Source organism: Lepidochelys olivacea (genome assembly GCF_965140295.1).
Source record: "Lepidochelys olivacea isolate rLepOli2 genome assembly, chromosome: 27".
Classification (NCBI taxonomy): Eukaryota; Metazoa; Chordata; order Testudines; family Cheloniidae; genus Lepidochelys; species Lepidochelys olivacea.
Window position 1 is genome coordinate 18,622,771 of NC_140437.1, and position 277,432 is coordinate 18,900,202.

Here is a 277,432-nt window from a genome sequence, read left to right on the forward strand (position 1 = left end):
TCTGACGAGACTGTAAGAGTTATGGGCTGCGGGGTCTCTGTGTGGCAGAAGAAAGGAATATGGTGCCCCAGAATGACTACTCTGCCCAGAAGACCCATTTGCATGACGGAGATCGGTCTTAAAATCCATTTCTAATTACTATGTTTATCTTTTGATAAAGTGACATCACCATTATCACTGTTTACAAGGGCTGTATCTAATAGTTGTGGGCTGCAGGGTCTTTATGTGGTAGGAGAAATGAATCTGATGCACCCGAGTGACCACTCTGCCGGAAAAAATCTATTTTAATAATGGAGCTCTGTCTTCAAGTCCATCTCTTGATGATGTTGCGTAGCTTTTTATATAATAACTTCACTACTGCAAGAGGCTGTATCTTTAAAGGGAAACATAACATTCTCGGTGCACAGCCAGGTTAGAATTTGCATTAGTCTTTTTTAGAATAACTTGTTTAAATCCAGTCTGTCGCATGGAGGGAGGCAGGGAGAAGGAGAGTGAATTCTGTTCCTCCGATAACAGTAATAAATGCTGAGTAGTAACTAGCTCAGGTGAAAATTATGAAGCTTGATGTTGGTCCAAAGTTATCTCAAATGCCTTATTCCTAAACCGTTGCAGCTGTGTGGCACGGCCTGTGTCCATGAAGGCTGAAGGGGCAAAGAGTCTTAGCATAAGCACATGTGACTAGATAGCCGCCCTGGGTCAAACTAATGGTCCATCTCGGTCAGGATCCTGTTTTCTGACAATGGCCATTCAGAGGGAATGAACAGAGCAGGGCAGTCACTGAGTGATCAATCCCCTGTCGTCCAGTCCCAGCTTCTGGCAGTCAAAGGCTAGGGACACCCAGAGCATAGGGTTGCGTCCCTGCCCATCTTGTTTAATAGCCATTGATGGACTGTCCTCCATGAACTTATCTCGTTCTTTTTTTAATCCAGTTATACCTTCGGCCTTCCCCCAGAAATGAATTGCACAGGCTGAGTGTGCGCTGCCTACATTTATATGTCAACTTTAAAAACATGCTCTGGCCTGAAGCTTTGGCTAAAGCACAGCCTTGAGAAAGCACAAGCCGTACAGCATCTGTGAGATCTCACTGAGGTTAGCCAGTCCTCATCATGGGCTAGTGCCTTTCAGGAACATCAGATATATAAAGCCCGATAGCCTGAGGCCTCTCCTGAGGGTCTGATCTGGCTGCAGTGAGAGTCTGGTGCCCTGCAGAAGGCTGTGAGCTAAGTCATTCCTACTCACTTCGCTTTCCAGACCTTTTGGGTAGTTCAACAACAGGAAAGGAATAAGGGATGAAGATTTGACAACTGGCTCCTGAGCATCTGCTCCCTAAGTGAGCAGCCTTGGGGACAGTGATCTCTGGTAAATACTTGATGTAAAAGCAAGATGTCTGAAGATCCGCAGAATAGTAGATGGGGCACAAGGAGCCCCTGAGTCATCACAAGCCACAAAAGGGACAAGTGAGCTGTTCAATATTTAAATGAATGGGATGCTTAGAACTGAAAGGTGCTGGATCGAGCCAGACCATGGGGGTGAGGGGGTTCTACAAGCCACTCACTCACAGGTGTCATGGCTGTGATATTATGGGATGGGACACTGCACACTCTTTCGTATCACATACCAGGGTGCAAAGCAGCTTCCACTGCCTGGAGCACAAAAGAACGTTGGGCTGATGATGCAGAGGCAGGCAAGGAGACCTGAAAGACCTGTTAAATGGCTAAGAATGGTCAATGCAGTGAGTGGACTATCGAGTGGAGGAAACGAAGACCAAGCACTGGCCAGGGCTAGGCCAGAAGCTAATGAGACCATTAGGGCTCATCATTGGAAGGATGTTAGTGACAAGGGGACATTGAAATAAGTTTCGTCCCTCCCTAGTCCCAAGGGAGGAGGCTCCTTCCCAAGATCGGGGGTCTGTTGTCCGAGGAGGAAGCATGGTTTTAGAGCAGCTGGGGAATGATGGGACTGCTGAGGCTCCAGACCCAGATGAATTTGATCCTGCAAAGGAAGCAGACTAAGGGCCTAGGCCAGCTTTTGCTCCGGGAGACCTGGTCATTTGTGGGGGAGGCAATGTGACCTTGGAGGGTACTACGAGAGAATCTGAACTCAAGCTTCCTCTGCTCTTAGCTAGGGCTGTCCCACAAGACTGACACCAAGCCCTATTCATTCCCATAACGCCCATCCTAATGCAGGGCTCGGGGGGTGCAGGGCTGGGGTTGGTGAGCAGGCTGGGGGGTGCTGTGCTGGTCCAGAGGTAGCTTGGGGGTAGCTGGGCTGGTGGTGGGTAGATGGGGTGCTGGGCTGGGGGGGTGCAGGGGTGGGTGCAGGGGTGGGTGCTGGGCTGATAGGGAAGCCAGCAACAGTGATTGTGGGGCTGGTGTTAGGGCCCCCCCTCACCTTGAGTCTCTGCTACTGTGGGCTGGAGCCTGGGGCAGTGAGGCGGGAGGCAGAGGCTGCTTGCTTGGCAGCTGCCACAGCAGCCCGGGACCAGGAGGAGGCGCTGCAGGGCCAGGGCCCGTCGTGGGAGTGCAGCTGAGACACGGCGGGCGCTCCTGGTGCGAGCACCGTGTGGGTGCCAGGGGCTGGGCAGCCCTGCTCCCCACAGACAGGGGATGGCGCTGCCTTACCCATCTCACTCCTAGGGGGCTTCTCCCAGTTTCAGCCTGCCCCAGCCCATCCCTCTGTGCCCTGGGGCCCCCTCTGATACCTGCCTTGCAACAAGCATCCCCAGCCAGGGCCTGTTCCCGCTGCCTGCCAAGGGGACGGGGCTCTGCAGGCAGGTTTGGATCAAGTCACAAGGCAGGGCCATGCCCCTGCGCAGAGGGATGGTCCCTAGGCCAGAATTAGGGACATATTGCCAAAAGGGCCCAGTGCGCCGCTGACCTGGCCGCGAGAGGAGATGGCCATTTTATCTGCTGGGACACTGCCCTGCTCCACTGTGAGAGACCCCTAGGATGAGGAAGCATGGAAGGAGTGAATTTGGAAATGATTCTGGGGTTGGAAACGGGCTCCTGGGAAGGAAAGGGGCAGAGTGGCAGCTCAGACGTCTCCTCCATCACAGGAAGGGTTGGTCTAACCCTCCTCCCTTCCCCGCTCAACGCCCACGGAGACTAAATTCCAAAGTGCCTGAGCTGAGCTTGCAATTTCTGCCAAACTGGTGGGACAGGACAGGACATGGGGCCTTAACCAATCAGGGGTGTAGCCCCCACCCCTGTGCAGAGTCCAGATCCTCACCTGTTCCTGGTATTGAGGGGGCAGCAGCCCCCAGGATGAGGCCAGAGAGTCACCTGGGTCAGCTCTGCGTGGGGGGTGGAGCGTGCAGGGAACACTTTGATTTTGACAACATGCAGGTTTCAGAGACACCATAAATCCTGGAGCCAGCCCTGCCCAGCTGTTACAAAAGCAAAGCCTGGTCACCTCTAGCTACACAGTGAGAGCTGGAGGCTCTCCAAGCATTTGGTGAAAGGAACTTATGACTTTAAAAGAGGAAGGGAGGGGAATGGGAAGAGGGGAAAACACCTAATGTCCTAAACAGCAGGAGAGAAGGCAGCAGAGGTGGGCAGGAAATGTGGGGATGGGAGCAGAGCCTGAGGGAGATGGGGCATTTGCTGAACGTGGGGGTTAGGGATGGAAAAGGACAATTCGCTGACGAGGCAAACTGAGTGACAGTGAGTCGAGTCAGAGCATCCTGGGCTTCACTGCTGCCACCCTATCTTTCTGCGCCAAATCGAGCTCCGAACCGGATGGGAGGGGTATGCCATGGGGAAGGAGATTTTTGAGGGGATGAGACACTGTTGGTCTCTGACCCTGTCTGGCCATCATCAGCAACCCGCCTACAGCACATTTGTGATTGGTACATCCAACCCCCAAAATATGGGGAATGGGAGTGGGATTTGCTTATTTTCTCTGGGCTTATTTCATAGCATCTGTGAGCTCTGTCTCTCCATGTATGTTTGCTCAGTGCCCATCACCAGGCAGCTCCGACCGGCCCCAGAACCTCTGGGTGCTGCTACATAATATAAACACTATTTCTAAAGGCAAACAGGTAATCCGTGAACCCTCCTGCAGCCCCATTCCCCTCCCAGCAGCCCCTGTTACTATGATTTTTATTGCAGATAGCCTCAGCAATGTGCAGGGTGCTTGACAAGCAAAGAAAGAGTCCCTAGCCCCCATGGGCCCAGTTCGGCCTCTCTTATTCCCGCTGGTTTGTACTGCCAGGGAGGAGTTCCGTTCCAGAGGGCTTTTCACAGAGTAAGGTGCCACACACCCAGTGAGGAACTCCCTGCGGTGTTGAGAGAGGAACAGCAGCAGGAGGCTGGAACAGCAACTAGATATAGGGAGTCACCCCTGGCAGAGCCAGGCCCGTTTGCCCTCAAACGCTAAATAAAGGAGTGAGCAGAGCAGGTGCAAGAGATGAGTCCAGCCTGATCAGCCCGAACAACAGCTCTTGGGATATAACCAAGTAAATCGCCCTGCAGGAGAACCGTTAGGAGCAAGACCGAGGGAAGCCCGAAGGGGGAAAGTCTGGGACAGGGCTGCAGAGAAGTGGACTGTAGCCAGGGAGGGATCGAGTTACAGCATCTGGCAAGAAGCCCCTAGCAGACCATCTCTCTTCTTCAACGTCTCTGCTTTGTTGGCCTGAGCATTTTGCTTTCCCTGTTTTTTTGGGTCTATGCTTGTGTTTTCTAAAAGGACTCTAAAGCCATCCCTGCCCCAAGGACCCCGGAGCTGGGAGCAGCATCAGTAACCTGCCTCCTGAAGAGCTGGCCACGAAGTGAGCTGTGTGGAGGCATAAAGTGCTGCTTAAGAAGCTGAGCCTGTGAATGGTCTGGAGACGGAGAAGAAGCCTTTTATGGTTGCCAGCAAACCTCAAGCGTCTTCTCACCACATCTCCCTCCTCCAGCTCTGCACCTCCCCACAAACAGACACAGCCTGCGTCTCCTGGAATAACGCGTCCAGCAGCAAGGCTGACTGCAGCAGGCCCCCCCTGTGAGGCTTCAGGAGCCAGCTCTGCAGCTGCAGCAACATGAACCTGAAAACTGTCCTCATCCTCTTGGTTCTGGCGCTAGCCACAATTTTCGCTCTGGTTTGTGTGTTGCTGACTAGAGGAGTGAAACCAACCAGCTGTGAGCCGCAGACCCTGAGCACCCTGCAGGGAAAGCACGGTGACCAGAGCCTGGTCTTTGCTGATCTGACGCCAGAAGAAATGGTGCAAGTGGTGACGTATCTTCAGGAAAACCTTGGGGTGCCACTGGTAGATGCCTCTCAAGCAAACCCTTCTGATAACTGCATTTATTACATCGATGTGCAGCTCCCCACCAAGGCAGAGGTGCTGGGGTTCTTGGATCATGGGGACAGGCGACCCCCCCGGCAGGCGCTGGCTGTGGTGTATTTTGGAAACCAACCAGACCCGAATGTCACGGAGTACGTGGTGGGTCCCCTGCCAAAGCCGACGACTCACAGGGATCTCACAGTGCAGAAGTATGGAGGGAAGCTGCCGTACCACCGCAGACCAGTGACTGAGAAGGAATACAAGGCTATTGACCACTTTGTCTACCAGGAGTTCTCCAAAGCACCAAGCTTGCTTAGAGAGTGCTGTGATTATGATGGGACCAATTTTGCCACCCTCACCACGGTTCCTCGGGGGTTTCAGTCAGGAGATCGTGCCACCTGGTTTGTTCTGTTCCAGAATGTGAACGGCAGTGGCTACTATCTGCACCCAGTGGGGCTGGAGGTGCTGGTTAATCACAGCAGCCTGGACATCTCCCAATGGAGGATAAGCCAAGTGTTCTATAATGGCCAGTACTATCAAGACATGGAGCAGCTGGAGAGCGAGTTCACAGAAGGCCACATGAAAAGTGTAAAAGTTAAGAAAGTCCGACCTGATGAGGAATTTGGTTCCATGAGGCCCAGAGTAGTCCCCATGGCACCAGGCCCTTTGCAATATGAGCCTCGTGGGCCCCGCTATAGCATCCAAAACAATCAAGTCATCTTCCAGTCCTGGAGTTTCGCCTTTGGGATGGATGTGAATACAGGACCACGTCTCTTTGACATCAAGTTCAAAGGAGAGAGGATTGTCTATGAGCTGAGTCTCCAAGAAGCCCTTGCTGTCTATGGCTCTAATTGTCCTGGAGGGATGGTGACCAGATACATGGATGGGAGCTTTGGCATCGGCAGGTTTGCTTGTGAGCTGGTCAGAGGTGTTGATTGCCCCTACACAGCCACCTATGTGGATAGACACTATCTAGTAGAATCAGAGACCCCTAAAGTTAATAAAAACTCCTTATGTATTTTCGAGCAGGATGCTTCAGTCCCGCTGAGGCGCCATTACTCCAACTTGCAGTCCCTGTACTATGGGGGTCTGGCTAAATACGCTCTTGTTCTTAGAGCCATTTCAACGCTCATAAACTATGACTACGTTTGGGACTTCATATTCTACCAGAATGGAGCTCTTGAAGTAAAAATCCACGCCACCGGATATATCAGCTCCTCCTTTTACTATGGCACAGGCACTGACTATGGCAGTCAGGTTGGGGAACACACCCTGGGGACAATACACAGCCATCTCATCAGTTATAAAGTGGACTTGGATGTTGGAGGTAGGTCTCTTTGCATGTGCGCTCGCGCGCGCTCTCGCTCACTCTCTCTCTCTCATGCCTGTGCATTGTGAAGGACACCCAGCACTGCAGGGTAATCTTTGTAGAACCACATTCTGGGAAGAGCGGCCCAAGGTGGCGCAAAGGGGGCTTCTGAGTTCTGGGCTTGGCCAGGTCCTGCCCATCCCCCAGTGTAAATTAGAACCTAGTTTAAGGCAGATTCCCACAGCCCAGAACAACTGCAACTCAAAGGGATCAGGCAGCCGTCTCTTTTCCCACCCCTGGCTCACTCTGCCAGGAGTGGAGGGCGTAGGAGTAGTCCTTACACTAGCCCTGGGTTGCTCTGGGATCTGCCCTGTGCTGAAATGGTGTCAAGAAGCTGGAATGCAGCAAGAATTGGGGCCTCTGGATATAAGCTCTGCATTCTATAGTTTGTACTTCAGGGAGCTGGCAAGGGCTCCTCCCCATAAAGCGAGCTGGAGATCAGTGTAACTAAGTGGCACAGAAACTCACCAGAGCAGCAGATAAAGTGGAGAAGCCAGATTAAATTAGAAAACCTTCTGGATCAACTTCCATAGGAAAAACATAAAACTTTGGCAGGTTTAGGAATTGAGGACACAAACTTTGCTGACTGCGTGCCATAGATCTTGGATGCAACCACCTCCCTGAGGGGAGGAGAAAGGATTCAGCATTGAACATGGAAGAGTATAACTTAACTGCTTGTGGGAATAAGAGACTCGGACAGATTCACTCCAATCCACCTGTGGGGGCATGCATTAATTCTGCACAGGTAAGAGGCCACTGTATGTAACAGACCTACTGAGCCCCAAAGGGGATGCTTGCAGGAATCAAACCCAGCTATTAGAGTAGGATATAGCATGGAAAACAGATTACTCTTGCTGGTGACTTTCTGCATAAACAGCGTCGCATGACGAAATACCGACCATACTTAGCCACATGCCAGTAAAGCGTCCAATTAACCACTAAGTGGTGATTCTCAGCATCCCGATAGGTGTGAGCCTAAGTAGTGGAGCATCCGCAGAACAAGTCCCAGGGGCATTCTCAGCACACAGGGGACAGCCGCTACAAGGAGTGTCAGACACACGGGACAGCTGGCAAGAAGCTGAAGCTTCAGTTCTGTCCTGACTGCCATGGCATGACCTGGGGCAGGAAGGGTTCAACAGCAAATACCCCTGTGTCATGTGACTCCTGTGAATGCTTTAACACCCATGGAAGAGTTAACTTGTGAAAAGGCAGCGGCTGTTGGAAGCTTCTAGGAACAGTTTCTCCCTCTGGGCATTATCAGCCAGCAAGTGTCTTCTGATGATACGATGCTTCTAACTTGGGTTGCATTGGCTGAAAGCACTTGGTGTCCTCCTGGAGAGCGGCGGGGCAGAGCTCTAGCTCCTGGCTATATTCCACTCCTAATTTTCTGTCTCCCTTCTGGACTTTTAAACTCTCTTGAGCCAAGCGCAAGGTATTTTACAACTAAAATTAAACATTAATCCTCTCAACAAAGATGGCTGGGCCTCGCCCCTAATCCACCCATGAAATGTCATGAGTCCCATGGGACCAGCACCTCTTGGAAGACTGGACGATAAACTCTTGAAGGTTGCACAATTAGAGGATTGGAGGGTGAACTGTAACACCTTGCCACCCTCGAGGAGTTAGATGGCTGAACGATCTAAATATCGACTGGTGATACCTATGAAAAAATATGTGCCTATTAAAGGACTACCTCTATACTCATGTCACAGACAGAGGGTGGCAGATACATCGTTTAATGGTGGAGCTGCCTGAAGAGACATCATAGATATATAGCAGGTGATTTTGAAACACAGTCACTGTGTAGTAAGCCCTGTGCGATAAATCTCAGGTCCCCATGCTAGCTCTAAGTGTTGAGAGAGGAGAACACCCTTTTTCCCAGGAGTTGTAGGGGGGAATGACCTTCCCCACATGGCTGAAGAATGGAAAGCAGTGGAGCAAGGAGGAGTTTCCAAGAGGACGCAAGTAGTTCGGGTGCACAACAGGGTGGGCTGGGGATCCTCACCCTGATGAGTCGATCCAGGAGAGAACTCTAGAATTTTTCATGTCCCAACATGCTAAGTGAGTAGGAAGTTCCTTGTTCTGCAGTATTGTCAGCTGCTCCTTTGGAGTGGGTGGTGTTTCCTCTATGCAATAGATTGGTTCTGTTCAAGATCTTTCACACAGTTCTTCTTCACTCCTGAGTGATCTGCAGGGCCTGCGTCTGTAGCTTGCAGTTTAGAATGAGCCAAGGCCTGATTCTTACAGCCTATGGGGAAGCCCAGGAGGCCAAAGGTGAAATTTCTCAGAGGTTTTCTCTTTGCTTTGTAGGAACCAAGAATTCTCTGGTGGCTCATGACATGACATTCGATACCATGCAGGCTCCTTGGAGTCCAGAGCACCAGATACAGAGGCCACGGCTCACCAAGACAGTCCTGGACACAGAGGACAAGGCCGTGTTCCCACTTCACTCCAAGATCCCCAGATACATCCACTTTGCCACCAACCATAAAAATAAGTGGGGTAACCAGCGTGGCTACAGGATCCAGATAGTCAGCTTTGCTGGTGACCCTCTGCCAGAAGCCAGTTCCATGGAGCGGTCCATCAGCTGGGGGAGGTAGGTGTTTACATTTAGAAATTAAGCAATTCCTGCTTGTGCTTAGAGAATTGCCATCCCTCTCTGGGTTGGTGAGATGCTGGGACCAGTGGCTGCAAAACCGGGGCTGTGGGGAGCAGCCCCCAATGGTGCAGCAATGGGCCTGCAGCCTCCTGCTTCAGGGCCTGAGCCAAGCACTGCTTGCCTGGCAGTAAGGGGAACCAGTTATTCCACAAGTCCCGCTATGAGGTTTCTTGCACCTTCCTCTGAAGCATCTGGTGCTGGCTGCTTTCAGAAATGGGACACTGGATTGGATGGACTCTCCAGTCTGACGCCAAGATAAAGGAGGGTATTCAGTGCTGGCCCGTTTCCATCCAGCCTTACTTGGGCGCAACAGGAATGCTGTGGTCTGATTGATATACCAGCTGGGCCTCTGACTCCGGCTCTCCCACCCTGTCCTGCTGGGGTCACACGGGAGTCACTCTGGGGCAGCAGGGATACGAGACCCCGAGAGATGTATCCAAAGCAGAAAGTGACTTGGTGCAAGTTCTGCCGACGGTGTTTCCCTCTCTGCCATTGCTCAGCCTCTGGACGGGGCAAGCCCCACACAAGGAGGGAATACGGCTACAGGGAAACGATAAAATCCCTGCGCTGAAATAGCATCCAGGGCTGGGACAAAGTGGAGGGAAAGAGGCCAGGAGTACGGAGGCGCTCGCTCCCCCTGCCCAGCTGCTGGAGCCTGGGGAGCTGTGAGTGAAGATAAAAATAGACTTTAAAAGGATCCAGGCACAGCTCCCATGATCACCGGGGGCTCAGCCCCAGAGATGGAGGCCCCTGTCTGGGGGTGGGGGGGCTCACTGTGGGCTCAGCCCCAGAGATGGAGGCCCCTGTCTGGGGGTGGGGGGACTCACCATGGGCTCAATCCCAGAGATGGAGGCCCCCGTCTTGGGGGTGGGGGTTCACCGTGGGCTCAGCCCCAGAGATGGAGGCCCCCATCTGAGGGGGGCCTCACTGTGGGCTCAGCCCTAGAGATGGAGGTCCCTGTATGGGGGGGGGGGGGCTCACCGTGGGCTCAGACCCAGAGATGGAGGCCCCCGGTCTAGGGGGGACTCACCGTGGGCTCAGCCCCAGAGATACTCCAGGCTATTTTGCTATTTTGCTGATGACACAAATCCCAAAGTATTTCGAACCCCAATTTCCTTTCCCCTGTGCCATGGCTCTTTGCTAACTTTGTCCTTGCTCTGTTTGGAAATGGAAATCAACGGGCCATGCCATAGCCCTGGGCAGTGGGGCTGGGGCTACCTGCCCTACAGGGGAAAGGTTAAACAATTAAAATAAATATTCTTGGCCTTTAAAATACAAGAGAAAAGTGGCAGAATTGCTTCTCTTCATAGTCGTTCATTGACTAGAAGCTGGTGCCAGACAAAATTCAAGTTAGAAATTAGGCCTCAGTTTTCTGTAGTGCGGGTGATTAATCATTAGAATAAATTCCCAGGGTAAGTGTTGGTTCTCTGTCTCATGATGTCTTCTGAAGTTCTGGGGCTCAATGCAAGAGTAACACGGTGAAATGTAATAGGCTACCTACCATATACAGGAGGGATATGATAGATCTTATGGTCCCTTCTGGCCTTAAGTGCTGTGAATCTTGATTGTTGTATGCAGTATCGCTGTAGCTGTATTAGGGAGACAAGGTGGGTGAGGTCCAATAAAAGATATTATGCCCCCCCCCCACATCTTTATGTGAATCTAGGCTGTTATTTAACACCTACATGTCGAGTCTTGTCATCTTGAGCAGTGTCCCTTTAACTTCAGTGTGATGCCCACTGGGAGGCAGCAATCTGGGGCTCACAAGGTCCATGTAGCCAGAGCTCTAGGGTAATCTCTCCAGTGCTTGCTGTCATGCCCCAGACTGTACCCCTCCACCACACAGCCTGTGCCAGATCCTGTCCTTCGTTACTCCTCTGTCTGACCGTGTGGTGCTGATGGTTTCATGGCCCTTCCATTTCACATCCTCTCCCCTAGTATTCCTGCCACTCGTCAGCAAGTGTGGGGTGGGTCCTCTCCCGGCCTGGGGTGCTCTCCACTGACGGATGCCATGCAAGTGGGACCACTACACTGCTGATTTGCAGAGAGGGTGTCTCACTAACACTCCGCCCAGACAAACACACAGGGCCCTTTACAAGCACTGTCTTAATTGTCACACACCCGTGGAGGCAGGGACCATTATTGCCATTCTTTCGCTGGGGAAACAGGGACAGAGAGGAAAAGTAACTCGCCCAGGCTCATTCAGCACGGAAGAGAATCCAGGAGTCCAGGCTCCCAGCACGGATGTCATCGCTCAGTCTGCATGGGGAGAGCAAATCAATCTCTTCTCTCTGTTCATTAGATACAAACTTGCTGTCACCAAACGGAAAGAGAAGGAGCCAACCAGCACCAGCATCTACAACCAGAACGACCCCTGGACGCCCACTGTGGCCTTCGCTGACTTCATAGACAATGAGACCATCGTAAACGAGGTGTGCGGGGTTCTCCTTCCACTGGGGGCTGCAGCACCTTCCAGGGGAGTGTGCAGGACAGACAGACAGACATACACACACAGCAAGCAGATGGGGAGCCCAGTCCACGGGTGGGCAGACACAGTGCTGGCTAGAGCAGTTCATGTCACAGCCATCAGGGTATTCCCTCATTCCCTGTGTGTGTTGAAGTCTCTGCTGGACCAATGGTCGTTGCTCAGTGGTGTTTACAGAGGGTCTGCCCCAAGTGTGTTCTCCTAACTAGCAGTTCTCCTGAAATAGCCCAGTGATGCGTCTCTTCCTCTTCCAGGACCTGGTTGCCTGGATTTCTGTTGGTTTCCTGCATGTCCCGCACACGGAGGATATTCCTAACACGGTGACTGTGGGGAACGGGGTCGGCTTTTTCCTGAGACCCTACAACTATTTCGATGAAGACCCCTCTGTTCACTCACCTGACGGCATCTATTTCAGAAGTGACCAGGACCCCAGCAAGTGTGAAGTTAACCATGTTGCCTGCCTGTCAAAGACTGCCTCGTGCTCACCAGCCCTCCCCTCATTCACCTACAACGGTTTCCAGAACCAGACAGGTCCCTGAGCCGCTGACTGCAGGGCCTTGCCAGTGTGCTGGTGATCTACTGTTCCTTGGGCTATGTGCTCAGGCTTCCATCGGAAGCAGCAGTCACCTCTGGCTCACTCACACCCATAGATCTGTAGATGGTTTATATGTAGCTGAATAGTCAAACTGCTTACAAAAACGTCAGTGAAAGAGGATGCTCTCTCTCTCTGATCAAACATAATTGCCTTACTCTGCTGCTGGACTGACATCAATAAAAATGCACAAGTCCTAGACAAAGCACTGAGAACAGACAAGGAGAAATCTTGCACTACCCAGAGCTAGACCAGATGAGACCCCTGCAGCATGTCTTATTTAGCTTCACTTTTTTTCTGTGATTCCCTGTTCGCTGTGTACATTTAGGGCTGGATTTTCAAAGGAGCTCAGCTCCCATTTAGGCACTTAAATAGACCAGTCAGAAGTTTCCTAGGTGGGAGCTGAATTCCTCTGACAATCTGGCCCTTCAAGTGGAGTTCTGCAAAGTGATTCTATCTAGATGGCAGCGTGGGATTTCTCAGCATGCAGGTGACTGAGGCTGCTGCATATCCTGTATAATGCAGCCCACAGAATTGTGCAGGGCAGCACGTGGCTGGCCTCATCCCTAAGGCCACAGGGATTGAGATGGAGCGTTGCATGCTGGAATCTCTTGCACCTCTGTATTAAAGAGGAGAGGTGGCTGCAGTCTACTCCATTGAATGCCAAGTAGGTGAAGCAGTCAGGTTCCTGACATGTTGCCAACAGGGCCCTCAATTGGGCAAAGTTTGAAATACCTCATGTCTAATTAAAGTTTTCCCAGGTCCCTTTTGATTCTACAGATACCTAGTGACCCGCTGCAGAGCTGCAGTTTATCTAAGAGTGTATATAAGAAAGTTAGACACAGAAGCTGGTTCTAGAGACTAGACATGGTCTGACGTAGCCGCAAGCAAAACATTCACTTGTAAGCATCTGTCATCTTCTCACAGGCCTACCACGGAGCTCAGGGTGGATGTGCATTCAAGACCAAATTTTATTTCCTGTAACATTTCTATATTGCTACAAGCTCTGTATCTTCATTGGCTTAGATGTATGTCAAAATATTACAGATGTCAGTACATTCACCTATATTCAATAGTTAGACATATGTCCACATTACAAAACACAGGAAAAGATATGCTATTAATACTGAACCTAACAAAAGGTCAGTTACAGCAGTGTCCTTCAGAAAAGGTTTTAAAAAGTGCTAATGGCTTTAGAAATGTCCTGCTTTTGTCTCCCATTTTGTGGTGTTGTAAGGCACTGGCTCTCACTGGCTTTCCAGACTACTGTACCCCATTCAGGAGTCTGATTTGTCCTATGTACCCTAAGTTTCACCTCATTTAAAAACTACCTGCTTACAAAATCAGACATAAAAATACAAGTGTCACAGCGCACAATTACTGAAAAATGGCTGACTTTATCATTTTTACCCTATAATTATAAAACAGATCAACTGAAATTAAAATATTGTACTTAGACATTTCAGTGTATAGTATACAGAGCAGTATAAACAAGTCATGGGCTGATGAAATTTGAGTTTGTACTGACTTTGCTAGTGCTCGTTATGTAGCCTGTTGTAAAATTAGGCAAATCTCTAGATGAGTTGATGTGCCCCCTGGAAGACCTGTGCGTATCCCCAGGAGTGCGTGTACCCCTGGCTGAGAACCACTGCTGTAAGGGAGCAAAGGCACCTTTGGGTGGAAGTGTGGTCCAGCGTGCCGGACGCTGGGTGGGAGGCAGAAGGTATGGGTTCTGTTCCCAACTCTGCTTATGACTCAGTGTGGGTAACCTGGGAGGTGTCACTTGACCTCCTGGTGCCATGGTTTTCTCTGCTGTAAAAGGGGCATGAATCGATAATGCTGACCCTGTATTGTAAAATGTTTTGAGCTCAATGGATGAAGGTGATGAGTGTTCCCACTGGAAGAAGGCAGGACTGAAACAGACCCGGCAGGATTTTTGCAGAGACCCAACAGGAGGGTGTAGGACAGCGATGACTTACTGTGTCCTGGGAAAGGAAGGGGCAGGAGGGAGGAATGCACCAGGCAGACTGTCAGAAAGCTCAGGCTCTGTTGCAGCAGACTGCAGATGGCAGACGGATGTTCAAGACGGGCCTCAATGGCTGGTGCAGTTCGGGGACTGCCAGTTCCATGGGGAGGTGTTAGGGCTCTGGCTGGCATGCTCATTTGCATGGAATTGCCCAGAATGCCCCTTGTTATTTCACTGCCCAGCTAGCGGGAGAACAGCCTGGGTGGTTTGAGTGCTAGGTGGATCCATGCAATAAGGGTTGATAACAGTCCCTTATTTTTTCATCTTGGTACAACAAGAGTGGGAGTTGCTGAGTGCGTGATGGTGAATAGAGGTGAGTCCTGTTAATAATTAATTATAATAATAATATCAGAGGAGAGGAAGGGCAGGGGCGCTAAGAAAACAGTCCCTTGTTTTTAAAATATAAAGTTGGCAACCCTTTCTCCAGGCTTTTCGGGTTGGTTTTGCATCTGTCTGCTAGCTGGTCAGGAGTCATTTGCTGAGGGGTCTGGGGGATTTGCAGGCTCTGTTGGGTCAAGGCAGCTGGTGCTCAGAATGGCATTCCTTGCCTAGTACGCTAGCACTCAAGTGCTTTTCAAACCCAGACCTGTGTAGGATCCATTTCCTAAAGATGGGCTGGAACCAGAACCCCAGCTCCAAACACTCTCTGCGAAAGTTCGGATTCAGGCCTAAACTTTACTCCCTGACTCCAACTCCTAACACATGGGGATTGCGCTGCCTGTTTGCTATGAACAGGACGAGATGATCTGGGGGGCAGTGGGAAGAGGTGCTCCCTTAAATTGTCCTTCATTTCTCCTTCCCCAGGCCCTGGCCGTCAGTCCTGACTCTGGAGCCTGTCAGCGGTGCTGCAGAGCTGGCTGGTTGTGGGAGATGGGGGCTCAGAGACACTGATTGTCATTACAAGTGCATTGCAACACACTGGAAAGCTCAGAGGTGAAGGAAAGACCTGCCCTGGCCTGGCTTGCTGTGAGGTGGTTGCAAGATTCTCTTTGCAGCATTCAGCGCAGTGACAGGAAATAAATGCTAGGTTCTGCTCTTGGTCCTCAGATCCCCTCTGTCTGCAATGAGGAAGTTTCACTCCCTTAGGACACTGGTGGGCCGCTTAATTGTCTCTCTAGCACAAACAGTCAGGGCAAGAGGGGTCAAAGGCTGAGCACCAGGGCCGAGCTCTCGGCAAATCCCAGAGCAACGGTCCAGCGAGCTGGAACATGCTCCCCAGCCACTTCCAGTAAGTAGGCCCAGGCAGAGTAGCTGGCTCGGGACAGGCAGTGCTGCGGCCCGGGGGCTGGGGCGTATTCCACGCTGGAGCAGGCTGCTGGGAGTTGTGCTGCAGGATTGTGGAGTGGCCCCAGCCCCACTAAGCTGGGCACTGCACAAAGCAACAGGCCCCTGCGCTCCGGAGCTGAGGAGCGAAGTGCCCGCTATTCCCTGTTGTTATGATGATGGGTTTTCTCGCCAGGCTGGGGGGAGGAGGCCTTGGCGCAGGCCCAAGGAAGCGTGGTGCCTTCCCTTTAATGAAGGGGACTCTCCGTGTTCCTCCGCCCGACTCTGCAGGGTTCTGGGGTCAGGGAGAGGGTTGGCCTGAGAACAGGTCATCAGCCACCTTCGAAATTCCCTTGCTCCGGCTGCTTCCTCCGGGCTCGATTTGCTTGGGACATCACAGCGATCACCACAGTAGCCAGTCGTGCCGTCACTATCAGAGGGGGAAGCGGCCATGGTGCAAGATCGCTGAAGACGGCCCCACCATCCAGGCGCGGGAGAACCTCGCATGCGTGGGGGAGGAGACTCACAGCTGGCAGAGAAGTGGAGCTGGCTTAGCTCCCAGCATGAGGATGCCACCTCTGCTCTCCTCCTTTCCCCCCTTCCCCGGCAGGCGGCAACCCAGCTGCTTCCGAGCTCTGTGGCGCAGGGCAAGAGCGCAGTGGGGCTGTCTGTGGCCCAGCGTGTGGGAGGCTCAGCTCCCCCTCCCTTGGATTGCCTGTTGTTCCCTGAGGACTATTTGTTCAATAGTTGATTGTGATTTGTAAGGAGCCCGGTGGGTCGGAGGTACACAGAGCAAGGGGCAGGTTAAAGGGCTCTGGGAGCAGCACATCCAGGGCCCCAGAGGCATGAGTTCTCCAGCTGTTCCATATCTGTGCAATAATTTTGCTACTGTTCCACGCACCGGACTTGTGCTGGGACTGCTCTATGGACCCAGTCCATTGACAGCAAAGCACTAGCTGGAAAGTAAGGGACAAACAAGTGAGTTAATGTATAACAATTGTACTAAGCAGGGATTAATCAGCCCTGGCCTTGGCTTTTGTGGAGAGCAATCCTCCTAGCTCTGAATCAGAGACACGGACCCTTGTCCAATGGCCCCACAACCCTGCCAGACATCTGCAGGGCCTCGGAGCTTGCGCAGCCCAGTGCCGTGGGCACAGAACATCTGAGCAAGTCCCATGTGCCCTAGCACTCACTTCTTCGTAGCGGGGTTTGTCCCAGGGAACATACGCCAAACTGGAAGGCGAGGCCCCGGAGTCCGGTGGGTTTGTGTGTCTGAGGGTGGGGGAGGCCCATGTCTGCCCCAAGGCACAGATGCTTGACCACGGTCAGGGTTTGGCCTTGCTTTCGAGACATTGGTCAAACCACACATGCGCCCTAGCCTGGGCAGCCCCATGGGAGAAGCAGGGGAGTCTGTCTCATGCAGCACCTGCCTTGACCTCTCAGGGGCTGGGACACTCGCTGGGGCAGCAGGCCCGGCCTGAGAGCCTGGTGGGCTGCATAAGGATCTGCAATGCTTTCCCCATCTCTCAAACGGCAGCACTCCTCAGGCCCCGTGAGGAGCTCTGGGAGGCTGGTGTGAAGGGCCAGTGGAGCACCAGGATGTACGTGCAGCGCAGTGGCGCATTTATACAGACGGTCATGGAACCCCAGGGCTGGGCCAGGGGCAGTTTGCTGCCCGGAGCAGGAAGGGACTCGGTGATCTGGCGGGTCACAGCCGTCGAAGGTCAGGATTGGTAGGAGGGTGTATTGTGCTGTGGGCTGAACAAGAACAGAGCGAGTACCAGAGCCCATTGAGACGCAGAGCATCTCCAGCTGCTGGAGGCCATGAAGACCCTGACCCTGGGCTGACGGCGTCCAGGCAGGGGTGCCGTATGTGAGGTGGGTTTTGTGGGATCGGAGCTGGAGGCTTTCTATAAAAATGAGCCCTCGGAGCTCCCTGCTCTTGTCTGAGAGATGTTTTATGGCTGCTGCGTTCAGGGGATCCCTGCCTGGGCCCAGCCTGGCACACGGGGCATGCAGCGATGGGCCCCTCTCTCGGGCTCCTCTGTGCTCACACAGGGGCACGGGCAGGGCTCTGTGCTCTTTGCTTTACCACGAGGGCTGCTCATTATTGACTCCTCCTCTCTCCCGGGTGCTAGTTCAACCCCAAAGCCCTGACCAGGCACAGTCCGGATTCCCTTTCCCCAGGAGCAGCAATGTCAGCTCAGCTCTCTTGGCCAAAGGGCCCCTCGGTGAAGTTACCCTGGGTCTCCCCCAGCTCTAGGCTCAGGACTGCGTCATGCTGCTGGCTCCTACGTCCCATGCCAGAGGTGTTTGCATTTCAGTGGCAGAGCAGTTATCCCCAGTCTATGCCCTGTCTGAAGGATCCCTGTCCGAGGGATCAGTGTATTAGGATGATTCCTCCTTTAATAGAAGAACAGACAGGCCATATGGAAAGCAGTTTCCTTTGCAAACTCCCGACTGGCTGGGAAAGACGTCACTCCCTCCCGGAGCTTTGCTGGCTGACAGTGGGTCTGCAGAGATTATCCAGTAGAACAGTCCAGGAGCTGGTTCCCACGTAAGGGCCAGTGCCCAGGAGATGAGAGCGGGCCAGAGTAGCTGCCCGGACAACGGCAAACGGAAGGCGTAGAAAATACCTGCCGGGGAGTGGAGGAGACGTGTTAGAAAAGTCCTTGCTGTTAGGCTCCTCCCTGCGCAGGAAGGAACAATCCTGCCTTCGACCCCAGGGCAGGTGGTGGACTAGCTGATTATGGCTTTTCCATCTCCAGTGTCTGTGGTTCGGCTGTTGTACACCGCTCACAGGTGGGGGGAGTTAGCAGCAGCAGCATCCTTTGCCCCACCTCTGGCCTCTGAGCATCTCACCGTGCTTTAAAAACATTGGTGCACTGAGCCTCGCGCTCTCCCTCCTGCCCCCATCCTCATCCCTGAGGTCCTGCTGCCAGGGGAATCATGGGGCCCTGGGAGTCTTTAGAGCAAGAACTAACAGCTGTGCTCTGGTTGGACCGCAGGTTACTGGGCTCAGTCATGTCCCATGGGAGGGAACTATAGGTGTCCGTACTGCAAAGGTCCCTGTGGGGGGCTGGCCTGGCACAATAGTCCATTCTGACCTTCAAGTCCATGGGCCTTGTCTCACGCTTCCACCATCTTCACACCACCTCTGATGGTGCAGTCCCTCTGGATTTATGCCAGAGCAGGCGAAAGCAGAATCAGGCCCCATGAGCTGGGGAAAGCAGAGGTATGGAGGGGTCAGTGGTGGCCATAAATGGGATGCTGTTCTCTGAACGATCCCTGCCTTTCGCACATGGCGAGCCAGTCCCTGGGGAGGCCCAAGTTCTCAGAAATCCATCACCGTCTGCCCAGGGTGTTTACCGGATTGGCCTGCCTGGACTCTGCTCGCTGCCCTGACGCAGGTGAAGGCTGGGAGCGCACCGCGCTAATGCTGCTAGCCAAGACTAGCTCCTCGCTCCACACCACTTAGTCCCCCAGGAGGTCCTGGTGGGCCGGGAGCACTTTAGAGTAAATATTTGCCCAGAGGACACAGACAGGCTCTCTGACGGAGGGGCTGTCGCAGCAAGTGCAGATGCTGGGAGCATTTCCCAGAGCCCACATCGCTGATCGTGTGATTGGACACTAACCAGAGCCCTGGGAATCTCCGGGAACATGCTGTCCCAAAGCCAGCGATCTGGCCGCTGTGGTTAGTGGAACAAAGGTTGGCGAGAGGCACTTGGGCTGCAGTGAGGTTTTGTCATAACTTGTAACTTATTGAAACCCTCTGGAGCAAGAGGAGCTGGTGGTTCTGATGCAGTTGGTTTTTTTCCTCCCTGTTTATTATTGTTTCATATGCCATGGATCGGGAACTTGGGTGCTTTATAAATAGCCTGAAGGTTAGTCCTCCATTCCTGGCATACGTCAAGGGCTCTGCATCCTCCGCCCAACGGCTGCTTCACAGCATCCTGCAGCCATCGCTCCTTGGCCAACGAGCCCTGCACAGCTCCGTAAGCACTGTAGAGCTGCGAGAGGACGGAGCCAGCAGCTGAGGAACCAGCATCACTGGCGATGCTCAGAGCTGGGACAAGGCAGCGTTCACCCTCCAGTGGGGGCTGAGTACTGAGGAAATCAATCTCATGCCAAGGCACGTCCATCCCACACCCAAGGAGTCCACAGACAGGGACACGTCTCCTCTTTCTCCGGTGCTACACGCAGACGTGTTGCAAGCTCCCGCACATAGGGACCTGCAAGTCCCGGCGTGCAGCAGTTAAGGTGCATGAAACATGGCCGCACATATGCCCCCTTCCTTCCTATTGCTGTGCTTACCTGGAGAGTGGGCCCCATCCTGTGGCTGCAGGGCCTCTCCTGACTCCCCTTGGAGTGTTGGGGGAAGCCCCATCTCCCCCACAGCAGCCCAGAGGCTGTGGACTTCAGGTCTGGGCTGCGTCCCAGCCATGGGGCCCAGCACGCAGAGAAGAGCCTGGGGCAGCTGGAACTTCACGCTCAATCCTCAGGGGGTAAAACAAAGCATGAAAGCCCCTGCTCCTCCCCTCGAGCCCTGGGTTGATTCCTACTCTGTGTCCCTTCCTGACTCGGGGGCATGGGCCAGACTTGCAATACCATTGAGCCAAGACCAATTTCCTTAGATGCAAGGAGAGATGAGCTCCCAGCAGATGGGAGCACAGAGCTAACCCAGGTGAAACTATTCCAGCCCCTGCTCTGCCCTCACCCCCTAGAGTGCACCCCCTCCACCCATGGCCCGGTGTATGCTGGGCCTGTGTGAACTGAGTTGAAGGGTCTCAGCCCAGTTCCTACTGGAGAGGTGTCCTACACCAGTAAAACCGCACGTCCCCGTGGCAGCCTCAGCAGAGAGGCCACGGGTTGAACCGGCCGTGGGACGGGCAGGCCTGCCTGGCTCCAGGGCAAGGATGAGGCCGGTGGGTGGAGCGAGGAGCGAAGAGGGAGAAGACGCTTGTGGTGCCACTCCCCCTCCAGGGTCTCTCGTGCCTGGAGAACCCGCTCAGGGCTGAGGAAAAAAAACCGGGATTGGGAATGCAGGTCCTGTGACCCATCCAGCAGGGTGGGCCGCCCCCCCACCCCGGTTCAGCAGGACGGGGGGTAACGGCCCCAGAACACGTCCTTCGGATCTCAGAGCACCTTGCGAAGGAAGGTCAGTGTCGTCACTCCCACTCCACAGGGGGTGAAACTGAAGCATTGCTCGGGGACCTGACTCACTTGCAGGGCAGGGCAGGGCAGGGCAGAGGGCTGAACTCCCTGCTCCTGGAACCTGTGAAAGGCTGGGTTAGAACCCCCCGGAGAACAGTAGTAATGACCAGGAGCAGGGGATTTTCTCCCTGTGATGATTTCTCATTGGGATGCAGGGAGATTTGGGGGCAGGGGCCAAGGGGCAGTGTTAGCCTGCGACGTGTGTGCCAACATTTGCCAGCCAGCTTGTCTCATGAAAGACGAGGAGGCCCATACCATGCCGCGACTCCTGGGGAGAGTGCACGACATAACCAGCCACGACGGAGCAAGAGGGGCTAGACTCCGGCCGGGACTGGAAGGCTGGGGCTTCTCTTCAGGCGCGTGAAGGAGGAATGCGGCTCTGGCAGGCTGTGCGGGGTGATCTGCAGAGGACGAGGAATCCCAGGCATCCAAGCCCAAAGCGCTATCTCCTCAACTTGCAGTCAGAAGGAAACTTGGACCGAGACCAGGCCGGCTGAGGCCGATATTACAGCACCCTGGAGGCCAGGAAGAATCTTGTGTTACCCTGGCAAGAAGCTGCATTGCTCTCAGAGGCTGGATGGGTTGCAGCTGTTCCTAGCCCTGGACAAATGTTCCTTAATGCTCAGAAACTCCACTAGAGCTTCCAGCAGGACGTGGGGCCCGGATGTCGGCTCTGGGCCCACCACGGCACAGACTCCGTCTCTCCTCTGGAGGAGGCGCCTGTCCCACACCTGCTGAGGGGGTCAGGGCTAGCCCAGAGCATGGCACTGCCTCCAGCCTGGGTGCTGCTCTGCCCGTGGGTGCGCTGCGGGGTGCGGTGTCTGGGTTGTCAGGTAGGGTGACCAGATGTCCCGATTTTATAGGGACAGTCCTGATTTTTGCGACTTTTTCTTGTATAGGCTCCTATTACCCGCCACCCCTGTCCCGATTTTTCACACTTGCTGTCTGGACACCCTATGCCAGTGCTGTGGGTGCGGCCAGATTATGCTCCTCACTCTGAACAGCCAACCCCAGAAATGCAGCATTTCACCCTGCAGGGCTGTGTGGGACTTGGACTCAGCTACCAAGGAGACAGGGGTCCTTTGGCTGGGGGAGGAGCTGTGTTGGGATCAGAGTGACCCCAGGGTGATTGGTGTCCCGCTCTGGGCAGGAGCTTCCTGAAGGGAGGCCATCATCCAAGCAGCGGGGTTTGCATGCCGGCAGGATGCAGCTGGAGGGCATGTGGGGAATGTGGTGTATGGGTGGATGCAGTATCTGAACACCTTACGCTCGGCAGTGGCGAAGCACCTGCTGGATTTCAGGGTCTCTGGCTTTTCTCCCTTGGCCCTCGCAGTGCTGTGTCGTGATCGAGGAGCAGCTGCACTTACAGATGTTGTAGCCCTCCGGCACACACGCCAGGTTCCTGTGGACGTGAGCGGAGCCAAGCCTCACGGCCAGGCCGAAGGAAGGCCTGGGCACAGCGCGCTCTCCATCCCGGGGCTGTTTGAGCAGAACGAAAAGTTCCAGCGGGTCATTTTCTGTAGATGAAACCCAGGCCCCGTCCGTCACTGGGTCAATTCCCTATTCACTCGCTTCCTGCAGCTGTGCCCAACGGATCCAGGCCAGGCTGCGTGGTCTGAGTGGGGCAGGAAGCTAGCGGCCAGGCTCAGGGCTGGGAGGTTGACATGGTCGCTCCCAGACATTCTGGGTGGGTACCATGCTGGGTGCTCAGTGGCCGGGGTATATGGGCAAAGCTGGTGCCTTGAGTGGTGCCGGCTGGGGATGGGGATGGCGGGGTGGAGTGGGAGAGGTGCTTTGGGGACTGGCTGCATGGAGGCATTTCTGGGCATCAGCCCCTTGTCCTGGCAGCAGCTGATTGTTTTCTAATCAGAATCTCTCAGCTCTGTCTAGAGGGAGGGAGGGAGAGAGGAGCGCCCCCGACCCCACTGCACCCCCCACCTCCTGCAACTTGGCCGGGAAGGACAGCTGGGGAGGTTTCTTCAATAAAACTGGAAGAAGCTGCTTCCCAGTGACTCTCAGGGTCTCCCCTCCCCCTCCTGTTTTCCATGTGGAAATGTCACAGGGCAGAACTCTTACTGGGACGTTGCCAAGAAAAGATATTTTTGAAGCTGAAGCCAAATTCCCTGGCATGGTCCAGAAAGGCTCTCGCCCACGGACTCCAGACCAGGAGTGTTTAGCAAAGTCATTTTCTAAGCACCATTTCTGTGCACGTGTTCATTCCCCTTTGGAGCAGCTCTCACAAGGCCCCAGGGTCAGGATGCCCCTCAAACTCTGCTCCTTGGTAGGGGCAGGCACCAAGCCTGGGCTCCGAACGCAGGGCCAGAGAGCGAGGGGTCTGGGCGGAGGAACAGGAGGCCCCTTGCTAGGACGATGCTGCTGATTATTTTGTCTTTGTGCTGTGATAGCGACTTGGGGCCCAGGTCGGAGCGGCGCCAGTCACAGCCCAGAGAGACTGGCATGACCCAAGGGGCTCACAAGCTGCTCTCCGCAGTGAAGGTGGGGAGGTGTTGGGTACAGCTGGAGGCCGGGGTCTGCTTCTCCTCTCACTCCGTGAGTTTCACATTCTAACCGCTGTGGGGCTGCTGGCCACGAGAATCCCCAGGGCCCATCGTTCCCAGGGGCCTGTCACAGGGTGGCTGGTCCCTTTAAGTGAAGCGGCCACAGATGCATCCCAGGTTGAGCTGATGAAGAAGGCGGGGCAGCATCTGGGGCTAATAAATAGAGGAAGGCAATTTTGACTGGGGAAAAGGGCCCTGGGGGTGGGAAAGGGCAGCCGCAGGAGTGGTGCTGGCTACCTACCCAGCCTGTGGCTAGTGCTCCTGAAGAGGAATGGGGATCTGAGTGGGAGAGCCAGGCCTGGGCGGCTGAAATGGGCTGGGACTTCCTGCAGAGACGGAGCAGGGAGGGGCTCCAGCTAGACAGGCCTGGGACTGGAGTGGCCAGAGGGAGCTCAAGTTGGGGAGATGCGGAGCAGAGCCTGGGCTGGGCTGGAAAATGGTGCTGAAGCTGGTAGCCAGATGGACCTTGGGGAGCAGGGGCCATGCCCGCCTGGGGTGCAAGACTCCTGTGTTTTCTTTGAGCTCCTTGCTAATAAACTGGAGCCAAGATTTGGGGGCTGTTATTTGACACATGTTCCTGGCGCAGGGTTATTGAGGAGCTCTGAGAACAGAACTGATGCAGCAGGGCCCCCAGGCTGTGGGTGGACACTCTGGAAGTGGTGACAGAATGGGGACAAACAGCCCCGCATAAATGCATTCAGACAGGGCCCAAACCTTCCCCGGGCTCAGCATCCCCATTCAAACCAGGCCACCCCAACTCTGCTCCCTGGCCTGTTTGGCCTGAGGCTCAGGGTGAGGCAAGGCCTCATGGGTTGCACAGGGCCATGGGCTCTGGGACTTAAAATTGTCTGATGGGAATGTGGAAGCCAAAATCCCCGGGCAATGTCCCTACACGGAGGCTCCAAAGCTCTCAGTGGCAGAGCCATGGGTGGCCGGAGAGCACCATGGTGGAGCTGAGATTCCTCTGTCCGCGCAGAGGCTCTTGTGCTAGTTGGAGGGACATGGGACACACGCGTGTTCTCTGCATTCTGTGGTGAGCACGAGGAGGGGTTTAAAAAGTGGTATTTACGGGAGAACACGAGGCCTCGCCCTCTAGGGCCTTCACAGTACAAGCTTTACAAACACTGTTGCTAATCTCGGGTTTGGCTGGTCTGTGCGGAAGGCATGGGATTGTGGGTGTCTTTCTGTCGCCTTGGCAGTCTGGGTTTCTAGGGCCAGCTACAGGCTCATTCAGACCCTGGTGCAACTTCGAGAGGCCTTGAGGCTGCTGTGCTGGATCCGTGCTTGGCTGCGTTTGTGGAGCAGGGGCTCAGTTATGGCTCATCATGGTTGCCCTGCGCTGAGCTCTGGGGCCTGTTCCCCGGCCAAATACCGCGGGATGATTTATTTTTCCAAACATCCCCTCAAACTGCTCTGCAAATCTCCTCTATGTCCATGGGGGCCCTGCCCCCAGCACCTTGTAGCTGAGGAGAAGCTGCTGCGGGAATCCTTCTGTTCTCGGCACCATTGCCGAAAAGAGAGGGGGAGAAACCAAGTTGTTCGCATCCAGAACCATGTAGGTATCTCCTGCAACGTTGGGGGGAGGGAAAAAGTGGAGCAAGTGGACCTATGGAAAATCAGGGGGGCAAATCAAAGTCTAGGGGAGGGGAACTGCAAACGGTGCCCCTGCTTGTGTTATTCCCTTGTGAGCCCCAGAACCCACCCCAGACTCGCCAGCTCCCACTGTTAAAATATCCCAAGCCAGGACCCCAAATCACGAGCCTGGCTTACAAATCATGAGGTTTTTTTTAAATAACTCCTTTTGACACTTTGCCTTTGGGGATCACGTTTCCCAGTTTCTCTCTGTAACCAGGAGGCCTAGAACCTTGCATTATATTTTAACAAAAGCTGAGATTCTCTCATGATCCTCTGACTCCAGGAGCTGGGGCTTTAAGAAAAGCACCAACTATTGCAAGAGCTGGTACCACAGCTCACACAAGCAGCCGCTTGGGAGCACAGTGGCTGGGGTTTAGCTGATGGTGAATTCAGAGCTTTAGTGGGTGTCCGGCTGCACCGTGTCCATTGTTTTTGAGCAGGGCCCAGCTCTTGGGGATGTGACCCTAGCCTGGGACAAGCTGGCCACAGCAGCATGGTTCAAGGCTCGTGACCTGAACTTTCTCACTGAGCGGAGATAAGGGCTGCGTTTCACTGACTGGCAAACATGAAACCCTCTTGCTGTTTTCCCCTGCTTGCGTACGCCAACGTGTTTTGGTGCAGAGGAATTTGGTTAGCTAACGTCACGGCTGTTTGGTTAACATCTCCCCACAAAGTTTCAACAGCAGCGACAGCCGGCTGGAACCTGCAGGCAGGTCAGGGGGAGGCACTTGTGCGAGCGCTGCGTTAGTCACAGAGCAAAGATGTTGGGCAGTGCTGCATCTTGTGCCGTGGGGCTGATGCCTGTGACAGCTGCTTCCACCCTGGGCCTGTCCCTGTCTGCAGCTCTCACTGTCCCGGTGGCGCCAGTCACCCCAGGATGGTTAAAACTGAGCCACTGCCCTACTTCCCAGAACCTCACCAGCCTGCTTCCTGAAACCCAGAGCCCAGGGGCCAACTCTCCCTCCCCTCCTGGGGCCAGACCCGCCCTAACATTAGCCCCATTGCTCTCTGCGCTGCAATAGCAGGGATGCATGTAAACTACAGCTCAGCTCCCTAATCATCTCCTGCCTTGAGTGCTCAGCCCCCGCCGCTCTGTTCTTCACGGCCCCCGCCCCCACTGGCTGAAATGCTGCTGTTGAAATGGTTCCCTCCCTCCTGGCTCTGACCCAGTCACCTCCCTTTTGAAGGGCCATCAGCTCCCCATTGCTCTGTGCATCGGGTCTGGCCCTTGCCTTCAAGGCTTTACATCACTCGGCTCCTGCCTGCGCCTCTGTAATGGCTGCCGTCCCAGACCCAGGGGCCCAGCCACCCCCCGCCTTCCCGTAAAGAGGGGAGCCTGCCCCACGGCCTGGGTGAACCACCCATGATCATCCGTGTGCAGCCTTGTCCACCCCTCCCTCTCCCGCGCTGCCGTTAAAAGCCCAGAATCTCAGCGAGCACACAAGCTGCCCTGGCATTGGCCCAGGTTTTGATTCCTGCTCATCAGCATCAGAAGGGACCCGGTCACCAGATATAAAAGCACTTGTTCAGCACTTGATAGCGAATCCGAGTCCTCCGCATGCTAATGGCACGAGGTTGCAGATACCAAATCCATAATTAATGCTTATGAGGAGAGCTGCTGATTACGCGGTTGGGGCAGGACTGCCCTTCCTCGACAGCATGGCTGTAGGGGAGGAGAAGCCAAACTTAGGGACAAGGGTGTCAAGAGTTGAGTATATTCCCTTTGCTTCAGATCCCAATGATCCTTCAGGGTTTTATTTTCTAGTATAAACAGGTTCCACCTTTGCCTGAAACCCATTTCGAGGGCTGCGTGTCTCAGATTCTTTGTCACGGCATCAAGTGGGGCAGACTGGGAGCTTTTGCAGGATGCCAGGGCCCAGGGCAGGGCGGCAGCAGCCCAGTGCAGATGCAGAGCTGGCGGCCTGGGATTCGTGATTAGGAGTTGAATCAAATTGGTTGTTTCTCTGGGCGTCTGTTGTGCCCTGGGAAGTTCAGCTCTGCATGGAGCAAGCTAGAGAGTGAGGCCAGATTCAGAGCTGGTGTCAGCAATGGGACTCCACTGCAGTGCATGGGAGTTTTACCACCGCCTGCAGTGGGAGCAGGATTGGGCCTTACGCAGTGCACACCCTCCTGTGGGGGTGCAGCCCTGTGTCCTCCTCCTCCGCTGTGCCCTATGCCAGGGCAGCGCTGGGTATGCGGGAAGCAAGGGAGTTACTGAGCGAAGACTGCTTGGTGCTCAGCGTGCAACTGTGCTAAAATTTCTAGGGTATCTGGATGCTGAAGCTCCTTTGAGGCCACACAAAGCCCAGCAAAGTGTCTCTAGAAACGCATGATCACAGGCCAAGCGCTGGGGAAGCCTGACTGTCTAGAGCCATTGGCAGGTCCTTCTGGAGTTTGCGGGGATACTGGCCCAATAAGCAGAGTCTGGTCTAGTTCCCAGTTAAATTACAGGGTAGTGCAAATGCCATAAAGGTGCCCATCCAGCTCTCGGCTTTCATCCTGCTCCCACAAATGCTGGGTGAGAATCAAGCCCAAGCGAGGGAGGCACCTCTCTCCGAAGTGCAGAGCCCAACAAAGGGCCTGCTTGACCCCTGCGACACTCCAGTGACATGCCAACGTGACCCCACGGGATCTCTGGGACAATGTAGCACTGACTCAGGCCGGAGCGCGCTGTGCTTTGTGCCACTCGTGTTACTATCCGTCCTTCGAGTTCTGGTCAAATAATGTTCTTGACACTCGTAATTAAAAAAATGAACAGTACCGTTGTGGTTTGCAAGCGACGGGCGGCAGCGGGAATTATGCCCAGGCTGGGTTCAGTTTAAAATACAAACCCGAGTGATTTTTCCGAGGCTATTCCTGTACCGTAGCCAGTAGCATGGTGTTGCAAAGGGGTAACGGTGCCCTCGGGTCAGCGGCTGGCAAACAGCGAGCTGGTTTGTCAGCCTCCTTTTCTCTTTTACGCAAATGGCTCTAAACATATTTGTATCAACACCCCCCACCCCACCCCCCGGCGTGATGCACCTTTGATCAATGGGGGTTTTGAAAAGAGTGTTTTGAGTCCAAAGATCAGTGCAGGAGCCAGCAACTTACAGGCTGCAAACAAGAGCCTGGCAGGGTATAAAGCCAGCCAGTGAGCAGCCCCAGAGCAGCGCAGTCTCATGAGAGACCGAGCTCACGCAGCACTCTCGGCTGATACTGAAGTGTTGATAGAAAAGGAGAATGGAGGCCGGCATGAACGTCCTGCATGACATGGGGATCCAGGCAACTCGCTACCTGCAGGAGCACTACCAGGGCTCCCAGGACTGGTTCCTCTTCATCTCCTTCGCTGTCGACCTCCGAAACACCTTCTTCATCCTCTTCCCCATCTGGTTCCACCTCTGCGAGGCGGTGGGCGTCAAGCTGATCTGGGTGGCTGTGATCGGGGACTGGCTCAACCTGGTCTTTAAGTGGTGAGTAGCCAGTGCTGGTCCTGTTCCTGCTGCTTGCCCTGCACACACCCTGCTAGCTGGGGGTTGTTTGGCTGTGAAGTGGGTACTTACCAAGAGGGTTCAGGTTGGCTCCAAGCTGGAGCTTTCCAAAGACAAGTTCCTCCAGCTCTGTAGCACACAGATTTCCTTCCAAGTCAGAGCCCCTGAGTGAAGCCTTGAACTGCATCGATCGTCCGGTTCATGGATCAGTGTCCATGGGAATCCACCCACCGCTGCCAACTCTCAGTGCTCCTGACCATTCTGTACAGTGCACAGTTAGGACTCCCACAACTGCCCAGTCACACAAAAGAAACCCTGGATATATTAAGATCTCCTGTGCGATTTCCATCACGGGTACGGCTCCAAACTTTCCCCACTCTGCTCCTTGCCAACAGCCAGGGAGAGATCTAGTCCTTGAACTAGCCAGAGGTGCCACACGTTGCAAATAGGGTCATGCTTGTATCACTGCAGAGAGGGGCTTATGTTTAACTGCATTTATTTTCCTGTGAGTGTCTGTGTGGTGCTGGGGCTACGGGGCTTACCTGGGACACAGAGATGCTGCTGACCAACTGTGTGATATGGGGCAAGGTAGCCTCAGTTTCCCCTTCTGTAATACAAGTGCTTTGAGGTCGATGGATGCAGAGTGCCATCTAAAATCGTAACCCTTTTTAAAGCCACGTGAATCTTTGTATAGCTCATGACAGACAGCAGCCGGGAGAATGCATGGGGCACGAGCCCGGGGTGTGAGTGAGCATGGGAGCTGGACCCAGCACTGGGTGTCAGCCATCCGGTCCTAGGTGCTGCATTTATGGCGATTGCCCTTCTCCAGACTTGCGGTTACCGTGGGGCTCTGATCCATCAGGGGAAGGGCGAGATTGGGTGTGGTGATGGAGTTGCCTCTGGAGACAAGGAGGCATGTGTTGGGCTGGGCTGGGGGGATGATGGGTCAGCCAGCGTGAGGGCACGTGCTGTATCTCTGGTTCATGCCCGGGGAGAAGCAGCCCATCACTCGTAGATTTAATATCTCCTGTGCCCTGCTGCACCATCAAGGAAAGGGGGCTCCTGGGTCAGCATGCAGCAGGTGGTGCCTGTACGCCCAGAGCAGAACCCAGCTGTGTGCCCCAAGCTTGGACTGAAGTCAGCCGGCCTGGAACTGGGGATCCCCGATTCTTGCAACCCCTGCCCCAACCTGGGCCAGAGCTGACGAGCTATGTCCTTGCTTTCCTGCTCTTGTGCCCGAGGCAACTAGAGACACTTTTATTCTTGCATTTCAGGTTCCTCTTTGGGCAGAGACCCTACTGGTGGGTCCGGGAGACTGGTTACTATGGCAACACCTCCACCCCTGTGATCCAGCAGTTCCCCCTCACCTGCGAGACCGGCCCAGGTGAGACACATCTAGAGAGAGGAGTAATTTGGCAGAATCATGCTTCACATTATACACAAGGAGGGGAGGCATCTTCCACTGCAGCAGCAGGGCGTGGGATTGGCATTTATCAGGGCGGAGGGACCTGCTGGGAAGAAGGGGAGGGGATGTCCTAACCTGCTCCACGGCTTAACTATCCTAGTTAGAAATATTGTTCTAATGTCCACCCTAACCCTTGCTGCAAACTAAGCCACCTACTTCTTGTGCCACCCACGAAGGACATGGAGAACGACTTTCCTCTGCATATGTCCTTTACAAATGTGAAGACTGTTTTCAGGTCCCCCCTCAGCCTTCTCTTCTCTGCACTAAACATGCCCAGTTCTTTCAACCTTTCCTCATAGATCAGGTCTTCTAGAACATAAGAACAGCCAGACTGGGTCAGACCAAAGGTCCATCCAGCCCAATGTCCTGTCTTCCGACAGTGGACAATGCCAGGTGCCCCAGAGGGAATGGACAGAACAGGGAATCATCAAGTGATCCATTCCCTGTTGCCCGTTCCCAGCTTCTGGCAAACAGAGGCTAGGGACACCATCCCTGCCCACCCTGGCTAAAAGCCATTGATGGACCTATCCTCCCTGAATTTATCTGGTTCTTTTTCTAAACCTCTGATAATTTTTGTTGCTCTGCTCTGGGGTCTCTCCAATTTGTTCACATCTTTCTTAAAGTGTGGTGCCCAAAACTGGACACAGGACTTCTGCTGAGAACTCCTGGTGCCAAGTAAAGCAGGACAATTACCTCCTGGGTCTTAGATACATAGGGTGACCACATTTCCCAAAGGGAAAACAGGACACTGTGTGGGGCTGGCCCAAGCCCCCTGCCCTGCCCCGCATGAGACTGTTGTTTGTCACTGGAACCGTGCTGGCCCCCCCACGGGAGCCCTGCCTCCCCCCTGCGTGGGGCTGGCATCTCTGCTTACCCCTACCCCCGCCCCGCCTCGCCCCGTCCCGCATGCTCCTCCACACCACACCTCGCTTTTTTGACAAAATTGGGCAATTGTCCCATTGGCTCTTGCCAACCGATCAAGTCCCGAAGTATGAGTCAGGATGGCCGGGACGGGGCGTTAAAATGGGACTGTCCCAGCCAAAACGGGACGCATGGTCATCCTTTACAGACAACACTCCTGTTAATACAGCCAAGAATTACATTTGCCTTTTTCACAACAGCATCACGTTGCTGACTCGTATTCAGTGTGTGAGCCACTCTGACCCCCAGATCTTTTGCCTCGGTATTGCTGCCCAGCTGGTTATTCCCCATTTTGCATTTGTCTTTTCCTTGCTAAACACAGAACTTTGCACATCTTTCTTGAATTTCATCTCATTGACTTCACACCAAGTCTCCAGTTTCTCAAGATCATGGTGCATTCTAATTCTGTCCTCCAAAGCACTTGGATTAGTTAACCTGCATTAAACCCCTGGGTGGACACTCCCATTCAGAATTAAATCGCCTTAATTCCATTACATTCAGTTAATTTTGGAAGTAAATTAACATAAACTGAATTAAGGTAAACTAATTCTGATTGAGAGTTTAAGCTTAACTGACTTCCAAAATTAATTAGATTAAATTGAATGAAGGCAATTTTTCATTCTGAATGAGAATGTCCACACAGGGGCTTAATGCAGTTTAACTAATTCATTTTAAACTCACCAAAGCCCGGGGGTGCCGCTGTGCAGAGTGGTTTAGCACAAGCTTGAGTGTTGGACACAGCTGCTGTCCTTAAGCATTTCCTAGTCACTGGAGAAAGGAAGACATTGGAAGTGCAGATTTTGCCCTGTCAGCAGTTAGGGGCAGGCCAATCTCGCCTTGCTGCTGGGGTGAAACAGGTCAGCGTATGCAAAACCCCCCTTTTAGGCTAAATTTAGGCTCTGTAGAAGAAACCTTTGCTCCGACCCTATAGCTACTGAAATTAAGAACAAATACCTTCCCATGTATGACAGAGGCCTGTCTGCCCTCAGTATCTGCCCAGCCCAGGAGAGAGGCTGTCTTTCCTTCCAGAAAAAGAGCGGACTAATCCAGTACCAGTGCAGATTTTGTTTGCAGGGGGACCCTTGACCTATGCTGGAATTAGAAGCTTGTTGCAAACCTCAGCAGGAAGGCAGGGTGGTGCAGGCTCAGGCCCAGATCAGAGGCATGCTGTGTATGTTGCAACCACTGGGGCTTTGCTCATGCCAGCTGTTTTGTGCGTGTGTGTACACATACACTGTCAAACACACACGCATGCGAGCTCACACACGTTCACTACTGCTCTCTACTGGATGGGCCCTTTTGAAGACGAAGACCCGAAGAAGAGCTGTGTGTATCTCGACCGCTTGCCTCGCTCCCCAACGGAAGTTGGTCCAATAAGAGCCGTTACCTCCCCTGCCTTGTCTCTCCGGTGCTATGTGACTATCCGTTCCCTCTGCCTGCTGAGGGGGGTCTGTGGCTAGAGCAGAAAGCCAGGTAGCCTTGAGCATGGGACTAGGAGCCAGGATCCTTGCAGCCTAATGCCACCTCTACCACGGGTGCTCTTTCTGTAGCCTTGGGCAACCTGGATAATGGGGACTGGGTGGTCTGCCCCTAGCTCAGAGCGTGGTGGCTGCCTTGCCGGGCGGTGCTGATAGCGGGGTGTGGAGATGGGAACACGCACCGTGGGAAGGGGGAAAACGGGCCGGAGCATGCCGTGAAGACAAGGCCAACGTCTGTGGCGTGCCGGGGCTGGTCTCTGCAGGGGACTAGTGTGCGGGGTAATACGTAGCGGGCGGCTCTGCCCGCACAAGTGCCAAGTATTCTGGCAGCATTACCATAATGGCTCCCTAATGCCAGGTGTCGTGGGGAGCTGGGCCGGGAGTGCCTGTGCGACAGACCCTGAGAAATCTTGTAGCGCGCCCCTGGGCTCATGCTAGCGCTGCGGGATCACTCCCCTGCTGAGCGACTGCCCTTTCCGCCTCATTTCCCCTCCTACTCACCCCTGGTTCTGGTAAGGACACCCCCCTCCAGTGCCTCACGTGGGGGATTCCCCCTGTGCCTGCCCCTCCCCGTCAATTCCCTCGCGCCCTGCGCAGCCAGCTATGCCGGGCTGGGCTGATGCCGGCTCTGGGCCTTTAGTTTGGGTGATCCCAGCGCTCCAGGCACCCGGTAGGAGGTTGCTGTTCGTGACCAGGGCAAGGAACAACCTGGGGAGGCGTAACGCAGGTGTTTTCTCTCCCCTAGGGAGTCCCTCTGGCCATGCGATGGGCTCTGCAGGAGTTTACTATGTGATGGTGACAGCCATTCTGTCCATTGCTCTGGGGAAGAAGCAGCTGACGATTAAAGACCAGTAAGCAGGGTTCAGACTGTTGCGCTCCTGTGTCTGCAGGGTCAGCGGGGTGCCCTGAGGCCTGAGGGAGGTGCGTTTTGAACCAAAGGAAATGAGTCTTCATGCAGCGCGCAGTGGAGCTGTGGAATTCACTGCTGCAGGAGGCCGGCAGCGCTACGTGCTCAAACACCCCAACGCGCACACAGACACAGGGTTTTAGAAGGGGTTGAATAACTGCGTGAGCACTGATCCCACCAGCAGCTAAGCCAACTAACGCCTAGATAAAGAGAGTCGCATCTCATGCCTCCCCAAGACCGAGTGCCTGCTTCAGTGGCTGGGAAGGAAGTGAAGGGCCTGGACTAAGACCTGATCCAAAGCCCACTGAAGTTGATGGGAGTCTTTGGATGAGGCCACAACGGGTATGGGGAGTGGGATGATCAGAGGAGCTCTGCAGTGTCCGAGCTCTGCCCCACTGAAGTCAATGGGAGTTTTGCAGCTGCTGTCAGTGGGAGCAGAGGGAGGCCAGCTCCACGCGAGTTTGGACCCCTCCTGGGTGTTTAAGCTTTCCCTGGATCATGGCAGAGGGCAAATCCCTGGTTCTGAACCTCTACCCACCCCGCAGGGGCTGTTTAATGCCACTTTCCATTCTGTGACTGGCAGTCAGGACTTTATAATGTGACCCTCCCGCTTCTCCACCCACTGAAACTTCAGCCACTACCAGCAGGGAGAGACGTCTGAGATCCCAGCCTCCCTGCTCCCCGCTGGAGGGGGCAGGGAAAGCCGCGGGGTGGCCTTGCGCAGGCCGTGCTCTGCTGACCTTTGTGTCTCACCCGAATTTCTCCCTGCTGCAGGTTCTTGCGGACAGCGCTGTGGGCAGGATTCTGGGCTGTCCAGGTCTGCGTCTGTTTGTCTCGAGTCTTCATTGCTGCCCATTTTCCTCACCAAGTCATCGCAGGGGTCATCTCAGGTCAGTGATGGCGTGCACCGTCGCCTCTCCCTGTACAAAACGCACTGTTACGGTCACTCGGAGCAATGGGCTCAGGGGCCACCTGCCAGCTGTTCCTAGGCGCCAAGGCCAGAAGGGACCATTATGCTCATCTAGCCTGCCCCCTTGCATAACACAGGGCCTGGGACTGCCCCACAATCCTGCCTTTTGAGCTAGAGCCGGTCTATTTAAAAACATCCAATCTAGATTTTAAAATTGCCAGTGAGAGGGAATCCACCACGCCCCCGGGGAAATTGTTCCAGTGGCTAATTACTCCCACCGTTAGACATGTACACCTTATTTCCAGTCCGCATTTGTCTCGCTTCAACTTCCAGCCATTGGATCATGTTAGGCCTTCGTCTGCTGGACTGAGCCTATTACCAAGTAGTTGTTCCCCACATAGGTACTTATAGACTGTGGTCAAGTCACCCCTAAACCTGCTCTTTCAAACGAGCGTAGATAGATCGAGCTCTCTAAGTCTCTCTCTCTATCTGGCCTGTTTTCTAAGCCTTTCCTCATTCCCATGACCCTTCTCTGAAGGCTCTCCACAGGACAGACCCTGAGGTGGACGCTGTGGCTAGGCAGCACTGTGCTGCACTGATTGCACTTGTAATCCCACACCCCGTGCCCTAGGAACATGCCTTTGCAAAGCCCTTGTTCCCCAGGCTCTGCAGTGCGGTAACCCAGCTCAGCCAGACAGAACAGTAGCAGACTAGTTCCAATCACTGGCAGGTTTTACCGCCAGCAAGCATTGTCTGGAGGTGTGGGCACAGAGGGCTTGGCACTAGGAGGAGGGGATCTTAGCCCAGGGAGAGATGGATGGTTAAGGTTGCCTCTCTGTGCCCACAGTGGGCACTGCTCATTCCCAGGGAGGTGGCCGTGCAGAGACTCGTTAGTTGGCTCTGTGACGACCCTTGGGGCGGCTGCCCTCAGGAGCAATGCTCCACCACAGCTGTCCTCCAGTCCCTGATTTTCTTGGGAGCCCTGTGGCTCCATCTCTGCGCACCAGGTTCCTCGCTCTGACGGGTGGTTTCTCCTCTCACGCTCTGTTCCCTGCAGGCATGGCAGTGGCTGAAGCTTTCCGGCACATCCCCGCCATCTACAGCGCCAGTCTCCGGAGGTACCTGGGCACCACCCTCTTCCTGTTCAGCTTCGCCCTGGGGTTCTATCTGCTGCTGAAGGCTCTCGGTGTTGACCTGCTGTGGACCCTGGAGAAAGCCAAGAGGTGGTGTGACCGGCCGGAGTGGGTCCACATTGACACCACCCCATTCGCCGGCCTCCTCAGGAACCTGGGGATCCTGTTTGGGCTGGGGCTGGCCCTCAACTCCCAGATGTACCTGGAGAGCTGCAAAGGGAAAATGGGCCAGCAGCTGCCCTTCCGCCTGAGCTGCATCGTGGCCTCGCTCCTCCTCCTGCACCTCTTCGACTCCTTCAAGCCTCCCGCCAAGGTGGAGCTGCTGTTTTACGTCCTGTCCTTCTGCAAGAGCGCGGCCGTGCCCGTGGCTGCCGCCGGCCTCATCCCCTACTGCGTCGCCCAGGTCCTGAGCCAACAGGATAAGAAAGCTTTATAGAAGGAAGGGACTTGGGTATTTATGCACACGACATGTGACATGTCCCAGGAGCAGAGGCTTAGGACCCTCAGCTCCCCCATGTCTCTGGGTCCAAATGCTAGAACTGGGTCCTGAGTCAGCAGATACTGGCTCAGCACAAGCCCTTTCCAGTGCGCTCTCCTTGCTAGACCTGCGGAGAGCGACTGTGTCCAGAGACCAGACCAGCCCTGCTCCTGCTCGCTTGGCCAGGGGGTGCTCCTGTCTGGCTCATGCAGTAGAGCTGGTGCCTATGTTACAGACCACAGTCGATGTGCAGGGCACACGATGAGCCAGCCCAGACTCTGGCTCTGCAGATGGCTCAGCAGTGGGGCCTGGGAGTCAGCGCGCGGCAGGCAGGAGCCTCCGGAAAGTGTGGTCGTTTCCCCTGCGGGTCATGCCAGCGCTGATGAGGGAACAGCCTGGCTTTGTTGCGTCCCCTTGACGTACGGTGAGAGAAGGAGACTGGCATTCTCTGGGCCACAGGGCGCTCGCTCCTGCACGTGCTCCCCGGAGGATTCCTCAGACAGCGCCCCGTGGAGGGCAGAGGCTGTGTCGGGGGGAGCTAGGTTAGGAGACAAAGCGAGGGCACGTGGCAGAAAGGCTGGCACGTACCCGCACCCTGGGGCTCACTGGCCTCTGTGTCCCACTAAGTACCCAGTGTCCTGCAATTACCTTAATGTGAAACAGTGATGTGTGTGTGGGGGGGTGTCTGTATATAAGTGGGGTGTTTTATTAAAGCCTGAGCTGTATTTCATTACCAGCCATGAGTCCTTTGTACGTCTTAGCCACAGATCGGCCCGGAGTGGGGGCGCTGAGTGGGGGGTGACTCTCCCATGAGTGGTGTTTGGATTGACAGGGGACGTTTTGCTGCTCCTGGGGGAATCCAGCCCCCTCTCTGGATGCTGCTAACCTATCCCCTGCCAGACACACTTTAAAACGATGGAGGAAGATAACTGGACCCTCCTACAAAGTCCCTATTGCCCACCCTGCTCCCCGCAAATACTGCCAAACACTGCTGGCATAGGACTGTCCGGGGGTGGGGGCAGAGGCTCAGTGCCATGGGATCACTCAGTCAGCGACTCGCACTTATTACCTTGCTCTTTGCTTTATTGGTCACTGGTTAAACCAGCTCGCGTCTGTTTACCTGGCCATCCCACTGGCAAGAGGAGGAAGGAATTCACAGACGGGACTTCACTGGCAAGAGCAGTGTCCCGTCCTCCATGCAGGCTCAGGAAGGGGGTTTGTACAGAATCAATCGCTGTGTGAGCCCCACTTCTCTGTGGTGCTGGGATGGAAACAAACCTGGAAAAGCACGAACTCTTGGTGGGTCCTAGACGCTGCCCTGGCACTGCAAGGTTCATTGTGGAGCTGGCGTGATTGATCCAGCCCAGAGCTGGAACAGACGTCTTTGTTCTCCCCTGAAGTGAAGGGGCCAGGTCCTGAACCCAGGTCAGTGCAGCTCAGGAAAGGCAGAGTGCTGCGCTGGTTCCAGGGAAGGGCAGGTAACAGCGACCCAGACCCGTGGAACTGCTGTTTCAGTCTGATCAACTGAGCTATTCCCACGCTGCTCCTGAGCATCACCAGGGGCCTGGGCACAGGCACGTCAGCTGTCAAACAGCCTCGCCTCCTGGTTCAGGTCTCTCTGGCTCAGCAAGCCTGCCTCTGGGAGTGGGGCTGGGCCTCTCCACTGGGAGTGGGGCGGACATGGGGAAATCTGGGCATGTCAGGGCTCCTCTGCGGGGCAGTGGGCGGGGGATGCTCTCTGGGCTGTGCATGCTGGAGGGGTAAGAGTCAGTCTCCAGGGCTGGCAGCCCAGCCCCCTCCACTGACCTACTATGCTTAGTGGGGACATACACGACTGACTGTATAAAATGGCTTTCTAAAGATTGCCTTCTATAAAACCGACCTAATTTCTTAGTGTAGACATACCCTGAGTTAAATAGAGCACAAAGGGGAAGCAGTCCCGGGATGGACCAGGGTAGGGGCTGGAATTATTGTGCTTCATCACCAGGGTCACATTGTCTGTCGGGCCCCTGGGGGAGACGGGAGGTTCGGTGTCACACAGTTTGGCACCAGCCTTCTGGCATGTTCCTGGCTGCCCCCTCTGAGACCTGGGCTTTAGGAAGGGTTTACTGCTGACTAGACAATGGTGCTGAACTTGGCTCATCCCTGCCACTAACTCGATTGTTAAAAGTCCTGGTTCAACGTGATTCAATTTAAAATAAATCCCATTTAGAAAAGGACAGTTCAGCCCTTTGATCTGCAGTTCATGTATTTTTGTGGAATGTGTGCAATGGGCTGATCCCTCTTGGCTGCCATCATAGGGGTCAGAGCACGCAGAGCTCCCCAGGAACTCAACACTCAAATTCACGCAGCAGCTGTAGCTGCCCAAAGCAGCCCCCTGGCCTCAGCAGCTCTCTGTCTCAGGACAGTGGACTTTGTCGCTATGCACAACACGGCATTTCTGTGTATCCGCGCTTTCTCGCCAAGGGAGGGAGTTCCCGCACTGCCCTCAGAGCCCCCGTTCCTACGCCTACACTCATCTAAAGCCCTGTGTCGCAGCCACCAGTTAAGCCAATTAGTCCCAGTTATTGCTCCAAAACTCTATGAGGTACCCCTTCCGTTCAGCCCCAGGGGGTACACATGCTATTCCCTGCCCACCCCAGTCCTTCCTTGTTCTAATTCCGACACGTCTTGTGTGAGAGGCTTGTTTTTTGCAGAGAATGAGCTATTACAGACAGTAGAATTTAATCCAGTACATTTTATGTGATCCCATTAAACTGTCTAACTTGCTGGTCTGTGCTATGAAGGATGCACTCCTGCTGACAGAGAAAGTACAACACTTAGGATTCCACTGCTGCTTCTGATACCAGGACATGGCAAGCAGCATGCAGGGGCTCTGAGCTCGCTGCAGAGCCATAGCGATCACAGGCCATTTACCTTCTCTTGGTCCTTCTCTTTCATTTAAAAAACCACAAAGGATCTGGGATTTTGATGGAGGAGGAGCAGGAGCTGTAATGAGAAGGGATGAGTAGAACTGGCCCTGCATGTCTCCATCACCCGCCAAAAGCAAACAGGAGAAGGATGGGCTCGTGGTTAAGCCATGGGCCTGGGGCTTGGAGGTCTACTTCAATTCCCAGTTCTGACACTGCTCGTATGCCCATGGGCCCGCCACTTCGGGCTGTGGCTCCCCTTTGTGGAATGGAATAATACTAACCCTCTTTCTCCCTGCCGTATCTATTTAGAGTGTAACTTCTCTGGGGCAGCGACTGTCTCTCAGAGTGCGTCTGCAGCAGGGAGCCCTGGGCCTCTCAGTGTGGCTGTAATACAGATAATAGTAATTACTGAAAGCTTTGCTCTTCAGCAGGGTCTTTGTGAGCCTGGGTTAAAGGTCAGCTTTGGAAAGGATTGTTAAGTAACATCCCCTGCCTCTGTTAGCACACTGGACTGGGCTCGATTGCTTATTTCCTTATGAACTTTCCTGATCAGAAACAAGCAGCATGACTCTAGCTATCGCTTGAAAGTGACATGCCCGCATCCAGCATCTGAAAATACCAGGCCAGTTTGGATTAACTCTATGTTTTGCTTTATCTTTTCGGATGTATTTTGTTTATTCTCAGGGCAGGGGTTCTGAAATGTTCCCATCTTAACAGAGTGTGTGTCCTGTGGAAAATCCCCCCTTCCACCCACAACCGCATGGGCCACCTCCCCTTGCATGCATGATATCCAGTGCGATTGCTTTCATGGGAAACGGGAAGTAGGAAAGGCATGTATTTTTAACTTTTAATGGAATTTAGCAGCTGGAAACCAGGGGTGGAGCCAGCCCCATGTGCTGAGCCAGATATCTGCTGACCACAGACAGCTACTTGGATATCTCTCCCTTGGGGTGCTTAAAGGGCTTTGGAGAGACAAGGTGAGGGAGGTAATCTCTTTCATTGGGCCAACTTCTGCTGGTGAGAGAGACAAGCTTCAAGCTACCCAGGGCCCTTCTTCAGGTTTTGTTGGACAAATCAGGACTGGTTCATACAGACCTTAATCCAGGAAAGCTCCCCAGTCCAGGACAGCACTTAAGTACCTGTCTATCTTTAACCTGAACAGGCGTGGCACGAAGCACATGGTTATGGGTGTGGCGCACTCTATATGCTTTTTTAAAAGTATGCTGATGAATGTGACTATAATGTAACTAAAATATGCTCCATGCAAAAGGTCTTTTGTAAGGTATCATTACAAAGCATATAATCTCCTGAGTGTGGTCATCCTATTTCTATAAATGTATCACCCTTGTATCTGAAACTAGAAATATGAAATATAACTCTGAAGGCCTATTGTAGTTATGCAAAGTGTGGGCCATTAATGGTGGTTTGGAATCTTGATGGCTCCTAACAGCCAGGACAATTGACTGTGGATGGCTCTGTTTGCAGGCAGGCCTTCCTGCAAGCCAGGCTGGGAAGAATGAAGGCTTGGGGTCTCACAGGACATGTGACCATGTCATCTGAACTGGAATCCATCTTTAACCTGGTGCTTTTCCATTGAGAAGGAGGGGTGGGAACCCAGAGGGACGGATTCCCACCTTATGCAAAAGATATATAAGTGGGTAGAACAGAACAAGAGAAGCAGCCATCATGAGAAATTCCCTAGCTACCACCTGAGCTGGAACAAGGGCTGTACCAGGGGAAAGGATTGTGCCCAGACTAGAAAGGTGTCCGGTCTGTGAAAGAAACTTATTGAAACATCTCTAAGGGTGAGATTTTATCTGTATTCAGTTTTTATTACTGTACTAGACTTAGACTTGCGTGTTTTATTTTATTTTGCTTAGTAATTCACTTTGTTGTGTCTGGTACTACTTGGAACCACTTAAATCCTACTTTCTGTATTTAATAAAAATCACTTTTTACTTATTAATTAACCCAGAGTATGTATTAATACCTGGGGGAGGGGGGGCAAACGGCTGTGCATATCTCTCTGTCAGTGTTATAGAGGGCGAACAGTTTATGAGTTTACCCTGTATAAACTTTATACAGGGTAAAACGGATTTATTTGGGGTTTGGACCCCATTGGGAGTTGGGCATCTGAGTGTTAAAGGCAGGAACACTTCTATAAGCTGCTTTCAATTGTTAGGGGATGTGGTTCAGACCTGGGTCTGGGTTTGCAGCAGGCTAGCGGGTCTGGCTCAAACCAGGCAGGGTGCTGGAGTCCTAAGCTGGCAGGGCAGGAAAGCAGGGGCAGAAGTAGCCTTGGCCCATCAGGTGGCAGCTCCCAGGAGGTTTCTGTGACCCAGCCCGTCACAGTGGGCTTTGTGAACTGGAGCCATGGAACCTTTCTAATTTATTTTCTTGTCTCTCCTCTTGTTGGTGTTAAATAGCAAATGAATACATCAAATATATTTTAGAAACTGCAAAGCAGCGGCCAGGTCTCCCCCTGGTGCCAGGTGCCAAGGTAGAGGCCACCCATATTACTGTTTATTTGTAGTGCAATAACACTGAGGCACCCCACTCCTGGACCAGGACTCTACTGTGCTAGGCGCTGATCATGGGCAGAATGAGAAGCTGGTGCCAGCCATAAAGAGCTCACAAGCTAACTAATAAATAACCTGTTATTGTAAGGTAGCCAGGCCAATCGCTCTCCCAGAGGCGGAGCCAGGGACAGCGCACATCGGCGTGGCTCTGTTCGGGCAGCATTACTACGTCAGTTTACACCAGTCAGGATCTGGCTGTTTATTTTTAATCAGTCTAATGATCATTAGCTTCTGATTTTGTTTCTCAAGGTACAGCAGCGTAGCCAGCACGGAGGCGTCCCCTGGGCGGGTCTCCCATGGACGCTGTCTCTGCCCCGGCCCAACCCGCAGCCTGCGCCCCAGTTCCTGCCACTTGCCAAGAAAACGCTTCTTGTCAGCAATAATCCATCCTGGCAGCCGGCTGCTGCTTCCAGGAAACTCCATAGACTCAGGGGCTGAGTGCCAGGCCAGCGCCGCGTGTGTGGGACTCCAGGTGTGAACCCCGCCCCCTGTACACTGTGGCTGCTGGGGGGGTGCGCTGGGTGCCAGAACAGGGGCTGGCTGTATCCTGGACACGCCCCAGGTGGGGGCAGGTTCCCCCCCTCAGCTCTCAGCCCCATTCCTGCAGAGGCACCTGCGGCGAGGCAGCTGCAGGGCTGGCCCAGCCTCTGGCTGGCAGGAGAGTTCTCCCCACACTCAGCCCCCTGTTCCCCATGCAATCACAAACCGCCCCATGGAATTGGAGGGGCGGGTTGCCCTGGAGACGTCGGCGGGTTAGAATTTAAAATCCTGAGGTAAAATTCCCAGGGGCCAGTGCCCGGCCCCCCAGGCCCATGGACCAGGCAGAGGCTCCCGCCCTCCGGTGCCCAGTGAGGTCGGAGATCCAGGCAGCTGTGAGAACAGGGGTGGCCCAGGGCACCAGCCTAGAGCTTGGGAGATCTGGGTTCACTTCCCTGCCCTGCCACAGACTCCCTGTGTGAGCTTGGGCCAGTCCCTCAGCTGCTCTGTACCTTGGGTCGTTCCCAGCTGTGCAGTGGGGACAACATCCCAGCCCTCCTTGTGGGACTGTGAGCACAAACACAGTCACAACTGGCATGTGCCCAGATACCTGATGGATGGGGGCCAGCTCAGTACCCCGGGTAGAGCGATCAGGAGCCAAAGGGCCCTGGCCTCATCTCTGCTGGGCAGCCAGGGGTTTGCCAAGAATGAAAGAGCCCCGAGACTGATGAAAGGATCAGAAAACTGGCCTTAGAGTGAGAGATCCCAGGAGCTCAGTCTCGTTAGCCTGACAACGAGAAGGTTGGAGGTGACTTCATCAGAGTCTGCCGGTACCTACAGGAGGCATGAATATTTGATAATGGGCCCTTCAATCTGGCAGACAAAGGTCTAATTCGATCCCGTGGCTGGAAGTTGAAGCTAGACAAATTCAGACTGGAAAGAAGGTGGGTGGTTTTGCACACAAGAGTAACTAACCACTGGAACAATTTACCAAGGGTCGTGGTGGATTCTCCAGCACTGGCCATTTTTAAATCAAGATGGGATTTTTTTTGCAAGATCTGCTCTAGTTCAAAAGGAATTATTTGGGGGAAATTCTGTGGCCGGGGTTACACAGGGGGCCAGACAAGATGATCACCGTGGTCCCTTGTGGCCTTGGAATCTAGGAATCCCCCAGCCACGGTAGTTAGTGAAATCTTAACAAATACAGGTTCCTGCCTGGCTTGGGTATTGCCCAGCAGAAGGGCAGAGAGAGCCCCTAGGGCCTGAGCTCAACTGCTGGGCTGCCTGCGTCATTTAACAGTTAATGCTGAAGGCCAGGAGAGGGATTTAGCTCCCAGAGCTTGTCCCCAGATCAGATTAGCTGCAAAGCAAACTCACTAGAGAAGGCCAGTGTGGAAAATGGAGCCATCCTTGGGGCATTAATCTGCTCAGGGCCAGGGTCCCCTCCCGATTGCTCAGATCTCAGCCTCGCAGCCTGCACGGAGCTGGGAGGGAATGGCCCAGCTGGAACTCCTTGCTTTGGGCTGAAGGATTTAGAAATACTGGCTATTTTCAAGGGCTTAGCCATAATGCTGGTTCACATTCAACACCCTTACGGCTACTCTGTCATTTTGGGTATAGCTAATGGGTGGGTGTGTGGACGTTTTGGGGTCAGAATAACAGACACAGCATCGGGGTGCCTTAGGCCAGGTGCAAAACACAGGCCCAGTAATGACAAGCGTATTAAGCAATTCTAAAGTGCAGTGGGGCTGCACAGGTGTCCCGGCGATGGGCAGGCTTTGGACCTTCGGGTGTGAATGCCCTTCTTTTGTACATTTGCTCCAGTGCGAATGTCCTACTTTTAACAAGGGAAAGGGCTAAGAAAAGTTAAATGTTCTTTTAAGGATGGGTGGGTTTAGTAATAGTAGGGCAAGGGGCTCAAGAGGTGAGCTGAAGAACGCTTTCCATGGGACAGATCGTCCTGGGCTCTGCTCAATCACGTGGCATCCCATTGTAAGACAACCATGGAGTCCTTCCACTGTACTGCATTGCAGGAAACCCCCCGTCCAACCCCCGGACAATGGGAGAGGTTCTCTCCTCCCCTCCTTGCAGGTGAAAGAGTTCCAGAGTTCAGCTCCCCGTAGGCAGCTGCTCTACGATACATAAAGAAGAACTCAGTGCAGCGCCTACCTGTCAGTCAGCTGGGGGCTCACTTGGCAGATGTGCTACCCCTGGAGTCCTGAACATAGAATCATAGAATCTCAGGGTTGGAAGGGACCTCAGGAGGTCATCTAGTCCAAGCCTCTGCTTAAAGCAGGACCAATCCCCAACTAAATCATCCCAGCCAGGGCTTTGTCAAGCCTGACCTTAAAAACTTCTAAGGAAGGAGATTCTACCACCTCCCTAGGTAACGCATTCCAGTGTTTCACCACCCTCTTAGTGAAAAAGTTTTTCCTAATATCCAATCTAAACCTCCCCCACTGCAACTTGAGCCCATTACTCCTCCTTCTGTCATCTGCTACCACTGAGAACAGTCTAGATCCATCCTCTTTGGAACCCCCTTTCAGGTAGTTGAAAGCAGCTATCAAATCCCTCCTCATTCTTCTCTTCCGCAGGCTAAACATCCCCAGTTCCCTCAGCCTCTCCTCATAAGTCATGTGTTCCAGGCCCCTAATCATTTTTGTGGCCCTCCGCTGGACTCTTTCCAATTTTTCCACATCCTTCTTGTCGTGTGGGACCCAAAACTGGACACAGTACTCCAGATGAGGCCCCACCAATGTCGAATAGAGGGGAACGATCACGTCCCTCGATCTGCTGGCAATGCCCCTACTTATACAGCCCAAAATGCCATTGGCCTTCTAGGCAACAAGGGCACGCTGCTGACTCATATCCAGCTTCTCGTCCACTGTAACCCCTAGGTCCTTTTCTGGAGAACTGCTGCCTAGCCATTCGGTCCCTAGTCTGTAGCGGTGCATGGGATTCTTCCCTCCTAAGCGCAGGACTCTGCACTTGTCCTTGTTGAACCTCATCAGATTTCTTTTGGCCCAGTCCTCTAATTTGTCTCGGTCCTTCTGTATCCTATCCCTACCCTCCAGCGAATCTACCTCTCCTCCCAGTTTAGTGTCATCTGCAAACTTGCTGAGGGTGCAATCCACACTATCCTCTAGATCATTTATGAAGATATTGAACAAAACTGGCCAGAGGACCGACCCTTGGGGCACTCCACTTGACACCGGCTGCCAGCTAGACATGGAGCCATTGATCACTACTCGTTGAGCCCGACAATCTAGCCAACTTTCTATCCACCTTATAGTCCATTCATCCAGCCCATACTTCTTTAACTTGCTGGCAAGAATACTGTGGGAGACCGTGTCAAAAGCTTTGCTAGAGTCAAGGAACAACACATCCACTGCTTTCCCCTTATCCACAGAGCCAGTTATCTCGTCATAGAAGGCAATTAGATTAGTCAGGCATGACTTGCCCTTGGTGAATCCATGCTGACTGTTCCTGATCACTTTCCTCTCCTCTAAGTGCTTCAGAATTGATTCCTTGAGGACATGATTGGCTTGGGGCTGTATTTTATTATTATTAATAATAAAGTGGAAGATATGTACAGTGAGACCAGTGACCGTATGGGAGGGCTCCTCTGGGCAGCCCAGTCCCCTGTGCGGGAGGGGGAGACCCAGCTGCTGTCCCCTCTCTGGTCACTGGCATCTCCTGAATGAGCCCAGTGTTGAAAGTAAGGACCAAAATATGGGAGATGTGTATATACCTTGTACTGCGCCCACTTACTTTGAAGTTTCATTGTTATTTGTGAAGCGTCAGGGTTAGGGTTAAAGTCATAACAAGATTGGCTCAGACACACGTTTTCCTTTAGCAAACCTGGCTCGCATGTGGCTCCACTGTTCGTGATGGCTGCAGGTTTCCTGGATCTGTAGGGTCTGGAAAGCCACCTTGGTCTCAGTGAGCGCTCAGTGCTGACATAAATAAACGCCAGCATGGAACAATCAACATCATTCATATTCGGGTGTCTGCCCTGCTCGGTAGCTGCTTTCACAGACGTGCGTGATTGCTTTGTGCTGTGCTTTGAGCTGACTTCCTGGAGCACAGGAAGGGAGATAGAGCATATGGAAACACATGGTCCTGCAGGGTATATGGCAGGAAGCTAGATGGGAAGCCCTATGGGGCATGCTCTCCGCCTGGGGCTGATATGGGGATGGCCCAAGAATGATTCTGTAGCTGTTGTTTGAACAGAGTTCACCCCCTTTTACCATTTAAGAACCTCACACTGTCTACCTCCTTGGTCACTCTTTCTAGTGCCCCCACTCTGTAGCGATCCTTCCCGCCCCCCCCCATACACTCCACTGCGCACACCCAGCCTCCCACACATGCCAACTCCACACATGCTGTTGTGCAATAAAACCTTCTTTGTCTCTTTTCTTGATTCCAGCCTCATAAAAATGTCCTGTGGCTCCTTTAGGAGGGGGTTCAGGCAGCACAAGGGTGTGTGGGTTGTGTGCACGGACAGGGCCCTGCAGTGTAGCCAGAGGAGAATGGGTTCAGCGGTACAGTCAAGGCAGTTTTGGAGACTTGGGTTAAAATCCTGTTTTAGGTCCCAGAAAAGAGAGTGAGGTTAATGAGGCTCACTCTAAGCCCTGGTGGACACATGTCCACATCGCCCTCTCGTCTGACACGGTTTACAGTCTCTGCTCAGGAGAGGCTTAAGGCCGCAATAGTAGGAGAGGGGGGTCCATGTCAGGTTTGCGGTGCACTGGCAGAGCAGAATTGGGCAGCCAAGGACTGGCCTAGCAAGGGGCTGCTGGGCTGGGCACACTGACAGTGGACACACAGAGCTATGGGGGGGTGAAATATGGAACACAGACACACTCCCTTTTCTTATCCACCAAGTGACCTCTGGTCCTTCAGTTCTTTCTTTAAAATCCACCTCTTCCTGGAATGCCTCCTGCCTTCTGCCCACCAGCAATCCTGGCAACCTCCCTTTCAGAAACGATTGTTCTGGGGCTTGCCTTTGTTTGCCTTGTCTATCTTCGATTGTAAACTCTCCAGCGCAGGGAATGGTTCCGATATTTATAGGATACTGTGGACATTTGTCACATAAGTCCATTTTAAAATAATAACACCGTCACTAATCCTAATGAAGCCTGCACAGTCTGAGCCCACTGTACCCAGCTCCACCCAAAGATAACAGCTCCTCATTGTCCCAAACAATTAAATTCCTGATCTCATTTTACAAAGTACAAAACTGTGAGGTAGGAATATTCTGAATCCTGCAATGTGCCAGAGGGCAGGAGGTATCTGCCCCTTTCCATCCACCCCACCCTGCTGCCAAGGTCGCCATAGTCATTTTGAGTAACTGGCTGGGTTTCTGTGAGGGGTCTAACAACTGATGATAAACAACTGACTTGTCCCTGCTGCTTCTCGGCAAGGCAGCTGACTCATACTCTAAAATAAAAGGTATAAATTGTAACCTCCTGGGGCGGGGACTGTCTCTGTGGTCTGTGTTCGTACAGGGCCTAGCAATGGAGCCAGGTGCACGAATAGGGCTTCTGGGGGCTCTTATTAATGCTAATAATAATAATTAATAAAGCCTATAATCATTTTTCCGATAAAACGAAGCGCATAGCCATCGTCTTTCAGGGCGACCCATTCAGCACAGACTCAGGGGACTTTGCATCCCACAGGAGAGATGGGGCCGCATCACAGCACACCGCCTGATTTAGTACTGTATTAAACACACAGTTAAGATCCCTTTCCTGACCCTTCAGTCCCCGTCCTGGAAGCCTTTCAGCAGCTGGAAAAACAGCAAAAGCTGCAAAAAAGAAAGTCTAGTTTTTCCCACCAGTGCTAGTGGGCTAATGATTGATTTGAGCAGATCACTGAATTGTTGAGACAGAAGCCTGGAGCAGGTAATTGTGTCAAACTCCTGTGAAGTAATGTTTGCTGAGGAGCTTTGGTGCTAACATGTCTTAACTGGGGGGACGTCTTTGAAAAGCAAATGTAATCTGCATCCCAAGCAGTATATAACCAGCCAGCCCAAAAAGTGAGGGGTCACATTCCGTCCCAAAGCCCTAGCCCTCTCCCCCCTGCCTGAGCTACAGCCATGGAGACAGGAATGGATTTTATACACAGCTCTGGAGTCCAAATGACTCGCTACCTGCAGGAGAACTACCAGGGCTCCCAGGGCTGGTTCCTCTTCATCTCCTTCGCTGCTGACCTCCGAAACACCTTCTTCATCCTCTTCCCCATCTGGTTCCACCTCTGCGAGGCGGTGGGCATCAAGCTGATCTGGGTGGCCGTGATCGGGGACTGGCTCAACCTGGTCTTTAAGTGGTGAGTGTGTGGGCCTCACTGCCAAGGCAAGGCCCAGGGTTATATGTCTGTAAGAGAGACAGGGAGGGGCACACTCATGTTAATACACCAGTGCACTCACACACACTCACCCTCATGCACATGTTCACATGAGATACGTTACTATTGTACGCTAAACAGAGCCTATGTTACAAATGAAATGCATTAAAGGGGCTGTCTGTGTATTTTTAAAATTAAGCCATATAAAAATGCATTTTCCTGAGCACTTGAGTTAAACTGATGTAATTTAATACTAGAAAGAGAAGCTGCCCAGACGGGCCAGCAGGGTGCTGTTGCCCGATTTCCTCTCCATACCATGTTTGATTTATTGCAGCTCTGGGCATATCAATCTTACTGTAATTTACGAAATGAGTGATAGAGGCGGTCAGCGAGACAAGGTGCGGGAGGTAATAGCTTTTATTGGTCCAGCTTCTGTTGGTGAGAGAGGCAAGCTCTCGCGCCCCACAGACGCTTCCTCAGGCGGGGGCAGGTTTGCTGGGGGTCAGGCTGCAGGGTGCGGTGATTCTGCAATGTTTGTCTTGTGGTATCAGTTAAACCCAGCTCTTGAAAGACACCACGACTATTGGCACTGTAAAGAGGCCGAGGACTGAGGCCATGTCTACACTACAGCCATAGCATGGGCCCATAGCTAGCCTGCATGACCCCGTAGCGAAGACATAGACCACACTGACAGAAGGGGTGTTTCTGTTGCTGTAGAAACACCATCTCCCCAAGCAGTGGTAGCTAGGGCAATGGGCGCATTCTTCCTTTGACCTAGCTGCGTCTACACGGCAGCTTAAGTTGGTGTCACTGTGTCGCCCAGGGGTGTGGATTTTTCACCCTCATGAGCGACATAGCTATGTCCACCTAAATGTTATGGGTAGAGCAGGCATCAGTAGGCCCTGGAGACTATACTCGCCTCTCGGCCCCTGAAGCAGGTCAGGGCTGAGGCGCAGTAGCAGGGGCAGGCTTGCACTGTCGGCGAACAGCAGACTGTCTGCGATCAGAGCTGTCAATCCAGCACCTTTTACCGGCAGGAAATTCACTTTAAACCTGTTAAAAACATCCTGTTCCCTTCCTGTCATGGCAAATGCCAGGCTGTGCAGGCTTGGGTGGGCGGTACACGCCATCTTTCAGCAGCCCAACAGTGCATGTAGAGGTCATCTCAGGCGGGTTAAACCAGACACTGCCCAGCCGGCCTCCTCTCCTCCAGCATAGCCAAGATGTGATACATTTGTCCCAAAAAAATGCCATCATCGTGCATAAACAATCCCCAGCCTGGCCTTGACCCAGAGGCAGAGACTGCTGAATAAAATAAACAAGCTGTTCAGGGAGGACAAAATGCTGGTTAGAGACCTCGGGACTTCTAGAGCATTTCTTATCAACCAAAGTGAGATAATGGTCAAAAGGCAAATGGCGGTTCCAGGAAGAGAGCAAGAGCCATGTGCAGAGTTTGCTTCCCGTGAGAACAGATTAACCTGAAAAAAATTTTCTTGGAATTACACCCTTTCCTGGCTAATGAGCCCAAACGTGATTTTGGCACCACTTGGAGTCCTCTCCGAATGAACTGGTTGTGCTGGCCAAGAGGAGGGGGGCGGATGATGCCTGATTTGACCATGTCACCCATTGCATTTCACTGCAGGATTCTCTTTGGGCAGAGACCATACTGGTGGGTCTATGAGACCAGCTACTACGGCAACGCCTCCACCCCTGTAATCCAGCAGTTCCCTGTCACCTGCGAGACGGGCCCAGGTGAGCAATCCCCCTTGTGTAAAACAAACACATCCTCCACAGTGCATATGCAGCACACAGGAGAAGCCTGACAAATGCACAGCATGGACACCAGTCACTGTACCCACAAGCAACCATTAGCCTGTGGTTGTTAATTAATGTAACACCCCAAAGGGCGCTAGGTGCTCTGCCCTAGCACTTTACCCCAAGAGTCATCCTGCTGAATGACCACTGATTTCTACTGGGATTAAGGTGCTCGGAAATCAGACCCTGAATTCATGCCCATTTGCAGGCCTGAGTCGGTTCCTGCACCACACAGGCTCCGTGCAGTGCTGGGAGACAGGGCAGCTTGTGCGCCTCACTGGCCTAGGTGTCCGAGTCTTAGTTCTAAGGGTGAGACCTTCCCGAGGGCAGACCACGCTCCCAAGGGAGGTGGTGGGAGCGGCATGGGTGGGAAATGGGCCGCGCGGCCCTACCAGCGCTATTCCAGCAAACCTCCTAGCAGAGGAGTCTGGATAGTCTGGACTCAACCTCAGCAGCCTCCTTTGCTTAAAACTCGTCTCCCAGCTGCAGCCTGGCAGCTTGGGGGCAGACTCTGGACTGCAGCCTCTCCCTGCATTGAGCCTCCAGGTCTTTCCTGCATGGCATCCCTAGAGGCCAGACTGGATTCCAATCCCCAGCTTGTGATTTTGGGGGCCAGAGGGACACACAGACCAAAATCAAGCTGTTTTTTTTTGTGAGAAGAGCCCCCTTCTGGCTGCCCTCCCCCCACATGCTCTGGTTCCTACCTAACCTTTCACCAGGGGTGGGCTGGAACAGGGCTGCTTGCTCCAGGTGGCTGTCTGTCTGCCTACCTGTTGATCCGATTTATAACACAGTCAAGCGCTCTGGCTCTCTGGCCTGACCTGGAATGGACAAAAGAGTTAAAGGAGCAGCAGCCAACACCCAAGGTATCGGGGGGGCTGAGACTGTGAAAGGGAACGATGTCTAAATAGTTAAAGTCCTCAGGAAAGGCCTCACAGAACATCAGCCCAGGAAGCCTGTAGCAGGCGGCCTGGGCTAGAACAGGCTGTGAGATGATTCCCTTCCATTCATTCAAACTCTCCAGCAGATGTTTTTCTCTTCACTGAGCTTACTGCAGGCTTCTCCCAACTCTCCTCCACAGGCAGCCCCTCTGGCCATGCCATGGGCTCAGCTGGAGTGTACTACGTGATGGTGACAGCTCTGCTTAGCCCCCTGCGTCGGCACCGGAGATCTCCCTTCCAGCAGCAGTAAGGATCCAGCTCCGCCCTCGCGATGGGTGCAGGGGCAATTCCAGGCAGTGGCATTAGCTCTGGGCAGAATGAGCTCCAGCTAATCCCAGGCGTGTGCAGCTCCTCTTGGCTTGGCCGTACTCTGATGCTAGACCAGCACAGCTCCCCGGGTTGGGCTCTTGCCCGTCAGCCCCTGGCTGTGTCAATGTTCACATTGCACGTGCAGTCTGGAGCTGCATGGGGGAGACCCGCTGATGGGTTCGGTCCCCAGCGTGGGATTGAGTCTCCCCCTGCAGCAAGGCACTGGGACGGCCTGGTTCAGATCTGGCAGCTGCAGGACTGGGGCCTGGGGTCTCCATCCCAGATGTTGCTGCTGTGTCTGTCCAACTGAAATGTCCCACAAATCTTACTTATTGAGTAAATGGTTCATCGCGTTCCCCCCACCAATCCCACAGCTCACTGGCTGCTGTGTTCTCGCTGCTTGTTGCAGGTGCCTGCGGGGGGCGCTGTGGATGTCATTCTGGGGGGTTCAGGTGTCTGTCTGTCTGTCCAGGATCTTCCTAGCAGCTCACTTCCCGCACCAAGTCATCACGGGCGTCATTTCAGGTGAGGTGGGCCTGCCCGGGCAGTTCCCTGGATTGCTCCCCGCACCGCGGGGGGAAAGGGTGGGTGGGCTGGATGCAGCATGGCTCTGGGAAGTTTCCATGTTATTCCCCTGTAAGAGACCAAGCGCTTCTGTTGTCAGCGGTGGGAAACCAGGGTGCTGCCCAGCAGGCTTGCAGTCCGGCTCAGCAGGTGTGGGGTTAAAGCCCGAGCAACTGGCTGTGGCTCCTTGCCATGGAAGGGGCACAGCGCTCTCTGGGCCAGGCTGGACGCGAGAGGGGCAGGGAGCGATGGAGACAGGAGCTGGGTGGGGAGAGCCCGATTGGAACTGGGCAAGCGCAACGGAGGGACAAGGGGGCTGATGCACCGGGAAGGGAGAAAGGGACCCTCTGAACCCCTCCTTCTCCCTTGCCCAGTGCTGGGGCTGGGGGGAGAGGGTGTTGGCTCCTAATTATCCAGCGTCCGATAAACAGCTGAAAATGTGCCTGGCCCCAAGCCTGTGCCAGGCTTTTTGCTGGAATTTGGCCGAGCAGCTAATGACCCCAAAGCCTAACAGAGACGGGGCAGCCGGGATTCCTTGGTCCATCTCCGTCCGCTTCGTGCCGATGTTATTATCGACGTGCACTGCGGGGACACCCCCCAGCTGCCCTGCACAAACCACAGACCCAGTGCCTGCCCCACAGAGCTCACAGCCTCTGGGCCCCACTGGGAGTCCTGTGGTGACCCCGGGCCTCCGCTCGGGTTGAGGGGCTCGGAGTCCGGCCCTGCAAAAACAGGCTGAAGGGAAGGAAAAGGGCAGGATGGTTATGGCTCGGGGCATTGTCATGGTAACAGGAGCCCCGTTCCTTATGGCCTGGCTGCTGCTCCCCCCTCGACGCCAGACCTGTTGTCTAACTTCGCCCCTGTCCGCCCAGAGGCTCCGCAGCCAGGCCGGGAAGAAGGCCCCGTTCTGGTGGAAATGAGAACCATGGCGTTGCTGAATTGTTCCTCCAGCGATTGTCTCTTAGGTGGCCTTGGAAGGCCTTTAACCGTCTCTTCTCCCCACACTTTGCAAACAGGCCGGAGCCTTGCTGTCAGCGGGTAACGGCAGCCCGGGCAGCCCGGGAATCGTGTCTGTTGTGTGAAGGAGGGGGTTGGGCTTGGTACCTTGACTCCTTCCTGCATCGCTGACACGGGCGGGTGCCAGAGTGCCGGCTTCATGTCTCTCTCCCTTCTCAGGCATGGCAGTGGCTGAAGCTTTCCGGCACATCCCCGCCATCTACAGCGCCAGTCTCCGGAGGTACCTGGGCACCACCCTCTTCCTGTTCAGCTTCGCCCTGGGGTTCTATCTGCTGCTGAAGGCTCTCGGTGTTGACCTGCTGTGGACCCTGGAGAAAGCCAAGAGGTGGTGTGACCGGCCGGAGTGGGTCCACATTGACACCACCCCCTTCGCCAGCCTCCTCAGGAACCTGGGGATCCTGTTTGGGCTGGGGCTGGCCCTCAACTCCCAGATGTACCTGGAGAGCTGCAAAGGGAAAATGGGCCAGCAGCTGCCCTTCCGCCTGAGCTGCATCGTGGCCTCGCTCCTCCTCCTGCACCTCTTCGACTCCTTCAAGCCTCCCGCCAAGGTGGAGCTGCTGTTTTACGTCCTGTCCTTCTGCAAGAGCGCGGCCGTGCCCGTGGCTGCCGCCGGCCTCATCCCCTTCTGCGTCGCCCAGCTCATCAGGAGGCAGAAGGAAAAGCTTTTATAAGAGAGAGCAGAGCTGTGTGGGACTGCCTGCCTCTAGTTGCTAGCCCTGACATCCAGGCCTGGGACTGCTCGGTGGTGCTGTATCACAGAGCCAATAAATTGAGTGTGGCATGGGCTGGCTCTTCCGTGCCAGCTGCACAAACTACATGGTCTTGAAAGATGTAGAGAATTGTCTGAGAGGTGGAAGGCGGATGAGGCCAGAGTCCTTTGAACCTGCACTCAGTCTGGCTCGGAGGGGGTTTTTGGAGGTGATGGTTTGCTTTACACTGGGTATCTGAGAAAAGAAGCATGGTTTGGTTTTTACCCTTGGCAGTAGGATGTGGTCCTGACCCCGGCATGGTCCTTGCACCCCCACGCACACAGCAGTGCCCATGTCCCTCTGCTGTATGCTAAGCAGAAAGAGAAGAGAATTGTAGGAAATGTACAACCTGGGGCTCTCGCTGAGGTGCTGAGACACGTGACACAGACCTGTGCAAAGCCTTAACTCGGTGTGCAGTGAGTGAAGGGCGATTGGCTTTTGCAGTCATCATGGTGTCCCAGTTTTGTGTCTTTGTTCTCAAGGCTTTTACACCAGCATAAACCTGGAGTAACACCATGATGAATCTGACCCTTACAACCTCTGCAAATAATGTGTGTGTCACCTTTCTGAAACTAGTGCCCCCTCTGTGTATCCCAGCATGCACTGGGCTTGTGCTGTCACCCTGGAGTGAGACATTTACATTTGGATTTTGCAGGAGATACAAGCTGTAGCGTTTGCTTCCGAGGAGCTCTCAGCTGGTGTTGGCAGCTGTTTCATGCAGCCCTTGCTACCAGGTTTCATGAGTGTCTCCCTGCCCTCACCAGCAGGCACATGAGATCCCAGACCTGCTGGGAAATAACCAATCCTGAGGGTCATATCTCAAAACTCCTGCCCAGTTGGGCACAGGTCTGCCCTGATCACTTATGGGCATGAAAGTTCCTGCTAGAGCCAATTTATGGTTTCTTTTCAAGCTGTTACTGGCTTGAGGTTTCTTTGCCTGAGTTACTCAGACCTAAGTGTTTGAAAAGAGACAATAAGTGGTAAGATCTGGGGCTCAACTGGAACAGTGAGATGTGAACAGGGTTTATTTTCTCTGTTATCTCCTGTTACTTCTCCAGCAAAGTGTCACAAGAGGATTTGATGGCATGCACAGCCCTGACCTCCACTCTGATCCCACTGTGTCATTAACTGCCCCTCACTGCTACTAATTGAGCTGGTTTCCTGTTTGTGGGTAACTGCTGCAGGGACCAGTGTGGGAATCCTGAGTGTGCCATGGGCCGTTGCTGTCTTGCTTGTTTACGCTGGCTCCTTCTTTCCCCACGGATGGGTTGGGGTTTCTCTTCCCGGGTAGTTAGTTTCTGTATTTCCCCCACTGTTTTGGCGATTAAATATATCTCACAAATCACATTGTTTGGGAGGTTCCTTTTCCCTCGGCTTTTTACCATCAAACATGTACTCTTTTGCCTCAGGCCTTTACACTGGTCCTTCTACAAGTCACCTCCTGAAGCCTAATGTTTCTGCCGCTGGGATCACAAGCATCTGGCCTGCCTCAGCCTAGCAGAAAAAGTGCAGCTGGAGAAAATATCTCTGTGTTCTTGGTGCATGTCATGTTCCCTCATCTCAGTGGAGCACACATCTCTACAGCCGGGAATATTCTGGGTGCTCAACAAAGAGCAGTATCAGCTGCCTCCCAACTAGGGAAAAGCAAAGAAGGGAGAAAGGGATGGAGTTACACTTGGCTCATTCACTTCTCTCTCAGTGGACACTGGGCTGCACACGTTCTGTGCACACATGTCCTTTTCTGGGAATCCTAGCACTACATGACACACTTCACAGAGCAACCCTGGATATAAACTCAGCCAGCTGGTGATCTCAGTTACACTCCGGGCAAATCCAGAGCAAACACGTAGCTTCAGTGGAGTCATACTAGATTTACAGTGGTAGAAGTGAGATCAGAAGTTGGCCCAGTATGCATCTTCTGCCTCATGTAGACACATTCTGTGGGAGGCACATTTTCTGTGCAAACTGGGACTGTAAGAGACCAGGGTTTGGTCTCACCTTTGCAGCAACAATAAACTGGACTTGAACTCAGCCGCCTCCCTCAGCCCAGAGGTGTTCTTGCTACCAGCTGACGCATCTTGACCTGGAGAAGGTCTAAGAGGTAAAGCAGGGCGTAGCTGCATTTCTAACTCTGGGCAATCTGCATTTGACCTGTCAAACAAATGAATAAATACAAGTAAAACAACCTGCTTTACCCAAAGCCCAACCTGCAGCTTTCGGGGATCAGTGTAACTCCATTGCAGTTGATGGAGGTAGGCCCAGTTATTCCAGTTGAGGGTTTGACCCTTACCGTGCATTTAGTCTGAACAATCAGGAACAGACTTCAGAGAAATGGGACATTTTCACGCCCTCCCGGTATCTGTTTAATAGCCCATCATTCTCCTGGAGAGGCAGGTTAACATTCAGCCAAACCTGTCTTTGTTTTTAAAACAGTGACACCAAATTAGCTCGTTGCAGCTTTTGTGCAATTCTCTGCCTTACTCCCCAACTTTCAGCCCTTTCCCCTAGTGACAACCACATGCCCAGAAATAACCAGAGGGAAATTCTGAAATGAGGGATATTGATTCCTGGGGATGATGGTGCAGGCAGTTTGCTCCAGATTTCTGGCTCTGTCAATAGTTTTTGGCAGGGGTGGCTCAGGATCAAAGGTTGCATGTGTCATAAAAGAGTGGAGGCTGGCAGGGTATAAGAAGCAGCTGAGTTCACCAAGCTGTCAGTGCAAACAACGGGATCCAAAGAGACACAACCAGGAGCCATAATGGACCTGCTGCACAGTGCTGGGGTGCAGGTGGTACAGTACCTGCAGGAAAACTACCAGGGCTCCCAGGACTGGTTCCTCTTCATCTCCTTCGCTGCCGACCTTAAAACCACCTTCTTCATCTTCTTCCCCATCTGGTTCCACCTCTGCGAGGCGGTGGGCATCAAGCTGATCTGGGTGGCCGTGATCGGGGACTGGCTCAACTTGGTCTTTAAGTGGAGAGTGCGGATTCTGACAAGAGGTTGTGGGGTGCTGCAGTTTGGGGTTGTTTCCACGCCCTCCCAGAGTCTGATGTAGCCTCTCTGAGGGGAAGGCTGGGTTTGGGATTGAGGAAAAGGGTTGGGAGTCAAGACACTTGGGCTCTGTTCCTGAGTCTGCCACTGTCTAGGTCTGTGACCTTGAGCAAGTCACTTTACCTCTCCATCCTCGGCTTCCCCCTCAGTAAACTGGCACACAGGTTTCGTGAAGCTCAATTAATGTGTGGAGAGCACTGTGAGTTCTTGTGGTAAGGAGCTGAGCTGATGCAAATTGCGGGTGCAATTGTATTTGGCTATCAGCTAGGAAGGACAATTTCCAAAACCCACAGCCTTGTGCTTCGCTCCAGCAGCTCCTGGGCCAAAGGCACGCTGCGCTCTGCAGCAGCCCCCCTCTCTGCACATGGGGGGAACACAATGGGGCCCCTACAGGGAACACATGGAGGCTCTTTGTCTACTCACAGCACATAGAACCAAGATGCTTCCCCAGTGTCTGTCCACAGCCTGGCTTCGTCTGCAACCATCCGTTCTGTTACTGTGGCCCAGGAGCAGCACCGAAAAGCAGAGGCTGGTGCTGAATTAATAAGTGAGTTGAAAAGGCAAGAAGAATAAATCATGCTAGCTATGGTGAGCCAGCACTTTGCACCTATGGAGTCCTCCCGACAGGCTCCATGTAGGGCAGCCAGTGCTCCTCCATCCCCGGGAATCTGCGCTGGGGGGTATGTGACATGCCCCAGGCCGCGCACTGGCATGGCCATTTTCTCCTTTCACTGCAGGATGCTCTTTGGGCAGAGACCCTACTGGTGGGTCCGGGAGACCAGTTACTATGGCAACACCTCCACCCCTGTGATCCAGCAGTTCCCCCTCACCTGTGAGACTGGCCCAGGTGAGGTTTCCACTATTGCACCCCTCAGATTCACTGCAACTGCCTCCCTGGCTTCTCTCCCTTCTAACTGGCCGGGACTGGGTCTTCTCTGCAGGAAGCCCCTCAGGCCACGCCATGGATTCTGCTGGAATCTACTACGTCATGGTGACTGCCCTGCTGCCCGGCCTCCTGGGCACCCAACACAGGTCCTGTGCAGCCAGGTGAGCAGTGCCTGGTGGCCTGAGGGCCTTCCCGTGGCTTGGGCCCGGCTCTGTGTTAGCTGGAACGGGACAGGTTTTTACTGCCCGTGATTTGATACCTATAACAGGGTGACTGTCCCCCTAAGGGGACTAGGGGTCAGTCAAACCCTGCTCCACAGTGTGTCCCTTTGGGTTCCTGGGACTGTGGGAACAGAGGAGGGCCAAGGGAAGGGCATAAGCAGGTGTCGGGGCGTGGGAGGGAGGGAGATGGTCTGTCCTGGATGAACAGTTAGTGCTTGGGGAAAACCCAGGCTAGTGTTTCTTTAAGGGCCCAGGACCAGAGCCTGGTAGTGCAGGTGGGATGGGTCCCTTCTCCCAGCCAGCTGGGAGCAGCCCTGGGAAGGAGGGTGCTGTCTCCTCCCTCATCGCAGGGGACACACCAGCAAGGTAAGGAGCCTGCCTGCTGCCCTCTCCCAGCCCAGGTGGTGAAAGGGCTGAGCGCAGAGGGAGAAGCAGCTTGAAGGCTGTAACTAGCCTGAGTCAGCGCGGTTCTGAACTGGGGGCTGAGGGAGGCCTGAGGGTGCCGGAGGGCTGGACTTGCAGGCCGAAAGAAGAGCTTAGCGCTTGCGAAGAGAGGTAAGAAATCGGGCTCCACAACAGGGGCTCCTGCGCTCGGTGCTGGGGTCTGGGAGCCAGTACAGAGAGCCCAGAGGGAGCCAAGCTGGCGGGGCCCTCCCAGGCCACACGGGGGGTGCTCTGCAATGGCCCCCACCCACACTCCATTTGGGTGAGTGAGCTGAGTCAGCCAGTTCCATTGCTGCTGCAGCCCTGGGGAGGGGGTTGTTTCACCCTGCGGAGGAGGGTCCCACGGGTGACGAGGCACAATGGAGGATGACTAATGGCATTGTGGGTAAATGCCGCCCCTCCCCCCAGTCAGCATGTATTCCTGCTACCCCCACCCCCCAGATATTCTTCCCGTGTTAGGTCTGTGACCAGGAGATACGTGAGAAGTGGGATGTGTGAAACCCCCAAGAGCTGGAGCAAAAGGAAATATCCTGGGGCTTTTCGCCCACTGCAGCTTCGCGGCTAGTTACCGCACAGCGGCTGGCATCCTCGTCAGTGAGATCGAGTGGCTCACAGCTGAGACGGGCCCAGCACAGGGGAGGTGCCTCTCGGCTGGCAGCAGATCTGCATGGGTCCAATCAGCCAGCCCAGGGGAAAGCCCCTTTCGCCTGAGCTGCTGCAGCATGCAGGAGGCACCAGGCATGGGAAAGGCCTTGGCTAGCTCGCTCGGTTGCCCTAACATCTGGGCTCAGGGGGGCGGGAACAATCTGTACAGTGGGGGTGCTGAGAGCCATTGAACCAAACTGTTTACCCTGGACATAACGGAAACCACTTCAAGCCAGGGGCTGCCGCGGCACCTCCAGCACCCCCAGTTCCAGCACCATGTCTGGGCCTCGTGGCAGACGCATTCAGCCCATAGACTCAGTCCCATTTGCTAGCTAACAAGACGGGCACTCGTGCTGGGGTGGTTGCTCCTGCACACGCAGGCTCCCTTCATTCACAGGCCGCTTGTGGCTTTATTCAAGTGCTTTTGCACTGTGCGCCCATGACCTTCCTGGCTGGCTGTCTCTTCTTCGCAGGTGCCTCCGCGGCCTCCTGTGGCTAGTGTTCTGGGCCGTGCAGGTCTGCATCTGCTTGTCCCGAGCCTTCCTCGCAGCTCACTTCCCCCATCAGGTGATGGCAGGTATCATCTCAGGTGAGTGTCAAGGCTGCCTCCCCCTCACATCACCCGCCAGCTCTCCAGGGCCCAGTGACCAGAGAGATGATATTGAGCCCTAGATAGCCCGTCCTCTCCTGCTTGGAGGAGACGTCCATCCTCAGCTCTGGGATCACCATGTACTCAAAATACGATGGCAAAGCGCAGGGACTGGTGAAGGTCTTTCCCCAGGTACCCACGTCTGCAGTGTGGAGAAGCAAACACACAGCATAGTGGGCTTGGCCTCCCCGTGCACGGCTAATGCCATCAGTCAGTGCTGACATGATGTCACTGCTTTGCATGGTGCTTTAGAGAACGAGTGAGCACACGCCAGGGTCACATGCTAACCAACGGGCAGCTGCAGGCCCATTGCACAGAAGGGAGGGTCCCAGTTCTCTGCACATCCCTGTTGTTAGTAGTGACTTTGGGTGACCTGGGGCTGTCACTGCATGTGCCTAGCACCTGGTACCAGGAGCCGGTTCCTGCTGCTTCCCCAAGGCCTCTCTGCACTGAGCCCACCCGGTACATTTTGCAGCTAGGCCTGTTTGCTGCTCAGTGAGACACCTGTGGCTGGCCCGGGCCAGCTGACTCTGGCTCATGGGGCTCGGGCTAAGGGGCTGTTTAGTTGCAGTGTAGACATTTGGGCTCTGGCTGCAATCTGAGCTCTGGGACTCTCAGACCACACAGGATCCTAGAGCGCAGGCTCCAGCCCCAGCCCGAACATCTGTACACCGCTAACTGCAGTGTAGACATACCTATGGAGACTTTTCCGCCCCTGGCAGAAGCATTTGACCACATCCCCGCCATCTACAGCGCCAGTCTCCGGAGGTACCTGGGCACCACCCTCTTCCTGTTCAGCTTCGCCCTGGGGTTCTGTCTGCTGCTGAAGGCTCTCGGTGTTGACCTGCTGTGGACCCTGGAGAAAGCCAAGAGGTGGTGTGACCGGCCGGAGTGGGTCCACATTGACACCACCCCCTTCGCCGGCCTCCTCAGGAACCTGGGGATCCTGTTTGGGCTGGGCCTGGCCCTCAACTCCCAGATGTACCTGGAGAGCTGCAAAGGGAAAATGGGCCAGCAGCTGCCCTTCCGCCTGAGCTGCATCGTGGCCTCGCTCCTCCTCCTGCACCTCTTCGACTCCTTTGACCTCCCCACGGATAGAGAGCTACTGTTCTACGTCCTGTCCTTCTGCACGAGCACCACTGCCCACCTGTGTGCGGTGGCACTCATCCCCTACTGCATTGCCCAGGTGCTCAGGAGGGGCCACAGGAAGATCCTGTAGCTGACCTGCAAACTTGCGTCGTAGCTGCCGAGCCAGGCTGCTCTTTGGGGCAGGGGAATGTGCTCTGCAGGGCTCCCCCTTCCCTTTCCCAGGGCCATAACAGGCCTCCCAGCACCACGGACCTCACAGCTCCGGGTTACGTGATCAGCTCACACGCACAGCTCAGTGCCATGGAGTGGAAGGGGAAGTTCACTGTCTCCTGTGTGGGAAAGGAAGCGAGTGGCTGTCACACACTTCAGTGCTGGCACAGGGCCTCCGGGCCCTTTGCTTTCACCTCTGGCAAGACAGGGAGAAATATAATTGGGTCCTCGTTTGGCCACAGCCCCTGGCCCAGCCCAGGCTGGCACAAATGGTAACTTCTGCTCTAGAGAGCGTGAGTGGATAATGGGGCGGTCAGGAACGCTGCCCCAGCCGAGGGCATAGACACAGCTGAGGGGGCGGTGTCCCACCCGGAATTCGGCTCTCGGGCAGGTTGTCAGCCTCTTACACGACAACATACCAAATGCTCTCCAGAGGAGGGGGAGCAGTCGGCACCGTACCATGCTCATGGCTCAGTCCCCTCTGGGGACACACGGTGACAACGATGCTGTGTCAATCAACTCAACCCCAGCAGAGCGGGGATGGGGTGTCCATGGGCTCCCAGCACGGGAAAGCTGGGCTGAGGTCCCCCATGCAGCTTGTGCAAGGAGTGTCGTAGGCATGGGTGTGTCTGTGTGTGTTACCAGGGCTGTTACGGCTGGGCGGCCAAGGGACAGGAGCTAGCTGTGAAATGCCTTTGGGAATAAAATTAGTAAATTACACTCAGTCTTTCCCATCCTCAGGCCATCTTACTGACGGGGGAACCTCTGCTCATTGCCCCAGTGGGCCCTCCAGACATGCAGGGACCCAGAGCCCTCCAAGACAGAGTCATACAAACGGCTAGACCGATGGTCCATCTAGCCCCGCGTCCTGTCTCTGACAGGGGCTGGTGCCAGATGCTGCAGGGGAATGAACAGACCAGGGCAGTTATCCAGTCCCTGTCTGGTTGACGGGGGGAGCATTCTAGAACAGTGGTTCTCAGCCAGGGGTACACATACCCCTGGGGGTACGCACAGGTCTTCCGGGAGAACATCAACTCATCTAGAGATTTGCCTAGTTCTACAACAGGCGAGAGAACAAGCACTAGCAAAGTCAGTGCAAACTCAAATTTCATACAATGACTTATTTGTAGTGCTCTGTATACTATACACTGAAATGTAAGTACACTATTTATACTCCAGTGGATTTATTTTATAAGTATATGGTAAAAATGAGAAAGTCAGCCATTGTTCGGTAGTAGTGGGCTGGGACAATTTTGTATTTTGATGTCTGATTTTGTAAGCAAGTCGTTTTTAAGCGAGGTGAAAGTTTGGGGTCCACAAGACAAATCAGACTCCTGGAAGGGGTACAGGAGTCTGGAAAGGATGAGAACCACTGCTCTAGAAGGCAGGAACTGAGGGGCAGCAGCAAGGCCATGGGTATGGGAGGCGCAGCCTCAGGCCCCTACTCTGCACTAGGGAGTTCTGTCGAGGTGAATGCTGAGGACAGAAGCAGCTCAGTGCTGGACTGCTGACACTGGTGTAGCTGCTCCAAGACGGAGCCCTGCTGTCACAGAGTGTGCCCCGGCCCGGCCCAGCCTCCCCCGTTCCAGGCATCCTCCTATTGACTGACACCAAGCGTGAACAAGGCCAAAGTTCAGCTTCTCTACTTGCAGAACTCGTTTCTATTTCAGGCCCAGACCAAAGGGTGGTTTGTCTCCAGCTTCCTACCATGCACCTAATGAAGCGTACCTGGCATCCTACCGTTCTGTGCAGGGGCAGGGCCTTGACCTGAGAGAGCGAGAAACCGCTCCATTCTGGCCATGCTCCCTGGCACAGGGGAAGATCTCTGCTCCCGTGGCTCCGGTCAGGAGTCAGTGCCAATGCCTGGAATTAGCTGTGTTCAGTGGCAGGGGAAGTTCCAGCAGCAAGACGTGTATGGGGTGGGGGGGTTGACTTAGGGCGTTTGGGTTTGAAAGCTGAACGTCCATTCCAGGAGCTGCTCGCCTGCATGCAGTATGGCCAGATAGCCTGGGTATCTGACAACACTGACAGAGCCCATAGCTCTTGGTTCCCATTAGCTTTATGGTCACACAAGGCTTCAGGCTTCCATCACCACCCTCCCTCCCTCCGGTCCCATCACCACAGACCAAGCATGGACAAAAACCCACACTGGGGAGGACGGGGACACAAATCCGTGCAGGATATCAGGACTGGCGCGGGATTCGGCCTGATGCGTGAACAGCCTCAGAGTGACTCCTGACCTGTTATCAATAACTTTCACCAATCAGACCACGGGTGTGTGAAGTGTGCACAGAACAGCGAGAAAATGAGGGAGCACCGCTCATTTCCTGCCCACAAGTGAAGGATGCTGGAGAGCCGTGAGCCCGCACCACTCCCCCGGGGGCAGTTTGGTATCTCTCAGACGTGATATTCCAGTCGGCAATTTTCCTAAGCGCATTGGAAACCCAGATCCCACCAAGTCTCACTGCTGGGCCCAGCCCTAATAATTCTTGCTACCTCGGCTGTGCAATGCAGTGAGAGAGTAATCCCGGCCTTCAGAAGCATAACAAACCCACCTGGCTGGTTTGCCAGCAGCGCTGACGCTGCACAACGGGCTGAGACTTGGTCTCTGCTGTGAAGTTACCTGCATTGCTGTGACCAGGAATTAGAAATGTAGGCAGCTGTCGGAGAGACAGAGTCACTGCAGGCCCGTAAATAAAGATGAAACTTACGGCCGGCAGGAGGGACACAGACTCCTTGTGTGCAGAGATGTCCCCATGACATAGCTGCCAGCCAATTGCTTAGATTAACACTCCAAATACTGGTATTCTCCACTCTGCCTGCCAGCTGAACAGATCCTTAGACTACGTGTACCTGAAGTGAGCGAAGGGTTACTTGTCATCTGTGAATGCACGTGGTCACCGAGCAGCTAGTGACCACCCTGGCAGAGGCATGAGCGGCTGCAATCCCTGTTTGTCAGTACGGTGCAAGACGTTGCGTCATCATTCCAAGGTAATGCCAGGCTGTCAGGGACTTTCGACAGCCATGGTTTGAGGAACACTTGCGTCAGGCTTGTAAATGGGTCAGCACTAGCTTGGCGGAGGTCACTGCTGAGTTCAGAGGTCAGTGACAGCATGTGCAGCCAGGCTGTGCATTAAACAGCACAGTCCAGCAGCACCAGTGTAAACAGGTTAAACCCTCCTGCAGCTGCAGTGGCTTCAGAGCATCAGCAAAGAATGGAGGCTGGCACGAGCGTCCTGCACAAGGCAGGGATCCAGGCGATCGCTTCCTACAGGAGAACTCCCAGGACTGGTTCCTCTTCATCGCCTTGACTGCCAGTATCAGCCTTCTTCATCCACTTCCCCATCTGGTTCCAGCTCTGCAAGGCAGGATGACTGAGAGACCAGCTTGAGCCAGTCTCACCTTTGATTCCTGCCATAACATCGCGTCCCCCTCACTCCCAGAGGTTTCCTGGTGCCCTGGTTAAAGTGAAAACTGCTTGGCCAATATGAATGATGATACAACATCCTACTTCTCTCTCTTGGGCTCCTGCAGGCATGTCCCTCATCTGAAGGGCAGCGCGCACAGGATCCTGAGTAGGGACTCCTTTGAGTTACCTTGGTGTTTTTCTCAGTAATGGTTAGCAATTGTCAGAGTCCACCCCTTACTGGGATTAACCTCCTTCTTCCCCACATTCTGCACCCAATACATTTAAAGGGGAGTTTGTACTGGTCACAATAACCCAGAATAAATCCGCTCACACTGCATTCACTGCCTGCTGCTCTTCAAGGGTGGAACTGGCCACCAACGGCAAATGAGGCAAAAGCCAATGATCATGGCATGCAGCATAGTGTTCCCTGGGTTTGCTGGAGGCTGGACCATGAGGGATGGCAAAGGACCTCTGCCTGGCAGTGCGGTCCCCAGCCCTGGCCAAGAATGTCAGCGCCAGTTAACGAAGCTACTTGTACCATTTATCTGGGGAAAGTTTGCAACATCATAGCCAGGCCAGTGAGAAACAGAGGGAGTTAGCCCCCCTGCCCAAATACACCTAACACTCCCTGCTCCTCTCCCCACCCAACCTCCCCACACACATACCCTGGCATACCCCGGAGCCACAGGCCTGGTCTGAGGCCAGAGCCCAGGCAGCTTGGTCGTCAGGGCTGTGCACGCACACACATCATTCTCATAACATAACTTTTATTGGTCTAGAGGGAGTCAGCAAGTGACCCTGTCATCCCAGGTCAATGAACAGCAGATGGGGGAAATCCTCTGGCAAGGGCTGGTCCTTACTCCTCCAGGCTCTGGTGGCCAATGAAGTCCTGGAGCAGGGCCTGCACCTCTGCTCGCCTGCTCATCCTGGTCGCCTTGCCTTGGAAGCGGTCCCGTTTCCCAGCTCCTTTGCCTTCCAGCAGTTCCGCCACTCTAAAGAGACAGATGCACACGCTGAAAACAGGAGGGCTGGGTGCGCTCTTTCACACAGTCCCAAACTGGGTGTGCCTGGAGGCAGAGGAGGAAAATGGCCCGTCTGCTAATGCACTGGCCCTGCCTCAGATATTGAGCCAGATGCCAGTGAAAATCAATTCTCTGACTAAAGCAGCCAGAACTTAATTTCTCTTCATTAATAATAATTGTAGTGTAGCAGGTGTATATCAGGGCGGCCTGCTCCTTTAAGGACCAAAGGCATGGTGCCAGGCAGGCCAGCTGGCTAATCAGACCCAGCTGAGAAGGGGAGGACAGGTGTTGGCTATAAAGAGCTGCAGGAAGCAGGGGACTGACAGACTGCAGAAGAAGCGGCAGTAAGGCCCTGGGGAAGGAACAGTCCAGGTGTGATGCTCTGGCTGGGTAGGAATCTTCAGCTAGAAGTTTTATTTTCCTTTTATGAGTTGGCTGGGTGTTTGGACAATAACTAGGGCTGGAGGCTGACTTGACAGCACTGATGGTTCCCCAGGCTGGTCAGGAGGGCTGCCAGACTACAGGTGGTCACAGAACAGTTTACCTGGAGCCTAATTTTTCAACCACTTCACTGGGCCCAGCCAGGAGGAAGAGCCCAGCTGCCTTCTCATCTCCCACAGTCAGGAAGAGCAGGGTATCCTGTGAAGAGAGATGGATCCTGCTGCAGAACATCTCTGCATCTCCCGTCTTTGAGCAGTGAGACTTGGGAGTCCCATATGTGAGTAAGAACACCCTTTCTCTTTGCTGTGAACTAGTTACTGGAGGGGAGACTGTTTGGGGCACTAACTACCTTGGTGGGGGGTTGGAAATGGGCAACTGAGCCTTTTACTCCAGGTCACAAGCCCCATGTGGTCCTGGGTGGCAGTGACTAGTGTTTGGTGACCCCTGTGTTAAATGAGCTGGGGGGAGACAGGTGTCCGGAGCACAATGACCATTGCCACGTTTGGCTCTAACTGGCCCATTGATCAACGGGAGGGCACAGCTGGAGGAGCCAGGGAAATGAGCTCCCATCTCCCAGCGACAGGCGGGACCCCTCCAGATCACAGCTGGGGTGTATTGATGTGGGTGACAGTTTGGGCTGTAACATCCTGGGGATAATGAGGCCTTTGTTTTCAGGTCAGTGTGTTGTGAGGGCTGGTAAAGGGTGGGGAGAGGCTACGTAGGCCTTAGAGGCCAAAGTGCCAGCAGCGGCGAGGACAAGCCAGAGAGTGCTCACCTCTGTCCCGATCTCATTGGCGATGATATTCATGAACTCAGAGTCACCGTCTTTCCTGTAAAGGGTAAAAAGCATTTTAGAGATGTCACGGCCTAGAGAATCCAGATACACCTCTGGTGGTGGAGGCGTTCTGGCCTAAACTCTATGACAGAACCAGAAACCAACCACCCCACACAGACCAGGCATTGCCCTGGCTTGGCTTGTGGTTTGATTTTTAGAGTTAAATTTCCCACCAGCTTCTTATCAAACCCTGTCAGGGAACTGGAAGCCAGACCTTGTGTGAGCGTACTTTGTGCCAAGGGTCAGGGCTGTGGCCTCTCATCACTGGGACAGCAATTAGCAATTTATATGGAAAAATTCTATGTTTCCCACCCACAAATGATGAATTATTGAAGTGTTTTACTCTGTAACCAAGGGAGCTCCTCAGTTTTTTTGACAATACCACCAGTGGGGAGGGATAAACAGACAAATTTACTGCTTGGCTCCAAAACCAGCAGAGTTCAACAGCAGAAATACAACCATGTTAGACTTTAATTATGAGCCCTTCCAGCAGGCCCAGGCAGCTGGTTTAATATTTTGTTTCCTTAGTTTATGTTCTCCCTTAAAGAATGGCCGGGTTTAATGGACCTCTAGTATAAACAGCCCTGAATGCACAGCAGAGGGATGCAGCTGCCATGGGACATTGTCGGCTTGTGTTATACAGGAATTCAGACGATATGATCACAATACTCCCTTCTGGCTTTGGATGCTGCGAGTAAGACGCTGCAGCACCCAAGCCCCCTTCCCCAGATCTGTGCCTTACCTGTGCAACACAAACACTCGGCCTCGGCCTGGATTGCTTTTGAAGTTCTGCGCTGTCAAAACGGCGAGGTCTCTAAGCAAGTTCAAGTTGTTCTGCAAGGAAAGCAAACGCCATGCTGCAGACCCAAGAGTCAGCACGAGAACACGGGGATGGGATGGAGTGGAGTCGAGTCAGGGATGGAGTTTCCTGAGACAGGTGGAATGACAATTTTCACAGCCTCCACGGTCAACACAAGGGAGATTCTAAAACTTAATTCTCATTAAAGAAGATTATTCAGAATACTGTTGCTGTTACCAAAGCTCAGACCCTTGATGGATTGACCGTAGGGGCAGGTGCTGGGCCACGACCGTACCTTCTGAAGCAGCTTCACAGAATTCTGCAGCCTCTTCACAGCTTCCACGTGCTCCTCTGCCCCATTTCTGGAAAAAACAAGGCAGAGTTCTGGCTATCAAGGCACTGGACAGAGTGGACTCCACCAATGAAGCTGCAGCAGACAACGCACCACCAGAGACAGGGGCTAGAAATGCCCTCTTTAGGGTCACATGGTGTTCCTCTCTCTGTGCGAGAAGGAAAAGCAAGGCTAGGGGAAACCGGGAAAGGACATTACTTGAGCAGCAAGGTTAATGCTTTCTCGATGCTGTGACTTCGCTCGACAGACTTCAGTACTCGATTTCCTGCCAGGAAGACCAAGTTGGTTTTGTTCTTTTTTCCTTTTTCTGTGCCAAGGAGCTTAATAACCTTAAACAAGAAACAAACACCCTGATCAGAGAGGTTCAGTGATGTGTTACACACAGCTAAAGGTCCCATTAGACCATGTGTCATTGTGAGTGTCGAGACTCTATCACCAGAATTAAACCCACTGAAATCAGCCTTCAGGTATAGCCACAAAATAGATGAGACACTTTCATTAGCCATGTGCCATGCTGTCTAACGCACCTGGACCTGGTGTGTCAACCAGCCATCTATACCCTAATGTCCCACCCCACAGCACACCAGGCATGCCAACTGGAAGGGAAGGGTCATTTGACTTATCACGCTGACTGTAAGGACATTGAAACCCAGATGCAGCTCTAGAATTAAATTTTCATCTAATTCTGCATGAAGAACATGGGATTCTTCACTGGTGGCAAACCCACACTAGTGCAGTGGTGTAGGGGGAAGTGAGTGGACAATGGTAACCACACAGGGTGCAGGGCTGTGTCCTACCACTCTCACTCTGGCTTGTGATTGAGGTTCTCTGCCCAACAGGGACAATCTGCAGAAGGACTGTAAGTCCTGCGGATCCGGGGACTCCTACTGTACCAGCTGATCTACAGGCCGGTGCCTGAGCACTAAAGGTGCTGAAGCAGTGCAGCCCTTACCTGCAGGTCACTTAAGTTGGAGACATGAGTCCCGCAGCACATGTTGTCATCGATGCCCTCGATGCTTATGATACGCACTGGCCCTGTGTGGTCATCTGGCAAACCGCGGCTTCTCACCTGGGAAGAGAACCAGAAAGGCGAGCATGGCAAGTCATGTCCCTGGGACTAAAAGGAGACTGGGTGGCATACTCCCCTCTGCCCCAGATGGCTCTGGAATAAATTTTGCCAGCATCCTCCATTGCTACTCACCATCTCAATCTCTGGGTCGTCCTCAGAATGCTCCCTCACCACCACAGGAATACGGGCCCGGATTTTCTCATTCACATTCTTCTCTAGGGCCTCCACCTGTTCTGCTGTCACCGAGGGCGTGTCCAGCTCGATGACAGTGCGCTGATGGCCTAGCTCCCTGCAAGGACCACAAACATCAGACACACCTGCCAATACAGAGGACACAAGCTCAAAAGTCCCTCTGTGCAACGCTGGGCATGGTGCAGGAGAAGCACCTTTGAATTCTGTTACTGGAGCAAAGCACTTGCATTTTCTCTCTCTCACTCGATGTGTGTTTCTGAGCAAAGGGAACAGGAAGGCAGAGCAATGCTCCACATAGCTTCTCTCAGTGCAGTCACTTCTCCCAGGCCCCCTGCAGCTGAGTGGAATGTCTCTGCACGCCCTACTCTGTGCATTTATCAACATTCATCCCTCAGGATCCAGCACTGGGACACAAGCCAAACAAGTTTTAAGGACAGAGTTAAAAGGAACACTTTTCCTGCTCACCATGAAGTTGTTTTGAATCCAAACATCTGATCTGCAAGGGCAGTGATGAGATGCTGCCCTGGAAAAGAAGTACAAGTAATGGCTGTGAGGTTTTTAGTTTATTTTTACTATTCACACACACAAAAAAAAACTACTCCCCCAGCCATCCCTGGGAACCAAAGAATGTGACTGCCTGTTGAGAGGAGTTCAAATCAGACAGCATATCTCTGCTCCAAGTCTTCTAAAATCATTTGTTTATGACCCAGGACAGCGCCTGCAGGGATAGCACCTACCTTCTCAAGAGGTCCAGAAATACCAGCAAACCAGCCCCTCCTAAGAGAGAACTAAGTGGTCACTAGCCACATCACCTCCAGAAGGAGTCATCGGTATCCAAAACCATTCTGGGATCATGGGTGACATGACAGTGCTTCAGGGGCAAGTCTTGTCCTTGCCCAGCAGGGCATGACAAACACACAGAAAGCACTGCAGAGTTTTGAACACCATGACAGGGTCTTATTTTAACAGGCTCTAATAATACTTCCCTTTTTGGTAGGCTGTTCAGTAACCCCCTGCCCCCAGTACCTGCCCCGCACCTGAATGAGGCAAAGAGACCCTGGCGGCATCTATCACACCCCCCAGGCCTCCCTGGCTTATAGAAATGCACTCAACACCCACGAAACGCATAGGGTTGCCAGATGTCCAGTTTTCGAGCGGAATGCCAAGCCAAGAAGGGACCCTGGCGGCTCTGATCAGCACCCCTGACCTGGCCATTAAAAGTCTGGTCAGTGGTGCAGCAGGACTAAGGCAGGCTCCCGGAGGCTCCAAGAAGCAACAGCATGTCCTCACTCCGGCTCCTATGTGTAGGGGCAGCCAGGGGGCTCCGCACGCTGCCCCTGCCCCAAGCGCTGGCTTCACAGCTCCCATGGGCCAGGAACTGCGGTGGCGCCCGCAGACGGGAAAGCACGCAGAGCCACCTGACTGCGCCTTTGTGTAGGAGCCAGAGGGGGGACATGCCGCTGCTTCCAGGAGGCATCTGAGGCAAGCGCCACCCAGAGCCTGCACCCCAGACCTCCTCCCACGCCCCAGCCCTGATCCCCCTCCCACCCTCCGAGCCAGCCAAGTGAGTGGGGGGGTGGAGCGAGTGGGGGGGGTGGAGCGAGCGGGGGGAGGGCCTAGGAGAAGGGGCGGAGCAAGGGTGTTTGGGATGAAGCTGGCACCCCAGGAAACGCAGCGCCCCAGTCCTAGGAGCGTTTCGGGCCAGGTGCCAACAGCCCCGCAGGGCCCAAGGCGGGTCACCTGAGTGCTGCTGCATGTGGTCAAACCTCCGCTCCCAGTCCACCGTCAGCAGCACCTCGCTGCCCGGCGCCAGCGGGCTCTGCACAAAGTGGAGGGCAGCCGGGCCCTGCCGCGTCACGCGGAGCACGGGGATGTCATCGATAAGCCCCCGGTCGCTGGGCTGCGGGGAGGAGCATTCGGTCAGCCGCCGGTCTGCGCCCCCGTACCTGGGCCCTGCCCCCACCCCACCCCACCCCACCCCCCGTACCTGGCCCGCACCCTCTGCCCCCCGTACCTCGCCCTGCCCCCCCCCGTACCTGGCCTGCGCCCCCGCCCCCCATACCTAGCCCACGCCCCCCCCGGAGCTGACCCCTGACCCCTCGTAGCTGGCCCCTGTACCTCGCCCTGCCCCCCCGTACCTGGCCTGCGCCCCCGCCCCCTGCACCCCATACCTAGCCCACGCCCCCCCCCCCCGGAGCTGGCCCCCGTACCTCGCCCCTGCCCTCCCGTACCTGGCCCCGCCCCCTGCCCCCCCGTACCCGGCCTGCGCCCCCCCGTACCTGGTCCCCGGCCCCCGCCCCCCACGCTCGCCCCCCCGCACCTGGCCCCCGCCCTCGGGGAAGAGAATCGTGTCCTCCAGCACCACGTGGAAGCCCCGCAGCGTCTCCTTCGCGCCGCCTTCGGCCGGCAGCTCCGCGGGGCGGCACGACGCGACCCTGGTGGCGAACTGCAAATCGGGGGCGTCACGCGGGGCCCGGCGCGCGCCTGTCACGCGTGGGAGCCTCGCGCAAGGGCCCCGCAGCAGCGCGCGCTCCCCCCCCCGCACCCACCCCGCCCCGCGGCCCTCGCACCTGCCGGGCCCAGCTGTCCCTCTGGCACTGGAACACCATCGCGGCAGCCGGCGCCGGGACAGACAGCCGGCGGGAGGGGAGAGACCACCGCCGAACGCGAGCTGCGGGCGGAGACGGCGAGCGGGAGGGGACACAGGGCCGGGAACGCGGATGGGGCCGGCGAGCGGGAGGGGACACAGGGCCGGGAACGCGGATGGGGCCGGCGAGCGGGAGGGGACACAGGGCCGGGAACGCGGATGGGGCCGGCGAGCGGGAGGGGACACAGGGCCGGGAACGCGGATGTGGACGGCGAGCGGGAGGGGACACAGGGCCGGCGAAGACGGGTGGGGACGGCGAGCGGGAGGGGACAGAGGGCCGGGAACGCGGATGGGGACGGCGAGCGGGAGGGGACAGAGGGCCGGGAACGCGGATGGGGACGGCGAGCGGGAGGGGACAGAGGGCCGGGAACGCGGATGGGGACGGCGAGCGGGAGGGGACACAGGGCCGGCGAAGACGGATGGGGACGGCGAGCGGGAGGGGACACAGGGCCCGCGAAGACGGATGGGGACGGCGAGCGGGAGGGGACACAGGGCCGGCGAAGACGGGTGGGGACGGCGAGCGGGAGGGGACACAGGGCCGGCGAAGACGGATGGGGCCGGCGAGCGGGAGGGGACACAGGGCCGGCGAAGACGGGTGGGGACGGCGAGCGGGAGGGGACACAGGGCCGGCGAAGACGGATGGGGCCGGCGAGCGGGAGGGGACACACGGCGCGAGGGGATGACGCCATGTGCCTGTCTCCCCCACAGGGCCCACCTGCTTTCCCCTGGCGCTCACCCCCACGTGTCCCGCGCCCCCCATGTCTCACCCTGTGGCCCACGTGTCCCCCGGGACCCACGGCCCGTCCTATGGGTCTGGGTTTGGGGGGGGGGGGTCTGCGAGCGCCCCCCCCCCACCTGGGCGGGCTGAACCTGCCCCTCGCTGGGGCAGCAGCCTGGCCTGGGGGCTGCCCTGGGGGCGGGGGGGTCTCAGCTTCTCCCCTGGACCCTGCCAGCGCCAGCCCCGTAGCCGCCCCCAGAGGCGAGGGCCGCCCGGTGCCCTCTGTGCCCTGGGCGGGGTGGCCTCTCGGGCACTTGGAGACGGGCCCCAGCGTGGCCGGCAAACCCAGACACAGGAACAGCAGCCGGCCTGGCAGGATTATCCTTTATTAACCGGCCTTCTCTCCACTTTGCTTCCCCCCGGCAAACGCCCGGGGGAGACGGGCGAGCGGAGAAAGGTCCCGGGACAAGAGGAACAAGGGGCAGGCCCTGAGCAGGGACGGCAGCTAAATCTGAGCCCCATCAGCCCAGAGCCAGAGAGGGAGGGAGGGAAGTGACTCAGGCTGGTTCTTGGCAGTGTAAGTGGCAGTAATGGGGTGAAATGAGACACAGGAACCTGACTGCCACTGAACGGCGTCCGGCTGTGGAACAGTCTCCTAATGGAAGTGGTGGCAGCTCCAGGGCTTAGCGTGTTTGAAACGAGACTGCCCAATACAATAGGAAACAGTCCCACGCTGGGTCCGACTTCAAGGGCAGGCAAAATGGGCCCTTCAGGGCTTTTCCAGTTCTAGGGTCCATGATTGTGCAATTTGGAGCCAAAGTCTGAAGCAGGCGAGTCCCTGGCACGTTTGAACCACCGTGGCACTTACACTGCGACCTCCCTCCCCCACTCGCTTCATCGCAGCAGCTGCTGTCATGTCTCTGTGGGGAAAAACAGGGCAGTCAGCAAATGCGCCGTGCGGCCCTGAAGTGCAAAATGGGCCCCTGGGTGGGGACAGAGCAGGGAGTCAGGCCTCAAGGGGAGAGAAGGGACAGGATGAGAGCAGGGGGACAGTCAGGCCCACAGGGGAGACAAGGTAGTACAGGGAATAGTGGGAAGGCAGGCAGCTCTGTCACTCTCAGGTGATCCAGTGAATGCCAGCTGCACCCAGCTCTCCCGAACCAGGAAGACAATTTGAAGGGCAGAGAATACGGGCTGCTTCCAGTGCTCTCTTCCCTGCCAGCCTCCCCTAAGTCCATTCAGATCCCAGGGGGCATTTGCCAGTGCAGCGAGGGGTGATACATGCACTAATCGAGGCCACTGTCAGCAGGTCTGCACGCACATCTCCCATCAAGTACCAGGCCCAGCTGCAGCCAGATAGTGCTTCAGGGCAGTTCTTACCACCAGGGTCTGTGCTTTCAAATGTCATCCTGGAAAAGAGATGGAAAGTTGGACAGTGAGTTTAGAAAGGACACGGAGTGTTTCCCTTAATGCTACGTGTGACCATAGAACGGAGTGAAACAAGGACAGCCCATGGTACCAGACACCCTGGGACCCAGGCAAGTTAGAAATGCTCAAGACTTCCAGTTTTTCCAGGACCCTGAAATATATGTTGGACCTAGAGTGTGGAAGGAAAACCTGAAAAACCAGCCTCGGCCACATGCTGCTGGGCATAAGCTAATGGCCACAGGGTCCGGAAGGAACCCTGCCTTGATGAGCTGCACTGCGTATCTGGTCAGGAACATAATGAGGGTTCTGTACTAGTTGTACAGGTTTGATACTGAATTAGATGCACCATTTGTTCCTCTGCACCCCAGGGTAGCAGGAGGTGGGATTCCTTGCTGGTTCCTTTCCTGCTCCTCCTGTGTTCCTAAGCGTATTTTTCAATGAAAGGGGCAATGACAGTTATGCTGGGAGGTGTTCCCACAGTTACACAGAGCAGGTCTCCACACCCAGAACACAGGGCCGCTTAGCATAGTGGAAGTTCAGAGAACTGTTGGCCTAGAAGAGGTTTGGCTTTAGTCCATGCTGAGACGAGGCTCCACATTGGCTGGCAGAGATGGAGCAGCTGGGAGCCAGGCTTGGGCACTGGGATGAAATGGAGGGCCAGAGGCAAAGAGCCCGGATTTGTAAAACCACCCAGAACTTGCTGTCTCAGCAAGGCAGTGACCAACTGTACTTACATCGAGGTCGTCCATTGCAGGGGGTGTGCCTTTAACAGTGACCTTCTGCAGGAGCTGGACGGGAAACAGACAGTCATGAGAATAAAGAAAGGAACCCACAACAAAGGTGGCAGGGCTGGAGTCCCTTCTGCTCCCAGGCAGTGTCTTCCACCCCCAAGAATCCCAGCTGCCCCTTGTGACACAGACCCACAGGGGGGAGAGGGATAAGCACATGTGCTGTGCATGCTTGGCTCAACTGGTTCGTCCAAACCTTGCTCAGCGTGGGTGCTAGGCTGGAAGGGACTTTGGCTGCAGGTTGTACCCCAAGGTTTCCACTGGATTTTAGCCCAGTGGCAGTGGCCATCTTGGACCCTCCTCACTCCTGTTGAAAGCAGCTCCCATAATGGTGCTCTATGTAAGACAGACCCCCTGCTATCGTGGGGTAGGATGGTTGATTAGCTGGATGGGGCACTGGATTGGGTTGCAAAAGACCGAGTTCAATCCCTGGCTCAGTCAGACTCCCTGTGTGACCTTGGACAAGTCCCTTATCTCAGGGCCTGTTCCCCCTCTGTACCATGGGGTTGATGCTTCCCTGTCTCTCAGGGGGGCTGTGAGGCTAACTGCAGTGACTGGGAGGTGCTCAGATACTCATGGGGGCCAGATAAGTACCTAGCTAGACAGAAATAGCAGGGCTTCTACTCCATAGTTCTCCCACTATCGCTCTTACTCCTCCCTGGCTGTGAATTAAGATCCATGTCCTGCTATTATTGTCCATACCTCACCTCTCCAGTTCGGGCAAAGCCATGGTGCATTTCTGCTGCTAGCCAGTTGGTGGAGATACTGAGCCACACACCAACAGCCACAGCTGAAATTTCTCTTACCCAGTGTTACCTGGGCTGCAGGTTGAGAACCACAGCGTGCCCCCACAGACCCCTATGCCCAACGCCTCCCGCCCAGAGACCCCTCCACAAAGTGGGGCCAGCCAGCAGCCCCAGACCCCTGCCATGCTGGGCAGCCTGGACCCCACTGGGTGGGCAAGCAGCCTTTAGGACACAGCTGGGCCACGGCATTGTGCTAATTAGGCCGTGGGTTGAGAACTGCTGCTCTAACCATTCAGTCTGGAGTCAACAGTGAATTTTTAAGACAAGCTGGGACATTACCCAGGCAGTGCCTGGTGGAGATGTTGGTTTTATGGACAGTCATTTAATCACATTAATTGAGTCTCACAATAGGTTTTACAAAGTGCAGCAGCACTTGCCTGTATTGTATAATTGACACTTTACTGATACTAATGCTCAGACTTTCCTCCTGACCCAAGAACTTGGCATTGAGTAACATGAAACAAGGATAACTGAGGAAGGCCCCCTACAACACCTGTGCCCAGAAGGTCTCGCCCCCAGCGGGTACTGCATACTCCGCATGGGGCCTCAGGTCACTGCTTGGGATCTTGTGATGCTGCTATCCCACTGCTCAGACCCAAATATAAATGCAGTAACCTAAGACTTACCTCTGCATACTGCTCAGCCATGGCCCTTTCCACCTCCTCATCCCCTTCCCAGTCTCGCCAGTTATCAAAGTCCACAAACAGCCAGACTGGCTATGAGCAAGCAGGAGAAACAGCATCACAACAGGGCAGCGCAGCACCGAATGCAGCAAGTCTGATGCCTTTGGGGGGCGGGGGGACTGGCTGGGGATGGGATATGGACAAAGAGGGGGGAGAGGGGGAGTTCTGAGGCCTTCCACCTTTAGAGTGTGGTTCCACCCCAGCCTGAGTTTGAGGATTTAAGGCACTTATGGAGATTTGGCCCAGACCAGTTGTGCCCAGCAGTCACTACCGGCTGATGGCTGTTCAGCAGCCCCTTGTCAGCAGTCCAGCATGGGGCTCTGTTGTCATGAACTGAATAGTGGTGTAATTCATAGATATTAAGGTCAGAAGGGACCATTATGATCATCTAGTCCGACCTCCTGCACAACGCAGACCACAGAATCTCACCCACCCACTCCTGCGAAAAACCTCTCACCTATGTCTGAGCTATTGAAGTCCTCAAATCAGGGTTTAAAGACTTCAAGGAGGAGAGAATCCTCCAGCAAGTGACCCCGTGCCCCATGCTACAGAGGAAGGCGAAAAACCTCCAGGGCCTCTTCCAATCTGCCCTGGAGGAAAATTCCTTCCCGACCCCAAATATGGCGATCAGCTAAACCCTGAGCATGTGGGCAAGATTCACCAGCCAGACACCCAGGAAAGAATTCTCTGTAGTAACTCAGATCCCACCCCATCTAACATCCCATTACAGGCCATTGGGCCTATTTACCACTAATAGTCAAAGATCAATTAATTCCCAAAATCATGTTATCCGATCATACCATCTCCTCCATAAACTTAATCGAGTTTAATCTAAAAGCCAGATAGGTCTTTTGCCCCCACTGCTTCCCTTGGAAGGCTATTCCAGAACTTCACTCCTCTGATGGTTAGAAACCTTTGTCTAATTTCAAGTCTAAACTTCCCAATGACCATTTTGTATCCATTTGTTCTTGTGTCCACATTGGTACTGAGCTTAAATAATTCCTCTCCCTCTCCGGTATTTATCCCTCTGATATATTTAGAGAGAGGAATCATATCTCCCCTCAACCTTCTTTTGGCTAGGCTAAACAAGCCAAGCTCCTTAAGTCTCCTTTCATAAGACAGGTTTTCCATTCCTCGGATCATCCTAGTAGCCCTTCTCTGCACCTGTTCCAGTTTGAATTCATCCTTCTTAAACATGGGAGACCAGAACTGCACACAGTATTCCAGGTGAGGTCTCACCAGGGCCTTGTATAACAGTACTAAAACCTCCTTATCTCTACTGGAAATACCTCGCCTGATGCATCCCAAGACCGCATTAGCTTTTTTCACGGCCACATCACATTGGTGGCTCATAGTCATCCTATGATCAACCAATACTCCAAGGTCCTTCTCCTCCTCCTCCGTTACTTCTAATTGATGCATCCTCAGCTTATAACTAAAATCCTTGTTATTAATCCCTAAATGCATGACCTTCAGCTTCTCACTATTAAATTTCATCCTATTACTATTACTCCAGTTTACAAGGTCATCCAGATGTTCCTGTATGATATCCCGGTCTCTCTCTAAATTGGCAATACCTCCCAGCTTTGTATCATCCGCAAACTTTATTAGCACACTCCCACTTTTTGTGCTGGGGTCAGTAATAAAAAGATTGGTCCCAAAACTGATCCCTGAGGAACTCCACTGGTAACCTCCCTCCAGCCTGACAGTTCACCTTTCAGTAGGACCCGTTGTAGTCTCCCCTTTAACCAATTCCTTATCCACCTTTCAATTTTCATATTGAGCCCCATCTTTTCCAATTTAACTAATAATTCCCCATGTGGCACGGTATCAGACGCCTTACTGAAATAGAGGTAAATTAGATCCACTGTGTTTCCTTTGTCTAAAAATTCTGTTACTTTCTCAAAGAAGGAGATCAAGTTGGTTTGGCACGATCTACCTTTTGTAAACCCATATCTACCTTTTGTAAAACCATGTGGTGGTGCCTAGGAGCTCTGCTCATGGTTCAGGGCCCTTCCATGCAGGGCGTTGCACACACAGAACAGAGAGAAGGTTTCTGTCCCAAGGAGCTTAGGAGTCCAAGCTGCCCCCCCCCAGGGTCTCACCCATCAGGGCTGAGCCAGGTGCAGTGAGTGGTGCTAGGCTGGTGTCTGTGGTACCTGCTCTACAGCCAGAGGATTTCAGTCTCTGGGAGCTGCTTACCTGGCGCCTTTCACCAGCACTAAACAGGGCATAAAATCCAAACCAGCAATGCCAGAGCATAGCAGCAGACTGTGCTGTGCCAACCCCTGGCAGTGCCCACACTGCATAGCATGGCACCCACAGGTGGGAGAAACTCTCAGCTTTTCACTGAGGAAAAACCGACTCCAAAGGAAGGGGCCCCGGCTGCTCAGGCCCTGGGTTTACCTTGATGTTCTCCTTGGTGAGGCGCGGCCATGCCACCTTCTCCTTCCACTTCCTTATGAAGCAGGTGATGGAGCGGTCAGAGCGCTTCTGCTGCGAGTCCTGCCAAGGGACAGAACAAAGACACCTTGCCTGACATGGCTTCTGGGCACCTCTCTCCCTCTCAATAAGCCAAGATGCCCAGAATTAAAATGGAGCCCTTCCCAAGCTCTGAGACACATGGAAAAGTCCCTGGAGACCAAGACTCAGCCTGCAGGAATTGAGGTGCAAATCTGGGCATGGGAGAGCTGGCTATAAGAGGAGAATGCAGGAGAAGAGGGGGCTTTCCTGGGGATACATGTGACAGCCTTGAACCATCTTCTCCATGCAGCTGGGCCTGCTGGGTGTCTCTGATTCACTTAGCTGGGCAAAATCCCCTGGATGCAGGCCGCGATGGCCACAACCCAAAACAAAGCATTGCTGGGGGCTGATGGGAAGGGATGGGTAAGGCTGATGGCATCCCTTGTTGGCTGTCCAGCCAGGTCCCCCAACCTCTGGGGATGGTGGGTGTCTGGGGTCATGCTCTTGTCTGAGCAATGAGATCACATGACGTGATAGGCCAGGATGGCCTTGGCCAGCATGGAGGCAAATCACTCCCCCTGTCACCCAAACTGTTCCACGGGTTGTCATAAACTCACGGTCCCTTTGGCAGCATTGAGGCCGGCAGGAGTTGGGCTCCGCAAGCATGGTTCATCCATGCCTCACTGCAAAGGGCGGCTGCTTACCTTGGAGTTCACCTTGGCGTAGAGGTTGATCTCGTTGTACATCTCCACACCATCTGCATTTTTACAGCTGCCAAAACACAAACTCAGTTAGCTCAGAACTGGGCTTGGAACTCCTCTGTGACGATCTACAAGAGGTTGCCCTGCTCTGCCCTGCACAGCTCCCGGTTCAGGGCCGTGCCATCGAGTGCCGGTTACCAGGGCCTGTAGTGGGGCTGGACACTCACCTGAACGCCACCCGGTGGTCTTCAATGTCGACTTTAACATCCGTGCTGTCCTCCACGCAGAACTCCAGGAAGACGTACCACGGGCGGTCGTACCACAGCGTTTTTGCGGGTTGCCTTGGCAAACAAGAGACCGTTCAGGAGGGATGAATCCCAGGGAGCAGAGTTAGAGCTGGCATTTCTGTATCACCTTCGTCTCACGGCACCCCACAGCAGCAGGTTGTGTGTAAGGCATTGTGCGGAGTTATCAGAGCAGCGGTAAGCTGCCCTTGTTACACCAATCCGGGCCAGACAATTGGCATGTAGGAACAGGGAGCGGGCGAGACCCAGGAAAAGGGGGCAGGCGAGAAGCTGGCTGCAGATTCATCAAACCTGTTGTTACACTTCCAAAAAGCATCATTTTATCTTTACAGCGTCCCGGGAACTGGCCTCTCTCTCTGTCACTGAGGTGCTGAGAATCCTGTAGCACCATGTGCTCCGAGAGGGACCTCCCAGAGGCACAAGACTCGTGCTTTTGAGAGTGAAGTTATTGTACAGACTGTGTGTGCGAGGCCAAGGGACGGCCCTTACTAAGCACAATCGCTCACGGGAGCGCAGTCCCAACCCCCCAGGCCGCTGCCCTTGCCCCGGAGAGTGCCCAGGCAAGCGCTGCTGGGCAAGAGGTCTGAGGAAAACAGCAAAATCTGGAAAACAACAAGGAGTCTGGTGGCCCCTTAAAGACTAGTGGGGCCACCAGACTCCTTGTTGTTTTTGTGGACACAGACTAACATGGCTACCCCCTGATACTAGATCTGAAAAGTCATCCCTGCCTGCCAGGCAGAGCCCCAGCCACTGCACCATGGGGTCTGGGCTGTGGGGAAAGAGGAGCTGTGGGGCCCGGGGAGCAGGGTTTTGTTTAATCCGTAGTGAGCAGAGACTGAAATAAATCGGGGCATGCTGACTGCACTGCTGGGCATCCCTCCACGTTTCACTGGGCCCTGCTGGCTGCCACCAGGTAACAGAGATTCGCACCGACTCAGAACAAATTCATTCAGCGTCTGTAACTGCCAGTGAAGCCCAGCCCCTAGGGAGACTTTGCTTTTCTGGGGACAGATTCCGGGGGTCGCCCTACTGCCATGTGGTCTCATTCACCTGAGCAGCCCCCTGCTTTATAGTCACCTCTCTTCTTTGCCCCATAGGCGGCTGCCATCTGCAAGAGCCGAAGGCTGCAAGGCCCGTAAGCAGCCTGGGCTGAGGCTCAGGGAAGCAAATTCCCATTTCCCCATGGCATTTGCCTCCGCTTCTCAGCAGGGCAAGGGCAGGAGACAAGACAGCCCAAGCAGGGCCCAGAATTCACCGTGGAGTCGTGTTACAGGAGCCCTCTACATTCCGCTGGCCCGGGCCACCCAGGGTCTGACTGCACACGCTGCAGCAACCAGCCTCCCCGGCCAGCCCATGGACTTGGGCGAGCCAGCTTGGCTGGTGCTCTCCAACTAGCTGTGTAGACAGGCTTTGAGGTTGCAGCTTGGGCTCTGAAGCTCACCCCCCTCTGGAGGCTTCAGAGCCTGAGCTCCTCCAGCCCCAACTTAAAGAGTTGTCTACATAGCTATTTGGAAAGCACTAGCCCAAGCCCTGCTAGCCCAAGCCTGTCCCCCAAGGCAGGGAGGCTCCTGGCCTGGGCTGTGTGTGTTCCCTGAGTGACACAGCCTTCCCTCCCGCTGTGTGGTGGGGCAAGGAGGGGCCCCGGGCCAGCTGGGATGTCTCACAGGAGTTCCTAGGGCTGGAATAAGTGGGAGTGTTTCCAACATGCAGGACACTTTCCAGGTTCCAGTCAGACAGGAAAAGTCCCAGCTGAGGGTGTGTCCCAGTGACCCAAGTGGGGGCTGGCGGTCGCTGGGGTGGCCCGAGTGGGGTCCCGGGGGTCCCGTCCCAGACGGGGGGGCAGTGACCCAAGTGGGGGCTGGCGGTCGCTGGGGTGGCCCGAGTGGGGTCCCGGGGGTCCCGTCCCAGACGGGGGGGCAGTGACCCAAGTGGGGGCTGGCGGTCGCTGGGGTGGCCCGAGGGGGGTCCCGGGGGTCCCGTCCCAGACGGGGGGGGGGCAGTGACCCAAGTGGGGGCTGGCGGTCGCTGGGGTGGCCCGAGGGGGGTCCCGGGGGTCCCGTCCCAGACGGGGGGGGCAGTGACCCAAGTGGGGGCTGGCGGTCGCTGGGGTGGCCCGAGGGGGGTCCCGGGGGTCCCGTCCCAGACGGGGGGGGCAGTGACCCAAGTGGGGGCTGGCGGTCGCTGGGGTGGCCCGAGGGGGGTCCCGGGGGTCCCGTCCCAGACGGGGGGGGCAGTGACCCAAGTGGGGGCTGGCGGTCGCTGGGGTGGCCCGAGAGGGGTCCCGTCCCAGACGGGGGGGGCAGTGACCCAAGTGGGGGCTGGCGGTCGCTGGGGTGGCCCGAGGGGGGTCCCGTCCCAGACGGGGGGGGCAGTGACCCAAGTGGGGGCTGGCGGTCGCTGGGGTGGCCCGAGGGGGGTCCCGGGGGTCCCGTCCCAGACGGGGGGGGCAGTGACCCAAGTGGGGGCTGGCGGTCGCTGGGGTGGCCCGAGAGGGGTCCCGTCCCAGACGGGGGGGGCAGTGACCCAAGTGGGGGCTGGCGGTCGCTGGGGTGGCCCGAGGGGGGTCCCGTCCCAGACGGGGGGGGCAGTGACCCAAGTGGGGGCTGGCGGTCGCTGGGGTGGCCCGAGGGGGGTCCCGGGGGTCGCGTTCCCCGCGGGTCCAGGCTGCCGCCCGCCCCACACTCACCTCGCCATGGCCGGGCTGGCTCTGGAGGCGGTGCCCGGCCGCCGCTATTTTGGGCTGCGGGCGGAGCTCGGGCCGCTTCAGCTGCCAGCGCCCGTCAGGGACACGCTGCGCCCGGCCCGACCCCGCGGGACCCGGCTCCCCGCTGTGGCCGGGATCCCCCAGCCCGGGCCACCGAGCCCCCCGCGGCACCCTGCGCTGTCATAGGCTGAGATGGGGGTGGGGGTCAGGACTCCTGGGTTCTCGTCCTGCTGCGGGAGGGGGGTATCTAGGGCTTGGGGCTAGGACTCCCGGGTTCCTTTCTTGACGGTGCCACTGGCTTGCTCTGACCTTGGCCAAATCACTTTCCCCATGCCGTGACTCAGTTTCCCCTTCTGTCGTGGGGATAGTGGCCTCTATCCTGAGGGGCTGTGGATGACAGGGGCTGTAGAAGGGCACGTTCCAGAGGTGACCCCCCTCCCGTGGGGCAGCTTGGGGGTGCGTAGGAGCCATTGGTGCTGGAGCTGCATCACAGCGGGTCCTCAGCCCCTCCTGCCTCCTCCCCACCAAGCCAAGGCCAGCAGGGAGCATGGTCCCTCCACCCAGATTCGTACAGCACTGGGGATGATTACGCCCAGTCTGCGGGTGCCAAGGGGGCGCTGATCCCAGCACCATGTGGTCAGGGGTGCACGAACCCCGCACCTGGGAGCAACCTCTCTTGTGCAGAGGTGAGAGCACCACCTGGTCACAGGCAAGGTGAAATGGGGTGACTCGAGTGGGGTCCCGGGGGTCCCGTCCCAGGCGGGGGGGGCAGTGACCGGGGGGGGCAGTGACCCAAGTGGGGGCTGGCGGTCACTCTCTATTGCCTATAGCTACCCCCTGCCCTGTGTATAGGGTACTAGGACAGGAGGACCCCCGAAAAGCCTGGGAGCCCCCCCCCATGCTCTCTGTTGCCTACTGCTGCAGCGGGGTTAAGCACAGTTGACAGTGGGAAAACAAACACCAGAGATGCAGATCGCTGGTGTGGCCCCTTTCCCCCTTGGCTTCGGCTGGAGCATGTGGGTCCTGGCTCACTTACCCTGGAGAGAGAACTGAGGGCATAAGCGACTGACAAGTTGTGATACATGAGCCAGATAAACAAGAGTGCAGGTAACAGGAGGAAAGAGTCCAGCTCCAGACCAGTCTCCTCCTGGAGGGCAGGGGAATTACGGTTCTGGGGCTTTGTGAGTAGTGGCTTCCTCTGAAGGCGCAGACACAGGAGGCTGGACTGGAGCGGGGGACTGGAGCGTAGCGGGCTGGACTGGAGGCTGGACTGGAGCGGGGGATGCAGTGACTACGTTCCTCTAACCCTGAAACCTAATGCCAAGGATGGGGGTCTGAGGGGGCACTAGGGCTTGTGCTGCCCTTGATGGACTAGCCAGTGTCCATCCCCTGCTAGCCCAGCGTCACCCAGATAAACGGTCACTGGCGGTTTGCTGCCCCCCAGTATTATGCTGTCCCAAACTACCTTGCCTGTTGCATCCTATACGGGGAATCTGGGCCCTGATAGGACCCACCGGATTGGTAATTCTCTTTAGGTCAATAGGATGTGTGGTGTCAGTACCAAGAGCTGTGGGGAAAACGCCCTCTCCTCTCCCATGCCTTGCATACGGCCCCTCTGCTAATTTGGCTTTGTCCATGTTGATATTCAGAGCAGCAGCCAGGCCTGGCCTGTCACTCTGTGTGCTCTTGAGCGGAGTGGTTCTGACCCAGCCCTGCTAAAGCCTGGGGTCAAGGGGAGCTGTGGTGCTCAGCACCTCTGAAAATCAGACCACTTATTTGGGTGCCCAATATGGATTTAGGCCCTACATTTTAGGCAGCTAAGTTTGAGAAAATTGCCCACAGGTTCCATTTCTGGCTGTACGGCTGTCTTGCTATGTAACCTTCACCTCTCTGTGCTTGTCTGCCTGTCTCACCAACTGTGAGGGTGAATAGGGTGGTGTCTAGGGTGACCAGATGTCCCGATTTTATAGGGACAGTCCCAGTTTTTGAGTCTTTTTCTTATATAGGCTCCTATTACCCCCGTCCTGATTTTTCACATTTGCTGTCTGGTCACCCTAGTTGTGTCAGTAAGTTGTGGCAAAGATGAAAAGCCCCTAGAAATGCCTGATACAATCTAATGTGTCTACTGTTCATAAAAAGAACATGCATCACTCAGTTTCCTTCTGGCTAGAACATTTATCCTCTCATTGCATTTCTACAATCACAAGTCTGAGAAGAATATGCAAAGGGGTGAACTTGCAGATCTAAATGATGGTTTTCCCCTTCATCATCTGGGACACATGCACTCCCACTGGGACATCCCCATCCATTACCATATAAATTAAAATTACCAGGGGAAGCAGGATTGCTGCTTCCATAAAGCTTTACTCAAGAAAAACTCTTGCAGCAAAATCTCCCATTGCCATTTCCAAAAAGACAGCTGGCTGCAATCTGTGTCTTAATGAGGCTGAACTTTAAAGTGAAAACTCTCTGCTTGAGTCCTTTAACCCGGCATTCTCATTAATTCCACCTGTAATGAAGGCTACAGTGGTTCATGGACAGCAGGAATTGTATTTGTCTCGCACAGTCCTGTCACCCTCCTGATTTCAACTGCAGAAGTAAATAAAAATGATTTACCATGGATACATGCGAGTCTATTACTGAAAACAAAATGATTCTGCGGAAGTTTCCTTTAATGAATCATAGATGACTGAGAGGCTCTGTGCGGCACTCTCCAGCTGGGGTATTTTTCATTGCTGATGGCTTGATAATGCAGGTTCCATTTTTTACCCTTTAGTTACTGATGGTTAAGTGTGATGTGAGGGCTAAGGATTATTTTGGTTGTTCTCCATGACAACACCAGTTACAATAACAAATTTCTTCCCTGCAAGCTGGACAATTGTCATGTCATGGTCTCCCCAACCTAACCTCTGTGGAGTGACTGCATTTGTGGAGAAAGATTATGTGTCTCCCTGTTCATAGAATCATAGAATATCAGGGTTGGAAGGGACCTCAGGAGGTCATCTAGTCCAACCCCCTGCTCAAAAGCAGGACCCATACCCAATTAAATCATCCCAGCCAGGGCTTTGTCAAGCCTGACCTTAAAAACTTCTAAGGAAGGAGATTCCACCACCTCCCTAGGCAACGCATTCCAGTGTTTCACCACCCTCCTAGTGAAAAAGTTTTTCCTAATATCCAACCTAAATCTCCCCCACTGCAACTTGAGACCATTACTCCTTGTCCTGTCCTCTTCCACCACTGAGAATAGTCTAGAACCATCCTCTCTGGAACTACCTCTCAGGTAGTCGAAAGCAGCTATCAAATCCCCCCTCATTCTTCTCTTCTGCAGACTAAACAATCCCAGTTCCCTCAGCCTCTCCTCATAACTCATGTGTTCCAGGCCCCTAATCATTCTTGTTGCCCTTCGCTGGACTCTCTCCAATTTATCCACATCCTTCTTGTAGTGTGGGGCCCAAAACTGGACACACTACTCCAGATGAGGCCTCACCAATGTCAAATAGAGGGGGACGATCACGTCCCTCGATCTGCTCGCTATGCCCCTACTTATACATCCCAAAATGCCATTGGCCTTCTTGGCAACAAGGGCACACTGCTGGCTCATATCCAGCTTCTCGTCCACTGTCACCCCTTGGTCCTTTTCCGCAGAACTGCTGCCTAGCCATTCGGTCCCTAGTCTGTAGCGGTGCATTGGGTTCTTCCGTCCTAAGTGCAGGACCCTGCACTTATCCTTATTGAACCTCATCAGATTTCTTTTGGCCCAATCCTCCAATTTGTCTAGGTCCCTCTGTATCCTATCCCTGCCCTCCAGCGTATCTACCACTCCTCCCAGTTTAGTATCATCCGCAAATTTGCTGAGAGTGCAATCCACACCATCCTCCAGATCATTTATGAAGATATTGAACAAAACCGGCCCCAGGACCGACCCTTGGGGCACTCCACTTGACACCGGCTGCCAACTAGACATGGAGCCATTGATCACTACCCGTTGAGCCCGACAATCTAGCCAGCTTTCTGCCCACCTTATCGTGCATTCATCCAGCCCATACTTCCTTAACTTGCTGACAAGGATACTTTGGGAGACCGTGTCAAAAGCTTTGCTAAAGTCAAGATACAATACATCCACTGCTTTCCCTTCATCCACAGAACCAGTAATCTCATCATAGAAGGCAATTAGATTAGTCAGGCATGACCTTCCCTTGGTGAATCCATGCTGACTGTTCCTGATCACTTTCCTCTCATGTAAGTGCTTCAGGATTGATTCTTTGAGGACCTGCTCCATGATTTTTCCGGAGACTGAAGTGAGGCTGACTGGCCTGTAGTTCCCAGGATCCTCCTTCTTCCCTTTTTTTAAAGATTGGCACTACATTAGCCTTTTTCCAGTCATCCGGGACTTCCCCCGTTCGCCACGAGTTTTCAAAGATAATGGCCAATGGCTCTGCAATCACAGCCACCAATTCCTTCAGCACTCTTGGATGCAACTCGTCCGGCCCCATGGACTTGTGCACGTCCAGTTTTTCTAAATAGTCCCTAACCACCTCTTTGTCCACAGAGGGCTGGCCATCTATTCCCCATGTTGTGATGCCCAGCACAGCAGTCTGGGAGCTGACCTTGTTCGTGAAGACAGAGGCAAAAAAAGCATTGAGTACATTAGCTTTTTCCACATCCTCCGTCACTAGGTTGCCTCCCTCATTCCTTATAGGAATCCCCTGTTTCCCTACACTTGAACTCCACCAGCTTGGAAACCAGTTACCTTTGTCACCCTCCTCCATGTGATTAGATGTGCACAGAGTGGAGTGTATTATGTGTCCTCTAGAGGTAGCTACAATTATATTTCTTAGCACAGGAAGTCCCAACGGGACTAGAGCACCCACGATCCATGCAAGAAGTTAGGTGAGTCTGTGGTTTGAAGAGTGAAAATTAGAGCACAGGGGACTGTTAGTTACATATCTCAAACGTTCTGTCCTTTCTTATGAACCATGAGCTCCACATGTCTACATGACGGCACCTCGACCTTCCACACAGGGCTGACGGGCTGAGATTAGCCAGCCACACCATGATCAGTCTCTGGCCTCCTTAATCAGCCTGAAAGGGTCCCACAGAGCCACCAAGTGTCCCACACTTGAAGCTAAGCATGCTGCTTTGGCAGTGCTCTCCAGGCCCTTCTAAGGGAGGGTGGGGGGAAGGTGGGGCCAACAAAACCCCAGGCCTGAGGGGAAGGGTACACAGGAGACAACACAAACCCCCTGGTAGGGGTCGAAAGGGGGAACTAGGTATGGGGTGAAGAGGGGCAGAGGGCAGAGTCAAGGACACAAAGAACCCCTGGCTTGGGGTGGGAGCGGGGGACGGTGCGTGACCCTCCCGTATCGTTAATAACAGCGCCCATCGCAAAGGACTTTACAGACCAGTGCACGAGGACCCACTTCACCCGGCGCAGAGCTGCAGCTACCTCTGGGGCGAAACCCGTCCGGCAGCGTGATCTGACTAGCGCCCCCGCCCCCCCCGTTACCCATAAATCCCTTCGGAGGCCGGCGGCGCTGCCCGACCGCTCCCGGAGAAACCCCAGCACGGCCGCCAGTGGCGAGCACGGGCCGGATGGGGGCAGGGCCAGCTGGGGGAGTGGGAGGGGCCAGCTGGGGGAGTGGGAGGGGCCTGGGGGGGCACTGCACAGGGGAACAGCCCGGGGGGGGGGCCCGGGGTACATTCGACCGACCCGGTTTCTCCGGCAGTAACTCGAAGCCCCGCCCCCGCATAAGCCCCGCCCCCTGCTCCAAGCCCCGCCCCGTTCCCCGGAAGCCCCGCCCCCGCCGAGCCCCGCCCCCGGCGCCCCCGGGAAGATGGCGGCGGCCGAGGCGGCGGCGCGGGCCCGCTAGCGGCGGCGCCGGGCCCATGGAGGCGGAGGGCGGGGCGCTGGGCCCCGGCGAGCGCTGGGCCCCGGTCGGGGCGGTGGCGGAGGCGGGCGCGGGCGAGGCCGGGGGCTCGGGGCCGGGCTCGCCGGGGGGCTCGCCCCGCTCGCTGCCGCGGCTCCGGGCCGAGCGCCGCCGCCTGCACGGGGCCCTGCTGGCGCTGGTCTCGCACTTCGCCCAGGTGCAGTTTCGGCTCCGCCAGGTGGCGCGCGCCGGGCCCGCCGAGCAGCAACGGCTGCTGCGCGAGCTCGAGGACTTCGCCTTCCGCGGCTGCCCGGCCGCGCCGGGGGACGGGCCCGGGGGGGCGCCGGTGAGTGCGGCCGGGGGGGCGGATTGGCCTGAGGGCGTGGATTGGCCGGGGGGGGCGGGTTGGGGGCTGGGGGGGCGGGGGTGGATGGGCCGGGGGGGGGATTGCCTGGGGGGGCGGAGGGGGATTGGCCGGGGGGGGCGGGTTGGGGGCTGGGGGGCTGGATTGCTGGGGGGGTGTGGGTTGGGGGCGGGGGTGGATGGGCCGGGGGGGGAATTGCCTGGGGGGCCGGGGGGGGATTGGGCGGGGGGGATTGCCGGGGGGGGATTGGGCGGGGGGGGCGGGTTGGGGGCTGGGGGGGTGTGGGTTGGGGGGCGGGGGGGATTGGCCGGGGGGGGCGGGTTGGGGGGCGGGGGGGATTGGCCGGGGGGGGCGGGTTGGGGGCTGGGGGGCTGGATTGCTGGGGGGGTGTGGGTTGGGGGGCGGGGGTGGATTGGCCGGGGAGGGGCCAGGGGGTGGGATTGCCTGGGGGTGGATTGGCCGGGGGGGCGGGGGGGATGGCCAGGGGGGGCGGGTTGGGGGCTGGGGGGCTGGATTGCTGGGGGGGTGTGGGTTGGGGGCGGGGGTGGATTGGCCGGGGGGGGGCCTGGGGGTGGATTGGCCGGGGGGGGCGGGATTGCCTGTGGGGGGCGGGCTGGGCTGGGGGGATTGGCGGGGGGGGGCACAGCGTTGCTCCCCGCTACAGGCACAGCCTCAGGGGGCGCGGTGCCAGTGGCCCGTCTCCGCAGAGACCGATGCAGGGGAGAATTCGGAGCCCCCCGTCTTCTGTCCCGCTCCCGCCTTCCGCTCTCCGCTCTGCGGAGCGGGTTGCTCTCGTGAGTCACACTGGCGAGGAACCCCATGGTCACACCCAGGAGAAGTGGAAGGGCACGGTTTGGAGAACCCGGTTTCCTGAACGGTGCAATTTACGGGGAACGGCTTCAAGGTCAAAGGACCCGAAATCCACAACTGACTCCATCAAATGGTTCAATCCAACCTGTGTGCATGGGGCTGGACTGTTCATGCCCAGGCTCTGGACTAATCTGCCCTTGGGCTAAAGCACTGTTTCGCTCCAGTTTCAGAGTAGCAGCCGTGTTAGTCTGTATTTGCAAAAAGAAAAGGAGGACTTGTGGCAACTTAGAGACTAACCAATTTATTTGAGCATGAGCTTTCGTGAGCTACAGCATCCGATGAAGTGAGCTGTAGCTCACGAAAGCTCATGCTCAAATAAATTGGTTAGTTTCTAAGGTGCCACAAGTACTCCTTTTCTTTCTTTTTTTTTTGTTTCGCTCCGGTGCACCCATAGTTAGACTCGGCTGCACAGAGTTTTCTTAAACGTAGTTGTTTCACAGCGTGGACAGCCGCTGAATGTGAAAGTTCACTTTTGAACCTCAGCCGTGAAGTGCCCAGTTAAAATGAGAAGGTACGGTGTGTCCAGCAATAGCCATGTGAAGGAAGCTGAAGTGATACTGCACTTCATCTTGTAGGATATATGATTCTGCCTGGCCTGCTAGCATTTCCCAGGAGCAGTACAAGACAGTCAGGATACAGCATCCATGTGAATTTCTCCAGTGTGATTCATTAGCTTAGATCACTGACAATGTTTGGTGTAACCTGCCTGTTAGCCTCCTGCATTACAGTTCCCTTTCCACTCGCATCAGAACAGGGGAAGTTGACCTTCTTCATTTGATCTTACACCTGTACAGATAAATTATGTTTACAGTTCCACACCCCTCTCCACCTTTTCCTCAAGCACAATGAACAAGGAGTGTTATAGCAAATTAGGCATGGGGCTGGATCAGGGTGCTGGGCTTAGCCAGGGCCCCTGCTACCAGCTAATGGGGAAGCCCTGTGCAAGGGGCCAGCTCACACTGGAGAAGAGGATGAGAGGGACAGGGAGGTTAATTGGGAATGTTGCTGCCTCTTTGCACATGGGAAATCTGGATGATTGCCATTTGCTTTTTTTAATGTTACTAAAAGCTGCTTAGCAGCTATTACATCACCAAAAACAGCAGGGCAGGGACTTAGAGCTACTCTCAGAAGCAAAGAAGCTTCATCTGTACCCCCACAATTAATCAGTTTTAAATAAGATACTGTTACAAGGCTTTCCCTACCACTCCAGTCTCCTACACCAAACCTTATTCCAGTGGCAATTTCCTGCCCATCTGCAGTTTTAAAATGCTCCAGTTTAATCTTGCTTGTTTGCTGCCCTGTGTTGAAAGTGGTGAGGATAGTGAGCAGAATGAACTCTGGCTCTTGGCTGAACTCTCTCTTTCTTGCTCTCTCTCTCATTCTGTCTGTAGGCATTAGTACTGCTTGCAAAGTTCAGATTGAAGTCAGGGCAGTTCAGACGCTTGCTTGGGACCCTTGATTTTCATGCAGGAGTAGAGATAGGGTTTGTGATCTTGATACTAATTGGCTTTGTATGTAATTCAGAAGGATCCCAAATGTCTGTGAGATAATGAGGTTTTATTTAAATAAATAAAATTTCAGCTACTTTGTTTGAGGAAAAATAACAACAAACACAAATCTAATTTAGAATGTAACTGAATATTTCTGCTTTTTATTCCCATGCTTAATATCTGGAGGCCTTGATAAGTGCTACTTTCAATATAAATCTACCTTTTGATTGAGATATAATAGGTTGCATTTGTTTCACTTATGTACAATTTTAGTGCATTATCCAGAAAACCTATTCCTGAAATACCCTTCAAGTTATACCAAGATAAAGTGCCATGCAGCCGTGACTCTTCTCTGTTATGTAGGGCGTGGTGTCAGGTTGCTGCTTCATTCTGAGATCTGTAAGAACTCCAGAAGTTACTATGAGACGTGATCATCATCTGACTGCTTACAACAAAATTCTTTACTTGCTGAGGTTTCTGACGAGTGAGACTAGAGTAGGGGGGTGCAAGACGCCTGCAGAAACGCTGCTTTTGTATAGAGGTGACTGGGCTGGAATTTCTTCTCACTGAAAGCCTGCAGCCTCTTGTCAGTGAGGGTGCACAGAACTCGCTAGTGGCATGGGCTGTAAGATTAACTGCCAAACATCCCTGGTGTAACAATCCTATCTCCAGGGCCTTGGCTATGAGTAGAGTGTTCAATTTCTTTTCCAATAAACTCATTTCAGGGGGAGTGGGAGAATCAGGAGCGAATTGAGGCCCGGAAGGAGAAGCAGCGAGAGCTGATTCTGCAGCTCAAGACGCAACTAGATGACTTGGAGACCTTCGCTTACCAAGAGGGCAGCTATGATTCACTGCCCCAATCCATGGTCATGGAAAGACAGCGGGTAAGGCCTCCGGATCCTCTGCCAGTGCCCTTTCTTAACACCAGCTAGTGCCTCCCTCAGAACACTAGCATGTGGCCAGTGCTGATTCAGGCAGCTGTAATACATCATCATAAGTCTGCATCCATGAATATAATCCATGGGGACTACTACAGTTTACTGTTAGTGGATAGAATAAAGTCCGGACTGGCTTCGCCCCAGAATAACTAGTGGGAAAGTGAAAGCAGCAATCTGGCTCCACAGGTGGGAGGGCCACATGAGATCATGACACTCATTATATGTAATGTTCTGCAGGTGATTATAGAGGAGTTAATAAAGAAGCTGGATATGAACTTGAACGAGGATATTGCCTCGCTGTCCCCGGAGGAGCTGCGGCAGCAGGTGGATGTGGCTGTTGCCCAAATTGTCAATCCCACAAGGGTGAAGGAGCAGCTGTTGGAACAGCTGAAGACACAAATACGGGACCTGGAGATGTTCATCAGCTTCATTCAGGGTCCGTGCTGGGTTTTGCTCATACAATCAGGAGAGCTGCTCATTGGTGCAGCAGGGGCATCTTGGGTATAGCATGGCTTGAATCAGGGAGAGGAAGGATGCACACCTCAATGGGACAGAATCTGGCACAGAGCAGCACAGACCTCTCGGTGGTGAGGGATAGTGTGTGGAGACCCCGGGGCACTGATACATGTGATGCTGAGAGGCAGGGTGGTCACCCATGTGTAGAGGAACACGAGGCCATACTGACCTGCAGTCTGCAATATGTTGCCGAAATCTTACAGCTGATGTAGGGATGCAAAATAATGAACTGTTGGCATTGTGGGTTCCTCATTCTAGGTGAAGCTGGCCAGGTGGAGGATGGACAGTGTGCATGTTCAGGCAGGAAGCCTGGAAGTGGCCCCTACAAACCGAATGCCAGGCTGCCTTCCGGGAATAACAGAGGTGGGCAATTTACATGTGTTTGGCTCTTGCTGCTTCTCCTTTTGTTAGCCAGATGGCTTCCATCCTGCAGGAACTGGTGTCTCATCACTTCCTACATTCAGTGCTTTTCCCCTGCTAGTGGTGATTTCCCTTACCCTTTCATTGATCCAGACAATAAGCCAGAAACCTTATGTTTGACCTCTTGCCTTTCCCTGTTAGCCAGTGTGATTGTACAGTGAATGTGCACCAACACATCATTGAGGGATAGGGTTGCTCTTCAACGTGGAGCTCACAAAAATGAGGGGCTTCTGATAATTATCTAGCAGCAGACATAATGCAGACAAGGTGCTGTGCAGTCTCTCCTGACATGCTGTAGCTTTACCAAAGCAGCTCAGTCTTGGCCTGCACCACTCCAGCTGTTCTAGTCCTGGACTCTTCATCAGCAGAAGTCGCTGGCTGGTGTATCTATTGTTCGTTACAGTTTACAATGAGACCACCAACTTAAGAGCTTGATTTGGTCCCAGGTTCTGGCATGAGCGGGCCAGGTTATTCCCTGAGACAACTAGTTCCTTGCACATGAGCAACTTCCTTCCACAAAAGCTTCTGGCACCCTGTCATTATCCTTCTGATACTGGGATATCCACAAATCTGTGTCTGAAACTCCCTCTCCCCTCACTAGAGGTCTTAAAATTCTGCTATGGTCACTTGTGCCTGCTAAAAGAGCACCCCTAGTAGGATTCATTCTCTGCCACGTGATTTAAGGTGGATAATGCGGTTTGAGAATGGGACACATGAATATCTGATGCCCCATTTTCCAGTTTGCATGAGTGCTGAGAAGCTGCCACTCTCTCTTGAGCAAAGCCACATGAATCACCCAGCCAGCAGCACCAGAGCGAAAGCATCCCCTAGTGGAGTGGCTGATGAGCTCCCTGCTTATAGGAATAAGCATAGATAAATCTGATTCTCTAACGGCAGCATTCCTCCTTTTCCCTAATCAAACAGTGAACCCAGAGGATGCCAGAAAGATGCGAGAAACAGGCCTGCACCTTATGCGTCGCATGCTTGCTGTGCTGCAGATATTTGCTGTCAGTCAGTTTGGCTGTGCTACAGGTCAGATCCCCCGCACCCTCTGGCAGAAGGACCAGGCCAGTAAGGACTATTCTCCCTTAATTAAGAAACTGGAATTGTCTGTAGACCAAGTGAGGCAGCTGGCACTGAAGCACCAGCACCGGGATCATGTGCTCAGCTATTCCAGCATGCAGGATGTCTCCTTGGGAGCAAGAGATGAGCTGACGCTGGCTGTGCGGAAGGAACTGACCACTGCTATACGAGACCTGATGGCTCATGGGCTCTGTGCCTCTTCTCAAGGGATGAGCTTGGTGTTGGCACCCATTGCGTGCCTGATTCCTGCACTTACCTCGTCGCCACAGACCATGCACCCCTGGGAACTCTTTGTGAAGTATTACAACGCCAAGAACGGCCGCGCCTTCGTGGAGTCCCCAGCGCGCAAGCTCTCCCAGTCTTTTTCCCTTCCCGTGATGGGGGGCATCACTGTGACCCCCAAGCAGAGCCTGTTAACGGCTATTCACACTGTCCTCACAGAGCATGATCCATTCAAGCGCAGTGCGGACTCTGAACTGAAAGCCCTGGTGTGCATGGCATTAAATGAACAGCGTCTGGTTTCCTGGGTGAACCTGATCTGCAAATCTGGGGCTCTGATACAGTCTCACTATCAGCCCTGGAGCTACGTGGCCAGCACAGGCTTTGAGAGTGCACTCAACCTTCTCAGCCCCCTGAGCAATCTAAAGTTTAACCTTCCTGTTGACCTGGCTGTCCGGCAGCTGAAAAACATCAGAGATGCTTTTTGATGTGCCCTTTCCGGATTAGCCCCCTTTCCCCCATAGGAATGTATTAACTTACTTGCTTAGAGGAGGAGCCTTGTTTATGACCAAACTTTCCCCCTTTGAAGCTGGTTGTGTCTACTGGGATAGCAGTCTCCTGTCTTGACACTGGAAACCTCCCTTACAAGATTGCCTGTGAGGAAATGCTGCAGATGTTTGGGTTGTGTGCCACTCGCCCAGGCCTATGCTAATGCAGCTCCTAACAGCAGAGCTGCTGCACCCCATCTGCCGGTGCCTTGCCTCTGTCACATGCATTAGGAGTGAACCACTGTCTGAAGTGCAATAAACAGGGCCTGATTTTACAGCCAGTGCATCGGAGCAGCTCCCGTGGAGTTCAGTGGAAGCGGTTCCTGTGCTGTGGCTGCACGTCAGTCCCCAGAATTTTAGTCTAAAAGCTGTCACTTGTGGCATTTGGCTGTTTCACACAGAGCTGGGTGCGGCTTTTTGACAGATATACCTTCCTTCTGCTGCTTAGGCTTGATGTAACGTGACCGGTGGTGGAGTCAGACATCCCCTCCCCCACGTTTATGTAGATTTTGAATGTACAGGAGGCCTGGGAACAGTTTCTGCCCTGAGCTATAGTTGCCTATTGGTTTGTATCTTGCAGGATTAGTGGCTGCAGAGGTCCAGACATTGAGATTCTTTGGACTATGGGGTGACAGGTGACTCGATTGAGCATTCAGGTGCATTGTGTAAGAATCTCAGCTCCCTCTTGGAGCTTTGGTCAAAGCCCTGAATACCATCAGGCCAGGGTTTCACTGCAGATGCATTGGTTTAACAACTGTAAACAAATATTCCATTTTCCAGTTACTGTGTTTAACTTGAGTTAATTATTAGCCCCTGCGCTGCAAGAACAGTTGCTCATATGGCTCCTTGTAGAAAATAAATTGTAGTAGTTACAGATGTCTGATATTCCCAGTGTAATTCCTGAAAGCACTTCTGTGGTCAGTATCTCTTGGCCAGAACTTTCTACATCTAGTGTATTTGGTTATTGTGTAACTGAGCATTTTCTGCTGGTCTGAGGGCAAAGCTTCCTGCACTGGTTACAGGTAGGTCTGCAGTCAAATCAGTCAGCGCTGTGGAAGTAGTAATCTGCAAGAGAAAATCACTTCTGGCATCAGAAGAGAACTGAGGCTTTGACTGGAATAGAGCTGAGGGGAGTGGTCTCCTTTGTACATGCATCAGTGATGCCCTGAGCAGCAGGTAATGGAGTGTCTCACTCTGGCCTCCTGTTCCCTTCAGCTTCCTGGCAAAACAGCAGCATCTGAGTCTCAGGCACATGGGAGAGGGTTGGGAGTGACTATTCCAATTGTACATTTAGTAGCTAGAAATAGGGCTGTCAAGGTAGTTTCTTTGTTCCCAGTTTCCCCACTGTTCATAATAGCTCTCTCTTTGAAGCTTGAAAAGGAATGTTTTCTTACTACCAGTTCCTCTCAGTTGCACGCACAGTTTAGTGAAGTCGGGCTGCTGGCTTCTACTTATTTCTGTCTAAAAAGCATTGAAACTATTTGGGAAAACATCTAGAATTACATAGACTGACACCACAGATTTTGGACATTGAGCGCTGGGGCCCATCTGCTCTCATTGAAGTTAATGACAAAGTTGCCACTACAGAGAGACCAGAATCTGCTCCTTCTCCCCCCCCCCCCCCCAAAAAAAATTATTTGCCTGTTTGGAGCAGAGTGAAATTTACAGTACACTATAAGGAGGGTGTTAGTTTCTTTGAAGAATTAGTGGTTAGTAACCCATTCCTCCACATGTTTTTAATGCAGAAATAGTTTACTGTAATATAATGAAAACCAGCAGCAGTGACTCTTACATATGTGGAAACTGTTTTCATGTTGTACCCTTCAGTTATGAAACTGTTCATGTATTTTCAGAGGCTTGTCTAAGGGTGAAAAATTCCAAGCTCATTTATCCAGATAAACTTGTCTTCCTGGACAGCAAAGTATAGAATTACCAATGACCAACCACATTAAGATTAGCTGGAGAGGCAAGATTTAATTCAAGAATAATTTTCATGGAACATTCCCCATTCTGGTTTTGCTATTTTTTGTCTGAAATCTGCATGTTTTTGTTAAATCTGTGGCAGTTATAAATAAGTTGGCAGTTGAAGTGTCTGATTGCTGGAAAGGCTTTTCTGGGGACCTGAATGGTTCCATAAAGCATCTTGTCTTCAGGTTTTTCTAATTCTTAACTCCATTTTGTGTTAACAGTGCTATGCTGGAGAAGTTTATGTTGTATACTAGTTCAGAAATCTGCTTTATTTCTGATGTTGATTTAGTTCTGATTTTAGGTCTGTGCATATGTGCAATAGGATGGATGTATTTGTGTTGTGGAGAGTATAATATCTATTGACGATAATAAAAGTCATGGTGGTTTGTGTATGTTTTATTACGTGTACATTAATAGATAAACTGTTAATGGACCCTCTCCTTCCTTCTAGACTTTGAATCTTTGGTTCATACCTACAGCTATTACCTTTATAGCTTGTATGGTGCACCATTATTTAGGAACAGAACATTGGTAACTAAAAACTGGGGTCGGTAAGGACACAACTGGGCAGCACCAGGGGCAGCTGATGTCTTAATAGGAAAAAACACCCCAAAACTTCTGGACGGTCAAGTGCACCCCTTCCCCAGGGGCTCAGGGGTGGGGCGAGGAAGAGGCCACCTTGGCCTTGAGGGCTGGAGTGGAAAGGATTGTCCATTTTAAAGTTTGCACGCCTGTCTGGAGTAATAGCTTAGCTGCCCCGTGGGAAAAAACGTGGAGGGGAGAAGATGCTACTTCTCCATTTTGTGGGGGTGAGGGGCCGGGAGAGGCAGGGGGGTCGGTCGGGGTCGCTGGTTCAGGTCCCGATAGTGGGGGGGGGCGGTTTACATGACTGCAGGGGGGAGATAAAATCATCTTTTCGAGGGCGTTCAAGTGGAAGCCGCGGCCAAGGGGCGGGGGCAGCTGTAGCCCCCGCCGCCCCTTTAAACGGGGGGGGGGGTTGCGGTGCTGCGCCCCCCCCCCTCCCCAGCCAGGGAGCCCGGCTGTGCTCGGCGCTGTATCAGCTGCACCGCGCACGGGCCCCGCCCCTGGAGCCCGGACGAGCGCGGAGCCGCCGCTCCCCCGGGTCAGGCCCCCCACGGCTGCAGGGGGCGGGGCCGCCGCGCGGCTCGGGCGGAAGCGGAAGTCAGGTGACCGGAAGCGCGGGGTGAAAGGTCGGCGCCGCGGCGGCTCTTTCCTTTTCCGGTCTGGGCGCCATCGGAGCCGCAGCCTCGGTGAGCCCCGGGCGGCGGGGCCGCCATCGGCCGCCATCCGCGGGGCGGCGGGGCCCGGCTGGGGGCGCGCGGGGCCGGGCGGGTCCGCGGCGGGGCCGGGCCCTGGGGCTGGGGCCGGGGGTGTTCCTGCGGGCAGCGGGCTCGGGACCCCGCGGGGCAGGTTCCCGGGGGGCCTGGGGGGGCGCCCCCGGGCGGGGGGGGCCGGGCCCTGGGGCTGGGGCCGGGGGTGTTCCTGCGGGCAGCGGGCTCGGGACTCCGCGGGGCAGGTTCCCGGGGCCTGGGGGGGCCGGGGCCTGGGGGGGCGCCCCCGGGCGGGGGGGGCCGGGGCCTGGGGGGGCGCCCCCGGGCCTGGGCGGCCCCTAACGTGCGTTCTCTCGTGGCAGAGATGGGGAAGTTCATGAAGCCCGGGAAGGTGGTGCTCGTCCTGGCTGGGCGCTACTCGGGGCGTAAAGCTGTCATCGTGAAGGTAAGTCACCCGCTGGGATCAGGCCTGGCCCGCGGCCCAAAGCTCCGAGTACCAGGGCGGCGCCTCGGGCAGCGGTGGCCTAACGCCCGGAGCTTTCTGGGCGCTGTTGAAAAGCAGAGGGTGGGCCAGGGCTTGGCCTGGGCTATGTAAGGGGCGGCCCCGCCTGCAGGTCTGGGGGTTCATGAGTGATTTGCTCCCCATCCCTTTGGCATGTAAACGTGGGGCATATTTAAAGAGCCAAAGGCTCTCCCCAGTCGCCATAGTTCTCTGTGCCGTTCTCGCGAGAGGCCTGTTCTGAACACGGCTGGGGATTTATGGGTTCTGATCTTCGTTGTCACTTCATCCCTTTGTGATTTTATGGGGTTTAAATCAAGCTCTGTAGGCCTTAGTCGCTGTGTGCGTGCTCAGTGAGGGTTGGTTAACGTTTGCTGAGTGGGTCACAGAGAGGCCAGCGCGCCGACATTCGTGGTGCGCCAGGATGTGACGGATTGTCTAATGGTCAGGTACTAATCTAGGATTGGGAGTCCCAGGGCCAGTTTGCTGCTGTGTCGCAAACTTGCTTTTGGACCCTGGACAAGTCACTTAATCCCTCTGGGTACGTCTGGCTGCAGCTGTGTCCACACTGTTACCTTCAGCGCACTCGCTTGAGCAGAGAGAGCCTGGATCTGTCTACCTGTGCTGCGAATCCAGCCTCCCAGGAGCTGTGCAGGGATAACCTCTGTGCCTCAGTTTCTCACCTGTAAATGGGTATAATAGCATTGCCACCTCACGGGGGGATTGTGAGGATAAATACATTAAAGATTGTGGGGTGCTCAGATTTAATAGTGACAAGGGCTGGATAAGCACATAACGTAATTAGACATCTGCTTTCTCTGTGTTACCTAGGAGCATCTGGAAACCTGTCATCCATATGCTGCTTGTCGGGCTGAGAACGGAGATGCCTAGAAACGTTAACTCCTAGAGCTAGATAGTTTGAGGTTGTTGCGTATATCCTGTTGTTATTCATGGGGGTTGCACACCTGCAGAAGAGAAGCCTCTAAAAATTCCATGGAATACAGCGTGAGCGTTCTGGGGACTTCCCTTAGAGCTGCTTTTTGTGGCATGCGGGCTTTAGATCTGTTCACATAGCTGAGGATTTTCTTTTGGGTTCTTTGCACCCTGCCATTTGGCTTTCTCTCCAAAGCCTTAAACTCGTTAAGCTATAGCAGTTTTTTCTGTTCAAAAGGTAGAAGACTCTATGGTGACCTCCCAGAATCCAGGTGTCTGTGCATTGCTAATAGGTCTCCTGTGTGTTTCAGAACATTGATGATGGTACCTCGGACCGACCGTATAGCCACGCCCTGGTGGCTGGTATTGATAGGTACCCACGGAAGGTAACTGCTGCAATGGGCAAAAAGAAGATAGCGAAGAGGTCCAAGATCAAATCTTTTGTGAAAGTTTATAACTACAACCATCTAATGCCCACCAGGTGAGCAGGCTCGGGGCTCCCTGAAGTGCTGCTGATAGAACTAGTAAACTCCTTTTCGTTTCCTTCCACATGGCAAAAGCAGCTTTTCTCTATGGTAAAGCCGAGAAATCTGCTTCTCTGAGATTTCCTCAGTTATGTTCTTATGCAGCTCAGTGAATAGATTTGCAGGATGCTGATTTGGGTGGCCAGTGCTAATTATCTTGGAGGATTCAGAAGTTGGGGTGAGACCTTCATGATCTTCCCCATTCATTTATCATCTCGATTCAGGCTGACACTCTCACTGTGGGAGAGAAAAGGAGGACTTGTGGCACCTTAGAGACTAACCAATTTATTTGAGCATAAGCTTTCGTGAGCTACAGCTCACTTCATCAGGTGCATACTGTGGGAGAGGTCGGTGAACAAATTCTGTTGTCCCCAAATGCATTTCTTGTGGCATTGGCCATTATTTAGACCTTTCCTTTTTTTTCTTTGGCTGGAGACAGCCTTCCTCTTGTAAGCTCTGAAGAGGATTTGTAATTACGATACAGATCTCCTTGGTAAGGGACTTTGAGATCTACTTATGGACAGTGCAATAGAAAGAGCTGGGTATTTGGGGACTGTAGCGGAACCAGAGCATTTCATGATACTGTCACTGGCCTTCCCTTCCCCGGTTCTGTTAGTGTTGTGTGCTTCTGATTGCACAGTGAGGGCAAAGCAAGGCTGCTTGGCACCTCTCACACCGTCTACTGGCTCAGAGTGCTTGAGGATTCCTGGGTCATTAGGGGTGCTGGCCTGATTCTGTCTCTTAGGTATGTTTTAACTGCCATCATTCTGTGGGCTGGCAGGAGAGGTGCACTGTCTAGCCAGGCTCAGGCTAGCTATCTCGCATCCTGGCATGTGGGTATAGCACATCTTTGGGATGTTTCAAAGCCTGCTGTTCCCTCTCTCTCAGGTATTCTGTTGATATTCCTCTGGACAAAACCGTTGTCAATAAAGATGTGTTCAGGGACCCTGCACTAAAACGCAAGGCAAGGCGCGAAGCCAAGGTGAAATTTGAGGAAAGGTGAGTTGGAAACTTGTTTCTCCCTCCCCCAGCTGCTTGTTACATTTTCACTTCTTTATTGAACTGTAGGAATCTGTTTATACTTCAGTTTCTGAGTCATTGAAACCTGCAACCCAGTGCCCCAGCTTGTTCTGGTTCTCAAGTGAAGTGTGTCCATCCTGACAGCTGTTGGCTGGGAGACCCAAGGAACACCGGGTTCATATAGCGCTGATGTCCCAGCATGCTCCTGAATGGGGCTGTGCTGGCCCTGCAGTGACAGTAACTGAGGGTCTGGCTGCTTGAGGATGTTAAGATCCTTCGCATTAACTGTAAATTAACACCAGGCCTCATCCTAAGTTAATATTTACCTACTTCCCTCCTTCACCTAAAATTCTACCTTTTCAGCTGGATGCGTGTAGTTTTTCACTGCCTGTCCTTCAGTGTGCCCTCTTTACCCCAAGGAGGCTGCATTCTAGCAGTGGGGGCCGGATTCTTGCAAAGCAGTGTGTTGCGTTAACCAGATTTAATATTGCACTTGCACGAGCACCTGTGACCATAGTGCAGGGAGCAACCTTGCCTGGTGGTGGGGGAGGAAGGGGAGGAGTAGGAGCAGACAGGACCTTAAAGGAGCTGTTTCCTAATTTTGTTGGTGTGGCCTCCTAACATCGTGTTCCTTAGTTACCTGTTAGGTGCATGTCACTGAATTCCCTTTCCTATGTACATGACTCCAGTGTGTCCCGGCTGCAATCAGTGCTTCAGGCTGGCTGATTTGCCTTCTCAGTGGCTTCTTTCAGAGCCTCCCCTTCAAAGGAAGGAATTGTGACGAGCATCCCCCACAACAAGAAGCAATCATCCTTTCTTGGGACTTGCCTGCAGAGGGTGTAGTGGCTTCTATAGCCATCCTCACTGCCTTGGCTCCTTTGTTAGCTGCAGGATTATGCTGCTGTATCTGCTCTGGCTGACCTCTGGCTTGGGGCTGTGCAGATGTCTTGCTAACTTTGGAGTTGTGAAATACCTAGTGGGAATTGTCAGTCCTGCAACTGCCAAGAGTTGCTGCCCTTGTCCCCTGTTGTCTTGCTGACTATACAGGGTTAAAGAGGAAATTGTAGGCCTCATTTAACTTGATTTGGGGCACACATCTCCATGCTGTACTTAACCAAACAACCAGAGAGGCTAGTTCTGTCCAGGCAGATGCTGTTTTATATTCTGGGGTTATTCCCCTCCAGGTGAGGCACTGGCCCAGGATTTGGTGTGGGGAGTGGCAGTTTTGCTTTGCTTTCCTCCTTCCAAAGGCCTGTCACGCCTATTAGCAGGCTCGTCCCAGCCTCCTGTAGTACTTCTGATGTGGCCAAAGGGGTCACTGCATAGCAGTGAGGTGGCTCCCTCTTCACGAGGAGCTGAACTCACTGCTCTCCAGCCACGATGACGGACTGGGCTCTCTGCTGTGGGACCTGTGTGGCCAGGCTGCAGTGCCCACAGGAGCAAATTCTCACTAGTGGGTTTAACCCAAGCAGATGAGGGTGAAGAGTCCCATGTGAGTTTCCCCTGCAAAGGATTGGGGGAGGGAGGTGGTGGCTGCTCCAGAGCCCCACTCAGGCTGGGCAGATGTGCGCTTCAGTGGGCCTGAAGCGTGGGCCGAGGCTCGTTCGGGACACTGGTGCCAAGCGTTCCCTAATGTGTGGATTGTGCTCTCTTTCAGATACAAGACTGGCAAGAATAAGTGGTTTTTCCAGAAGCTGCGATTCTAAACTTGTAACATGGCTGCATCAATAAATGTTTATTAAAAAACATTTTGTTGCCCTGTAAAGTGTTCCCTGGTGCGAAGCATCTGGCTTTGCAGTGTAAACATCACTGGCTCTGTGCTTCGAGTAGATGACTTGCAGGGGTAATTACAGTCCAAGCCAGCCAGGAAGGGATTCATGGAGCGTTAAATGGAATTAAATACTAACCGAGATGGCTTTGGAGAACTGCCCTAAGAGTTCTCTCCGTATCTGATGCCTTCCCCACACAATGTTGTGAGCAGATGACAAAGCTGCTCCACCTTTCCAGCAATGGAGGCTGGGTAGTCTAAAATGCGCTGAACATGAATTTAAGGTCACTCATGGGGAGGGAAATGATTCGGGATCCTGCTATTCCAGCTGGCTTTGGTTCTTTGCCTAAGAAATGGGAGTGATATGTTCAGTGAGGGGTGGGGTGTCATTTTTTTCCAAAAAGAAAAGGAGGACTTGTGGCACCTTAGAGACTAACCAATTTATTTGAGCAGAAGCTTTCGTGAGCTACAGCTCACTTCATCGGATGCTGGTTAGTCTCTAAGATGCCACAAGGACTCCTTTTCTTTTTGCAAATACAGACTAACATGGCTGTTACTCTGAAACCATTTTTTTCCAACTGCCTTTGCTAAGGATTGGTCTGTATCTGGCAAGTGGCAACTTTGATTCCAATAGTCTCCAACTGCATCATTGACCTTTTGGGAGCAGAAGCTAAATGAAGGTGGTGTGAGCTCAGCAGTGGGTAGAGGTAATTTAGAGGGTTTATTGTGCAAAAATTGTTCCATCAAAAAGGTTTCATGAGCACCTGGCGGATGACTTATCTGACGACCAGGAACTCAACAGAGACACATAAGCCTCTGGTCTCCCCCACACAGGGACTCAGGGCCACTCTACACTGTGTGAGGTTAGATGGGGATGTTGGCCCTTGCCAGGACCCCACTGCTATGAAGGGGGGATCGTTTCAGGGAGAGAAATTCTCTTCGCTGCCTGAACCGCAAGGCTTGTTCCTTTAAAGGGTCCCACCCCTCGAGGTGTAAGCGTGACCATCAGGGCGCTCCTGGCTGGCCAGGAAGGGCCGGCACACGGCTGCTGGCGGCTGAATGGCACCGTGCAGCAGAGCCTGCCTGCTCCTGGCTGGAGGCAGCGTCTCCCCGCAAGACCGAGATGAACTTACAGGGTGGCCCTGGCGCGGTCCCTGCCCTGGGCAAGGCGCCGGGCTGCGGCCGCCCGGGCTCTGCCTCCGGCCGACGCCGCGGGGCGGGGCGGGGCGGGGCGGCCGGGAAACGAAAGTGAAAGAGGGGCCGGAGTCAGGCCGGCAGCGCCGCTGCAGGAGGCTGGAGCGGTGAGAGGGGCTGCGGGTTCCGCGTGGGGGGTGCGCCCTGCGCTGAGCCCCCCGGGGTGCTGGGGGGGGGCGGTTCCTGCCCTGGGTCCCCTAGGGGGTTAGCGGGTCTGCTCCTTGGCCCAGGCCCAGCCCCGGCTGTGAGGGGGTTGTACAGTGCACCCCTTTTTCACAGGGTCTCCCAGTGTTCTCCCCACTCGTTGGGAGGCGCTGTGCCCCCTCCCTCATTGTTTCCAGCCCAGGGGCGCTGCCTCCCCAAGTCCCTGTCTGGAGTGACTGGGGGAGCCCCTTTGTGCCTGCGCCATTGGCTCCGTTCCAGGGATTCCCCCTGTCACGGAGTCCCCGGGCGATGCTCTGGGACTGCTCCCCAGGAAGCCAGGCAGGACTCTGGGGGAGTCTCCTCTCTGGGAGCAGCCTGTCTGCAGGACACACAGCTCACCCGGCTTCCCCCTTCCTGGGTCTGACCTCGGAGCATTCAGCATCCTCTGCCCCTCTGTGCGCTTCCCACAGCGAGTCCGCCCAGGCGGGGTCCTGGGGAAGCCAGAGGGTCCTGCCCCCAACTCCGCAGTCAGACGGGACTCTCAGCCAGCCAGGAAAACAGAAGGTTTATTAGACGACAGGAACATGGTCTAACACAGAGCTTGTAGGTGCAGAGAACAGGACCCCTCAGCCGGGTCCATTTTGGGGACAGTGAGCCAGACAACCCTGTCTGCCCTTCACTCCATGTCCCAGCCAGCCCCAAACTGAAAAACCTCTCCAGTCCCTCCTCCTCTGGGCTTTGTCCCTTTCCCGGGCCAGGAGGTCACCTGATTCCTTTGTTCTCCAACCCTTCAGCTCTCACCTTGCAGGGGGAAGGGCCCAGGCCATCAGTGGCCAGGAAACAGGGTGTCGGCCATTGTCTGTGTCCAGACCCCTGCACAGACCTGCCCTCTAGGGCTCTGCAGTGATCATACACCCTTCTCCCCCCACCTAGATACTTAAGAACTGCATAGGGGAAACTGAGTGCCCCCCCCCCACACTATTCAGAGGAAACATTAAGAACAGTCCCACTTCGTCACACACAGTGCACTGGGGTGTTGCAGTCCTAGGGACCAGGCCAGCCCCACTGGAGCAGGGCCCATTTCCCCCCACCCCAGAACTGGTCCCGGCCGGACATTTGGGAGCCAACCCTCCCTTTAGACTGTGTCTCCTGTCGCTCCCTGCGGTTTCTGGGCACCTGAAGGGGGGGGCACAATCTTACTCAGACCAGAGTGACCTGCGGTGAACATGGGGTGAGCTCTCATCTGTCACCCCCATGAACCTGGAGAAACGCTCCATGCTGCAGTGATTGGCGAGTCAGGAAGGCCCAGGGTCTCCCCTGGTGACAAGCCTGTAGAGCCAACGCTAGGGGCGGGGAGCTTGATTTTGGTGCCAGATTCTGACACTTTGCTGCTTTCTCTCCCCAGCTGTGAGTGACACGATGACAGATTCCGAAGAGGTAACTGGGCACCAGGCGAGTCAGTCCCTGCCCTGGGTTTTTGAAAGCCAAAGTGGAAATTAACCTGAGAGTAACATTTCCTGGGGGGGCGCCAGGAGGTTGGTTGTTTGAGGCCTGGTCTTCACTAGGAAATTAGGGTAGTATAACCCTGCCACTAAGGCGTGTGAAAAATCCAGCCCCCTGAGTGACGCAGCTCACCCGACCTAACTCCTGGTGCAGACAGTGCGTTCCCATCAACTGGCCGCCTCGCCGAGGTGCCTTACCCCTCCCGTCCGCGTGGGCAGCGTCTTCGCTGAACTTCTGCAGCAGTCCAGCTGTTGCGCTTTGAGTGTAGACGAGCCCTGAGCGCGGGGAGCGGGAGACCACCCAGGGGAAAGGAACAGCCTGAGTCCAGCAGGAAAGTTCCTTCCCCACCCCCACGCAGATTCTGGCTCCACCCCCGCCCCTCTGGCTCCACCCACATTGAATTCTGACCCCTGTGCTGGTGGAGCCAGAGAGCTCATGTGCAGACGGTGACTGGCATGGCCCATGGCACAGGCTGCCCCGTGCTTCCGTGTGTGGGCCCCAGGGTCACTGACCTCTCTTGGCTTTTAGGAGTCCTTTGTCCATCTGCCCGAAGAGTTCAAACTGGGGAACAGCGCCCTCGTGATGACACCCAAATGCCTGCAGCAGGAGATTGAGAAGTACAAGGTGGGTCTCTGGCCAGGCACTGTAGGTTGAGCAGCTGCTTTCCACGTGAGGCGATGGCGGGATGGGGCAGGGGCTCAGAATGTGCCTACCAGCTGCAGCTCCCTCCGCAGTGCGCGGTTAATAGAGGCCCAGCCCCAGACGATTCTGGGCTGATAGTGCCTGGGGAGCAGCTATGCCCCATTGCGCACCCGCACGGGACAGACTGGCATTCTGTGGGGTGGAAGTGGCCATGGGGACGGTGCAGCCTCTGCAGAGCAGCCCACGGGAGCCTGATGTTCCCTTCGGTGCCTCTCCCAGGAGCGCTGTCAGGTGCTGGAACAAGACCGGCGAGAGCTGGGGACAGCGAAGGAAGCTGCTGAGGACAAGACACGAGTATTCCAGAGAGAAGCCGAACTCCTCCGTGGGAAACTAGAGAGAGAGAAGTCTCTGAGCAGGGAGCTGGAGCCCTCCTACCAGGCTGGTTTCTAGGAATAGGCCCTTTGCACCCCACCCTCCCATGATGCAGTTAGTCAGAGTCTAGTGAATATATCTCAGAACCACAGCACAGTCTGGCACAACTGGCCACCTCTGCTCAGCGAAGTCCCGGAGTAGCAGGGGCTGCGGGTGGGCGTCAGGCCGTAGCAGAGCTGGGTGGGGGGCGCGCAGGGCGGGAGGAGCAGGGCTGCGGGTGGGTGTCAGGTCGTAGCAGAGGTGGGTGGGGGGCGCGCAGGGCGGGAGGAGCCGGGCTGCGGGTGGGCGTCAGGCCGTAGCAGAGGTGGGTGGGGGGCGCGCAGGGCGGGAGGAGCAGGGGCTGCGGGTGGGCGTCAGGTCGTAGCAGAGGTGGGTGGGGGGCGCGCAGGGCGGGAGGCGCAGGGCTGCGGGTGGGTGTCAGGTCGTAGCAGAGGTGGGTGGGGGGCGCGCAGGGCGGGAGGAGCAGGGCTGCGGGTGGGCGTCAGGCCGTAGCAGAGCTGGGTGGGGGGCGCGCAGGGCGGGAGGAGCAGGGCTGCGGGTGGGCGTCAGGCCGTAGCAGAGGTGGGTGGGGGGCGCGCAGGGCGGGAGGAGCAGGGCTGCGGGTGGGCGTCAGGTCGTAGCAGAGGTGGGTGGGGGGCGCGCAGGGCGGGAGGAGCAGGGCTGCGGGTGGGCGTCAGGTCGTAGCAGAGGTGGGTGGGGGGCGCGCAGGGCGGGAGGCGCAGGGCTGCGGGTGGGCGTCAGGTCGTAGCAGAGGTGGGTGGGGGGCGCGCAGGGCGGGAGGAGCTGGGCTGCGGGTGGGCGTCAGGTCGTAGCAGAGGTGGGTGGGGGGCGCGCAGGGCGGGAGGAGCAGGGCTGCGGGTGGACGTCAGGTCGTAGCAGAGGTGGGTGGGGGGCGCGCAGGGCGGGAGGAGCAGGGCTGCGGGTGGGTGTCAGGTCGTAGCAGAGCTGGGTGGGGGGCGCGCAGGGCGGGAGGAGCAGGGCTGCGGGTGGGCGTCAGGTCGTAGCAGAGGTGGGTGGGGGGCGCGCAGGGCGGGAGGCGCAGGGCTGCGGGTGGGTGTCAGGTCGTAGCAGAGGTGGGTGGGGGGCGCGCAGGGCGGGAGGAGCAGGGCTGCGGGTGGGCGTCAGGCCGTAGCAGAGCTGGGTGGGGGGCGCGCAGGGCGGGAGGAGCAGGGCTGCGGGTGGGCGTCAGGCCGTAGCAGAGGTGGGTGGGGGGCGCGCAGGGCGGGAGGAGCAGGGCTGCGGGTGGGCGTCAGGTCGTAGCAGAGGTGGGTGGGGGGCGCGCAGGGCGGGAGGCGCAGGGCTGCGGGTGGGCGTCAGGTCGTAGCAGAGGTGGGTGGGGGGCGCGCAGGGCGGGAGGAGCAGGGCTGCGGGTGGGCGTCAGGCCGTAGCAGAGGTGGGTGGGGGGCGCGCAGGGCGGGAGGCGCAGGGCTGCGGGTGGGTGTCAGGTCGTAGCAGAGCTGGGTGGGGGGCGCGCAGGGCGGGAGGAGCAGGGCTGCGGGTGGGCGTCAGGTCGTAGCAGAGGTGGGTGGGGGGCGCGCAGGGCGGGAGGCGCAGGGCTGCGGGTGGGCGTCAGGTCGTAGCAGAGGTGGGTGGGGGGCGCGCAGGGCGGGAGGAGCAGGGCTGCGGGTGGGCGTCAGGTTGTAGCAGAGGTGGGTGGGGGGCGCGCAGGGCGGGAGGAGCAGGGCTGCGGGTGGGCGTCAGGTCGTAGCAGAGGTGGGTGGGGGGCGCGCAGGGCGGGAGGAGCAGGGCTGCGGGTGGGCGTCAGGTCGTAGCAGAGCTGGGTGGGGGGCGCGCAGGGCGGGAGGAGCAGGGGCTGCGGGTGGGCGTCAGGTCGTAGCAGAGCTGGGTGGGGGGCGCGCAGGGCGGGAGGAGCAGGGCTGCGGGTGGACGTCAGGTCGTAGCAGAGGTGGGTGGGGGGCGCGCAGGGCGGGAGGAGCTGGGCTGCGGGTGGGTGTCAGGTCGTAGCAGAGGTGGGTGGGGGGCGCGCAGGGCGGGAGGAGCAGGGCTGCGGGTGGACGTCAGGTCGTAGCAGAGGTGGGTGGGGGGCGCGCAGGGCGGGAGGAGCTGGGCTGCGGGTGGGTGTCAGGTCGTAGCAGAGGTGGGTGGGGGGCGCGCAGGGCGGGAGGCGCAGGGCTGCGGGTGGGTGTCAGGTCGTAGCAGAGGTGGGTGGGGGGCGCGCAGGGCGGGAGGCGCAGGGCTGCGGGTGGGCGTCAGGTCGTAGCAGAGGTGGGTGGGGGGCGCGCAGGGCGGGAGGCGCAGGGCTGCGGGTGGGTGTCAGGTCGTAGCAGAGGTGGGTGGGGGGCGCGCAGGGCGAGAGGAGCAGGGCTGCGGGTGGGCGTCAGGTCGTAGCAGAGGTGGGTGGGGGGCGCGCAGGGCGGGAGGAGCCGGGCTGCGGGTGGGCGTCAGGTCGTAGCAGAGGTGGGTGGGGGGCGCGCAGGGCGAGAGGAGCTGGGCTGCGGGTGGGCGTCAGGTCGTAGCAGAGCTGGGTGGGGGGCGCGCAGGGCGGGAGGAGCAGGGCTGCGGGTGGGCGTCAGGTCGTAGCAGAGCTGGGTGGGGGGCGCGCAGGGCGGGAGGAGCCGGGCTGCGGGTGGGCGTCAGGTCGTAGCAGAGGTGGGTGGGGGGCGCGCAGGGCGGGAGGAGCAGGGCTGCGGGTGGGTGTCAGGTCGTAGCAGAGCTGGGTGGGGGGCGCGCAGGGCGGGAGGCGCAGGGCTGCGGGTGGGTGTCAGGTCGTAGCAGAGGTGGGTGGGGGGCGCGCAGGGCGGGAGGAGCAGGGCTGCGGGTGGGCGTCAGGCCGTAGCAGAGCTGGGTGGGGGGCGCGCAGGGCGGGAGGAGCAGGGCTGCGGGTGGGCGTCAGGTCGTAGCAGAGCTGGGTGGGGGGCGCGCAGGGCGGGAGGAGCAGGGCTGCGGGTGGGTGTCAGGTCGTAGCAGAGGTGGGTGGGGGGCGCGCAGGGCGGGAGGAGCTGGGCTGCGGGTGGGCGTCAGGCTGTAGCAGAGCTGGGTGGGGGGCGCGCAGGACGGGAATCATGGGTGGTCCACTGGCAGAGCTCCCCTGCCCCCCTCTCTGATTGGCTTTTTCCTCCCTCCTGAAGGAGCTTTGTCTGGCAAAGGAGGAAAGGGGCAAGTTGCTTCAGGAGAAGCAGAAGCTGGAAAAGGAGCTGGAGGAGCTGGAGGCGAGGAGAGTGGCCTGGGAGAAGCAAGCGAAGGTGAGGAAGTTCTCAGCAGGGTCCCCCGCTGGCCCCGCCCGTCCGCTGGTGATTGTCGCTGAGGGGCCGTGGGCCTGGAGGGGGCCGATCAGTTCAGGGCTGGTTGCAGTGAGTGCGCTCGACTCCCATTCTGGTCGGAGAGGAGGGAACAGCAGCCCGCTAGCGGCTCTGCCGATCCGCCGAGTCCCCCGGCCGGAGTCTGGCTCTTGTGAGAAGTGGTGAGCACATGGGCTCGGGACCTTGCTTTTACATCTCGGCCGAGAAGATGCCTCCATCAGCGCGGCTCGGGGGAGCACCCTTCTGGAATCCTCCGTGTGCTGTGGGGGTTTGTTCCCTTGGAGGGCTCCCACCCCCATACTGACCCTGCTTCGCTTGGGAGGTCCGACTGGGTCCCTGCCCGGGCTGCTCCGGCAGCAGCCTTCCAGGCTTTAGAAAGCCGGCGCCCTAGGCGGGATTCGGTGGGGAGCTGAGCTGCAGGATCTCAGGTGGGGGCTGAGCGGGATGGGCCCCCACCGTTTCCTCCCACCCCTCCCTGGGCGCAACACTCCCTCACGCTGCTCGGCGTGCTTTCCCCAGGTGCCGCCCTCCCTGCCGGACAGAAAGATGTTGTTTACGGGACACGTGACGGAGGCCGAGGACGTGAACGCACTGGTGGTCGCCCCTCGGGTCCAGCAGGCACTGCCTGGGGGCTCTGCCCTCCTCACCTTCGAGGAGCCGGAGGGTAGGTCTGTTGCTGCAGGCCAGCCTGCCTCTGGTCAGTGCCTAGTCTGGGCGGCCTCCCCGCTCCCCACACACTGGCTCAGACAAGCAGCCTGGTGCCCGCTTGGGGTCCCTCCCGCAGAGGTGCCTGGCCTGGGCGCGAGGCCCCAGCATTCCCCTCGCTGGGGGCCCTTCGTGCTGCTGTGGCTTGGAGCCCTGCTGCCCTTCGCTTTGCCAGGCTCTCTCTCCCGCCTGCAGAGCCTTCCTGTGTGGAGGCCGTGCCCCACGGCCCAGCCCTTCCTGTGGGGGGATTCCCTGCCTGGCTCGGCCCTGGCCCATCCCGTCCCAGAGCCGCCTGCCTTGCGCTCCCCAGGCCTGAGTGGTTTCTCCCTGTTTGCAGTTGCGCAGAGGATCCTAGAGATGAAGTGGCACGAGGTGAAGCTGGATGAGAGCACAGGGTGTGAGGGCCGACTGCGAGTGCAGGCGGAGCCGGTGGAGCTGCTGCTGCCCTCGGCCCTGGAGGTGAGGCTCAGCTGCCGTGGAGTCTGCATGCCACATCCCTTGCGGGGGCCGCTCAGCATCCTTGGCTCACCGTCAGTGCCCGGGGCTTTTGCCTCCCCCGAGGAACTTCGGCCGCCTCTCGCACGCTGGGGGGATGGGCCGTGCCCGGCAGGGGCGGGGAGCCTCTCGCACGCTGGGGGGATGGGCCGTGCCCGGCAGGGGCGGGGAGCCTCTCGCACGCTGGGGGGGATGGGCCGTGCCCGGCAGGGGCGGGGAGCCTCTCGCACGCTGCGGGGATGGGCCGTGCCCGGCAGGGGCGGGGAGCCTCTCGCACGCTGGGGGGATGGGCCGTGCCCGGCAGGGGCGGGGAGCCTCTCGCACGCTGGGGGGATGGGCCGTGCCCGGCAGGGGCGGGGAGCCTCTCGCACGCTGGGGGGATGGGCCGTGCCCGGCAGGGGCGGGGAGCCTCTCGCACGCTGGGGGGATGGGCCGTGCCCGGCAGGGGCGGGGAGCCTCTCGCACGCTGGGGGGGATGGGCCGTGCCCGGCAGGGGCGGGGAGCCTCTCGCACGCTGGGGGGGATGGGCCGTGCCCGGCAGGGGCGGGGAGCCTCTCGCACGCTGCGGGGATGGGCCGTGCCCGGCAGGGGCGGGGAGCCTCTCGCACGCTGGGGGGATGGGCCGTGCCCGGCAGGGGCGGGGAGCCTCTCGCACGCTGGGGGGATGGGCCGTGCCCGGCAGGGGCGGGGAACCTCTCGCACGCTGGGGGGATGGGCCGTGCCCGGCAGGGGCGGGGAACCTCTCGCACGCTGGGGGGGATGGGCCGTGCCCGGCAGGGGCGGGGAGCCTCTCGCACGCTGGGGGGGATGGGCCGTGCCCGGCAGGGGCGGGGAGCCTCTCGCACGCTGGGGGGGATGGGCCGTGCCCGGCAGGGGCGGGGAGCCTCTCGCACGCTGGGGGGGATGGGCCGTGCCCGGCAGGGGCGGGGAGCCTCTCGCACGCTGGGGGGATGGGCCGTGCCCGGCAGGGGCGGGGAGCCTCTCGCACGCTGGGGGGGATGGGCCGTGCCCGGCAGGGGCGGGGAGCCTCTCGCACGCTGGGGGGATGGGCCGTGCCCGGCAGGGGCGGGGAACCTCTCGCACGCTGGGGGGATGGGCCGTGCCCGGCAGGGGCGGGGAACCTCTCGCACGCTGGGGGGATGGGCCGTGCCCGGCAGGGGCGGGGAGCCTCTCGCACGCTGGGGGGATGGGCCGTGCCCGGCAGGGGCGGGGAGCCTCTCGCACGCTGGGGGGATGGGCCGTGCCCGGCAGGGGCGGGGAACCTCTCGCACGCTGGGGGGGATGGGCCGTGCCCGGCAGGGGCGGGGAACCTCTCGCACGCTGGGGGGGATGGGCCGTGCCCGGCAGGGGCAGGGAGCCTCCCCATGTCCTGCAGGGCTGTGTGCCCTGCTGTGGCCTGTTCTCAAGGTAACCAGGGCTGTGTTCAGTACCAGCACAAAGCTCCCCGCATTGGAGGCCTGGGGCATGAAGCTCCCTGGTGCCCACCTCCTGCCATGTCCCAGGCAGCCAGGGCCCCCTCTTTCCAGGCTGGGGTCGTGACGGCCTGGTACCTGCCCTGCAGATTGAGATGAAGCTGAGTGACAGGTGCATCCTGCTGTCCAGCCTCCCGCGCCTGGATCTCTCTGAGGAGCAGCTGCTGGACAAGCTGGAGATCTTCTTCAGCAAGAAGAAGAATGGGGGCAGTGAGGTGGAGCAGCGGGAGCTCCTGAGAGATTCTGGGCACGTGGTGCTGACCTTTGTGCACAATGGAGGTACGTGGTGGAGACGCTGAGAGCTGGGGTGAGGGGCCCTGGAGCTGTCAGTCCAGGGAGGGGACAGCTACCTGCAGCAGACAGAGCTTCCCTCTGTGCATCCGCCAGAGGGAGCCGTCAGGAGGGCTGGACTGGGGAGCAGGCTGGGGTGGCTCCAGGTTCCCAGAGGCTGCACTGGGCTAGGTGCCCTTGGCACCGGATTCCTGGGGTGTCCTTGGGCAGATGCTGCAAGCACCAATGCTGGTGTCTGAGCGGCCACTTTCGCACGCCCGGCACTGGTGGAAAGGCTCAGCCTGCGGGTGGGAGCAGGAGGTCAGGGCTTCTCTCTTCCTCGGCAGTGGCAGAGCAGCTAGCGAAGAAAGGACGCTTCCAAGTCCCCATTGGGAAGCAGACGTACGAGCTCAAAGTGACGCCCTACATACGCGGACAGATCACAGACCTTCAGGTAGGGGTCGCGAGCCCCAGTGTGTTCCCAGCGTGCGCTGCTGCCACCCCCGGCCAGGTGTGAGCCCCAGCGTGCACTGACCGCACCCCCCAGCGTGCACTGATCCTGAGACCCCTCCCCCCCCCCACCAGCCCCGGCGTACACTGACCATGCCCACTCCCCACAGTGGGCACTGGTCCTGACAGCCCTCTCCTCTGCACAAGTCCCAGCACATGCTGTCAGCGCCACTCCTGACCCTCGGACCACCCCCACCCTGGGCGTGAGCCCAGTGCCCATTTTCCACCCTACATGCACTTTGCACAAGCCTGCGTGCCCCACCCCGCCCTCGGCACGCTCCGCGCTCGCTCTCCCTCGAGGCTGAAGGCACACGGCCAGCCGAAAGGGTTGATGGCCAAGAGCACGAGAGGCACAGAGGCAGACTGAGCTCTGTCGGGCAGGGGCTGTCTCTTGTTCTGCGTCTGCACAGCCATGACTGGCTCCTGGAAATACAGATGGCAACGCTGGGGAGTGGCTGAGACACAGTGAGGAGGAGCCCAGCTGGGGAACCCCTGCTCTGCGTTCCCAGCACTCCCTGCTGCTGGGTCAGACTAGCCGCTCTGCAGGGACCCTGCCCCAATGGACAGCTGCAGGAGGCTCTGTGCAAAGCTAAGCGAGGCTCCGGAGCTTGCCTGGCGAGCAGCAGGCAGGGTTTGTGCCTCTGTGCCCAGGGCCTGTGTCACACCCTGCACTGACCCCCGGGGGGGAGAGGGGGGTCTCTGTGGCGTTTAATTCCATCCATTGAGATCCCCAGCCACGGACGCTCTTCTTCCCTGGCTGCTCTCCCCGTAGCTCAGCCAACACCTCTGGCTGTGCCAGCAGGAGACAGCGCGCTCACTCCTCTGCTCTCTCCCCCTAGGTCCGTCCGTCCGTCTGTGCCAAGACCGTGCTCCTGTCGGGGATCTCGGACATTCTGGACGAGGAGTCCATGAGGGACACCCTGGAGATTCACTTCCAGAAGCCCAGCCAAGGCGGAGGCGAGGTGGATGCCCTGGGATACGTGCCAGTGGGGAAACAGGGACTTGCTGTTTTTGAGGAGGACACGGACTGAAGCTCCTTCATGGACGTTAACCCGAACACAAGACAGTCGGCGCCCGGGGACTGGGCCTGAGACAGCCACAGGCTCAGAGCCCACGCGTGCTCCATGTAGCACTGTATAGATTAATCGGACTCTGATTGGAATTAAAGTATTTAGGGAGCTGCTCTGGGTCCTTGGCCGTGTTCTCAGGGCCGAGTGTGGATCTCTGGTGTTGTGGGGCTGGGCACGAGAGAAGGATCTTGTGAGAGAGCCATGGGGCGAGAGAACCCCATTTCGGAGCTTCCTGTTTCGGCCTGCGTGGCTCTCCGCGAAGCCCTGGCTGTCGCCAACACCCGGCATGGAGGACACGGGCATGAAATGGCGTGAAATGAGCAGTGGGTGAAATACCAACGGCTCTCTGCCCACCAACCCCAATAGCGTTTAGGCCCTACTCGGGCATCTCGTTCCAGCAGGGTGTGGGGCCCGCAGGGTGTAGGGTTGATAAATGAGTTTGGAGCCTGGGGGAGTCAGAGTTTAGCCAAACCCTGATATTTACATGGGGGTGTGGTCTCCCAGGAGTGTTAGTCAGAGATACCCCCACCCCATGCTGAATTTCTGCCCCCACTGGGGTGGCAGGGGTGGGTGAGGCCTAGCCGTGCTGTCACTGGGCATCAGCCCCGTGGGTCTGCGGGGTGCAGGCTGGCATTAGCCAGCTGGGCTGGGCAGGGGGCCATGACAGGTGTGGGGTGAGGTTCTTGTCCATGGGATGGGCCATGCAGGCAGAGGTTCCTGGGGGCAGGAGGGGTTGTATACCCAGCGGGACAGACAGACACCAGCATGACTAGTCTCATGGGGCTGAGCAAACCCCTTGTCGTTGGGGGGGGTGGGGGGGGGCGGGTGGTCTCTGCCTGGCGCCTCATTCCCACGTGCTAGGGAGGGGGCTGCAGACTGAGCCCCAGGTGCTTCTGCCTGGTGTTTGGGGGGTGGTCCCAAATAACCCTGTTAGTCTTCAAGGTGCCACCGGCCTCCTCCTTGTTTGTGTGGATACAGACTAACAGGGCTACCCCCTGATATTTAGGGCAGGGGATAGTGGGGGGGGGGCTGGGGCGCTAGCTGGCCTGGGGCGGGGGGGGGGGGGGATGGGTACATAGGGTTGTGGAGGGCAGGAGCTAGGGCGGGGGAGGGGCTGTCGGGGCTGGGGGGGGGCTATGGGGACCCCCCCGAGGGGGGCGGGGCGGCTCCTCCGCGGACTTTCACTTTCGTTTCCGCGGCGGCCGCGCGGAGCCGGGAGCGGAGCCCGCAGGTACCGGGCGCGGGGGGCGCGGGACGGGGCCGCGCTTGGCCCCCGCGGGAGTCCCCCCCCCATGGGCAGGGACCCCCCCCCCGGGGGCACGCACAGCCCCGCCCCCAGCCATGCCCCATCTCTCCCCCCCCCACGCCCTGGGGCCGGGCGCTCGTGCTCAGTGGGGGGCAGGGAGTGGGGGGCGCGGTGGGCACCGTCCCCGGGGGGGGCCCGGAACTTGGGGTGCTGCCCCCCCCGCTCGGAGCACTAATAACCAACAGCAAACACAGGGTTTCCGCCCCCCCCCCGCCGGGCCTGTGCCCAAGCTGCGGCCCCCACCCCCCCGCGTCACGCAGGGTGGGGCCGGGCGCTTGGGGGGCGCGGATCTGGCCTGGGGGGGCTCCGGGCCACGCGCTGGGCTGGGCATCAGGGCTTGTGCTCACCCCGTGCCCCCTGCTCCGGGCAGGCCTGGGGGGGCTGGGTCCTGGCCCCCGCCAGCCCCCCGCCTCCAGCCCCCCTCGCTGCCAGGCCCTGGGGGGGGTCAGCCAAGGGGTCCGGCCTGGCCCGCAGCAGAGCCTGGCTCCCGGGCAGCACGGGGGGGGACAAGGTACTGGGGCCGGGATCCTGCCCTCGGCCCCGTGGGGCTGGGGCCCCGTGGGGTCCCTGGCTACCACTGCCCAAGCAGGGGCCCGAGTCGGGCGCTCGCCCCGCTGGGCACGGCCGCGGGGGGAGCTGGTGCCATTTCTCAACACTCCCGTTTCAGGGCAGCATTTTCCGTCTCTGCCGCTGTCCGGCTGGCAGCCCCCCGAGAGCGAGAGCAACGCGGCCAACCTGCGCCCCCGGGGGCTGCACTGTGAACACAGGCCCCCCCGCGCCCCTTGGGGCGTCCCTGCAGGGATGGGGCCGAGCCAGGCGCCCCTGGCCAGCCTCACAGGTTGCTGCGGCCGTCTCCTCTGGCCGCGCTGCTGCTGGGTTGTGGAGAGCCCCCCGACGCCCGGCGAGGCAGCTGTGAGCTCCAGGGGGCCCTGCGGCTGCTACCTTGAGTGCTGAAAAATTCAACAGTTTGTTTAAATATTAAACCTTCCCCTTCTCGTTCTCGATCGAGGGAGACGCCGCCTGGAGACGCCTGCTCAGACTGGGCCCGGGACCCAGGAACCCGCGTCTGCAGGAGCAGTTGGTGACGTGGACACCTGACCCGCTGGGGGCAGGGGGGGACACCCTACCCCCATTTCCCACTGGGGCCTCAGGGACAGCGCCTGTATAAAAACCATAGAGAGATCCTGGCTCCAACGCAGCTGGTACGGTAACAGCTCAGTCCCCAAAAGCTCTGCGGCAAACCCCTGAGCAGGGTGCATTCTGTCTGGGCCTGGCCCAGCCTCGAGGCCAAGAGCAGCAGGGGCAAACACGGCTTTTCCTCAGGCGTCGGATCGCTCCTGGCGGAGGGCAGTAGAGGGGGAGAGCAGCAGAAACACAGGCTGATCCCTTTACCAGTTGGTGCATGGGGTGTTGGCCCAGCGGAGGCGTGTGGGGGTTGGCCTGCCCTGCACCCTGAATGGTGCTGTCCTTCCCGCCAGCAGAGGCTGTTGGAGCCTGGTGGCGCTGGCTCCCCCCTTGACACCTCTCAGTCTGCTCCTCCCAGCTTAATGAGAATTTGCAGAAACAGGGGGTCCCCCTCCCCGAGGCCCAATAAATATTTATAGGCTGTCCAGCTGCATCTTTGCATGTTCAGTGGAAGCTCATGAATAATCCAAGAGCTCAGCCCCTCTGCTTGCAGCTGAGCAGAGAAGAGGTACCCGAGCTCGGGTCACAGAGCTTGGAGCCCTTAGCAGAGACAGCATGGTCTTGCCCGCGGTGCCTTTCCAAAGAGCAACACTGATGTGTATTCATGAGGGCAGGGCACCGAGGCGGCATTATTCCTTTGGCCACAGAAAGCCGGGGCCCTGACACCAAACGCGAGCCTCATGCAGCTGGGGAATGCAACGGTGCCCGTTAGTGCCTGCAGAGGTTGGCCATTCTATTGCTGCAAGAGAGAGTCAATGACCCCCCTTTGCAAGGGGTTGGTGGAAGTTTGGCCACCCTGGCAGGAGCTTGGAAGCCAGAAAACCTTCAGGCTCCCTGGAGAAAAGAGCTGCTGAGATACAAATCCAACGGAGGCCTCAGTTTCCCTTGGGGCAAATGGGGCCTTGAGTGAGGAACATCTTTCTCCAGGCATGAGAGCTCCCCCGTCTGACCCTCTGTCTGCAGGAAGTGCCTTGGGCAGAGGCTGGTGTGTTGCACAGGCTGGATGGAGACGCAAGGCCACACTCAGCTGTGCTCCAGTGACAGGAATCCAGTGTGGTTTCATGCGGGACAGTGGGTTCCTCCGGATTCCCACTGACTCGTCACACAGCTGAGCTGCGGCCTTGAAACCAGTGGGGTCTGCTCCCAGTGAGCGCCATGGGGTGAAGGGACGGGCTTCGCTCAAGGGATGCTAGGGCTGCCCGGTTTTCCCTGGATAACAACAGGCTTTGTTTGCAGATCCAAACGTGCTTTGCAAATACTCCTGAATTCAGCTGCACAAGCCTTTGTGCGGCAATCCCTTGTACAGGTGAAGAAACTGCGTCACAGAGCGGACCTACCCCCAGTGAGGAGCATGGCATTAAATATTGCCTAGGCAGGGCACATACCCCAGAACAGAACCCAGGTCGCCTGCCTGCGAGCCCAGAGCCCTGGCTCCAGAGGGGAGGGGGCAGCATGCAAGCCCTGGTGGGGGGGCTGGGAGCTTTGCTCGTTGCCTCATATCTGCGCGCCTTCCCTGCAGGAGGCTCTGGCAGCATGGATGGGCGCACGGTGCGTGTGGGGGGGATCCCAACAGACATCCCGCCAGAGAGAGTCGCTGACAAGCTCACCATCCACTTCCTGCGGGCCCGCAACGGCGGTGGAGAGATCGCAGACATCACGCTCGTCGCTGGCTCCCCAGCCTGCGCCCTCGTCACCTTTGAGGAAGCGGGAGGTAATGCAGGGGGTGAGGCTGGGGTGCTTGCACCAGGCAGTGCTTGGCAGGCTAAATTGTGTCCTGGGGCCAATGGGGGCAGGCCAAGAAGCTCTGCACAGGGGCCTAGAGGCCAGGGCACCTCCTGGGGCATTGGGCCCTCATCCTGTTGGGTAACTGGTGGAATTCCCAGCCTCCTGCCCTTCCCCAGCCTCCAACAAGGGGATGCCCCAAGAATGCGGTGGGAGAGAGGGAGGAATAAAGATCCCGCTCTGGGCCTCGTCTGGCTGGGGAGCCCAGTGGCACAGCCCGGGCCAGGGCACAGCTGGCTGACCGGTGTCTATTGCTTTGCTCGGTTTAGTGGCTCAGAGGGTCCTGGAGATGGAGAACCACCTTTTGTTGGTCGGTGGAAAGACGTACCCGCTGACAGTGACAGCGCACGCGGCCGAGCTGAGCCCTGACGAGGTAACGAGCGGGATCAGGCGGGCAGGGCCGCAGCAGCCCCCGCCGGCTGTGTACACCCCTCCCCGAGCCCTGCCGCTGCCCGGAACAGATACGCAGAGAGGAGACTCTGCTCATCCTGTTAATCTTTAAATTAGAGTTAAAGCAAACTCGTTCTATTTGTATTCAAATGACGATTTAAAAGGGGTTTTGCTGATAATGCGCCTGAGGCAGGGCCCCGTTTTACACTTGGTCAGTCTGCATTTGTACCTGTCCAAGCGCAGAGGGAATAGCACTGGGGCAGGGCGAGGGGATGCGTGGGTGGCGGGGGTCATTAAGCCCAGCTGTCTGCTCCCGCATGGCCAGGCAAGGGCTTCTGTTCACTTCTCTGCCATTTCATGAGCCAGGAAAGCAGGCGATTTCCCTCGGGGGGAGGGCAGTCAGGGGAAGGGCTGGTGTCAGAGACCTTGAGGAAGTTCTGCCCTTCCTCGGCTGTCAGGGAGCTGGCGCCGTGGCCAGCTGCCGGCTCTGGGCGTTGGTGTCACAGAAGCTCAGCGGGGTCTGTGACATCACAGTCATCTCCCTGGCAACGGCGTGTGATGTCAGAGACAGGCAGCCTGGGGCCTGCTGGGGACACTGCAGCCAGAGCAGAGGGAGTGGGAAGCGGCTGGAGCCTGGCTCCACGTGCAGGGGCCTGAGAGTTATAGAAGTGGGGAGGCCTGGCCACTTTGCAGAGCTCTCTGCGCACATGGGAGATGCTGTAGCTGCGGTAAACTCGCACTCGGCTCCACTCCCTGCTCGCCGAGCCCTTTGTGCCGCGCGTGGAGGGGAGAGTTCTGCTCCAGGCTGCTGGCTCTCTGTCAGCCCTGGCCGCACGGCCCTCCAGCGACGGTGCCGGCCGAGCTCAGCCCTCTGCCTGTGTCCGTGCTCCGTGCACTCCCGCCTGGGCACACCCTCTCCATCGCCACGGGCAGCGATTGCAGCACGAAGCTACGTGAGGTTTGTTTGCCTGCCCTTGAGGAGAGCAAACACAGAGTGAAAGGGAAGGTGGGGGCGCTTGGCGCTTGGCCTTGAAGTGACCCTGGGAGCCGTGGTGAGATAATGTGTCCTGATGATGCCGGGGTGGTGGAGTGGGGCCGGTCAGGGGGTCGTCTCCCTCCTGCAGCGGGGCTGTTTGCCATCAGTCGCTGTCCTCTGACTCCTCTGGTCCTGTCCCCCCAGATCTTCGTGCGCGTTTGTATGATCATCGACTACGGGAGGCTCCTGGACGGCAAAACCCTCCTGAGAAGCCTGCGCAGACGTTACGGTGCCGTGCAGTTCAGCTTCGACCCTAAGGAGACGCTGTGCACTGTCAAGGGGCCGTTCACGGAGCTGCAGGCCTTCAGCAGGGAGCTGCTAAGGAGCCAGCACGCTGGAGAGGGCTCCCCGGAGGGAGTCAGCCACCCAGTCACAGGGACGTCCGCTTCCCAGCAGGGGCCCCGCTCCCCTTTGCCAGAGCCGAGGGTGGAGAAGCAGCCAAGTCCGGGCCAAGTGCACGAGGAGGTGTCTGAGCCCCCGTTGCACAGGGACCCCGTGGACGGAGAAGCTGTGGAGCAGCTGGAGGACTTCTCCTTGGTGATGGACGCGGATATCTACCTGTACATGCGGAAATTCTGCAGTGACAAGTACCAGCGGGTGCTGCACCAGCACCAGGTCGACGTGGTAGACGTCAGCAGTGACGGCATCGCTGTTCTCTACCTCCAGGCCTCCTCGAAGAACATGGGGAACATCAGCTCCATGGTGCAAGCCCGCCTGGCGCTGCTGGGCCTCTATCAGCAGCTGGAAGCCAGTCTGCGCAAGGAGAAGATCAGCAAGGGGGAGCTGAGCAGTGACATGAGGTCTCAGAGGGCCCTGCTAGAGGACCTGCAGAAGCTGTGCCCCCTGCTTTTTTGTCACGAAGATGAGCGGCATCTCTATCTCATCGGGAATCTGGTCGAAGTCTCCCAGGCCAAACAATACATCCAAGATCGAACCACTGGGAGAAGAGCCACAGCCGGCCTCAGGATGCCCAACACCTCCCTGGCCACCTACACAGCCGCCCTTCATGGAGGGGATGCCAGACTGGGCAAGCCCGAACCCCCGGTGGATCCTTCACCCCCAAGACTTAGCCCTGGCAAGTTTGAGTCTAAAGGTGAACACAAGCTAGCCGCCAACTTCAGCTTCCTAAAGCACGACACGCCTGTTTCCAGTGCATGGCCCTCGCTGGATCGCAGCTCCCCGTTCATAGATCAGATGGAGCTTTCTGGCAGCTGGTTAAAGGAAGCTGGCGCCCTGAGCCAGAGCGATCCAGCACCACCAAGTGGTCAGCACCACCTGCCCGTCTCTGCGCCTGTCACTGGGCCAGCGGCAGAGGGTCAGCAGAGGGAGCTGAAGGATTGGGACCAAAGGAAGGGGGACCCCCTGCTCTTGAGACCCAAGACGCTGTCTCTGTTGGCTGGAGGCAAAGAAAGCAGCACTTTGCAGAGTCTTGGGGGCTGGAAAAGCCCCGTTCCCGTAAAGCCTCAGCCCATTAGCAACATGTCTAGCGCCTTCAAATCTTTGAGCCTTTTCGATACCACGGGGACCTGTTCAGCACTGGATTCGAAACCACCCGAGTCTAGCGCCCCTCTGAGACGCTCCAACAGTTTCTCCATTCCGAAGTCGAAGGCAAGCGACACACCCAGAGACCCCAGCAGGGCAGCCAGCAGGGCCCACGGGGTCAGCGAGGAGATCACCATGGATCCTGTGCAGTGGGCTTATCTGAAAGACATTCACGGCTCTGCTATTGACGGGCTGTGCAGGGAGGGAGGCATCCTGCTCGCAGAGCGCAGCGACAAAGACTGCACCGTGCTGACGCTCACAGCTGAGGACAGGACAAAGCTCCTCCAAGCCAGGTGGAAGATGGAGGCTCTGTGCCAGACGGTGTGTCCTGCTCTCGTATGCCAGAGTCTGAGCTACTCCGAACTTGATGTGGAGGGACCCAGCGACGAGGCCCTGAATGAGCTGTGCAGCCTCTTGAAAGGATGCTCTGCCCAGGTCAGAGTCAGCAAAGACAGGTACAAACTGCATCTCACGTGCCCCAAGGAAGCGCTGCGGAGAGTCAATGAGGCGTTCCAGAGATTCTCTGCCAGGAGGCGAAGTGATCTGACGCTTTCTTCCCCGTCTCGGGGGCTGGCGGGATCTCTGTCCGAGGAATATCCAAGCCCCACGCACCAGGTGAAAACCCAGGACCCAGCGCTGGCTGCAGAGTATCCCCATAGCCGGGAGGGACTGCAGCCGCTGGAGGTTAGCAGCACAACCGGCCTGTCTGACATTTCGGAGAGCGCCCCCCAGCTGAATGGTGCTGACACAGTGAGACTGTACGGTCCCGGGTGGAACGCCACGAAAACCAGTAGCTACCGGCAGGCAGTGGGGCAAGAGGACCCAAGTTACCACAGCGACTCACAGGACGTGCAGGGAGGCAGTGGCCTCCTTGATGCCAGCTTGGCAGACAGACAGAGCCTCAGCCCAAGGGACCCCCAGGAGCTGCAGAAGGGGGAGAGGCCAGCTGGAGAGCCCGAGGCAGCCAGGATAAAGCGGGTCCTGCCTGACAGATTCCAGTTCGCAAGAGACAAGAGCCGAGGAGGCCCCAGTGAGGCAGGGGGAAGCCCGAGACCCCCTGCTCATGCAGCAGATGGTGCCCCACAGTCCTTGCCCATCTGGCTCTCTAGCTCTGTGACTGCACTGCAGGCCAGGCCTGCAGCAGAGCGAGCCCCCAAGCCAGGCCAAGGGGACCCTGTGAGCCAGGAAGGCCACTTGCACCCAGCAGGAGATGGGGACTCACAGGAGACTGGGATTTCAGAGCTGGAGCTAAGAGGGCCCAGCCCTGGGCAGGAAGCCCATGAGCACAAGCTTGGGAAGTGTGATGCGTGCCAGACCTCACGCACAGCGACCTGCCGCGCCCAGTGCGGCCACTCCCTGTGCCGGACTTGTTTTGCAGCAGAAGACACGCACCCAGCCTGCTGCAGCTCCCCCAAGAGCATGAGGGCTATTAAAGGGGCATTCAAGGTCGTGACCTTGTCCCAGAGCCTGCCTGGCCACTTTCGAGACCCAACGCTCAAGATCATCTATGACATCCCTGACGGTGTGCAGGAGGTAGGTAGCCAGGCCACACAAAGAGTCTGCCACCAGGGCCTTCCCAGCCCCCTAATTATGGGACTTGGGGTAATGCCTAGGCATCCCGGTCAGCGGCCCGGGCCCTGTTGTGCTGGGCACGGCCCACACAGAACAGAGTCCCTGCCCCAAAGAGCGCACAAGAAAAGAGGCGGGTGGATAACACAGGCAGAAGGGGAGCACGGATGCCAGCTGGGGGTGAGCAGTCGTCAAAGCACACCCATAAAGAACAGAATTATGACACAGATGAACAAAATTTGTTGAGGAAGCATCAACATGGCGTTTGAAAAGGGACATCATGCCTCACCAATCTATTAGAATTCTCTGAGGGGTCAACAAGCTTGTGGACAAGGGGGATCCAGGGGATATAGTGTATATGGACTTTCAGAAAGCTTTTCACAAGGGCCCTCAGCAAAGGCTCTTAAGCAATGTAAGAAGTCATGGGAGAAGATGGAAGGTTCTCTCATGGATCAGTAACTGGTTAAAAGACAGGAAACAAAGGGGAGGAACAAATGATCAGTTTTCACAGTGGAAAGTGGTAAATAGTGGGGTCACCCAAGGATCTGTACTGGGAGCAGGGCTGGTCAACATATTCATAAATGAGCTGGAAAAGGGAGTAAACAGGAAGGTGCCAAAGTTTGCAGACGATATAAAATTACTCAAGATAGTTAAGTTCAAAGCTGCCTGCCAAGAGTTACAAAGGGATCTCACTAAACTGGGTGACTGGGCAACGAACTGGCAGATGAAATTCAGTGTTGGTAAGTGCAAAGTAATGCACATTGGAAAACATCATCCCAGCTATACATACAAAATGATGGGGTCTAAATTTGCTGTTACCACTAAGAAAGAGATCTTAGAGTCATCATAGATAATAAGTCCTTGAGAACATCTGCTCAGTGTGCAGCGGCAGTCAAAAAAGCAAACAGCGTGTTGGGAGCCGTAAGGAAAGGGATAGATAATAAGACAGTAAATATCATAATGCCTCTATATAAATCCATGGAATGCCCACATCTTGAGTACTGCATGTAGATCTGGTTGCCAAATCTCTAAACAGATAGGTTAGAATTGGAAAAGGCACAGAGAAGGGAAAGAAAAATGATTAAGTCTGTGGAACAGCTTCCGTACGAGGAGAGATTAAACAGACTAATACTGTTCAGCTTGGAAAAGAGACGACTCGGGGGGATACGATAGAGAGCTATAAAATCATGACGGGGGCGGAGAGAGTGACTAAGGAAGTGTTATTTTCCCCTTCACATAACACAAGAACCAGGGGTCACCCAATAAACTTACTAGGCAATGGGTTTAAAACAAACATAAGGAAGTACCTTCCTTACACAACGCACAGTCAACCCGTGGAACTCGTTGTCAGGGGATGTTGTGAAGGCCAAAACTATGACTGGGTTCAAAAAAGAATGGATAAGTTCAGTGAGGACAGGTCCATCAATAGCTATTAGCCAAGATGGGCAGGGACGCAACGCCATGCTCTGGGTGTCCCGAACCCTCTCGCTGCCAGGAGCCGGGACTGGGTGACGGGATGTATTGCTCAACGATTGCCCTGCTCTGTTCATTCCCTCTGGGGCACCTGGCACGGTCGGGGACAGGGATACTGGGCTAGATGGACCATTGGTCTGACCCAGTCTGGCTGTCCTGAGGTTGTCGCGTTTGTTGTGGGCACAGCAGCAGAGGGGAGTTGAATGAGGCAGATACACCGTTCATCTCTGGCTGAAGGGGGCTCTGGCTTCCTGCAAGTGCCAGGCCTGCCGCCCGGTCCCTGGCAGTGGCTTTTCCCCAGCCACTCACCTTCATTTATTTATTATTTCAAGCCCAAGCCCAAGCCAGCGGTGAGAGTTACCACCAAGAGGTGGAACAGCCTTTTCCCACGTTCCCTTCCAACCCAGCAATAGCCCGGAGCAGTTTCCTCCCCCATTTCACCCCAGGGCTGAGGCACTGCAGAGAGAAGCGACCAAGAAGGAAACCCCAGCAGAGCCGGGTTTTTGCGTAGAAGTGCTGAGCAGGGGGATTGGGAGCGTGGTAGGAAACACCACGAACAGCTCCCACTAGCAGCCCCCTCTGGGCGCCAGCTTCCTGCTAACTAGCCAACGCACCGGCTGCAGCAGCATTCCCGGCTCGCTCCTTGGGCAGGGCAGGGGCTGGGTCCCACAAACCAACCCTGCCTTCACGGCGCAGGGAGCGTTACCACAGCAGGTGACGAAACCCGCCTCGCCTCCCACCGGGCAAACCCGAGAGCTCCGGGCTAATTTTACGACTTTCTTCCTTCTCCCCTCCCCCACACCGCCATTTGAAGGCTGGAGACCCCCGACCCGGGAGACCGTACAGGGGTGGCCGCTTCCAGGCCTTCCTGCCCGACAACAGGGAGGGGAAGAAGACATCTCAGCTGCTGCAGAAAGCATTTGAGCAGGGCCTGACCTTCCGGATCCAATCCTGTGAGGACGAGGAGGAGAGAGTGACGTGGCACCTCATTCCCCACAAAACCTCCTTCGACAAGGGCAAGGCCAGGTAGGGAACGGTGCCGGTGGTGTTTGAACGGGGCTGGGGGCCCAGGCTGCCTGTGGCCTGTTAGCTCTTGGCCTAGGAGGGAGAGGAAGGCGGCCCGGGCCTAGACGCCTGGGTGCTGTGCTGAATCCACGCTTGGCATGCAGGACCTGCCAGAGCCCAAGAGCCCAATGCTGCAGCCAGCCTTGGAGCAAACCCACCGGTGGTGCAACACAGCACCAGGCCCAGGAATTGTCCGAGCCCCCCAGCTGCTTCCCTGCCCTGGCTTGGGAGGGCAGAGCCCCTCTCGTACCCTGGCGTGTGGGGCTGCAGCAGCCGCTTTGTCAGATAAGAAATGAATGAGCAAGAGCAGCATCCAAACGCCATTTTAAATGTTTCATGCTACTCCATCCCTGCCGGCCGTTTTCCATCTCTGCAAGGCAGGACCCAGTGAGACCCCAGCGAAGAGCAATTCCTGCCCCAGACCTAGGCCGCCTCTTGCTCTGGGGCTGGGAGCGTGGGGTAGCCAAGCTCTGAGAGGTTCCCTGGGTGGCTGGGGCCACTGGCTCCCTCCCCATCAGGGAAACAGGGAGTGTGGGAGAATAGGGAAAGATGCCCCCCACTTCCTGCGGTCGTTGGGAGGGGTAGGTGTGTTTGGAACATGCTCTGAGCGTTACCCGCGGGGCCACAGCCTCACGCCTCTTCCTCTCCCCTGGTAGGAATGGCTACCCAGATTCCCAGTACCTCCGCGAGGTCTGCGCTCTGCTGAGAAACTTGGGCATCGAGTGAAATTCCCAGCGCTGAGCTGCCAAAAGCCGCCCCCTCTCTGCCGTCCTCCAGCCCCAGTCAGGCTCAGCCCAGCTGGCACAAGCCACGTTCAGTTCTGAGCTGCTCAGGACAGTGCTGGTTTTTCGCTGCTTGGGCTTCATCTCCACCTCCCTTTGCTAGCCAGGAATTCCTGTGCCAAGTGTAAGTGAAAACCGAGCTGTCCAGCGGCAGCGTCTCACCAGCACCCACCCTCGCTCCAGCTGAAGGGAAGTAAAGGACTTCCAGGGACCCTGCTGGCAGCTCCAGCTCCCACTTGGATTTAGCTTGTTAACCAGCCGCCAGCAACAGCTTGTTTCGGCATCAATGAACGACCAGCATTACAGGCTGAGCCATTACCAGCTTCCAGCCCGATGCTAATCTCCAATGGAGGCCCGTGTCTGGCTGCAGGAAAGGTCACCCTGGGACATCCCAGTTCTGCCTTCGGGAGGCTGGGAGCTGCTCGTCTTTGTAGTGTTCAGTGCTTCTGGAATGGCACTTTCCCCTTTGGCTAATGAAGCCAAAACACAGGGGGTCCCGCCTACCAGCATCCTGGGCAGTGCGGAACTACACTTGATCTCAGTTAGCCTGGGCATTTCATTCCTTGGACAGACAGTCCGGAGCTCCCGTCCCATCCCTAGGCCTCTAGCCCTGTGGGACCGTGGCCCAAACCTGCAGTGTTCAAGGCAGCACAACGCTGCACATTCCCTGTTACTTTGCATTCCGTGTAGTTGGGTGGAGAATTCCAAATAAACGAGTCTCAGTCCCCACCCTGTTCAGTAGTGCTTGGTCGTGTCTCAGGCTGGGAGCCTCAAAATGCCCCCCATTTTGGTCACAGGCAGGACTAGCAACAACTGGCTACAGGCCACCCAGCAGCGGCTGCTGCTTCCAGAACAGAAGGGCCATTGCAGGTTGAAGTGTCTGCAGCCCCTGTGCAGAGACTGGGCTTTCTCAAGTAGCATTTTATGAGAATGTGATGGTGCATTTAAGGCTCCAAATGAACACTTGGTGCGGATGCCAGAGGGGGCAGGGCTGACCTGAAACCTTAGAAAGCAGCTGAGATCCTGGGTACATTTCACAGCAGGTGTTCAGTGCTGCTGCTCAAAAGCCATGTGCAAAATCTGCTTCCTACAATCGCAGCGCTAGGAGTGCACCCGTGGCCAGAGCTTGGGGTGAAGGTCTCCTTTTACCCACAGCACCAGCTCCCCCCAGCCCTGGCCAACAAGCCTCCCCTCTGAAGTGGAGAGGCTGTCATTGGGCCAAGAGGGGACTTCACACTCCATTCAGTTCTTGAGCCTGCTGGGAAAGCGACAAGCATGATTGGGCCTGAGCACAACAGCCCTATAACCTAGCCCCAGAAGTTGTGTCAGAGAACGGCTCTGCGCTGCTGCAGCGGGGTGGCAGCTTGGAGGGGAGACAGCCTGTCACAGCGGAGACAAGCACCCTCGTTTTCGCTCGCTTGTGTGTTACAGCGCTGTGATGAAGCTTGGACCAATATTTAAGAGCTCTGAGGTGAAGAGTTGGGGGTGAAAAACATCCTTAAGAATATTTAGTCAGGCACCAAGATCTTCTTCAGCCGGCTCTATGGGCTCAGGTTCCTCTTTCAGACCCAGCACATTCTTCCAGAGGGGAGATGCCTGCCATATACTCAGCCCCACAAAAGGGAAGGGGGAGGGTGGGCTTGAAAGTCTGGGGGTAGAGGCTCAAGCCTGCCTAGAGCATGTTTCCGCGGCTGCTTAGCATTCGTGCCAGCAGAGAAGCAGTCCAGTAGTTCTACGTGTGTTCTCTAACATCGGTTTATGCTCCCCCGATAAGTTTCTATTAACAAGGGGTGACAATTGTACCCATCCAGGTTCTGCTGTGCGGGTCACTGCAGGACTTAACAAGAGCTTGCCCAGCTCGTGTTGCCTGGTTATCCCATTCACCTTTCAGCTAGCCGCTCTGTTGCTAAATCCACTAACCCCCATTGCAAGCATGAGCCAATGGCTATCTGAAACCCATAGGGTAGGTCTTGAATCTTCCCACCTTGGCTCCCATCCCAGAGTTACTGATCCAAATTGACATTATCTCCCATGTTTAAGAAAGATTAATTCAAGCTGGAACAGGTATAGAGAAGGGCTACTAGGATGATCCGAGGAATGGGAAACTTGTCTTATTCTATGATTCTATGAGACTCAAGGAGCTTGGCTTGTTTAGCTTGACCAAAAGAAGGCTGAGAGGAGATATGATTGCTCTCTATAAATATATCAGAGGGATACCAGGGAGGGAGAAGAATTATTTAAGCTCAGTACCAATGTGGACACAAGAACAAATGGATATAAAATGGCCATCAGGAAGTTTAGACTTGAAATTAGACGAAGGTTTCTAACCATCTGAGGAGTGAAGTTCTGGAACAGCCTTCCAAGGGAAGCAGTGGGGGCAAAAGACCTATCTGGCTTCAAGATTAAGCTTGACAAGTTTATGGAGGAGATGGTATGATGGGATAACATGATTTTGGAAATTAATTGATCTTGGACTATTAGGGGTAAATAGGCCCAATGGCCTGTGATGGGATGTTAGATGGGGTGGGATCTGAGTTACTACAGAGAATTCTTTCCTGGGTGTCTGGCTGGTGAGTCTTGCCCACATGCTTAGGGTTCAGCTGATCGCCATATTTGGGGTCAGGAAGGAATTTTCCTCCAGGGCAGATTGGCAGAGGCCCTGGGGTTTTTTTGCCTTCCTCTGCAGGGTGGGGCACGGGTCACTTGCTGGAGGATTCTCTGCACCTTGAAGTCTTTAAACCCTGATTTGAGGACTTCAGTAGCTCAGACATGGGTGAGGGCTTTGTTACAGGAGTGGGTGGGTGAGATTCTGTGGCCTGCGTTGTGCAGGAGGTCAGGCTAGACGATCAGAATGGTCCGTTCTGACCTTAAAGTCTACAATTCTGTGACAGACTGGGGAGCATTTATTGCTCCCAGATTTCTTCGGTCACACGAACGAGCGTGAGATTGACGGGACAGGGGCCTGCCCGGGTCTGACAAAGGGAACTACAGATAGATTGCTGGGCCACTGACAAACCCTTGGACTTTTGCTTTATGCTTAACCCCAGTATTGTCACAAGCAGAGAAACATGCCAGCAAGGATTTTGTTATGCTTTTAATTAACATTTGAAACACGTAAGGCATACGGTAACGTTAGGCAGAAGAGCATTACACGTTGTAGTCATGTAAACAGCATTGGCACAATCGCTTTCTGTTCAACTTGGTTACACGCACAAAGCGGAATATAATTATTTTTAAAGGCGCCGTGCTGTAGGACAACAGCCCCTCGTATCTCATCTCCGCAAATCAGCTGGACGGCACAGACACTGCCATGTGTCGTAAGAGGCTCCAAGAGCAACGCATTCTCACACCGTGCTCATACGCTACCTGCCCGTCACCCTCTGCCATCACCAGCGCTTGGGGCATCCAAGACTTCATTTGGCAACAGGAGTGGTCTTATACCTCTGACAGCAGCTGCAGATGGGTCAGATTCCTGCATTGGTTGAAGTCTGATGCCCACAACTCTACTTCACACAGCTGGTTTGTAACTAAACATGCAGCTAAACTCCTTTCCCTGGTGTCTGTAGGACCTTTCCCCATCTCTCAAATACAGTCTTGATGTAGCTACGGTTCTCAACAGGGCTTATGTTTGTGCAAGCTGAGCTCCACTCCCATCTCCCAGGTGCAAGAAACATTTGTAACTTTAATAAATTTCTTATTAAACTAAACAAGCTTTTTAGTTCTAAAGCCGCCTGAGGATGGCAAAGTACGTAAAGTTGTGTTTAAGGGCCCCTTCCTGGACTGGCAGTTTTGGTAACAGATACAGCAATGATGGTTAGGTCACACTTAGACAGATGCCACTGGATTTCACAATCTACACATACATACCAAAGGCAGAAGACCCTGCAAACTGGAGCAGGAGAGAGTGCAGGGAACACAGAAACCTTTAGCTAGTGCTCATAGCATCACGACACAAACTTTTGCCCTTCAGCCATTTTGCACCCATGGCACAAGATTTGAGTCAAAATGATCAATTAGCAAAATGAACATTAAGCTGCACTTCAGTTATTTTGGAACGATGCACAATTTAAGAGGCAACGTGGCACTCTTTGTTCCCTGGATGACACCAGCTGTGCCCTCAACTGTTCAGCATGCTTCCTTCTAATCAGACATCTTCTGGAGTGGAATGGCATTGTGCTTTGGTCCTTGCTAGAACAACTCGCTGTTTAACAAGTTGTTTGAGACACTGGTAATAAAGTTGTATTAAGTCTGACAATCAGTAGGTTTAATACTTACTGGGCCCTAAAACGCCAGGGTAAATAAAGGCTACTATAAAATCTAGAACAGAGCATTAGTCAGTGAGGCAGTAAAGCGCAAGGTTACACTTAATCTTCCGTAGAAAACGTAGCTACTGGGGTGCAGAGTCAATGCTAATCTCTTATCACGACTACCTAATTGCTCAGAAGGATTCAGAAGTCAGACTGAAAAGGGTATGAGAAGTTTATAGGTAGAAAATTCACCATCAGCTACACATTGCAAACAAAGAGAAAAGAAATTCCAGAGAGTCTCCGCAATGGCGACAAACCCTCAACGTCCTCAGCCTCAGGAGAGGCCAACACCAGCAAAGCTTTGCAAGAGGACAGGCCTAGAGATACTGACGCGCACGGGCAGGCTGACATCACCTTTGGCCACATCCAAATGCAGCCAACTTGGGTGAGGCATTGCCTTACGGCAGGCACTGCTGCTTAGGCTCTGGAGCAGGAGCTTCCAGGGATCAGCCTGGAGAGTCCATAAAACGCACGTGTACGAAGAGTATATCAAGGCGGAGGGTAAGCAGAGCTAGGTCACTTGTGTACCACAAGCCATATCTATTATGCAGCACACTAGTTTTTTGGCAGTATTTTAAGAGGCCAGTATGGCAAAGGCTTCAGTGACTTGCTAGTCTTACAAGTGGTCTAGAAAAGGCACTGAGATACTGTTTTCTATGCAATGCAGCATACATCAGAGTTGTCCTACAGGAAGATACAAGATATTCCCATTTGCTTCCTTCACGCTGTATCAAAAGGGGGACTAGACTACAAAAGCCTTGCGATAGTGCCCAGGATAGGGCCAGAGTAAGGCACCAGGTGCTCTCAGCTGGCAGAGTAGAGCCAAGGGAAGTAGGAAAGTGGGATCATTTTCCCCCTTTCAAAGACTCTAGAGAACCTGAAGCTTTGCGGTGCAGTTTGTCCAGACTCCTCCTGTCTCAAGGTGAAGCCAAAATTTGGACAAGAGTAGGTCTTGGGCTTTTCCTTTTATAGCAAACAAGTGTCTGAACTGTTTTTACAAACCTGCAGTGAAATGGCACAAAACAATGGAAAGTAAAATCTAACTCACTGGGCAGGAGCGGTTCTGAGAAGGGAAAAACCCAGCGAGGAGAGTTTGTATTTAGAAAAGGTTAGAAAAAAGTTGTGCGTGTGAGTTCTGCTGCATCACATCAGGGGAGTCAACCCCCGTGTCACGAATGGAAGGAACGAAGACAGAAGAGGGTCTGAACCCAATCGTGGTTCCCTTTCTGAAGTCCTAAATGTTGGGCACCATTTTTTACCTGAAGTGAATCCTCCAGATTCCAGGCCTCATGCAGCCCAGCAGGGTAAGAGAGCTAGGAACTGAAACCCAGGCTGCACTGATGAGATAACGCAGCTGCCCCACTGTCGCGCACCCGTGAAGAAGCTGCCTGCGCCAAGAGGAAGGCTTGTCCTGTCAGCGTAGGTACCGCGCCCCCGAGGAGGCGGTGGCCGTGTCGCTGGGAGCAGCGTTGTCTACTCTGGGAGCTAGGTCGATAAAACTGCACGGCTGAGCGATGTAGTTCCACCGACGTTAGGTCCAAGCGTAGCCCAAGCCTCAGCGAAGCACCACTTGCGCCTCCTGGGGCGGCTGCAGCTAATAGAGGCCGTCGCCGCCCTTTGCCTTGCACAATACAGTCCTCCTGCTGATGCTGGGCCAGGTTCTCTTTAATGGGGGAGGGACCCAGGAGGGGATGTTCACAGCCCAGGAGATCCATGTTTGCTCTTAAGAGCAGCATTTTGCTTCTGCTATGGCACCTTTACGAAAAGGGGGAAGGCGGGGGCTTGGTCCCTTCAGTTACCAAATCCAAAATACAAGCAAAGCCTGAGCTACTGCGCCATCCGCCACCCAGCAGGGCCAAACCTGACAAGCGCCAAGTCCTGGGACTGCAGCAGGAGACCGAGCACCACTGGAAGGGGCGGCGCCAGTCAGGACATTAAACAAGGACAAGTTTAGATGCTCACAGACTGAACCGTTCAGGTTCCCACCCACAGCTTTACCTGCACGCCTGGCATGGGCAAGCCCAGTTTTCTTCCTAGAGAGAGGAGCCCACTGGGCAGTTCCCAGCATCTCAGCAGCACTAGGAAGTACCCTGAAAACACTGACACTTCATGATTCGAGCAGACAAGCTGCAAGCCCCCTTTCGGCGCTAGCTAGCCAGCCATAGGGACGGGCAGAGGCCATGGGGACAGCCTGGGACTAGGGGAGAATCTGAAAAGCCAATTAAAACTGGAGTGGAAAGTGAAAAACAAAAGCCAGGATCTAACCAGGCGAGAGCCTCATGCCAGCGGGTTCGACAGGTCTAAGCCCAGACAGCTCACTCAGAACCACAGGCTGGCCCTCCAGGGGGAGGATGCCAGTGCAGACTTTACTGGGCCTGCTCACTTCTAGAGCTGCAGCATCCCCCTCCTAGCACACACAACCGCAGAAGCAAAGGCCGACCATGAGGCTTGTTTTGTCCCAGTCTTGCAGACACCTTTTCACATTGCAGCCCTTGGTAACAAACACGAGGGTGAAGTTTAGCCTGACGGACATTCAGAGCCCAACGTTAACAAAGCACATAGAGCCAACACAAATGGGTCAGTCATTTCGGAGACACTGCTGAGTTCTTTCAGTCTCCAGACCCAGCCTTGACCACAGAATTGGTTTAGACTTTCCCTAACGGTTTGGGAGCAGAAAATGGACGAGAGCAAATTGCTGAATTGAAATTTCTCTTTAGTATTCATATAGCACCAGCCTAACTCCTCCTCAGGATACACGCAGCGTGAACAGAGAAGGAACAGCAAATTAAAAAGCTACAGCGTGACCAGCATGTAAGATACTAAGCTGGGCTTAGAAAAACTGGCCTTTTGCCAGCTGATTGGCATTAAAGGCCTAGGACTGGGGGTGTGGGGAAGAGGAGGAAGGGAAGTGTTGTGACAGCAGGAATAATGGCAAAGAAATAACCAGCACTAGAACAACGTACGGTCTGATGTTTTTTCCTACAGCAATTTCATTGACAAGCATCTCTGGCTTGGCACATTCGTCTGTCGAACGTGCATCTTAAGACTGCAAAAAGGGCTCGGTTTCTACGGAGACAGTCAATGGTTGCCATAACAATTTGCGTTTACACTTTGCAGCAACATACTACGCAGCCATTAGTCACTGACTGCTTGGAGGCCAGAGAGGCGTTGCCAGAGAAGAAGAACGTGGTTTGGAATTTGGGAAAGGAAATTAACAACCAGGTGAGAAAAGCAGGGTTAAGGCTGGAGATGTCACATTCAATGTCACACAGGCACACCTGGGAGAGGCTGGCTATGGCAGGTGCATATGATTCACAACCCAAGGTGCTCACAGTCCTAGAACTGGCTTTAAAAATGTGTCATTCCCTTAATGGGGAAGATGGCAGGGACTGAGCCGTCCATTCCCAGGTCCCAAAAGGGTTAGGAGTTAAACCACAAATTCACAACCTGCAGACAGGTCTCCTTGCTTTAGTTTTCCTCTTTTTTGGGTTCTTCCTTCGGCAGTTCAGGAACTAGGATGACTTTCCCAACGTTCTTCTTCTCCTGCATCTGCCTCATGGCATCGGCCACCTAGAAAGAAAGAAGTCCCGTGAAAGGAGATCCACACCTGCCTCGCTGCACCACTCGGGCGACATGCCAGCCCAGGGGTGTCCACACAGTGACGTTTTCATCTACAGCATAACCACGGGTCAGCAACTGCTGGACATTCACACATCCCACACAACGGAGAATGCTGGGTACTCCTGGGCAGCTATCCCACGCTGCCTCGACAGGGGAGAGCGCGCTCAGAGCACATGGGCCCAGGGCAGCGCACTCCAGGGCATCCCACTGAACAGAGAGCCGGGAGGAAGGAGGAATATGTCCAACAGGTTACGCTGACACCGCTAGGGCTTCTTGCGACACAAACAAACTGTGCCAAAACAGCTACTGAGAGACAGCCTAGTGTCAGGAAGGGAGAAAAGCATGTAGCACTAGGCAAAGGCCGTACAGTACCATCAGTCTGGAATCAGTGGGGAGCTCTGCCTAAAAAGGTACAGCACATTCTAGCCCCCAGCGTTAGCCATGCTGCATCAGGGATGAGCCATGTCTGCAGATGACCGTGCCACTCAGCGGTCACCACCAGAGAGGAGAGCGGACAGGGCCATTGGCGCACCTTGCAGGGACATCTTATGCTAGCCACAAGGATCCTGCTGCTTTGAGCCCCAGCTGGAGTAACCGGCAGTGCTGCCGAGTCCAGCCGCCCTATGGTGAAGGCTCCCAGAACATCAGGCTTGGACCGTTCCATCTCTAGTCAGTTTGGAAAGCCCGGAAGAAGCAGTTTGCCTTCAGCTCCCTGGAAGGCGCTGTCCTCGTCACCATGCCAAGCAGACATGCTGATGAGATGCTCATGTTCGCCTGCGTCTCTCTGGGGCACCGCGCTCCCTCATGCACAGACCACTGGGAGGTGCCGGCTCATTGCAAAGTGGATGGCCAGATCAATGCAGGCAGAGCAGAAGCTGTTTGCTAGTAATGCAATCAGAGTCCCATTACGAGCTGCTCTTTCCGGCAGGAGGAGATCAGCACAGTGATGCACCGGGACCACATGCCTCCTGCCAGAGTTAATTTAAACAGACTGCAGGGAACGGGAGGAAAGGGAGATCAGAACCAAGGGCAGGGGAGGCCGACATAAGATGTTTTACCAGGTAACTAACTACCTGGTAAGCACCTGAGTGTCTCCCCGGCTCCGGAAGGGTTTCCCAGCTGCATCCCCCACACCTCACAGAACGGGACTCAAAGAAGGGCCCACTCCACGGCACTTCCCAACACAAAGCTGACAGCACGGTCTTAACATCTAGCAGGCACTTCAGTTTGGGCAAACATCTCCCTCACCCACTGTCGAGTCAGGGCAGGCTTGGGAAGTCCCAGGACTGGGCAGGAAAATGCTCCTGGTGCATGTTCAGGGCCACCATGCTGGGTTCTAAATGGGGTGAACACCCCAGCCCTGCCTCCACTGTCTGTGGTGTCTCCATCCCCGTAGCTGTAGCTGAATGCTTCAGCGAGAGCATGGCACAGGCACGAAGCATGTATTGCTCCAACCAGTGCTTGGGCCAGAAGCCAATCTGACACCAACGGCTACGAGCGAATGCACACGCTTTGCTAGCAGCAAAGGGGCTACAAACTACCATCGGAAAGAGAAATCTGCTCCTTCCTGCCGCGACGTCCCTGCCAAATCCCTCTCTCCCCCACCCCTGGAGACTGGCTGCTCTAGCGTAGCAAGCGCCCTCCTGCCACGCCATGCTGGCCCTTCGGTGAGACTCAGCTAGTGGACAGACAGTTCCATCGCTCTTCTTTAAGCCCTTTGCACCTCTGTATTTTGGGCCCAGGTTACTCCGAGACCCTTTACGGGAATCTCCCCCCCATCTCTTTTGGCTTCTGCTGTCGAGACCTGAGAAGCAGCTATTCTTTCTGGGTGAAGGGGAACAAGTCACCCAGCTCTGCTCCTCACTGGAGAGGACTTCTGCCCCTGGCTGGGCCTGAAGGGCTAACACACTTCCATGCATTACTGTCCATTCACTGACAGCGGAGATGACTTGGGTGGCCTCTGCCCAACACCTATGAGGCAGCCTGGACAGTTAAGCTCAGAGAAGCAGAGACTTCCTGGGCCGCTCTGAGCTCGGGCAGCCTGACATGCTTAGACTGAAATCAGAGCTATATCGGCAGGCTCCAGAAGCTGCTTGGTAGAGTCCAGCAAACTCCTGAGACTTAACCCCTGGCTCCCACGATTGCTACTGGCCAGCAGCTTTCCGGTAAGAAAGCCACTCCAGGCTGCTTGTCTTACAAATCAGCTCCCCAGTGGAGATTCTGGCCCACTCGGCAGGAGGGGCGCACAGCTCCCTCCAGCCCTGCTCTTGAGCACGATCCACCAGCACTCTTGCCCCACACGGTGATGTTTGATCTCAAGGTCTGGAGGTGTAGAGGAGGGTTACGCAATTCTAGTGTATGCCAGAAGCTGACAATCTCTGCAGAGAACAATGGGCAATACGATTAACAGAACCACCACTATCTCCAGAGAAAACACCATGTGACCACAGCTTAGCCAGACAATCTCTTGCTCTGGGCAGACACAAGGAGCTCAGGGAGAGTCAGCAGTCAAGTGGTCATTTGACTACATTCCAGCCACCTTATGTATCTCCTTTGAAGACAGACTTGATTAAAGGACTTTTAACAGCACCACAGCACTCGCCCCAGGCTTGGAAAGGAGTCAGGGTTTTTTTAAATGTTGATTTCAGTTGCAGATAGATTTCCAGTTGGCAATTCTTCAACAACAACAACAAAAAAAACTTTCAAAAACAGACTCCAACATGAAACTGCAGAACTAGAATTAATTTGCAAACTGGACACCATCAAATTAGGCCTGAATAAAGACTGGGAGTGGTTGGGTCATTACAAAACCTAAACCTAATTTCCCCCATACTAAATTTCCCCCTACTGTTACTCACACCTTCTTGTCAACTGTTTGAAATGGGCCACTCTCATTACCACTACAAAAGTTATTTTTCCTCCCTTGGTATCCTCCTGTTAATTGAATTGTCTCGTTAGACTGGCCTCACACTTGGCAAGGCAACTCACATCTTTTCATGTATTTATACCTGCTCCTGTATTTTCCACTCCATGCATCTGATGAAGTGGGTTCTAGCCCACGAAAGCTTATGCCCAAATAAATTTGTTAGTCTCTAAGGTGCCACAAGGACTCCTCGTTGTTTTTGCTGATACAGACTAACACGCTACCCCTCTAAAACCTGTTTAAAGTCTTTGGAGCTGTGTTGTGCCTGAAACCAAGACATGTTGTGGCAGGCACTGTGCCCACATCCCAGCTCATCTTCAAACCCAGAGTCCCATTCGTTATCAGTCCCGTGCACCTCACTCCCAGCTCTGCAGATGCCCCTGAATCCCGACCCACAGGACCCCTGCTATCCCGGTCCTGGTCTCTCGCTGTGAAGCGATAAAGATGTCAGCTCTTTTCTCAGAGCCCATTTCATCTGAAGTCATTGTTTAATTCTGGACTAGGTCACAAATGGTGACAGGAAACCAGTGCAGTAATTCTCTGCCATCCTCCAGCCAGGCATTGTTTTCTGATCCTCAACTCTTTTAGGGCCCTTTAGAATACTTGGTTTGGGAATTTTTTCATCACACTGTTAAAGACCATTCTGCAGAGCCATCATCGGAAACTATCGCTGTGCTATGTGACTGAGCGGAGCAGGGCAGGGTCTGCGTCAGGAGAATTCTCTCGTTAGCAACGCTGGTTTGAATCCACCTATTACAACATGCGGGGTTTAGCAGAAAGATCTAGTTTCGTAAGAGCTCCCCCAGCCCCAGAGACAGCTCAGGGTGGAGAGCCCAGAGTCTACAGCAGAATTTGACTGGACATAAGGATGCACCAAATGCAGAAATGTGTAACAGCCGTTTAGGAAGCCGCAGTCTCACTTTGCAGCATCTCCACTTTGTTCTGCTGCCTCAGTTTCCAATCAGCAGAAAAATCTGAGGGTAAAGCAACAAAATGACCCACCCACCCACATACAGTTTCCTCTGTAATTACTGAGCAGAGATTCAATGCAGTCTCTAGTATGACACGCACAGCACACGCCCCACATGCAGCGTGCAGCGCTGCTGTTTGTAATTAATCAATGTAACTCAGCCCTTTAGCCCTTTCTCCGTCCACAGCTTGGGAACGCCTCGAAACCTCAGTCTAAAAGGCATTTAAAACAAGAAGAAAGTGACTTAATTCTCCTGCTCTTTGTATGTTCAGTGTTCCCCTTCCCGCCCCCCCGGAAACGAGCGGGTCAGGTACCCGCCCCCTCTGCAGAGAGGACACAGGGGCTCCCAGCAAAGCTTTGCTGGAGAAGTGGAGGGAGTGTAAGCGAGGGAGAGCTCAGGAATTTACGCAAGTAACAGCCCACGGGAACTGCTGGCCTCGGACGTGAGAACACCTTCCACCGAGGTGCACCTGGGACCCAGGCTGGGCCTTTGAGTGCAGAAGCCGCACTCGCAGTGCGCAGCCAGGGACTCGGGTAGGTCCACCGCCGGCTCCAACACTCCCCACGCCAAGGATGAGAGCATCCAATGCACCCACAACTCCCAACGGCAAGCACAAGCCTGGCCACACTCCTCCCATGGCCACTCCCAACTCCCCCTTTGCTTTCTGCAGGGCAGCCTGTGCTGTGGGGACAGCACTCCCACGGCTGGGAACAAGGCTCCTCCTCTGCGTGGGCTGGCTGCTTAAGCAGAGAGTTCCCAGGGCACACTGAGCAGTCCTAGGCACAGACAGAGAGTTACTCTGCTAAGGGGAAGAGAACAAGCACGGATGTCTCCCACTCAGAGCGAGGAATCTGCAGGACACAATAAGAACACATACTCAGCAGGATACGCCCCCTTCTCCCCACCCTCCCCGCAGGGAGAAACCACAGCCCGTGCCAACCCAAACCCAGTGAGGAGCATGTAGGAGCCAACAGCTGTTGAGTGAAATCAGTACATTGGCCTCTTCCCCAGGACTCTGCCGTCCACCGCTGCAACGGGGTTCCCCTGCTCTGGCCCCAGGGATTCCGCGGCCCCAAGGCCTCACAGCACTGTACAGGGGACTTTGGGGTGAAGCTACCTGATGTGCAAGTTCACTCTCCAATTCTCCTGCACACACACACCTCTCTGATGAGCTGCGATTCCAGGCTTACCACACATGGACCAACGGAAATCAGTCATGCAGACACCCAGCACATTACCAGCCCCTAGAGGCCTCCTGCATTTTACTCCAGATTCCCCCAAGGTCTCTGCTCCAAGATACCACTTAGCGCTTGGCACTCTCTGCTCGCTCCGTTACCACTAGCAGCCACACCTGGCTCTGACACTAGCAATCCAAGCTGAGTTCCTGCTGGTAGCTCTCTGCCTGGCGGAGAGGAGATTCATTAATCCTGTGAACAGCACCGATCTTGATAATCTGCTTCAGTTTACACCATAGGTGCTGGAACAAGGAGTGCGGGGGATGCTGCTACACCCCCTGACTTGAAGTGGTTTCCATCATATGCAGGGTTTATAATTTGATTTAATGGCTCTCAGCACCCCCACTGTACACATTGTTCCAGCCCCCCTGGTTTACACTGCTGAGTACAAGTTCCCTAAGCAAGTCAGCGTCTCCTGTAATCCACAGTGCCCCAATTTAAACCCATCCTCAAGGCTCCAAGATCCAATCTCCATCCTTCCAGTTTGGACTGGGGGGGAGGCAAGTAGAGGTTAACGCACTAGGAGACTCCCTGCAAGAAAAGGGACGATGCTCCTTAACCAGCCAGAGCTTTGGGGGAACAAGGGCTGCACTCCTTCACCTCTGGCTTAGCTTCCAGGGTGGAGCTCGAACCCAGGTCTCCCAGGGGAGAGCAATTATTATCTGAATTGTGCTAGCGTGCAGTCGAGGATCAGGGCCCCACTGCGCAAGGCACAGGGCACACACAGTTCCTGCCTCAGAGAGCCTGACGCTCCAAATCCAGTGGAAATCAAAGGGACACTGGGCACAGAGTGCTGAAGGCTTCAGCCACTTAGTTCAGATGCCAGTCACCCAGCCAGTTCCACTGAAGAGCTGCACTGCTCTTCTCTGCATGAGAGCACTGCGGGGGGAGAGTGGTGGTCTTGTGGCTGAGACTGAACTGGGATGCAGGAGATCTGGGTTCATTTCCCAGCTCTGATGCTCCCGGTGTGACCCCGGGCCAGACACTTAATCTCTCTGGACCAGTTCCCTGTCTGTGAAATGGAAATAATAATATTCCCTTCTCCCACCCTTTGTCTGGCTTGTCTATTTAGATTATAAGCTCCCTGGCTCAGGGACTCTCTCAGTGTGTCCAGATCCAGCACATGGCACAACGCAGCCCATCTTGGTTGGGACCTCGACTGCAAAACAAAACCGATCCCAGAGACCGTGACCCAGAACTCTGCCGAACCCAGCTAGGAACAGGAGCAGCAGCTTTCCCTGCAGCACTCTCTCTCTTACGGAGGCTGCCAGCCTGCACCACGACTCAGACTCACCTGCTCAAAGGGCCATACGGAGTCTATTTTGGGTTTGATTTTGCCCTGGTTGTACAGGCTAACCAGCTTGGCCACTACACCCCCAATGAGCTCAAATTCTTCATCCATGTAACCCAGGTGGTAGCCGCACACGGCCTTGTTGAGGTGCAGGAGCTGCAGAGCGTTGATACTGAATTGGTTCCACCATGTCTTCGCCATGGCCACCAGGTTCTTCTTCTGCCCAGTGAGCAGGTTGGCCACCCCTAGGAGGAAGTCAAGGCCACAGTCACGCTCAGAGCTCTCAAAAAGCTAATGCCTGGTGACAAACCCAGTGCACCAGATCTAAGACAGCTCCGAGAGCACAGAATACTCACTCCACCTGCACACTCAGGATCAGGTAAGGCCAGGATCTACCAAAGAAAGGCAGAAGCAAATAGGCTTTGAGTGATGCAACAGAGACCCCTTTGGGCCAGCAGATGTGCAGGGTCATTGCTAGGGTAAGTATTCAAAACCGGACAGTTTCTTATCTTAGGACAGGCAGCAAGTTAACACAGCTAGATTTAGGTGCCAAGCCAGTGAGACTGGTGCAACGTCAGAGTACTGCTGATGCTAAAATGCAGCCAGCCGTGTTGGCCGAATCCACCCCAAGCTAGGGTTTCGGAGCCTGGCCCGCTGTAATGGTTAATCCTGCCAAAACACTCTGCAGTCCACAGAGTGAGGAGGCCAATGCCAAGGGAGGGAATGCAGTCAGCGTGAGATTCCTGCATATCCCGTCGGGCTGTGTGAGGGCTTTGTCTGTGGGGACAGAATCGCTGTGTTTTGCAGCTGGGGAACGGAGAGAGAAGTATTCGGTAGCTTCAAACCGCGTCACCCACACACCCCACAGAAAAAAAAGTGAGCTTCTGTGAGTGCTGCGAATTAAGTCAGCCTGAACTAGGATAAACTCACTGCAACTGATCCCGTGTGCAGGACACAGATCCCACTTCGCCCTGCATGTGTGTATTCGGACTGGGAAACAACTCTCTGTGCAGGGGAGATTTGATACCGGAGGCAGAGGTCAGCGTATGGAGTGGAGTGAATTGCATCTCTCGGGCAGGGAAAGAGTACAGGAACCTAGGGTTGCAGCTCTCAAAATGAGCCATGAGCGAACCAAACCCCCAGTAGGAATCTGGCTCTCTCACCTGTGTGATCCTCCAGACAGAGCAGAATCTAGAGCTCAGACTAATGTGGTAACCAGCCACAGTGGGCTGCTCTCCCTCAGGACCTGGCTAGGGGAAACCAGTACGAGTGCTCTCATGCAGAGCCACCCCCCAGGAGCTAATGCATAACCCCACCCTACAGGGAATCTGGCCTGCTGACATCAGCCAAGGGTCTCAAACTGGGGGTTGGGACCCCTCAGGGGGTCACGAGGTTATTACGCAGGGGATCGCGAGCTGTCAGCCTCCACCCCAAACCCCGCTTTGCCTCCAGCATTTATAATGGTCTTAAATATGAAAAAGAGTGGTTTTGATTTGTAAGGGGGGGGTCGCACTCAGAGGCTTGCTATGTGAAAGGGGTCACCAGGGCAAAAGTTTGAGAACCACTGGTCAGCTGTTCGGTAGACGCATCATTCCCTCATACTTACCATAGGTTATGAGTTTGCCCATTGGCTTCAGGAGGTTGAATGCTTTGGACGTGTCCGATCCTCCCAGTGGATCCAAGACAATGTCGACTCCTAGAGAGAGTTTGCACAAAGAGTAACAGGCTGTTTCCTTCCATTTGCTGAGGGATAGGCCTGTAGCGGGGTAGGGGAGCCCTATCCCACCCCGTCCCTCACGGTACCTTTGGGGGAGATCTTCCGGACCTCCTCCACGTAATCCATACTCCTGTAGTCAATGGGGTGAGCGACCCCACTTTCCCGGAGGGCGTCATGCTTGGAGGCAGAGGCAGTGCCAAAGATGGTGACGTTCTCCACCGTCTTGCAGAGCTGAATGGCGGCCGTTCCCACCCCCCCTGAAACAGGCAGCAACGGGGGAATTAGAGGCGCGGGCAGGACATAGGAGACAAACCAGCCGCCGGCTGTGGTGCTCCCCCCCTCCCCCGCACACACACACCTGACTCCATGCCACGGCTCAATCTGAGCGCGAAGGGTTTGTCTGCGGCTCAGAAAAACTCATGCTTTGAGCCTAAGAGCTTGATGGCCTCAGGCGAACTAATATGGCCCTGGGATCTGCCACCTCACTATGGCGCTCAGGGCTTTAATACAACCAGACCCATCTGATTTTACCGTGTGCCATCCAACAGGCCGGGGTGTGGATCGGATCAGCCAATAGCACAGTGGGATATTTTGCCAACCCAGCACCTGTGTAACTGATCTGTGTAAGCCTTTATATCAGGGTTGTCACCTCTTTGTCCAAGAGCCTAAGTCATGTCCCCTCCCAGCAGCTGGACTGGCCGCTCTGAAGCCAACTCCCCATAGGCTGAGCCCCGTCGGGGCGTGCTGGGCGTACGTTACCGGCAGCCATGTGGATGAGGATGCTCTGGTTGGGTCTCAGGTTCCCAAAGTCAAAGAGGATCATGTACGCCGTGATGTAGTTGACCAGAAAGGCGGCTGCTTCCTCGAAGCTCATTCCGTCAGGCATCAGGAAAGTCTGATTGGCTGGGACAGTCACGACTTCCTGCCAGAGCCCTGCCCTGGCCAGCACCATCACCTTATCACCAACCTACGGCCAGAGAGAGAAAGGGAGAGGGAGGGCGGATAGTGGCATGCTCTGGGTCGGCAGGGAGGTCACACCCAGCATCCTGTGCATCCCAGTCTGCACTTAGCCCACAGCACTCAGCACAAGCACCAGGCCTCCAGTGCCTGGACTGCTCCTGGTCTCTGGATGGGAATGCCGAGACTCTCTGCCTCCTCCACAGACTCAATACACCTACAGCCATCCCCCTAGCCAGGCTCCCTGACACGACACTACTCAGTGTGTCGGCCCGGCTTGGTGTGACATACTGGACTGGAAAAGGGAGCAGCAAACTTCTGGAGTTTAGTTTCACTTAGAACATGAAGCTTGGGCTGAAACTTGAGGCAAGGCAGGGAGGGGTGGGGGGGGAGAATTCCCAAAACAGGGACCAAGGAGTTGTCCAAGGCCTCGAGCCATTCTGTGACACCTGCTTCCCTTTGAGAGTTACCTCTCCAACAGGGGCCTTGTCTGCTTGAAGGCAGCAGTGTCTTGGGACCATGTGATCTAGCGATGTAAGCATGACACCACAGTGGAGAGAATTTGTACTTTCTACTTTGCCAGGCAGCTCAGAAGACTGACACAGGGGCTCACTTCAGGTTTTCCGTTGGCTCCTAGTGGCACAGTGGTTGGTGTAAACTCCTTAGGGCAGGGACCATTCTCATTGCTAGCTCTCAAACAATAACAGGATATCCAGCACTTTAACGATATTGAAATGGATACAGACATTGTGCGGAAGAGCCCAGTCATGGAGCTGAAGCTATACCATGCATTTCTCTGCAGACACTTGCAAATTCCTCTCTGGTTCTACAACTTCTGCAGAGATTCCTGCACTGGTTTAAATACCTGGCAGTTCTGACTTCTCCAGGCATTGCAGCAACATCACTGTTCTAAGCAGCACAGAATTTTCCCATGAGGCAGGCCAAAAAGAATTTGAAGAGCAATTAGCAAAGGACTCAAAAACTATTAGCAACATGTTTTTTAAGTACATCGGAAGCAGGAAGCCTGCAAACAATCAGTGGGGCCACTGGAGGATTGAGGTGGTAAAGGAGCACTCGAGGAAGACAAAGCCAACGCAGAGAAGCTAAATGATTCTTTCAATAGGTTGGGGTGGCCAAACCGTGGCTCTTGAGCCACATGCGGCTCTTTTACCTTTAAAGTGCAGCTCAAGGGGCCCCCCTCACACTCCCCCCATTCTCTACCTACCAGACTGGGGGTGGAGCTCGGGACCTCTGCCTTGAAGCAGGGTGATGGGGTCGGGGCTTCTGCTCTGCAGGGGGGCGGGTCTTGGGGCTTCAGCAGGAGCAGGGCTTCAGCCCCAATTCCCGACAGGCATTTCCCATGGGGCTGAAGCCCCGAGCCCCAGCAGGTGCACCCCGGCTCTCAAACTTCTGAAGATTGTTATATGTGGCTCAGAGGGTCAGTAAGTTTGGCCACCCCGGCAGAGGTCCTCACTGCAGAGGATGTGAGGGAGATTCATGAGCCATTCTTTGTAGGTGACAAATCTGAGGAACTATCCCAACCCGAGGCATCAATAGAGGTGGGTTTAGAACAAACCGATAAATTAAACAGTAATAAGTCACCAGGACCAGATGATATTCTCCCAAGAGTTCTGAAGGACTCAAAGATGAACCTGCAGAACTGTGGAATGTAACCTGTCATTTAAATCAGCCTCTGGACCAGATGCTAACGTGGCTCCAATTTTTATAAAAGGCTCAGAGGCGATCCCGGCAATTACAGGCCCATCAGCCTGACCTCAGTACCTGGCAAACTGGTTGAAACTGTAGTAAAGAACAGAATGATCAGACATTGATGAACACAATTTGTTGGGGGAAGAGGCATTGTGCACCGGAAAACCTGACTGCAGGGGCTTCAGCGGCCGTGGAGCCTAGCCAGAGGTGGCTCAGCAGGGGAGAGCGCCCATCGCCTAGGGGACGGAGCAGCCCCATGCTCACTGGGACCAGGACCGGGGCAGCGGGGGGAAGAGGACGCTAAGCCCCTGCCCAGGGGGCCGCTGCGGAGCCTGCAGATTCGGCTGGAAATTGCTTCCCCTCCCTACTCCAGCGTTTCTCTGAGGGGTGGCTCCCCCGTGCCCGTGTAGCGTCCACCTGGCACCAGCAGGGGCTCCGGGCGGCTTTGGTACATGCAGGGCTTGGTTCCTCCTGGGCAGCACCCCATGTAGGAGAGTCTTGGGCTTTCCTGGGGCGCTGGCCCGGCCAGAGGCAGCTGGGGAGGAAGAAGCCCGGTGGGCAGGCTACAGGTGTGCTGAGAGCTCCCGCCAGGGGTTCCACACAGCGCTGGGCGCAGGACGCGCTCCACTGGGGGTTTATGGAGGAGCAGCGGGGATGGTGGTGGGTGAAGGGGCAAAGTGGGGGGAGGACAGCGAGGAGGGGAGCATATAAAGGGTCAATGGATGGGCAGCAGAAGCAATGTGTGGGGCGGTCACGTGACCCCCCCCCATCCTTTCAATTGTGCTCCGCCCATCACCTATGGGTCAACATATCCATAAATGATCTGGAAAAAGGGGTAAAACAGGAAGGTGGCAAAATCTGCAGGCGATACTAAAGTACTCAGGGTAAAGTCCAAAGCAGATGAAAGAGTTCCAAAGGGATCTCAGTAAACTGGATGACTAGGCAACAAAACGGCAGATGAAATTCAATGCTGATCAGTGCAAAGTGATGCACATTATGTTTTCCAATCCCAACTATACCTATAAAATGATGGGGTCTAAATTAGCTGTTACCACTCAAGGAAGATCTTGGAGTCTCTGTGCTTAGCTCTTTGAAAACATCCGCTCAATGTGCGGCGGCCATCAAAAAAGCGAACAGCATGTTAGGAACCATAGGAAAGGGACAGATAATAAGACCACAAATATCATAATGCCTCTGTATAAATCCATAGTACGCCCACACCTGGAACACTGCGTGGAGTTCTGGTTGCCCATCTCAAAAAAAGAGATTAAAAATGGAAAAAGGACAGAGAAGGGCAACACAAATAATTGAGAGGATGGAACAGCTTCCCTATAAGGAGAGATTAAGACGACTGGGACTGTTGAGCTTGGAAAAGAGACAACTGAGGAGGGAGATGCTTGAGGCCTATAAAAGCATGACCGGTGCGGAGAGAGTGACTAAGGAAGCGTTATTTACCCCTTCACATAACACAAGAACGGGGAGGGGGGGTCGTCACCCAATGAATTTAATAGGCAGCAGGTTTAAAACAAACAAAAGGAAGTACTTCTTCATACAACACACAGTCAACCTCATTGCCAGGGGATGCTGTGAAGGCCAAAACTATAACTGGTTTCAAAAAAGAATTAGGTAAGTTCCTGGAGGATAGGCCTAGGAATGGCCTATCAGTATCTGCTTTATATCCACAGACCATGTTTGGGAGCATGGATTGGATGTGGATACAGATTTCATAATTGCACAAGGCTCTAGCTATTAGCCGAGATGGTCAGGGATTCAACCCCATACTCTGGGTGTCCTTAAGCCTTTGATTGCCAGATGCTGGGACTGGATGACATGGGATGGATAACCGATAATAGCCCTATTCTATTCCCTTTGAAGCATTTGGCATTGGCCATTGTCAGAAGGCAGGATACTGGGCTAGATGGACCATTGGTCTGACCCAGTATGGCTGCTCTTATGTTCATGGCTGAATTTGTTTGCGTGTGGACAGAGGCTCCTAGGCAGATGATTGCACTGGGTTAGTAAGATCTGTCTTTGAATATAGCATGCCCAACTTTAAGGTGCTGTTCAGTCCAGCAGAGTCATCTGCTTCATGCTCTGTTTGCATCATTGTTCATTCTGAATGACTAAGGGAAGGTTAAGAGTGTCCAGACATTCATGCCTGGTGCCTTTCGACTACAGAGCTAGGTGCAGAAAGCTGGCATGGTGTCAGTATTACCCAGCAAAGGCTTGGAGCTCTGGGGCGTGCTTCAGGATGTTATTTATGGAGTGCCAATACTAACTGTTCAAGCAGCAACTCTAGCTGTGAAACAATATAATACACTTTGGGAATGCGGAGTTACCGATCACCAGAACTCAAACACTGTCCCAAACGTTAGCTGCTCTCACAGTCCCAAATGAGGTTGTGAAGGGGGTACTCTAGGAGCATCAGTCCAGGGAGGGAGTGACTAGGAAAGCATTGCATTTTTTACCAGACTTTTTATATTTTAACAGTATGTGCAATGACCAGTTCTAGATTCTTGATGCCTCCAGGGTTTTCTGAAGAAGGATTTTGGGGAAGTAACTGAGCCCCTCTGAACTCTGCACTAAAAGAGGCATGTGACATTTGTTATACGAGTCAGCTGATAAGTCACAAAGGCAATTTCCATATATTTCTCCTCTTTTGGAAGTGATTTCGCCACAGAGTCCAATAGTTGCACCAAAAACTCCCTGCTAGGATATCAGCAGGGAAGCCTGTGTAGAAGACAGGTTTCAGAGTAACAGCCGTCTCCTTTTCTTTTTGTGTAGAAGAGATTTCCTTCCACAATACAGGCCTTTGCTTTAAGCTTCTGCTCTTAAAAGAAACCTCAGATAATGATGAGAAATATTTCAATGTAAGAGCAGTTTCCAGGACAGTTTGTTAAATGGTCTGACCCCGCAAATCCCGAGGGAATCACAGCAGAAAACAACATGGCTGCAGGTGAACTCAACATCACAACGGTGCTTACATCACGGCTGAAGGATGATATCAACAGAACCAGCTCTACTCTCTGATGGCACTGGGAGGGGGTGGACAGCGTACAACTAAGACACATGGAATAACCACTGTATGAACCAACCATATCTCCACAAACTACGTATGCTTCTATCAGATACAAGAATCTGACGTTCTTCAAAGGCAGCTTAAGGGTATGCACATGTGGAAAAAGCCTTTCCATGTGGCAACTTGACGGAGCGAATTCTCAAAATGTGCAGCCATTGCATTCAGATGCCACCCAGTAAACCCAAGTGCATGGGGTAAGCTAAGAGCTTAAGCCTGTCCTGCCAGACGCCTAAGGAGACCCTCAGATTTCACTTTGCTCTATATTCAGGAAGTACAGAGGACAACACAGTCCTCTCACCTCATGCCGAACTTACTGGACTTCTGCACAAGCTCGAAAGCACGTCTCTCTCACCAACAGAAGTGGATTCAATAAAAGATGTTAGCTCCCCCACCTTGAACCTCTCTTGTAACTTTAAGAGCACAGAGAACAGGCTGTGTACTGTGACACAAGACAAGATGTGTCTACACTGCAGTTAACCACCCGTGGCTGGCTTGTCTCAGCTGATTCAGGCTCGCAGCCGATCTGTGGAGCTACACTGCAGTGTAGATGTCCTGGCTTGGGCTGGAGCCTGGGCTCTGGGACCCTCCTCCCTCGCAGCGTCAGCTAACATGGGCCAACCACAGGTGTTTACCTGCAATGCAGATGTACCCATAGTTTCAGTGTGAGTGCAAATCTTTCAAATTTAGTTTTGCTTCCAGATGCACGAAACCCAAAGCCTCTCCAGTGAGCTGCTCTCATCCCCCCAGACAGGGAGCATCTGTTCCTCGTGTGTCGGGAGGGGGGCCAGCAAAACCAGATAGCAGCATATTGGACAGCAGAGAGGCAGCGGAAAGGCTCATAGCTGTGTGGGTTTGGCATTTACACTTGAGCAAACTGAAATGTTTTCGCTGGGGGGAGGGGCGAGTGTAACGGAATCAGATTTAATAATCGAGGTTTGTTTGAGAGGCTTTGCGAATACATTCCCTAGACACGTCTCAAACGGTCACGACTCTGTTACCCAATGATAACAGGTGACGGAAAAAAACTTGGCACATCTGTCAATGAGCTACCAAAGCTTTAATGAGAGAAACAGAACAAAGAGGGCATTTCAGTCCGATGAACTTCCAAAGATAACCGTGATCTACAGAGCAACGCCAGAATCATGCTGCATTGGCCTCAGCAAGACCTCGCAGCGGCTAACCTGCTCGTGCCCTTGAGGCCTCGTCAGCTCTAAGGCTGGCAAACAGCGTTTGCAATAGTTGTAGCAATTGCCTTCCACGCTGAAACTGGGGCCAATCGTGTTTTGGCCGCATTCAGAAACAGCGCTCAGGCTGCCAGGTATGGGGTGGAGGGGAGAGCAACACAGGGGTTCTCGCTAACTCCAATGAGCACGCAATTTTGCTCATGCAAAGCCTCATAAAAAAACAGAAATAAGAGCTCCACACTCTTCCATCTGATCTCCCCTCTCTCAAAGACTGTCTGCCCCGCGACACTGCCCTCACCTAGCTCCGATAGAATCTCAGATCTTGGAACCTGGCTCAGGTAGCAGCTTGCTCCAGCCAGCGCACAGTTATTTTCCCCTGAGATTCCCGTCCATGCAGGCCACCAGCCAGGTGACCCTTAGACAAAGGGCCTCAGCAGCTGATCTCATATTAGCCAGATTCCCAAGAAGATTCTCCTTTTAAATTAAGTTATAGCTAGACATTTCTTCCTGCCAATAAATAGCCTCCCCCCAGCATGCTGGTGGATGCCTGAAACTGGTTCTGGAGACAATGTAAAATCAACGCCACTGGAACTGCTTACCCCTGAAGCCTCCACTGCTCCTGAGCCATGCATCCTTCATGCTAAAAGAAAACACCATCTTCCTTTGCTGGCAGGAAATCCTGTATTTATTTGGCAGCAGTGTCAGGAAAAAAGGGTTATTGATGCTCTGCATCCTTCACCTTTTACATGAACCCTTTTACCACATGCACAAGCATTTGCCACATACATCATGCACACACATGGAGGGGGGGGGCGGGGGGGTTGAGCACACGGCCTTCAGCTCACTGTAGGATCACCGCGTCTTCCCTCCTTTCCTGGGGACAGCAAGGATGACCCCTATTCAAACGGTCACGCAGCCAGCCACAAGTTTACCGAACCTGGACGCTATTTTTTATTTTAAATTGTACTTATTCCCCAAACTGCTGATGTCAGGCAGATGCGTTCTGCTACTCCAATCTGCTCTGCTGAGAGCCCTTCACCAGCAAGTGGGTATGAGCAACATGTTTCACCTGTCCTGCCCTAGGTGGGAGGAAAGCCAGGAGGGTACTAACCACTTCTGGGTGGGTGTCAGCCACAGGAACGATGGTAATTTTAAGAAGAAAAGGAGGACTTGTGGCACCTTAGAGACTAACCAATTTATTAGAGCATAAGCTTTCGTGAGCTACAGCTCACTTCTGCATCTGAGGAAGTGAGCTGTAGCTCACGAAAGCTTATGCTCTAATAAATTGGTTAGTCTCTAAGGTGCCACAAGTCCTCCTTTTCTTTTTGCGAATACAGACTAACACGGCTGCTACTCTGAAACCGGTAATTTTAAGGTTCTACAACCAGTGGTGAATTTCAAGACGATCTTGGAAATGTCCTCCATTTAGTTGAAGTGAGACATGACTCCCAGAACTAACATGTTTATAACACACGCAGGATTGATCGGCCAGACAGATTAACATCCATTTAAACTCTCTGGGAGAAACTATGAAAACAGCAATCTATTAAATAAACCTGCTATTAGCTGGCGAGGGGTGGAAGTGTTTTTAAAAAAACCCAAACCGATCTTTAAATGAAATATATACCGTATGTTGTTCCAGAGCAGATCTAGTACGTTAATAGTAAGCTATTTTTATTGCAGTAGCGCTTAGAGGGTCCAGAAATCAATCCCAACCTTTGTCTATCTAGGTTGTAAACTCTTGAGGGCAGGGAGAAAGAAATACAATATAGCAGCTTAATTCCTCAAAATGAGAACTGGACAACAAGTAGACGACAAACAGTAATCAGCTACACTAAAACTTAAAGACCCAAAAATGAGGAAAGAATCCATAGAGTATGGCCTGAGAGACGCTGCATTTTCCCAGAAAAAGACTCATTTAGGTAGCTTAAAAGCAGTTGAAGATCTGTGGTGGAAATCATTACTGCCAAGTATTCTAATGCTCAGATAGCTTAGCCAAGGCTCTTCTCCTTCCCCCTAGATTAAGCCATGTTAGATGCATAGTCAATGTTTATTACATATCTCATAACGATCAGAAACAGGCAGATATACTGTCCCCTGCAGCATATCCAGGTCTGAAACATCATTAAAGCTAACTTCCTCCTTATTGTAGAACGATGCACCTGACAGCAGCTACAGAGTGTTGAGACAAAACATCTCAGTCAAAATAAAAACAACCAGTTTGTAATCAACAGTTCTGCCCACTCTAATTTGAAAGCTTCACACCTGCACCTGAGCAAGTCACCTCTCTAGCACACCTGTGTTATTATAGCAGCCAACCATCTCTACTGACTCATCCACAATGCTAGTGGCAGTGGGATTAGAGCAGGCAACCATTAAATAAAAGAATTACATATATTTAGAAAAAGCTAATTAATACAGAATCTTTGTTCTACTATTGAAGAGCTCTTAAGTAACATTCATCAATCAGCTCTGCCCATAAAGACAATGACATAGAGAAACTAGCCTCCGAGATTGATGCGTTAATATGATCATCTCCACAGACCACCTTTGTTGCACACACACACTGCATTTAATAGCGCATAAATACGCTTTTGATGGAAGCCCCCAAATCAGCATACACTGCTTTTATTTTGAAGACAATTTTGTCGCAAGAAAGTGTGATGTCTCAGCACATATGCCAAGTGCTGGATTTACAACTTCTAATGAGATTGAAATTCTTTGCCATTTAAATTGTAATTCACTAAACCCATTTCTACAAAATGAGACCTCAAAGCAGTTTAATTTAAATCCAGCTTCATGGGAACTGCCCCACCCTGAGTGGGCGGATACACTTTACATTTGTAGAGAAGCAGTCATAGACATTCAGTCCAGCACAGGTAATATAGGCCATCTGGAAACAGTTTTTTCTTTTTGTAACAGTGACAATAAAAAGAAATCACTTTGCCTAACCCCTGCTGAGAAAAGTAATACAGGGACAGTGTAATATAGAAGAACATAAGAACGGCCATACCAGGTCAGACCAATGGTCCACCTAGCCCAGTATCCTGTCTTCTGACATTGGCCAGTGCCAGATGCTTCAGAAAGAACGAACAGAACAGAGCAATTTATTAAGGGACCCATACCCTATCATCCAGTCCCAGGTTCTAGCAGTCAGAGTCTTAGGGACACCCGGAGCACATGGATGTGTCTCTGACCATCTTGGCGAACAGCCACTGATGGATCTATTCTCCATGAACTTATCTAGTACTTTTTTTAACTCAATTATACTTATGGCTTTCACAATATCCCTTAGCAATGAGTTCCACAGGTTGACTGTGAGTTGCACAAAGAAATACTTTCTTATGTTTAAAACTGCTGCCTATTAATTTCATTGGATGCCCCCTGGGGTTCTTCTGATATGTGAAGGGGTAAATAACATTTCCCTAGTCACTTTCTCCACCAGTCAGGATTTTATAGACCTCTCCCATCTCCGCCCTCAGTCCTCTTTCTTCCAAACTGAACAGTCCTAGTCTATTTACTCTCTCCTCATATGGAAGTGGTTCTGTTCCCTAGTCATTTCTGCAGCCCTTCACAAGATTATTCTCCCACTATACGTTGTGCACAGACCAGAAACCTGTTCTCCTGCCTTGTGCTGAACGAAAACCACGTTTCTTTATTGAACTCACAGAATAGATATTGTACCATCACAGACAGGTCTAGCTTCCACTAGTTAACGTGGCCACAGGCATGAGGAGGGGCTCCCGACAGAGCTATTACAAACTGTGTTCGCGGCTTAAAGGGCATTACGTTGGTGGCCACGGGATATCTGTAATGGCCAGTATCAGGGGCCTGAAACGTATCTGGAGGATGCCAATACCTGTTTTATCCCTATGTTGCATCACACAACCAAGGGACTCCAGTTTTTGAAGGCACCTGGCTAGGAAGCGCCCCCCTCACCCAGGCTACGGGATTATTGGCTGATTTATCACCATCTCCATTGTCCCACTGGCAGCCAAGGGCATGGGAACAGTTTGTACAGTGAGGGGGCTGAGCGCCACTGAACCCAACTGTAAACCTGGATGTGCTGGACACCACCCCAAGCTGGGGGCGCGGCAGCCCCCCGCCCATCCCGGAGATCCGGGACCTGTGCGGTCTGCAGACATTTAGATGCAGCGTGGGGCGCCAGGACCTGATATGCCACAAAGTGGGGGTGCCCACCTCCCCCATACAGAGCCCCACAGCAAGGGGAAAATCGCCCCAAATACCCCCCTCCCCACATGGGCGCTGGCCGCTGCCCCTAACAGCGCACACCCCCACCCCGAGACCAGCCGCCTCCGGCTGCAGGCGCGGGCGGAACCCGGCCCCGGGGCGAGCTGGGGCGGCCGCTCCCGAGCCCCCCGGCCGCATGCGCACCGCAGCCCCCATTGTTTGCCGGCCTCGGAGCGGTGGCCGGAATGGGGGGGACCCCCCGCCCCTTTTCCGGGAGGGACCCGCCAGGGCATCGCCCAGCTGCCGCCCCTGTCTGGGAGCGGGAAGGGCGGAGCGCCCCGAGACCGTCAGACGGTCACCAGCCCTGGGCTCGCCGCCCCCGTTCCCCGCCCCCACCCCCACCCCCGGGCTCGCCTGTCCCGCCGCCCCCGTTCCCCGCCCCCACCCCCACCCCCGGGCTCGCCTGCCCCGCCGCCCCTGTTCCTCGCCCCCACCCCCGGGCTCGCCTGCCCCGCCGCCCCCGTTCCCCGCCCCCACCCCCGGGCTCGCCTGCCCCGCCGCCCCCGTTCCCCGCCCCCACCCCCGGGCTCGCCCCATCCCCGGGCTCGCCTGCCCCGCCGCCCCCGTTCCCCGCCCCCACCCCCGGGCTCGCCTGCCCCGACCCCGGCCCCCGTCTCACCTGGCGGCCGGTGACCCCCTCGCCCAGCGCCAGCACGGTGCCCGCGCACTCCATGCCGGGGGAGACGGGCGGCGGCGGCAGCCGCTCGTAGAGCCCCTGCCGGGCCAGCAGGTCGGCGAAGTTGAGGCCGCAGGCTCGGACCCGCACGGCGAGCTCCCCGGGCCGCGGGCTGGGCTCGCCCCGCCGCACCTGCACCTTCACCTTCTCGTAGCCGCCGAAGCCCGAGAGCACCAGGGCCCGGTACTGGGGCTCCGCCGGGGGCGCGTCCCCGCCGCCCGCCGCCCGCTGCTCCGCCGGGGGGGCCGGCTCGGCGGGGGCCGGGGGCGCCGCTGCCTCTTCCCCGGACATGGCGGGGCTCGGGTGGGGTCCGGAGCGGCCGGGCTCGCGGTGCGGGGCTCGGGTGGGGTCCGGAGCGGCCGGGCTCGCGGTGCGGGGCTCGGGTGGGGTCCGGAGCGGCCGGGCTCGCGGTGCGGGGCTCGGGTGGGGTCCGGAGCGGCCGGGCTCGCGGTGCGGGGCTCGGGTGGGGTCCGCAGCGGCCGGGCTCGCGGTGCGGGGCTCGGGTGGGGTCCGCAGCGGCCGGGCTCGCGGTGCGGGGCTCGGGTGGGGTCCGCAGCGGCCGGGCTCGCGGTGCGGGGCTCGGGTGGGGTCCGCAGCGGCCGGGCTCGCGGTGCGGGGCTCGGGTGGGGTCCGCAGCGGCCGGGCTCGCGGTGCGGGGCTCGGAGGGGCCCCTGGGGCAGAGGCCGGGCTCGCGGTGCGGGGCTCGGACGGGCCGGAGCCGGGTGTGGGGCCCTGGGGCAGCGGCCGGGACCGGCGGGCGCAGGGGACCGGGCAGCCGCGGCCGGACAGCTGCGAACAGCTGGGCTGAGCGCGGGCTTGCGGGGAAACCCGGAGCCGGAATCCGGGGCGTGGCTGGAATGAGGGAAAACGTGGACTGGGGCGCACGGAGCGGAGCCACCAGCTCCCTCCACGGGGCGCGGCGTCTCACGCAGGGTAGCAGAGGCTGGAGCTGGAAGCCCGGACTCCTGGGTTCTCTTCCCCACCCTGGGAGTGGAGCGGGGGTCTAGCGAGTTAGAGCAGGGAGAGGACGGGGAGTCAGAACTTAATCCACAAGTAAGGACCCCAGTGTCAAACCCAAGCTCCCAGAGAAGGTAGCCAAAGGCCAGCAACAAGCTGGGCTCATAAAGTGCAAATCTGAACAGTGAAAGTCATTAACTATGAAACAGCTTAGCAAGGGTCCTGCTGGATTCCTCATCCCTGCAAATGTTACATCAAGAGTGGATGTTTTTCTAAAAGGGATGCTCTAGTTCAAATAATCTGGATTCAGACCAAATCATGGGACAGACTTTAGCAACAGGGTGTTAATCAGCTTTTGAGGGATGGTGGGGAGACATCCATTCTGGTCTTCCTGGGCCTCTCCAGCAACATTCATCACTGTCCACCTTGAGAGAGTGCTGTCCCATGTCAGAGAGGTGGCAGGGGGCCAGGGGAATGCCACGACACCCCTTATTTATGGGGTCCCACAAGGATAAATTGTCTATCCAGTTCTATTCAATGTCTACCACTAACCACTGGTCAGATGAACTGAACTCTCAAGTGCCAGCAATATGCGGGTGGAGGACACCTCTACCTATCTTCACCACACGTGCCCATGATGCCCAAGGCTCCGATGACATCAGTTCATGGATGAAGGACAGCAGGTTGAAGCTAAACCCAAGCAAGACAGAGATGATGCTGGTTGGCAGAGGAAAGTATTTTGAGGAGTTTGTGGCCATGGTGCAGTCTCACTTGGTTGAAGGTTCACACCCACAAATGGTTGATTCAGATCATAGTTTAGCTGTCCCATCCTGGCAAACAAGGACCTGGCCTCAGCTGGTCATGCCTTTGTTACTTCCCATCGGGACTACAGCAGTGTCTACCTGGACATGATGTCTTCAGAGCCTAGGAAACTCCATATAGTTCAGAACACTGCACTGTGGCCCTTCAGCAACGCTGGCTCCTGTGAACACATCACACTTGTCCTCTGCTCCCTGCGCTGGCTTTTCATAGAGCAGCAAGTCAAGTGCAAGGTCTTGGTCCTTCCAGGAGCTCCATGGCCTGGGCCCGGGATATCCAAAAAACCCTACAGCTCTATGATGAAGATCGTAGTCAACAACTCCAATCCCCAGGCACAGTGGAACTTTCTACCCTAAGGGTAAATCTCATCTGTGTGCTTATCTGGGCCTGTCCGAGACTGTGGAATGAACTTCTCCAGGAACTAAGAGCCATCACAAACCTCACGTCACCACCTTCCAAATCTTCATTCTCCAATATAAATGAAGAACAGCAGGTACATTTGGAAAAACAAACAAACTTCCAAACAAAACCAACCAAAGCAAAACACACCACTGGAGAGGGAACGGCCCACATATGACAATGTTAGTCACAATGCTTAACGCACAACTGGAAAGTGCTCAGGCCTAGATCCACAAAGGTATTTAGGTTCTGAACTTCAGGAGTTAAGAACCTAAATACCTTTGTGGATCTGGGCTTCAGATACTATGGTAATAAGTTGCTTGCTTACAGACCGCCCCCCAACCTGAAGCAAATACTCACCAGCAACCACACACCACACAAAAGAACCACTAACCCAGGAACCTATCCTTGCAACAAAGCCCGTTGCCAACTGTGTCCACATATCTATTCAGGGGACACCATCACAGGGCCTAATCACATCAGCCACACTATCAGAGGCTCGCTCACCTGCACATCCACCAATGTGATATATGCCATCATGTGCCAGCAATGCCCCTCTGCCATGTACATTGGTCAAACTGGACAGTCTCTATGTAAAAGAATAAATGGACACAAATCAGACGTCAAGAATTATAACATTCAAAAACCAGTCGGAGAACACTTCAATCTCTTTGGTCACTTGATTACAGACCTAAAAGTGGCAATTTTTCAACAAAAAAACTTCAGAAACAGACTCCAACGAGAGACTGCTGAATTGGAAGTAATTTGCAAACTGGATACAATTAACTTAGGCTTGAATAGAGACTTGGAGTGTATGTCATTACACAAAGTAAAACTATTTCCCCATGTTTATTCCCCTCCCCCACGTTCTTGTCAACTGCTGAAAGTGGCCCACCTTGATTATCACTACAAAAGGTTCACCTCCCTCCCCCGCTCTCCTGCTTGTATTAGCTCACCTTACCTGATCACTCTCCTTACAGTGTGGATGGTAACACCCATTGATTCATGTTCTCTGTGTATATAAATCTCCCCACTGTATTTTCCACGGAAAGTATCCGATGAAGGGAGCTGTCACTCACGAAAGCTCATGCTCAGATAAATGGGTTAGTCTCTAAGGTGCCACAAGGACTCCTTTTCCTTTTGCGGATACAGACTAACACGGCTGCTACTCTGAAACCTATGGTAATAAAGGTGGTGTAAGAGTCTATATAGAATAGAATAGACTCCTGGGTTCTATTCCCAGTCCTGGGAGAGGGGTGGGCTTTAGGGGTTGGGGGGAGGATGACGATGGGGAGTTAGGATTCCAGGTCCTAGCTCCAGCTCTGGGAGGGAGAGTGGAGACGGGGCACTGAGAAGAAGATAAAAACTGCCCCTAACTCCAGCTCTCAGAAAGCGTATTTGCTTGCACCAAATCTAAAACTATATCCAAGACACAAATAGTCCTTTGCAAAGCCCCCAGGTGCATACTGCTATCATCCCATTCCGGTAGGAAAAGGAGGCCACAATGGAAAAGAAAGAATAGGAAATGCAGAGTATTTATTCCTGTGGGGCAGTTCAGAAGAAACATCCATAGTACACATCCTCTCAGCTCCAGACAAATGGGGATGTAACATATGACCAGTGCATGTCCCTTGCTGCCTTCCTGTAAATGTTCCTTAGTAATTTCTCTGTATTAGCTTTTAGCTTTGTCATCTGAAGCAGGAGAGAGAAAGAGACAACTCAGCAAATCCAGAGAATTCCCTGAGTTGCAGCTTTGCGTGTTTCGAAAGCTCCAGACAGTGATGAAGCAGGGAATTTTAAGATCATTTACAAATCTTTTAAAGAGACAAGGGAGTGTGCTGCTCTCTCTCTCACACCCGCAACAACTCAGCGGGTCAAATTAATCCCTGGTGTAACTACACTGACTTCATTTGAATTATAATAGGGTTGTGTGTGGAGAGAACTCATCAGAGAGCCCAGGAGAGTGTGCAGGGCTGAGCCATCCGCCAGAGAGTAAAGCAAGCGGTTTAATGAAAACCAGAACATTAACACATCCCTCTTGTTCACAGAAGCACAGGAATGGCTGGAGTGGATCAGACCCATGGTCCATCTAGCCCAGGCTGGTTTCTCCAATCATAGCTGGCCTCAGAGGAAGATGCAAGAAACGCCTCAGTAGACAGACGGGAGATAGTCTACCCCCCACGAAGATCTCATTCTAATGCCCAATAGTTAGAGATTGGTTTCAACCTTGACACATGAGGGGTTTTCTCCCTTCCCTTCCAATACTCATTTTGGTACCATTAGCTGCTGTAACTCTGGATACTCTCACAAAATGGCCAATCTCTCTTTGAACCTTGCGAAACTCTTTGCCTCAGCGACACTGTTCCCTGAATGACAAATGTTGCATTAAAAGCTTTTACTGTTTATAGGCTTGTTGCTTTGAACAAAAGGGGAATGGCCAGTGGGGAATAGGAAAATCCTGTCCGAGTTCTCCATGCCTGTGGCGACCGTTCAGAGGAGGTCGTGCTGGGTATGCATGCTGTGTTACGTGTTGCAGGGAATGCATGCCCCCAGTTTTGAAAGAGCTGCTCTCATAGCACTTGCTGAAGGCGGCCTGTATAAACCAGTGAATGGGTCCCACCCTGCTTGAGCATGTGTGTTCAGAACCTTTCCTTTGTGACGACAGCCCCAGATCCCAAGGCCTGGGAAGTTTGCAGCTTGGGTTCAGTGGGAGCTTTGCATGAACACGGCCTTGATCTGCAAGGGGCTCAGTGCTCTGGACTCCCACTGACTTCAGCAGGGGCTGGGGTGCTCAGCACCTCCCAGGAGTCATTTGGCACCATGCAGGAATGTTCAGAAAGCCACAAGCACTATGGTGGAGTGGGTGAGGAGTGGGATTCTGAAGGAAGTGGAAGACAAAGGCAGGAAAGCAGCCAGCACTGCAAAGGGTCTGTGTAGGAGACCGCTCAGAGGGCTCTGCGGTGTGGCACATTTAAGGGGCATTTACGTGGTTGTGCTAAGAACAGGAGAGGAGGGGGCCCAAGGCTGCTGGTACTACAGAACACCAAGCAGTTCCTGCGACACTGCATCAGTCCCTACTGCCTTTGCTACAGATGAAAACACACAATCCGACGCCGATGTTCTGACCCAAGGGTACTGGGGGCTGGGCTGTGGCGTATGGGATGATCTGTTTGTTGGTTTAGGAAGGGAGGGTTAGAGCAAAATCTCTCTCCTGTCTCCCACTGTTCTTCCTAGGAACTCTCTGAGTCTACTAGAGCTCAACGGGTGTTCCTCCAAGTGTCCCAAATAATTACGCCTTGTTGGGAGGGACGGATCCGTGCAGGAATGAGAGCCAGGTGGGCAGCGATGGGTCACGCAGCTGGGGAAAAATGGATCTATTCAGGGTACCTATTACCTAAGATTAGGGGTTTCAGAGTAGCAGCCCTGTTAGTCTGTATCTGCAAAAAGAAAAGGAGGACTTGTGGCACCCTTAGAGACTAACAAATTTATTTGAGCATAAGCTTTCATGAGCTACAGCTCACTTCATCGGATGCAGTTTAGGGGGATTGGGGGAGATTTTCAAAGGAAACATGGGTGAAAGTCAGGGGGGCTTGGGTGTAAAACCCCCATCGCTGCTCTGGAAAATCCCCCTAACCTGAGAGGAGACGTGTGCAGTGATTGGATCAAGAGGTTCGTATGGCATGGCAGAGGGATTAGATCAGCCAGACTTAGATCAGCCAGACTTCTTTTGCTGCTTGAATCTCCCCACTGGCCTTTACTGTTGCTCCATCAATCCTTCTTTATCCAGTTAATTCAATAACATTCGCTCAATATGTCTTGCTTTCCAGGTTCTTTGGATTTGTGTTTTTTCCTTGCAGTTTTTATGGATTCTTAACTCCATCAGTTTCATGGGGACATTTCTGGGGATTCGAACACTCTGCAGAATGTCAGTGGGGCGGAGGGGTGTGAAGAGCCCCTGCCTTTGTGGCTGTGGAGAGTACAGCTTGGGAGGTATCGGCTCTGTATGTCCTGGCCGGATTCTCTTCTTCTGGAATGCTCTGAGTTAGCGAGATCTCTGATTTCTCAGCAGAGGATTGGTTGGCCACTTATCACTGGAGATGTGATAGTGTAGCTGGTTAGTCATAGGAAGCTTAGCCAGAGAAAATAGTTTGCTTGGTGGAGACAGTTTTCTCTCCTCCACCCTGTTTTTCAAAATATGGCTTTGCCCGTTGGAGGAGGACGCAGTTCAGGTGCTGGACCAGCCCTAGCTATTCACTTCCTTTGCAGTTACTGTGATTTACAAGCAGAGAGTCGCACAGACCCTGTGTGAGGCTGTTGTGAGTCTCTGACTTACTCCTCCGTCTCCGGAGCTCTGTCTCAGTAGAACTGCTTGGCCCCAGAGCCTGGAGGAGGCAGAGGGATGGGCCTGCAGCACAGACAGAGCCAAGGCCTGGCTCATCGTTTCAGCTCAGTTTATTTTCACACAGAGCTTTAACAATCCCTCTCCTTTGCTCTCAAGGACACCAAACAAAGAGCACTGAGCAAGCGAGAGGATAAGGAAAAGCATGGGGCAGCCTCTGCTTCACCAGTCCATAGGCTTCTGCCCCTGCGAGAGCACCCCTGCTTTGCAGAGGGGCAAGGAGCCAGTGCTATCTGGTTCCCTGGGGTTCCCGGCCTTCTGAGAAACAGGAGGGGTCATGAGGAAACTCAGCCAGCGGCAGGTCTCCCCTCCCCACCCCGGCAAGAGGAATTCTTGAGGTGGGCCCCAGCTGAGGGGTTTAATTAAAAGCCTCTGAGGATAAACGAGCAGGTCTGGGAACTGTGGGGATGTAGAGGAGCTGAGCTGCTGGGTGTTCAGCTCGGTGCCACTGGGCCCATTTCTGTGCTTCTCCCACAGGCTTGTGCAGCCTCAGTCCAGGAGCAGACTCCCCTCCTCACCAATGTGCTTTGCCAGTCTCCATGGCCCATTCAGGTCACGAGTCTGTGAGGTCACAGCTCCCTCCACCTTCCCCCCCGAGCAGCCCCCCACTGCACCGTATTCCCGCTGCCGCAGAGCCACCTGCTGACTGCTGGAACATCCGGGTGAGCTTTGTAGATGCCAGGAGGAGAAACTGAGGCATTGGCAAAGGGGAGAGCTAGGGGCAGTGGGAGGGAGGCCAGACTCCGGCCCAGGTCAGACCCCTGGGGGCTCCTAGGGGAGCAAAGAGCTTCCAGGGACCCTTTCTTAGCTCCATATCCCTGGATTACGGTTCAATCGCTGCTTGGCACGTGCTGCACCCACGTCCTGTCCGGCCTCATGATGGTTTGGAGGCTACATTACCCTGCAGGGATTCCTGGCCACGGCTCCCAGGTATCAGAGCTGCCGCAGAGCCCCTTCCCCAGCAGCTGGTGATCCCTGAGGGGGGGGGGGGTTGTATCCTCCAGCCCCCGCCCCCTCCATCATCCTGCTCTCACTTCTCTGCGTGAACGGTGGCAGACCCGGAGCAGCCAGCGAGCGACTCCCAGGTGCAGACATCTTATGCGGGGGCCTGACTGAAGCCAGGCTGCTGACTCAAAGCCCTGACGTCCGGTGCAGGGCGATCTTCTCTCCAGGCTCCCTCCAGCCTTGTCTCTGCTTCGCCAGTGTGGTGAGGAGCAGCCATGTGCCATGCGGCACAACCCTGCTGCACCTTCCCCGAGTCCGGGGCTGGAGGACTCCTGACCAGCGTCTTTGTCCTGACATTTTTCCGGGGGATTCCCCCATTTCCCTCACACTGGATTTCTCATGCCCAATACTCATTCCTGTCTCCGAACCTTCTGGAGTGGCCTGGTCTGAGGCCTGGACAATCTCTGTGCTGACTGGGGAGAGGCAGAGCTTCCCCCTGGGCCTGACTGGAATTAAAACCAGTTCTGAAAGAATTCCCGGTTTCCTGGAGCAGCAAAACACCTGCCACCCCCTAGCCAGGATCAGCCACTGGGGAGCCTGTAAATGGCCAGAGATGGGGGGAGCTAATTCAGGAGCTTGCAGGTCATGGCCGGGTGATGCACTCACACAGGGCTTGCAGATGGGCCAGAGTCACATGAGAGGAGACGTCCTGCCAAGAAAGACTTGGATCCTCCCCTCTGCTTAGTGCATGACAGAAACCCCAGTTATCCCATGTGTAGGACGTGGTGTTGCGTGGGTTTGGGCTCCGAGGCCTGGTTTTGACTGGCCTGGCAGAACCAAATTGGCCACGTTGGGTGGGGCAGATGGTCACCAAAGGGGGCAGCTTGTTCAGTGACCATTTAGTGTGTGAGTAAACGATGGGTAGGGAGGAAGGGAACACCAGGGCTAGGATCTCAACATGCAGCCCACAGGCCAAACGCAGCCGGCGGCAACCTGAGATATCAACCCAAAGCCACTTTCTGCAGCTTTTCATTGCTGGGGAATGCAGATGTCACTGGGGCCTTCACGAAAGTGCAGACCTCCACCACTTGAACCAAAGGAGTAACACTATTAGCTGGCAGCCACAATAGGCCAGAGGTGCTGGAACTAGGAGTGCGGGGGGAGGAGGGGGGAAGGGAGCCTGCCGCACCCCCTGGCTTTCCATCACATACAGCGTTTACAGTTTGGTCAATGGCTCTCAGACCCCCGCACTGTACAAATTGTTCCAGAACCCCCCCCCCCCGCTCCCCCGCAGCTGTTAACCTCTCTGGACAGCAGCCATCAGAGGGGGATGCCAGGCCCCCTCCCTCTCTGTCCAGCTTTCAAGGGAGAGACTGCAGCAGTAAATGTCCAGATTGGGAGCATGGTTAGCAGTGATACAGCAAATTCTGGGCTGGCAGTCCTGGGCACCTGGTGTGCTGTCCGTCCATATGGTTCTCTCAAGGCTGCAGATTTTGAGCATTGCTGGTCTAGAGCCAGTGCAGCCCCCATCTACTTATCTGAAGTTGTAGGGAATGAGAGAAAATGAATCCTTCCTAATGCTGCACTCCCTTTCTCTGCGTGGGGCTGGGGTGAGCAGAGAAGCAGACATTTGGTGACGTCTGTGCTATCTCACACACGAGGGGAATGCTAAAGCTATTGGACTACGTCTGTACGTGTATCACAGTAAATGACATTTATTTCCGACATATACAGCAGCACACGGAGCGCATCTGACACGACCATTCAGAGCTAGCTGCCATTCAGAGCTGTAGTTCTCCTGCCAGCTGTTTTGATCACACAGACAATAGAGGCAATTGTCTGACACTAACTGATGCTTAGTGAATGGCAATTCACTCTTTATAGTGACAAGACACTGAAAAAAATCTGCAACTCCACTATATAATTCCCATACAAACCACTTTGTTAAGCTCGAGTCGAGGCTCCTCCAGTGAATTTCCTTGCAAAGACCCAAGCACCAGATAGCCAGGAAATCATAATAAGCCAGGACAACTTTCACACTCAACCTAACACCAGTCTCCAAGCATCAGCTGCTGAGGTGCCGCTCTGGACCTCAGCAGCACACGACTATCCCGCTTAACGCACTTTCCACAGTATTGTCATGCTCGGTGCACACAGTCAGGATCTGAAAATCACACTCCAGTGTCCAACGCCGACCGTCCAGCGCTGCATTAATCATTTAATGACAACGGTAATCTTAAAATGACAGTCCTAGCATCTTCACATGCTGTCTGGCAGAAGACGAATTGCAGGGTCTGCATTTCCTACCTTATCAAAACCACAAAACTAACTGCTTTCGATTCACATGATGGCGTTCATAAAACCAGCTCATCTGAGATGCACCACTTAGCAAAGCCCTAGACAGAGCATCAATGGGAGATGCTTGTACTTAGCACTTTGGAAAATCAGGCCACTTTCTGGGGTGCAGAAATCTGGGTTTAGGTGTCAAATTCTAGGCACCCGCTTTTGAAGCTCTTGACCGGTCTTTACTGAGATGCACACGCCCGGACAAAATCTAAGAGTACTGTCCTGTGTACTGCAGCAGCGCCCAGAGTGACTAGTTGGGCTGGGGCCCTGCCGCGCTTGGCACAGAACAGCCATGCGGGATGGACGACAGGGGCACATGCCATATAGCGAAGTCAGTTAGCAGGTCGGAGTTGAGGCTCTGTGTTGCAGCATCTGCAGCAGGCAGCAGGCTTGGGGGTATGTGAAATCCACTCCCACAACCTGGGGCTGGAGCTTGGGGCCCAGGGGAGACCCTCAACTCCCAACGGCTGCCAGTCCCCTGGCTCTCCCCCATTACAGCTCCAACTCTGATCCATGTGAGGCTGGCGTGGCAAGGCCCTCGCTATGCCGGGGCGCCTTTGCAGCCGTGCCTTGTGCCCCCTGCCCTCGAGCTTGGTGGTGCAGTGGGCCCTGTGTCCTGCTCCTGGGCGAATGCCAGCCTAGCTACACAGCTCTTTAGCAAACTCTGCTATCTCTTTACAAAGCAGTTCACTCCCCAGACACCTGAATCCAGTCCGCCTTTTGAGACAGCCTTCGGGGGAGCTCTCAGGAGCAACTTGGCATCCTCTCAGCATCCTCTGCACTGGGGGCTGGCAGGGGGCAGTCTGGGCTTGTGGGTCACAGGCCCTCTGCGCTGTAACCCCACAGGGATAAAGGCCTTTCAGCTGCCACAAGAGGCCTCCAGCTGCAGATTCCCCTCGCCCCTCTGTCCCCAGCATTGGGTCGCGCGGGGGGCACCTCTTCTGTGGGAGTTCTGGACGGAGGTGCCACGGCCTCCCTCTGCCTCTAGCGCTGAGTTGCCTTGCCCCAACCTCCCAGCCCCGCCTGGCTGGAGCAGAAGGGCTGAACCGCACTGTCCTCTTCCCCCAGCAGAGCCGGGGAAGGAGACGCTGAGGAGGTGGGTCCTTCAAGGCTCAGCCGATGCATAGTTCTGGGCAGACTTATCTTTCGGACCCTCTCGCTCTCTCTCTCTGTCTGTTCCAGCCAGGCCTGAGAGGTCTTCAGGTGCTTTCAAATACCCTGTTAGGCACTTCTCAGTATCTTCAGGCACCTAAACCTAAATATCTTTAAACCCCTGGACCCGTCTGACACATCTGTGCCCACCCAGAACATTGTGGGTGTCACGAGGCTGGGTCAGGTGCTGGGGTTGTTTGGATTGTTACAGATGGGGAGGGGGCTGATGCCAGGAGAGAAGGCAAAGGGAGAGAGGGACTGTTTGCTAATGGGGAGAGCGGGCTCTGAGCTATGGCTCAAGAGACATGGCTTCAGTGCCCTGCTCTGCCAGAAACTTCTCGGGTGAGGCTCAGTTTCCCCTCCGTACAATGGGGAACTGATCCTTCCTCCTGTTCCTGTGGAGCAGGGGCTGTTTCTCCCTATGACTTCACAGAGCGCCCAGAACCCCGGGGTCCCAGCCTCAGGTGGGGCTTCTAGGTACCACCCCAATACAGACAATGACCATCATCATCAGTGTTTTATGTGTACCACACCCAAGGGACACCCCTACAACAAATGTGCAGCACAGAAGGGCACCCATCCTGCAAGGGAAAACCAGCCATGAGTGACCAGAATCCTGTGACAGGTCCTGTTCACCCTCTTGTGGCCACAGGCTGTAAGTGGCTGCACAGTATCCCCGATAATGTCACGGCTAACCTGGTGGCTGAACTTTGTGACTTTGTCCTCACCCATAACTGTTTCACATTTGGGGACAATGTATACCTTCAAATCAGCGGCACTGCGATGGGTACCCGCATGGCCCCACAGTATGCCAACATGTTTATGGCTGACTTAGAACCACGCTTCCTCAGCTCTCGTCCCCTAATGCCCCTGCTCTACTTGCGCTATATTGATGACATCTTCATCATCTGGACCCATGGAAAAGAAGCCCTTGAGGAATTCCACCATGATTTCGACAATTTCCATCCCACCATCAACCTCAGCCTGGACCAGTCCACACAAGAGATCCACTTCCTGGACACTACGGTGCTAATAAGCGATGGTCACATAAACACCACCCTATACCGGAAACCTACTGACCGCTATTCCTACCTGCATGCCTCCAGCTTTCACCCTGACCACACCACACGATCCATCGTCTACAGCCAAGCTCTACGATACAACCGCATTTGCTCCAACCCCTCAGACAGAGACAAACACCTACAAGATCTCTATCAAGCATTCTTACAACTACAATACCCACCTGCTGAAGTGAAGAAACAGATTGACAGAGCCAGAAGAGTACCCAGAAGTCACCTACTACAGGACAGGCCCAACAAAGAAAATAACAGAACGCCACTAGCCGTCACCTTCAGCCCCCAACTAAAACCTCTCCAACGCATCATCAAGGATCTACAACCTATCCTGAAGGACGACCCATCACTCTCACAGATCTTGGGAGACAGGCCAGTCCTTGCCTACAAAAAGAAAAGGAGTACTTGTGGCACCTTAGAGACTAACCAATTTATTTGAGCATAAGCTTTCGTGAGCTACAGCTCACTTCATCGGATGCATCAATGCATCGGATGCTCACGAAAGCTTATGCCCAAATAAATTGGTTAGTCTCTAAGGTGCCACAAATACTCCTTTTCTTTTTTCCTTCACTAGGCTCCCTACCTGGGAACTGGCCCCTCCACTCCCAGGAAGGAGTTTTGGCAGAATTCGATGTGTATAATTTTGAGAGATAACAGCAATGTCTCTGTTAAAGCATTTTTCCCTGATTATTTTTATTTAAATTTCCACAGTTGCGCAAATGATGAGTTTTAAGATTTTTTTTTTTTTTTTTAGCTATTTAAATGTTCACAGGTGTGGGAAATTGGGGGTGGGTGTGTCAGGCGATAATTATGGGCTGGGGGCTGTAGATGTTGAGATTCATAATATTTTAGAACTGTTAAAACATAAATGGTCAGTAACGCAAGCCAAAGTAAAATAAATAAAGAGCCTTAAATCAGACACCAACAAGTTCTTAAGCAGTGTTATCCCTTATGTGTCTGTCTGTATAGTTTGATTATTATTGAGGGAACTATTTTTTCATCCGTTTGCGTGTGGACCATGAAATTGACATTTCCCAATGAAAATCGAATCCTTCCAAACCTAGTGATACACCAAAGAGGCATCCCCTGCTTGTGGGCTAGAACTGGGCCAACGGGAGTGCCTGCACCCTGCCTCCGCTCCCATCCGCACACTCTTCACTCCAGCAGGACTGGGGTGCTCTGGGATTGCCGAACAGACATGCCTTCTCAATGATTTAAAGAGAGGAAATGGTTTGATCCAGTTTCTTTGCAAAGTGGCTCATTCTTCTAATGCTGGAAGCCAACGGGCTGAGCGTGAAGCCAAGGGGCTTGATCCCATTGAATTTTTGTCTTACGGAAGAAGAAATGAGCTGTCTAAGCCAACCTAGTTATAAATAGCTTTGTGCACGGTTAGTACAGCACTAATGTGTGTGGGTTTTAGTCCCTGGCGTACTGTGGGCACGTAACTGCCCCCTCCTGTCCAAGGGGATAGCGGTACAGCCCTCCTTTATACCGCGCCGGGAGCGCCAAGGCTGAAGAGGGCCATGCAAGAGCCAAGGGTTCTGTGGGTGGGAGCCCGAGCTGGCTGGGAGGTGGGACTACAGTAGCAAGGAAGATACGGCTATCCATACAGTGCGGCGGGTTAAAGAGCTGTGTGATTGTTTTTGCACTTCATAGCTACTATGTCACAGTACTTGCTATGGCTCTCTGATTGCATCTCAGCCATGTCACAGGCGATTTTCTCACTAGCTGGCAGCAGGGGGGTTCGTAGACCTATCACACACGTAGAACGACAGATATTTATAAACACTGCAGAGTGGCATGGCTGGTGGGAAGCTAAACTGCAGGTGTGACAAAGCGGGACTCTTCTTAATGTTTCCTCTGAATAGTGGGGGGGGGGCCTCAGTTTCCCCTATGCAGTTCTTAACTATCTAGGGGGTGGGATAAGGGTGTATGATGGTTGCAGAGCCCTAGAGGGCAGGTGTGTGCAGTGGTCTGGACACAGAGAATGGCCAACACTCTGTTTCCTGGCCACTGATGGCCTGGGCCCTTCCCCCCTGCAAGGTAAGAGCTAAAGGGTTGGAGAACAAAGGAATCCGGTGACCTCCTGGCCCGGGAAAGGGACAAAGCCCAGAGGAGGAGGGGCTGGAGAGAGTTTCAGTTTGGGGCTGGCTGGGGACATGGAGTGAAGGGCAGATGGGGCTGTCTGGCTCACTGCCTCCCAAAATGGACCTGGCTGAGGGGTCCTGTTTCCTGTACCTACAAGCTCTGTTTTAGATCATGTTCCTGTCATCTAATAAACCTTCTGTTTTACTGGGTGGCTGAGAGTCAGGTCTGACTGTGGAGTTGGGGTGCAGGACCCTCTGGCTTCCCCAGGACCCCGCCTGGGCGGACTCGCTGTGGGAAGCGCATGGAGGGGCAGAGGATGCTGAATGCTCCGAGGAAGGTGGAAGCCGGGTGAGCTGTGTGTCCTGCAGACAGGCTGCTCCCAGGGAGGAGACTTCCCCAGAGTCCTGCCTGGCGTCGTGGGGAGCAGTTCCAGAGCATCACCTGGGGACTCTGTGACAGCAGGCACATCTGGTCTGTTCAGGAGTGTGTTCCTGTGACTCCCCCCAACCCTGCTTCGTCAGCCTGGTGCACCCTGTTGTTAGCCTAGAGCAGGAACTAAGCGCTGTCTTTCTGCCACATGGGGGGTGGTGCTTGGCCCAGTGGGACCCCTCCCTGCACCCTGCAGGTGCTACTTGGACACCAGGAGTAAATGATGGGCAGGTCTAAAAATGAAACATATTTTGGGTAGAGATTTTTTTTAAAGAAATGTCTAAATGGTGGTGGGCTTTTTTTTCAAAATTTCCTGTAAATTTTCAATTTTTCATTCATACTAAACAAAAATTCATTTTGGTTGAAACTGAAATTGAAACTGTCCGGTTTTGATTGTCAGTTCTACCCCCACCCCCACACTGGAAAAGAGGGAGAACAGAAAAAATCCCAGCACCGATGTTCATCTCATTGCGACAAAAGATGCCAAACAATAAGAACACGCCCGCGGAAAACGGTCGCCTCGTTCCGAAGCTGGGTCTTGTTGAAAGATCTCTGATGAAAAGATTTGAGCCACGCAGCTCCATAATCCTGATAACCTGTGATCCAGGAGTCAGCAGAGAGCTGTACTGCAGTGAAAACAACTGACAGCCTTGATACAAAGGGCCCTAAAATAGAGCTTGTCTGTTCAGTACTGCTTCCACCTCGAAGCTACAGCCTGGGAAAGGCCCAAACAAGCAGGGGCGACTGAATTTCAAACAGCTGGCTGTACTCCAAGGTGGTGGGGGCACATTTTCACATCCAAGCAGAAAAGGGAGATCACGCTTCCTTCCCCATCTCAGCCCCATCCTGTTTGTATGTGTACCTGATGCTGCAAGTGACAGCCCTCCCATAAGCCTCTCTTTGTATCCTGGTTGGAAGGAAAGCTCTTGGACTCTGCAGTGTCTGGAGAGTCCTTCAGACCCTGGCATAGCTCAAATGAAGTTTCAGCCTGGTTGGTCTTGAAGGCATCACAGGGATTGTCTCTTCAGCAGAACCAAAGAAAAGAGGGGCTGCTGTAACTCTGGAGTGTTTCGGGGGCTCCCGCTCTCCTTTCTGGTACAATATCTCGGTTAGAGCTGTGAATTCTCAGTATCTCATTAGGCTACAGCATCTGATGAAGTGAGCTGTAGCTCATGAAAGCTTATGCTCAAATAAATTGGTTAGTTTCTAAGGTGCCACTAGTCCTCTTTTTCTTTTTGCGAATACAGACTAACACGGCTGCTGCTCTGATTACTGTCCTTGGAAATCGAATACCTCCTTGCTTTAATCCCTGAGTTTGCTGAAGGATGCTGCTTTCATCGGATAACATTTATGGACTGTTATAATGAGCTTTGGTTTGCTGAGATAAATTAAATTGCTCACCCCAAGGTGCAAACTTCATTAATGCCAGTGGCGAGTCAGATCTGCATCATTCTAGTGCAGAATGAAAACAGGCAAAACACATTAAAGGGGATTTGGTTGGGATGTTCTCTCTCTCTGAACCTCCCTAATTGCTGTTGATTTGTATCTTTTGCTGTGTGTGTTCAAACTCCACCTCCTAATCTTCCAGGTGAATCCATCAAATAACACGCTACTCAGGGCTGAATGACTTAACTGCTGAAAGTGCATTTTCTGCTAGAGCCCATCAAGACTCTGCATGTTTGCCTTGCGTGTTTCTAGCTCTCTGGCACAATATTTAATCAGACACCAAGGCGATATTTAAAAATAGATCCGTCAGGAAATAAAAATGTGTTTCTCTCCCTATTTCTGTCTTCCTGGTGGAGAAATGTATTGGGGAGATTCCAGAGTGACCTGGGACGTAACAGCAAGGCTGTGGAGCTACAGAGGGAGGGGTTAAACGGTGCAGGAAAAGCTCGGTACCAAGTAATGCAAGACACAGAAATGCAGAAAGGAGTGAAAAATACCCAATCCTGCCCAGCATGCAGGCACACGCCTAACTTGAAGCATGCAGTGTCAACAGGAGAGGTCATGTGCTTCAAGTGACTCCTTTTCTTTATGCATGCTTAAGTGTTCTGCTGGACCAGGGCCTTACTGCACAGAACAACATGGGGGATTCCTTTGGCTTCCCCTCTGCAAAGACATTAAAAATTCAGCCCCTAAGGATCCAGAAGACTCTGTTTGTGCATGTTGGTGGCCTGTTCCTGTGCCCCTCCTCACTCCCTCCTCTTGTCCGTGATACTCACTTTTTGCATTTTGTCTTAAATTAGGCCCAGATCCTGCAACTTGCTCTATGTGGGCAGGTCCTTGCTAACGTCGCGGGAGCACTCCGTGGGCCATTGCGTGACTGAGCTTTTAGAGAGTGAGCTCTTTGGGGCAGGGTGTCAGGATCCTGACAAGGGGAGTTGGGACCAAGAGTCAGAGCAGGGTCAAACCTGGGGCTGAGAGCAGCCAGGGGCATGAGCAGGAATTAAAATTTGACCCCTCTTTTGAGGCGGCACAGAAGCTCACTGCCCCCACTCCCTACCCCCAGCAGGAGCTTGCTGCCACCCCCAGAAGAGCTCAATCTTCCCTCCCTCCAGAGAAGTTCTGGAGCAGTTCTGTGCCCCTGATGATTGGGGGGGGCGCGTTCCTGCTTGCCCCCGCTTGCACACGCCCTGAAAGCCACGGAGGTGTTCATATCAAGTTCCAGGCCAGGGTCAATACCAAGGATCAGAGTCAGGTTTCAGGGTCCAGGTCAGGAGTGAAGTCCAAAATCAAGCCAAGGTCAAAGCCAGGACCTCGGGAGCAGGAATGTTTGTGGCAGCTACAGGAGACATCTCCGCCTTGAGGTGGGACTTTCCATGGTCTGTGTCCACACTGGGTCCTGGGCAGTGGAGCAGAAGCTTCTTACAGCTCCCACTGGGTGGCAGCATGGAGGTGGCTGCTCCCCACTCGTTCTGCAGGCCTGCGTTTGAGCCCTGCCAGGCTTCGGGTTGGGACGGCTTCCTGCAATGTGTTGGCTCCGTGCTCGGCACAATGGGGCCAGATCCTGAATGGGAGCTTTGGGGGCTACCATACATAAAGTAGTAATAGTAGCACGAAGTTGTGTGAGTTGTCGTAATAATTCAACAGCTCCCTGGAGAAAGGGACTATCCAACCCCGGGAGAAACCAGGGTCAGCAGTCAGAGGAGCAGCCGTGTTAGTCTATTCGCAAAAAGAAAAGGAGGCCTTGTGGCACCTTAGAGACGAACCAATTTATTTGAACATAAAGCTTTCGTGAGCTACAGCTCACTTCATCGGATACAGCTCACGAAAGCTCATGCTCAAATAAATTGGTTCGTCTCTAAGGTGCCACAAGGCCTCCTTTTCCTTTATCAGGGTCAGCAGTGTGTGTGGAAACCATCTGTCGTTCACAGCAAGTGGTCCGAAGCAGGGTGGGATTTCATTGGGTAGCTCTCTGCACCCTGCGCTGAACATTTACACCGCACGTGTGGGTTGGCTAATAGACATTATGCAAGTGTTGCCCTGCCAAATGGTAGATTGCACCAAACGGGACACATTCTGCAGCTGGGACCCTCCTCTCTTTGCAGAAGACTAGCTGCTGAATTCCCTACTTGGCTCTGGAAAAGCTGCGGGGGAGGGGATTGGGAAATCAAGCAGTTTCTCCCGTAGGTGCTTTTGAGTCAGCAGTGGCTGAGGGTGCTGCAAGGCCCCAGGGACTGAGCGTGGGGAAAACTCGTCTACTCCCTCTGGAGCAAAGGTCTAACATGATCCAATGGCTGGGAGTTGAAGCTAGATAAATTCAGGATAGAAACAAGGCCCAAAAGTTTACAGTGAGGGTAATTAGCCACTGGGGCAATTCGCCAAGGGCTGGGCTGGATTCTCCATCACTGGCTCTTTTCCAGTCAAGGCTGGATGGCTTTCTAACTAGCACTGCTCTGGCTCCAGCAGGGATTCATTCAGGGCAGTCCTGTGGCCTGTGTCTGGGGGAGCTCAGAGTAAATGCTCTCAAGGATGCTTCTGGCCTTATAGTCTGTGAGCAGCTGTGTCACAGGGCTGCAAGGAGAGCCCCACTCTGCTCTCTCTAGCTTGTCTAGAGTGCACGGGGGGCTGAATGAGGGGTGTGGGCATGCAGCAGCACCCCTGGCTTAAAGGAATAATGGCACCAACTGCCTGGCTTCCAGCTTATACAGGACTGGCGATGTTGTTCTATGACTTCCCGCTCCCCTGCCAGGATGTGAAGGTGTCGGGGTCGGGGGGACACAGGCTTTAACACATCAAAGGCGCACAGCCTTGTCTAGATTGGACTTTTACAGTGCGCTAGTTAACCTGTGCTAATGTCACCCCTTAAATCGTAATCTAGATAAGGCCTTTGCCTCAGGGGCAGGCTGCCATGACAGAGCCTGGGGAGACATGAATCCTGTGCAATTGAGCTGTAGCCCGCTCTGCAAGGTGCAAGCCAGTCTGAGGAAATGTGTCCCAGTCAGTGCTCAGGTGGACAGACTCATTAGCTGATGGCAGAGCAATTCAGAGCTTTGGGCACTGATAGCCCCACTGACTCTCTCAGAGAAGAGAGACCTTTCCTGGTGTTGTCTCCGTCCTTTGCCTCCCGCTCCCTGTCCCATTCACAACATTTATTCATGAAAAATGAACATGCTTTGAGGAATAACAAATGAGCCCCACCAGCCCATTAATAACCTCCCCCCCCCGCCATCGCTGCCAAAACATTTCTATTTCCACTTCTTCAGAGTCACTGTGTCTTCGTTATCTCTATTTTTACAGCATTTTGTGACAGCCTGTCGCTGACAAATTAAAGTTTGCCATTAGGGTAAATCTTTCTGCAACTCAGCCAGTGAGATATTAGCACAGAAGGAGCCCTTCCTCTTTCAATAACTCTGCTAATTAAAATCGGTGCACGTAATGTATAGACACACGGTCCATACATAGTGAGAAATGCCTCTCCACTGCGGAGCTAAAATTACCAAACTCTTTGCAGAGGGCTGTGGAAGCTCAGACCAGGCCTGTGAATCTGCCTGGAGGCAGAGCAGCATGTATAAGTGGCGAGCAGACCAGACTTCTGTCTTTGCAGATATTACTTGATGCTCTTCATTAAACAATGCAGAGGTTTTAGACTCTTGGGTATAACTAGTCAACATTCTTCATTCACCATTTTTTTTTCAGTGAAGACATGGCGTTTTTGTCGCAGTGGGAAATGTCTGCTTTCGACAGAATTTTGGAGGTGAACAATGAACTGACACTTTTTTGGCAACTGAAAACAGAAACAAAAAGTCTAAAAACTGCGGGGGGTGGTGGTTGTTTTTTAAAGAAAATTTTAATGAAAATGAAGTTTAAAATTTTTGCTGAAAATGTTCACGGGAACAAAACATCCCCCACCACCTCTGCTCCTGACTAAGGGCTAACACATGCTGGGGTGACACAGCGGGAACAGCGCTAGGTGAGAGTGAACAGCCTTGACCTCTGGGATGCTTTCCAGGCCCTTTGGTACCTTTCATTAGTGTTGTTATTATTTGCATTATGGTAGTGCCCCAGGCCCCACCATGCTGCATGAACATAACCCAAAAGACAGAGCCTGCTCCGAAGAGCTGACAATCACAGTTCTCACCCTATGTGATCTACAGAAAGAAACCCTCCATTGTAACATACAAAGGTACTTTCAATTAAAGCCAGGTCAGCACTGCACCGCGGGTGAAATTCACCCCAGTGCACATGGCCTGGGCACCACATGACTCCTCTCACTTGGCTTACCGGTGGCCCTCCCTCAACACAACCAAGCCCTGCTTTGCAAATATCTGTGAAAACTCCTGTTTTTCACAAGTACTCACAAATGTTATTGAAAGTGCAATTTCACCAGGCCCCCCGTTGAACCCAGACAACAGGCTGGCAAAAAGGGGCAAAGACCCTTGACCCATGCAGGCTCAGGTCTGGCTTTCTGATTTTTGCTCTGGCGATACCTGTGTATTCGTTCATGCTTTCCTTATGGTGAGCACCCGGATATGAATTTTTCTCAGCTTTAGACATAGGCAAGAGAGGTGCTCTGGGATGTGCCAAAGGCTTCCCCAGAACTGGTTACAACCATCTGGCTAGCTCAGAGCCAGAAAAGGACCTGGCAGCTCAGACAGCATATCTTGCTATTTAATGAGCTGCTAGAAGTTTGGTTGCAGGCAGATGCTGGCGGGTCCTTATTACTAGGTTAGTTTAGCACCAGCTCTGGGCCAGTGCACGGATATCAGTATCCACAGCCTGGGAGAAACAACACCTTCACTGACTGATGAGCTACATTATTTGCACCAGGGAAAAACCATTATTATTATTTGTAAAACACTTAAGTCACCCACAGTGTGCTATCAATAACAGTTAATGATGAATGGTGTGCTTCTCTAATCCACCCATTACAGATTAATGGCAAGAGATGCATTGGGGATTTGTAGGCCCTGATCCTGTGTGAGCAGCAGGGCCCCCTTTATGTGGGTGTGGCCATGTGTGGGCCTAGGGTTTGTCTGCAGAGTTCTTCTGGCAGGATCAGGACCTTGCTCATGTCAGCAGTGTCTCTGCTAAAGCTTGCCAGAGCAAGGCCTGCTGAATTCTAATCACGTCTATTCAGGCCCCAATCCTGCAAAGACTGAGGCACACACTTAACTTTACACATTGCAGTAGTCCTACTAGCCGCATCCCACTAAGCATAGGCACAAATCTTGGCAGGTCAGCAGCTTAGGCTGCCTGTCTGTACAGAGCCTGCCTTGACTGGGTGCCACACCTGGCTGGGGCCTCTGCCTGGAGCTATTGTAATAGATCCCATTCCAATCAAACCTGCCTTATTGCCGAGAAATTAAAAAATACCCCAAAAAACAAACGGGGGGAGGAATTAACTGCAGGCCCCCCAGAAAGCAGAGTTGGGTGCTCCCCCTGGTAGCTGTAGGGCAGCACAGCAGAGCCCAGCTCTGGGGTGGTGTAACCCTACAAACATTCAGGGCATTAAGCGAGCAGCTGAGATGTCTCCTGTGCCCCCAGATAAAGTTCAATTCAGCCCATGGGCGCTGGAACCCGGTTTGAAGTGGTTTCCATCACATGCAGGGTTTACAGTTTGGTTCAAGGGCTCTCAGCCCCCACACTATACAAATTGATTCAGCCTGTCTCCCCCGCCCCCCTTAGTTCTTACTCAGCCCCGACCCAAACTCCGCAGCATGGGGCCAGCGAGCCGAGCGCAAAGGGGAACCAAGAGGCAACGAGTTACTGGCTGAAACGCAGCCCCTGCAGAACCCGGCACCTCCGGGCCCAGCCCTCGGGGCTGTCCCAGTGACTGTGTGGAAGGGGGCTGAGCTGGGAGGTCGGGGGAGGGATGGGTTGGGATGAGTTGTGGGGGTTGGGGAGAGGTATGAGTCGAGGGGGGGGGCGGGATGAGTTGGGGGGCCAGCAGGAGGGCTGAGCTGGGGGGGTTGGGGAGGAGAGATGAGTTGGAGGCTGGGGGGTAGAGATGAATTGGGGTATCGAGGGAAGGGCTGATTTGGGGGGCTGGGGAGAGAGATGAATTGAGGGCTGGGGGGAAGGGATGAATTGGGGGCTTGGGCTGAGCTGGGTGGTTGGGGGGCAGAGATGAATTGGGAGCTGGGGGGCTGGGATGAATTGGGGGCTCAGGCTGGGTTGGGGGGCAGAGATGAATTGGGGGCTGGGGGGCTGGGATGAATTGGGCGCTCGGGCTGAGCTGGGGGGCTGGGGAGAGAGATTAATTGGGGGCTGGGGGAGGGATGAATCGGGGGCTCGGACTGAGGTGGAGGGATGGGGGGCAGAGATGAATTGGGGGCTTGGGCTGAGCTGGGAGGATGGGGGGCAGAGATGAATTGGGGACTGGGGGGAAAGGATGAATTGGGGGCTCAGGCTGGGTTGGGGAGAGAGATGAATTGGGGGCTTGGGCTGAGCTGGGGGGCAGAGATGAATTGGGGACTGGGGGGCAGGGATGAATTGGGGACTCGGGCTGGGTTGGGGGGCAGAGATGAATCGGGGGCTCGGGCTGAGCTGGGTGGTTGGGGGGCAGAGATGAATTGGGGACTGTGGGGCAGGGATGAACTGGGGGCTCAGGCTGGGTTGCGGGCAGAGATGAATTGGGGACTGGGGGGCAGGGATGAACTGGGGGCTCGGGCTGGGGGGCAGAGATGAATTGGGGGCTCGGGCTGAGCTGGGGGGATGGGGGGCAGAGATGAATTGGGGACTGGGGGCAGGGATGAACTGGGGGCTCGGGATGGGTTGGGGGCAGAGATGAATTGGGGACTCGGGCTGAGCTGGGGGGATGGGGGGCAGAGATGAATTGGGGACTGGGGGGCAGGGATGAACTGGAGGCTCGGGCTGAGCTGGGGGCAGAGATGAATTGGGGACTGGGGGGCAGAGATGAATTGGGGGCTCGGGCTGGGTTGGGGGCAGAGATGAATTGGGGACTGGGGGGCAGAGATGAATTGGGGGCTCGGGCTGGGTTGGGGGCAGAGATGAATTGGGGACTGGGGGGCAGGGATGAACTGGGGGCTCGGGCTGGGTTGGGGGGCAGAGATGAATTGGGGACTGGGGGACAGGGATGAACTGGGGGCTCGGGCTCGGTTGCGGGCAGAGATGAATTGGGGACTGGGGGGCAGGGATGAATTGGGGGCTCGGGCTCGGTTGCGGGGCAGAGATGAATTGGGGACTGGGGGGCAGGGATGAACTGGGGGCTCGGGCTGGGTTGGGGGGCAGAGATGAATTGGGGCCTGGGGGGCAGGGATGAACTGGGGGCTCAGGCTGACCTGGGGGGATGGGGGGCAGAGATGAATTGGGGACTGGGGGGCAGGGATGAATCGGGGGCTCGGGCTGGGTTGGGGGGCAGAGATGAATTGGGGACTGGGGGGCAGGGATGAACTGGGGGCTCGGGCTGGGTTGCGGGCAGAGATGAATTGGGGACTGGGGGGCAGGGATGAATTGGGGGCTCGGGCTGGGTTGGGGGGCAGAGATGAATTGGGGACTGGGGGGCAGGGATGAATTGGGGGCTCGGGCTGGGTTGGGGGGCAGGGATGGATTGGGGACTGGGGGGCAGGGATGAATTGGGGGCTCGGGCTGGGTTGGGGGCAGAGATGAATTGGGGACTGGGGGGCAGGGATGAATTGGGGGCTCGGGCTGGGTTGGGGGGCAGGGATGGATTGGGGACTGGGGGGCAGGGATGAACTGGGGGCTCGGGCTGGGTTGCGGGCAGAGATGGATTGGGGACTGGGGGGCAGGGATGAATTGGGGGCTCGGGCTGGGTTGGGGGGCAGAGATGAATTGGGGACTGGGGGGCAGAGATGAATTGGGGGCTCGGGCTGGGTTGGGGGGAGAGATGGATTGGGGCCTGGGGGGCAGGGATGAATTGGGGGCTCGGGCTGGGTTGGGGGGCAGAGATGAATTGGGGACTGGGGGGCAGGGATGAATTGGGGGCTCGGGCTGGGTTGGGGGGCAGGGATGGATTGGGGACTGGGGGGCAGGGATGAACTGGGGGCTCGGGCTGGGTTGGGGGGCAGGGATGGATTGGGGACTGGGGGGCAGGGATGAATTGGGGGCTCGGGCTGGGTTGGGGGGCAGAGATGAATTGGGGACTGGGGGGCAGAGATGAATTGGGGGCTCGGGCTGGGTTGGGGGGCAGAGATGGATTGGGGCCTGGGGGGCAGGGATGAATTGGGGGCTCGGGCTGGGTTGGGGGGCAGAGATGAATTGGGGACTGGGGGGCAGGGATGAATTGGGGGCTCGGGCTGGGTTGGGGGGCAGAGATGAATTGGGGACTGGGGGGCAGGGATGAATTGGGGGCTCGGGCTGGGTTGGGGGGCAGGGATGGATTGGGGACTGGGGGGCAGGGATGAACTGGGGGCTCGGGCTGGGTTGGGGGGCAGGGATGGATTGGGGACTGGGGGGCAGGGATGAACTGGGGGTTCGGGCTGGGTTGGGGGGCAGGGATGAATTGGGGACTGGGGGGCAGGGATGAACTGGGGGCTCGGGCTGGGTTGGGGGGCAGGGATGAACTGGGGGCTCGGGCTGGGTTGGGGGGCAGGGATGGATTGGGGACTGGGGGGCAGGGATGAACTGGGGGCTCGGGCTGGGTTGGGGGCAGGGATGGATTGGGGACTGGGGGGCAGGGATGAACTGGGGGCTCGGGCTGGGTTGGGGGGCAGGGATGGATTGGGGACTGGGGGGCAGGGATGAACTGGGGGCTCGGGCTGGGTTGGGGGGCAGGGATGGATTGGGGACTGGGGGGCAGGGATGAACTGGGGGCTCGGGCTGGGTTGGGGGGCAGGGATGAATTGGGGACTGGGGGGCAGGGATGAATTGGGGGCTCGGGCTGGGTTGCGGGCAGAGATGAATTGGGGACTGGGGGGCAGGGATGAACTGGGGGCTCGGGCTGGGTTGGGGGGCAGGGATGGATTGGGGACTGGGGGGCAGGGATGAACTGGGGGCTCGGGCTGGGTTGGGGGGCAGGGATGGATTGGGGACTGGGGGGCAGGGATGAACTGGGGGCTCGGGCTGGGTTGGGGGGCAGGGATGGATTGGGGACTGGCGGAGGAAAGCTGGGCTCGGGCTGGGGGCTCAGAGGCGGGGAGGAGCGACGCCCCCCACCCCGTAACCGAGCCCCTCCGGGCGCTGCCCCCGAGCTCCTGCCGCCCGGCCCCGGCCCGCGGCTCCCGAGCCAGGCGGTCGCAGGCGGGGCTCGGGGCGGGGCGGCGGCGGCGGCTCCGCGCCTGGTTGGAGCCGGGGGAGCCGGGGGCGCGGCCGCGCGGGGCTGGTCCCGGCTAAAGCGGCCCGGGCGCCGGGCGCAGGGTCCGGAGCGGGGCCGGGCGCTGCGATGCGGGGCGCGTAGCGGCACCATGGAGAGCGGGGCCCGCTGCAAGATCGTGGTGGTGGGGGACACCCAGTGCGGCAAGACGGCGCTGCTGCATGTCTTCGCCAAGGACAGCTACCCCGAGGTGCGGCCGGGGGACTTGGGGGGGAAGCTGCGGGGCCGGGGGGCTCTGCTGGGGGATTTGGGGGTGCGGCCGGGGGAGCAAGGGGGATGGCCTGTGGATGTGGTGGGGGTTGAAAGGGGGCCCGGGGGTGTGGTGGGGGATGAAGGGGGCTGGGGTGCGGCTGGGGGAGCAGGGGGTCTGGCCTGGGGGTTGATATGAGCTGGGGGTGTGGTGGGGAGTTTTAGGGGACAGGGGTGCCCTTAGGAGCTGAAGGGGGTCCAAGCTGGGGGTGTGGCTGGGGGAGATGGGAGTCTGGTCTGGGGGTGTGGAGAGTGATGAAGGGGGGGCTGGGGCTCTGGGTGGAGGGGGCTGGGGTGTGGCCAGGGGAGCTGGGAGGATGGGCTGGGGGTTTGATGGGTGTGGTGGGGGATGAAGGGGACTGGGGTTCTGGCTGGGAGAGTTGGGGGTCTGGGTGGGGAATTGAGGTGCAGCTGGGGGGGCTGGGCTGGGTGTGTGGCAGTGTCTGGGGGGGCGGTGGGGGATGAATGGAGTTGGGGGTCTGGGTGGGAGATTTGAGGTGTGACCGGGGGAGCTGGTGTCTGGGCTGGGGGTGCTGCCGGACGTGGGCAGGGGTCCGTCAGGGACTGTTACAATGCGCGATCAGCTCCTGGTGCTGACGCCAGGGCAGGATCCGCTCAGCTCCCTGGGGCTGCCAGCGCAGGGACTGCTGACCCAGACGTGTCCCGTCTCCTCCCCCAGAACTATGTCCCCACCGTGTTCGAGAACTACACGGCGAGCTTCGAGATCGACAAGCAGCGCATTGAGCTCAACATGTGGGACACCTCAGGTGAGGGGGCAGACAGGCCCGATGGGGGCGCCGGGGATTTCGGGAGGGGAGATTTTGTGGCTTGGCTGGTAAATGTTCAGGAGAATGTTGGATCCTGGATTCAGTAGTCAGGACTCCCTCCCAGGCTGGGATCCCCATTTTCCCCTCCTGCCTGCTGGAATCCCCTTTACCTCACACCACTCCTCCTGTTGGGTCCCCCAACTCTCTCCATTCCCTCTCCTGTTCTGTCCCATCCCCCCATTGCTCCCCACCCAGGTTTGCAGAGCCCCCTGCTCCAGCAGCCCCATCCAGACCCTGTCTTGTTCCCTAACTAGGGCATGACAGCTGCCCCCAGGAGGAGGCAGCCTGCCAGCTTTGATGTGCTGGCATGGGGTGATGATAGCAGCCTGCCTGCTGATCTTCCCCGTGTGGGGCACACACCAGACCCAGCTGCAAATCTGTGTCTTTCTCCCACATAGGGAATCGTGGCGTTGCCCAGATAGGTGAGGTGTTTTAAAGTAATACAGCAGAATTAGTAACACTCTTCTCCCCCTCAGGCTGTAGGAGGGGACAGAGTGATGGGTTACTGGGGGAGGCCAGGGTGGGTATTTTCATAGTTTCCTACAATTTGCCTTGCTGGGACTCTTCTAAGACCTATGAAAGTTGGACCTTTGAACTGACAACAGCTTTGTTCCCACAGAAACTAGAGATGGGGTGGTCTCTTGGGTCCTTTCTCCCTCTCCTTGCCCCCCAGGACCAATGCAGGGTCTATGCCCTACACTGTATTATAAGGGGCTAGTCCCTGAGGGTTAGAGACTCTATTTTCATCCCACTTCACCAAACCCAAACCCACCGAGCTGAAACAACAGGGAGCAGCTGCCTGCAGGGGTGGGATTTTTCCGCAAACTCGTGCTGTTTTTATTTAATTCAGTTGTAAATGTCTCCAGAGCCTGGGCTTGAACCATTTCCCTGGGTAGACTGTTCCTAGGCAGCAAGAGCACCTCCTCTAGGAGCCATTCCTGACAGCTAACCTGCATTTTCCTTGTTTTATGAAATGTGTGACTCCTGGTTATTCTAACCCCTCGTACCAGGCCAAACAAATCTCCCTCAGCGGCGTGGGCACCCTTCACGTACGTCTATTATCGTTAACCCCTGTGTGTGGCTGTAGACCCACTCTGCAAGCTGTGTGCCCTCATGACGGCTGGCTTTCCCACTAATGCCGACTTGTTCCTTGGAACTTTAGAAATGTCACTGGCTGCATTCTGATACTGGAGTTTGTGTCTTCTCTGCACAGCACTGTGCTTCGCTGCACCCTCACACCAGCCCAGTTGTTCCCCACGTCTGGCCCAACACTAATACACAGTAACCCCTTCGTATAACTTCTTCTTATCCTTCTATTAAAACATAGATGGATTTGAGCTTGCACTGGTACTGTCTCCTAGGAGTGCTGCTCTACGCTACGTTCAGTTGCTGTACTGTACTCAGCGTCTTTCCTGCTTTGATTGTATCATGGATACAATTGCGTGATATAAAACCAGTTCTTAGGTGCAAGGTGAGGCTAGCAAGGAAAGGGGGGGGAAAGCTCTCAAGACTGGAGACCTCACCTTGGTGAGGAATGTGCTGCAGGAAGGTTCCTTTCTCTCATTACTCTCTTCCCTTTGACAAATGGTTTTGGGTTTTTGTTTGTTTGTTTTTTGTCTGTGTCTGGCTGAGATCATGCAGGAAGCCACAAATACAGCCCTCCTAAACCACAGAGAGCCTTATGAGACTAAACTGGCATCGACACAAGTGGTTTAATTGTAGCAGTGCTGATAAAATGTTGGCATTTAGCACAAAAATGTGGGTGCACCTTTAAATTTACTTTTGAAAACCTTTCTGGACTCCCAGGGCGACACTGACGCAGCTGAGAGCCAGGACGTGGCTGGGTGCCTGTGCTAGAAACCTTCTGGGAAGGTTAATTAAGGCTCTTGTTTGTTTTTTCCTATTGATGACTCTTGGATTCAGAATGAGAAGAGAGGTTACGTTCTGTATGAAACCTTAAGTCAGAATTCCCTTGCTCTTGCATGTTAGCTTAATTTATAGCTGTGGGTTTAGCAGTTTACCCCCGGGAGCTGGTCTAGCTCTGCTGTGCGAGATGCAGCTGTGAAGTTCTCACTGGGGGCTTCCTGTCCTGGGAGAAGTGTGTGCTGCCGAAAGGTCCCTCTGTCTTGAGAGAGAGAAAGAGGGTCTTTCCCTTTGCAGGAGCAGCAGCAGCAGCGAACTGGTTGGCAGGGCAGCTGTTGGAGGTGGCAGAGCAAGGGATGAAATAATGAAGTGGAAAAGCTTCAGCTACCAGTGTTTACCTAGAGGCAGAAACTGTGGAGGCTGAATACACAAAGCGATGGTGCAGAGCTGGGGAATTACTGAACTGATGTGTCTGCATTAAAGTCCTTCCGAACACCCAGTAACAAAAGTTCAGCTAAAGCTTTAGGGCCTGTTAACAGCAGGGTACTACCTGGGCTACACCAGTGTAGTGCAGCGGTGAATCAGACACTTGGCTTGCTAGGGAATAAAGTGAGAGCAGAAAATCCTGTCATTCTTATGGCTTTTTGTGTGTGCGCATTGAGTTTTGTTATCCAGAATAATTGCCTCGGATTTGCTTGGGGGAGTTTCTGAACTGTAAAACCTTGAGGCCTGTCCCCAGTTGTGAAAGTGTGCGATTGTTAGAGGCCAATGGCTCCGCGGTGGGCGTCTGCCTCTCAGAATTAAAAACGTCAGCTTTCGAGCACACGGCAGCATGTTTGACGCACTCGGTGTTTTTTAGGAATTTTCCAGAACATTTGCTTTGATCTTACAAATGTTAAAATTAAATGATGTGATGAAATGGCTTTAGAGGTGTGTACATGTATTGTACGCCTGCATCACGCTCTGTGACACACTCAGTTCTACCCTTTTTTCCTTTTTAACAAAAGAAGTGAGTTTTATCCAACATTTATCTCCCTTTCTTCTTTGCTGTGAATGGATTTTGATTCGTTCTCTCTCCTTCAGAAACATGTAAACCCTTTTAAAATGGGTTATTGTGGAGAGAGTCACTAGATAGCTTCCCAGATAAATTCCCTTCCTTTGCAGCTTGAATTTGAAATATACAAGAGCTAGTTCTTCAATAAATGGTCCTGCAAAACAGCACGCACCAATTTCCCCCCATAATCAAACTGATATTTTTAGCTGTAGACTGTGAACTGCTGTGGAATTTCCACTTCCCTTTGGAGACACTTGTCAACAGAAGCTTTTGGTAAAATAAGTTTCACACAATAGCAAATGGAAGCAGCTGAGCTGATGGGATCTGGAGCAGCTAATTGCCCCGCTGGTGCAGAGTGACTGTCCGCAGGATGCTCTTTCTCTAGACTGGGGGCTACCCACTGCCACTTTTAACCGGCTTCCAAGCAGGGAGTATTGTTCCTGCTAAATTCCATCCTCCGCAGGAGGGAAGGGTGCTGCTGGGTATCTCTTCCTTTTGAGACGATGGTTTATAGTTTTCTCACTCGCCAACTCCTGGTGACTGAAGCTGAAGCCCTGGGCTTCCACCCTCCTGGGATTTGTAGAGACCTGAGCTGGGGAGCTGCCTGTCAGTTTTTTTTCCTTTGCAATTAGGTAGTTGTGAAAGTGTGTAGAGCCGCCAGGGGTGGTCCCGTAACAGGCCCTACCGCAAGAGCACTCTTGTTAGAAAACTCCCTCTACTGGAGCTAAATGAAGCCACGGCTTATCGAACTGTCCAAGATGCCTGTTGATGATTGTGTTCTAAACTAGGATATTGTGTGCAGCTCCTGGGAGTAGCTTGCCTGAGGCTAACAGAGCCAGGTGACGTGTGGAGGAGGCTGGCTAATGTAGGCCTATCAGGCTGAATTTGCCCCTCTTACTAAGTGGCAAATCCAGGCTCTGACATTAGCAGCTGGCAAGGGAACAGGTAAATCTAGTTAGGGAAACGTTATTGGAGGGTGAATGGCAGCGATGAGGAATCAAATTAATCCCAAATCATACTGCGGACTTGGATTTTCTCTTGAAAATCTTTTAACCCTTAACTCTCCATTCAGTTTTTCATAGTTGGAAGGTGACCCTGGCCTAGAATAGAATTCTTGGCCCTGAAAAGCCTTCAGCGAGTGTAAAGCCTCCTGTGCAGGTGAGGCCAGTGCACCCCGTCCGCAGGAATTTCACCCCAGATCCTGAGAACTCAAACATACATTCAACAATGAAGAGAAAAGGAGATTGGTTCAGGTCCCCCCCGCAGACGTCAGTCGTGTTCAGTGTTTGTTTCTTTGTGCGTCAGTCCTACACCCAGCCACGGCATGAGAGTGAAATAGTGTTAGGTGCCATTTTACAGCACCGGAGGGATGGCCGTTCCTCCCCCCACCTCTGTATTTTTGAAACCATGAAGAAACAGTTTGATGCCTTTACATGAAAGGAGACGGGGAAGCGGGGACAGCCCACCTGTCAGTCTGGAGAAGAGGAGCATTTCGCTGGAGGGAGGGGGACCTGTGGCGTTGGGAACAGCTTTGCTGGACCCAGGACTCCAGTGGGGAGCTGCAGTGCTCTCATTGCAGAGGAGAGAGTGCTTTGCTGCCCTTCGGCCTCACGGCGCCTGCATTCTGACCTCTCTGCTCACTGAGGTGCATGTGCAGCTGGCTCTGCACAGTCCGGAAGTACCGGTTGCGCTGGGAAACTCTCATGTTTGTCTTGTGACCCTGGTAAATAATCTCCCCCATCGGGCCTTGCTCCCTCCGCGGATCTCAGGAGTGGTGCCTGAAATCTGATGTGGGAAAGGGTTTTTCCCCCTCCCCTGCCAAGCGTAGCGAGAAAACCTGCAGCCAGCTGTTAAAAGGGCTGGGGAAGTTAGTGACCCCTCAGGACATTTTTGCTGAGGTGAGGCTGTGACATTTTCAGGCCTCTGAGCGGGTCTCCACTGCGTGGACTGATAGCTGGCCAGGTGACAGGGCTAGGCAGGTTGGGTTTTTTTTGGTGATGGGGTGGGGGATTGCCTTCTGTGAAGCTCCAGGTATTGGTCACTGGCCTTGCTGGCCCAGTGGTCTGATTGGCTATGGAAAATCTTGCTCTCTATGCCAGTGGCTGGTGGGTCAGCAAGTCCCTTTCTCTCTCCAGTAGTGCAGTGGCTGAAAGCGCTTGCCCTCTTCCCGGTGACCTAGCTCTCCAGCTGAATCCTGAAAGGGGGCGACTCAGAGTTTGCAAACTGAACGCTCCTTCTGCCCACTCCCTGCCAACAGTCCCTGCTGCCCCCGTGTATCTCCCGTGTGGTTACTGCAGCCAGCTCGCACCAGAGTGACTTTCTCTCATCCACCTCCCTTTCTCCTCCATGGCTCTGGCAGTAGTGTTCCTTCCCCAGCACGCCCTCCTTTGCCCTGGTTACTGGATTTGGAGAAACGGCCTCAGATGACACATGGGTGGGGAACCCCTTTCCGAGGCTGTGGGACAAGCAGCAAGTCAATGGGGTTTGGTCGGGCTGGGATTTAATCCCTGTGTTCTCTCCTCTTAAAGGGCAGGAAGTGAGCCAAGTAATCCGAGGCCTCCTTTGTGCTGTGGCGTTCAGACCCCTGCAGTCAAAGCCTCTGCTGGTGCAAACAGCCAGCACCCCTTGACATCGGTAGAGCTGCATTCATGCCCTACGGCGCCCCTCGGGCAGACCGCAAAGCTGCAGTTTGCACTGGGGCAGCTTATCCTTGCTTGGACCCCGGGTACGCCTTGCTGACGCACATCGCGCGCTGCCTGTTGATGCTAGGGGTAGCTACACCAACGGTGTCATTCGTGTGGATCCTGGCCTGACTCTGTGCTTTACACTGGCTCCGATTCGGCCCCCCTAAAGGCAGTTAGGCTGAAAATAATGGGCCCCAGAATTCACCCCCCGTAGGAGGGACAATGGGAGTTGTAGTGTAGCTAGAACTCCGTCGCTTGCAGCAGCGGGGCTGCTTAGGCACAGGATTGCAGGTCGTGGTTTTGCCTCAGTGGTTGTGCTTTCAGGACAAGAATAACACAGTGAATCTGGAATTCTCCCGCCTTCCTTCTGGCGTTCAGCAAGCAGGCTGACTTGCTGTGGTCTGGAGTGTGGGAACCCACAGCTTCTGATAACAAATCCCTCTTCAGTGGGAGCTCTTGAGGAATGTTGATGAGATTAAGGAGCTGAATAGGGCTGGGGTCTAAGGGTGACCTCGCCATGGATTCTTGGAGCTTTCTCATTCCCGAAGTCCCAGTGCAAGTGCCTGCAAGATCACCACTGCGGGTTCTTTTAGTGCAAGGGAAAGGACAAGAGAGTTCAGTGCCACTTGCTCTCCGAGGCAGAGGAGAAATGCGGAGCTGCTCTTTCATCCCAGAATAACTCCCCAAATGCCCCCCATTAACATACTTGTGTCCTGCCTCTGAACAAATAAGTAGTTAAGCCTAAAAATATGTGCAGCTGGCTCACATTCTCATGCAGGTCAATAACCAATCGGACAAGCAGTTTAAGGAGTCGCAGGGCTAGCAGCAGAAATGCTGATGCTTGAAATAGATTTCCTGTGTGTCTGGGAAGATGCTAGCAGAGGCTGATTTCCCTGCAAAGGGATGGCCCAGGGGCCATTTAGCAGGACAGAGGGTAAATGGGATTGGAGCAGCTCCATGCAGCAGTGAGGCGAGGGGATGTTGGGGTGCTGCATGGCACAACAGTGAAGGTTTTCTGCCTAGCAGTGCGGTTCTGGCCCCCACATGGCAGGGGCAGGGCGTGGCTCTCTGCAGTGACAGGCCTTTCTCCATCTCACAGGCGGGCTGGCAGGCTAACCTTCCTACAGGCTTATAAAGCATGCGGAGATTTGCTGGTGGACGGGGCTAGAGAGACCGTAGTGATGGGAGTGTGACCTGGTTTAGGAGTTAGAGGCGGGTGTTAAGGGGCTGTGCCGCAGCTTAAGAGCGATAGGTTCATTCCCTGCTCTGACACCCGCCCCTGGGGGACCTTGGCCCAATCACTTGCTCTCTCCGGACCATGCTTCCCCTTCTGTACAATGGGAAGAATAATGCTCCCCTTCCCCAGCTCTGTCCCTCTTGTAGTTGGGCTGTAAGCGCTTTGGGGCAGGGACTGTCTCTTCCTCAGCACATCTGCAGCACCCGGCTGAATGGGCCTGACTGGGGTTGCTAGAGCAATACACAGCAATACAAATAACTGTAAGGGTGAGGGGCGGTTTCCTATCATGGCAGGTGACATAAACAGAACTGCAGAAAGCCCCCTGGAGCAGCAAGTCCCCTAGGACTCTGGGCCCTGCGGTAGCTTATCTTTATAATAGCAAAGGGGCAGAGGCAGCCAGACTGGTAACGAGAATCCCACGTCTTTTCCCTTCCAGAAATGCAAATAAACTTCTGTCTTGTCCATGGGGGCGGGAGCTGCGGGGGAATACCAGAGTCCTGATTTAAGGGGGTTGGGGGGGCAGATCACACAAGGTAAAACTCACTGTGAATGAGCCGGAAAGACATGCATTCCAGGACTCTGCTCCATTTGGGAATGGTGAGGATGCAGCATTCCTTTAATGCCAGGCTTTCCAGAGAAATAAAGTGCACAAGTTTATGAGCTCCAGCCTTTAGTGCAGGCAGAAGCCCCCGTGCTCTTACCCAGGCTGCCAGCCATTTGCCACTTACACACGTGGAACTTGAAGCGTGGAGCATCTCCGCTCTTTGGGAGATAATTGCATGAGCTCGGTCGGCCCCAGAGACATTTCCCTGTGAAGCACAGTGGCGTGGTGCCTGGACCAAGCTATGCTGAGGGAACCTGTGGGTTTGCCACTCCCATTCCTTGCTGTAATCCAGGGACTGGATTAGGAGGCACCAGGGAGAATCTGGAATGTCCTTGCGGTGCCTAAAGCCCCTGGCCTCTGGATGTGTCACAGTCACGTCCAGAGACTTTTCTCATTCATCTACTTAATCAGCTGCCACCAGCGTGATTCTAGCATCTGGCTGGAGAAACTGCCTGAGCTGGAGCCAGTGCCAGTCACTCTGAGAACTGGCTGCCAGAGCGTCGCCAGCCAGGCAACCAGAGACCACCAAGCCCTGCGTGTTCACGTATCCATTCTCACTGGCCTGGGGAGCCAATCTCCATTCCTTTCCCAAGCCAGGCCATCTGCATAACACAACATGCTCTGAGGCCTTTAAAACTGCTCCCTGGGACTCCTTGAGACAGCTGCCATCCGGGGTGGAGACCCGCCTGCTCCACTGAAACCCTGCAGAGCAAACTGCACAGGCTGCAGAGGGGGCCTGGGGCTTTCATTGATGGCTCTGGTCCTGGCTTCCCTAAACAAAATGTGCAAAGCGGAGTGTGCTGAACGTCTGGAAACGCCCTCTGCCCAACCCCTCCCAGTCCCAGTGCTCCCCAGGAGAAGGGAAGGGGCTGGGCTCTCAGTGTGGTGTGCAGCAAAGCTCGCCTGATGGACCTTCTGGAGCCACTCCTTCCTGGCGTGCCTGGGCTTGCTGGGGGCTGAAGACATACAACAAGAGTGGGGGTGTGAACCACTGCGGTTCTCTCCCTCCATGAGCTGCCACATCCATGGTGAGAATTTGGCCCCAGCTCCCTGACCCTCGCCTCGACTGGGGGATTCCTCTGCCAAGAACTGCGCAAGCTGGACTTCCTGTGAGTGAGAACTGCTCAGTAACGAGGCCTGGCGAGAGGCCCAGAAATGGCCCCCCAAAGTGTCTGAGTTGATTAGCTATTGTCTTGGTCATGCACTTTCCAGACGATTGCTTCTTCTGCCTGGTGTTCACAGACCTCGGGGTTAGAGCAACTTCGCAGGAGCAGCAGCAGTGTCCAGCCAGGCGCAAATCTCCACTCCGACTCTTGTGGGATTAGGCCGTTCAATCGCCTCCCCTAGGTCCCCACCGAGGACTGGCCTAAAGGTGGCTGAATTGATCACGTTAAGCTGTAACTTCTGCAGAGCAATTCAGAGCGTCCTTGGCCAGAACTCCTTCTGAAGTCCCTGGGCGTCTTGTGTCCCTGTGATCAATGCCATTCATGGAGGAGTCGAGAGATGCTTCAGCAGGTGCATGTTGGGAAAGTCCTGCTTGTTTGGTTGTGTTGGGGATGGCGTTTTGATGAGGGGGTTGGCTGCAGCTGGGTTTCTCTATGTTGCATTGGTGGTTTTCATAACGTCAGGGTGCCCAGAGCAGCAGATAGAGGTCTTCCTGCTTGTTTTACGTGGCAAGAAATAAACAAAATGGGGATAAGACTTTGTGAAGGGCTTTGAGATCTCTGGGTGAAAAAGGCTAGAGAAGGGCCAGGTACAAGCATTGCACTGCAGACATGGAACTGCCTCCAGCTGCAGCTGGGGAGCAGGGTGGAGGTTGGAGTGTCCCTGCTTCTCTTCTCCCTTGTTTCACTAGATCCATTTCACTTTTGGTGCCACTGACCTTTATTTTTGATGATGATAATAATAATAGTTGCTCCTTGCTGCATTTTGCCACTTGTGCTGCTAACATCCCTACTCTGGAATCTGGTACATGCTTTTGGGTTTCCTGGCTGCTTTTGGGCTTCCTGGCTGCTCAGCTGTCATGCCATCCCAATTAGCAGGGCCCTGGTTGCTGGCTTGCCTGGGTTTGTCACCAGAATTCTTCGCTTCCTGCCTCTGCCACCTGTCATGATTCCTGGCTTGAACTGGGATGTACACCATGCCACTGCTTGAAATATGCTCCTTGTGTCAGCAGGGACTGCATTATCAACCCACTGCACACCATGAGCAGCGAGGCTGGGGTATTGGATCCTTGACCTCTCTTTGTGCCCAGCTGAGTTGGGGTCAGGAGGACACTCAGCAATCTGCTCTGGAATATCGCTGCTGCCTGCGGATCAATTGACAAAAAATTCCTCTGACTTTTGTTCAGGGGGAACGGGGCTTGTTTCAGATTAGGAGAATGAAGCTGATCTCTGAGCCAATGAAAGAAAGCTGACTTGACATGTACTGCTCTATAAAAAGCCGCAGTAGCTAATTCCTTGGCCCCCTGCTTATATTGACCATCAGTTCTAGCTATAAAGAGGTGGGACATTTAAATAGTCTGCTCTGTTGTATTCCAGAGACATCCAGCCAGTTCTCTTTAAATGCTACCTTTTCTTTGTAGTTTAAGGATTGTCATGTCGTTAGGGCAGGGACCCTGCCTTCCTGCACATCTGCAAAGAGTCTGTCAGATTGCTGGGGCTATATAAATACCAGCCGTTCTCTTGTGAAGTTTTTATTAAATGCCATCTACAATGCCCCTGTTAAAAGTGGGCCTGCATTGGTTCCGAGGGCACAAAGTGCCCTTCCTATGGATCTGGCTGGATGGCTTTTCCACTGGATGCGCAGCTTGGAAGCAGGTGTATTCCTGAGAGTTTCTGCAAGACGGGAAGATGCATCAGAAGGAATTACAGAGAGTGGGACAGAAAAAGCTCCCAGTCCAGATGGCTGGCATCGCCAGCAGCTGAGTGCTTTGTTTTCAGGCCAGCCCCCGAGTAAAGGATCTGGGGGGATGTGTCTGCAGTCGGTGCACATGGATTCCTGTAGCTATTGCTGGGCACTGCACACACACACACATCACAATGAAGGGATCTCTCCAGGGCTGGGCCTATCCCGAGCTGGAAAGGCTAGTGGCTGGATTCCCATGACATGCTCGCTTCCTGTAAATGCCAGCTGGCTTTTTCCAGACAAATAGTAAAGAGCATGCAAACCCCCAAACCGCCCCACACTTGGGACGAGGCGTGTCCTCGCAAGGCTGTTTAACCAGCTCTTCAAGGCTGGGCTGCTTTTCCCTGCACTCTCGTGGTGTTCAGCTGGCCCTCGGTAGCTGCCAGGAGACGTGGGAGAGCATCCCCTCTCAGTGCATCTGCAGAGAAAATGGCACCAAACATTTCTTAGAAAATCAGCTGGCCGGTTCCCAGCTCCCCATGGGGACTGGCCTGGCTGTTATTTACCAAAGACTTCTGGGAGGGCTGCCACTTCTGTCCCTTTCATTCACTGTCAGGTTTTCAGTCCAGGGTCTTTTACATTTCTTTACTTCCCCTTGGACAGGTCCTGGGAGGGGGACAATAGCGGGGCTGTTATATACGATCTGTGCCTTTCTCATGCAAATAAGCTGCCTGCTGCAGGAGGCTCCATTCAAGGACACCTCAAAGCACAAAGGTGGATGCGGGAGAGAGAAACCCAACTGCATTTATCGCTCAGAAGGGCTTTGCTCAGGCCTGTGAATTGCAGGACTTTGCAGAGGGCAGAAAGGGAGCAAGGAAGGGCCAGACAGGCGGTGGCATCTGCAGCAAAGAGGGAGTGTCTCTTTTGGGGGATGGAGCTGTGCAGAACTGTGGCAGTGCGGCCTTTTGTGGCCTGCCGAAAAGTCTGTAACTTGCTTTGATCCCGGCCCCGCTAACTGTTTACACTGGGTTCAGGCATGTCTCTGAGTTCTCCTCCTTCTAAGACCAAGCTGAGGAGTGCTAACAGAGTGAGGAGGGGCCAGCAGTCCACAAAAAAATAGTTTGTATGCATGAAGCCCACTTCCCTCAGGCTTGCCTTGGAGCATCATGTTCCCTCCCTGTTCTGCTCTTATCCCATCTGGGGGCCACTTGTTGCAGCCGGAAGAACATCCTGTCCTGATGCAGCAGGGAGATGACTCGCTGCTCCCCAGTGCATGGCTGTGTCACAGAGGAGGCTGCATCTTCAGCCCCTGGCACCCAGAGCCCGCAGAGCCCAGTTCTGCTCCCTTGTGCAGCTCTGTACCTGGCAGAGGTGTTCCCAGGCTGCTGCCGTGGCAGGAAGCTGGATGCCACCTGACTGGCGTCTGTAGATTCACTCCAAGCCCCCATCTGTGCTGCCTCTGGCCTGGCAGGCAAAGGCTGTGAGCCCAGTGCTCATCCACCCATTCGCTCTTCCTACGTCCTTGCCTCGGTGCAGCCCTTCACCTTGGGCTAGACCCTTGTCAGAGCTCATGAGCTAAGCAGGGCTATGCGCCGAGCACAGGTGGTTGGGAGACCTCCAGGGGGAAACTTGGGTGCTGCAGGAAGTGGTCTTTTCCCCAGGAGGGGGCACACTTCCCTCTGACTAGGTGTGGATGACTGCCCTGGGGTGATGCTAGGGGGGCATTGTGCTGGTGAGCTGTGACCCACATGTGGATGTCACAGATCCCACGGCTGCCCCGGCGGGGCTCTGCTTTCCTGGTCGGTCCTGCTGGGGTAATCACAGTCGGCCGTCCTCCGTGTCCAAGGCACTTACCTGGCCCCTGTCACTGTAGTATCTGACCCCTCACAATCTTTCATACATCTGTCCTCACTCTTTGGGAAAGCAGGGCTATTATCCCAGTGGCGAGGCAGAGAGACTCGGTGACTGGCCTGAGGTCACAGGGAGTCTGTGGTGCAGGAGAGAACTGAACCCATGTCTCCTAAGCCCCAGACTGGTGCTCTGACCATCCTTCCTCAGTGTTGTCCTTCTTTATTCCCCGTCCCAAATGACTGTAGATTTGCTGTCCACTGTCTGCCAGCCTGAGGGAGGCTGGGTGAAGTATTCCTTTATCCCATGCGTTTGTAAAGCATGTTGGGATTTTCACAGGATGAATAAAATCTCCTATTATTATTATTTATTAACACCTCCATCCTCGCTGGACCTGCTGGGGCAGTGACTAATCGGGAAAGCAGTTGCATTTAGCTGGCACTTCATGTAATATTAACTCAGGGATTGTAGCACTCAAAATTGTAAATCGGCTGGATTGGCGAGGCTGCGTGTGATTGAATGCTGTGCTTGTTCCAAAGCTGAGCTTTGTTCTCACGCTAGTCCTCATCCATCCCCCAACCGCCCAGGGTTTCCCAGCCAGCCTGGGGGGGATGTTTGCTGGGAAGGGTGTGTATCAGAGTCACTCCTGTGTATTCACAGCCTTTGCGGCTAGAAAATGAATCCTCTGTCCAGCTAACTGCCAAGCAGTATCTCCCATCCACTTCATATAGCCAAGAAGGGCGAGAATGCTGACCTAAGGCCAGAGGGGTGGGGGCTGCAGGGGTTGCTATGTCCCCCTGTTACATGTTCCTGATGTGCTGGAGATCCTGCAGTGCAAGGTGCTGGGAAGATGTGTGTTATTTACAGCTATGGCCACATGGCCTCCCGTGTGTGTGATCTGAGCTGGGAGTGGGCCTTGGAGTGGAAATGGTGCGTTAGATAGCCTGCTGCCATGCCAGGACTGGCAGAAATGGTGTGAACCCTCTGCACAGAGCTGGGGCCTTCTGTCAGCACCAGGCGAGGAAAACGAGCCGAGCACCCTCCCCGCACAAAGCAGAGGCTGAGGGTGCTCAGCTAGTGGGCTTGTTCGCCATATGCCTGGGAGCTGGGATTCTTCTGGTGCAGGGGGAGCGTTCTCGGCAGGCTCTGCAATCTGTGGGCTGGCTTTGCGCCTTGTGCTTGGCATCCAGCACTTCAGCGAGCTGGCTGGAGCTGCTGCCTTGCTCTGTGAAGGACGTTCTTGGCAGGACTCCACGATGCACTGCAGCATCTGTGGGTTCTGGAGGAAGAGGTTTTTACAGCAAATCCTCTGGGTAGAGTGTGAGGCTCAAAGATTCAGGCCCCTCGGCAACTTCCTGTGCTGCATAAGCTAGGGCTGGTGGGGGCCTCCTGCCCAGCCTGCTGGGGCTCTGGATCCATATTCGCTGTCCCAGCTTGGAACATGCTAGTGTTGGCTGGAGGGGCCCCGTGCTCCGAGTCTCATCATTCAGAACAGCTGAGAAGCAGCAAACTGAGATTAGCACTGTTTTGGTGTAAAGGCAACAGCACATTGCAGTCCCTTGCCCAACAACAGGAGACTCCCTGGCTGAGTCACAACCCCCAGCATGGTGCTGCTAAGGGAGAGGAGCTAGTCACCTCTGAATTTCAGACGCTTTGTTTTATTTTTGACAGTGACTTTGGTGACTGTCTAGTTTTCTCTCTTTAATCATGGACAGATGTCCATGAATCTTATTTCCTGCAGACCTGGATCCGAAAGGGAGCATGTCCTAGGCAGTCCTGGCAGGCTGGCTCCATGGACCCATGAGCCCATGCACACCTTGGAAAGCGCTAAACCGTAGGTCTCCAGGGCGTCTCGCTGGAATCCTTGAAAGGCGTAGAGTGGTCAGCAAGCCAGAGTCTGTTGGGGGACCAGGGTCTTTGATTGTCAAAGTGTTGGCTGCAGAAATTCTAAAATGGCCCCTCAGGCGAATTTGAAAGTCATTTCCCTGAAAGACCATTGGAAAGCCTGGGTCTTAGGGAGATGTGAAACCAAGCCTTCCTCCGCCTCCAAACCCCTCTGGCTTTGAGGCCCCTAGGGCAGGCAGAGACTGCTCCGGCCTTTGCTGTTCATGGCTGGAACAGACTCTGGAAAGCGGGCGGGTTTCTGGACCAGCCAGGAGTGACATGAGTGTGACTTCAACCTCTGCTTCTGTGCCTCTGCCAAGCTCCTGAGTTGGGAGCAGCCTGTCAGGGGGTGCAAAGGCCATTCTGGCCTGGAGCCTCCTCCCCATCAGCGGGAGGCCCCCGCTGCCCTGGCAGCCCCTGAACAGCGAGCGCATGCTCACGCGGTGGGAGAAGCTGCTGAAGTGTGTGTGTGTGACTCAGGAGGGTAGTGACTAAATCAAGGGCCGTGCTCCATTAGTCAGCAGCCCCGCAGGATGCGCTGCAGGAAATGGCATGTTGCTAGGATACAGTTGGCTGTAGCAATGACTGTGCTCAGAGGAGCCGAAATCTCCTGCACAAAAGGGAAAGTTGCCCAGACTGGAAGAGAGGAGGAGGCATCCAGAGACCTTTCTTTAAAACTTGAACTCTAACAAGAGGGTGTGTGGGGCAGGGTGTCAGGGGGGAGGATGGGGGGGCCTCCTGCCCAGGGGGGGTGAGGGTGCAGTCCTGCCCACACAGGGGGATAAAGGCTCTATACCGACTCTGTCCAAGTTCCTTTCTGAGCACGCAGAGATCTGTGTTGGGTCCCATGTCCGTTAGCTGGGTCCCAGTGCAGCCGGGAGGGCCCCGTGACCGGTTCCAACAGCAGAGCCCGTGTCTATCATTGCCCAGACTGTAACAGAGCTCAAGCTGCCCAACTGGCTTTGGAAGAGGGGCCTGGAAACCAGCTGCCTAGTGGAGCTCAGCCCTGCAGGGTTCTGGCCACCTTAACCAGCAGCCTCCGATTCTGTGGGAGTGGGGGCCACTCTGTGCTCCGGGGACAGCTGGGAAGGGGAGGGATGGCTGGTGCCAGACCTGCCAGCCACAGACAAGGTGATTCAGGCCTAAGGTTGGGTCGGGACTCTCCAGATGGATCCGCAGGGTGCAGCATTCCCGGGGCTCCTTCAGCTGCTCTCTCAGCCTGCTGGCTGCTGCCTCCACAGACCAGACCAGAGTGTTCCCACGGGGAACCCCAGGGGCGGGCCAGGCTGTCGGGCAGTTATGGCAGGTGGGAGCACAGGCAGCTGGCTTGCCCTGCAACTAGGGTGCTGGCTGGGCATCCTCTAGCTTCTAGTGCGATGTGCAGGGGGCTCTCTCGTGCAGGCTGGTGGTGACTCTCCCTCTTGGGCCTGGAGCCTTAACTGGCCCAGACTGGAGCATCTGAGTCCGATCGCTCAAAAGCAGGTGCCCTGTGCTGGAGCTGTCGTAGGCTGGGGCCACCCTCATTTTGCAGTGAGTCTGAACTTCTCCAGTCCCCAGGAGTCCTGAGTGCTCAGCACTTCTGGAAAATCCGGCTCAAGGCATTTTGGGCTCCCAGAATGGGAGACGCCTCCCCAGATGGGGATCACTCTAGGAGAGATGTGACCCTAATGAACGGCGGACATCTGGGATTAACAGATGCACTGTGGAGCTGTCAGGAGCTGCTCCCTCATGTCCTATCCCTGCGGCTTTGGCTCTGGATAAGACATGCCTGGTAAAGTGTTGATTGATTCGTACAGTTTGCAGTGTTCCTGTGGCTGTGTTTGGTCCCAGGCTTGAGAGAGACAAGGTGGGTGAGGAAAGCACGTCTCTTTAACTAGCGGAAGTTGGTCCAATAAAACTTGTTACCTCACCCACCTCGTCTCTGCAGTGAGTGGTGGGCTGATTCCTGTCTGGCTCCCCATCCCCAGCCCTCTAGGTTTCCTGAACGCTCACTTGTGGCACCACACTATCAGACCCGTGATCTGTTGACCTCCTCTCCATGGTTCGGGGGATTCTAACATGCAGCCCATGACTCCGCTGTGTTTCAGTACCAGGCCTCGGCATTCAGCACTCCACCAGAGAGCAGATGGCAGCCATGCACAGCACCTGTGGGACTGGTCTTAGGGTTCTGGCATGGCCCTTGGCTGGGCAGAGTTGATGTATCCTTCTCTGATAGTGGGAGGGCTCTGTGAGGTTAGCACATGTGCTCCGTTAGGATTCCCCTAAAGCCCTAAAGGGCTGCCTGCTCTGCTGTGGAATGGGGAGATCAGAATGTTCTCCCTCTCCGGGGCTGAACCGGGAATCAATAGGGCTCTGTGCTCAGCTTGTCTGCGCAGACGAGGAAACCCTGCTCCAAGTGGCTTATTTCCCCCTCCCGCCATGGAGGAGAAGGATATTTCAATGGGAGACAGTTTGGGTCAGGGCCTTGTCCTCTTATCTGCCAAGCTCCCAGTAGGTGCTATGCGTCCCGGCTCGTGTGGCAGAGCCTTCTCTTAGCCAGCAACAGGGGAGGAGAGCTAGATTCTCATGACTAGAAACTCCAGCAGAGAATTAGCCTATTCTCCTCTCGCCCTTCCGGAAATGTGAACTGTCATCCATAATTCATCAGATGCTGCGCTCCATCAAGGGGCCATTTGACACCCGGCCTGGGTGCTCTGACTCCCTCCCTCGCAGTGGGAAAGTGCCGGCCAAGAGTATTCCCAAGGGGCTGCCGACAGGAAGTGTGTCCTGTTTCCGCACCCTCGGGGTGGGGGATTCTTTTGGCAAAAGAGGGAAAAAGAATAGTGAATTCAACAAGGACTCGGGTGTCTCTGCTTCTCCGTTTCATAAATGAACAGCTGCTGCTCATCCCTCCCGGAAGCTTAAGCCATTGTAAAGCCAAATATAAAACTGTAACAGTGGTTTTAAGTAGCAGTGAGCTGATTGCTCCATTACTGTTTACTGAGGCATTTACAATCGCACACAGAATGCACTTCAAATAAAAACGTGATGGGATGCTGACTTTAATGGCTGACATTTGCATTTGAGGGCTGGCTGGGTGGGGAGCAGTGCAGGCATCCTGCCAGCTCCACCAGAAACCCTGCGGAATCCAGAGTCGGAGTTACTCTATTTATGGCCCAGTCTCCAAACACGGCCCATTTTTATGTACCAAAAAAGGGAATCTGGCTGACTGACGATTTTATGTTTTCCTCCAGGTCATTGATAAAAATGTTAAATAGGGCAAAGCCAAGAACAGATCCCTGCAGGATCCCACTAGAAACACACCTGCTCAGTGATGATTCCCTGTTTATAGTTACATTTTCAGATCTATCTGTTAGCTGGCTTTTAATCCATTTAATGGGCCATGTTAATTTTATATCATTCTAGTTTTTAATCAGAATGTCATGTGGTACCAAACACACACCTTACAGGAATTTTAGTATATTACATCAACACAATCACCTTTATCAACCGAACTTGTAATCTCATACAAAAAATATCAGATTAGTTTGACAGGTTCTATTGTCCATAAACCCAGACAGAGTGGCATGAATTACATTACCTGGGCAGTTCTGTAGCAACATCACCACCACCAGATGTGCCTGGAATTAACAATTTGGCACCTGGGAGAGCGAACAGGTCTACCTGCCTGGCTTGCCCTCACCAGGCTCCAGGAATAACTGACCGCCTCGCTGCTGTCTGGCACAATCCAGGGGTGTGGAGCATGTCTAACAGCTCACCTCCCTCTCTCTGTTGCAGGCTCAGCGTATTATGACAACGTCCGCCCCTTGGCCTACCCTGATTCGGACGCCGTGCTCCTCTGCTTTGACATCAGCCGCCCAGAGACGCTGGACAGTGTACTCAAGAAGGTCAGTATCTGGTGCTCCGTCGTGGCTGCTGTCCCATGAAGCAGGCTGTGTCATTACAGCCCAGGGTGCCACTCTGGGAATTTGTAGCCCAAGGCCTGTGGAAATGAGGTCAGGGCATTGCCATGGGCCAGGTGAATGCCCCGTCGACCCTCTAGGTCCGACTGTGTGTCCTGGCCATTGTCTAACACCCAGCTCGGAATGGTGTCGGGCTCTCCGCTCACAGGGACGGGGCCCTGAGTGGTGGGGCAAGATGGCCTGTGCACACTTGCTCACCTGGTGCGCTTTCCCCCTCCCCCAGGGTGCTCATACTGCCTGGGAAAGGACCAGCTCTTTCCTGGAGTGAGGCTCTTGATACCTGAGCCCTTCTGGAGGGGCCAGTCCTCTGCCGTGAGCCAGGTCAGAGGTCACTTTTCTCATCCCTACCCTTGACAGCGGCTGCTGCCTCCCCCCACCTGGGCTGCAGCAGAAAGTGACACATTTCAAACTGAAAGGCACCCATATGAATAGTGCAGCTCCTGGATGGCTGGAGAAGGGAGTGTGTGCATAGGAGTGGGGTGGCTTGGTGGGTGTTCTATTTTTAATGAAGCCCTCGGAAAGTACTGTGCATCTCAAAGGCCTGGTTAGCACCCCCAGCAGCCGGCGTGCTAGGAATTAGTTCACGAGAGTCGAGAAGTGGGCCTGGTGCTTATTTTCTTGTGACTGGAGAGTTCATTAGCTGGCTCAGTCCCCCTCAGGTCAGCGTATGCACCGTGGAGAGGGTGGCGGTCAACTCCCCACAGACTGACAACAAAAATAACCAGCTGTGCCGCTGAATCTCAGACCTGTCTGAGAATAAGATGAATTGGCATGAGGTTGTTGGCCAGGCAGGGAGGCAGAGGGCCATGGTTAGTCCATGGGCACTTGGACGCTGCCTGCCACGGGCCACTGGCAGCATAAATCTGAGCTGACCGGTCAAGCTTCTCCACTAGCAGCTAGAGGTTTGTCTAGTGAAAGTTTAGCACCTTCCAGCAAAGCTGTTCTGTGTGGCTGGTAATAGTATGTCAGATCTTTAGAGCTACCCAGGGATAACAGATTTTGGGTAGAACTTCAGCAGACCTGCATGCACTATGTGGTACAGAGATGGGAGGCTACCAGGGACAACCTGCAGCACTGCAAGGAACGGTGCCGGGGAAGCACTTCCCTCTGAGTTAGCACTGAGTGACCCAACGTCCCAGAATTTTGCCTATGGGTATCATGCTGTCGGAGCAGCATCCTTTTTGGTGAGCTGCAAAACCCACATCTGTGACCCGATAGCACTTCCTGTTACCCTAGCATCCTGGCCAAACTCGGATGGGCCATTACATTCCCTCGGCTGAGATTCCTCCTGCAGTTTCCTGCAGTTCTCACTGCGGTGCACCATTGCTGTGCTCTGTGAAATAGCTGCTCTATCCCTCTCCGGAGCGGCGCCATGGCTGATATCTGCTTTGAAAAGCACTTTGGAGTCCCGTGGAGCGAAAGGCCCTGCAGAAATCTAAGAGATCGCTATTGTTGCTCCCGCTAACAAGCCCCAAGTTACTGGACTGGCCCAGACACTGGCTTCTGAATAAGTCACGTTGTGGTGTTTGGCCTGGTGACCCCCACAAAGTTTTGCCAACTGCTGAGCTGAAGCAAATGCCTCTTGTTCAGCTGTTCCTGCTGATAGGGAGCACTGGGAGGTGGGGCTGGGACTGCAAAATCCTGGCAAAGGGGACAAAGACCCTTAACAACTCGCTCAGTGTTTGAATCCAAATCAGCTCCCTGGATCTGGCTCTCGCTGTTTAGAGGGCGGCAGGCTGCATGTGGACGGTAAGGAGACTCATTGCCCAGTTTAAGGATCTGCAGAATAATAGCAACAGCAAATCATTTCTACCTTAATGAGCAAGAAACCCACTAATTATCCTGAGCCGGCATTTATTTATGGCCCTGTTTGCATACACTTCTGTGCTGTTAAATGCAAGATGTTCCCTGCACAGCCTTCCCAGATGCCTCAAATACTATTAGGCAATGTCTTTTTGATATGGCAACTTAAAATAAACCCTAAAACACCAGGGATTTCTTAAGTACCTCTGAGTAGATGCCTTGTTTCCTTTGGCGCAGGTTTTGCAGCCTTCAGAGGTGAGGAGAATGCCTAAGACACCATGAAGTGGAAATAGGGTTTAGCTTTTGATATCAAATTAGTAAGGATAATAAAGCTGCCTAATAAAGCCCTGGGCCAAGATGCTAATTCAGCAGAGGAATCTTTTTACTATCACAGCCCGTCTGATGCCTGGGATGCAAAACCTGAATGAGCATTTGATTCGTAGAACCCTAGTTTGTCACAGCATGTCACACTGAGGGGGAAGGAGCCACCTGAGAGAATCCAAACAAACAGCTTGCTAGTATATACAGCCTGGGCTTTCGTGGTGCAGTGCCTTAATCCTGACAGGTCTTGGTAGTGCAGCCCTGTGTCTGGGACCCACGGCAAACTCCAGTCCCAGTGTCCCCCTCCAGCATCTGCCTCATGCAGATTAACTTCTGCCTGGTTACAGACCAGAATCAGGCCCCTCTCTCCCAGTGTAGGGGACTGTCATTTTGGGGCTGCAATAGTTTGGAGCCTAGTTCGGGTGACCCTGCTGCTCCACCTTCTCCAGGATCGGGATCTCTATCCCTTGGATGAATGCTGATGTTTATGTTCAAGCTACAAAGGAATTTTAGGCACCTGCCATACAAAGCCTCTGAGTCATGGCAACTGGCAGTGATGTCCAAGACCGTGGAATCTCCCGTGAGCTGTGCAATCAGCTGCTGGGGCAGCGGAATTGCTGAGCAGCACAGAGGCTGCCTGTGTCCCTGGCCACAGGTGTGGACAGTCTGTGGGGAAGCAAACACTGAGGCCCACCCTCCTGGTGGAATAGATGGTTTCTCTCCCTCTAAGTCCAGCTGTGGCTGCTCTGCCCTGATGTTTGCAGAATGAAACCAGTGCTATTCTGAGCCATGTATTTTTCCATCAGACCGTGGGCACCAGGTCGTCTTTTAATTGCCTGGAATATTTTCCCATCGGCTCCTCTAGTAGGATATTGCTAGTTCTGAGTGAAGGCTGGATGAGTTGAGATGCTGGGAGTTTCTGCTCACTGTCTGCCTGCACCTCCCAGCACTGAGCACCGAAGCCAGGTAGCTGACTCCAGATCACAGCAAGGGCGACCTAGACAAATCTTCTTTGGGGAGGGGTAGAGGGCGGAGAGGTCACAGGGGATGGTTTTATTTTCTGCTGCAGCCACTGAGCTGCATGCTGGAGCTTCAGAAGCTGCCAGTTAGAGCAGAGGAAATGGCCGTTTGATGCCCTAGCCTATTCCTTCCAGGGCTCCCAGTTCCTAAGGCCACTGGCCACGGCTGTGTTCTGAAGTCTGACAGGCAAACCAATTCCGTGTTTGCTGTGTAAATAGCTCCCTGCTGACTGGGGTGTCTTGGAAACAGTTGTGCAGAGGGCTCAGCTGGGGCACCCTTTGAAGTGCCAGATCTGTGCACCAGACTGTGTGGTCATTACTCTTCCTTAGTTGAGCCCAGAAGAGGCTTCCTGGGGGCCCACAGTGGGGGATGGGAGCTTAGGCTTAGCAGGTCTGCAAGGCACATCTGGAACAAGTGAGCAGAAAGCCCCCTATTCAAGAGACACTCTGCTAATTCCCTGCCTGTGACCATCAATAACGTGCCCTAGTGAGCTAATCGCCCTTCGAACAGCTGTGCCCCCAGCTTGGAAAGGGCATCTGCACTGGAGGGTTTTGCAGCTTTTTCCAGCCTCATCCCATTAAAGCCTCATGTTAGCTTCAAAAGGCGACTGTCCCTGTGTTTTCCCATCCTGGCCTCCAGGTACCCAGCCACTCCCTGCATGTGCGCTGGCTGAGTGTTTTGTAATGGGATACGGCAAAGTCCCTGTCTAGCTTCAGCGAATCCAGGTGCGATCTTGCATACCCCTTTCCCTCCCACCCCTGTGTCTCATGGACCCCGGGCTTCTTTGACATCAGTCCCCCTGATTTGGGGTTGCTGGGGCTCCTACCCTGGCAGGGTAAATCCACGTCAGCAGCATCTGGTTAGGGACACCTGTTCCGAAGCGAGCGCCCACGCAAACTCGTGGGGTGGGGGCGGCATGGGCCAGGGCCCTGGCGTGCAGCCTGGAGAAGGCTGAGGCCTCTCCCTCACTGGGAGCCCAATGCCAGTCCGTAAATTGCAGGCTGGCTGACACTGAGCCAAGCCAGGGAGCTGAGAGTGAGGGTGGAGCTGGTGGTTCAGAGAGATTTTTCCCTGAGGGAAGCTTGCCTGGGCTGGGGGCCAGCTGCCGCTAACTGAAGACCAGGGTGGGCAGGGGGAAAAATGGGAGCCTGTCAGCTGCAGCTGCCTGGAGTCTCTGGGGAGCCCCCTGTCAGCCGGCTGCAGGTAACCTGCTGAAAGCAGCGCCCCACCCCTGTGGAGCACAGCTCCAGCGACGGGGCCTTGGGGTTCTTGCTCCGTTCTGTGCTGACTGGGCCAGGTGGGGTCCTCTGATACACTGCCTGCCAGCCAGCATGGAGCACTGTGTTCTGGTGGAAGGGGTGGGCACGGATGGGGAGCCAGGACTCCTGGGTTCTCTCCCCAGCTTGGAGAGGGGAGTAGGTCCTAGTGGGTTAGAGCGGGCGGGGCGGACAGGGAGCCAGGACTCCTGTGTTCACTCCCTGCCCAGAGCCGGGGAGAGGAGCTGGAAGACGTGTCCGACACACAGTACTATTACAATTGCCCTTGCCTGCTTTCCTGAGGTGCCCCCATTAGGCCCCCCTGCTGGCAGCAAGGGGCTGTGCCCAAAGGGCTAGAGTCTGCTAATGCCCCTTGCTGGCTCCTGCTGTGCCCTGGGTGGCTGTCTTGCTGCCAGGATGCAGGTGCGGGGCGGGGAGAGCCCTAGCCCCTCTCGGTGAGAGCCCTGCGAGGTGCCATTGAACCCCGCCCCTGTGTTGCTCTCTCCCGCAGTGGCAAGGGGAGACCCAGGAGTTCTGCCCCAACGCGAAGATCGTGCTGGTTGGCTGCAAGCTGGACATGCGGACAGATCTGAACACCCTCCGGGAGCTCTCCAAGCAGCGCCTCATCCCCGTCACACACGAGCAGGTGAGCTTCTCCAGGAGACTCCAGGGGGTGGGGTATGCCCCAAGTCCTGCTAGCTACAGGAAGCCCTGCTGATGGACGGGAGCTGGGCTGCATGCCCTCTGTTGTGCTGGGACCAGCAGCCAGGCCTCTCTGCCTGCTCCAGAGCAGGTGTTGCCCAGGCTTGATGGAGCAGGCAGCTCTGGCTCGCAGACGCTCTTCTCTCCACCCTCAGTGTGAGCTGGGTATATTCTTAGCCCTCTCGCTGAATATTCAGGTTGCGGGCGCCTCCCAGGAGCCGTTACTCTGCATACAGGCGTCCGTTTCTGGTTCGCACCTAGCAGCTAAAATTACTTTCCTAGAAGGTGATGAAGACACTTGGTCTCACCTATAGAGTGGGTGGTAACGGCAGAGGGGGTGGGGCTGCTCTGAGGTGGGAGGGCTCCCTGGGCTCCAGCAGGAAGCTCTTTCTCCACTCGGTGACCAGGGTGACTTGCGGGGCTGGCTGTTGCAGACTAGGTGGAGTGAAAGCCCCAGGCCAGTGTTCGGTGACTGCAGTTGGGGGCAGAGCCCTAGTGCTGAATGTCGCTTATCTGAGCAGATCATGGGCCGTTGGAGGCTGTTACTGCTTCTGATCATGAGACCTCAGCTTGGAGGAAGCTGTGAGTAAGACAGAGTAAGACGGAGGATGCTGCTGTCTGTGGGTTCATCTGGCACCAGGGTTGAGCTTCATTCTGTCCTGCTGCATTAGTCCACCCCTCCAAGGAAGCCACTACTCAATTACCCCGAGACTGGCCCTTAGGTTGGGTGCCCCAGTGCAAGCCACATGATGATCCATTCGCTGTCAGGTGGGTTAACACATCCCTGAGTGTGGCACGTTCCTGCAGAGCATGCAGGAGTTGCGATCACAGATGGATTCAGTCCTGCCTTCTGCTGCTTTGGCACATGCTGCCCAGTACCCAATAACCTCTCCAGGGCACTGATGCCAATTCCGCCAGATGCATGGGAATTGCTGCACAGTCTTTGATTGGGGGGGCGGGGAGAAGTTTTACCTGCCAGATTTCAAGGGAGTGAACTGGGGTGAAAGCTCCAAAGGAGAAATTCACCCTGTGCAGGGGGCCAGTGCAAGGCCCACTGAAGCTGAAGCCCTTTCCAATCTGTTTAATCAAATTGATGCAAACTGGCGCATGGCATGGACGCGTGTTTTGGTGCAAGAGCAGTTTTATTTCAGTTTGTCTTAAACCAGTTCTTAACTTCAGATTAGTTTACATCAGTTAACGTGGTTTAAACTGAAATCAGCACATCCACACAGCGGTTTGCATGGTTTAACATCCTGCCTTTGGTTAAATGGCACAACTGTGTGCAGCCAAGGCCTGAGACAGCAGCGCTTTGCCCCTGAGCTGAGTGCTCAGCCTCATCTCTTTGGCATTGCTGGGGGGTAAGGGGGGAGACACATGTTGCCCCGGCTGCATCCGTCACCCAGCTGCAGCCTCCTGGCATCCTCTTTAGAACTGTCGGGCTGTCCTTGCTTCCTGTGGGCTGAAACCTGTTCTCTGTTTATGGCACCACGGCGTCAGCTTGCAGGGGAGGGATAAATGATGCTGTGGTTTTGCTTGTTCAAGGTTGCTCACTGGGACAAGGGGATGATTTCCCCTCCGGGTTCACTACTAGGGTGTCAGTGCAGGTCGGGCAGCTGAGATGGTGTCACAAACATGCGTTGGAGACACAGAGCTCACAAGTCCTCCCATTGCCTCTTCTAGGTGCCAGGGCTGCAGTCATTTAAGGAGCAGGTGTCTGGCTGAGTGAACAAATTCCCACTTTTAGGCAGCATGGGTTCAGGGTCCACTATCCAGAAGTGGAGGGGAGGGATTCCGTCTGCCATGGGACCTGTGTGGGGTTAAGGCACTGGCCTGGGGAGCTCTTGGTTCAACATGTGACCTTGGAAAAGTCTCTACATCTCTCTGGGCCTCAGTTCCTTGCCTGTAAAATGGGGACAATAATCCAGCCTTTGTCTGTCTATTTGACAGGCCAGGGATGGTCTCAGTGTATACACAGCACCCAGCACAATGGGACCCCAATCTCCAGTAATTCACGGTAATAATGTGCCAATCACAAGAGAAGGGTCTAATAGATGGGAAGCTGCCTGGGCAGCCAGTGCCTGGTAACTCTGGGGCCCTTGCACCAGGACAAGCTGGGAGCAAAGGATAGGAGAAAAGAAAGAAGCTGTTCTGTGGGGTAAATGTTCTTGTAGTTAGAAGCAGGTGACGAGACCCAACCCCCCTGTTCTCTAACTGCCCATTGGGAGTTGGTGCCATTTATCTCGATTATCGAACCGCGGTGAGCACTGCAGTTACTGTCCCTCGTCTCCCCACAATGGCTGAGCGGCTCTAACTTCTGCTAGGAGCACAAAAAGGCCCTGCCCCTCTCCCTTGCTGGTGTCTCTGTGGGTAACGTGGTCCCAGCCCTACTGCTTGTTCAGGCTGGCCTGTGGAAACGGTACAGCCCTGCATGAGCTCCTGGAGCCCTGCCGAAGCATGAGCATCTAGCGTGGCAGAGCTCCGGCATGTGGAGCTGTCAGAGGCAGGGGTGGTGGAGTCAAGCCATTGCGTGTTCTTAATCCCAGGCCACGCTGCCTGCCCAGGGGCTGGGAATGTGAAGAACCTGTAATCGAATGCCTAGTTCGGGGGAGGAAATGCACCCCAGCCCTCTCGCGCCTCGGACGCCAAGTGAGAGGCAGGAGGAAAGGCCGCCTTGCCCTCCCGCCATCTGAGAATGGGCCCTCCTGCCTGTCACAGGCTGATTCTGCCCACAGCTGGGATATTAGTGAACCGGCACCTGACACCAGCGTTCCTGGCACTGCCGTCCCATTGGCACCTACAGTGCCGGCTGCTCAGGAGGCTTGTCTGTACCCAGCGCTCTCCCTGTTTGGAGAGGGGATGAATTAACGTTGTGTGAGAGCAGCTTCCCGCTGAGCTGCACTTACTGCCCGCAGCTGCCAGCACACGCAGGCTGATGCCGTGTGAACGGATGCTGCCAGTGGCTGCCATCCAAACGCTTCTCTCCCTTCCCCAACTCCTAGGGCAGCACGCTGGCACGGCAGGTGGGGGCAGTGGCCTACGTGGAATGCTCCTCCAAGGTCTCTGAGAACAGCGTGCGGGATGTCTTCCACGTAACCACGCTGGCCTCCGTGAACAGGATGCACAAGAATCTCAAGCGCAGCAACTCCAAGCGGGGACTGAAGCGGGCATCTCAGATGCCCAGCAGGACGGACTTGTTGAATGACACAGAGATCAGGAAAGACCGAGCCAAGAGCTGCTCCATCATGTGACAAATGGGCTGTAAATAGTGTGTGTGTGTGTGCGTGTGTGTGGTGTTCGTTTTGTACGGTAACGGGCCTAGACAAAGGCGCCAGCTGCCTTCCCAAGGCTTTTCTTTTAGTCTCTCTAGGTCTGAGAGACGCTAGCTGCAAATCAGGGTGCATGTGTCACCCCCCCCCCCACCATGGAGACTTCTGGATTGGCTGTTGCTGTGCTGACTGCTTGGGGTAAAGGAACCACTCAGCAGAGGAATATTCAGGTGCTGGAAAGTCTGTGCTGAAGTGAAAGGGGGGGGAAAAAAAAAAAGCATGTGTGAGAATCTCCTGTACACACGTCTCCCTGTGTATGTGCGGCTGTACCCACACGCACACAGCCCGCGCGGGACAGGTGCTGGGGTCTGGAACGGAGGCCGGGGAAGTGGGGGGAACTGTCAGTGACAGTGTTCCTGGGCCAAAGAAATAATATCACAATAACCTTTTAGGACTAAAAGCAGCAGGTGAGTCAGTGGTGCCCAGCTGGTGACTCACCACTGGAAGGGCCTGGCTCCGGCTGTAAGGCAGGGTCACTGTAGGAAGTAGGAGATCTGGGTCAGTGAGCTGGGAGGGGAAGGCTCCCGGGGGTGGACTATAACCCAGTGGGGTTTTTAGTCAGCCCCTAGTGGAGGACAGATAATTTGCCCCTTCTGAGGCATTTTGAATTACATCAAACTCTGTTTAAATGATTGTGATCTACCCATGGGGAGACCTGGCCCCAGAGGAGAGGTCAGTCCCAGCCGATGCACCCTGTGAACTGTGGTTCCCTTTAGCAAGCAGGTGCTATTTGAGAGAATGTGTAGAGCAGCTGATAGCCGGGTGAGTAACCGTATTGCTCCCTGTCATGGGCAGCTGCACCCTGAAGCATGCAGCATCCGACAAAGCAATCCACAATAACTAACCAAATCCTGTTCTCCAGCCCTTCCCAGCTGCAGATCATGTTGCATGGTGCCCGTGTTTATTTGGTTTGAATCCTCGCCCCCCCCCCCCCGCCTCCCATCTCCACTATACCAGTGGGAGGGATGGAACATCCTATCTTGCTAGCCCCCTGTAATCGGCCTGCTACTACCACCTCTCATGGCTTCTAATGTCCTCTAATGCCTTGGACTACAAGCTTAACTTTGACTTGATGTCACACAGACACTTTAAGGGAAAACACCAACCTCATTGCCTGGGCCCATCTGTGTTGATGGGCTGCAGGAATCTAATAAACAATGTCATTGGAAAACAGAAGGTGCTCGGCTGTTTCTTTTTAATGAATGCAGCAGAACTGGGCCCCTGCCCCTCAAAACGGGTTCATCATCTCGTTCCTGGTGGTGTCACTGCGGGTCACACACACACGGGCCTGGTACAGGTGAGAGAAGCAGCATGTTAGACTGCACGCAGTCACTCTGGCAGCTCGATACTTGTCTAAGTCGACATGCATTCCGTCCTATGTCTCTAAACCATTCCCTAGGTTTGCAGCATGCTCCTCCGCCCTGTTAGCACTGGGGCAATGCAGGCCAGTGTAGGCTGCCCCAGACTTCGCTGTATTGCCCTTGGCAAGTGGCAATAATGATTGGCTCCTGATTTCAGTGGCAGCCAGTCTTGTTTTGAAGCAATGGAGAATCCACCTCTGCCCTCAGTAGTGTGGCACAATGGTTAATCACCTGCCTTATTTCTAACAGGAATTTTCCTGGGTGCCAGATTCTAGCCCTTGGGTCTCGTTCTGCTGTCCTCCATGAGATTAAAGCACTGGCTAGTACCTGGTATCAGCTCCCTACGGAGGTACTTAGACACTGTTATCACGGCACCTCGCAAGCTTTTAGATAAACAGAATACGCTTTTTGCAGTCTCTCACTATCAGGCTTTTCCTCCAGCCCCTCAATCATTGTGGCTCTGTTTAGCACCCACTCCAATTTTTCAACAACCTTTTTAATATGTGGACACTGGAACTGTATAAATTAGTCCAGAATTGGGCTCACCAATGCTGCACAAAGAGGTAAAACCGCCTACCCGCTCTGCTGTTTATACAGCCCAGCATCGCATAGTCCTTTGTGCCACAGCATCACACTGGGAGCTTGTGCTGAGTGCCTTGTCCACCTTGACCCTTAAATCATTTTCAGCATCGCTGCTTTCCAGGCTCTAGCTTTGCATTTGGCTGGAGTAACATGCATTTCATCTGAACAGGCCCAAGTTACTAAGCTTTGGGTCACCCGCCAATTTTATCAGCAGTGATTTTTTTATAATTGCTTCCAGCTCATTGCTGAAAACGTTTAATAGCATCAAACCTAGCACTGATCCCTGCTCTGCTCTGATAGAAACTCGCCCATTTGACACCAGTTCCCCACTGCTGGCTACTTTTTGAGGTCTGTCAGTTAGCCAGCAATTAATCAATTTCACACGTGCTTTCCTGGTAGCGTATAGTGCTAATTTTTTAATCAGAATGTCATGGTACTAAATCAAACACTTTATAAAAGTCTGAGTGTATTACATCTACGCAGTTCGCTTTGTGCTGGATTCTCTATCACTGGAAATTTTAAAGTCAAGATTAGAGATTTTTCTAAAATATATTCTCTAGTTCAAGCACAACTATTGGACTTGAAACAGGAATTAATACAGGGAAGTCTCATGGTCTGTGTTATGCAAGAGGTCAAATGAGAATAGATGATCACATTGGTCCTGTCTGACCTTAGAGTCTATGAACCTTATCAGCCAAACTTGCTGTCCCATCAAAGAATGACCGATTTTCCATTAAATCATGTTGACTGGCATTAATTATATCCCTGTCCTTTAACTCTATAGTAATTGAATTCCTTATTAGCTTTTCCATTATTTTGCCTAGGATTGATGTCATGTTAAGCATCCTACAGTTACCTGACTCATCCTGCTTGCCCTTTTTAAATAGTGTTGCAACATTAGCACCTTTCCAGTCTTCTGGCATTTCTCTAGTGTTACGCAATTTATTAAAAATTAACATTAGCAGGCTAGTGCACTCCTCAGCCAGCTCTTTTAGGACTCTTGGGTACATGTCATCTGGGCCTGATGATTTAAAAATATTTATCCCTAGCTGATGTTGTCTAACATCCTCCTTAGTTACTAATGGGCTGCTATCCTCATGTGATGTGAGTACATCATCCTGCTTCTTTCAAAATACAGACAAGATATTTACTGAACATTTCTGCCTTTTCTGCAGCATTATTAATAATTTTGCCATCTCCAGCTAGTAATGGGCCTATACCATTGCTAAGATTTCTTTTGTTCCTAATATACTTTAAAAACTCTATCTTACTGTCCTTAGCCCTGTCAGCCATGGATTTCTTTTTCTTGATGTCTTTAGCTTCCCATATAAATTGCCTACGTAACTTCTAATTTGTATTGCTTGCAATCCACTGCCCCTTTTTCCATGGTGTTATATGTTGCTTTTCAATTTCTAATTGCTGCCTTCATGTCACCATTGAACCAGGATGGGCTTTCAGCCAAAGTTGCTCTCTTTTTCGATTGTGGAATTGTGGCTTTTTGGCCATCTCATACTTTTTTTTTTTTTTTTAAGAACTCCCAACTTTCATTCATGTTTATTGTCATAATTTTCTTGGCTTTGGGAAGTTAGCTCTTCTGAAGCACCAAATGTCTCTATTATTGGTTGGGACTCTTTTTTGTCCATATTGAATGCACTCAGATCACATTTCCCAGTCCCTAGGCAACCAGCAACTTCCAGTCAAGTGAGTGATTCATAAAGCCACTAGCTGTTGTTCTCTAACACACTGTTATGAACACAACCTGGAAATAAATCTCTGTTCCTGGGCATTGTATGAACACAAGTTGTACTAAGTATCTTGTATAACAAAGGGTTTAAAAGCCATGATAATCCTCAATGGCATGTTCTCACCTAGGAAGGGCTGGTCACACCCATCTCAGGTAAACATAGATGAGCAACAAAAACCTTTAGGCAACTTCTGCATGAGGAGGGAGGAAAAAACCCTGGTTTACAGAGTAGGGACCATGCCCAGGGCATATAAGATAGTGAATGGACTGTAGGACACAGAGCAGGCTCTCCTAGCCATCCTCTCTGTACTCTCTGTACTCATCCTCGGTACAGAGGAGCCAGGGGATAGTCAGTGAAATTAAAAGGCAACTCATTTAAAAGTGACCAGAGGTTGCACAATGAGTGGGTGACAATGTCAGAAGCAGAACTCCCAGTGCCCAGGTCTAGTTGTTGCCCACTGACCCTCAGGCACCTGCAGTAGACTCAGCACTCTTCGCTTTCCCTTCAGTTAATGAGAAATTGCAGAATCTGGATTGTGCTGTGGCTGGCGCAGAGCCATTAATCTATCAGAAAGAGGCGTGAGCACTATCCGGCAGGTCCTCAAGTGACTGGCGATCCTTTCCCATTGTCTCAGGTCACTGGTGCAGAAAGACAACTTGGCCCTTAGCGGTGCTGGCATTTAGCGTAGCTGTGACCTTCGTTTCCTGCTGGTGTGTGTTTTATAAAAAAAGTAACTTTCCAGGCTCTTGCTGCTTAACTGGCCCTCGGGGAAGGAGCGTGACTGACGAAGGGACATTCATCCCAGAAGCTTTGGGTGGGAGAGTGCAAGAAAATACCAGTATTAAGGGCCAGTGAGGCAGTCTCCACAACCATTTATCAGCAAGCAGCTGAGCTGACTCCCCAGAAGGGGAAGCAAAGAGATGTTAAAGCCCACCAAAGGGAGGCCTCTGGTGTCCTCGCTAATTCTCAGCAGCAGGCGCCAGGCTCCCTGCCTGAGGAAATGACTCTTCCACTGCAGGTGATCAGCTGCATGAGGACAGTGGGGTTCAGCATGGCTAGCACTGGCAGCTAAGGAAGCAATTTCCAGGATGATGGAGCTGGGGTGTGCACGGATCATCAGCCTGGGTCACGTGTCTGCTGCTGGGGTGTGCCACTTGTGGTACCCCTGCATGTGTGGGGTGCCCATGACACCTGCATGTGTGGGGTGCCCATGACACCTGCATGATGAAGGAGAGAATGAGCTGCATGCATGCTTGGAGACTTGGACGTGTTTGTGGAGGGGAAGAGAGGCCTGTGACCTGCCTGCACAGGGCAGGGCTCCCCAGCATGTGGCCACTGAACTGCTGCTCAGCCAAGGAGGGTGGGATTTACTTTGTCTCCATGCAGCAGCCTCCCTGTTTCTCACACCCCTTTAATTTGCAGTGAGGCGTTGGACTGAACATGAACAATGAACCCCAGCCCCCTGGGCAAGGGGTGCAGCAGCACCAGCCCCTCTTACCTACAGCACCTGCCTGCTCCCAGAGGAATGCCACAGCCCCATGTCACGCTGGCAGACATCCAGTGCCACCCCCAGCTGCACAATCTTGCTAGGTGCTGTGCCCTCCTCCAAGGTGCTATCCATGCGCAGCCCGCACTGGTGCCCAGCCATGCACCTACTGCATCATCTATGAGCTTAACAGGGGACAAGGTGGCTCTGCTCCCAGCAGGATTGTGTGCTCGGGTTTTGCCAGCTGAATGAATGCGCTCTCGCTCTATTGCTGGGTTATGGTGCAGCCAGCTCCATTGGGCCTCGCCTCTCCTGATGCAGCAGGATGTTTACCGGTGGCATTTGCTTTTGGCAACAGCAGGAACTAGGTCTTATTCTTTCCAGCAGCCACCTACTGACCCCCCACCCTCCTGCAGCTTGTGTCCAGTGCGAGCATCAGGTGACTCATTCTCGGCTGGAGTTTCTCCCTTGTTGGCCCCTGACATGGTCTGGCAGCTAAATCTAGGAGTTTGCCACTAATGAGTTAATTAATTTGATCTTTAATACTTCATAAAATGTTGTGTCTTTATTAATATTGAAGAGTTTATGACAAATTAAAATTTAGGGCCCAGCCCCGGGTGCATTGGCTGCATTTCCCCCACGCAGAAGCTCAACTGCAAGCTCTGTTCTGTGTTTGTACAGCGCCTAGCACAATGGGGCCCTGGTCCATGACTGGGGCTCCTAGCTGCTACGGCTGAGAAGGCACGTTCCCTGCTAAGAAGTCAGGCCGCTGGGAAAAAGCTCTGACTAGGACAGGTGAAGCAGATGGATACTGCAGCCGAATGGGGCTGGGAGGGCGTGTTTCTTCCCAAGACCTGGTTCAGCACACAGAGCCATCTGGGTGAATCTAATCCGAACTGGCAGTTCCAACTGACCTCTGAGCTGGGGTGAGATTCCCAGAAGGTCACACAGACTTTTCCCTGAACTTGTTTTCTTAATGGTTTTTCTCAGTGAGGCAGTAACTGTCTTCCCAGCACAAACCCACTTCCCTCCCAGGCCTGCCCCACCGTGAGAGACAGCAGCAAACGCGCTGGACAGCGCAGAAGCAATCTGCGTGGGCGAGGAACGACCGGGCTGTCTGGTTTGACGGCCAGACCTCTGCAATTCTGCAGCACCGGGGGTCAGAGGGCAGGGGCCGCAGCCACAGAACTAGAGTCAAAGTGACATTCATTAAGGGCTCCCCCCCGGACGGATTGAAAGCGCAGAGAGGTGGGCTGGGTCACATCTGACAAACAGAGCTTTGGAGATCAGAAGAAGGCAGGGGAAGGTCTGATCTCTGTGAGCCAGCGGTGGGGCTGGGCGGGCGGCGGGGAGCAGGGGCAGGGAGGGCCATGGCAATAGTCAGGCCTTTTGAGCAGCTGTTTTATTTTAGCATCACTGGGGCTGGAAGGGCAGAGGGGCCTGCTGACAGCCTGGCAGGCAGCTCGCCCTCCACAGCCACCTTCCTTCACCGAGTGCATCGTGCCCAGAAGGGGGTGAGTTTAGCTGCACCCCAAGGGCTTGACCGGCAAGAGGGAATTTGTCTTGGAGCCTGGGCCATCAGTTAACTCCTTCAGTGCCAGTCTCGACTGCACAGCAGCCAGGACACAGTCTCCAAACCCGGAAGGCCAAGGTGAAGCAAGTACCTGACATACCAGGTACATCAGGCAGGGCTGAAGGGGTTAATAATGCAGCCACTTCAGGGTGAAACTCCGTGCGCCCGGTCAGCCATTGCACAAGGATCCTCCGTACTGCTGCTGGGAGAGCAGACCGCTCCTGCAGGCTCTAAGGGGGTGCGGGCTGAGTGACGCCCGCTCTGCCTGTGGAACGGGGAGCGGACGCGGGTGGACTGGCCACACTGGGGGTGGAGTTTTTCTGGCACTATTGGCCACATTGCCTGGGAGGGAAGAACTGGCCTGTGACTGGCGGGACCAGCTTTGGGGGAGCCCTTCTGCTGTAGGTCCAGGTGGCCATGCAGTGCTGCTAAAGCCAGAGAGACTGGGAGCCGTTGGCTGAGGAGCCCTGTGGCTAAAGAGCAAGGGAATGAAATCCCTTTATGGCAGCTGGAACCCACAATACCTTCTCCCCTGCAAGGTCACAAAAAAAGCATAAACCAAGGAATGGTGAAACCCCCAAACCCCCTCCTCTCCCACCCCTCCATGGAGGCTCAGCTGAGTCACAGGGCCCACAAGCAACCTGCAGACACCAGGGCAAAACCAGGACAGCTGTCTGTTGTGCAAACCCCCAAACAAGCTGGCTTTAGTTGCAATTAAAAACCAGGTGTGCACGGCTTGGGAACTCAGAGAGACACCCCTAAACTGCTAAGCAAATCAAATGACAATGTACCTCCACCCAATCTAATCTCCAAAATCAGCACTGCCCTGCTCTGCCATCTCCCCTCACCAGGAAATTAGTCTGGAACACCACAGAGAACCTGTATTTATAGGGCTTAGCTCCACCTCCTCGAAAGTAAACTCAGTGTGACATGTACTTGGCATGCTCGGTACTGTCCACAGGTCCTTAAACAGCAGAAAGCAGGGAAGTTGCTGGCCTGGTTTCATGAAACTTCCGGGACCTTTTATTGGATAGTTTTGCAAAACTTTTTGGAGTTTCCTGAAACTATTTCTCCCATTGCTGAAAAGGGAGGGAACTGTAATTTCTATGCCTGTCTCCCTTTGCAGTGTTGTTCTAACTAACTGGAAGCCTGTGGTAGGAAAACAACAACCAGTCTGCACTGAAAGTGATTTGTGACCAGTTGCTTCTAGGACAGCTGGAAAAGGACTAAAGTGAAAAGCATGCAACAGCTAGAAAACATGCCTCCCATCCGAGCCCAATGGGACCCAAATCTCAGCTGCTGGGAGTCCTGTTTTGAAATCCACAGCCTGTGACATCTGGGTGGGTTCTAAACCTGCTAAAGTGATCAACCTTTCGTTCCGCATAATAAATAGGGCCTGTATGGGGAGCTCGCTTCAGTCCTCTCATTCCAGCATGCAGCTTAATATTCTGGCACTCACTTCTCCACCAGCCTGCTTGACTATAAAGAGTCTCAGGACTCGCACAATGGTTCATTTAGCCAGGCTTTTCAAAGGAACCTCCCTCTCTCTCTAAACAGGAATAAACAAAGGACATAAAACAGGAAGTAAAATTAAGAGAAGCAGAGAAAGGAAAAAAAGCAAACCAAACCTCAAACATCTGATGGAGGGAAGGAGAGAGACAGACACTACAGACCATATGAAAGTGGTCTTACTCCTTCAAACAATGCCAGCTGCCTGCCTCAAAAGATGTAGGATGTTTTACATAAGAAACAGTGTCAGGGAAAAACAGAAGGGGAGAGTGCTTCTTTCACAGAGGAGCAGCTCCAAGGCACCCCTTGGCATTAATGCCAGATAAATTTCGAACAAATAAAAGACAACAATACGTCCACGCACAACAGGTAACAGGCAGCCTGTTGCGTCCCCAGCCCAGGGTCAAGAAGTCAAGCTCTCTGGCTGCATTTTAACAAGCACCAGATGATTTTATGACCAGTGATGACATGATACAACAACAACAAGCAGGGCTTCGATGCCTCATTGATGGGTGTATGGGATGGACAGACAGATGCAGACCTGCAGACGCGCTCATGTTCTAGATCAGTGTTTCCCAAACTTGGGACGCTGATTATTCAGGGAAAACCCCTGGCAGGCCAGGCCGGTTTGTTTACCTGCCGCGTCCGCAGGTTCGGCCGATCGTGGCTCCCACTGGTCGTGGTTCGCCGCTGCAGGCCAATGGGGGCTGCGGGAAGCAGTGCGGGCCGAGGGACATACCGGCTGCTGCTTCCTGCAGCCCCCATTGGCCTGGAGCGGCGAACCGCGGCCAGTGGGAGCCGCGATTGGCCGAACCTGCGGACACGAAAGGTAAACAAACCAGCCTGGCTCGCCAGGGGCTTTCCCTGCACAAGCAGTGTCCCAAATTTGGGAAACACTGATCTAGATTATAGGCTGCATCTCTGCAAGCACCGGCTGGGATTTTTTTCCCTCTTTGCAAATTTGGCAAGGTGCACGATGCTGCACAACCCAAAATCTGATGGATCCTACATCCACCCTACCCTGGGCCACCCAGCACAGAACCTCATTCCCTGGGCTTGAGACCAGGCGCTCTAGCCAGTGGCTGCCGTGTGCTGTGCAGTTACTTCGGGACTTGCCTGAGGTCACACAGCAGGGCAGTGGCAGAGGTGGGAATTGGAGCTGGGTCCCCTGGGCCAGGCTGCCTGCCAGGGCAAAGCACCCACACAGAAGTTACAGCCCTGAGAAACAGTGCGCTAGACTGCAAGGAAACGCTCCCCGGAAGGGAAAGGCATGATCTCCTCTGCAGTCTGCCCCAGGAGAGGGGTCCCCAGAGGCTCCCCAGAAATATCCCAAAAATCTGCCTGGTGCTCTCAGCAAAGGAGTCGGGTAAGGGAAAAACAAAACCAAGCAGATGGGATCAATGGAACCAACACCTGAAAGAGGCTGCAGCTGAGGGAGACACAAAGCCGCTAATTAGGGCTTGCGGAAAAATTAATGCGCAAAGCAGCAAGTGCAGGTGTCCCTCCTCAAAAGCATTTCAGCAAGATGGGATATGGTGAGCAGCGACCCAGCCGACTGGGACAAACAGCCCCTGCAATAGGGGTCTGGAAGAACCATTTGCTCGACTCTTGAGCTGCAACTTAAGGAGAAATGTAAAATCTCTCCCCTCTCTGGCATTCTAGACTAGTGCAGCTACAGCTGCCCCTCCGGGGCTGCCCCCAGAAGCCAAGCACTAACCCTGTGCCAGCCCTAGACATCCATACACCAAGCAGGGAACACTCCGGTGGGCTCAGGGAAATGGCCCAGGGGAACGAATACTGCACAGAGTCATGGGTCAGCGATCAGAACTGGCAGTGAAGTGTAGGTGCAGACTCCTGGCAGAGCACCCCCCAGGGGAAGCAGTGCACATCGCAAGGGGAAGCTGGGGGAAGGAGTGCAGGCTGTGTGCAAAAGCAAGAGTGCATCCTGCCCTACGGCAGTGCACAGGGAAACGGGAGAAACTGGTTCCTTAGCAGAGCTCAGCGCAACTGACAACAACATGCTGCTTTGTCCAGCACGGTTCCCAGTTCCTGTGGACTCAGGCAGGCCTGGCGCGGACTTGGGCTCTTGTGGGACCATCACACCCATTGCACCCCCTTGAGCTCCCCTTCCTTTGGGGGTCCACAGGGTCTGTAGGTATCTAGGCCCAGGCCAGGGAAAGAGAGACTGGAAACCAGGTTCTGAGCTGCATCCCTGATGTAACTGGCCCCTTTTCATCACAGCTAAAAGGACAGTGGGATCGACATGGGGGGTTTGGATTTTTCCTTCCTAACTCCCTCCTTCTATTTGTACGGATGTGTCAGGAGATTCAGAGCCCTTCCCCCATCCTCCGAAGGCCTGTCACAGAGTCACCAGCAGTGGCCCTGCCTCTGCAACGCTGGGTTCCCGCTGCATTCGGCATGCCTGCAGCACTGTAAATCTGTGTCCAGAGGCACGTACAGAGGTGAATGACAGTGCTGCTTACAGGGAATAAAGAACACACACAGACTGCAAGCCAGGTTAATGGAAATCATGAGGGAAGGAGAGAGAGTGTTAATCTGCTGTGTGACCCATTGCACCCATGGGCTGTGCCGTGCCCTCCAGCATCACAGGAGACCCTGTGCCCCCATCTCACCCATTTCTGTGTGCCCCTCATCCAAGGCTCAAAGGGAACACAGAATGGGCAGCATTGCCAACCGCAAGTGGTCAAAAATCGTGAGTCAGGCTCACCAACAATCATGAGACTGGCTTTAAAATCCCGAGATTCTGTAACAACAATAGAGGTGGGCTCTGTTTATTTGCCTTCTGCTCTTTGAGCCTTTACAGGGCACTGGGGTCACATTTGGAAGCTTTCTCCATAGCCATCAGGGCGAGAAACTTACTTTTTCTTTAAGCATTAAGCTAAAATCCACCCAGACCCACCTGACTCCAGAAGCTGGGGCTTTAAGGAAAACAATCATTATCATGCGACTCAGGAGAGTTGGCAACACTGGTGGGGGGAGGTGGGGGCAGGGTTTGGAGCATGTGCCAGGTCAGCATAGTACAAGGAAATGCAGCTGCTGCTGTTCCCTTCTCTGCCTCCAGCTCCCTGGGGCCTTTCCCGCCATCCTTCCCTCTAGGGCAGTGACCTCAGGGGCGCAGGAGCCCTGGGATCAGCATTGCCCGGAAAAGCCCCAGGCGTGTGAATTCACTGTGTCACTCTAGCACCATATAGTCACTCCCGCGGTGTTTTACTCTGCACAGAGCTACAGGAGACACAGTAAAGAGCCATTTGCGGCTCGCGAGCCTCAGTCCAAGTATCACTGCTCTGGCGGCTCCATCGCCCGTGAAGCTGCTTTGGAACCCCAGGCTGAGGGGGAGGGTTCAGCGGCTCTTCCATTCTTGCCCCATTTAATCCTCCCTCTCTGGCCTAGCGTCGGGCTGCTCTGTGTCTCTTCTCACTGCTCTCGCTGCATCTGATCCAGGGGGTCTTTGCAGAACTACATGAGGCCCAGGATTGCAACAAGGTGCCTCCGCAGCGCTCCCACCTCCAGCCAGAGCGCTGAGCTCCTCTCCCCAGCACTCTAGCTGTTCGAACAGCTGGCCAGACTTCAAGACCCAACGCTGCTGAATCCGGGCAGCTTGGTGACTCCAGAGCTCCGGGGTGCAAATCTCTCATGGATCACACCCTGTGCATCATCTCCTTCACTTCCACCCTCAGTGTGCTAATTATAAGGCCCCTGTTACTTCTCTGTGACCCAGGCTGGTTCCTTAGCTCCCTGGGAGGTAGACAGACCTGCCTCATGACAATCAAGATCTCCAGCTGGTAGTAAATCAGCCTCCTGACAAAATATTTTTATAGCCCATGGCTGTGGTATGTGAAAGGGGCCTGGCTGCAAGGAGTCCTGGTAAATGATGCCATCTTTGAGCGGGTTCCGAGAGCCCCATCAATCCCTCTGGAAAGGAACGCACAGGTCAGCTCCTCGGGGCGTTACACGGGTCAGCAAACAGCACAGCCGGGGGTGCGGCTCACACTGGGCTGGCGGGAGTTGAGCTGAGGCTGGCAGAGGGAGAAACCCCAGGCTTCCTTTTCTCCAAGGCAAAGATGTGTGAACCAGAATTTTCTGAGTGCCAGGTTTGTTCCACGGATCCCCTCAGACAGTCCCCAGCCAGGACCACAGCCAAGTGACAAGGCCAGCGAGCGGATGAGTTATTACCCACTTTAATTCCAAGCTCAAGTCATTAAACTCATAAGGGCAGAGATCCTACAAACCCAGAAGAGCGGTTTGTATATCTTCCTTTACTCACCTCTCCAACAGGGGCTGGCCAGACAGCAGGACGGGGAGTTAAACTACCATTTCAGGAGAGGAGCTTCCTTGCAAATGGACAAAGTTAATTCCGTTTGCAGGAGCTCACTGTTCGGAGAGTAACTTAGCACCACCTTCCCACAGACTGGTGTGTGCTGAGGAATTGCTCATCGGCCACAGGAGCTGTTTAGCAAGCACTTCACAGGAGGGGAGCCCCTGTGCAGTGTCTAGGATGGGTGATTTGTTCTCTGAACAGTGCTTGGGGAGAACAGGCTCAGGTGCTGCTGGAGTTCCCGCTTCCTTCCTTGTCCTGCTGAAGGAGCAGAAGGTGCATCAGCCTTGGTACTCGGCATGCTACTGAGCACAGGAAAAGCAGTGGAATGATGGGGGCCTAAAGCCCAGCTCAGCAGCAGGGCACCTGGGAAAGAAGCAGGAAGACAGAAATAATCCCTGGGACATTTCACACCATAGAAGTTCAGCAGGACCCTGGAGACACTGTGAAGATCTGACGATACGAACCAGCCCAACAAAACTTTCCAGCACTGGTCGCAGCAAAGGTGCTTGGTGAGGTGCCTGCTATGAGGTAAAGGTGGTGGACCCAGCCCCTATCTGCCATGGTGACTGGCACCTGTGTTAGATGGATGGGTGCACAGAATCATAGAATCATAAAATATCAGGGTTGGAAGGGACCTCAGGAGGTCATCTAGTCCAACCCCCTGCTCAGAGCAGGACCAACCCCAACTAAATCCTCCCAGACAGGGCTTTGTCAAGCCTGATCTTAAAAACCTCTAAGGAAGGAGATTCCACCACCTCCCTAGGCATGGATTAGATGAGGTAGGATCCAGATATCAAACTCACCCACCTTTATTCTGGATCATCCAAACCAAGGGGCCACAAAGACTGGGTGCCTAGCAGAGGTCAGTGAACAGTGTCCTGGAAACTCTGAAGTGGTCGTTTAAGGGCTGCCTTTTGGAAGTGGTGTCCTTCATGCAGAGAGCAGGTCACCTTGTGTTTATCATTTTACTGCTTTTCCACTTCATGTCTTTTTATATATTTCCTCTGACACTTTTGCAACTTAACAGAGATGCTTTGTGTCAGCAAGGACCCACCCCACCTGGCCAGTGATAGCAGAAGCAAATTTTATGAGTTTGATGAGGCAAATCCAGGCTGACACCCTGGCTAGCAGGACTGACTTCGTGAGGAGAAGATGGACTGGGATAATGAGAAGGAACCAAAACCACCTCTCAGGAGGTGAGATTCGCTCTGTGCCGACAGTTGCCCCTTAAACAGTGCCTAGGTTTTGTACAGGCTCCTCTCCCCACAGCTGAAGTTCACCCAGTTACGCTGAGGTCAATGTGGCTGCCCTGCTGATGCAGAACAGAACGTGGCCCGGGGTCTTTACTCAACACGTTTCTAAACTAATAGTTACTGAGGGAAAATGCACAAATACTTCCCAGTAAATTGCTCTTTTTATCAAATGTTCCCTTTTCAACTTGCCTATGAGTTTCAGACCATGTGACCAAGGCAAACTGAGGACGTTTCTCTGCCGGTAGCAGCTCCAGCTTGGAAGCTTGCAGCCACAGAATTCTTGCTGGGCAAGTTCCCATTTTCCTTTTGGCAAAACATTTTGGAGCAGGTACAAACCAACCCTAAACCAAGCCCACCAAGGGCCATATTCTGCTCTTGGTCACTCTGGGTTTGCCTTGGTCTGTTCCGACAGGATTCCGTCTGTGGAATGGCTCTGGATTTAAACCATGTAAATGAAATCAGAATCTAGCCTGGAGTCTTATATTGCAAAATGTCCTGCCCTAGTTCTAGCAGCGTAGAAAGCCTGCAGGCTCAATCTCCCCATTGTCCCCTCTCCAGGCACCCACACTTATGGGGACACATTCCTGGATGTTTCTAGACAATATTCTCCAGCAAGTACACTCAGATAGTGGGACGGGGAGGCTAAAGAAGCACACCACTGCATTATGTCCTTATCGATTCTGCTGCATCATTAGCTAGGAAGTGGCTGCAGTTGGGCACTGTTGGGTAATGCAACCCTTTACTCTCCCAGTGTAGGTGTTGTGATGAGCTGCAGCCCAGATCTCATCTCTGGGAGCACTTTGAAAACAGTTGTGATTTAGGGTGAGAAATCCAGGCTCTTTGCTTCCATTACTTCAGCATTGCCCATGCATCATCGTCATTGCTGGAAGGGTCTAGTCCATTAACCATGTGTGATTGATGCTTCTCTCTGGACTGTCTGTCAGTTCTGGACTATGGTGTCTGCTGAGGAGACATGTCAACCTCTCTCGAGTCTCATCTGTTGGTGAACTGGGAAATTTGCCACGTTGCACTTGGACTCACTCCAGATTGATTGTTTCAAGCACCCAGGCTGCTGCGATGCAGCCTAAGAGCTTGGGAGCCACTTCAGCCTGGGAGAGATCATGAAAATCACCCCAGTGCAGTGGGCCAGCACCGTGGGGGCTGACACGGAGCATAAGCATTGCCTAGACCTTGTGCTGGCCCCCTCACAAGGCTGAACTCACCCACAGCAAGTATCCTTCTGTCGTATCAGTAAGGCTGGAGGCTGGGCTCAACCTTTCCCAGAGACCGTGATTTGGTAGTGCCCGGAACACAGAGGCCCTCCCGGGCTGGAGCAGAGGCCTGGGTGCTGGAGATCGGAAGAACAGACCGGGGTCAGACCTCACCAATTCACCCTGCACTCCTGCATCTCAGCCACCTTGGATGGGGCAGAGGAGCTGGGAATTGTTCCCAGCAGTGCCCAAGACATTTCACAATGGGGGGCAGGCAAGGTGTGGGGTTTCCATCCCCAAAGGTGAAATCCATCCCAGTGCAGGGGCCTGTGTGCCACTTACACTCCACACATGCCTCGTGTTGAGGGGCCTAGGCCTAGGGCAGGATTTTACCCTAACCACCTAATTATTCATGATTACAGTGTGTACAAAAAATCTCTCCCCATCCCCTCCCCAACTCCTCCCTGCTTCTAACACAAGCCTTGCATCAGCGTGTCTATCCCTCTGTTCCTGGCTTCAGGATCCCTCCTGCAGGAAAGGGATATGTCATCTCAGTTGGGGAATTAGGGCCAATTAGTGTGAGCAGAGGAAAGGGCGAGATGCTGACTATAGGAGAGAGGTGAAGGGAGAAATCTTTACAAATTAGTATCTCATAACTATTAATATCCAGACAGCAATTAAGAAAACCTGAAAGGTAAATGGATTTCTCACTCCTCATTATGTTTCATTATCTTCTATTACTGAGCATCAATATTGATCTTTGGGATTTGCAGAGCCTCAGGGCTGTGAATGAATGATTGGTGTGCATTGTGTATATGGAAATAGGCCTTTCCCCGCAGCAATGTGCTTCTCCTTGCCAGCCAGGAGCCGAGTTACAGCCACTTCCCATGAACCCGAGGTTATTGCCCCAGGAGCAGGGCCTGGGTGAGGCGCCAGCTGCATCCTGCAGGTTCTAGTCTCTCCTGATGAGAACCTCCGACTCTGAGAGGGCAGAGTGAGCACACCCTTCATGCTGGCAGGAAAATAGCACCCAACAGCACACACTGCCTCCCGGCACGGGAAGAAGAACTGAGGCGTGCTGAGCTTTGCTTGAACTGTTACACCGTGCTACCTGCCTCACCAGATTTGCCGGCCTCCTGTGGTGCCCATCTCCAGTCCAGAGGCAGACACAGTAGAGGTCAGTAGATCAGTCAAGGCACTTGGAATCCTGTGGGCTGCGTGGGGCCTTTTCCTCTCTGCCCATGGTTCAAGGCCCCTGACAACATCTGCTGCCCTTCAATAGACATAAATATCCATGCTAGATGAGCCAACCTGAGAAGATCATCCGGGCACTCAATCATTAATGTCTCCAAAGAGATGTAATTGTCCGTGGCCAGGGGATCTAAGCTGTCCCCGATGCATGATCCTCTCCAGATGTTTCTCCCACAGCTTCGGCAGCCATGTGTCTGAGGTGTTACTGCGCTCCTCCCTTGGCACGAGACCCCACGGGCTGTAGTTCACCCAGGGTGCAGAGAGCTAGTACTAACCCTTTGAACACTTTAAGTTCCAGGCCTTGTCACTTGGCTGGATTTCACACACAGAGCATTGGGACAGAGGCAGACGAGAACGAGTTTCCCATCCTGCAGTTATAAGTAGTGTAAAAATGTTCAGTTCTGCAAAGGGCTGATGTGAGAAGCTGACAGCACAGGGCTGCCTTGGTTCCTGCTTCACACAGAGCTGTGCGCACTGCCCCCTTCACGCTGATAATGCGGCTTCCCAGGCTGAGAAGGATATTGGGATGCTGATTAGCAAAGGCTGCTAAGTTATCTTGCACGCTGAGAAAAGCGTATTTGTGTGTGTGCTGGATTTATTCACAATGGCGCTATTGTCTGCAGCCAATAAGCCGAGGCTGCTGCAGCTAATCAGCATGCAGAAATCAGCATTCCTTCTTCACCCCTAGCGTCAGCTGGGGAAGCGGGACAAGCTGCCAAATGGGCTTCCCAAACTACATGCCTGCCCGCAGCAGGGTTTGGGGGACTTTGCCCCATGCACTCATACAAGGGTTTCTTGGACTTGCATTCCAGAGAGTGACTGCTAAGATAGCAAGCTGACCAGTGCCTTCAGAACAACACAGGGAGGGTGATGTCTGTGCTGTGACAGTGCCTTGGAAAGACAGCTCTCACCTGCTTCTTTTTTATACCCATTTCAGTCTGGTGCTTTGAATCTCTACGGGGGATGAACAAGGACCCAGAAGGTTAGGAAAGCACCAGTGTGGGTTTCCCATTTGACTGGGAAACTGGCAAGCTCATGAAAACAGCCCTTCCCTGTGTCCCTGTCCTGGCAAGTGCAGAGACACAGTAAAATTCAAAGAAATGGACCAAAGCTTCCAAACCTCCTGGAACCGCCAAGAAATGTATCGCTCCGTTTGAATGTTGGGTTAAGGTTCCGCAGGTTTATATTGCGACTACTTCAGTTTGCGCATCTCTGTTTATGGCAGATTTCCATGGCCCCCTACACTGAGCCACCTCTTCCCAAGGGAGCCTTGCCAAGCCCTCGGTGCTTTTGACAAGGGTTCCAAGGTGGCTCAGAGCAGGCGCCGTCCATCTAACTATCCCACTAAGCTACGAGAAAATTTCATGTGTGAAACTAGGTTAAACTGATTTGCTTAGAAACCCACAAGAGCAGGGTGACCAGACAGCAAGTGTGAGAAATCGAGACGGGGGTGGGGGGCAATAGGAGCCTACCTAAGAAAAAGACCCAAAAATCAGGACTGTCCCTATAAAATGGGGACATCTGGTCACCCTGCACAAGAGTGAGTTTCATGGGCACTTGCAAACCTTTCAGTGCATCAGGGCTGAGTGTCAAATGAGGCTGGGCTAGTCTGGAGTTTGTATCCAAAGCAGAGAGCTGCTGGGGGAGATTTTCCAAAGCAGGTGCCTAACGCCCCCTTGAAAGTCAGTGGAAATTGGCACCTAACTGCCATTTGTGCCTTTGACCACCAGTTTCAGCATTAGCTAGATGCATCCGATCCAATTACATATACGTAAACAGAAGGCCTTTTCCAGCTGCACCTTCTCTGCTTTCCACAAACATTTAAGTCCCAGGCTCTCAAAATCTCCCTCTTTCACTAGAGGCTGGCTCCTGAGGGGTTGCAAGTGTAGCTCAGAATGCAGCAAAATTATCCTGTATGTTGCAGAAAACCTGCGCATGAAAGATGTGATGCTGTGACCCATTAAGAAAGAGATTTTTAAATCCATTGGGACTGAGCTGGTAAATAAAAGGTCGTAAGGGCAATTATAAGGGATCCCCCAAGACAAGAAAGAGGCTTGTCTGAGACACGCTGTCTGATAAGGACTATAACAGGGTTTAAAAGAGAACCGGATAAATTCATGGAGGTTAAGTCCATTAATGACTGTTAGCCAGGATGGGTAAGAAATGGTGTCCCTAGCCTCTGTTTGTCAGAGGATGGAGATGGATGGCAGGAGAGAGATCACTAGATCATTACCTGTTAGGTTCACTCCTTCTGGGGTACCTGGCATTGGCCACTGTTGGTAGGTGGGATGCTGGGCTGGATGGACCTTTGGTCTGACCCAGTATGGCCATTCTTATGTTCTTAAGGAGAAAGAAGTCACCCAGAATTACAGCTATCACCCTACTGTTTATCAGGAAAGGCTTGAGTCAGAAATTATGGTTACTTCTCCTTGTATTAAAGTCCCATTATGAACAATGCACAACTGCTTTTGAGTAATAAGCAAGGCAGAGAAGCCACAGAGAAAGAGTTAAACTGCTAGATTAAACATTGGAGATATAATTAAGTTGGATGTAATGTGGAAATTGAAACAATTACTGGATTATGAAAACACAATGCATGAGTCACCAGGAGAGATACTCCAGGAAAACTGGAATAAATGGCAGGGGCTCCATCGCTTTGGCGAATTACTGGAGTCTTCCGGAGGAGACTGCGATATCCAACGTTCCGCCCTTGAACTTCACGAAGGGGCTTTCTCTACTAATCACTCCTTTTTGTTCCAATTTTCCAATACAATACTTTAATTATAGTTTAAACTAAAATACACAAGGAAGCACTTCCTGGCAGTGGCTGCCGGCGCTGGGCTGGTTATGGAAACCAAGAAAACTGCCAGCGCCAGGCGGCCACAGATCTGCTGATCTAGTGTTAAACTCCGGTCCTGGTGGTGAAGTGAGGCTGTGTCCCCGGTGCACGGACACTGGCCTGAGTGTCACCACGTGAGGTAGGCAGGTTTTCTTTAGAGTCGAATTGGGTAAACTGGAGGTGGTTGTTAATCTCTGCAGTTGCCTTCAGGTCACTCCGGTAATGAGGCTGCTATTGAAGTGTAAGGATACATCTGAAACTGTTATACGCCTGCTTGGCTCATTCGCTCCCTAGGCAGTAAAAATGCCTGCACCCTCACAGCAAGATGTGTGAAATGTTGTGTTTTGGTTTTGCAAACAAAGACGTTCCAGCTTCCAACAACCGGCTCCTGGAGGGCCTTAAGTCTGTGCACGTGCTGCATGGCCTAGCACATTGAAATGAGTCTTCAGCCAAAACCAATGGGGCAAAAATTAAACATCTCACAGCCTCCCCTGGCCACCAGACTCCCACCTGTGGTCTGGGGAGGAGACTACACGACCTCGAGATTCGGGATGCCCCATACTGATGATTCTAGGGTTTTCCACTCACGGGTTGAGTGTCTCTTTATTCCTTCCACACTGCAGCCTGGTTTGGGTCATGACACACTCCCCCGCACCCTCTCTTCCCAGCCCCCCACTCCTGATGCTTCTCAGGCACAAAATGGCCGACGGGTGGTGGGAGCAGCAAGTAGCCTCCTCTCTGAGCCAGTGCGACAGCGAGTGCAGTGGGCGTTTTCCTGACTTTGTCACAGCATAGCTCCACTTCTTCTCCCCCTCTCCTGGCTGGTGTAAAACAGTGAAAAGCAACCCCACATGGTAGATCAGCTGCTGACCAAATGGAACCCCACGGCCAACATGGCCTGGGATTTCTGAGGAGGATCATAGTTAAGGAAGAATAATTCCACTTTAATATAATCTGATCTCATCAGGGGTCTTCTAAAGGAATCAGCATGAGGACAACCGAAAAGTAAGAGCCTTCATACAAGGCTCGGTCCATTAGAGAGTGACAGTATGATACACAACTTATTTCTGATGTACAAAACATCACACTGCTTCTTGATGTAATTCAGATCCCTTCCATGCAACATTTGGCTGATGCTCAGGCCAGCATGGGATATTCACACTCGGGAATCAATCTCTGCAGAGACTTTAGCATTAAAAACAAAAGGGGGGGGAGTGACTGTTCCCCCACATTCATTTGAATAATCCTGCCATTATTTCAGCTCCAGAGCCATCTCACTGTCTTTTCTTTAGAAAAGAATGTACAATATTGGCAAAATAAAAATGTACATTATTGAACCCAAACCGTCTCAGTGGCAGTGAGTGAGCACAGTGTGTCTGAGGGCCGAGCCCCAGGGCACAGCTATCAGCACCAGACCCCAGGCTCGGGGTGAGTCCAGGCACGTTCGCCCATATTTGCCAGCCAGACCATCTTGTGCTGTGGTTTCATCCGATCTCACAAGCAATACAGGATGCCGATGGGCCAGAGCAAGGGTAGGAGGCCTCCGTGGAACACATATGGCAAGAGGTACAGGAGGTGGGGTTGGTGGTTCTGTAGGGGTCACTTTTCTCTTTGAAGGAGGCTTGAACTGATGCTTCAACTTGATGTTGGGGCTCCTGTGTGGCCGAAGGTGCTAACTGTCAGGCAAGGGGTCCTGATCAATTGCGCTAATTAAGGGTCCCTTGGCACTTCTGTAAATGCAGGGTCATTAGCTTCAATGTCCTGGTTGAATCCTGTCTTAGGTGATTATAGTCTTCTGCCCAAGATCCCACCCAGTTTCCTCCTTCACTTTCTGCTCTAACCAGTGGTGCAGTCCTGCTGGACACAGTCAATGAGCAGATACGTTGCACCCCAGAGGTGGCTGCATTTCACTGAAGGGAGAGGTGAAGTGATCCCTGTGTATCAACTTGTTAAGTGTGTGACGCCATCAGGGACCCTTTGAAACAAAAGGCACCATGTCAATGTAAGACTGTTATTCATTAATAAACAATCATTATTTGTCAGAGGCAGTTGCCAGCTGGTTGCCACTTTGCTGTCTCTGATTCCTGAGAATGTGGAGAGTGGGTTGAGGGCTTGATTTTCAGAGGCAAGTGCCGAGCACCCCCATCTCCCATTGACACTGAATGGAGCTGTAGGTGCGACCTGACTCCACCCGTTGTGGTTTCCCTTGAAAGCTACAATTTGGGAATCCCCCCAGAAAGCTGGTTATAAGGCTGGGTGGCTCACTTCCCTCACTCCTGGGTCTCTGGTTCGGAAGCAGTGCCAGCTAGGGATCAACTGCTAATCCACACACCACTGGCTGCAGGTATCTTGAGTCGTTCAGAGATAAGGCATCCCCACGCCAAGAACTGCCAAAGGAGCAGTTATCAGCTTCTTTGCCGGCAGTCTGTTCAGAGCCAGGGGTGTAGGAGCCGGAGACTGAATTCCATTTCACCCCTAAAGATCCCACTAAATCACCAGGATCAGATGGCAGGGGCAGTATGCATGCGTGAGCGGCCATGCATGTATGTAGAAAGCTTGACCTGCCCGATCCCAGGCTGTTCCTGCCACATGGATTAAACCAGGATTTTGGTTCCTGGGCTGCTAATCTGGCACCTTTTACCTGCAAGACGTTCACTTAAAAATTAGATGTGAACAGTCCATGCTTTGGCCACTTTGCTCTGATTTCTACAAGAAAAGCAAAAAATTCCCTTTAAGCACAGCCTGATCATTCGCACTCCCTTTTCATTACAGTATTTTAATATTGCCTTGGGCGAGTGATATTATAACCATGAATTCTGTGGAAAGCCAGTGAAACACTATTCATGGTAAAGGTGAATTATGTATCATATGTCCCTGGTCTATTGGGCTGATTTGTCTGGGTTACAAATTTTATTATCTGATTTGCTTGCGCATAAATTTCCTCATAAGACTTGCTGATGAGATTCTGCAGTTTCTTAGTTTTATTTGCTGCAAGAGCTGAGGTGTTCACATTGGACTATCAGCTTGGCTGGTCTATGCAGGAAAGGTGCTGGTGACTGAGTGGAGAGACATCTGTGTGTATAACCAGTGTCCGCATGCTATACTGCATGAGCTATGCTAGCAGTCATGTTAGCCCCCCAAATTGAATTCTGCAGATGGGAGTAAAGTCACTCCTGTGCAGAGAGCTTACCACTTAAATGACCTGAACAATTCTCCCCTCTGCAGAAGGGGCAGCAAAATTGCCAGCCCCAACGATTCAGGCCTAAAAAACTTGTGAGTGGTTTTAAAATCATGAGATTAAAACAAATAAATCCTTAAATGTTGGGTTCTTTTTCTTTGCATCCTCGTTTCTGAGCCTTTACACTGCACTTGGGTTATATTTTCAAACTTTTCTCCACAACCATGACGGCCAGAAACATACTTTAAGAATAAATCAATAAAGCAGGGATTGTCACATCATCACATGCCTTTTCCTATCCAGAGACTTGCTATAAAACTGTGGGAACTGGCAACACTGAACACAAGGGCTAATTTTTCAAAAGTGCCCTCTAATTTTGGGTGCCTCAAATTTAAAATGTCAGACTTGAGCCATCTTCAGCTTGATTTCCAAAGGTGCTGAGGATACAGTGGCTCCCACTAACTTCCCCTCACATTGTAGGTGTGTAGCACTTTTGAACAGCTGGCCCCTGATATCTCAAGTTGAACCTCCAAACTTAGAGACCACTTCTAAAAATGTGGCTCTTAACCACTGCCACAACTCCCCATTGGTCAAAGAGGAATAGTCAGGCTTAACTGCCTCACCTGAGTGCTGGGAGAACTAATGGTTAATGTTTGGAAAGTGCTCTGAACATGTAAGTGCTAAGCATTATGATTAAGGGGGTAATTTTTCCTTCTTCCTTGAGAGACTGTTTGTGATTTGACCAAACATTGCTTGAATTAGGAGAATGGAAATAGTACATTGTAAATCTCAACGGAAAATAATGGCTGATTTAGCTGGCACATTCCTGCTGTCACTGAATCACAATGCAGATGTCAGCCCAGCATGTGCTGCTCCCTCCTCTCTCGCTACGGAATCAGAACCTTCTTGTGTGTCTATGGGTGAAATCTTGACCCCCGCTGAGGTCAGTGGGAGTTTCGCCGTTGACTTCAATGGGGCCAGCCTTTCACCCTATGCATCCAAGATGTGGCTTCTTCAATCCCAGATCCCAGTCAATGCTGCATTCCAAGAATGGTACAGACTGAGCCCCTTGCTGCCCCTCCAGGTCTCACATGAATGAAACCCTAATTTCTCCAAGCAGAGTATCATTACGTTAACATCTGCCCCTGTTTGAGGACAGCATTTAAAACACAGCTTTAAAAATTTCTCAGGACCCTATCATACTGGAAATATTGTCTCAGATTAGTTTTTACAGTCCCTGTAGCCTTTGGAAAGGAGATGTCGTAAAGACACTGATTCAACAATGTAGACTGATTAAAGGAAGTTTTTTCCCCCCTCTTGCAGCTATGTTACCTATTTTTAACAGTGCTGGAAGCTTGTTGAAAGAAATAATAAATATAATGAGTTCTTTGACGTCACAGTGAAGTGCAGTTAATGAATAAGCACATTCCACAGTAGTTATGTGTTGTATTTGAAGGGCCCCAAATGCTTGATAATTTCTTGTATGGCAACATTTTTTGGCTTATGTCTAAATGTGAATACAAACCTCCAGAATGGCTTAGAGCTGCCACATACCCATACCTAAATACGGCCACAAAAGCTTTGCATTTTCAGTATGCTTACTGAATTATCCAATATGAACGCTGGAGATGAGAACACATTCCTAATGAGTGCCCTGATATGATGTTAAGGCTCTTTAAAAACTGTTGACAAGACAGATCCAACATGTTCAGTTCAGCTAAGAACCCAAAGAAATTGATACATTTCCCAGGTTCTTCAGTCTGGAAACCCCCATGACATCTATTCTAGTTCTTAGACCATGCCCATCACCTTAGTATGAGACCCAAATCAGGCTCTGTTGTGAGATTTCCACCAGTCCCAGGTTTCATAAAGGTTGGAAAATAATCTCTTTCATGATATCCCAGGATTTCTGCTTATGGCTGAAGCTAGAAAATGCAGGGGCATTAAATCTAGGACAGCCAGCACTGGGGAAAGGTTCTTGGATTCTTCCAAGCCTCTTGTCATACAGGTTCTGGTTCTGTTTGACCTTGGAACAGAAGTCTTACCCAGGCCTTACGTTTTCCAGATCTTGCAGCCCAACCTGGCGAGAGCAAGCCCTGACACTAAAACAAGCGCAGGCTCTCTGCATGTACCGTGCATGCCCAGCAGCGCTGGCGAGTATGTGTCACCCAAGATGCTGTCCGGGGACTGGGGGGTGTCTCAGTGTGGGGATGGAGAGGTGCCCTTTACACCCAGGGCTGGGGAGGCACTCCCTTCTGCTCTCTGAGTCATTGCCACATGGTTTATATGTTAATATCCCTTGGGGAAAAGGGCAGGAATAAAGAGACTCGGTGACATCTTGTTCCAGGGCTAGGAGAGAACTGCATATACTATTAAAAGACACAAAAGCTCTCGCCGGGACTCCCTGGGATCATACTTCGCGTGCCATTTCAACACCTCGCCGGGGCCCCTCCCCCACTCATTCACTGGAAATGTCACTTCTTGGGGTGGGGGCAGGGAAATCAGAATGTTAATTGTTTATGCCTTTGTGGTTTCCAGGCTCTCCCAGAGCACCAGGTTCCCTGCATTGTTGGAGGGATGGCAGAGAGGGCCAATGCATGGCGCCCTGCAGCACTGGGATGAGAGAGAGAGAGAGGGGCAGAATGAGAATTTTGCCACCCTAACGTAAGGGCCCTGGGTCTCGAGGGAGCCATGAGGTCCTGGGAAGCCCATGTGTGCGTGTAGGATTTCCAGCCAAAGATCTGAGTCAGTGGATGTGCTTATGCTAACCCTTTCCTGGCCTGGATTGACTTTACAACCTGAAAATATGGCCCCTTGGAGCCAGTACACAAGCAGAACCTGTCTCTTCGATCGGGAATAACAGTGGTATGCTGGCCTGGAGGATGGCATCGCAGGCGGTCGGCCTTCCTTTTGGCCTCTCCTCTGGCCCTGCTGAGGCCTGAAGATAAGGTGATGGGATCAGACCTGAACTCAAAGCACGGGTAACACCTGTTCGGATTAGAGCCCCGGGATGGGGCAGTAACAGCAACACTGGGCTTATAACATCACAGTTCTCACCATCTAGCCTGGTCACATGAGGCCAGGTGAACTGCATCTGCCATGCCATTGGCAGCTGCGCCCTGGGAACCATAGCCAGCGTCTCGCCCTCTTCCATGGAACACTGGGGTAGCTTGAAAATGTGACCCCCCCAAAGTCTCAGAAACCAGAAGGCCCTTAAGAAGAACCCAACATTTATTCTTTCTAGACATCTCAGGAGTTTCTGAGGCCTGGCTCATGATTCCGGAACAGTTGAGGTCAGCAATGCCTAATTGGCGAGTCCCAGGCAGTACGAATGAACCTAAACGAGTTAGGGTTGTTAATAACGAGCAATATGCTAGAGTTAGTCTCCCCTCACCTTCCTTAATAAAGATCTCAATTCAGAATGCCCTCTCTGGTCCTGGCATTTCCTATCTGAGCGGATTGAACAGTTGTGCCAGGGTAGGTGGGGCGGAATCTGGCCTTCCACACCGCGGTACCGAATCACCCTCGGCTGCGTGACTGTCTTTCCAGTAACTTTGCTGATCATAGGCAAATCATTGCTGCATGCAAGAATGGCAGGAACCTTAATAAAAGCTCCATTATGATTCCAAATTGTTTTTAAAGTGTTAATTAATGGGCACCTTCCAAGACACGTCAGTGACAATTTCCTGTCAGCGCAATTCCATCATTATTAATTAATCTGGGATTTAGTGTAATAGCACTGACCATAATGAGCCTAAATTATTAATATGAACTATATGAAGCCTTTATTAATCATTAATAGCATCTTCCTGGTGTATTACTTTAATAAAGCTCCTTAATCTGTAAAATTAACTAGCAGGAAGGCCGAGAGGAAAGGGAATAGAACCGAGGCGCAAATATAAACAAGCCAAAGGAATTAGCAAATTATTTTCTTCTCTTTTAGTTTACTTTCAAGTGAGCAAAGTGCAGGAGGATCATTAGAGTCTTCCTGTACAGCTAGATTTCACCACGGAGTCAGGGTCATGCTGCATAGACAGGCTGGGCTGCAGAGAGACTGGTGATGCTCGTTGCGCATAACACCTACCTGAATATAAAACAGCCTTTCACTTCTTGATATTGAACTGGAACTTACATCAAAGGCCCTTCAAATGGACCATCTAAAGGGAGATTTGACCATGGCTCACCACACTTACTGTGTGTTAAAACTGATTTACAAAATGCCCTGGTTAAGAGGAGGAATCTAGCCGGTCAGTGCGGGATTTCGAATGATAAGGAGACCCAGTGCACCTGCTCAGCTCCAGGCTTGTTAGCCAGGTTTCCTGGGGGAGACTTGCTAAATGTGTTGCCACCGTTTGAGAAGCAAGGGGACCGTGGGCATCTCTCTCCAGGCATTCACCCGGGAGCACAGCTATGCTGGAATAAGCTGCAGGCCTTCTGATGTCCTCTGGACCACACATCATAGTCCAGAAAGGTGGGACTGGATAGTCTAAGGTGCTCACTCTTGCGGGAATGTCTGAGATGCTCTGGGCACGACACTCTGACATAGCTCTTATTGTTGCTTTGGCTGGCTCTGAATGTGCTAAGCGTCCGTCTAAGCCCTCTGATGGTGGCCACCCCTGGCTGTTAGAACAATTCACTTGTGAATTACAGATTGCCACGGTTACGCCTCTGTGAATGGTTTATTTCTCTTACACTAAGAACTCTGGGGGAACATCTTTCCTCACTGACCGCTGGCTCCATCTCCCAGCAATTCAAAGATTTGGTTCAACGGTGGATGTGCTCCTCAATGCCTTGCACAGGGGTTCTGCTGGGAGAGTCTGCAGTTAGCTCTGCCCTTTGCTAACTCACTGGATGATTTGATTTCCTCAGGGTGGGGGCATTATCTTGTCTTGTACAAACTGGCTACTTAGTGTAGCAGACATCCAGGCAGGGCTCCTGCAATGGGTAAATAGACTGGAAATGTCAAATTTCCACAACAGTTCAGAGAATCAGTACAGAGAGGCAGGAAAACAAACTCATGCCATGCAAGGCAGTTGTCTATCGTGGAACTTGGACATGCCTCCTGCTCAGCTGCCCACCTCCTCAGGAGTGAGAAACGGATCATTACAGACATCCTTTGTCTCTAACAAAAATTTCCACAAATTACAGGAGAGAATTGTCTCTGACCAGCCCTGCCCTGCTTATTCTGATGGCGTTTCTCCTCTGAAATCAGTGACCTCCTCTCTCACATTCTGCGTTCTGACACTGATGCCTGCAAGCATCCAAAGTGCTAATGAGGAAACGGTGATTATGGAGAGGGAAAAAGTCAGTGATGGATGTGACTGGGGCCTTGTCAGATCTTCAGCACAGGCAGCTTCTCCCACGGAGCAAGGACATTTCAGGAGTTAGTCAGACAGAGATTACTTCAGAGCCTTGCCCATCTCTGGTGGCTCCTTCCACCTCACGGAAACTCAAAATGCTTTACCAACATTATCCAACCAACCCTTGCAGCCCATTCATGTGAGGCAGGTCATTTTCTTCACCCAGTCTGAACCTTTGCTGCCCTGCTTCTGGATTGCCACTCACTGGCTACAGGCACTCAGCCCTCGGAGGTTTGTGCTTCTTTTTACGATGGACAGTTGCAAGGGGTGACTGACCCTAGCCCAGGCTGTGGGTACCAGGGCGTGCAGGGACTTACTGGAATGGGTTCCTAACCCTGCACTGGCTATGGGTGCTGTCTTGTTCTAGGAAGCAGGCTAGCTGCCACAGGTAGAGCGTACTGTTTCCTGTATCCAGGCTGATGGCTCTTTAAGCAGAGTGCAGTAAATCTGTCGCATCTGTTGCCTGGGAAATTGGTGAGACAAACAGCTTAATGAGAATGATTGAAGAGGAGATGGGATGTTGACATGACCAAGTGTCATGCTGGCAGCTGCACAGGACTCAAAAGGTAGGTACGAAATGTAGCAGAGCTTCCAGCCCTCATGGTTCAATGTGTCAGGTGAGGTCAAGAGAGTTTTCCCTTTCCCTTCACTCGAACTGCACTCTGTGCCTTTGTAAGAGGTTTGCTTTCCTTCAAAGCACTGGCTGCTGGTAATTGCTGGAGGCAGGATATGAGGCTACAGAGTCCAGTGGGGCTCTGGTTTGCAGCGTAGTAAGAAATGGGATATCAGGACCACTGGCCTGCTCTGGTATGACAGGAAATAGGATATGCTACCACATTGCAAATAATTCCTAAGTTCATAAATAGCAAAGACCCTGGTTCCTTTTTCCCCCAATCTCCTTTGCAAATCTGTTCCCAGTAGGATGGATTTTCTCTGCCAACCTGTGGGGCTGCAGAGGCAGAACGCATGACACATAAAGCCCATTATTTATTAATCTCATTACTATTCACAGAGTGCTTGGATTTAATAGCAATGGCCACCTGAATTATGTCTCCTGTAAACTTCAGATGAGGAAAAAGAAATCCTATCTACAGGGGAACATAAGGCTTGTGAAAAGGCTGCAAATATGATGCCCAACTCGTACCCAGGAGAAAGCTGGTTGCATGCCAAGATTTTTAGCTGGCACTAGCGAAGCAGTGCCCAGCTTGCAGTGTGAGGACTGACTGCGACTCTGTGATTAAACAGATTGTTTATGGACGTTTGCTTCCCTGGGGAAAGCTGCTGGTGATAGGTACGTGCCCAGGGTGCCTAACTGGGATGATGTATTACACTAATTCATCAGTCTAACCACCAGTCACTCTTGGTGATGTAGTAGACTAGGGTGATGGAGCATTATCAGAGTATTTCTCCAATGACGGAGCCATGAAGGGACTATGTGGCCCAGGGATGGAGTCAGCGTAATTCAAACCTGACAAACATTCCCAGCCTGAAGGCACTCCCAGTACCAGACAAAAATACAATCTGTCACTTTGCTTCCCTGACTTAGGGAAGGTGCTTCACTGGCCAAAATATCTTTTTCTGTCTTTATCCCCAGGCAGCATGCTAATCGCCACAGCCCATCCAAAGTCTGTTTCTACTGGTCCTGGCTTGACAAAAGCCCAGCTTGACAAAGCCCTGGCTGGGATGATTTAGCTGGGGTTGGTCCTGCTTTGAGCAGGAGGTTGGACTAGATGACCTCCTGAGGTCTCTTCCAGCCCTAATCTTCTATGATTCTATGGTCCTTCCCCTTAGCACACATAGTAATTCCTGCTTTCCTCAAGTGTAGCCTTTCCGTTCTGTTTCCTTTGGAAAGAGGCCAGAGGAGCCCTGATATACTCATGTGCTAAAGATACTTCTCAGAGTCAGCCGTGAAGGGACCTGACAGTGTTGGGGAATTTCTAACAGGACAGAAAGAAGCCAACATGGCCCTGTGGACAGAGCAGTAGGCTGGGGGTCAGGAGACCTGGGTTCTGCTTCTGGCTCTGATACTAACTAGCTGCCTGACCGTAGGCAAGTCACTTCTCTTCTCTGTTTCCTCTCCTAGCCTTTGTCAATTCAGAATTGAAGCTCTTCATGCCAGGGACTGTCTTTCGCTGTGTGTTTGTATAGCACCCAGCACAATGGAGCCCTGATGTTGGCTGGGTTGTCCAGGTGCTACCCTAATACAAATAATAAAGCTAGAAAATTTCATTGTAATTTTAAATCCACTTTTCTTTTGTGAGCCTCTCTGCCCTCCTCCCACCTCTCTGTCTCCCATTGCCCTAATCTGCTGGAGGGAGGTAAATTCTTCTGCAGACTTGGCTGCTCCAACTACTAAACTGGAGCCACTGCAAAAGATGGACCTGTTTTTCTTGGGAAGTATTTTCTGTTCTTTGGAGCAGTTCTTAGGAGCCCTTCTCTCCTAGAAAATTTCCCATAAGAGTCAACACTTGCTAGGGGATGGGGAAGGATGGGCCAGGGCTGAGTCATTTCAGTTCTGGAACAAAAAACCAAAACAAACCTCACACCTTCTCCAGCCATCGAAACAAAGGAACAAAGAAGGCTCCACAGATGGGAACCCTAATGTGCAGAGGAATACATAGCAGCAAGGAGCAGCTGAGTCAAAGAGGAGAGATCTTCTCTCAGAGCTGGCTTCTTAGGGAAAGAATTCAGCATAAAGAGGGGCTGAAATAGATCCCAATGCATCTAATCATACATTTTAGGTAAACAGAATTTTGCCAAAATATATTCAACTGATCTCTAAGATCGCAGAGATATGTATTCATTCCAAGAGAAATTTAATTTGAAGGCCAAATTGTGAAAATGCAGGAGAAAGCAGGGTGCTCTCCTATCTTTGATAAAGTAGATTACCCAAAAGTGCAAACAGGTTTTAAGCGAACAAAAAGCAGGGGCTGTGTTTTGTAGTTGCAGTTACTTAATTTTTATCCTTCTCATTTTTTTCTAATCTTTTTTTCTGTGTTTCTTGTCACTGTGAGGAGTTAATGTGAAGAAGTCAGAGCACTTAAGTTTGTAGCATTTGAAAGCACTGGGGCCTAGCATTACTCTGATATTTAGTACCATGCATGCAAATAAACATGCAGTCTGGTGTGTTTTAAAATGGGAGAAAAAAGGCAGCCGATATTCACATATATGGAAAACGTCTGTACATTTTATAAGCTGTCTTTGGAACTGAACCAAGCAATTAACATTAGGCAGTTTCCATTCACTCTTCTTGCGTTGGTGGATGTTAGCAATGCTTATTTTAACATCTTTTAATACAAGTTATCACACAATTGGAAGCCACTTTCTGTGATTTTTTTAATTTTGTTTAATAAATATTTGCTTTAAACATATTTAACAAGATCCTTTTCCAAGATGGTCAGTCTGTGTTTAAACTGGCTGCTAGAAATGAATGTAAAAACGCCACCTGAGTATTCTACACACCAACAGAAACCCCAGGGCATCCCACTAGGGATTCCAGGAGCCTTCAGAGGACTCGAGGGGACTGGAGGAGTGGGTAGTCTAGCAGTCCTGTCCACCAGCTTGGGAACAGGACAGTCAGCCACTCCCAACTCCACCTTAGCTACAGTACAGGCAGGCTCTCTTAGTGCTCTGCCACACAAACTCAAGAAATAATTAAAAGAAACAAAAATGGCCTGGACTGGTACGACCGGATCCTCTACACCCCAATAGCTCAAGGGTCACAACCCTCCCTTTGCCTTCTGGGGACCACAAGCCCTGCCTGCCCTGTTGCAACCTTCCACTACTACTTGTGAAAACATTCACCCTCTTGCTTACAGCTGGGTCCTTACTTATCTCTTCCAGCTGGGAATTCGAGCCAATCACTAGCTGCTGCTTATCTGGATCAGCTGGTTCCCTACACCTGCCTGGCCTCCTGGGCTTCTCCCTGGGCCAGAGCTTGCTGCTCCCTGGCTCTGCAGGCCCTTACAGGGGCAGACTGCCCTGTTAGCGGGCAAGGAAGCAGGATGGCCAGAGTGCCCTCACATTCCCCAGTGGTATCAGGGGGGCAGAAAGGAAGTTTCCATAATTATAGCAATGCCCTTTCCAGGCCTCCCCCCGCCACTCAATGTGAAATATTTCACACACAGAGGCCCTGAGGTCCCAGGTCTCTGCCAATCAGGCTCTGCTTTGACAGGTTTGCTAGAGGGAAGAATTTCTGGCAGGTCTCTCACGCCAGGTGAGTCAGCATCACATGCGTTAGTAAGTCTCTTTCCACAGACATATCAGATGCCACCCACTTCCCGTGTGACTTGGCAGTAAACAGCCGGCATTGGGAACAGCGGCAGTCAGGCTGCTCTGTTCAGCTTGAAGAGCAATAGAGGACTGTCCAGGTCAGCAGCAGACTCGGGCTGGTTTACAGACCCCATGACGAGCATGTGAATGCACTCGAAGGCTCCCAACAAATCACAGCCCCAGTGCTGGCGAGCTTGTCAGCACAGCTTGTGCTAAGTCCCACTGAGGCCCTTGCTTCATTCCTGCCCTTCCCCTGCCAAGCACATCACCTCTCTGACCTCGCTGGGTGCCGGCGCTGTGGTCTAGTTGGGCTGACGGGCTGAGCCCCCACAGCCTGAGTCAGAGTCTGGCCAGCCCCGAGGGCAGGAGCCTCTGCTTGGGCCATGGGGGCCGGGCACTGGCCCCTGGGAATTTTACCTCAATCAATGCCACTCAGTGGCTTACTCAGTGGCTGTTGTTTGAACTTGATTGAAATGTGAACCCCAGGATGATCAGGGACAGGGAGGGATAGGAAGCTTTTGCCAAGCTTCTGCTTTGCCTTGGGGTCTGATTTTCTTCCAGTGGAGGAAGTGAAGTCAAACAGGCAAGACACCTGAGAAACAACCAACAAGCCAACCCCCTTTTCCCTTTCTGAGAATACACAGCCCCATTGTTCCACCTTTGCAGAGAAAGAATAAAAGTTGGTTCCCAAATTGGATATGGTTTTTACCTTTGGCCATGTTCTCTGGACCAGGATCAAGTGAAACATCTCATAGTTTGTATGTACGCAATACACAAATATCCACACTCTACTTCACATAATGCCTACTGCCACCCAAAGACATGCACAGATACACAATAGCCCCCTCTGCACTGATACACACCCCTGTATGCAGAAACGATGCATAGTCATATGCTAACCCTTTCCTCAGCTTTGATTTGAGTGCATGCGTCTGTCACTACCGCCCTGTCCATCTCCTGGTTTGTGTTTCATTGACATTTCTACTGCATCTTTTACAGCCTGGGTCCCCAAGCATATTATTCATCAGTGAGCTGAATACCTGCAGAGAGAGTTTGCGTGTGCCATTTCAGCAGCCACTGGGCCATCAATAACATCCCATGCGGAGCAATGAATATTTTCCATTAGTGTCTTTCACTCTGTGGGGAGGAAAGGGAAGGCGGACAGAACAGTGGAGTTATTTGCAAGAAGAGTGTGACACACAGAAGCGCTGGCAAGGGGCTGCTTTTTATCCCATAGCCTTTCCACCTGACATGGGCATAGTGACAACTTGTTATATCCCTCTCACCTGGCAAGGGCTGGTATCCACTGACTTCAGCAGCAGCAGGTACATTATCACTAAACCTTCTGGGCCACACTTTATACTAAGGTTGTAAAGGGCTAATAAATTATCAACCGATGTTTTAATGAATAGCTCATCAGAGTCCAACGGGCAGCTTATATCGGCAATGCCTTCTAGCAATGTGCTTATAACCATCTCTAACACACACTACTCCGGTTTGTAACATGCTTTCAACACATCTTAACAATCCATTCACCCTTTGGAAATGGAACCTCGATATAAGGTGTGATTGTGCTTTTAAAAGTTTCCTGCAGTTTTTATCAGCCACGGGATGCTTAGCAGGCAGGTGCAGGGAAGGCACAGCAGCCTTGGAAGCACCTTGAGCTTGCGAATTGGCCCACAGTGAACATCTACCTCCACACGCCAAACCCCTACTCCTTTGCTGAGAAGCTGAGAGGGAAGCAGCAGCCACACCCATCGCTTTATGATGCCTGCAAAACCAATGTGAGAGCGCCCCCTGCTGGCTCTGCAGGAACATACCACTATATTTCCTAGGCCTTTCCTTCCCACCCCTAAAATTTTCAGGTTTCAGAGTAGCAGCCGTGTTAGTCTGTATTCGCAAAAAGAAAAGGAGGACTTGTGGCACCTTAGAGACTAACCAATTTATTAGAGCATAAGCTTTCGTGAGCTACAGCTCACTTCCTCAGATGCATATCGTGGAAACTGCTGTTCTGGACCCTGCTAATCCCAGTGCAGCTCCATTGTTAGAAGATGTAGTGTATATATGGCACTGCCAGCAACAGAAGGGGAAATGGATAGTGTAGACACAGCCCTGGAGATGGGCCATCCTTGCTGACAACTTTTTGCTACAGAGGCAGCAACAAAAACTGAAACCAATGGGAGAAATTCATAGTTCTTCAAAACGAGAACAATTCATGCTGTTCTCTGCCTGCGTCAGATGCACAGCAGTGTTTCTGAAGGACTTTAACAATAATCTTATACCGAATTACAGCTAAGCTCTGAAAAAATCCCAACAATGCCATAATTTCACAATGACATTTCAGTGCAGCAAAAGAACAGGTCTCAGAGAAAGCCCAGCTGTGCAGTATCCAAAGCAGACATTTCTCTGTATGCCAAAGTTCTCATTTGGGTACCGCTGCCAGGTGGATTGGGGTACAACTTACTGGATAATTTCCTGCCACCATTACATCAGACTGTGCAGACACTTGGCGCTAGCTTGGTACCTTAATATGGAACTTGTCCCGTTCTCAGTGTAACACATTAACATATTAGCGGTCAGTATATCTATCTAATCAGAGGATCACAGGAATCAGAGATGGAAAAAACCTAGGGCTTGATTCTCATGTACACTAAGGCCTGTTTACACTACTCTGGCATTAAATTACATTTATGCTGATTCTAAAGCACCCATTACTCTGAAAAGGAGCCATAGTGTAAATGCAAATCTGTCCTCTGTAAGGTCACATCTAACCTGTTCCCTTTGCCACTATAGAATGGTGTCCTTTTGGCTTCCATGGATCCGAGGGCAGACATCTACAGTTCAGATGTATCTGCACAGCGGAGCCACCTGCTGCCACTAGATGATGATGCAATGCAGAACAAGTGCAAGCTAATCAGACAGCACAAAGTAACCTTTCTGCACTGCGCTGCACGCTTCTGGAAACATGTTATTGACTCTAAGGGAGAATATTTCTTCCCAGTTCATTAGCACAGCAAAGTATTAGAAGAGGTCAAAGTGCAAGAACCACAGAGTGTGGACTCTCTGAATTATTTCCCTGTGATTTGTTTGCATTATCTCTTTAGTTCATAACAGAACAGACTGCTTAGCAATTTCTGAGTGTTACACACATCAATAAGGTGTCTGAGTGGAAATGCATCTACAGCATAAGTGAGAGCAGCCCTCTCTCTGGCTCTCTCTCATATGGGCTCCCTGATAAGGTTTAATTACTGTATTGACCTTGGTCTTTGTCTGAAGAGGGAACATAAGTATGAGCTGCTGTGTAATTGCTGTCAGAAGTGGCTTAACTCATTTCGTGTGTAACAGGAGGAACCTCCTTCAGCCAAGTGGACTGTAAGGAAATTAAAATCATCAGTCTTTATAGTCAACCTTAAAGCCTGTTGGGGGGATAATTAACGGACGGAGCTGACATCATTAAGCCAGCATATACTCCTCTGCATCAGTGGTCAGTATTAGCTATAAGAGTGCCATCATGAATAATGCTGGAGCACTCAAGCAAGGAGGAGATGGCTAAACGCTATGGAAATCATAAGGTGTGAAATGCATCGGGTACATTTTGCAGTGTGACAGCCTGGTTCTATCTGGACATACCCAAATTACTGACTTTATTTCTGTGACCCCTGTCACCTTCGGATCTGAGTGCCTCACAAATAGGAATTAATGTATCCTCATATCCTCCTGGGGTTAAGGAAGTGTCATTCTCACCTCTTTACTGATAGGCATGGAGGCAAAGAGAGATGAGGTGATGAACCCAGGATCACACATGCAGTCTGTGGCATTGCCAGAGACAGAACCCAGATCTCCTGAAGACTGGAAAATTGAACTGCCCACTGCAGGAGTAAAGCTGGTCTTTGCAGGAGACGGAGCTTTCTCGGTGGCTCGTGTGAGACTGTGGAAGGAACACCTGCAGGATCTCAGAACCATCACAAACCTCCGACCCTTCTGCTCTTGGTGTGAGGCACATTTCTCTGACCTGTCTTTTCTAATATAATCACGCCTCACAGGAGACATAGAATGCATTTAAAAACACAGCCCCAGACAGTTTCTTCCTGGGGCGAGGAAGGAGAAAGAAAGAATCACACCTGACAAATGCCAGCGATAGGCAATCCCGTCAGATACTACGGTGAGGAGGGTGACGTAGAATCTCCAGAGTCCCTGCCCAACGTCCTATCCACAAACCAACCTTGCTGTCATTCTAAAGAGTCTGTTCAGTATCAGAGCATCAGGGGGGATGTACCTGGGCACAGCTGGTACAGTCAGCACCATATAAACCTTCTGCCTGTACCTATTTGGAATACGTAGCAGGCAGCAGAGCAGGTGCATTCTATCTGGACATAGCGGGTACGTTTGGCAGCAAATCCCCTGGTCTTAGAACATCTAGCAGGCAGCACCACTGGTGCGTTGCTCCAGCCAGGCACATGTGGAACGTCCACCCACAATCTCGCGGTTGAAGGAGCATGCTCACAGGCATGGGGTCATTTATTCATCCGAGAGGCCAAGTATTGGATCTGATGATCAGAAATAACCTGGTGAATGTTTTTATGGAACAGTTGGGAACTGAGCTAAATTGGAGAGAATTCTGGCACAGATTAGGTGATCCCCAAAATAATTACTGAGTACACTGAACAGAGCAGTGTTTACCTATGTATTGGTGTGTCTACCTGTATATTTGTCTATGAGATTGCCAGAGTCACGCCAACACTGCTCTTTGCTTCCTCTGTTTCGTTCCTAACTTACTATGCAGCTTCCCAAGCTGGGTTCTGACCACTCACACCAGGCCACCGCAGAACTTAATGTTGGGTTTTTCTAATGAACAGTCATGTGACATTTATATTAAAAATGTCAGATTCTCGTCCTTTCTCTAGCAGTGGGACAGCTCACCAGGAAAGGATTTGCATTTTAGGGCTTCATGCCTTTCTCACAGCTTGTTTCGTGCTCATGTTGGGTGCCAAGGAGTCTTTCTGTGTCACTGCAGTTTTGACCAATGGTTTAGCCTTTACTTCTGGCAGTCAGTGCTGTCCACCCACAGAGAATAGTGTCTACTAGGACCGGAGATGCAACTTCCGCTATCGTCTGCAGGCATGGAGGGGTACTGCAGAACCGCCCGTTAGCTGTGAGGCGTGTGCTTGCTGCAGGGAGCCTGATATTCAGCTGACTCTCTCTGGGGTTGGCCCCCATAGGGCTCACAGCCTCCTGACTTTGCCTAGCAGTCAGTCTGCCCTACTCATGTGGGCTAGCACAGAACCATGCAGAGAGACGGTCTTCAAAGTGACTGAATGAGTATCAGCCCCACACAAGAATGGCTTCTTCCGTGGTGGGGGAGCAGAGAGCGATGACCTGGCTGGCTCCGAAGTGAGAGCTGCTCAGCACTATTGCTGGGAGTCTCCTGCTTCAGCAGCTTCCATAAATCTAACCATAATTGTCTCATGGTCCATTAAGGGGAGCAAAAGGTGCAGCTGGTATCCTAATGGCTCAGAGGCCTGTCAGACACACTCCCACCCAGCCCATGTTCCAGGGGCTCCAGTCCTGGGTACCCAACATCAATAAACTGCACAAGGACAAACACCAAAGAACCCTCCTCACACCCCACTTGCACACGCCGTAACGCAGTGTCGCCATCAGCAGCACTCAGCAATCACAAGTCAGGCCCCGAAACTCAGGAGACCAGCTTAAAGCCCAGGAGATACTGGAAACAAACACACTCAGTTTGTGCTATTTTGATTTGCTGTCTAGTGTCTGAGCCTTTAGGGTTCACTTCATTCACAGTTTCAAGCTTTGTTCCACAATTCAGAGGCTAGAAACACACCTTTGTTCTTTAACTGAAAGCCAAGGTTCTTACCTGCACTTGGGAATCCAGGAGCTGGTGATTTAAGAAAAACAACAAATATCTCAGGACTCCTGATGAAATCATGAGCGTTGGCCACGTAGTAACATTAGGTTGCAGAGTAGCAGCCGTGTTAGTCTGTATTCGCAAAAAGAAAAGGAGGACTAGTGGCACCTTAGAGACTAACCAATTTATTTGAGGATAAGCTTTCGTGAGCTACAGCTCACTTCCTCAGATGCATTCAGTGGAAAATACAGTGAGGAGATTTATATACACAGAGAACATGAAAAAATGGGTGTTATCATACACACTGTAAGGAGAGCGATCACTTAAGATGAGCTATTACCAGCAGGAGAGCGGGGGGGGGGGGAAACGTTTTGTAGTGATAAAGGTGGGCCATTTCCAGCAGTTAACAGGAATGTCTGAGGAACAGTATTGGGGGAGGGGGGGAAATAAACATGGGGAAATAGTAACATTAGGAGCCATCCGCCCATGCCAGGTGTGATGGAGGGAGTGTTTCCCGCCACACACAAATTGGGCAAGAGCACTGTAATAGTAACACCTGTGGTCTACATAGCCTTTCCCATCAGTAGATCTCCAAGCACTTTACAACAGAGGTCAGTATCATTAACCTCAATTTACAGATGAGAAAAATGAGGACAAGGGCAGGGAAGTAACTTGCCCAAGCTCACTTAAACAAGGCAAGAACCTGGGTCCCATTCAGGGCTCCACTAGGCCACACTGGAATCTAAGCATCACTGCCCCTGAGCTCCTAGGACACGAATGTAGCACCGTTTCCTCCAGCTCCTCCCGGTCTGTGTGAGACATTCACTTCCTCTCCTGCACTGAGATATATTTCATACTGAATGATGCTGGTGGGTCCTGCAACTTCAGCAGCTCTCTCTTCCAATACGTCTCAGTCCCCCTACATGTTGTCAGAGCCTTTTAATGTCCTGGTATGGGCAGCAGGATATCCCTGGTTGCCCCCTGCCCTTCCAAGATGTAGCCATTTCATAGCTAATTTGTGAAGCATTTTAGGATCCTTTACATTGCCGGGTGCCTGTGAGGACAGTGTGTGTGTACTCCTCCCCAGCAAGATGTGTTCCAGGCCACAGGTGGATTCCACACTAAAAGCTGCCAGTGCAGCTGGGCCATGATAACCTGTCCTGCTACGACAGCTCTCCAGCTTCGCAGTCCCACACACTGGGGACTGCCTTATGTTCATGCGTTGCTGCAGATCTCTGGAGAATTATCCCCAGAAGAATTCACAGCCAGGGTGCCCTACCAAAGAGGGCTTTAAATTTCTCAGCTCGGCTGGAGTCCTCTTGGTTAGATCCCACTGTTTCTCAGCGCATCCTCTTGCTTTGCTGTCACTCTCTGATCCAGAGAACGCATGTGTGTCAGGTTTGGGGCGCATCATGGAAGTGCATCCACCCTGTGATTTCTAGGGCTTAGTGATGCTGCTGACTCCAGAAGACAGGAACTGACTAGCTGCCTTAGACCCTTTATTCATTTGTTAGGGATCTTGTTCCAAACTGTGGACTTTCCTTTCTGACTTGGCAGAATGCCCAGAGAAATATAATAACCTGCCACTTCCACAGCTTTCTAGCTGCTGGCGACAGAGGAAGGCAGGGAGGGGACATGGAGAGAAGCCAAAGTGGTGGCTGTAATAAACATCCTTCACTCTGGTTATTTGTAAGAGTGTGTTGGGGGGTTTGCGGATGTAGCATTTAATCCGCAGCAATGAGAGAGGTCCAGACTTGGGGAGGCCTTTCTGCAACCCCCCTGTGTGAGAACCCCCAGTTCCTGGAGTTGTATTTTACCAGTTCCCCACATCGCGCTGTCTGTGCAGCCCTTAGTTACTGGCTTTCTTTGCTTAAACGCACAGTGCTCTCGGTGCGGTAGCTGTCCCCATTCAAGTGCTCTGTCACTTTGGTAATAGACAAGCAATAGTTAGCACTGATGTAGCACTTCCCATTTCCAAAGCACCCTACCGACATGGGCCAATCAGTCCTCTGGGGGAGGTGGGGAGGAAGCTGGGTGCATAGGGCTCAAACCGTTCCAGGCAGGGCTTTTGCCCCACACTGGTGAAGATGTTTTACTCCAGAGGCAGAACCATAACCCTAACCCTAAGTTGCATCCGATGAAGTGAGCTGTAGCTCACGAAAGCTCATGCTCAAATAAATTGGTTTGTCTCTAAGGTGCCACAAGTACTTCTTTTCTTTTTATAAAACAGCCGATTTCCTCTGAATGAGGGAGGCAGGGATAGGAACCTAGCTGGTAAATAGGCCAAGCCAATCTGAGGAAATTAAAGTGCCCCCTAGGCTGGGTATGTGCAGGGGACTGGAGGATAGGTATTTAGTTTCACAGGTATAACATTCACAGCCCTGAAAAGCTGAGGTGAGAAGAGAGAGAATGAACCTGCCAGGCTATTTAGGTCTCTGGCTTGATTTCCCTCTGTCTCTGCCCTTCTAGGGAGGTGAGAAGACGCAGTCCAGCATCCCATCGTTCACAAATGACATCACCTCAGCCCTCCGTCCCTTTCACACTTTAGGCCTTGACCTCAGGCTCCTGGTGTCTGTCTGAGCCTCAGTTTCCCCCCTTCTCACCTATCCAACCTTAGGCTTCTGTTCCAGCTATCCACAATAAACTGGGTTTGGGAGAGTGGGTTTGTGTGTGTGTGGGGGTGTGTGTGAGAAAACCTGGATTTGTGCTGGAAATGGTCCAACTTGATTATCATACACATTGTAAGGAGAGTGATCACTTTAGATAAGCTATTGTCAGCAGGAGAGTGGGGTGGGGGGAGGTATTTTTTCACGCTTTGTGTGTATAAAAGATCTACACTTTCCACAGTATGCATCCGATGAAGTGAGCTGTAGCTCACGAAAACTTATGCTCAAATAAACTGGTTAGTCTCTAAAGTGCCACAGTACTCCTTTTCTTTTTACAATGAACTAAGTCTGTTTGAAGTACTGGATCAGGTCAGGCAAGCAATGAAAGATACAGAAAATGACTTACAGAATATTACTGGATCTATTACATGGCTGCAAATTGTAAAAAGCTGGATGTAGACTTGCCCATTCCCAAAGCATGTGGGATGGAGAGACAGAAACCAAAGTACCAACATGTTCTACAGCCCACTCCCAGTGGCGGATTAGCCACTGGGCCAATGGGGCCCGTGCCCAGGTGCCCCGGCCAATAGGGGGCCCTGGAAAAATGGGCGCCCCCACACCTCAACCTTGCTCTGCCTGCCTGGCGCTCCTGCTGGGGAGTGAGAGAAGCCGCTGTGCCCCAATCCCATTTCTCTGGCAGAAGGGCCAGGGAGTGGGGTGGGGGTGGGGACTGCAGGCGGAAGGGGTGGGGAGGGACACCCACTTGCTCTGCCCCAGGACCCCACAAAACCATGATCCGCCTCTGCCCACTCCAGCCAAAGCATATTAAATAGGCTATTGAGAGTGACCCTCTCTTGCACGAGGATGGGCTGGATGACCTAACAGGTCTTTCCCATCCCTGACTTCTTTGAGTCCAGGATAGATGACAAAGCAGCACCCCTTTGTTATTTTAGTGGAGGATTCAGTGAAAATATGGCATTTTGCTGTGTGTTATGCAAACTCCAGAGTTTCACCCTTTGAGCTGATTTCCTGGTACTGACTTCACATTCCTAGCACATACTTTGCTGCTGCCTTTTTACTGTTTGAACAGAAGATTCCTGGCCTGACATTTGATACTTGGAAACAGACTGCAGCCTCAAAACAGACAGGGAGGTGGTAGGGAGGAAGCCATCAGAGGGCCAGGCAAATATTTAGGAAACCACCTGGCTCTTTGGGACCAGAGCCAATTAACCATGTGAATGAAAGAAGGAATTTTAATAAAATCTGAACAAGCAGGTGCTGGGAAATATGCAGAAACTCCCCAGTGGATTCTAGTAGCATCTAGGCACTAATTAGAACTGTGGCTAAACTGTTCTCAGCACTGGTAAATGCCCTCTCTCCAGTTTTCCCACACGTTTCATCTTTGGCATTGCCAGGGTTGTATGCAAATTAAGAAAATATTATTTTGTCTTTGTTGTACCCTCTATCTGAGAAGAACAGATCTTGTCTCCATGTTGGCTCAAGTCAGTGAGAAGAATTTCTCAGGTTTCAGAGTAACAGCCGTGTTAGTCTGTATTCGCAAAAAGAAAAGGAGTACTTGTGGCACCTTAGAGACTAACCAATTTATTTGAGCATGAGCTTTCATGAGCTACAGCTCATGCATCCGATGAAGTGAGCTGTAGCTCACGAAAGCTCACGCTCAAATAAATTGGTTAGTCTCTAAGGTGCCACAAGTCCTCCTTTTCTTTTTAAGAATTTCTCATTCTCACTAATAATGGCCTCCCCAGGCTCCAGTTAGGACTGGAGTCAGCCTGTTGTAGAAGGCCCGGCACATAGACACATAGGAAAAGACTTGCCCCAAAGAGCTTACAGAAGCTAATGGAAGACAAGGTGCAACAGGAGGGTGGAACAAATTACGGGAGTGAACAAGTCTCTGGAAGAGCCAAGACTATTTGGAACTGGAAGTGCCCCTGTCTCTCAGTGAATATCACTGTTCTTTCTCATCTAAACGAGTGACGGGGAAAATAGGGACTATGACCTTGTGCGGGATCCCACAGGCTCTCCTGTGCTAGCCTGGGCCAGTCCTGCCCTCCAGTGAATGCCAATGAATACTGCTGGACGCGGTGTTAGTGACTTGGTAACAGGCGGCACTCCTCCCTCTGACTGGGCCATTGCCAGGACCACACCATGATGTTAGGGGCCATGCTCTGCTGGAGCTGCTATCGTTCGGATGAGATGGAGATTGTTAAGCCACTGGGGTGTTGATCCCCACGTCCTTGCTGTTTTCAGCTCAGGTTACTGCCTTCTGCGGACCTACACTTTTATCCATTTTGCAGTTTCCACTGGAGATGGTGGTTTTAATCTGTTCCCTCTTTGTGGCCATTGTGCAGTGTTTCTGCATGCTGTTAAAGAGATGCCTGGTTTCACCTCAGAGGTGGCTGCATTTCAGTGGTGGGCATTGTGACCCTTACATATAAGCTTGCGAAAAACGTTAGCACCATCAGCTCCATGTAAATAGCTACAATTACTATCCCTGTTACTATCCAGAAGTACCCGTCCGAGGCATTTGCAGTGGGAACCAACTCACTCTCTGAGTGGGGCCTGTGCAAAGACAGGAGCAGCAGCAATCCCCATGAGTGGTGGCTGTGTCAGGGGAAGGAGTGGGCAGAGCACCAGGCACAGCAAGCAGTGGGGTTGGTGCTGACTGGGAAGCAGGGAGGGTTAGGAGGAGATGAGGGGTAGGAGGTATTTGCAGTACGTTGCTTAGTGTATCTCTGGGAAGTGTCCAGATACCATGGTGAGGGGCATGGGGTAAGGAAAGAGAATTTGGTGAGAGACAAATGTGCCCATAGCATCTCAAAGAGTGCTCCTGGCACCTTGGTGCCTAACTTATCTGCTGGGCCTTCCCCTCAGCCCTCTGTTGCTCCATTCCTAGTCAGAACACTGCCTGGCGCTAGCCACTGTGAATACCCTCCCCTCCCTGCAACCGCCTCTCCCTCAGAGAGCTGGACTGGTTCCAGGCTCCTCTGGCGACAGAAGAGGGGGGCTCTGCACAGGTGGGGAGGGGAACCAAAGACCTGTGCTGACAACAGCTCATGGCCCAGACGGATTGCGTGTAACTGATGATACAACAGCCCAGAAAGGGGCAAGGGGCCTCCTGCTCCTTGCAGCACCCGCCACGCGAATGTGGCTCCATGAGCTGTCCCCTCCAAGCAGCAGAGCCTTTGCTCACGTTGTATCCAGACCATTCCCCCAGGATCCAAGCACCAGGCGCCTGGCTGCAATGGCAGTTCTGTTCCTTGTCTTCTTCCAGGGAAGCTCAGCTCCGTATTCAGCTCAGCAATAACCCTCTCCTTCCTCCATCCTGTGGGCTCCTGCTGGAGCATTGCCTAGAGTGAAAGCCAGACTGGCTGGGGCAAAGACCTCCGTAGCCCCAGGCCGAGCAGCAGTGAAATGATTCTGTCACAGAGGGTGTGTGGTGGAGCTACGATCCAGAGCGGTGCGAGGAGAAATGACCCTTCCCAGCTCTGCACATTCCATCCACGTCCTATAGCCGAAGCTTGGCCGCGAGCGAGCACCTCCTTCCTACTCTCCCTGCCACTGCCAGTCCAGACTCTCCAGAGCACATGGGTGAAAGTGTCATTCAATGGCCATGACACTTGCTCTCTTAGCCGAGGGGACAGTCTCAGGGCAGAGGCTGGCTGAGCTGTAGGGTCAGGAATTAGAGAGAGGAACCGAAAAACGCCCCAAGAGCCAGACCCAGAAGAGCAGAGCCTGGAAGAGTTACTGCCTTTGCCCTTGTTTGCATAATGAAAAGAGCCAGCTGCTCATTTTTTATCTGCAAACGGCTCTTCTGAAACTATCAGAGGGAAGCGGGGAGTAAATGAACACAACCGGGGAGAGATTTTTCAAAGGCATCTGCCTCCTCTTACGGGCAGCGGGTGTCTGACGGTGCCATCAGCATAATTTCCATTAACTCGCAGAAAACAGCTAAATTTATTCACTGGGCTGCAGCGTCATGGCAGAACAGTTTGCCTTCTCCCCTCATCCACCCTGCGCCTAGATTTCCTGCCTTACTTTTGTCAGCTCGCTGGGAGCAACAGTGATAAAAACATCACTAGTCTTGCACACCTGCAACCTGCACATCCGTGCAAAGCCCTCTGAGCACCAGGGGAAAGCCCACATAAACCAAGCCTGGTACAAAGCATGTTGGTGGCTGCACTGGATGCTGTGGGTGGGAGCAAGTTGTTCCCTGGGGGTGCACTGGATGGGGCAGGGCAGGGCGGTCCATGCCACCACTTACTGCTACACGGAGCTCAGGCCTGAGGATGCAGGAAGCAAGCAGAAGTGAAAGGAATTGGAAATCAGACTGGAAAACAGGTTAGAGAATGGGATGGAGAATGAGAAAGAGAAGAGGGGCTATGAAAAGAGCCAGTGGGGACAGACAGGCTTCCACCATGCTCTGCTTCTTATCAGTCTGCTTCAGCTGCTAGCATGGCCTCCTCTGAGCGAGAGGGCCTGGCTACAGGTCCCATGTCAGGGCTGGGGCCCAACATTAACCCTGCTGACTGTCTGCCCATTGGCATTGTCTGTCTCCGTGAAAGAGCGTTTCTAGAGAGACATGGGAACACAGCCCCAGTGTCTTGGCCAGAATTGCCTTTGTTAGTGAAACAGGGTCCCACCTCTGAGGTTTGAGATCCAGACACACCTGAGCACAGAACGGGTCCTACAGCTTGCCTGCCAGAACTCAGGCTATTACTCTGGGATTCCAGGAAAGAAAATTCTTGGTTGTTTTATCCTCTTGTGAGACATTTAACCCCTGGGGAGGCAGTAGGGACTGGAAGCAGAACTGTTCCAGCTGGGTGTGAGGCTGTGGGATCAAGCTGCTGGCAGGATTATCTGAGCTTTGCCATGAGCCTTTGCTCAGCAGCAGAGCAGGGTCCGATGTGCTGAAATACTCCACCACCACTGACTGCTCCCAGGGTTCAGCAACATTTATCTCCCTGGCTCAAAGTGCAGGGATTCAGTGGAGCAAGGACAGGTCATGGCACAATTTCTCTCAAGCCTGAATGTAACCAGCCCTGACACAACCAGTTACGGATGAGGGGGCTAGGACCATGGGGGGAAATGTCATGTGTGCTCAGAGCTCAGCATCTCATCTGCCTGTCACAGTCTAGCCCAGCTGTTACGGACGCAGTGCTCCCATCAGGCAGTTCCTTTCTCAGGCCTTTGCAGGCAATGATAGTTTGTTCTCGGCTCAGCTGTGCATTGGCAAGTCCTTAAGCAACATGTGGGGCCGACTGTCAAGCCAGCTTTAGACACAGGGTGAGAAATGTTGGACAGAGTGAAGGCAAAATGGTACCAGACTGATGGAGCTTAAGGAGGCTCTGGAGGCCGGTGATATGCTAGTGTGTAAACCAGCTGGAACTCCTGAAGGCAAGTCTCTTGTCTAGGGTGACCAGATAGCAAGTGTGAAAAATCAGCACAGAGCTTGGGGGGTAATAAGCTGCTATATAAGACAAAACCCCAAATATTGGGACTGTCCCTATAAAACTGGGACATCTGGTCACCCAGCATATAATCCCCACATGTGGGTAAAGTGACACACCTATCAGGGCGCACCTGTTCCCAGCCCCCTGCAGCAGCACCCCTGGGGGACAGAGGGCATCAGGTCTGTGCTACAGAAATGCAGGAGAAACATGTGCTTGTCGATACTTTGGGGAAGGCAGCAGAATGGGATGGAGCCTGATAGAAGTGACTCAAAGGAGTGCAATGGATGAAGGCAAAGGGAAGCACCCAGGGCTATAATGTCGTCTGGGAGTTTACCAAACAGCATGTGGAAGCCACTTCTCCTGAGTCACCTGCATGCCAGTGACCAGCATCTCTCCCTGAACTGGTACTAGCTGTAATTTCAGTTAAGGATGCATTGTCCTTTCACCATATTAACATGCATCTCAGGTTGTGCCCGTCTTATCCTGTGTGATCAAAATGTCCAGCCATGAGCCAAGGTGGGAGACTGGGACAGGGGCCTCCACCCTGTGAGACTATCCAGGTGGAGAAACTCCAGGACGCTCCAGGCTTGCAACAAAGGAGAACATTAACTTGCCTGCCAGTTTGTCGGCATCACTCTCTTTCAAGTGAGTATTGCTCTGAAATCTCCTCCAAGCCTAGAAGTGCCCTGTGAGGCAACCAGGAGACTCCAGAAGGGGTCTGTATCCCAGCCAATGATTTTCTGCCCTGTAGTGAAGGACGAAATGAGAAAGCGATGACTCAGTTTTGTCTCTGATGCTGGTGTGCCATTGTGGAGACTATTAAATATTTCACTCTGGTCTTAAGAAAGTGGAATTTAAAAGAGAGAAAGCGATTAACCATGTCCCTTCCATCAGGGATTTCATAGCTTTGCAGTGTCACTGGGCAATGAAAAACGTGAACATTACTCAAAACCAAGCCCTGGCGTAACTGCTGGCTCACACACTTCAGCTGAATGAAAGGGGCAGGGAATGATTCTAGGCCCACGCAGGCTGCTTCTTTCCACCATAGACTCATAGACTGCCCATTTGCAAATGGGTTTAGAGTTTCAGCTCCACTCCAGATGCACAGGCCCCTCTCACTTGCATGAAAGGAGAACCTGCTGCGGGTGGCAGCATTTGGGCTCATATCATCTATGCGCTGCAGCCGCTGGAGAGCGGCAGCCATGCGCACACACGTACGTAAACCATTCGGATGGTCCATCCAGCAGAACCCCATGGGGACGCAGAGACACTAGTCAGTACATGACTAGCTCCATGGATACAGGTTTCAGAGTAGCAGCCGTGTTAGTCTGTGTCTGCAAAAAGAAAAGGAGGACTTGTGGCACCTTAGAGACTAACCAATTTATTTGAGCATAAGCTTTCGAGAGCTACAGCTCACTTCGTCGGATACATGCCATGGATACAGTGGTCCAGTGCAACTGTGGCAGGACTTAGTTCTGTAAGAAGCCCATGGTCACCTAGGATTTCATATTCGTCATTACACTGTGTGCTGTGGCCCTTCAGAACGTCACAGCAAAAGATCACAGACCTGCTCCAAAAACACAGGCCTCTGCACCCTGAACTAAAGGATACTTTCCATCAGAGGACACTAGTACTGGGTCTTTGCCACTCAGCTGTACGGTTGCCAGGTGTCCAGTTTTCAACTGGAACGCCTGGTCGAAAAGGGACCCTGGTGGCACCGGTCAGCACCACCGACCAGGCTGTTAAAAGTCCGGTCAGTGGTGCTGCAGGGCTAAGGCAGGCTAGTCCCTACCTGTCCTGGCACCTCGCTGCGCCCTGGAAGCAGCCAGCAGGTCTGGCTCCTAGGCAGGGGGGTCCACGGGGCTCCGTGTGCTGCCCCTGCCCCGAGCACCGGCTCTGCACTCCCATTGGCTGCGGTTCCCAGGCAACGGGAGCTGGGAGGCAGTGCCTGAGGGTGAGAGCAGCGTGCAGAGCCACCTGGCCCCCCTGCCTAGGAGCTGGATCTACTGGCCGCTTCCGGAGAACAGCGTAGATCCAGGACAGGCAGGGAGCCTGCCTTAGCCCTGCTGCATCACTGACCAGGAGCAGCCAGAGGTAAGCCCATGCCCCCACCCTGAGCCCCCACAAACCAGGAGCCCCCTCCTGCATCCCAAACCCTTCATCCTCAGCCCCGTCCCAGAACCTGCACCCCGAGTGCAGAGTCTGTATCCCCTCCTGCACCCTAACCCCGTCTCAACCCACAGCCCCCTCCTGCATTCCGAATCCCTTGGCCCCACCCCCCAGCCTGAAGTCCCCCTCCTGCACCTCGAACCCCTCATCCCTGGCCCCACTCCAGAGCCCACACCCCCAGTCAGAACCCTCACCCCCTTCTGCACCCCAGCCCCCTGCCTCAGCCCAGTGAAAGTGAATAAGGGAGGGGGAGTGTAGTGAGTGGGGGCAGGGCCTTGGGGAAGGGGCAGGGCTGGGGTGTTCAGTTTTGTGCGATTAGAAAGTTGACAACCCTACTCAGCTGAACACTTCTGATTCCATCCCGTGGAGTGGTGCACTCGCACATCAGACAAGCCATGGCATTAGGAACACGGCTGGAGAGCAGAGATTAGCAGCATTGCATTTCTTAGGCCTCTTCCACACTGAGAATTAGTCCTCATTTCAGCCACTAGTGCGTACCCCAAGTGTAGACACAGAAAGCTGCGATATGTACAGATGAGATGCAGCTTACCTGTCTCAAACTGAGGCAAATTGTGGATTTTGTGCATTGGTACCATTGGCATGATTTGCCCCTCCATCCATGCATGCATCTGCACACACATCTGTGGAAACCCCATACCCACATCCAGCCAACCAACACATCCTCAGGCACCTGGCTCCTTTATGGGGAAATCATTCTGGTATGTTATCAATGCAGACCAGTACAAAATGAATGGCAGAACACACATGGCATGAGGAGGGGGTGTTGTGGGTGGGACTGCGCTGCGTCAGCAGAGCTGTGATGGGACAGAAGGGGGCCCTGTATCTGGGAAGCCCGCATAGCAGTTGTGGGCACTATTTCCTGCTCTAGCCATGCCATTAACTCCTCACTTTCATGAGCAATGAGCGACCCAGGTAAGACAAGAAATGCCCAGCTGAGCGTGTCCATCTGGAGAAGAGCGAACGAGCCATTCGTGCTCACAGGAGGGGCAAAGCGGCTTCTGGAATTTGGCTGCTTCATGTTTTCAGTGAGCCATTTCTGTCTAATCTGTATTTCTCTGTATCTACATCCTGTTGCTATGAAGTGCTCAAAAACCCTTCCTAACAAATGAGGTGACACTGCAGTTCAGAGGCAGGTCTTGAGTTCCGGTGTGAATCACTTATCTTTTCTATGTGCAGCATTTATTCTGACCCCAGCTGATTCCTACAACTGTCACTTAATTAATCACTTTACTTCATTTAATCAATCAGGCCATTGTAATGAATGGAAATGTATGTATGCAAACAGCCCTCTCAGGAAGGGCTTTGATGGAATTTGCTGTCTGCAGCAATGCTCTGGAAAGCTTGTCCCATTTATACAAATTAATAAATACAAATGCTGATGACTTCACGGCCTGAATATTAATGCAGGTAATTAACATGTTTATTCTGGCAGGTGGCAACACACCAGCCCCTAGCCAGGGGGCTTCATAAACAGAACCCGCCCCTCTGAGCCTGTGGACTCTGCCCCTGCTACATTCAAACATCTTCGGTCCTCAATCTGTCTCCCCAAGAAGGCAGGGAGGAGAAGAAGGGAAGCTGGGTGTCATGTGCGCGTTACAGTGAGATGCAAGATCCAGCCGTGATTCTCCTTTTTATTTGCCAGAGACAAGCAGCTCACTAACACACGGCGCTCTAAGCCTGGATGTAGCTCATGAGATTCCAGGGATTTGCACCAAGTATCAGTTATGCCAGTTCCTTCTGGATTTTTTTTGTCTGGGTACATAGGGGCATGAGAATTGCTAGGCTGGATCAGAGCAGGGGTCTGTCTAATCCCATCTCCTGCAATGACGCTTCAGAGAAAGGAGTATGAAATGCCCAAGTGGTCAATTATGAAGTTTCTTGCCTGCAGTGGAAGAGTCTTCCTAACCTTGTTAGTGCTATTCTTTATTATTTGTATTATGGTAGCACCTACCGGTCCTTATTGAGACCGGGGCCCCCATTGTGCCTGGTGCTGCACAGAGGAAGTGACAGCCCCTCTTACAATTTCCTTGGTGTTTATCATATTTCACTTTCTGACTCCCCGGCAGACAAAGGCATAGGTGCTGACTTTGTGGGTGCTCTAGGGCTCGAGGGGGGTGCTCAACATCCAGAGGGCTGGATTAATCTTTTGTGGGCCCCAGTGCCCCGACTGCGGCCAAGCCCCCACTCCACCTGTGCGCTGGCCTGAGGCCCCATCCCCGCTCCGCCTCTTGCCCCCGAGGCCCCGCCCACCACTCGTACTGGGGGGGAGAGGGGCAGAGAGGAGCGCCCATAGGCAAAAACAAAAGTCAGCACCTGTGTACAAATGGTCCATGTCATGGCTCAGGAGAGAACAGGGACCTCCAGAGCCACAGGGAACAGCAACACGCTGGTGGGTGGGGGCTGTTTTAACACAGAGATTGTATCACCCTTCTGCACCCCACATGCTCTGGGGCATGAAAAACGGCCTCTTGTGCACTTCTCCGGTGCGAGAGGCAGACAGTGACCCCCGAGGAGACATCTATGCCCCAGATGAAGCGTCTCAAGACCACACTGGCACCCTTACTGGGGGTGGCCGCATGGCAAAATTCAAGACCATTTGCTGGGCATCTGATTCTGATTCCTACGAGGGTCTAGAGATGGCAGGGGTCCTGGCGGGGGAAGGATTTTTCCTTCCAAGGGCCAATCTGTCTTAGGGGAGAACAGCAGCATTGGAGAGGAAGGGTGGCTTAGTGCTTTGGCTGCTAGCCGGATTCAGTTCCCTGCCACCTCAGCCTCCGGGGTGGGCTTGGACAAATCACGGCCTTTCTGTGCCTCAGTTCCTCATCTGTTAGAGGGGGCCACCAGCTTTGCCCTGCCAAAGGGGGCTGTGAGGGGCTCAGCTTCTATGTTCGAGAAAGCCACATGAGCAGACAGTGGGAGCGGCTGCTAGAGACGTGGTTAGGGAAGGAGAGAGGGCTAGAGAACACCCTGGTTGGGCCAACCCTGCTGCAGTGGCCAGGCTGTCCCCTGCCAGAGCCCTGGGAGGCTCCTTTCCAAATGTCACTGCACTCCCAGTCAGGAGGCTGCCCGTGTCTTTCTGGCTCACAAGGAAGGAATCTGTTTAGTTGCCCCAGTGACAGGCAAGGTTACAGCCATTTGTATTCACAGTCAGTCCCCATTTGTATTCACAGAGCACTTCCGCATTGCCTGCCACCGCTGGACGGGCAGCCAAAGGGCCTGTGGCAAATATTAAACATCAGCTGAAAATCTGGCTCCTGAGGAGATTTTCTTTGGATGACGCCCAACTCCACATCTTCCCCCTCAGCTGCTCTCATTCCCATGGCTTTGGTAGGGCTGGTGACACGGAAGCCCCTGCTGTAGAAATGTTTGCAATGAATCCGTGGTCTGTACACACTGGAGAAACCTCACCCAAATGCCGTCCCACCCCAGGGAAGCCAAGACTAGCCCAATGGGCCTCTGCTTCAAAGCACTAGCCTCTAACGCTTGGACTAAAGGAAATCACCCTCAGTGAATTGCTGGATTTCACTGCCGTATTGCCAACCACAAATGGTCAAAAATCGTGAGTCAGGCTCAACAAAAACCATGAGACTGGCTTTAAAATCCTGAGATTCTGTAACAACAATAGAGGTGGGCTCTGTTTATTTGCCTTCTGCTCTTTGAGCCTTTATGGGGCACTGGGGTCAGAAACTTACTTTTCCTTTAAGCATGAAGCTGAAATCCTCCCAGGCCCACCTGACTCCAGGAGCTGGGGCTTTAAGGAAAACAATAATTATCATGCGACTCATGGCAAAATCATGGGAGTTGGCGACACCACCTTGGCACTTCTTCCTGTATTAACTTTCTTGTCTGATTCCCCTTGTTGCTTTTGCTCCGAAATGGCATGTACCCACAAGGCGGGCGCTGCTTATGCACGTGCCCAGGGGACAAGGGAAGCACAAGAGTCCACGATAATGGCGGCAAAGACTCTGAATTCCAGTGCCACCCAGCCTTCCCCACGCTATGGAGAGCACAGAAGGAAAGCGAGGCCAGGCCTGGGCTGCAGTTACTTTTCTCCAAGTTCTCCTGAGGGATGGCTGCAGTGCAGGCTGCCCAGAGCTGCTTGTGGGTCTGCAAACGGAGAGCAGCTCTTCTGATGGGTTTGCTGCAAAGATTCATCTTAAAGCTCCTGCATCTCATCGGGGGCGAGGCCCTTCCCCTTCATTTACTGCGCTCTCAGGCAGGAGTCTGAGCACAGAAATATTGTCGGTATTTTTAATAACGAAGTTTAACTTCAGCTGGGTGAACCAGTTTGGATGAAATAAGAAACCACCTGATCCTCCTTCCAAAACTGAAACTGAAGTGAATTCTAGAGCTGTCCTGGTGCTGGAGAAAGTTGGGCTAACCCCCAACACTGAGGGAAATTAACCCTTGGAACAACTCACCAAAGCTTGTGGTGGATTCTCTGTCACGGGCAATTTTGAAGTCAAGATTGGATGTTTTTCTCAAAGTTATGCTCTGTTTCAAACAGGAATTAACCCAGAGATGTTCTCTGGTCTGTGTTATCCAGGCGGTCAGACAAGATGATCAAAGTGCTTCCTTTTGCCTTTATAATCTATGAATATTTACAAGGCTGTCCTTAGGATTTATGGGGCCATACACAGTATTATTAAACTGGTGCCCCTATGCCTGACCGCAGCCTGAGCTCGCAGCCCGAGCTCGCAGCCCGGTATGGGGGGGCAGGGAGAGCCGAGGCAGCAAAGGATAACAAGACACCAGGCCTGCCTCACGGTGGCGGAGAGTCACAGTTCCCCGGAGAGACCCCTGTACCCTCTCCCTCATGCAGAATGGACATGCAGAAGGTACCTAATTAAAAGCACTCAATTTGGGAATAAAAAATGTCAGTCACAGGTTTTTTGATATGCCCTGAAGTTTGTCAGACATTTCTTTGCAAAAACTTTGTAGCAAGGGTGAGTCAGCTGTCTTGCTTAATACAACATTAAATATTATGGAATACATGATGCAGCTCTTCTCTGTTTTATATTTTCTTAATCAGTATTTCTGAGCTGATTTTATATTTTAAATGTACTCTTAAGCCTTCATAAAGTAATCATTCCAGATTACTACATATTTAACTCACTGAAACAAAGACATTATTTTAAATTAATCAGTCACAGAGCTTTATTGTGTTCATAACAATGTTCATTGCTTTTAGAAAAAGGGCACACTAATTTACTTTGTGTGATCTCCATAACAATAGACATGTTTATGAAATTTCACCAACTTTAAAAAATATGACAGGTTTCAGAGTAACAGCCGTGTTAGTCTGTATTCGCAAAAAGAAAAGGAGGACTTGTGGCACCTTAGAGACTAACCAATTTATTAGAGCATAAGCTTTCGTGAGCTACAGCTCACTTCCTCAGATGCATATCGTGGAAACTGCAGCAGGCTTTATATATACACAGAGAATATGAAACAATACCTCCTCCCACCCCACTGTCCTGCTGGTAATAGCTTATCTAAAGTGATCATCAAGTTGGGCCATTTCCAGCACAAATCCAGGTTTTCTCACCCTCCGCTGCCCCCCCCCACAAGCTCACTCTCCTGCTGGTAATAGCCCATCCAAAGTGACCACTCTCTTCACAATGTGTATGATAATCAAGGTGGGCCATTTCCTGCATAAATCCAGGTTCTCTCACTCCCTCACCCCCCTCCAAAAACCACACACACAAACTCACTCTCCTGCTGGTAATAGCTTATCCAAAGTGACCACTCTCCCTACAATGACAGGTTTCAGAGTAACAGCCGTGTTAGTCTGTATTCGCAAAAAGAAAAGGAGTACTTGTGGCACCTTAGAGACTAACCAATTTATTTGAGCATGAGCTTTCGTGAGCTACAGCTCACTTCATCGGATGCATACCGTGGAAACTGCAGCAGACTTTATATACACACAGAGAATATGAAACAATACCTCCTCCCGCCCCACTGTCCTGCTGGTAATAGCTTGTCTAAAGTGATCATCAGGTTGGGCCATTTCCAGCACAAATCCAGGTTTTCTCACCCTCCACCCCCCCACACAAATTCACTCTCCTGCTGGTGATAGCCCATCCAAAGTGACAACTCTTTACACAATGTGCATGATAATCAAGATGGGCCATTTCCAGCACAAATCCAGGTTTTCTCACCCCCCCACCCCCATACACACACAAACTCACTCTCCTGCTGGTAATAGCTCATCTAAAGTGATCATCAAGTTGGGTCATTTCCAGCACAAATCCAGGTTCTCACCCTCCGCCCCCCCCACAAACAAACTCACTTTCCTGCTGGTAATAGCCCATCCAAAGTGACCACTCTCTTCACAATGTGTATGATAATCAAGGTGGGCCATTTCCAGCACAAATCCAGGCTCTCTCACCCCCCCCACCCCGGGGAACACACACACACACACAAACTCACTCTCCTGCTGGCAATAGCTCATCCAAACTGACCACTCTCCAAGTTTAAATCCAAGTTTAACCAGAACGTCGGGGGGGGGGGGGGGAGGAAAAAACAAGGGGAAATAGGCTACCTTGCATAATGACTTAGCCACTCCCAGTCTCTATTTAAGCCTAAATTAATAGTATCCAATTTGCAAATGAATTCCAATTCAGCAGTTTCTCGCTGGAGTCCAGATTTGAAGTTTTTTTGTTGTAAGATAGCGACCTTCATGTCTATGATTGCGTGACCAGAGAGATTGAAGTGTTCTCCGACTGGTTTATGAATGTTATAATTCTTGACATCTGATTTGTGTCCATTTATTCTTTTATGTAGAGACTGTCCAGTTTGACCAATGTACATGGCAGAGGGGCATTGCTGGCACATGATGGCATATATCACATTGGTGGATGTGCAGGTGAACGAGCCTCTGATAGTGTGGCTGATGTTATTAGGCCCTGTGATGGTGTCCCCTGAATAGATACATGGGCACAGTTGGCAACGGGCTTTGTTGCAAGGATACGTTCCCGGGTTAGTGGTTCTGTTGTGTGGTATGTGGTTGTTGGTGAGTATTTGCTTCAGGTTGCGGGGCTGTCTGTAGGCAAGGACTGGCCTGTCTCCCAAGATTTGTGAGAGTGTTGGGTCATCCTTCAGGATAGGCTGTAGATCCATGATAATGCGTTGGAGGGGTTTTAGTTGGGGGCTGAAGGTGACGGCTAGTGGTGTTCTGTTATTTTCTTTGTTAGGCCTGTCCTGTAGTAGGTGACTTCTGGGAACTCTTCTGGCTCTATCCATCTGTTTCTTCACTTCCGCAGGTGGGTATTGTAGTTGTAAGAAAGCTTGACAGAGCTCTTGTAGGTGTTTGTCTCTGTCTGAGGGGTTGGAGCAAATGCGGTTGTATGGTAGAGCTTGGCTGTAGACAATGGATCATGTGGTGTGGTCAGGGTGAAAGCTGGAGGCATGTAGGTAGGAATAGCGGTCAGTAGGTTTCCGGTATAGGGTGGTGTTTATGTGACCATTGTTTATTAGCACTGTAGTGTCCAGGAAGTGGATCTCTTGTGTGGACTGGACCAGGCTGAGGTTGGTGGTGGGATGGAAATTGTTGAAATCATGGTGGAATTCCTCAAGGGCTTCTTTTCCATGGGTCCAGATGATGAAGATGTCATCAATATAGCGCAAGTAGAGTAGGGGCTTTAGGGGAAGAGAGCTGAGGAAGCGTTGTTCTAAATCAGCCATAAAAATGTTGGCATACTGTGGGGCCATGCGGGTACCCATAGCAGTGCCGCTGATTTGAAGGTATACATTGTCCCCAAATGTAAAATAGTTATGGATAAGGACAAAGTCACAAAGTTCAGCCACCAGGTTAGCTGTGACATTATCGGGGATAGTGTTCTTGACGGCTTGTAGTCCATCTTTGTGTGGAATGTTGGTGTAGAGGGCTTCTATTGTTTCATGGTCTCTGTGTGTATATAATGTCTTCTGCAGTTTCCACGGTATGCATCCGATGAAGTGAGCTGTAGCTCACGAAAGCTCATGCTCAAATAAATTGGTTAGTCTCTAAGGTGCCACAAGTCCTCCTTTTCTTTTTGCGAATACAGACTAACACGGCTGTTACTCTGAAACCTGTCCCTTTAAGGTTCTCTTCAATGGGGGTGGGAGGGGGTGAAGGGAGAAAGGGATGGACCGAAAGGACAGGAAGACTTTGGAAGCAAGTTTTTTTTAACTGTAGTATTAAAATGTGTATTTTAGATAAGGGTGGTCTTTTGAAGGATTTATTTAAAAAACTATATGATCCAAGCATTTAAGGCTAAAGATGATTGTGCATCTAAAAATCTGTGCAAGGATTTTTTAGAGATGTGATTTTATAATCTTCACCAACACACTAATGAAATATTTTTAAAGCAAATTTTAAACTAAGGTCCTGTAGACTGACATGTTCTGAGTAAATATTATAGTAATGCACAACTGTTTTTGTCAGTAAATGCAGAAACTGACAGTATATACCTGGGGTTTGGCAAATGCCTGTTAAATGGCTTCATTACCCCTTGAATGGCTCTTTAACAGTTTCAATGTTCTGCTAATAGGTCTCGCAGGCTGGAAGGCTTTTTCATTTTTAACTACTAGATCCCCTCCCGAGGAAGACTTACCAGGCCGCAGCAGCCAGCTGTGAGAGCCTGTAGGAAGGGTAAAAACAGGGATAGGAAAGCCAGGAGAGGGGACACTAAGACCCAGTGAAAAGAAAAGGAGTACTTGTGGCACCTTAGATACTAACCAATTTATCTGAGCATAAGCTTTCCTGAGCTACAGCTCACTTCATCGGATGCATACTGTGGAAAGTGTAGAAGATCTTTCTATACACACAAAGCATGAAAAAATACCTCCCCCCTGGAATAAGACCCAGTGGTGCCCCAAGTGTAGCTGTGTATGTTGCTTGTGCTTAAGGACGGCCCTGAATATTTATGTTCATGGCCCTACTGGTGTTGGATACAAAAGTACTAAGTCTTTGTCCTTGGGCTGGTATTTTCTCTGACCCAGCTGGACATCTCTTGAGATTCCCCAGCCTGAGGTGCAGATAAGTTTGTAGAGAACCAAAACTTTTGGGTGCTTACCCAAACTGATTTCAGAGTAGCAGCCGTGTTAGTCTGTATTCGCAAAAAGAAAAGGAGGACTTGTGGCACCTTAGAGACTAACCAATTTATTTGAGCATAAGCTTTCGTGAGCTATAGCTCACTTCATCGGATGCATCCAAACCTGCAACCCTTCCCAATTAAAGAGCCCTTGGCATGGGATGCTTATGGAAAAGCTGATACAGTCTGACTACCCTCAGAAAAATGTCCGCTATAATGGCTACAGATTCCCATGGAATTTCTTTAGCAGACAGACTGCAGAGCTATTGCATGGCTCGAGTGAAAGTAGAAACCAATATCTTTGAAACACATCCCAAGGAAACCACTTAGTCTGTTCCTTATTCCCATAAGCAAAGCGGAAAGTGCAAGTACTCATAGGACATGAAGTCAATCCATCACCAGGGAAGGAGATTTAGCAGAGAGGCTGCCAGAGCATATCAAATTTGGGTTTCTCTAGAGATCATTTATATTGTCGGAGCTCCTGTAGAAAATAAGAAACACTTTATTTTAAAAGCGTTATCTCATTCTTTCACTCTACTCCGCACTGATACAGTCTTAACTGGAGTACTGTGTCCAGCTCTGAGTACCACATTTCAGGAAAGATGTGGACAAATTGGGGAAAGTCCAGAGAAGAGCAACAAAAACTATTAAAGGCCTAAAAATATGACCTATGAGGGAAGATTGAAAAAACTGGGTTTGTTTAGTCTGGAGAAGAGAAGACTTGAGAGGGGACATGACCACAGTCTTCAAGTACATAAAATGTTGTTACAAGGAAGAGGGAGAAAATTGTTCTCATTAACCTCTAAGGACGGGACAAGAAGCAATGGCCTTATATTGCAGCAAGGAAGGTTTAGGCTGGACATTAGGAAAAACTTCCTGTCAGGGTGGTTAAGCCCTGGAATAAATTGCCCAGGGAGATTGTGGAATCTCCGTCATTGGAGATTTCTAAGAAGAGTTTTTTAGACAAACACCTCTCAGGGATGGTCCCTCTAGAAGATAATAGTTAGTCCTGTGTGCAGGGAGAAGGACTAGATGACCATTCGAGCTCCCTTCCAGTCCCATGAGTCTATAACTCTATAGCCCCGGTGCAATGGTACACTAGCTTTGCGGGACAGAGCCCGGTCCCAGACAACACTTGTTACAGGACCAGAGCTGGCTGGGTCATTGCAGCCACTGCTTGGGAAGAGAGGCCTGGCAGGCGGCCCCAAGGTGATGCACCGTTTCCACACATGGAAGACAAAGACGGCAGAACCCTTGTGGGCTTCGGGGCACTTTTTGACCAGCCAGTTCCCATGGAAGAGCATCGCTGGGGCAATTTGGGCCTTTCAGGGGTTCAGAGCCCAGCTCTGAACAGCCTGGTGTTCCTCCGAAGTCATGGGAGAGCTGGGGGCATGTGAGTGAGACACGGGTGGAGGGACCTCAGTCTGACCCACAGCACATTTGGTTTGCATCCAAGTGTGACTGAGATTGTGGAGCTGCTGAGTGTTTGGGAATATGCCGGGGCTGGGCCAGAGAAGAAACGGCTCCGTTCCCTCCCCAGCCCTGAGACGGGCTGAGATGTGGGAGGGGAGCTTGGGGGGAGCCCGTCTGACCACCAGGCCGTGCAGCTGTTGCCCTCTGAGCAGAGACTTGTCTCCTCTCCTGAACACGTGCAGGGCACTAGAGCTGAGCTTTCCTTCCTGAGTATGAAGAGATGCCCCAGGCATTAGCAGGAACTGACACCAATTGGCCAGCAAGAGACAGGCAACCTCAGAATGCTGAGGCTGTTTGGATTCACCTCCCGCCCAGGGAGCAGTTCATCACTTTGCTGTCCAAGCCCATCCTCTCCCACAATGTCAGTCACCCGCAGACTCTGCCTCAGCACAATGACAGGTTGGCTCTCCATTCGTCTCCCGCCCGGGGGGCCGTTTGGGCAGTCACATGGCCAGACATTGCACAGCTAATGCTGATGCTGCAAACCCGCTGTCCTCTCTCCTTTGCAGAGCAGCAGAGACGTGCCCAGACTAACAGCTGGGATCCAAACAGCCCTCAGCTTTGGGGGGATTTGGAAACTGAGCCCAGACCCAAATCCCACAGGTGGCTCCTAGCTCCGTAAGAGGGAGAACCAGAGTCCCAGATCCAAATCCCCCTGCAGTCCAGCTGCAGGTCCAGCCTCTGGCTGACCTGGGCTTGGTTTTGTCTCACCAGCGTTGCTGGTTTCTGAGCAGGCAGAGTTCCCCACCGAGAAGCAGCCGCAACCAGATGACACTTGACACATTAAAAACGTGTCAGGGCCACATCTGGCCCTGCTGCAGAAGGTTCTGATGACGCCGCAGGTAATGGTGCCCATTTACCCAAGTTTCAGAGTAGCAGCCGTGTTAGTCTGTATTCGCAAAAAGAAAAGGAGGACTTGTGGCACCTTAGAGACTAACCAATTTATTAGAGCATAAGCTTTCGTGAGCTACAGCTCACTTCCTCAGATGCATATCGTGGAAACTGCAGCACTCAGCAGTGCTGCTCTCCGGCCAGTTTGCCTGACACGGGCGAGAGGAACAAGCTGGCGAGGGGGATGCCTCCTGGCCAGCAAAGCAGCAGCAAGTCCCATGGTTGGGGCTTGCAAAAGGGGAAAACGTGTTGCCCAGGAAGGTTCCACGTGCCTGGGAGGCAGGTCCCTGCGCCAGCCCCTGCCATCGCCCTGGGGGCTGCACTGAAGATTCTGCATGCACGAGGCATGGAACCTCCCCGGTCACCTGCCAGGCTCCTTTGTCTCCTCTCTGTGGGACAAAGGGCCTGGTTCTCAGCAACACGCAGGCCCCCTATGCTGCTCAGCCACACTGCCACCACATTCTTTGCCTCCTGGCCCACCGAGAGTCCGGCCTGGATGGCTCCCGCTCCCCCTCTGCCTGTGGCCAGCAGCACCAGGAACCCGCCACCATCCGATGAGACAAGGAGAGCAGAACATCAGCAGCCTTGGTGCTCCCTCCTCAGTGGGGTAGGCCAGGAGTCTGGACACCGGCAGCAGTTAGCAGAGCAGGCAGCCAGCAACCGTGCATCTGGCATGGTTCTGACATATACGGCGGGGGGAAAGGGGGTGTCTCTTTCCTCCCTTCTCCAACATCAGCAGCCCCAGGTCACGTCCCAGCCTAAGAGCTTTATCCACCGATATCCCAGTGCCTCCAGCTCGCATCACAAGAAAACACAAGCCTTTGTTCTGCAGGAGGTGGCGGGTCATAGAGAGGAAGCAGAAATGAATAAAGCAGAGTCTGGAATCAAAGCGGAGCTGGCTGTTCAGAAACTACTCACCGCCTGCCCCCACTCCCTGCCAAACACTAGGTAGGAAGGGAGCTTACAACCAGCGGGGCTCAAGGGTGGCAGAGTAGGCAGCCCTGTACACCCAGCAGCGTCTCAGCAAAAGGCAGGGTCAGAAGCAGCCAAAGGAACTGGAGTCTTCGATGGAATGTCTGAGCCCACAGAACAAGTCCCCCTGGGAAAGGGGAAGGCCTCTCTTGCTTGCTCCCTGCCGAGGTTTCATGGAATCATCCCGGGATCCAGGATCCTGAGCCAGAGTGAGGGATTCCCAGGCATGTTTCTGTCATGGGAGGCTGGACCAGGCAAAAAAAGACAAGAGCTGGGGACTCCACTGCGCTACGGGGGACAGAGGTGTGGCCCATGTGCTGTCAGGTTCTCTTCAAGTGAGGCACAAGCACCAGACACCCTGGCAGCAGAGCACATGTATGAGACCCCCAAAGTCCAAAGGAGGTGCCAGACTCCCCTAGCCCCAAGTCACCATGGCCTCACAGCAGGCTGCAGCTGCAGTTCCGGTGAGTTCTGGGGACAGGGCGCTAACCACTGCACGGAGATCTGCCGGAGGCCTGCTGCTGTGCGGCCACTGGGACACTGAAATCTGCCCGTTTCAAAATCACACCAGCCACCCCCTTCTTCATGTTGGCACCTAACAAACCAACACTTGTCTTTAAGCCGAGCTCTCGCTGGCAACGGTGCTGGACAAAGAGGCCTAATTCACAAGAGCAAGTGATCCCTGAGAACGCTCCTGGGAGAGCAAATCACCTTTTCTCCTCGGCCAGGGGCATAGTGAACTCCCTGGGCACCCATCAGTGCCTACTGTTCATCCTCTTTCTCTGGGCAATTCAGCCTTCCCGTGGGGTTCCTTTGCCATGGCTGGACCAATCAGCTCAAACCTCAAACTCAGCCAGAAGGTTTTCTGAGCTGCCAAAAAGGTCCAGTGAACGTCTCTCTCGTTCTCCTTTCCCCACACCTGGGGACCAAGACTTCCTCAAGCGAAGAAAGGAAAACCTTGTGAGGAAAGCCAGAGCTGCTTCATTTACTTCGGTTCAGTTCAGTTTCTCCTGTTTAAGGTATAAAGTGGAGAAGTCTGAGTGCTTTTCTTGCAGCTCCCCGGAGGGGTGGAGAAAGGCGGATGGGGTATCAGACCAGGACAGGACATCTCTCTAAGAAGAATCATTGAATATCAGGGATGGAAGGGACCTCAGGAGGTCATCTAGTCCAACCCCCTGCTCAAAGCAGGACCAAACTCCCATTTTTGTCCCAGATCCCTAAATGGCCCCCTCAAGGATTGAACTCACAACCCTGGGTTTAGCAGGCCAATGCTCAAACCACTGAGCTATCTCAGCCCCAAATTATTGGCTGGATTCAGGGACCATTAGGTAGAAATCTCTGGCCTGTATTATACAGGAGGTCACCAATAGATGGACAAAATGGTCCCTCCTGGCCTTTACATCTAGGAATCTGTTCTAGCCCTCGGTACCCCTGTGGGATAGTGGAGCGGAGGAGTCAGGTGCAAGGCGCAGACAGAGCAGCAGCCCCGTTCGGGGGTGGGGGATCTTTAGCTTTAACTTGATCATACTCAGTCCCAGGACTGTGTCTCCTCTGGCACCTTCCCCCATTTCATCCCTTCTGTACACCTTCTCTCCCCTGTCGCCAGCAGCCCCCACTGTCCCTCCTGGTCCCCAGCAGTGAGCACAAAGCCTGGCCGTGCTCCGAATAGTTCTCTGGGAGTTATTAGCTTGATGACAAGATTTATAAATGTAAGTGAAGGGAAAACCTTTCTGGACACTTGGCAGGACTTAGCACCTTAACAGCGTCAGCTCTCCTTTCACTCAGAATTATACTTCATTTCCCTTCCACCAAAGACAGCCCCTTCCCCACACTTAGGAGCACTCACTTGCACAGAGTCTGGGACCAGGGAGCCAGCCTTCCACGTCCTCTCACCTGAGCTGTAAATTCCTATCAGATTTCACCTTAATTTTAATAGCGCAGCAAACCTTCCTGGTTTGTTCTTAGAGGCTAAGGGAAGGAATAGAATCATAGAATCATAGAATATCAGGATTGGAAGGGACCTCAGGAAGTCACCTAGTCCAACCCCCTGCTCAAAGCAGGACCAATCCCCAATTAAATCATCCCAGCCAGAGCTTTCTCAAGCCTGACCTTAAAAACTTCTAAGGAAGGAGATTCCACCACCTCCCTAGGTAACGCATTCCAGTGTTTCATCACCCTCCTAGTGAAAAAGTTTTTCCTAATATCCAACCTAAACCTCCCCCACTGCAACTTGAGACCATTACTCCTCGTTCTGTCATCAGCTACCACTGAGAACAGTCTAGATCCATACTCTTTGGAACCCCCTTTCAGGTAGTTGAAAGCAGCTATCAAATCCCCCCTCATTCTCCTCTTCCGCAGACTAAACAATCCCAGTTCCCTCAGCCTCTCCTCGTAAGTCATGTGTTCCAGGCCCTTAATCATTTTTGTTGCCCTCTGCTAGACATTTTCCAATTTTTCCACATCCTTCTTGTAGTGTGGGGCTCAAAACTGGACACGGTACTCCAGATGAGGCCTCACCAATGTCGAATAGAGGGGAACGATCACGTCCCTCCATCAGCTGGCAATGCCCCTACGTATACATCCCAAAATGCCATTGGCCTTCTTGGCAACAACGGCACACTGTTGACTCATATGCAGCTTCTCGTCCACTGTAACCCCTAGGTCCTTTTCTGCAGAACTGCTGCTGAGCCATTCGGTCCCTAGTCTGTAGTGGTGCATGGGACTCTTCCGTCCTAAGAGCAGGACTCTGCACTTGTCCTTGTTGAACATCATCAGATTTCTTTTGGCCCAATCCTCTAATTTGTCTAGGGCCCCCTGTATCCTATCCCTACCCTCCAGCGTATCTACCTCTCCTCCCAGTTTAGTGTCATCTGCAAACTTGCTGAGAGTGCAATCCACACCATCCTCCAGATCATTAATGAAGATATTGAACAAAACCGGCCCGAGGACCGACCCTTGGGGCACTCCACTTGATACCGGCTGCCAACTAGACATGGAGCCATTGATCACTACCCGTTGAGCCTGACAATCTAGCCAACTTTCTATCCACCTTATCGTCCATTCATCCAGCCCATACTTCTTTAACTTACTGGCAAGAATACCGTGGGAGACCGTGTCAAAAGCTTTGCTAAAGTCAAGGAATAACACATCCACTGCTTTCCCCTCATCCACAGAGCCAGTTATCTCGTCATAGAAGGTAATTAGATTAGTCAGGCATGACTTGCCCTTGGTGAATCCATGCTGACTGTTCCTGATCATTTTCCTCTCCTCTAAGCGTTTCAGAATTGATTCCTTGAGGACCTGCTCCATGATTTTTCCAGGGACTGAGGTGAGGCTGACTGGCCTGTAGTTCCCAGGATCCTCCTTCTTCCCTTTTTTAAGATGGGCACTACATTAGCCTTTTTCCAGTTGTCCGGGACCTCCCCCGATTGCCATGAGTTTTCAAAGATAATGACCAATGGCTCTGCAATCACATCTGCCAACTTCTTTAGCACTCTCGGATGCAGCGCATCCCGCCCCATGGACTTGTGTTCGTCCAGCTTTTCTAAATAGTCCCGAAACACTTCTTTCTTCACAGAGGGCTGGTCACCTCCACCCCATGCTGTGCTGCCCAGTGCAGCAGTCTGGGAGCTGACCTTGTTCGTGAAGACAGAGGCAAAAAAAGCATTGAGTACATTAGCTTTTTCCACATCCTCTGTCACTAGGTTGCCTCCCTCATTCAGTAAGGGGCCCACACTTTCCTTGACTTTCTTCTTGTTGCTAACATACCTGAAGAAACCCTTCTTGTTACTCTTAACTTCTCTTGCTAGCTGCACCTCCAGGTGTGATTTGGCCTTCCTGATTTCACTCCTGCATGCCCGAGCAATGTTTTTATACTCTTCCCTGGTCATTTGTCCAATCTTCCACTTCTTGTAAGCTTCTTTTTTGTGTTTAAGATCAGCAAGGATTTCATTGTTAAGCCAACCTGGTTGCCTGCCATATTTACTATCCTTTCTACACATCGGGATGGTCTGTCCCTGTAAACTCAATAAGGATTCTTTAAAATACAGCCAGCTCTCCTGGACTCCTTTCCCTCTCATAAAAAAGAAAAGGAGTACTTGTGGCACCTGAGAGACTAACCAATTTATTTGAGCATGAGCTTTCGTGAGCTACAGCTCACTTCATCGGATGCATGTTATTCTCCCAGGGGATCCTGCCCATCAGGTCGTCAAAGTCTGCTTTTCTGAAGCCCAGGGTCCGTATTCTGCTGCTCTCTTTTCTTCCCTGTGTCAGGATCCTGAACTCGACCATCTCATGGTCACTGCCTCCCAGGTTCCCATCCACTTTTGCTTCCCCTACTAATTCTTCCCGGTTTGTGAGCAGCAGGTCAAAAAGAGCTCTGCCCCTAGTTGATTCCTCCAGCACTTGCACCAGGAAATTGTCCCCTACACTTTCCAAAAACTTCCTGGATTGTCTGTGCACCGCTGTATTGCTCTCCCAGCAGATATCAGGGTGATTGAAGTCTCCCAGGAGAACCAGGGCCTGCGATCTAGTAACTTCCGTTAGTTGCCGGAAGAAAGCCTCGTCCACCTCATCCTCGTGGTCTGGTGGTCTATAGCAGACTCCCACCACGACATCACCCTTGTTGCTCACGCTTCTAAACTTAATCCAGAGACACTCAGGTTTTTCTGCAGTTTCATACTGGAGCTCTGAGCAGTCATACTGCTCCCTTACATACAGTGCAACTCCCCCACATACAGTGCAACTCCCCCATCTTTTACTGCCCTGCCTGTCCTTCCTGAACAGCTTATATCCATCCATGACAGTACTCCAGTCATGTGAGTTATCCCACCAAGTCTTTGTTATTCCAATCACATCATAATTCCTTGACTGTGCCAGGACTTCCAGTTCTCCCTGCTTGTTTCCCAGGCTTCTTGCATTTGTGTATAGGCACTTGAGATAACTTGCTGTTTGTCCTGCTTTCTTAATATGAGGCAGGAGCCCTCATATTACATACATTGAATACTGCATGTCTCACCCAGCCCCCCTTACCAGCTCACCCTTCCTGCTATTTGCCTAATTGTTTCCTTGGAGGAATTGAAGATACTTTGTATAATAAAAACGGTTTCATTAATAGAAAATCAATCCCGTGCACAAAGAATGAGGGCGCCAAGTTACACCCTACACTCATAAAAAGAAAAGGAGTACTTATGGCACCTTAGAGACTAACCAATTTATTTGAGCATGAGCTTTCGTGAGCTACAGCTCACTTCATCGGATGCATACCGTGGAAACTGCAGCAGACTTTATATACACACAGAGAACATGAAACAATACCTCCTCCCACCCCACTGTCCTGCTGGTAATAGCTTATCTAAAGTGATCATCAAGTTGGGCCATTTCCAGCATTTCCAAATTTGTGCTGGAAATGGCCCACCTTGATGATCACTTTAGATAAGCTATTACCAGCAGGACAGTGGGGTGGGAGGAGGTATTGTTTCATGTTCTCTGTGTGTATATAAAGTCTGCTGCAGTTTCCACGGTATGCATCCGATGAAGTGAGCTGTAGCTCACGAAAGCTCATGCTCAAATAAATTGGTTAGTCTCTAAGGTGCCACAAGTACTCCTTTTCTTTTTGCGAATACAGACTAACACGGCTGCTACTCTGAAACCTACACTCATATCGGCACTGCTGCAAGGCAGGGCTCAGAGACTCCCACAACGTATGTGTGCGCAAACACACCTTATTTATACAGCACCCAAAATGTGAGAGTTGGTGATTTTACCTGTGAATTTCATTTCACACTTTGCATAGTAGTTTCATACTAAAGAAACCTAACAGATTCTCTCTCTCTGTGTGTCTGACAGAGCTCTTCATCCACTACTCATTTTAAAATGCACCTGAAAGTAACTGGGGCTGCTGAATGGTGAGGAAATGTGCCATCAAATAAGAGGCAGGGGAATGCAGGGCGAATGGAGGAGTGGATTTCATGAGAGGAGCTCTGTGATTAAATTAGCAGTGAGTGTGTATTAAATTGGAGGGTTTCAGAGTAGCAGTCTTGTTAGTCTGTATCTGCAAAAAAAAAGGAGTATTTGTGGCACCTTAGAGACTAATAAATTTGTTAGTCGCTAAGGTGCCACAAGTACTCCTTTTATTAAATTGGAGGCGTTGTGGTGGGTGGCAGGGATGGAGAAGTAGACACCAGCCTTTGCAAGGCAGATCACACAAACGGACCTTCTTGACTTGCTGGGTTTGTTAGATTTGATTGAAAAGTGGAGGCAATTCATGCAGAGATATTGGTTTCCAGGGATTTCAGTTGATGCAGGTACAGAGCAAATTACAATCATGTCCCCACGTATGTTACCTCTCTGCCCCAAGGCTGAGCTGGGGGCGTTGGTACAGCTGACTGTGTTTGTAATAAAGCTCCGAGACTGGAGAATTTGAAAATTATCTGCAAATTGGCCATGATCCTGCCTGCAGATGCTGCTTCCCCTGCCCAGGCCTGGCTTTGCTGGGGTCCCTGGGGATAGGGTGTGTGAAGGCAGCATGGGGGGGTTGCTTTCCCCACAGGTTTGAACGCATGGGGTAAATCAGGGAGTCTCTGTTGAAGTCAATGAAGTCTATTTACAGCAGCAAAGGAACTGGCCGGGGTGTGAAAAGCCATTCGGGGCATTGTTTGTCATCTCTGTTATCTGATTTCCATAGCAGGATTGAAAGACAATGGATGGGTTGGTGGCTTTTCCAGCTGGCAACATGCTGCGTGGGGAGCAGCAATGAAGCAGGGTTGCTGGGGAAGAAAGCTGGGGGGCTGTGCATTCAGTGGGCGGTTCTCTCTGCCAGCTGGTTGGTGGATTAGCATTGTCAGCCCACAATTAAGGAGACACATGTCTGGCTGCTTGGCTGAGAGTCCAGAATTCCTCTGCTTCCCTCCCGCAACCAAACCCCTCATATTTCAAAAGCGCTATTTATTGCAGAATGAAGCACACAAACCCGTGTGCAAGTCAGAGAAAGAGGTGGGAACATTTTAAAATTCAGTGTTTAAGACAAGGCACTGCGGAATGTGCATCTTTCCTAGGTCCCAGCACTCATTTTACGTTCCTTCACTTGCTAATCTAAGGACCAAAAGCATCACCGAGTAACGAACCAAGCAATGTGCTGCAGAATCTGCCAAACAAACTGCACCAGAACTTTGGTCCCTCCAGACCAGCATCCTGGCCTCTGGCAGGGGCCAGCACCTGATGCTCAGGATGAAGGGAAAAGCCCCAGGATGAATTCACCTGGCCTCTGGTGCAATGCTGCCCACAGAGAGAATGGCTGGTGGCAGAGGGTTTATGTCCTAGAGCAGGTTTCAGAGTAACAGCCGTGTTAGTCTGTATTCGCAAAAAGAAAAGGAGTACTTGTGGCACCTTAGAGACTAATCAATTTATTTGAGCATAAGCTTTCCTGAGCTACAGCTCACTTCATCGGATGCATACCGTGGAAACTGCAGCAGACTTTATATATACACAGAGAATATGAAACAATACCTCCTCCCACCCCACTGTCCTGCTGGTAATAGCTTATCTAAAGTGATCATCAGGTGGGCCATTTCCAGCACAAATCCAGGTTTTCTCACCCTCCACCCCCCCACACAAATTCACTCTCCTGCTGGTGATAGCCCATCCAAAGTGACAACTCTTTACACAATGTGCATGACAATCAAGTTGGGCTATTTCCTGCACAAATCCAGGTTTTCTCACATCCCCCCCACCCCCATACACACACAAACTCACTCTCCTGCTGGTAATAGCTCATCCAAACTGACCACTCTCCAGGTTTAAATCCAAGTTAAACCAGAACATCGGGGGGGGGGGGGGTAGGAAAAAACAAGAGGACACAGGCTACCTTGCATAATGACTTAGTCACTCCCAGTCTCTATTTAAGCCTAAATTAATAGTATCCAATTTGCAAATGAATTCCAATTCAGCAGTTTCTCGCTGGAGTCTGGATTTGAAGTTTTTTTGTTTTAAGATAGCGACCTTCATGTCTGTGATTGCATGACCAGAGAGATTGAAGTGTTCTCCGACTGGTTTATGAATGTTATAATTCTTGACATCTGATTTGTGTCCATTTATTCTTTTACGTAGAGACTGTCCAGTTTGACCAATGTACATGGCAGAGGGGCATTGCTGGCACATGATGGCATATATCACATTGGTGGATGTGCAGGTGAACGAGCCTCTGATAGTGTGGCTGATGTTATTAGGCCCTGTGATGGTGTCCCCTGAATAGATACATGGGCACAGTTGGCAACGGGCTTTGTTGGAAGGATAAGTTCCTAGAGCAGGAGATTTTCAACAGACACAGGCAGGGGCCAGTGAACTCCCAGTGACAGTTAATGGGCCTTGGGTGCCTGGTGCCCTTGCTCCCTTCTGGCAATCCCAGCCGGAATGGCCTCTGTTGTACCCTGCACCCTGCTCTCCCCGAATCACTGAATTTCTACCCAACATGCTGACGAGTCCATTTGTTCCTCCCATTCAGAGACTCGCTGATTCTCCTCCAGCCCGACCACATTCCACAGGGAACCTGCTCCCTTAGGGAACTTCCCACTAACAGGGAATTGGGTTTGGAGGGGTGTGGGTGGGAATAAACTGCAGGCACCAAAGAGCCGCTTAGCGCTGGGCAGGAAAGTCTGGCCCCAGCCCTACCCGACGGGACCAGGGGAGGTGATGGAACATCCTGGGCAGACAGCTCCTCTGCCTGGGCCACTAAGAATATTTACTCATCGCTGTTTATGTCGGACCAACAGGGGTTTGGACTGTTCTGCCCCCGTCAGTGAGGCAAGTGGTACCCAGGACAGTGGACAAGGAGCCAGAGCTGGGTTGGGTTAATGCTCCACCCAACACGTGGGTGGGGAGTGTGTGTGTGCAGGGGCGGGGTGTGAGGCAAATATCACTGTGCAGCAGATGGAGAAGGACAACCCCCCAGAGCAGAAAGCGCCTCATGATCCAGCTCCTGAGAAGGCTTTTTATGAATAATAGAAGACGAAAAACAAACTGAAAACTCCAGGAAAGAGCTTGACACAGCGTCCCTTTGGGAGAACCACCACACTGCCTTCAGACGTTGCCCTTTGTCAGATCCTGTCTTGTAAACACCTGAAAAGCATGCTGATGCAGCTCTGCAAGCCGACCTTCCTGCTGGGCACCACACGCCTCCCTCCACCCCAGCTCGGCCACTACTCCTCTCACCACGCCATGCAGCTCCCTGGGAGTCGGGCCCCGATGAAGCTGACACCCCAAGTGCCCCAAGCCAATACATGCCACACATGCACAGCCCCTGCCCAGGGATTCATCCCAGCTCAACACCACTCGCATTCCTTGGGGCAGCCCTTCTCAGCTCAAGTGGTGCCCCACGCAGAGTTAGCTGCCCTCGGACGCTGCCCCACCTGGGGACCTTGGAGGCTTTGCATCCTTAGGAAATGTCACATGTCCCCCAAGGGCGCATGCAGCCTGAGACAGCCGCCCCATCTCTTCTCGCCCCTGGCTCCATGCGGCCCGGCTGGGGAGAGGGAGCTGGATGCCAAGTTATAGCTCCTGTCGTGTAATCCTGGTGCCTGGCTCCATCCTGGCCTTTCTCCCTCGTCTCTCCCCAGCTCTGCAACAAGCCAGTGGGAAGTGGAGTGGCCTGTGTCTCAGCAAAGTCCTGAGGGAAGTGGGGGGAACTTCCTTGCTTGGGCTGTTAAAAACCAGACCTGCCAAAAGGTCTGAGAGTCTCGTAGGGAGCACTCCTGCTGCCCTGGGCACCCATGGGCTCTCTCCAGTGTCGGTGGCTCTGCGAAGCTGGTTCCAAGCAGGAACCCAGAGTTTGCAGAACTGTGCCCAGGAGTCAGCACCAGGAAAGGAAAATCAAAGGGTGGGGAATTAACATGTTCTAGAGTAGGTTTCAGAGTAACAGCCGTGTTAGTCTGTATTCGC

General features: G+C 53.5%; 13 protein-coding genes across 17 annotated transcripts in view; 10 read left to right on the plus strand and 3 right to left on the minus strand.

Moving 5' to 3' along the window:
- Positions 1-555, plus strand: part of LOC311513631 (amine oxidase [copper-containing] 2-like) — a 13,629-nt gene extending 13,074 nt beyond the window's left edge. Inside the window, exon 4 of the mRNA XM_084615593.1 lies at positions 1-555. This exon is cut by the window's left edge and continues 269 nt beyond it. Within this exon, the coding sequence (XP_084471719.1) occupies positions 1-16 (16 nt within the window). The 3' untranslated portion in view covers positions 17-555.
- Positions 556-4,477: 3,922 nt separating this feature from the next.
- Positions 4,478-13,882, plus strand: LOC311513632 (amine oxidase [copper-containing] 3-like). The gene is made up of 4 exons (XM_084615594.1): positions 4,478-6,593; positions 8,946-9,231; positions 11,597-11,726; positions 12,034-13,882. The coding sequence occupies exons 1-4, from the start codon at positions 5,021-5,023 to the stop codon at positions 12,316-12,318; spliced, it is 2,274 nt and encodes a 757-aa protein (XP_084471720.1). The 5' UTR covers positions 4,478-5,020; the 3' UTR covers positions 12,319-13,882.
- A 14,298-nt stretch (positions 13,883-28,180) lies between these two features.
- Positions 28,181-36,562, plus strand: LOC311513850 (glucose-6-phosphatase catalytic subunit 1-like). Its single transcript, XM_084615983.1, has 5 exons — positions 28,181-28,516; positions 29,809-29,918; positions 33,144-33,249; positions 34,080-34,195; positions 35,273-36,562. The coding sequence occupies exons 1-5, from the start codon at positions 28,287-28,289 to the stop codon at positions 35,782-35,784; spliced, it is 1,074 nt and encodes a 357-aa protein (XP_084472109.1). The 5' UTR covers positions 28,181-28,286; the 3' UTR covers positions 35,785-36,562.
- Positions 36,563-47,879: 11,317 nt separating this feature from the next.
- On the plus strand, positions 47,880-54,839 carry LOC311513851 (glucose-6-phosphatase catalytic subunit 1-like). The gene is made up of 5 exons (XM_084615984.1): positions 47,880-48,124; positions 49,785-49,894; positions 51,039-51,144; positions 51,617-51,732; positions 52,948-54,839. The coding sequence occupies exons 1-5, from the start codon at positions 47,895-47,897 to the stop codon at positions 53,457-53,459; spliced, it is 1,074 nt and encodes a 357-aa protein (XP_084472110.1). The 5' UTR covers positions 47,880-47,894; the 3' UTR covers positions 53,460-54,839.
- Positions 54,840-56,260: 1,421 nt separating this feature from the next.
- LOC311513896 (glucose-6-phosphatase catalytic subunit 1-like) lies at positions 56,261-61,806 on the plus strand. Its single transcript, XM_084616084.1, has 5 exons — positions 56,261-56,510; positions 57,326-57,435; positions 57,530-57,635; positions 59,258-59,377; positions 60,118-61,806. Exons 1-5 carry the CDS (start codon positions 56,296-56,298, stop codon positions 60,650-60,652), a joined length of 1,086 nt encoding a protein of 361 aa, XP_084472210.1. The 5' UTR covers positions 56,261-56,295; the 3' UTR covers positions 60,653-61,806.
- A 3,085-nt stretch (positions 61,807-64,891) lies between these two features.
- On the minus strand, positions 64,892-71,972 carry LOC311513691 (alanyl-tRNA editing protein Aarsd1-like). Its single transcript, XM_084615679.1, has 12 exons — positions 71,422-71,972; positions 71,172-71,297; positions 70,592-70,751; positions 69,317-69,374; positions 68,792-68,948; positions 68,543-68,659; positions 67,789-67,919; positions 67,534-67,600; positions 67,182-67,273; positions 66,380-66,434; positions 65,708-65,802; positions 64,892-65,133 (listed from the first exon to the last, which is right to left on the minus strand). Exons 1-12 carry the CDS (start codon positions 71,458-71,460, stop codon positions 64,998-65,000), a joined length of 1,233 nt encoding a protein of 410 aa, XP_084471805.1. The 5' UTR covers positions 71,461-71,972; the 3' UTR covers positions 64,892-64,997.
- Positions 71,973-72,298: 326 nt separating this feature from the next.
- PTGES3L (prostaglandin E synthase 3 like) lies at positions 72,299-83,259 on the minus strand. 2 transcript variants are annotated; one of them, XM_084615680.1, is made up of 8 exons: positions 83,131-83,259; positions 79,313-79,426; positions 79,089-79,155; positions 78,328-78,426; positions 75,865-75,954; positions 74,379-74,432; positions 73,597-73,625; positions 72,299-73,136 (listed from the first exon to the last, which is right to left on the minus strand). In XM_084615680.1, exons 1-7 carry the CDS (start codon positions 83,151-83,153, stop codon positions 73,614-73,616), a joined length of 459 nt encoding a protein of 152 aa, XP_084471806.1. In that variant the 5' UTR covers positions 83,154-83,259; the 3' UTR covers positions 72,299-73,136; positions 73,597-73,613. The 2 variants fall into 2 exon arrangements, with proteins under 2 accessions (XP_084471806.1, XP_084471807.1); XM_084615681.1 differs by lacking the exon at positions 83,131-83,259 and adding an exon at positions 82,077-82,172 and having other exon boundaries at positions 72,300-73,136.
- Positions 83,260-87,918: 4,659 nt separating this feature from the next.
- RUNDC1 (RUN domain containing 1) lies at positions 87,919-96,769 on the plus strand. The gene is made up of 5 exons (XM_084615953.1): positions 87,919-88,307; positions 91,411-91,569; positions 91,861-92,059; positions 92,398-92,502; positions 93,484-96,769. The coding sequence occupies exons 1-5, from the start codon at positions 87,981-87,983 to the stop codon at positions 94,347-94,349; spliced, it is 1,656 nt and encodes a 551-aa protein (XP_084472079.1). The 5' UTR covers positions 87,919-87,980; the 3' UTR covers positions 94,350-96,769.
- A 776-nt stretch (positions 96,770-97,545) lies between these two features.
- RPL27 (ribosomal protein L27) lies at positions 97,546-102,393 on the plus strand. The gene is made up of 5 exons (XM_084615985.1): positions 97,546-97,648; positions 98,032-98,114; positions 99,413-99,582; positions 100,514-100,624; positions 102,303-102,393. Exons 2-5 carry the CDS (start codon positions 98,034-98,036, stop codon positions 102,349-102,351), a joined length of 411 nt encoding a protein of 136 aa, XP_084472111.1. The 5' UTR covers positions 97,546-97,648; positions 98,032-98,033; the 3' UTR covers positions 102,352-102,393.
- A 1,251-nt stretch (positions 102,394-103,644) lies between these two features.
- Positions 103,645-114,223, plus strand: IFI35 (interferon induced protein 35). Of its 2 annotated transcripts, none has more exons than XM_084615475.1 (10): positions 103,645-103,714; positions 105,157-105,203; positions 105,783-105,878; positions 106,176-106,334; positions 109,418-109,531; positions 110,108-110,252; positions 110,631-110,752; positions 112,350-112,539; positions 112,878-112,984; positions 113,880-114,223. In XM_084615475.1, the coding sequence occupies exons 2-10, from the start codon at positions 105,171-105,173 to the stop codon at positions 114,069-114,071; spliced, it is 1,158 nt and encodes a 385-aa protein (XP_084471601.1). In that variant the 5' UTR covers positions 103,645-103,714; positions 105,157-105,170; the 3' UTR covers positions 114,072-114,223. The 2 variants fall into 2 exon arrangements, with proteins under 2 accessions (XP_084471601.1, XP_084471602.1); XM_084615476.1 differs by having other exon boundaries at positions 105,157-105,188.
- A 1,065-nt stretch (positions 114,224-115,288) lies between these two features.
- On the plus strand, positions 115,289-126,974 carry LOC311513633 (uncharacterized protein). Of its 3 annotated transcripts, none has more exons than XM_084615596.1 (7): positions 115,289-115,341; positions 116,426-116,618; positions 118,121-118,312; positions 118,653-118,756; positions 119,954-122,884; positions 125,208-125,419; positions 126,115-126,974. In XM_084615596.1, exons 3-7 carry the CDS (start codon positions 118,135-118,137, stop codon positions 126,182-126,184), a joined length of 3,495 nt encoding a protein of 1,164 aa, XP_084471722.1. In that variant the 5' UTR covers positions 115,289-115,341; positions 116,426-116,618; positions 118,121-118,134; the 3' UTR covers positions 126,185-126,974. The 3 variants fall into 3 exon arrangements, with proteins under 3 accessions (XP_084471722.1, XP_084471723.1, XP_084471721.1); XM_084615597.1 differs by having other exon boundaries at positions 115,320-115,341; positions 116,430-116,618; XM_084615595.1 differs by lacking the exon at positions 115,289-115,341 and having other exon boundaries at positions 115,621-116,618.
- Positions 126,975-129,319: 2,345 nt separating this feature from the next.
- Positions 129,320-154,979, minus strand: VAT1 (vesicle amine transport 1). The gene is made up of 6 exons (XM_084615598.1): positions 154,106-154,979; positions 143,065-143,272; positions 142,392-142,562; positions 142,195-142,284; positions 140,592-140,833; positions 129,320-134,117 (listed from the first exon to the last, which is right to left on the minus strand). Exons 1-6 carry the CDS (start codon positions 154,451-154,453, stop codon positions 134,016-134,018), a joined length of 1,161 nt encoding a protein of 386 aa, XP_084471724.1. The 5' UTR covers positions 154,454-154,979; the 3' UTR covers positions 129,320-134,015.
- Positions 154,980-179,521: 24,542 nt separating this feature from the next.
- RND2 (Rho family GTPase 2) lies at positions 179,522-208,167 on the plus strand. The gene is made up of 5 exons (XM_084615599.1): positions 179,522-179,694; positions 180,433-180,520; positions 198,379-198,488; positions 203,475-203,609; positions 206,665-208,167. The coding sequence occupies exons 1-5, from the start codon at positions 179,596-179,598 to the stop codon at positions 206,911-206,913; spliced, it is 681 nt and encodes a 226-aa protein (XP_084471725.1). The 5' UTR covers positions 179,522-179,595; the 3' UTR covers positions 206,914-208,167.
- The last annotated feature ends 69,265 nt before the right edge of the window (positions 208,168-277,432 follow it).

What these genes read in the sequence shown, in the direction of transcription:
- RPL27 (XM_084615985.1), top strand. Translation starts at nt 98,034, where the DNA reads ATGGGGAAGTTCATGAAGCCCGGGAAGGTGGTGCTCGTCCTGGCTGGG. An exon ending in GTAAAGCTGTCATCGTGAAG is followed by an intron (nt 98,115 to 99,412) that starts GTAAGTCACCCG and finishes TGTGTGTTTCAG; the next exon opens with AACATTGATGATGGTACCTC. An exon ending in AACCATCTAATGCCCACCAG is followed by an intron (nt 99,583 to 100,513) that starts GTGAGCAGGCTC and finishes CCTCTCTCTCAG; the next exon opens with GTATTCTGTTGATATTCCTC.
- LOC311513633 (XM_084615596.1), top strand. Translation starts at nt 118,135, where the DNA reads ATGGATGGGCGCACGGTGCGTGTGGGGGGGATCCCAACAGACATCCCG. An exon ending in CACCTTTGAGGAAGCGGGAG is followed by an intron (nt 118,313 to 118,652) that starts GTAATGCAGGGG and finishes TGCTCGGTTTAG; the next exon opens with TGGCTCAGAGGGTCCTGGAG. An exon ending in TTCGACAAGGGCAAGGCCAG is followed by an intron (nt 125,420 to 126,114) that starts GTAGGGAACGGT and finishes CTCCCCTGGTAG; the next exon opens with GAATGGCTACCCAGATTCCC.
- VAT1 (XM_084615598.1), bottom strand. Translation starts at nt 154,453, where the DNA reads ATGTCCGGGGAAGAGGCAGCGGCGCCCCCGGCCCCCGCCGAGCCGGCC. An exon ending in AGGGGGTCACCGGCCGCCAG is followed by an intron (nt 143,273 to 154,105) that starts GTGAGACGGGGG and finishes CTCTGGCCGTAG; the next exon opens with GTTGGTGATAAGGTGATGGT. An exon ending in GGGCAAACTCATAACCTATG is followed by an intron (nt 140,834 to 142,194) that starts GTAAGTATGAGG and finishes ACTTCCTCCTAG; the next exon opens with GGGTGGCCAACCTGCTCACT.
- LOC311513691 (XM_084615679.1), bottom strand. Translation starts at nt 71,460, where the DNA reads ATGGTGTTCCAGTGCCAGAGGGACAGCTGGGCCCGGCAG. An exon ending in CCACATGCAGCAGCACTCAG is followed by an intron (nt 69,375 to 70,591) that starts GTGACCCGCCTT and finishes CTTCTTTTCCAG; the next exon opens with GGCAGCATCTCATCACTGCC. An exon ending in CCAATGAGATCGGGACAGAG is followed by an intron (nt 65,803 to 66,379) that starts GTGAGCACTCTC and finishes CTCTCTTCACAG; the next exon opens with GATACCCTGCTCTTCCTGAC.
- IFI35 (XM_084615475.1), top strand. Translation starts at nt 105,171, where the DNA reads ATGACAGATTCCGAAGAGGTAACTGGGCACCAG. An exon ending in AAGAGGTAACTGGGCACCAG is followed by an intron (nt 105,204 to 105,782) that starts GCGAGTCAGTCC and finishes CTTGGCTTTTAG; the next exon opens with GAGTCCTTTGTCCATCTGCC. An exon ending in AGGAGATTGAGAAGTACAAG is followed by an intron (nt 105,879 to 106,175) that starts GTGGGTCTCTGG and finishes TGCCTCTCCCAG; the next exon opens with GAGCGCTGTCAGGTGCTGGA.
- LOC311513896 (XM_084616084.1), top strand. Translation starts at nt 56,296, where the DNA reads ATGGACCTGCTGCACAGTGCTGGGGTGCAGGTGGTACAGTACCTGCAG. An exon ending in TGGCTCAACTTGGTCTTTAA is followed by an intron (nt 56,511 to 57,325) that starts GTGGAGAGTGCG and finishes CTTTCACTGCAG; the next exon opens with GATGCTCTTTGGGCAGAGAC. An exon ending in CACAGGTCCTGTGCAGCCAG is followed by an intron (nt 57,636 to 59,257) that starts GTGAGCAGTGCC and finishes TCTTCTTCGCAG; the next exon opens with GTGCCTCCGCGGCCTCCTGT.
- PTGES3L (XM_084615680.1), bottom strand. Translation starts at nt 83,153, where the DNA reads ATGCCCTCAGTTCTCTCTCCAGG. An exon ending in GACCACCGGGTGGCGTTCAG is followed by an intron (nt 79,156 to 79,312) that starts GTGAGTGTCCAG and finishes GTGTTTTGGCAG; the next exon opens with CTGTAAAAATGCAGATGGTG. An exon ending in TCACCAAGGAGAACATCAAG is followed by an intron (nt 75,955 to 78,327) that starts GTAAACCCAGGG and finishes GCTTGCTCATAG; the next exon opens with CCAGTCTGGCTGTTTGTGGA.
- LOC311513632 (XM_084615594.1), top strand. Translation starts at nt 5,021, where the DNA reads ATGAACCTGAAAACTGTCCTCATCCTCTTGGTTCTGGCGCTAGCCACA. An exon ending in AGTGGACTTGGATGTTGGAG is followed by an intron (nt 6,594 to 8,945) that starts GTAGGTCTCTTT and finishes TTTGCTTTGTAG; the next exon opens with GAACCAAGAATTCTCTGGTG. An exon ending in CGGTCCATCAGCTGGGGGAG is followed by an intron (nt 9,232 to 11,596) that starts GTAGGTGTTTAC and finishes TCTGTTCATTAG; the next exon opens with ATACAAACTTGCTGTCACCA.
- RND2 (XM_084615599.1), top strand. Translation starts at nt 179,596, where the DNA reads ATGGAGAGCGGGGCCCGCTGCAAGATCGTGGTGGTGGGGGACACCCAG. An exon ending in TGGACAGTGTACTCAAGAAG is followed by an intron (nt 198,489 to 203,474) that starts GTCAGTATCTGG and finishes TCTCTCCCGCAG; the next exon opens with TGGCAAGGGGAGACCCAGGA. An exon ending in TCCCCGTCACACACGAGCAG is followed by an intron (nt 203,610 to 206,664) that starts GTGAGCTTCTCC and finishes CCCAACTCCTAG; the next exon opens with GGCAGCACGCTGGCACGGCA.
- RUNDC1 (XM_084615953.1), top strand. Translation starts at nt 87,981, where the DNA reads ATGGAGGCGGAGGGCGGGGCGCTGGGCCCCGGCGAGCGCTGGGCCCCG. An exon ending in ACGGGCCCGGGGGGGCGCCG is followed by an intron (nt 88,308 to 91,410) that starts GTGAGTGCGGCC and finishes AACTCATTTCAG; the next exon opens with GGGGAGTGGGAGAATCAGGA. An exon ending in GTTCATCAGCTTCATTCAGG is followed by an intron (nt 92,060 to 92,397) that starts GTCCGTGCTGGG and finishes TCCTCATTCTAG; the next exon opens with GTGAAGCTGGCCAGGTGGAG.
- LOC311513851 (XM_084615984.1), top strand. Translation starts at nt 47,895, where the DNA reads ATGGAGACAGGAATGGATTTTATACACAGCTCTGGAGTCCAAATGACT. An exon ending in CACCTGCGAGACGGGCCCAG is followed by an intron (nt 49,895 to 51,038) that starts GTGAGCAATCCC and finishes TCTCCTCCACAG; the next exon opens with GCAGCCCCTCTGGCCATGCC. An exon ending in CATCACGGGCGTCATTTCAG is followed by an intron (nt 51,733 to 52,947) that starts GTGAGGTGGGCC and finishes CTCCCTTCTCAG; the next exon opens with GCATGGCAGTGGCTGAAGCT.
- LOC311513850 (XM_084615983.1), top strand. Translation starts at nt 28,287, where the DNA reads ATGGAGGCCGGCATGAACGTCCTGCATGACATGGGGATCCAGGCAACT. An exon ending in CTCAACCTGGTCTTTAAGTG is followed by an intron (nt 28,517 to 29,808) that starts GTGAGTAGCCAG and finishes CTTGCATTTCAG; the next exon opens with GTTCCTCTTTGGGCAGAGAC. An exon ending in CAGCTGACGATTAAAGACCA is followed by an intron (nt 33,250 to 34,079) that starts GTAAGCAGGGTT and finishes TCCCTGCTGCAG; the next exon opens with GTTCTTGCGGACAGCGCTGT.